Genomic DNA, 288,358 nt, shown 5'->3' with positions numbered 1-288,358 from the left:
CTGAAACAGGGCTCAGTGCTTGCTATGAAACCTGCAGCTTAAGGCAGAAGGGAGAAGATGGTTTCTGTTCTGCAGTGGGCCAGTGGGGACAGAAAACCACTTGGGAATTATAGATGTCACTGAAAGATGGGAAATTCCCAAGGCCATGAGAGAAAAGGATAGACTTTCCGAGGGCCTGCTGCCTAAAGTTTATAGGCAATTGACACTGCAGTGATGAACACCGATGAACCCTGAGGAGCACTGATGATTCAGACTTGTTTCTGCTATAGCCTCTCAGAAGGTTGCTCCCAAACTCCACCTGGATGCTAGGAACCTTCCTGTCATTCAGGGTTTATTTCAACCCACTCTCTCTCACCTCACTGGATCTGGAATGGGGTATACTCCAAAGCCAAAGGCATAGCTCTCTGCTTCCTGTACCTCCTCCAGAAGCCGGCCATAGGATAGAGGTGGAATATTGAGCACATCCTTATGTTCTCCATGCTCCTAGAGTAGTGCTAGGCTGAAACTTTCTTTCCTTTCTAGTCACACTCATCTTTTATCCCAAGAACATCATTCTCACAGGGGGAAAGCATGGGCATCTGGTAGCTGTTGTCATTAAAACTTTAAAAGTTAGATAACCTGGATATCAGATATGGGAAAGAGACTGTAGCTGACCAGAGCAGAAAAGGTCACAGAATATGAAGGACAGTGATCTCTTTCTCTCATACTTTAAGCCAAAAGTTCAAAGGAAAAAGGAAGCAGGGCTGGGCCTCACCTTCCTTAACCAGCTGCTATAAAGATCACACCTGAGCTGGGTGTGGTGGCTCATGCCAATAAGCCCAGCAGCTTGGGAGACTGAGGCAGGAAGATTGTGAGTTCAAAGCCAGTCTCAGCAACTAGTGAGGCACTTAGCACATCAGCAAGACCCTAACTCTAAATAAAATATTTAAAAAGGGCTGGGGCTGTGGCTCAGTGGTTAAGCATCCCTGGGTTCAATCCCTGGGATCAAAAAAAAAAAAAAAAAAAAAATCACACCTGCTCCACCATTACTGGACACGGTAACCCTATACACAGTTGAGGCCACAGAAAAGAATGAATAGCAGTTAATACCACCAAGGATGACTGCTCAGTTCACAGTTCCCTTTAAGGTGTGCCCCCAATACTAATGGGTTAGTTTCCAATATAACTGTTACTCTGTGATCTGCTTTAAGGAAAGTCTGCAAATTCTGTAGCTCCTCAGCTACAGAGCTGCCTTCAACTCTGCCCTACCAGAGACTTGGTTGATTCTCCTTAGAGTCTATAGTTTATCCTATGTTTGGCAGTATCCTGCCCCCAGCCTTTTTTTTCCCTACTTAAACATGTCAGAATCTGAGCAGAACATTTGGACATGTTCTTAAAGGTTTTGGGGTAATGAGGTGGCAGTGATAATATCCAAGTCCAATCCAACATAATTTCTCTCCTGAACTATTGGAGTCATTTCCCCAGAACAACTGCTTTTACCCTTTACTCTGCAAAGAAGATGCTGACATTTTAATTAGATCACTCATTCCTCTAAACAAAACTCTTCAGTGGCTTTCCAATTGTTTTAGATTGAGTTGCTGCAACAAAATACCATTAGCTGGGTGGATTAAGCAACAAACATCTATTTCTCACAGTTCTAGAGGTTGGGAGTCAAAAATCAGGGTGCCAGCAGGATTAAATTCTTGGTGAGGACTCTCTCCTACAAAAATTTGTCTTCTTGCTGTGTCTCACATGGTGGAAAAAGAGCTACCTACCTGTCTGACCCTATAAGAGAACTAATTCCATCTTGAGGGCTCTACCTTCATAAACTAATTGCCTCTCTCAAAGGCTCCACCTATCCATCGGGACAAGGGTTTCAACATGAATTTGAGGGCACACAAACACTCAGCCCACTGCACCAATGTTCTCAGTCCAAAATTGTTAATATGTCTTTCTTGCCCAAACTCCTCCTGTGTCAGGACTATCACGTGTGCTAGTCCCTGTCTGAAGCCCTTTTCTCTCAATGCTTAAACCTCATTGGGACTTGGGTGAAGTATCACTTTCTTAGGAGCCTTACCTGTCACCAGTCTAAATTAGGTCCCCTTGAAATTATTTTTTAAAAACAGAATCTCTGATCAGGCATGGTGGTACATGCCTGTAATCCCAGTGGCTTGGCAGACTAAGGCAGGAGGATCATGAGTTCAAAGTCAGCCTCAGCAACTTAGCAAGGTCCTAAGCAACTGAGCAAGACTTTGTCTCTAGATAAAATATAAAAAAGGGATGGAGATGCGGCTCAGTGGAAAAGTGCTTCGGTTCAATCCCTGGTACCAAAAAATAAAAACAAAAACAAAAACCAGAATCTCTTCTCCTTTGTAGCTCTTAGTAGAGCTTATATTTTTGTCCCTTTAGTATCTGTGTGGGATTGGTTCTAGGCCTCCTCCCCCACCAGGGATACCCAAATCCATAGATGCTCAAATAACCTTATAAAATGGTACAGAATTTGGTATAATACACACATCCTTCTGAGTATTTTAAATTTTCTCTAAATCACTTAAAATACCTAACACAATGTAAATGTGTAAATAGTGTGTTTTACATTTTGTATTATTTTTTATTGTACTCTCTTTCCAAATATTTTTGATTCACAGTTGGTTGAATCTGTGGACACACAGAAGGCCAGTTATACATACAAGACTTTAAGTTTCTTATGGGTGAGAACTATCTCCATTTAATTATCTGTGATAGTCCCCAAGACTAGCACAGAAACTGACACATAGTAGATGCCCAAATGTATGATGAATGTATGGTTAGAAAGAAATTGGAATGACCTGAGATAAATGAGATTTGAAAAGAGAACCTGAATTTGTGTGGTAGGGGTGGAAAAGGAGCAAGACGTATTTATTAGGGAGGAAAAAAACCAGCAAGACAATCAACACCTTTTTCTAATAGTCAAGAAAGGCAAACAAAAGGCAGAATTTCATTTCCTTAGTTTATTAAAGATGACAATGAACTGTTAGGCTGTGTGACAACTACAGCAAGTAGAAAGCAATCCAGTTCAAAACATGAGTTGAACACTCTCAGAACATCTCTACTTAGGTTCTTGCTCCTTTTAATTTAACAAAAGCTCTAAAACTTTGGCAAAGAAAGTTAATAACAGCCTCATTTAAGTGGGAAACGTTTGCCTTCCACTCTTCGGCACTCTCTTGAATCTTGTCCCCACCTTGTAAGTAAACTTTTTCCCCCTTTATGTACAGAAAATACTTCTTCCCTCCCACTTCATTTAGAAGGAATTCTCTTCAGTGCATTCAGAAGTTTCTCCCCACAACAGCAGGAGCTTCTCACATAACTGTTAAGTTGCAAAGTGCTTTCAAAACATCCTGTCCTCTGCCCTCTCTCAGATAAATAAATGGGTATTTGGACAGTTATGACAGCATAGTGTCAAAGCCACCAAAACATGCAATGTAAAGGGATGGGGTTGGGGAGATGGAGAAAAACAGTGAAAACTCAGGAGCATGTCAGATTGTTGGGTTCAGCTTTGATCCTATGTTGATACGAAAAAAGCAGGACAATAGGACAATAAAGAGAGTATGTCTCTTCTCCAGTGCAGTGACTTGGAGCAAGGAGGTGGATTTGAAATTCAAACCAAAACTGGAAGTAGAGCTCCTCATATTTAACAAATTTCCAAGTCTAAATCTGGGGCCTAATCCTTAGTAAGACTTCAGTTTTGTGGGGTCATTCCCAAAGTTCCTGGAAGTTCTAGTCAGGCCTTCAAAGCTGGGTTTGGCCGTGGCTTTCAGAGCTTCACCATGAACTGGAAGAAGAGCATCAGGATCTTTCAACCTGATGTAGCCCTCCAAACCCAAGTTTGAGGCAGAGGAATCAACACTGTGGGCCCTCTTTTTCTAGTAGAGCCTCAGCTTTGGCTATTACCTTAATGCCCCTTTCACTGTCTATGAAACCCCCTTGTACCTCCAGCTCAGGCGCTTATCAGCTTCCACCAACCGTGTGCAACTTTCTGTTCAGTTTCCTGGGGCAGCACCCAAGCCACTCATTTTCCACTAATAACCAACTATGGGAAGACAGGTATATAGGAAGAAGTAGGTCCCAGAACAAAAATGCCGTGGACTTTAGTTCACAGAGTTGCTAGTCCTCAGAAAAGCAACCCTGACCAGTGTTTTATATAGAGGTTAGGAGCTATAGCAACTCTGGGCTCAAATATATACTCAGTCCTATCCAAAAACTTTTCCCATCAAAATACAGATTAAAGTGGGGAAGCGGAATATGTTAAAACTAGTGATATGAAAAGGATGACTGAACTAAAGACTATCATCAGGCTAGACTGAGTTAAGTGCATAATCTGCAGAAAGGCTCTTGTTATTCCAAGAACACAGGAACATTCACATTCACATCCACAAATTGTCAAGTTCTCTAATACTACCAATGGGGGAATGTTTAACCCCAACTCTGAGAAAAGAAAATAAGGCAAGAGATCAGTAACCACAGAGGGTCCCAGCCCTGTTGCAGGAAGGGGACAGAGAATGGAGTTGGGCTTTACTCAGAACAATAATGACCACCAAACAGGATGGAGCAATAAGGAACCCATTAATAAGATGGTGGGTGGGGTTTCTATCCTCACCTTAGGATGGCATCAGGGACTTGCCTGAGCTTGAAAGATCATACTTGCACTCAAAAGAGTTAGGTTAACTAAGAGACCTGAACACTTAAGAGGAGGCCAACATCTCCTCTAAATGAACACATATTCCTTATGCAAATAGCCTCATTCATGCTTGTGGTAGAGGCTACAAATGAGCTTGGCCTAAGCCTCAGTTCTGTTCTTTGCTTTAGGCTCAACAGAGCAGATACAGAAATTCAGCTTGTGACATCATCCCAGAGTATTTCAAACTGAAAAATGATGGTTGCCTCCTTGAGCTCTCTGAAGATTCTCGGAAGGTAATGATTCTGTTCTTTGGACCCTAGAATGCCTAAACAAACTAGAAAGCATGTCCATTCTCTGCTGCTTCTCTAGGATACAGTCTGACCCTATTGCGGGACTGGGAGAGAGAAAACTTATCCCTCTGGTTCAGCAGCAAAGGAGAAGAGAGTTGGTTGAGAAAGGCCTGATTCAGAAGCTCCAGAACTAAAACAAATAAAAGTGGAAATGACACTTAAGATATATCTACAACCAATCCCACCCTAGTGAAGAAGGCCTTGGATGTCAGACAAATTGGTTTTCACTGTCCATTCCCCTGACAAGAGGCACGAGAAGCTCTAGGACCCGCATGTCAGTTCTGAAGGAAACACCTGGTGCCTACAAGTTATCTGTCACAATAGACTGGACCCATCAACCTAATAAAGGTTGACAACACATGGACGTCAGACAAATCATTAAAATAAAAAAAACAATGATAATGAATTTTTAAAAAAGCCCCAACTGGGGAAAGTCCTTATGACAGTGGCTCAGTTCTGCATTATGTATAATCCCAGCCCTTAGACAGAGGGCTTAATGTGCTCTCTTCATGTGGTCTCCAGGACAGTGGCTTCTAGAGCCAAGGCTTCAGTGGGTTCCTCTTCATAGTCTGACATGTAGGACTCCAGGCTCTGCTTGGCCAGCAACTCCCGCCGGGCCTGTAGCCGCTCACACCGGGGACAGCTTCCAGACTTGAAACAAGCTTTATGATAACATGCTTTACACTCTATTCAAGTTGAAAAGGTGAGAGAGAGAAAAAGAAATTTCTATTATTTTACTTGCTTCAGACTGGAAGCAAGTCATGCTGTAGCCCCTTCTCATAACCATGTCTGGGAGCTCTGATGGTGAAATAAAGGAGTCACGGAATCAATCCACACTCTTGCTAATGGAGGTGGCTCAAAGGAAAGAAATTAACTTTGTGTTCCGTCTTGCTTGCCCTACTCCTAGTACCAGCCCTTACCTTCACAGGTCCGGCACTTATGGAGCTCAAAAGGGAAGATGATATCCTCCTCATTTTGACAGAACTCACAGATGAAGCCCTTGGCTTGGCAGAGCTAAGGAAGCAAGAGAAAGATAGCAAAATGAGGGAATGGCACAGGTGGGTGGACTTCAGGGAGAGGACAGGCAAAGCATAAATAAAACTGAGTGGCATGAGGAGTTCTACTTCCTACAGGGAAGAGACTGGGGCTGGATTTAGCATGACGCCAAACTACAGCCAGGGCTAGACAGTAAATGATAAAGGTGGAAACGAGAGGAGAGGCATAGACTTGAGACACTCCTACCAAAAAAGTGTCTCTCAATGAAGAGAAAAAGAAGAGGAAGGAATGATGCCACAAAGTTTCCCAAAATCAATATTGCAGTCTCACTAATGATTTAATTTTGAAATAGGAACACTGCCAATTAAGATAAAATGTGAAGACAAGGATGTTTCCCAAAAATAATACCCAGTCTCAAGTCAATTTGGACTGAAGTATGTTCAATATCCCCGGTGACACAGGAGTCTCTACATACACCCCATTTTGAGCTCTCATTCTGGGACTGCCACAGGAACACAAACTGGGGAGAGTCCAAGATGGGAAGGTCTAAAAATAGAATTCCTGAATTTCTGGTATGTTGAGTATATCATGAACAATAACAATTTGCACTTGTAGAATACTTAAAGTTTACAAAATGGTGTCACATAAATTATTTCATCAATCCTCAAAAATACTAAGAGAAAAGGACAGTGCATATAATTATCTTCATTTCAGAGAAAAAAAAATTGAGGCTTACCTCAAAGAGGGAAAGATTATTTCTTTTGGTTATAGTGATAAAAATAAAAAAGCCAACACTCAGAATTCTTCGCCAGAACCGCAACCCTTCTCTGTTTCTCTCAGAGTGTCTATCCCAACTTTCTGAAGCCAATCAGGAAGAACCTGGGCCCACCCATGCGTTGTGTCCCAAAGCAAGGTTTTAGCTGGATGCTAGAGTGAGACTTTCTTACCATGCATCGCTCTACATGGGCAGTCCCTGCCCGGGTGAGCTCGGCAAGCCGAGGCCCCAGTTCCCCCTTCCTGGTTGTGGTCAGGTCATTCAAGGAGTACAGGTGGAGATCCTCTGTCAGGTGACCTGGTACTGTGTCAAAGGAATCCAGAAGCCTACAGAGAAAGTGGGTGGGGGCAGGGAATGAACATTTTGTATGTCACATTACACAGAAAAATCCCTATTCAAAGGGGAGAAAGAAAAGTTAATGAAGATAGGCAACCTTCTTCCAGCCCACGTGTTCCAGGCCACCCAGCCTTCCCACACCACCAGGCATATGGATGACAGAAGTGACTTATTTATAACTTCCAGCAGAGTGGTCCATACTAGCTTGCAAAGAGTGGTGGCCACATATTTCCCACTCCAGAGAAAATACAGATACAGTTACTGCTGTGGCTTCTTATTTATCATTTCCAGGCACCTCTGCAAATTCCCCTATTCTTTTTCACATAAGAACCAACTGCGGGTTGGGGAGATAGCTCAGTTGGTAGAGTGGTAGAGTGCTTGCCTTGCAAGCACAAGGCCCTGAGGCCCTGGGTTCAATCCCCAGCACCACAAAAAAAAAAAAAAAAAAAAAAAAAAAGAACCAACTGCTAGGACACATCCCTGAGTTAATGAGAAATTAACTCATTGAGAGGACTGGCCTCCACAAAGACTTACTCTTTGGCCAGTCGGCATGTCTTAAACATGTTCTTCATGTGATACAGCTGGACCCGCAGCAGCTAAAGAGAAGACATTGAGGTGAGGAGGTGTGGAGTAGAGAAAAGACTCAGTGGTTAGAAAGATCATTGCCTTTAAACCCTGGGAGTCTGAAAGTTTTAGATACAGCAGCCAGAGTCAGACTGTCGTCTATACTCTCAACAACTTGCTTCAAAGTGATCTCTAGTCAGAGAGGGCCTCTCTGCTAGGTCAATCTGCCCGATCACAAACACAGCTGGCAGCAATTGAGAACTCTGGAATTCAAATTTCCCAACCTATTTTCTATTCAGTAATATTTTCAGTGGAGAGAGAAATTCTGCTTTTGCCATCAAGTGCTATCTATAGCTTCAGAGCTGCCACTGCCAGAGTTAAGGCCCTGACTAGACATGGAGTTGGAAAATAGGAAGATTAAGAAAATACCAGAGGGGTAGGGATACAGCTCAGTGATAGAGCCCTTGCATGGCACATACAAGGCCCTAGGTTTGATCCCCACACTGCCAAAAAAAAAAAAAAGTACACAGAGCATGAATGATAAAATGACTACAGCTCTGACATTATGAAAAGAAACCCTGTATGAAGAGAAAGAAGGGATGTAGGGAAAAGGGTAAGAATCTATGATGTGGCCTTTGCAAGGATCTTACTCGGACTTGATTGAGCAGCTTGACCTTTCTATAAAGAGTGCTATTGATGTCCTGCACATTGAAGAGAGGATCATTCCATATCTTAATGAGCAGGTCCTTGGAGAAATTGCTGATGTAGTACTTGCTGAAATCCCACTTGCGCAGAATCCGGCTAGGGATAACCATCTGGGCATTCTCATGACAGCATTGACAGAAGTACTTTCCCAAGTACTCACAGTACCGCAGCCGTTTGATATAATCTGGAAAATCCAGAAGCCAAAGAGCCAGATGTGACTTTCTCATCTACAAGCTGATAAGGCAGCTCTACTGATCCTTCAAAGGGCAGGAAGAGATGAGTAGTTGCTTCCAGCTGCCTCTGTATAAAGTTCCCAAAGCTGGGAGAAACCCACATATTGAGGCCTATGGTCCCTATGTCCTATCCTAGAAGTCACTGAGAAAACAATCTGCCAGAGCTGATAAGACCCAACCTCCGTGAACCTAGATGAAACTACCCAATTTTCTCCAGCACACAGTCCTGATAATATACTCCCAGAGATAATTTTTCTTATTATTAAATTAAAAACTGGTGCATTATAGTTGTACTTCGTGGTGGAATTTATTGTTACATATTTGTATATGTACACAATATAACAATATAATTTGGTCAATATCACTCTTCAGCACTTCCCTTCTTCCTCCCCTTCTTTATTCTACTGATCTCCCTTTGATTTTCATGTGATGAAAATCATAATCGTGAAATCATGAATCACTCCCTACTTTTTCCTTTTTCCTCTCTAGCTTTCACATGTGAGAGAAAATATATAACCCTTGACCTTCTGAGTTTGACTTATTTCATTTAACATAATATTCTCAAGTTCCGTCCATTTTCTTGCAAATGACATAACTTCACTTTTATTTATGGCTGAATAAAACTCCACTGTGTATATATACCACATTTTCTTTATCCATTCATCTGTCGATGGACATTTAGGCTGTTTCCATAGTTTGGCTATTGTGAATTGTGCTGTTATAAACATGGGTATGCATGTATCACTGTAGTATGATGATTTTAATTCTTTAGGATAAATACTGAGGAGTGGTCTAGCTGGGTCATATGGTGGTTCCATTTCTAGTCTTTGAGGAGCCCCCATACTGATTTTCATAAGGACTGAACTAGGTCCCACCAATAGTGTAAAAGTATTCTTTTTCATCCTCTCCAGCATTTATTATTATTTGTATTCTTGGTGACTACCATTCTGTGTGTGAGATGAAATCTCAGTATATAGTTTTGATTTGCCTTTCCCCAATTACTAATGGTGTTGAACATTTTTTCATTTATTTGTTGACCATTTGTGTTTCTTCTTTAGAGGCTTATCTGTTTAATCCATATGTCCATTTATTAACTGAGATTTTTTTGGTGTCAAGTTTTTTGAGTTCTCTATATATTCTAAATTATTAATCATCTGTCAGAAGAGTAGTTAGCAAAGATTTTCACCCATTCTGTAGGTTCTCTCTTCACATTCTTGATCACTTCCTTTGCTGTGCAGAAGTTTTTTAATTTGTTGTCATCCCATTTTTTAACTTCCAGAGATAATTCCCCTCTGATTGCAGTATTCTTTCCTAGTCCTTCCCCACCCACTTAGGCACTTCTTTCTTTTCCCCCAATTCTGCCTATTACCATCTCTTATTACCTCTGACTGACTCCCTCTCTCCAAGTGTGGAAGAGGGTAAAGCCCCTGGAGATAGTATGGCACTAGAAGAAACTCACCAGGGTCAGTCCGGATGCCACATCCTGCACAGCGATAATTCTGCTTGGCCACAGCAATCTTCCTCCTAAGGAAAAGCAAAGGAGATTGGCAGATAGCACCTAAGGGGAAAGGATGAGGGTATAGCACAGAGGTCTTCTTAAGTATAGGAAGAGAGAATTTACCTGTTCTTTTAAGAGCTGGATAAAATGAACCTATTGGGAAAACTAATTCAAACTGAGGCTAGTAGGATTCAGGTCTCAGCAATTACTGTCCCCCGTAATGAACTACATTTTCTGTATAAACATAAAGGGTAAGAAATAGTAAAGGGAAAAAGAACAATGAAAGAGAAGCATCTGGGTTTCCGAAAAAGAGAAAAAAAAAAAAAAAACAGCTCACAATACTACCGGGAAGAAGGCAACAGTTTGGGTATTCCAATGAAAAACAGGTCTCATTTCCAGTAGATCTGGAAGATGGAAGCTGCTTGAGGATTCTGAGGACTTTTTTTATTTTGGTATTAGGGATTGAACCTAGGGGAACTTAGTCACTGAGCCACATCCACAGCAGATTTTTATTTTTTATTTAGAGACACTGTCTCACTGAGTTGCTTAGGGCCTCGCTAAATTGTCAAAGCTAGTTTTGAATTTGTGATCCTTCTGCCTCAGTCTCCCAATGTACTACTTTTAATTCTTAAAAGAAAGAATTTAAGGACAAAAATGGATAATACACTTCCTCTGCTTTGTATTTATTTTTCCTTCTTCCTTTTTTTTTTTTTTTTAAGACAGGTCTTAGTGTGTTGCCCAGGCTGGATTTGGGTTTTATACACACACACACATACACTTTTATCAGTTTTATGTGGTACTGAGGATCGAACCCAGGTCTTATATGTGCTAGGCAAGTGTTCTACCACTGAGCTACAATGCCAGCCCCCAGGCTGATTTTGAACTGTTGGACTCAGGCCATCCTCCTACCTCAGCTTCCAAGTAACCATGACTATAAGCACATGTGCCATGGTGCCTGGCTCTTCTCTTGCTTTTAAATGAACAGAACTGTGTGGGAAGTATAGCTAGAGACAGAGATAAGAGGATAAGAAGACAGTTCTGACAATTCAAAGACAGTGTATCTTTTTCCAAAAGGTGTAGTCACTAGCTACTCACGTTGGGGCTGGATGAACATTAAAGATTATCTGAGGCCGGGGTGGGGCCCACTCCAGGTTGCCACGAACACGGATACGGAGCTTATAAATGTCTGCATGCTGCCCATCATCTGGTGAGATGGGCAGTGAGTCAGGAATGGGCAGAAGCTGTAGGAGAAAAGCACAGTGACAGTCTGAAGGAACACATGCTTGACCCTTCTGGACATGACAGAAGCAGTTAATGAAAGACATTCCAGGAACACCACAGGTTAAAACACACCAGGGTACTAGAAGAAAGGGCCTTGTTTTCCAAGAAGCAAATAGAGACAGCATTCCAGGGTGGTGGTACCACACTCACTTCAGGACCTTTGGTATGCCAGGATGCTTCATGACTTACAGACTCAACTTCAGAGTAAAGAAGAGTCTGAACAATTCACTTTTTCTAAGTGTTTCAAAGGTGGTCACAAAATAAGAGTTCTAACTCTGAGTTTAGTGAATAGTTATAGTGAGTAACAGTGAAAAAGCCATTATATTCTGTTTTGACAACTGTGAGGGAAAATCTAGGTAAGCAACCATTTACTTATTCATTCATTCTATACACTTATAACAGATGGCTTCTATGAGTGAGGAAGGAAATACAGGGTCATCCCACACTAGGAACAAGTAAGAAAGGAAAGCAAGACAAGAAAGGTTCAGAGCCTCCTGGGCAGGAAAAAAAGCTAAAGAGTCTACCTTTTGAGGGGCATCATGTTCTGGGACTAGCCACTCTAGCTCTGAGGCAGCTGGAAGCTGCATCCCCTCAAACTGCTTCAGGAGCCCCATAGCCACTGCCTCAGCAGAAGTGGAATGCAGGAAGCAGTGGGAACTGAAAAGGAGAAAATAAAGAAAACTTAGCACAGGCAAAAGACAAGGAAATGGGAGTCTTCCCTTTACGATCTGAGACCAAATGTAGTAACTTCTTGGCTGAGGAAATGCCCATAGCACCCCAAGTCTGCTCAGCTTCTTTACTCATTATCTTCAGACACATATGTACAGTGAAAAAATACTGATATTACAGTCCTAAGACTCAGGTTCAAATCCGACTTACTAGCATTATAAGTTAAGGCACTACTACTAGTTAAGGACTCTGTAACTGTCTTTCTGTAAACTTCAGTTTCTTAATCGCAAAATTGACACTGCAAAGTCTATTACAAAATAAAGTAAGTAAAACTGCTTTGTGACTGTAAAGGCTACTGTTCATCACAAATGAACTAATATTTAGCATAACTGGGTCTACAATATGGAACTTTTTCAACTTGATTTCATGACCAAAAATCACAATCAATGCGATGGCGTGTTCTCTCTCGTGCGCGCGCGCTCTCTCTCTCTCGTGCGCGCACGCTCTCTCTGTCTCTCTCTCCACCTGTCTAAAACTTCTGGCTATAAGAGTCAGCAGAGAGAGAAAATTCACACTGCGAGCTTTGCATCCACAGAAGTGTACCCCATTTAGGCCAAAAATCTTTACTCTTTCTTCCCTTGGCCATCACCATCAGGCAGGCCCCTTACTTGAACCTTGCCTCCTCCTGAATTGGAATTGCTTTACATACCCATCCATTTGCCAAGAACTGGGATTATTTCTCCCTACACCCACACCCCAATGTTATTTTTTTAAAAAAGAGAATACTCACAAGGACTGGGAAGAAATGAAGGATTTGCTGTTTGAGGCTGTGTTCTTTCTGATGTCAGCATCTAAACAGAAACCAGAGATAAAAGGAACAGGAAAGGGAAAGCAAGGGGGTAAAGAACAATCAAAACCTTGACAAAGTATTGCCAGCTTAAGCACTCAAGGTAGCATCTAGATGCTATATTCTATGCAGGATAAGGAGCAGGTGAAGCTCTAAACACAACTTATAATTTGGCTCTATTCACAATCAGGCTGAATTAGTGACATTATGCGTAGAACCAAGAAGGTCAAAGTGGTTACAAACCCAGGTGGAAACAAACTCAGATTTGGTGTAAAACAGTGAATGAGAAAAGGAGGCATCCTAAGGCACACAGGGACACAACCCCTAGCAAGCAGAAACACAGAATGACTCCACTATCTTTCCCGCTCTCTAAATATCAAGTGTTCTTAAATGGTAAGCTCCCAGAAGCAAGAACTCTGTCTGGCGTTATTTATTTTTAATGTAAGAATTAGCACTTGGATCATAAAAATGATCTGTGGAAATGAAAGTTTGCTTCTAACATCTCACCACTCTTGCCCTTACTCCTGAATGTTACAAGTTTTCTATATCCTTTAAAAAGTTTGAGGCAGGAGGACTGCAAGTTCAATTCCAGGCTCAGCAATTTAGTGATGCCACAAGCAACATAGGAAGACCCTGTCTCAAAATAAAAAATAAAAAGGGGATTTGGCTCAGTGGTTAAGAGCTGCAGGGTTCAATCCCTGGTACCAAAGAAAAAGAAAAAAGTGCTGTGGAAAGAATTGATTCCTGATTTTCTCCTCTGAACCAGGAAGCACTGTCTCACAGGGAGGATCAAAGATGGCAGACTAGAGGGAGGCTACATTCCTTGTCGCTCTGTAACTCGGTTTCAAGCAGAGGATATCTGCTTGGTGAGGCAGTTTTGTGCTTATTGGTCCCCTGCTGTTTACCGCATTTGTCTACTGCGATCACCTGCAGCCAGTCAGCTTATCGACGCCTTTTTGAGTGTAGATTGCTCACTGTCAGCGCCTATCATCCGCCATTTGCCTGCCTCTTGCCTGTCCATCACCTGCCTTTCACCTACCCATCATCCACCTCCCGATCGGGAAGTTCACCTCCCGATCGTTCAACAGCAATCAGCAAACTGACTGCAGACCGCCAGTGGAGCGCCAGCTGCCTGCTGTTGCCTGGAAGTTCACAGTCACAGTACCTGCAGGTTTGATTATACGTGGCTGCTGCCATTTTGAGACAACAGCTAGGCCCTGTTGGACCCCTGGCTGGACTGACTGAGCCCCATCTACAGGATCCCTCGGCCAGACCAATCACTCCCTGACTCCAGGGCCCTCACATAGACTGACTGCTCCCCACCACCAGGACCCCCAGACTGACTGACTGCGCCCTATCACCAGGACCCCAGACGATCCCGCAACCAGACCGACACACCCCACCTCCAGGACCCCTGCCTGATCAACCGCACCCAGCCTCCAGGACCTCCAGTTGACCATGCCCACAACCCCAAGCTGCAGCTCCCCATTTGCCAACACAATTCGAAGCCAGAGCGGCCATCTTGGATAATCCTGGAAGCTGTAGCTCTGATCTTTAGGTGGGGCAAACTCCATCCTGAGACGCCAGCTGGAGAATTGAAGCTCACTGTCAGGTACCTCTCATGCATCAGCCTACTGAAGACTGGGAGGTTCGAATACTATATGACTCTTATAGTGTAGCTTTTCTTTTTACTCCTTATTGAAAATTTTTAAGTTTTTATTTCTTTACTTTTCTTGCTCTCTTTTCCTTTTGTTTACCTGTTTCCCCAGAGTCTCTTTCTCCCTTTTCACATGCTAACAACAAACTTCTTTTGATTACAATCTTTCCATTATCTAGAACTTCTATATATTCTTTTCTTATCCCATTAAAAACTACATTCTACACCCCTCCGCATCCTCTTTGTCCTCCCTTAGAAACTGTAGACCTTATTGAAAATCTGTTTGTTATACCAAAGATGATAATTGAATACATTCTGTTTATTATGACAATATTGTTAATGTCCTCATAGGGGCTATTTGGTCTAGGACTGCATACTGTCTGAACGGGGCACTGCTAATATTGATCTTCCCCTTAAAGAAAAGGTTTTGGAAACCTATAGAGGCACTATAAGCCTATAGGGGGAAAACTGCAATACCTCAGATCTGCACTGCTACAGGGGAAGATACATGAACAACATGAAAAAACAAGGGAAGAAATGATCCAAACAAATCTAGATTCTATATTAATAGAATCCAGTGACAGTATGGTAGAAGAAATGTCAGAAAAGGATTTCAGATTATACATGATTAAGATGATTCGTGAAGCAAAGGATGAGATAAGAGAGCAAATGCAGGCAATGAATGATAATACCAAAAGGAGTTGAAAGAGCACCTGCAGGAAGCAAAAGAATATTTCAATAGACATAGAGATTCTCAAAAAAAAAAAAAAAAAAAAAAAAAAAAACAAATGGAATACCTTGAAATGAAAGAAACAATAAACCAAATAAAAAACTCAATGGAAAGCATCACCAAAAGACTAGACCAATTGGAAGACAGAATCTCAGACAATGAAGACAAAATACTGAATCTTGAAAATAAAGTTGCCCTAACAGACAAGATGGTAAGAAATCATAAACAGAATCTCCAAGAACTATGGCACATCATGAAAAGACCAAATTTAAGAATTATCAGGATTGAGGAAGGCACAGAGATACAAACCAAAGGAATGAACAACCTATTCAATGAAATAATAGCAGAAAATTTCCCAAGCCTGAAGAATGAAATGGAAAATCAAATACAAGAGGCTTACAGAACACCAAATGCACAAAATCACAACAGATCCACACCAAGGCACATTATAATGAAAATGCCTAACATACAAAATAAAAATAGGATTTTGAAGGCTGTGAGAGAAAAGCATCAGATTACATATAGGGGGAAACCAATACAGATATCAGCAGATTTCTCAGCCCAGACTATAAAAGCCCGGAACAACATTTTGAAGCTCTGAAAGAACATGGTTGCCAACCAAGAATCCTATACCCAGCAACGAACATTCAGATTTGAAGATGAAATAAAATTCTTCCATGATAAACAAAAGTTGAAAGAATTTACAAATAGAAAGCCTGCACTACAGAATGTTCTCAACAAAATATTCCATGAGGAGGAAATGAAAAAAAACAATGTAGGTCAGCAAAGGGAGGAACTACCTTAGAGAAAACTCCACTCAAAGGAGAAACCAAGCCAAGTTAAAAACCAAAAATAAGCCCAAATGTCTGGGAATACAAATCATATCTCAATAATAACTGTGAACATTAATGGCCTAAACTCATCAATCAAAAGACATAGACTGGCAGAATGGATTAAAATGAAAGACCCAACAATATGTTGCCTGCAAGAGACTCATCTCATAGAAAAAGACATCCACAGACTAAAGGTGAAAAGATGGGGAAAAACCTACCACACATATGGACTCAGTAAAAAAGCAGTGGGTTTCCATCCTTACAGCAGATAAAGTGGACTTCAAGCCAAAGTTAGTCTGAAGGGATAAAGAAGGACATTTCATACTGCTTAAGGGAACCATAAATCAGGAAGACATAATGATCATAAATATTTATGCCCCAAACAACGGTGCATCCATGTACATCAAACAAATTCTTCTCAATTCCAGGAATCGAATCGACCACAACACAATAATTCTAGGTGACTTGAACACACCGCTTTCACCACTGGATAGATCTTCGAAACAAAAACTAAACAAAGAAACCATAGAACTCAATAACACAATCAATAACCTAGACTTAACAGACATATATAGAATATTCCATCCATCAATGAGCAAATTCACTTTCTTCTCAGCAGCACGTGGAACCTTCTTGAAAATAGACCATATGTTATGCCACAAAGCAGCACTTAGGAAATGCAAAAAAAATAGAGACACTGCCTTGTGTTCTTTCAGATCATAATGGACTGAGAGTAGAAATCAATGACAAAATAAAAAAGAGAAATTACTCCAACACCTGGAGACTAAATAATATACTATTGAATGAAGCATGGATAACAGAAAACATCAGGGAGGAGATAAAAAAAATTCTTAGAGGTCAATGAGAACAACGATACAACATATCAAAATCTCTGGGATACTATGAAAGCAGTTCTAAGAGGAAAATTCATTGCATGGAGCACATTCAAGAAAAGAATGAAAAGTCAACAACTAAATGACCTAACACTACAGCTCAAAGCCCTAGAAAAAGAACAGAACAACACCAAAAGTAGCAGAAGACAGGAAAGAATTAAAATCAGAGCTGAAATCAATGAAATTGAAACAACAACAACAAAAAAAAACAATTCAAAAAATTGACAGAACAGAAAGTTGGTTCTTTGAAAAAGTAAACAAAATAGACAAACCCTTAGCCACACTAACAAAGAGAAGGAGAGAGAAAACTCAAATTACTAAAATTCGTGATGAAAACAGAAATATCACGACAGACCCCACTGAGATACATAACATAATGAGAAACTACTTTGAAAATCTGTATTCCAACAAAATAGAAAATATTAAAGACATCGACAGATTTCTAGAGACATATCCTCCTCCCAAACTGAACCAGGAGGACATACACAATTTAAACAGATCAGTATCAAGCAATGAAATAGAAGAAGCCATCAAAAGCCTACCATCCAAGAAAATCCCAGGACCAGATGGATTCTCAGCTGAGTTCTATAAGACCTTCAAAGAAGAACTCATTCCAATACTTCTCAAAGTATTCCAGGAAATAGAAAAGGAGGGTACCCTACCAAACTCATTCTATGAAGCTAATATCACCCTCATACCCAAACCAGGCAAAGATACATCAAGGAAAGAAAATTTTAGACCAATATCCTTGATGAATATAGATGCAAAGATCCTTAACAAAATACTAGCAAACCGTATCCAAAAACATATTAAGAAAGTATGCATCACGATCAAGTGGGGTTTATTTCTGGAGTGCAAGGATGGTTTCACATCCATAAATCAATAAATGTAATCCATCATGTCAACAGAGTTAAAGATAAGAATCATATGGTTATTTCAACGGACACAGCAAAAGCGATTGACAAAACACAACACCCCTTCATGCTCAAAACACTAGAAAAAATAGGGATAGTAGGAACATACCTGAACAATGTAAAGGCTATGCTAAGCCCACGGCCAACATCATCCTTAATGGAGAAAAACTGAAAGCATTCCCTTTAAAAACAGAAACAAGACAGGGATGCCCTCTTTCACCACTTCTATTCAACACTGTCCTTGAAATACTAGCCAGAGCAATTAGACAGACTAAAGAAATTAAAGGGATACAAATAGGAAAAGAGGAACTTAAGCTGTCACTATTTGCTGATGACATGATTCTCTATTTAGAGGATCCAAAAAACTCCTCCAGAAAACTTCTAGACCTCATAAATGAATTCAGCAAAATAGCAGGTTATAAAATCAACACACGAATGTCTAAAGCATTTTTATACATAAGCAATGAAACATCTGAAAGGGAAATGAGGAAAACAACTCCATTTGCAATATCCTCAAAAAAAATAAAATACTTGGGAATCAATCTCACCAAAGAGGTAAAAGATCTCTACAATGAAAACTAAAAAACATTGAAGAAAGAAATTGAGGAAGACCTTCAAAGACGGAAAGATCTCCCATGTTCTTGGATAGGCAGAATTAATATTATCAAAATGGCCATACTTCCAAAGGCACTATACAGATTTAATGTAATTCCAATTAAAATCTCTATGACATTTCTCACAGAAACAGAAAAAGCAACCATGAAATTCATCTGGAAGAATAAAAGACCCAAAATAGCCAAAGTAATCCTGGGCAGGAAGATTGATGCAGGAGGTATCACTATACCAGAAATTAAACTCTACTATAGGGCATTAGTAACAAAAACGGCATGGTACTGGCACCAAAATAGACAGATAGATCAATGGTATGGAATAGAAGACACAGAGACATACCCACATAAGTACAGTAACCTCATACTAAACAAGGGTGCCAAAAACTTACAATGGAGAAAAGATAGCTTCTTCAACAAATGGTACTGGGAAAATTGGAAATCCATACGCAGTAAAATAAAACTAAACCCCTATCTCTCACGCTGTTCAAAACTCAACTCAAAATGGATCAAGGATCTAAGAATTAGACCTGAGACCCTTCACCAAATAGAAGAAAAAGTAGGCCCGAATCTCCATCATGTTGGCTTAGGACCAGACTTCCTTAACAAGACCCCCTAGCGCAAGAAATAAGAGAAATAATCAACAACTATGATAGATTCAAACTAAATAGCTTTCTCTCAGCAAAGGACACTATCAGCAATGTGAAAATAGAGCCTACAGAGTGGGGAGAAATCTTTGCCACACACACTTCAGACAGAGCACTCATCTCCAAAGTTTATAAAGATCTTAAAAAACTTTACACCCAAAATACAAAGAACCCAATCAATAAATGGGCTAAGGAAATGGGCAGACACTTCACAGAAGATGATATATAGGTGATCAACAAATATATGAAAAATTGCTCATCATCTCTAGTAATTAGAGAAATGCAAATTAAAACCACCCTAAAATTTCATCTAATTCCAATTAGAATGGCTATTATCAAGAACACAAGCAGTAATAAGTGTTGGAGTGAAAGTGGGGAAAAAGGCAGATTCATACATTCCTGGTGGAGTTGCAAATTGTTGCAGCCACTCTGAAAAGCAATATGGAGATTCCTCAGAAAGCTTGGAATGGACCCACTATTTGACCCAGATATCCCACTCCTCGTTTTATACCAAAAGGACTTAAAATCAGCACCCTGCAGTGATGCAGTCACATCAATGTTCATAGCTGCTCAGTTCACAATTGCTAGATTGTGGAACCAAACTAGATGCCCTTCAGTTGATGAATGGATAAAGAAACTGTGGTATATATACACAATGGAATATTACTCAGACATAAAAAAGAATAAAATTATGGCATTTGCTGTAAATGGATGAAGTTGGAAAATATCATGCTAAGTGAAATAGGCCAAGCCCAAAAAACCAAAGACCGAATGTTTTCTCTGATAAGTGCATGACAATATATAACGATGGGGGGTGGCGGGGGGGAAGAGAAGAATGAAGGAACTCTGGATAGCGTAGAGGAAAAAGGGGTGGGAGGGGGTGGGGACAGAAAAACAGTAGAATGAAACACTATTACCCTATATATATGTATGATTACATGAATGGCATGAATATACATTGTGTACAACCATAGAAATGAAAAGTTGTACCCCATTTGTGTACGATTAATCAAAATATGTCTGTATAAATAAAAAAAATTTTAATAAAAAAAAAAAAAAAGAATTCATTCCTGAAGGACGGCATAGGGAGGCAAAGAACTTCTCTGGAAATGCCTGGTAACCAACAACTTTTCAGGGATTGTCAACATCTTTACTACAGAAATCTCACACACAACTATAAGAAACTATGACAGACTTTCCAAAGCATATTTCTCATATGGGACTTTGAAAAGGATTTCTAATAATGAATGCCTACACTTCCAGAGACCTCATTTGCTCAAACACTTTTGATGTGGGGGATTGTAAAAGTCATGTTTGAGAAAGGCAGATAGGTCCTAACCAATACGAAAAGGGTATTTTGATAAATCCCATCTCTTACTTCCTTTGATGCCCAGTGAAAAGACCTTTTCTCCCTAATTAAGCTTACACAACAATCAGTCTACTGTCCGTACTCCTCAATAGAGTTTCTAAGCTTATATGTCACTCTGCACTTGGCCATGAGTAGCTGAATTGTTCATTACATGTTTCCACCATATACAGATTTTTTTGTATGTACAACTAGATTATAAAATCTCCTTGTGAGGAAATGAGATTGTGTCTAATTCTTCTTTTGGCTCCAAAATACTTAACACATAGTTGTGTATACAAACATATACTCAAATAATATTGTTGACAAATTAATGACACAAGTTGGTTAATAGAGTTAAATTTTTTAAAAAATATTTTTTAGTTGTAGATGGACACAATGCTTTAATTTTATTTATTTTATTTTCATGTAGTGCTGAGGGTTGAACCCAGTGCCTCACACATGCAAGGCATATTCTCTACCACTAAGCTACAATGCCAGTCCCAGAATTAAATTTTTTTTGGCAGGGGGCAAGTACCAGGGATTGACTCAGTGGCACTCGACCACTGAGCCACATTTCCAGCCCTTTTTTGTATTTATTGAGAGACAGGGTCTCACTGAGTTGCTTAGCACCTCACTTTTGTTGAGGTTAGCTTTGAACTCGCAATCTCCTGCCTCAGCCTCCCAAGCTGCTGGGATTATAGGTGTGGGCCACCACACTTCACGCTTGGCCAGAATTAAAATTTCTTGACTCATTTTCATATACTCTCAAAGTACAGAAGAATTATCCATCAACCAAGTTTTTGCAAGTAATTAACAAAGTCTATTTTATTTAACAACAAAGATGTTCATTTATATCATATGTTTTCTGCTTGAACTTGAGCCACTAAAATCCGATTCCTAATGCCCTGCTAGTTGTCTAATTTCACTATAATTAGTGCTAGTGGAGAAAAGAAAAGGCTAGGCAACAGTAGAACAGACAAACCTTCACACACCATTTGGCTTACATATACATAGGTAATACTTGAACTGCCTTGGATTGAACATAAGTCTTACCTTGTCTTAGTAACCCTCACAGTGCTTTGTACACAATTGGTTTTCAAAAAATATTTCCTAGAAGAATTATTAATTGGCTAAAAGCAATTAAAAGATTCTGAAATTTTCATCTTGTTTGGGAGAAGGAAAAAAGAAAAATCTTAGACAAATATCCTTGAATAAGAAGCTGACCAATTTTGTTACTTTAGGACTAGCTTATTAAAGAAAACAAGACACACTAGAAAGAAGTGGTTGAGAATTCACAGTTGCTAAGGAAACCACTGTCTCCATAAAAACTACAATCCTGTGGCACAAAATGAAGTTCATGTCAATGATAAGCCACACATGACAGTGGTTCCATAAATCACATTGTTTAGTGATATAGTAGCTATCTTAGTTTGTGCAAGTATACTTCACCTAATGACATGTTTCTCAGAATATATCCTCATATTTATGCAAAGCATGACTGTTTTTAGCAATTCTTTAGCCTTTGGTTTTTTTGAGATAAAAATCATTCTCTTCTCTTTATAATATATAATCACTCAGGTGCAATGGTGCACACCCATAATCCCAATCACTCTGGAGGCTAAAGCAGGAGGATCACAAGTTGAAAGCCACCCTCAGCAACTTAACGAGGCCCTGTCTCAAAATTCAAAAAAAAAAAAAAAAAAAAGAAAAAAGAAAAAGAAAAGGGCTTGGGATGTGGCTCAGTGGTTAAGTGCTCCTGGTTCAATCCCTGGTAGGAAAAAAAAAAAAAAAGCATATAATCAAGTCATACTTTATCATGTTTCTTTCTTTCTTTCTTTTTTTTTTTTTTTTTTTTCATGAGGTACAAAGCACAGAATTCCTAGCTAATCAGAAACATTTCCAAGAGTGTGGAAGACCACAGTGCTTTAGGGGTAAAGATCTTTTACCTCCAGGGTGGAGGAAGATAGGCAGCACCTAATATCAAAAGGGACATGACACTTGCTCTGGTCATCTGCTGCATCCTGCTACTCTCTGGTCAGGTAAGCAGATGACTAATTCAGTGTGGACAGAAAACTAGTTGAAGATGAGGACAGAAGTAGACCTGGGTCATACATACTACCACTGATGTAGTTCAGTGGTAGCATGTATGAAGTCCTGGGTTCAATCCCCAGCACTACATAGAAAGTAGACCAGGGTCTCAGATAATTAAAGAGTAAAGAGAAAGGAAGTCATTCAACTAGATGAATTAAATGTACCCAAATGAGAGCTCTTGAGAAAGAAGTCTGAGAAAACTCACCTTCCAAGTGAATTGAATATAATTATTGTGGAAAGCCATCCATCAGAATCAGCAGAATCAGGTTTGGCTGAGCCATGGGACACGGAAGTCTGACTTCTAGGAACTGACAGTCAGGAGAGACTGTTTCAGATAGCCTGGGGTATGTGACTTCTGTGCAGAGTGGCTCGCTGCCGCCTGAGAAAATGCTAATCCTACTGAAATGACCCGCTAAAGCAAATGGCTTCCTTAACTCCACCCCATCCTGTTCCACACAGAAGCAGCTCCTCCTGGTCCCCCTTTATCTGCACAACTATAAATAAAGGGAAGGTGGGCTCCTTGATCACTGTTAGAAGCCAGATCTTAGCACCACTCAATTCGCCACACCCCCTTTGATTTAAAAAGATAATTGTCTCCTGTGATTATTTTAATAAATAAGTTTCTTAGTGATTAATCTACAGCTGGTTTATCCCTCCAATAGAAACCCTTTCCCTCACCCACACTGGATGTGGAAGAAACCCTACAAATCATGAAATTTTTTATTGATCTTGTGTACAAGAACAAATATTTTTTCCAAGAGAACCAACTGCAAGTGCTTTTGATGCTTTAGACAGAATAAGGTTATTACTATAGACTGAAAAACAGTTAGAATATATAAAAACAAACAAGAATTATGTTTTATAAATAGAAGAATATGTTGTGTGTCCAGCTACTAGTATTGGTACAGTCTGGGAAGAACTACTTAAGACCTTGGTACCTTAGCAAAACCTGAAAGTTTTTAAATGACATAAGTAAGGCATATAGAGTCAACTTCAGAATTTATTGGCCAGTTTGATGTTGCTATCCATTCTGATCTCCTTCTAGTAGATAAGATGATACCCAACATATCTAGAAATCAACACCAAAAAATTTTCAGTAATTGCTAAGTCAAAAAGGAAATTTTTTAAAATAGAGAACCACTATTTTAAAATATTTTTAGTTGTTAAAGAACCTTTATTTAATTTATTTATATGTGGTTCTGAGAATCAAACCCAGCACCTCACACATTCTAGGCAAACACTCTACAACTAAGCTACAATCACAGCCTGAGAACCACTAGTATTCTCTTAAAAAGAAACAAATTATTAAAAAGGGTGGGAGGAGAAGCAACTGATTACCTTGAATTGGATATAATTTTAAAACTTGTCAGAAAATACAGTTCATGAGTATTCCTCTTTATATATTATGCCACCTACCAATTTATTGCCTTTTAGCCACAAATCTACCTTTATTTTTGCTCACAATGCATTAGAGCTGGATCCATAATCATTTCTCCTCTGCAAGCTGGCACAGTGTTCTTTATCAGTGGAAGGCACTGAAGGGACACTGAGGAGAAAGAAGTATGCCCTGTGTGCCTTTGCAGCTGAGTGCCACTAGGTGGTACCTCTCAAAAACAATTACCCTCAACGATCCCTAGAAAAGCTTTACAGTGAGTGCCAGATGCCTAGTACCTTCCCATGAACTGTTTCCCAGTACTATTTTGAGTTCAGAGACAAGACATTTCCCTCCACCCGCCAATACACACTCCAGACAATGGTTTCCCAGAGAAGGCTGTTGGCATGGCACCTCCTAGTAGACAGTGTTCCCTGGTACTACCTCAAAGCAGCTCTTAAGCTTCTCTACCATTCAGTGAGCTAGGAGGTAAGGATCTCAGGCCCAGGAATGTGGCTATCTTTTACATTTGTTCCTTCCCCATGTGCTCTATCCCAGCCTTAGGAAAAGTAATTGCCATTTATATCTGTCCTTTCTGCTTCTCTAGAGTTCTCTTTACTCCTTATGATCCAAATCCAATTACTTCAAACCCCCCCACTACAGTTAGTAATTCTTAATATTAAACTTTTCCTATTCAAATTATTATAATTTGTCTCCTGATTGGACCCTGATAGGTACATATATGTAGAAGAATGAATAGAAGAGGATGAAGAGGATGAAAGAGGAAGAGGAAAAAAATGAAGTACCAGTAGTAGAAAGAAAAACAAAATGAAAGAAGGTGAAAAGATGATATGAAGGGGTGATCCAAGATGGTGGACGAGAGGGTGACTGCATCTCCAGTCGCTCCAGAACCCAGGATTCATGAAGGGGAGGCATTGAGAGACTTGGACTAAAATAGAGCAACGGGGTGAGTCTTCCCCACCAGGTGAAGCTCGGCCTGGGCGGCAGGCCAAGATAGAGGCGGCTTATCAGAGCAGGGCAGGGCAGCTAGAGTCTTCCCCAGGTAGCCCTGCTCACTCTGGCGGTGGGCTCCTCCCACACGGCCAGCTTCTTGGAGCAAGCCTCCCAGTGAGAGCCTTTCCGCACAGAGCCAGCTCCAAGCCCTGGAACCAATAGCGGGCTACGAGCAGCTTTCTTCGGAAGCATTGCATTATCAAGTTCCTCCAAGACTTCAGGCTACTGAAGGCTGGGAGTTGATACACTGGAAATCTACAGGGACACTATAAGCCAATAGAGAAAATCTGCAATATCTCAGGGTCCCACTGACATCTGACCAATATGAGAAAACAAGGGAAGAAAATGTCCCAAACAAACCTAGATACTATATCTATAAAAAAAACCCAATGACAGCACAGCAGAAGAAATGTCAGAAAGGGAGTTCAGAATGTACATAATTAAAACAATCAGGGAAGCAAACGAAGAGATGAAAGAGCAAATGCAGGCACTGAAGGAGATGAAAGAGCAAATGCAGGCATTAAATGATTGCACCAATCAACAGTTAAAAGAGCAAATACAGGAAGCAAAAGATTATTTCAATAAAGATACTGAAAAAAAAAAAAAACCAGAAATCCTTGAAATGAAGGAAACAATAAACCAAGTTATAAACTCCATAGAAAACATATCCAATAGGATAGAACACCTGGAAGACAGAACCTCAGACATTGAAGAAAACATATTTAATCTTGAAAACAAAGTTGACCAAACAGAGAAGATGGTAAGAAATCATGAACAGAATCTACAAGAATTATGGGATATCATGAAAAGGCCAAATTTAAGAATTATTGGGATTGAGGAAGGCTTAGAGAAACAAACCAAAGGAATGAACAATCTATTCAATGGAATAACATCAGAAAATTTCCCAAATCTGAAGAATGAAATGGAAAACCAAGTACAAGAGGCTTATAGGACTCCAAATATACAAAATTACAACAGACCCACACCAAAGGCATTACATTATTATGAAAATACCTAACATACAAAATAAAGACAGAATTTTAAAGGCCATGAGAGAAAAGAATCAAATTACATTCAGGGGGAAACCAATAAGAATATGAGCAGATTTTTCAATCCAGACCCTAAAAGGTAGAAGGGCCTGGAACAACATTTACCAAGCCCTGAAAGAAAATGGATGCAAACCAAGAATCTTATACCCAGCAAAACTTACTTTCAGATTTGACGACGAAATAAGATCCTTCCATGATAAACAAAAGCTAAAGGAATTTACAAAAAGAAAGCGAGCATTACAAAATATTCTCAGCAAAATATTCCATGAGGAAGAGATGAAAAACAATGATGCAAATCAGCAACGGGAGGAACTAGCCTAAAGGAATAGCCAAATAAAGGAGAAAACAAATCATGTCAAAAAACAAAATGAGTCAAATGACTGGGAATACAAATCATATCACAATAATAACCCTGAATGTTAATGGCCTGAACTCATCAATTAAAAGATATAGACTGGCAGATTGGATTAAAAAGAAAAATCCAACAATATGCTGCCTGCAAGAGACTCATCTCATAAAAAGAGATACCCATAGACTGAAAGGATGCGAAAAAACATACCAGGCACACTGACACAGCAAAAAAGCTGGAGTATCCATCCTCATTTCAGATAATGTGGACTTCAAGCCAAAGTTACTCAGAAGGGATAAAGAAGGACATTACATACTGCTTAAGGGAAGCATAAATCAGCAAGACATAACAATCATAAATATCTATCCCCCGAACATTGGCTTCTCCATGTACGTCAAACGAATCCTTCTCAATTCCAGAAATCAAATAGACCATAACACAATAATACTAGGCGATTTTAACACACCTCTCTCACCACTGGATAGATCTTCCAAACACAAATTGAATAAAGAAACCATAGATCTCAATAACACAATCAACAATTTAGACTTAACAGACATTTATAGAATATACCATCCAACAAAGAACGAATACACTTTCTTCTCAGCAGCACATGGATCCTTCTCTAAAATAGACCATATTTTATGCCACAATGCTACGGTTAGCAAACACAAGAAGATAGAGATACTACCTTGTACTCTATCAGATCATAATGGATTGAAATTAGAAATAAATGACAGAATAAAAAACAGAAACTTCTCCAATACGTGGAGATTAAATAATACACTATTATATGATGAATGGATAACAGAAGACATCAGGAGGGAAATTTAAAAATTCTTAGAAGTAAACGAGAACAAAGACACATCATATCAAAATCTCTGGGACACTATGAAAGCAATACTTGGAGGAAGATTTATTTCATGGGGCGCATTCAACAAAAGAAGTAGAAATCAACAAATAAACGACTTAACACTACAGCTCAAAGCCCTAGAAAAAGAAGAACAGACCAACACCAAAAGTAGTAGAAGACAGGAAATAGTTAAAATGAGAGCTGAAATCAACAAAAATGAAACTAAAGAAACAATACAAAAAATTGACAAAATAAATAGTTGGTTCTTCGAAAAAATAAACAAAATTGATAAACCTTTAGCCACACTAATAAAGACGAAAGAAAAACCAAATCACTAAAATTCGGAATGAACAAGAAAATATCACAACAGACACAAGTGAAATACAAAACATAATTAGAAGCTATTTTGAAAATCTATACTCCAACAAAACAGAAAACCTCGAAGACATCAACAGGTTTCTAGAGACATATGAATTACCTAAACTGAACGAGGAGGACATACACAACTTAAATAAATCCATTTCAAGCAATGAAATAGAAGAGGTCATCAAAAGCCTACCAACAAAGAGAAGTCCAGGACCAGATGGGTTCTCAGCCGAGTTCTACAAAACCTTTAAAGAAGAGCTCATTCCAATACTCCTCAAAATATTCCATAAAATAGAAGAGGAGGGAACCCTCCCAAACTCATTCTATGAAGCCAATATCACCCTGATACTTAAACCAGACAGAGACACATTGAGGAAAGAAAATTTCAGACCAATATCCTTCATGAACATTGACAAAAATTCTCAACAAAATTTTAGCAAATCGCATACCAAAATATATTAAAAAGATAGTGCACCATGATCAAGTGGGTTTTATCCCAGGGATGCAAGGTTGGTTCAACATCTGGAAATCAATAAATGTCATTCACCATATCAACTGACTTAAAGGTAAGAATCACATGATTATTTCAATAGATGCAGAAAAAGCATTTGATAAAATACAGCACCCCTTCATGCTCAAAACACTGGAAAAAATTGGGGTAGTGGGAACATTCCTTAACATTGTAAAGGCCATCTACGCTAAGCCCATGGCCAATATCATCCTAAATGGTGAAAAACTGAAAGCATTCCCCCTAAAAACTGGAACAAGGCAGGGATGCCCTCTTTCACCACTTCTATTCAACATTGTCCTTGAGACTCTAGCCAGAGCAATTAGACAAACCAAAGAAATTAAAGTGATACAAAGTGGAAAAAAAGAACTCAAACTATCCCTGTTCACTGATGACATGATTATATATTTAGAGGAACCTGGAAATTCCACCAGAAAACTTTTAGAACTCATAAGTGAATTCAGTAAAGTAGCAGGTTACAAGATCAATGCTCATAAATCTAATGCATTTTTATACATAAGTGATGCATCTTCAGAAAGAGAAATTAGGAAAACTAATTAGGAAAACATTCACAATAGCCTCAAAAAAAAAAAAATACTTGGGAATCAATCTCACAAAAGAGGTGAAAAGAGGTGAAAGACCTCTACAATGAGAACTACAGAACACTAAAGAAAGAAATTAAAGAAAACCTTAGAAGAGGGAAAGATCTCCCATGTTCTTGGATAGGCAGAATTAATATTGTCAAAATGGCCATACTACCTAAAGTGCTATACAGATTCAATGCAATTCCAATTAAAATCCCAATGATGTATCTTACAGAAATAGAGCAAGCAATTATGAAATTCATCTGGAAGAATAAAAAACCCGAATAGCTAAAGCAATCCTCAGTAGAAAGAGCGAAACAGGGGGTATCGCAATACCAGACCTTCAACTCTATTACAAAGCAATAGTAACAAAAACGGCATGGTACTGGTACCAAAATAGACAGGAAGATCAATGGTACAGAATAGAGGACACAGACACAAACCCAAATAAATACAATTTTCTCATACTAGACAAAGGTGCCAAAAATATGCAATGGAGAAAAGATAGCCTCTTCAACAAATGGTGCTGGGAAAACTGGAAAACCATATGCAACAGAATGAAATTAAACCCCTTTCTCTCACCCTGCACAAAACTCAACTCACAATGGATCAAGGACCTTGAAATCAGACCAGAGACCCTGCATCTTATAGAAGAAAAAATAGGTCCAAATCTTCACCTTGTTGGCTTAGGATCAGACTTCCTTAACAGGACTCCCATAGCACAAGAAATAAAAGCAAGAATCAACAACTGGGATAGATTCAAACTAAAAGGCTTTCTCTCAGCAAAGGAAACTATCAGTAATGTGAAGAAAGAGCCGACAGAGTGGGAGAATATCTTTGCCAACCATACTTCAGATAGAGCGCTAATTTCCAGAATCTATAAAGAACTCAAAAAACTCTACACCAAGAATACAAATAATCCAATCAACAAATGGGCTAAGGAAATGAACAGACACTTCACAGAAGAAGATGTACAAGCAATGAACAGATATATGAAAAAATGTTCAACATCTTTAGTAATAAGAGAAATGCAAATCAAAACTACCCTAAGATTCCATCTCACCCCAATTAGAATGGAGATTATCAAGAATGCAAGCAACAATAGGTGTTGGCGAGGATGTGGGGAAAAAGGTACATTCATACATTGCCGGTGGGGTTGGAAATTAGTGCAGCCACTCTGGAAAGCAGTTTGGAGATTCCTCAGAAAATTTGGAATGGAACCACCATTTGACCCAGCTATCCCACTCCTTGGCCTATACCCAAAGGACTTAAAAATCAGCATACTACAGAGATACAGCCACATCAATGTTCATTGCTGCTCAATTCACCATAGCCAGGTTGTGGAACCAACCTAGATGCCCTTCAGTTGATGAATGGATAAAGAAACTGTGGCATATATATACAATGCAACATTACTCAGCCGTGAAGAATGATAAAATTATGGCATTTGCAGGCAAATGGATGAAATTGGAGAATATCATGCTAAGTGAGATAAGCCAATCTCAAAAAACTAAAGTACGAATGATCTCACTGGTAAGCGGATGAGGACATATAATGGGGGGTGGGAGGGGTTAGTGTTAGGGTTAGGGTTAGGTTTAGGGTTAGGGATAAGGAGGGTGGTAAGAATGGAGGAAGGAAGGACTGTATAGAGGGAAAAGAGGGGTGGGAGGAAGGGGGAAAAAATAACAGAATGAATCAAACAACATTACCCTATGTAAATTTATGATTACACAAATGGTATGCCTTGACTCTATGTAGAAATAGAGAAAGAACATGTATCCCATTTGTTTATAATAAAAAAAAGATGATATGATAGTGAGTTATAAATGAAGAAGTCAGACACAAAAGAGCACATATCATATGACTGCATTTATATGAAATGTCCAGAAAAGGCAAATCTATAAAGGCAGAAATTAGATTATTGGTTGATTGAGGTTGTGGATCAGACAGGTAGTAACTGTAAGAGATCTTATTGGGTGTTTTAGTCAGCTTTTTTTTGCTGCTGTGACTAAAAGATCTGACCAGAACAACTGTAGAGGAGAAAAAGGTTACTTGGGGGCTCATGGTTTCAGAGGTCTCTGTCCATGGATAGCCAGCTCCATTCCTCAGGGCTCAAGGTGAGGCAGAACATCATGGCAAGAAGAGTGTAGCAGAGGGAAGCAGCTCACATGATGATCAGGAAGCAGAGAGACAGAGAGAGACCCCCACAACCAGATACAAAACATATACCCCAAAGGCACACCCCCAATAACCCACCTCCTCCAGCCACAACCCACCTGCCTTCAATTACAACCCAATCCATCAGGGGATTAATTAATTGATTGGGTTAAGGTTCTCATAAGAAATTATTGGGTTACTTTCCTTTCATTCCCTCTCCATAATGTGTCTGAGGCAAGGTACCTCTCCCCATTCTCCCTGTCCCTCAGACTCCAAAGACTGGGGGTCACAAGAAAAAAAAATTTCAGTTGAAAATTTTTTCATATCCTTGGTGTAAAACTTGCCGTGTATACAAAATTTTGAAAGCTCCCAAAATTGGGAAAGGAAGGATGTTAGGAAGACCAAATAAAGGAATGCCTTATGAGTAAAGCAGACTGAGTATGTGCTGATGAAATAGCTGACAGTTGATAGGTGCACCAGCAAAAGATTGTGGTTGTAAACACATTAGAAACCAGTTAAAAAGTGACTGGACAATCACCTCTCAAGCAGCAGTTAAAATATATTACAGCAGGGGCTGGGGTTGAGGCTCAGTGGTAGAATGTTTGCCTAGCATGTGTGAGGCACTGTATTCATTCTCAGCACCACATAAAAAGAAATAAACAAAATAAAGGTATTATGTCCATCTACAATTTTAAAAAATTAAGAAAAAACATTACAACAATGCAGTATTAGAGAAAAATGAACCTAATTATTTTTATTTCTCTAAATCTTGATCTAATCTGATATAATTATTTCAAATTCTAGTGGTTGACAATATGAACAGTCATAAACATTAAATTAACTTTACTAAAAGGTATATGTCTGGTACTGGGGATCAAACTCAGCGCCTTGCTAGGCAAGTGCTCTACTACAGAGCTACATCCTATTCCTTTTAGTGTTTTTGTTATTGTCCTTTGTGTTTTAAAACCATTTTAGGTAGAATACTGTTACTTTTTTTCAATTAACCCCACCTACAGAAAACCTGCTTATGTGAATCACAAAGCAATTACTAAAGATGGCTAGTTATAGCAGCAATTCCTAATTATATATGAAGTACCTAGACAAGGTAGCTTTCTGAAAGTTGGATCTGCAAATTTAAAACTCTGAAGTGACACTCAGTTTCATGCCATTCTGTCCTACTTTTGCTGTCTGAATGTGTAACAATAGCTTAGATATACGTTTGAACTAAAATTCTTTGACTATTTCTTTCTAAGCCACCTATTACCTCCATACTCCATGATACTTAATCTAAAATGATCACTGTAGGGAAGAATCAAAAAGGACAAACTCAATGAGGAGGGCTGTTAGAATCATATGAGGAAAAATATCTGAATATCTGAATTGTTCCTGGCTTCTTATTCTGGCTTAAGTCTAGTTTTTTCTAATAAGATCTCCAGACCAAATAGTCCTCATTACCTTAACAGGTACCACAAGGTCAAGTACATACAAAAGCTGGTGCAAACATTTACACACATGCATGTATAAGCACATCCACGTTTCCAACATAGGCTACCTGAGAACATGGAGGCCATTGACACTGAGAGTCCGTTCTTTGACATGTGATTCAGGTTAGATCCTTCGCTATCATCTGTGTAATGATTATAAAAGGGGGCCCTTTAGTTTTCTGACAGGAAATAAACTGATGATATTGACAATTCTATACCACACGTTCCTAGGATCAGGAACTTCTCCAAACCAGTCTAGCCTCAAGGACCTCCTAGGATAACGGTTCTTAATCAGGGGGGATGCTGGCCATATCTGGAGACATTTTTGACTCTCAAGTGGGGAGAGGGTTACTACTGGCACCTGAGTGGTAGAGGCCAGAGACGATGCTAAATATTTTACAATACACAAGACAGTTCTCACATCAAAGAACTGCACTGCCTAGAGGATGAAAAACCCTGCCCTAAGGTCTTTTCCTTTAGGATTTCTAAACTAACTACGGAATTAGTTGATTAAACATCTCCTTGGAGCCCACAACTACAGCAATAGTTTCCAATAGGAGTGTACTTTATGTCTCCCTCAGGCAGCTTCCTTCCATACTGAATAAGCTTCCCAGTTCCTGGCTTTACTTCAGGAAACATATTTAGCCTTCAAATGGACTGTTCCACACCTGATAAAGCAGCAAACTCAGAATTTGCCTTAATATTATCCTCATGAAATTCTGCTGCTGCTCCTGAGAGGGTGGAACCCTCTCAATTTCTTCTAATTTTGGAGATCAAGTCAATCACAGGCTATGGCACAACAAAAAATAAATGTATGGCAGGTGTGGTGGTACAAGCCTGTAATCCCAGTCACTTGGAGGCTGAAGCAAGAGGACTGCAAGTTCAAGGTCAGCCTGGCAACCTGGGGAGATCCTGTTTATCCCGACTTCCTAGCATAGAGATCCCCAAACCCTTAGATTTTTCTAAGTTATAGAAATGTCTTTTACTATTAATAAAGAATCCCTTTCAGTCATACCTGAGTGTATATGAATGAACTGACTCTTAGAAGACCCCTAGACAGTTTCAGGATAGGGCTGGCCACCAGAAGAATCAACTACATGATTAGTGAGTTGGAACTTTGACTTTCCCTTTACCTCCAAGGAAGACAGAGGGGCAGAAGATTAAGTTCAATTACCAATGGCCAATGACTTTAATCAATGATTCCTACATAATGAAACTGCAATAAAAAACTTGGAATGACAAGGTTTGAGGGAGCTGCCTGGTAGGTAAACAAATCAATGTGCTAGGAGGGTGATGTACCCTGCCTGACTCCACAGAGACAGAGGATCATACACTAGAGACTGTTCAGAATCTTGCCCTATCACTTCTTCATGGGGCTATTTTTTTTGTATCCTTTATAATAAACTGAAATCATACACATAATGCTTTCTTTTTACTTTTTTCAGTACCAGGGATTAAGCCCAGGGCTGTCTGACTACTGAACCACATTCCCAGCCTTTTTTAAATTTTGAAACAAGGTCTCACTAATCTTCTGCTAGCCTTACTAAGCTGCTGAGGTTGGCCTTGAACTTGCAATCCTCCTGCTTCAACCTCCCTAGTTGCTGGGATTACAGATCTGTGCCACCATGCCTGGCAGTATAGTACTTTCCTAAGTTCTGTGAGTCATTCTAGTGAATTATTAAACCTGGAGAGAGGGGATAGGAACCCCTGAATTCACAGTCAGCAGGGAAGAGCATGGGTGACCTCACTTGCATTTGTCATCTTAAGTGGGACATTAATCTGATTTAATACAACTGACCTCCTGGATGAGAGCTCCTCCCCTTCTATATGCTGACACTTCTAATGACAAGAGTCTATGATTCTGTTACAACAACTTAGCATTAGTAGGTAAGAAATTAAAGTTCCACTTTGTGAACTTGATTTATTTCTTTTTTGCTTCCTCCTCAGTGATTCTTCTTGTCCCTTTGTTTTAGGGATATTATAAAGCTCCTTTTGAATACTTAGAAACAATTTTAGGTATATCATGGGACACAGGAGGATAGGATTCTAATTTCATGAGGTATGGGTCAGCCCAATGAACCAGAAGGGATAATCATACTGCAAATGAATAAAAAGCAACAGGGTGACTTCAATGTCAGACCACTCTACCTGGAACACTTCCTTTCAGGGTTCTTTTTTGCTTAACTTTTAAAAGAGATCCCAGGTGTAATATCAGTCACTTGTGAGGCTGAGGCAGAAGGACTCCAGGTTTAAGGTCAGCCTCAGCAACTTAGCTAGGCCCTAAGCAACTTGGTGAGCCCCTGTCTCAAAATAAAAAATAAAAAAGGCTAGGGATGTGGCTCAGTACAAAGCACCCCTGGGTTCAATCTCCAGTACCCGCCCCCTGCCCCAATTTTTTTCTAAACGGGGTTTAGGGACTGGGTTTGTGGCTGGGTGGTAGAGGGTTAGCCTCACATGGGTGAGGCACTGGGTTTGATCCTCAGCACCCACATAAAAATAAGTAAATAAAAAATAAAGTATTGCATCCATCTACAACCAAAAATATATTTTTTTAAATGGGGTCCTTGGGGCTGGGGTTATGGCCCAGTGGTAGGCACTTGCCTGGCATATATGAGGCACTAGGTTCGATTCTTAGCACCACATATAAATATATAAATAAAATAAAGGTCCATTGACAACTAAAAAAAAAATTTAAAAAAAAAGGGGTGCTTGGTTTGGTTTGGTGGAGTGAACCCATAAAGGGATTTTGGTTTGTTTGTTTGTTTGTTTTTAAATTTTTTTTTGTAGCTATATATGGACAGAATGCCTTTGCTTTATTTGTTTATTTTTATGTGTTGCTGAGGATGGAACCCAGTGCCTCACTCTGCCACTGAGCCACATCTCCAGCCTGGGGTTTTGTTTTTAACCTGAGAAGTTGGTCCTTTCAGTATCCTTCATGGGTTACAACATTCCCTAATGGTCCATAATGAAAGTCTTCTACTTAGGGAGTTTCACAGCATATGATTCCAAATTCAAAGAAACAAATAATAAAAGCTCTCTGTAACAAAGTATCACTTCTTACCTTGGATTTCAAATTCATCAACCTCATCAGCAGAGCCAGAGTCAGAGAACTGTGCTGAATCACGTGAACTAAACTGGGAGCTACTGGAGGTAACTCGAAAGCCTATTAAAAACAATAATAATAAGAGCAACAATAATAAATAAAACAGAAAGAGATCTCCTACTCCTTCCAATGTCACAGTAAAAGGTAACTGGTATGACTTCAACAGAGAGATGTAATAAAACCTTCACTAAAGTGAAGCTGTTGACGTGGAAACTAGTTCTTGTTGATTTATCCCCTTAGAAGACTTCACGTAAATAGGAGGTACTAGCATTTGGGAAGTCAATTTGGGATCAGTGGTCTTAGTTCTCCTTGTATCAGAAACCTATTTTGGTTTTTTTTGTTTTTGTGGTACTGGGGATCGAACTCAGGGCCTTCTGCTTGCAAGGCAAGCACCCTACCAGCTGAGCTATCTCCCCAGCCCTCAGAAACCTATTTTGAAAGGAAATCATTTCTGATGTAGGAAATGAACGAATACTGGAATAAGTATTTCTAGTCTGGTAACAAAAACAGAACAAAATAGATGTAAGGGTGATCTGGCTGTGACATCTGTCACCCCGTTGATCACTAGGGTTGATTCGGCTAATTTGGCTGGCTAAGTGGGTGTTCCCCTTCCTCCCTCACTAATCCACGTGAGTCCCTCCCAAAGCTGTGTGCTTGATCAGAGAGGACAACAAACTTCCCAGACAAAGGAGGACCATCTTTGGTCAAGGGTATATGAGTAGCAGCGCTCCCCTGCTAGAACCTCCAAACAAGTTCTCAAAAATAGAACAAAGTAGTATCTTTCTGACAGTGAGGAAACCTTGGTTTGGGTATACTTTCCAAAGGGATACCAGAAACAAAAGCCCTCAAAGCACTGAACCTGTCTTGAAGCCATTAAGAAGCAGGGACAAAAATGTTCACTAACTTCCATGCTCAGTCTCCTGGTATACAGGGAGCAGATTGTTAGTGCGGATCTGTTGGCGCCGAAGGCGGATCTTCTGTTTCAGTTCCTGTATCTCTTTATCACTGTCTTCTTCCTCTACTTCCTCTTCTTCTAGGCACTGGCTCATCATGTTGCACTTCATTAGCTCGATGGCAGCAATCAAAGACTCTGAAATGCTGAAGTGGGCATTCTCCTAGGGACAGGCAAGCAACAAGTTGTATGCCAAGGAACTAAAAGTAAGCCAGGCACAGTAGCACACATTTGTAATCCCAATGGCTTGGGAGGCTGAGGCAGGAGGATCCAAGTTCAAAGCCAGCCTTGGCAACTTAAAGAGGCCCTAAGCAACTTGGTGAGACCCTGTCTCTAAATAAACACATAAAAAGGGCTAGGGATGTGGCTTAGTGGTTAAACACCCCTGGGTTCCATCCTTGGTACCAAAAGAATAAAAGGAACTAAAAGTATTGAATGCCTCACTTATTATATTGTTGGCATACCTTTCAAGGTATGCACTGCTCTTATCAAAAACACCCAGGGGAAATGCACACTTCTACCATAAGGAAAGTAGATGATCTGAAAACCTGTTCTAAATTCTCTTTGCTGTCCTGACCATTTTCTACACAAAATGAAAAGAAAATCTCAGCTGGTCAACCCAAGACACCATGCAGCATCAAGTACCCCAAGGGGTACCATTTCCATTCCAATAAGTACCTATCATGAACCAGGAAAAACTCAGCAAACTTTAGAGCAAGAACCTATTAGTAGGAAATTAACTGCTCAGAGAGAAGGTGGTTCACAGAACCACTACAGCAGATGATAAAACACTTCAAGTTTCCTCAAAGAACATAGGGCTAAATAATATCTCTGGTACTGAACAGGTGAATGTATTTATGAAACAAGGAACAGTGATCCACCTTAACAAAACTTAAGTGCAGGCATCTCTGGTAACAAAGATTTCACCATTATAGGCCATGGTAAGACAAAGCAACTGTCAGAAATATTATAATATTTTAAACCAGCATGGTACAGACAGTCTGACTACTTTAAGGAAACTGGCGGAAGCCCTGTCCAATCTGTGGAAGGAAAAGCACCACTTGCTACTGGAAAGGATGGTGATGGTGATGAAGTTCCAGATTTTTGGAGAATTTTGATGAGGCTTCTAAGAATGAGGCAAATGAATTGAGTCAACTTCTGAAGAAGCAAAACTTGAAGATGTTATTGGGAGTTGCTATTTATCTCATGACTGCTTTTTAAAATTATTTTGTTTGTGGACTTGATAAAATCTAGCACTCTTAATATTTTTTCTTTTTCTTTTCTTTAGGTACTGGGGATTGAACCCAGGGGTGCTTAAACCACTGAGCAACATCCCCAGCCCTTTTTATTTTTTATTTTGAGACAGGTCTTGCTAAGTTGCTTAGGGCTCACTGAGTTGCTGAATCTAGCTTTAAACTTGTGATCTTCCTGCCTCAGTCTCCTAAATTACTAGGATTACAGACGTACACCACCACAGCCAGCTTCCCTAATATTTTTAAGCCCAACCTGCTTGGATACTGCAGTTCTTTTTAGTTTTTGCTTATATTCAATTCATTTTTTGTTAAATAAGCTGAAGAAACCTAGGAATAAAGTGTGAACAGTTCTTCACCTAGCAAAGAAATAAAGAGAAGATGCCCAGAAATTTCAATTTGGTTTTCTTTTCTAAGTTTATACACTCACACACAAAGTATTAAGGTAAATGTCTAAAGATAAGAATGTTTTGTTATCTATAAAATGCTGCATGGAGCCAGGCATGGTTGCACACACCTATAATCCCAGCAGCTTAGGAGGCTGAGGCAGAAGGATCTCGAGTTCAAAGCCAGCCTCAGCAAAAGCAAGGTGCTATGCAACTCAGTGAGACCCTGTCTCTAAGTAAAATACAAAATAGGGCTGGGATGTGGCTCAGTGGTTGAGTGCCCCTGAGTTCAATCCCTGGTACCCACCACTGTAAAAAATGCTTCATAGTTGTTATTTATTATATATCTGAGCCTAAGTATAAAATACAGAAGTTAATTCTGGAAACAGTATTTATCTAAGGTTCCAGGATCAAAAAACAATAATCAGTGGGCTGGGGAGATAGCTCGGTAGAGCGTTTGCCTTGCAAGCACAAAGTCCTGCGTTCGATCCCCAGCACCGCAAAAAAAAAAAAAAAAAAAAAAAAACCAATAATCATGTGGCTAAAATGCAATGTTTCTCTGCCCAGCATAGCTTCTAGAATAAAATTGCTAATATTTTGGACTTGATGAGAAGCACACACTTCCTGAAGAGTTTCCCAGAAACAGAAATTATAGGATCTTATATTTACTGCAGGCTATATACTCATATCACTGTTATATACCTAAAATCTCATTAGAACAAATGGCCAGATCCTTAGGCCAGATCCTCCAACGAATGAGCTCCTCATCTGGCCCTTTGATTCCTCACCTTTTCGAGGTCTGCACAGCTGCCGAAGTCTTGCTCAGAGAGGTAGCTGATGAGAGACTGTCCTTCTGATGGTCTTCGGAACATCCCCTCTCCTGAGCACAGGTACTGACCACTCTCTGTGGGAAAATGGAATGTGAATGTAAAAAGTTCTGTCTTAAAAGGCAAATCTGTAACAGCCATGCTTCTTGAAGAAGTCTGAAGATTTTACCACTAAAGATGTTCTTAAGTCTTCCCAGATAATAAGAAATTAGAGGTTGGAAAGGTATCTATCTTCTAATTGAATTACTCAGACTTTAAGAGCACTAAAGCTTTTGGTTGGAAAATGGTGAACTACATGGACAGAGTCTAGAGACAATCCTTTTACCATCTAAATTTATAGATGACATACTCTCCTCTCCCTCCTACTCCACACACACACACGTACACACACACACACACAGTTTTTAAAAACCCATACTGAGAGTCAGAAAAGGACACAAGTAACTTCCTTCTGTGCATGATTTCCATGTGAAACTTGTCTTCTGGTAACTAAACCCAGATATTCAAAGGCCTCTTTTCAATATCCCTCTCACCCACTTAGAGAGCCATTCCATCTGGGTCAACAGAGACATGCTGTGATAATACCTATGACATAAGAGAAAGTTGGACCTCAGAACCAGAGAGGATCAAGAGAAATAGTGGGTAACTGTGATTTCTAGTACAGGGGTTGAAGAAGGTGTGGGTCACACTGCACAATGTGTACTCTCCAAAGAGCTGAATTGAGCCCAAAAGCTGAGGCTTAGCAAGCAGGAGGGGAAAGCAAAGACAAGACACCACTTCAGCCCTACCCTTCCTAGAACTCACTTACCATACTCCATATACAGAGATCTGGTTGTGCTGACTTCACTGCTTTGAACAGAGTAGGGAAAGGGGCCTCTTAACTTCAAGTTATCATTGCAGGATTCTAGTGTCAGTGACAACACCAGGAAGTAAAAACATACATCGGAGTGAGCAACAGATAAATTCCCCACTCTGGAGTTTCAACATGAAATTGCTACCATTCCCAAAGCCCTCCCAAGAAGGAAAGAGGTGGCATACCAATAGTGAACAGCCCAAGAAAACAGAACATGTAGAGGAAAGGAGTTGGGAAATCAGTTGGAAGAGAGAAAACATAATCCAGAATGGAGCAACACAAAAGTGAAAAAAATAAATTCAAAATGAATTAATTTAGTTCTTTTACAGGAATATCAGCCAATTTCTAACCAGTTGACAAACAAATTTAGCAAAGAGTCTTTAGGGGTTGGGGTGTAGCTCAGTGGTAGAGTATTTTTTTGGCATACATAAGTGAGGTCCTGGGTTTTAGTTTTGTTTTATCCCTACACCACAAAAAAGAAAGAAAGAAATGAAGAGAGAAGAATCTTCAGATGGTAAAACAAAGACAAGCACATTAAATTTTTCTGATACATTGACACTACTAGGTTTTAAAAAAAAAAATCAGGTGGTTTACATTCACTAAGGAATTAAAAAAAAAAAAAAAAAAAAAACAGCAATGTCCTTAAAAGCAGCATCAAGGCAGTGCTAAAGAAGCCAAAGACAATGACCTTGAAACCAAAGGGCTCAGTGACTGGAAAAGGAAGGGAGCATTTCATGAGAAGGTTGGCAAAGCAGAAGGCACCTTGGAATAAGACTAGTAAGAGCTGGGAGTGGAAATATGGCAGCAGCCAGGGATCACAGGAAATGAGAAATTGATATTCCTCAAAAGGAAGCACAAAATTTCCAGTGCTAGAGGGAAAAGCAGGTAGAAGAGCAGGTGGGTGCCTGAGAAATGAGCAGGGTACTCTGGGAGGATGAATGACTGAGTCACACTTAACCCATTTCCCTGGAAAATGGTGCCAACTTGTCTGCTGCTTCTATTGCAAAAAATGCTACTACATGGTGGGAGATAATTCAGTTTTATCCTTGGGCCTCAGGGACTTCTGGTAGCCCTAGCAGTGGGCTCTGCTCCTCACCACTGAACTGAGGACAAACTAGCAGTCACCATGAAACCTTGGTAAGAAACAATGTCTTAGAAGGAAATTTTGAGATTCCCCAGTCAAACACAACAAAAACTTCCAACATCACAACCTTACTTCTTTACAAAGTATGGCCATTCAGCCTTTGCACACTGAGTATACTACCACCTAATGCTGCCCACCCAACTAATTTTTGGCATTTCCTCACACTCACTCAAAATCTGTCTTCTTATAATTTCTCATCATCTTAAGAACAAAAAACGCTCTTCTAAATGATGATTCTGCATACTTTATTTCCTCTTTAACCTTCTCTTCTCAGAGTAGGCATACCTAGCAGTTTCACCCATTACCAGGAGGCCATGGTTTTTAGTCATTTCTCACCACTCTGTCTTGCAGACACATTACTACAGCATTAATATTTTCATGAATCACAGTATCCAAAATGCAACACAAATCTCAGTTTGAACACCACCATGAAAACCAAAGAAACAAGTCAATAGAAAAATGTGCAATGGTTGGAATGGGGTGTGGGAACTCATAGGGGAATGCAGACATATAAAAGAAAAAGGAAATGGGACTCTTGACAGGCAAAAAACATGCAAGTATATCCAAAACCACAGAAAGGGGATAAAACACATTCTGGTGTTAAGTCAAGGAAAATAAAGTAATCCACAATAAGTATTCAGTTAAAAGAAACATTCTGCCACTAATTCATCATGAGGCCTTACTTAGACAAACAGTAGGCTTTTTTTTCACCTTTGGGAAAAAATGAATTGCTAAGTCTTGATTCTGCCTTCCAGAATCTGTTGGGAGACTGAATGAGGCACGTTGAAGTTGTGGGCAGAACACATATCACATTAAGTATCAGTGTCATTTTACAGACAGGTCCCAGCATCATAACAGGACCAGACTAATCAGACTTGATTTGACACCAGACTAAAAAGAGGTTTTCAACTAAGCAAGGTGGTCACAAAGGAGCAGAAGGGAGAGAAGGTAGAGGACTGGCTCCCAAACCTGCAATGGGATCTTCAACTATAATGGTGATATTCCTGGGGCCTCCTGTAGGTAAAGAGACAAGTATAGAGGAGAGTCCAGACAGAGCAAACAAGATTAGAGAGAAAGAGGAAAAAAACAAAAACAAACAAACAAAAAACTATGTCCTTTTACCTGGCAGAGGTGGGGACATAACTTCAAAATGGAACCCCAGTGCTAAAGGAGGTATGACTCATACAAGAAGCTACACATGACCCACACTCCCTCAGACCCTCCTGCTGTAGGTCTACTCAGGCTCCCTTTTCCCATGCAGGTTACCATGGTTTCTGGAATCCATGTGGATTCAAGAATGGGGGCAGGGAAGTTTTACATGCTCAAAGGTCAATGACCTGGAATACAGTAGACACCAGGTCTGCAGTAGATGTGACACGAGGTTCTGACCCAAGCACTCTTCACATCTAAGAAAGCTCATGGGAAAACAGGCTTTGATTTGGAAATTTTTCTCTTTAAAAGTTCTAATAAGTCAAATCAAATTCTTGAGGAAAAACATAGATAAAATTTGCCATTAGAAAGTTTCAGATGAGGCCCTTAGGTTCTCATCTTTCTAGTCATTACAGAGAAGTAATGACAGCTCCAGTTGCTTAAGGGAATCCTTTTTGTTTTATTACATTCTTAATATTTTATTTCTGGGGCTTTCTGACCCAGAATAGCTTTGGACGCAGGTTATACCTTGCTGTTGTGGAGACTCTGCTGCAAATGAAATCCAAACAAAGTCTGCCAGATACCAACAACCCAAGAAGGATGATGGCAGGGAGATGGCAAAAGCAATGAAACCCACCTTCTCCAGGTCTAGGCCACTCTCTGCTATCACCTACTATTTAGGTGACAGCATTCCCAGGGGTCAGGGCCTCTTTACCTGTCCCTCAGCCCCACCTGCTTGGTTACTAGGTCACATCACCCTATACTCATATTCCTAGTTTTAATTAGGAAAACCTAAGATCACTCTGCTTCTCTCATACTGGTATTATATCCTGACCAATCTTCCAAGGAATCATAGGAAGGGGAGGAATTTAATGGGATTATTTTTCAAGCTCCAATATTTTCCCTTAGTCCAATATTTTCCCTTAGATCATTTAAAACTCGAAATGTGATAAGTCACACTATCCTCTGATGCCAAGGAACTAAAAAAATCCAGAAAAATATTTAGTATTTAGCAATATATAAAGGAACAAACATAAATATATTCAAGACATTTCTTGAATATCAGCATTACATTCCAAAGTTCTCTCTTTCATTACAAAGCAGAATCTCATGTCATCAAAAACATAACCTCTTTCCAGTGCTTAGAAAGCCTTAGGAATGTTCCTTTCCACCCTAAACTCAGGGGGTCATCTTGTTAACTAGTGATTGGTGCTCACCATTACCTGGGGCTCCTCTGGAAGCAATGTTGGTATCTGAATGGGAGCGAATATGGCTCTTCTTTGTCCCACTGGAGACAGTGACAGTCTGCCCCTCTGAGAAGCTGGATCTGCGAAGAACACTGGATAGCTGGTTCTGTCCGCCTCCCTCTTGGTTCCCTAAAGAAGAAGCAGCAGAATCTGGCTTCTGGGAGCTACTGGAGGAGAACAAATTGGAGCTGCTACTCTCGGCATTGCTGCTGTGACTCTGACAGCTGGTGGTCCGGCCATGGGGGTCCAGGTTGCCAATGGCCAGGTACTCAGGTCCCTCACTGGCCTCACTTGGGGAATCATTCTGGCTGCTGACCCAGGATGCCTCTATAGGGCTGGTCAGAGTGCTGGAACTCATCTCATTTGGGGTCAATGCAGAATCCCTGGCTAGTGCAGAGTCTGAAAGCTGGGGGGCTTGGATGGTTTGATCCTCTGCTGGTGAGATGTGTCCTCTGCTTTCTTGAGGTTTCTGGGGAGCACCAGAGAGGGAAAAGGAAGTAGATCTTCTCTCTACAATATAAAAAGAAAAGATAAGGGGAAAGAAGGTAAGCTAACAACAAAAATAAACAAATAAATAAAACAGAGCATCTATTACCATAAGGCATAACACAAAAAAATTTATTAAATTTTCTGCTAGATCTAAGAAAGAAAGAAAGAAAGAAAGAAAGAAAGAAAGAAAAAGAAAGAAAGAAAGAAAGAAAGAAAGAAAGAAAGAAAAAAAGAAAGAAAGAAAGAAAGAAAGAAAGAAAGAAAGAAAGAAAGAAAGAAGAAAGAAAGGTAGGTAGAAGCCTGTGGTATGCATGAAAAGGCTTCTCCACAACTTGAGACCAATTCTCTATCATTACTGAGTGCTGAGGACAGATGTTACCTCAGAAAAGGGAAGTCAATTAAAGTAAAAAATTATTTAGAAGCAGCTAGGTCAAGCTGCTGTCCTTATAGAGGCTTTAGGTCCTGTTGTTATGCATTCCTCATTTGTAAAATGAGCAATAAAAATAACAAGGCCTCCTTCACAGGGCTATTTTAAGGATCAAATGAGATAGTACGTAGCCTAGTATTTTGTAAACACTCAAAAAATGTTAGCAATTATTAAACGCTTTCTTTAAATGTAGATTAGAAACCTAAAATAAACCAAAAACATCATAAAAATGTAGGTAAAAAAAGAATCTAAAAACATCTCTTTCCTCTATCACTTTAATTTTGTTAGACTCACTGCTATATAACTTTTCAAGATGTCCATTATTAAGATATGAAGTTTGACAACCTTTACCAACCCAAGTCTCAATTCCCAGCCTGTGAGCACTCACAAAGTCCTCTACTTTCCAGGCCTGGAGATACATGGAATGACCACCCCTTCCTGCACCCATACCTGAGCTGTGGTTGGGCACAGATTGGTGGAGACCAGAGGAGGACCCAAAGTAGGAATGCTGAGCGTAGCTGGTTGGAGGGGTACATGTGGAACCAGGCAGAGCTGTCAGGCTCTGGCTCTTTGTCACCAGCAATGGGCTCTCGTGCTTTCTGGCAAACTAAAACAAAATAAACCATGTCATAGTCAAGGACAGAGGCCCTCACAGGAGGGGCAATCAATACTTCAGAAATGCTGATAAAAGCTGACCTTTGGCAGCATGCCTGAACTATAGTCAGATCCTATAAACGTAGCACAGCTACCTTCTAATGCAGCATAAACTGAAACTGTGAAGTTTGGCTGTACACTATAGCTTCTGCACTGGAATCCTTCTGTGATCTAAGTAGATGGAGTGAGCTTATTAGAGGTAATGAAATTTTATTTTATTACAAAATTTTCTTTATACCCAAGGGAAAAATGGCCCCATGTACTATTAACCCATATTAGGTCTGACACTGTAAACCCAACTCCTAATTCAGAACCATCCTTCTTCTCCCCAGCTCTTCGTCAAACCTGCCTTAAAGAGATACTTACTCAGACCAAGGGTCACAAGGACTTAAAAAATACCTACACCTTGCCACGCCCCAACATCCCCCCACAGCAAATAAGACCTAAGTTTAGATTTTTCACTTCAAAAAGGTTGTTGTTTTTTGTTTTGGTTTGGTTTTGGTTTTTTGTTTTGTTTTTGGTACGGGGTACTTAACCACTAAGTCATATCCCCAGTGCTTTTTAATTTTTACTTTAAGACAGAGTCTTGCCAAGTTACTGAGGCTAGCCTCGAACTTGTGATCCTCTTGCCTCAGTCGCTCATGTTGTTGGGCTTCAATAAGTATTAATGGGGGTTGGAGATATAGTTAAGTGGTAGAATACTTGCCTAACATGATAAGGCCCTGCACTTGATCCCCAGCACAAGGTAAACAAACAAACAGACTTAATGGTACCTCTTCTTCTTTTAAAGCATTTTTAGAAATGGAAGTCTTAGGAACTGAGAAAGTGTAGCTCAGTAATAAAGCACTTGCTTGGCATGTAAGAGGTCCTGGGTTTGATCCCCAGCACCAAAATAAATAAATAAATAAAAAAGAAAAGTCTTTCAATTCACAACTGCCTCTGTGAAGAAGTTATCTGCTACTGAGAATTAAATCATGGGTCTGGGGCCCAGCATAGACATGGATAATTCCTTGCCCTCTTTACCATAGATGCATCAATCTGAGCCAGGAGGCGGGGGTTGTTCTGTTCCACAGCTTCCAGGCATTGAAGCATGGCTGTGACGTGGGCATCGCTTAGCAAGAAAGCGGTATCTGGGAAGAGAAAAGTTACCAAAGAGATGAAGTCCAGCAGGTAGAGTTTGGCCTCCTTGTATGGTCCTGGGAGAGAGAAGCTCAGGGGAAGAAAGAGAAAGAAAATCAAAAGAATTGAGAATAATGCCACTGAAGGGAGAAGGGGAATTAAGGACAAGTAAAGTATAGAAGAAGTCATGTCCAGTCAGCAAAGAGCTCAAGAGAAGAGGCTTCAAAGGGGGAAAAAAAAAAAGTCTTCAAAGACAGAAGACCCAAGACTAAATTCTGACTCTGGGTGACTTTGGCCAAATCACCTAACCTCCTTGAACTGTTTCTCTGATGGGAAAACAGGGGAACTAATACCTAACTCTTAGGGCTGTTGTGATGAGTGCCTGGCACAATAGAAACTCTCAATAAATGGTTGTTACATACATTTTAGTTATACCATTATTGGTTTGTGCGTATGGTACAGCAGAATGCCTTAGCATAAGGTCTGACTGTGTTTTTCAAGGGAGGTGAAAGGGAAGACAGGATATATATTTCTAAGTAAGAATCTCTTGGCAACAAGTGAAAAATATGAGGCTCTGGAATTAGAGGGACCCTGCAGAGGAATAGTGAAAGAGAATAAGGAAATATATACAGCAACCCTAAGTGATCTCTACCCACCTGTGTAGAATTTTCTGATATACTGTCTATCCCCAAGCAGAGGTCGGAGCTGGGCTGAGAGGCAGTGGCACTGCAAGCTGTGCTGCAGCCACAACTCTGCAACAGCATGCTCACTCACACCATCGACGTTATTCTGGCCATTCTCGTGTAAGTTGATGAACTGCAAGACAAAGAGGCATGAGTCAAAATATACATCTTCTTGTAGATACAGCAAGACTGAGGCCTAGTGACCCAAGAATTTCACTGAGACAGGTAAAGGGAGGCGACCAGAGGTATTTGCCTCTAGCTAGCATCTAGAGGATACTGCAGTTAGAGAATGAAGTAAGGGATTAATAGTTTCCTTGCCGAATTATATCGCTAGTGAGGAACTAAGCAGTGAAGACCTGATTCACAATTCTAGGAGAGGCAACTCCAGGAGAAACAAAGATGCTACATCTGGTTCTTTTTTTCTTTTAGTACTGGGAATTGTGCACAGGAGCTTACATATGCTCAGCAAGAACTCTTCCTATGAGTTCCAATCTTTTTAAAAATTTTGTCTTGAGATAGAGTCTCAGAAAGTTGCCCAGGCTGGCATCCAACTTGCGATCCTCCTACCTTAGCCTCCGCCTCCCAAATAGCTGGGACTATAAACATGCACCACTATGCCCAACGTACATCTGGCTCTTTACATTCTAACTCCAAAGAAACATCTGTTCTGGGATATTCAGAGGAAGGAAAAACTTGACCTCTTGGCCTTTCTCAGAGTCCTGTATTTCAGGTGGCTTTCAGAAAAAACTGAAAAAAATCTTCGTGGGTGGGAGGAATCTAGGAAAAAAATGCCACTGAAGAGAAGCCATTCGAGCACCTCTTTTTGGCTTTAGATGCAGAATTCTATTTCAGACCTCGGGTCTTGAATGTTTCTAAGAGCAAGGTCTTGTAGCTCAGGATTAGCATTACAAAATGTATGAATGGTAATTTCAGGCAGCTTCTAAGAGAAAATAACAATAGCAACATATTTTAGAAAAGAAGTTAGAGGGAGGCTTAATGGGAAAAATAGAAGTGAAAAGAACAAAGGAAATAGCAGGCTTTTTCTGCAGAATTGAGGCACTGTGATTTGGTTCCCAGATTATCTAGAAAGAAGCTATCTTTCCTGACATCCTAGCAATGGATCTAGCAGTGCAAGTATACATGAAACAAGACTGGCAATATAGTGACAAGTGTTGAAGAGGGGTGATGGATAGTTTGAAGTTTGGTGGGGTTTTTTTCCCCCAATTTTGTATATATTTGAAATTTTCCATAATACAGAGTGAAATGAATATATACATAAATTTGGCAGTGATTGTTCTGAAACCAACTGTGTACCTTCGGCCATATTACCTAACTTTTGAGTTCGTTTTCCCAAAATGGAAATCAGGGATACTATATTAAGCTGAGAACAGGGGAGAGAAATACTACAATAGCAGCCAAAGCTATTGGGAACATCATATTTGGCTCCATTTGATACTGGCCGACAAAAACCTCACATTCCTTTCTCACTGGTGCTGTTTCTTCTCACACAATTAGCATTAAAGCCCACTTCCCCTGTTACTTTAAGGAAACTCTTGCCATTTTCCCTAGATTTTGAAGAGCTTTATTATGATCCCACGTTCACAGATATTTACACCGCCCCCAGAGGAGAGAAAGTGACCTGAAACAATGGGTCTATAAGGTTTATATTTTTATTTTTTATTTTTTGGTACTGGGGATTGGACCCAAGAGCACTTACCCACTGAGCCACCTCCCTAGTCCTTTTTATTTTGAGGGAGTATCTCACTAATTTGTTAGGGCCTCCCTCAATTGTTGAGGCTAGCCTCAAACTCGCAATCTCTTGCCTCAACCTCCCAAGTTCCTGGGATTACAGGCACATGCCACCATGCCTGACAGGTTTGTTTATTTATTTATTTATCTATCTATTTATTTTTAAAGTTAATAACACTTCCCTCCAAGTCAGTTCTACAGGGATAATTTCCTTTCCTCAGTTAAGAAGAAACTGGATATCCTCCATCCTAGGCTACAAGACCCTTCCAATTGAACATCAAACAGTGAAGACTTGCAGCTGCACTCTAGCATACCAACTCTTCTTTCACTCTTACCTTCTCCACATGAAGGGCTGAGTGGGGACTGAGCCACCGGATGTCTTTCACAAATTGCCAGTAATCAGTCTGGTGGCAACACACCTGCTAAAGGAACACACAAAGTGAGCAAATCACTACCATTTTGACCAAATCTAGTTTAACTGTTGACATTCAAAGACAGAAAAAAAGAGTATAATCTTCCTTTCCTCAACAAAAGTTCTCAGCAGTCAAAGAATATATATACATCTTAACCCTTTTAAAGAATAATTGTTTAAAAAATCAATCATTCTTTTGAACAGGTGCATATACATATGATATAGATGGCATACAGTGAAAATAATCTCTTTTGTATTTCTTTCTACCATTCAGTTTCCTAAATAGTAATTCCTAAAGCTGGTGAAGAACTATTAAAAGCCAGAGATAAACATCTTCATAACTTAACTACAAAGTCAAATAAGGAAACACTTGCTTTTCTCATGCCACACAAGTCAGGAAGGGGCTGTATCTAGAGTTAAGAAATGCTCAGTCCTGGGCTGGGGTTGTGGCTCAGAGGTAGAGCATTTGCCTAACATGTAAGGTACTGGGTTTGATTCTCAGCACCACATATAAATTAATTAATTAATCAATTAAATAAAGGTCCACTGACAACTAAAACATTTTTTAAAAAAAATGAAAAAAAATGCTCAGTACTAAATAAAATGGTCTTAGACTGGAAGAGGCCTAAACATGATAATAAAATGCTTATATCATGAAAACCTAATTGATTTTTGAGAATCCTTCCTCAGACTACTTAGCAGGGGTTAAAATTGAAATTTAAATAATTTTAAAAATAAACAAGTAGCACAGTACCAAGACACAAACCAGTCAATGGAACAGAATAAATAGCCTAGAAAAAGACCTTAAAATATATCAGAACCTAATATATGATCCAAAAAGCACCTCAGAAGTCAACAGTAAGAACCATTATGAACATTTATATACCAACAAATTAGAAAACCTAGAACACATAAATTTCTGGACACACATAACCTAACCAATGAACTATGAGGATGCAAAACCTAAACAGACTAATAGAAAGTGATGATATCAAGTAAGTAACAAAAAGTGTACCAAAAAGAAAAGCCCAGGACCAAATGGCTTCACTGATGAATTTCACCAAAATTTTAAAGAACTAATATTACCAGATGTATGACACATGGCTATAATCCCAGTGACATGGAAGGCTAAGGCAGAACTGCAATATCAAAGGCAATCTGGGCAGCTTAGCAAGATCCTGACTCAAAATTTTAAAAAATATATATTTAAAAGAGCTAGGGATATAGCTCAGTGGTAAAATGGCCCTGGTATCACCAAAAACAAAAATAAATAAATAAATAGATAGATAAACAAACTGAATACCAGTTATCAAACTATTTCAAAAGACTGAAGGGAGAGAACTCTTTCAAACTCATTCTATGAGGCCAGCATTACCCTGGTATCAAAACTAGACAAGGATATAACATACATACGTACATACATACATACATACATACATATATGCATACATAAATAAATAAACAGGAAAAAAATAAGAAAACTACTGATCCAGTATCCCCAATAAATATAAATACAAAAATTCTCAATAAAATACTAACAAATCAATTCCAACAGTACATCAAAAAGATTGTATTTCATGATCACTGACACAGAAGTACACACTTGAAATCCCAGCAACTGGGAAAGCTGAAGCAGAAGGATGCAAGTTAAAGGCCAGTCTTAGCAACTTAGCCAGACTCTCAGCAACTTAGCAAGATCCTGTCTCAAAATAAAAAATAGAAAGGGTAGGGGATGTGGCTCAGTAATAAAGTACCCCTAGGTCCAAGTTCTACTACTGCAAAAAAGACAGAGAGAGAGAGAGAGAGATTATATACAACAATCAAGTTGGATTTATCCCAGGGGTGTAAGGATGGTCCAACATACACAAATCAATAAAAAAAAAAAAAAATCACATCAAAATGAAGGACAAAAATGATATTATCAATCAATAGGAACACATAGTATTACAAATTTTAAATATCTCGACAGGGCTAGGAATGTAGTTTAGTGGTACAGCACTGACCTAACATACTCAAAACCCTGGTTTGAACATCAGCCCTCAAAAAAAAAAAAAAAAAAAAAAAAAAATCAAAAAGCAACCCACAAAAAATTTTCTCTTTATAAAATAAAAAAACAGTGTGACTGTTCATTTTCATAAAAGATAAAAATACATAAATAACTTGAACATTTTTCCAAAGGGTACTGATTATATACATATGTGTAATATTATATACACATTAAAGACAATGCTGTATATCTGCTGAAAAAGGGATGGCTTCCCAATTCTTCTGATTCTGGAAAAAAAAGCATTTATTCAAGTTAGGTACAGAAGATTCCCTAGGTTAACTATGAAGTTTTATTTCCACCAATAAAGTTGTAGCTTACCAAGAATGTTATTTTATGTTCCAAATATACTTCTGTCAATTGTACTTGTTATAATTTTACATTTAAAATTATGATTATGCACATTGATAAAATAACTGGTATAGACAGATGTGGTGGCATATGCCTGTAATCCCAGTGGCTAGTGAGGCTGTAATAGAAGAATCCCAAGTTCAAGGCCAGCCTCAGCAATTTAGTAAGGCACTAAGCAACTTAGTAAACCCTGTCTCAAAATAAAAAATAAAAAGTGCTAGGTACGTAGCTCAGAGGTAAACTGCATGTGGGTTAAATTCCCAGTACAAACAAAACAAAACAAAAAAACAAAAACAAAAAATCCTGATATATTTATGAATACTAAGTAGTATGCTCTGAAAAGACTTGTCAATAAAGGTAAATCATAAAGATTTGATTATGTGGAGGCAAAACAATTTTTAGAAGTTAAAAAAAACCCTAAAAATATAGATTTCATATTCATATTATAGGATCTTTAAATTATTGGTTCAGTACAAAGAAAATTGAAACTGGGAATTCTGCATGATATAGCATAGGTGTGGTTTATATAAGAAAGATGATGTAGAAATTCTCTAGAAGGAAACTAATAAACAGTAGTTACCTATGGGATAAGAAGGGAACAAGATTTTTCATTGTATGGTTTTATACTTTCTAAATTAAAAAAAATTTTTTTTAGTGGTCAATGGACCTTTATTTTTTATTTATTTATATGTGGTGCTGAGAATTAAACTCAGTGCCTCACATGTGCTAGGCAAGTACTCTATCACTGAGCCACAACAACAGTCTACTTTCTAATTTTTTTAACCACACAAAGTATATTGTATATTCAAAAATATTAAAGATTTTAAAGTAAGTTGCAGAGTGATAGTAATCTTAACATTTTTAGAAAGCATATAAATACATGGGAAAAAGTGCAAGAAAATCTACCAAAATATTAAACAGTCATTATTACTTGGTGTTAAGATTATGGGTGACATTTATTCTTCTTTTGGTATTTGCCAAATGTTCAACAAATAAGAATACATTACTTATATATTCAGAAAAAAAAAACACACAGATCTTTTTCATTATTACTGTTATTTTTTAAATTGGGCTATGTTGCTAAGAATAGTTTCTTTCTGGTGTTGGAAAAGCACGGAATTCTTTGACTTCTAATTCAGCTGAGCAATCTCAGGGACTGAGTGTTTCTACATTCCTAAACAGTAGACCAGAGATTATCAAATATGCCTTGCTTTATGGAAGGACTAAAGGTAGCCTAGGTGCAGGCTGTCAAGGAAAATGAGATGCTTAATTAAGAATATCATAATGATGTTACAGCTTTCCAAATGCCCTAACTGATTAAACAAAAATTCATATTCCAGGGGCTGGGGTTGCAGCTCAGTGGTAGAGTGCTTGCCTAGCATGTGTGAGGCCCTGGGTTCGATCCTCAGCACCACATAAAAAATAAATAAATAAATAAATAAATAAATAAGCAAATCCTTAAAAAAAATTCATATTCCATTACACATCCTTATGAAAACACAGGAGACATGACCTACATGAAGAACTGTATCCCATTCCCCCTCCAAGGGCATAACACCCAGAAGAGCTTCCTGATAACACAGCAGCCTGAAACTCTGAAAGTCTTAATCTTTGGGGGAGGAAATGAAAAGGAAAACCAAGTCCTTGACACGGACTTTATACTTTATTTCTTAGATGTTTATAATGGAGAACAAAGCAACAATGAAATTGGCATGAATCTATTGTTTTTTATTTTTCCCTACTGCAGCCTCTACTTGAGGCAATGTGTGTAGGGAGAGGGAGAGGGAAAGGGGGGGGAGGGAGAGGGAATGTGTATAACAGATTTGTCTGGTTTGCTCTGCTGTTTGGCAAGTGATCACATACTTTGATACTTTTCATTCTGATGACCAGTTGCTTTCACAGATATTATACTTCCAGTAACTGTAACACAATATGTTAATTGTGTTGTACAGTTACAAAGCATCTTTCATTTGAGAATCTCATTGACTTTACTATTTCATCATGACACATTTTCTTTTTCTGGTACAGATGATATTACAAGACAGTAATATGGTTAAGTGACTACTCTAGATGACAATGTAAAATTAGTAACAGGGCCAAAAAAAGAACCCATTTGTTATTGAGACACAAATACTTTAACCACTAAACGGCAGTACCTTTGACCTATTTTGGTCATCAATTCAGGAAATCTGCACAGAGGTTTTATAAAACATATTGGTATGACAACATGGTTCTTGAGTACTGTCTCAGGACACTGAGTAAGTCAATGCTACAAATTAGCAAAGAATATCAAGAGGAAGGACAATCTATGAGAGACAGTAAGTTCAGTTTTGGCTGTGCTTAGCCTGTAGGATGAATAGCCAGATGGTAATATATAGACTTATGAACCGAAGATTCATCAGAGATGTCTGAACTGGGCATCATTAGTACACGAGTGATAGTTACAACAATGGAAATAGATGAGATTGTTTAGGAAAATGTACAGAGTAAGAAGAGAACATACAAGAGAACACTAAAATCATAGAGGAAGAAATTTCAGGGAAAGAAACTTAAGAGTGGTCACAAAGGTAGAACAATACTTCTATGACATAAGACATTGTCATACAAGTCAAGATCCGATGATGCTCAACAATACTGCACATAAGATAGTATTCAAAGGAGAAATGTTCATTAGATTAGGTAATTAGATGCCATTTTTCTTAAACTGCACTGTTAAGATCACCAGCGGTAAGGGCAGATAACAGAGTTCAGTGAATAAATGTAGCTGTTTTGAAAATTTCAATGTTCTTGATCATTCACCTCAACACACAGAATTACAAGTAATTAGAAACTAAAATAATAAAGGAATATTACTTATTTCTCATATGCCACAAATCACTAAACAAATTTTGTATTCTACTTCATTTAATTTTTCAATCAAGATTTATTTTGTAAAATAAATATTATTATCCTCATCTGAACAGAGAAGAAGGAAGAGCAAGGCTCAGAAAAGTTAAGTAATATTACCTAATAGTGAAAATTGACAACTATATTTTCTAATGGTTTTCATGTATTACTTCTCACAGCAACCCTATGAGGTGGATACCAGTGTATACAACTTACCCATTACTACATAATTAATGGTGATACTGAGATTAATTAAACTGTAAGCAGTGCAGTCAGGTGTCATCCCAGCACTTCAGGAGGCTGAGACATGAGGATTGCAAGTTCAAGGCCAGCCTCAGCAATATAGCAAGACCCTAAGCAACTCAGTGAGACCCTGTCTCAAAATGAAAAATAAAAAGGGCTGGGAATGTAGCTCAGTGGTAAATTGCCCTTGGGTTAAATCCCCAGTACAAACCCCCCACAAAAAAGAGAGCAGTGCAATTTAAAGTCCCTAATTTTAACCACCATGTCATTTTCTTTCTCAAGGGTCTATGTTCTATTTGATTCCAAAGACTTATCAGTCCATTATACAATGTTAACTTCATGTTCCTAGAAAGGTTTTTTTAATTTGATTTTATTATTATTATTTTATTTTATTTCGGTACTAGGAATTGAACCCAAAGGTGCTTTACTACTGAGCCACATCCCCAGCTCTTTTTATTTTTTATTTTGAGAGAGGATCTCACAAAATTGCTAGGGCCTCACTAAATTGCTGAGGTTGTCATTGAACTTACGATCTTCCTGCCTGACTCCTGTTCAAATCGCTGGGATTACAGGCATGTGCCACTGCCTTTTTTTTTTTTTTTTTTTTTGGTACCAGGGATTGAACTGAGGGTCACTTAATCACTAAGTCACATCCTTCAGCTGTTTTTTAGGTTTTATTTTGAGACAAGGTCTTACTAAGTCCTTAAGACCTTGCTAAATTGCTGAAGTTAGTCTCAAACTTGAAATTCTTCTGCCTCAGCCTCCTGAGGCACTGGAATTACAGGCATAGGACACTGCACTCAACTAGAAAGATGTTTTTAAAACGAAGACCATTAAGAATTCAGCTCTTTAAAAGCTCATGTTTTTTTCTCTCTTCCAAGTCCTTTAATACACAGGCCTCACCTTCACTTTCTCTGAATAGGAAAATTCTAACCTATGCTAACTTTCCCATTGAATTCTGAAAATACCCAACAGGAACACTCATTTGAAGATATTTTTCAGAGGCAATATACATATCTTTCTAGAAGGGAGGGTAACATTATATTCTATCAAATATGAACACTTTCATGACAGTTGATTAGATCTTTTGCATTGTGACCACCAACTGAAAATAAATTCTGACTAAAAAAAAAAAAAAAACATGAGCTTGATCACGGGAAAGGATTTCCAGTAAAGAATACTCATTCTTGACATGGGAGGATATGAGTGTTTATAAGTACACAATTATGCATATATTTGTGAGTTTTGATGTTTAAAAAGACAATACTAAACCCCAATGACTCACTAGAAAATTTTACCCATAACAAAGCCTTACTTAAAACACTGAAAATGGAGTAATTGCCAAAAAGATAAAGCAAAAAACATTATGTATTATGGGATTCTACTCATTTTCAAAACTCAAAGTTATTAGAATTGAGAATATGAAGAAAAAGAAACTCAACATGAAATAAAGTTTATAACAAAAACACAAATCAAAATCAAAACTACCATTCAGAAACATCAACCAGTTGTCTACAAAGTTATGTTGAAAGTGTATTCTAAAAATGATAATATCTTATAATTATTTCTCAAATGTGTCCTGGGATGCTCCTAAGAGAAAAATCCCAGTGACTCAACCACTACCTATTAACTACTCGGTTAATCTTCCCTTCTCTTCACCTCTTGTCATTTCTAAAACTGCTAGAATTTTCATATGGATATGGATGAATTCTCACTAGCCCTATAAGTGAAGTATATAATTCTTTCAACGTATTATTAATTTAAAGCAAAGATAGTAATAACAAAAGTCTGAATTTAGGAAACAAGATGAAAAATCCAATTCAAAGAGAATCAGAGGAAGAAATGATGATTTTCCATCAGGAAAAGAATATTAATTACACCAATCTCATCAAGCCTAAACAATTTCACTAGATCACACTGGTTTCTAGGCAAAAGAATTTTATAAAGGAAAGTACATTCAATGTAAGCAAGCACACTGGAGTTTCACCTTCTTATTCAGTAGAAACATTTCCTGGATGAAAGTCAGAAATAATACATTTTTGCCTAAGCTCTTTTTCTCCCTTTGTTCTACCTATTTTGGGGGTGCATGGGTGGGGGACAGGACAAGAGGGGGTGGTAAACCATGGTTTTAAAAAAACCTAAGATTCAGGGGGGGAAACAAAAAGACTCCTGACTGTGGTTGATTAAAATAGTCCTCCAAGGTGTCCACATCCCAATTCCTAGAACCTGTGAATGTCACTCTTTATGACAAAAGGAACTTGGCAGATGTGATTAAATTAAGGATCTTTTGGCAGATGCAGTGGCGCACATCTGTAATCCCAGGTACTCAGGAGGCTGAGGCAAATTCAAATTCAAGGTCAGTCTGGACAATTTAGTAAGACTCTGTCTCAAAATAAAAAAATTACAGGGCCGTGAATGTAGGTCAGTGGTACAATGCCCCTGGGTTCAACTCCCCACTATAGCAGGAGGAAGAGGAAAAGGAGTAGAAGGAGGAGGAGGAGGAGGAGGAGGAGAAGGATGAAGGGAAGGGGGAGGGGGAGGAGGATAAAAATTAAGGATCTTGAGATGGTGAGATTATCCAGGTAAGCCCTAGTAATTATAGGAGTTCTAGGAGGTATTGAGGATAGAGGAAGGGGCTAAGAGCCAAAGAATGCAAGGAATGCAACTTGAGAAGACAAAAAGACAAGCAAATGGGAGAATTCCCTGGAGCCTCCAGAAGAACAACCCTGCAGATACCATGCTTTGAGCCTAGAGAAACTTATGTCAGAATTCTGACCTCAAGAATTGTAAAATAACAAGTTTGTGTTGTTCTACGCCATTAAGTTCATAGTCATTGGTTAAAGTAACAACAATTAACATAAACTGATCTAACATCTCATTGCTGTCACACCCAGCAATTTATTTATTCTACTGACATCTGTGGTAAATCAGGCAGTAAATAAAAATTTTTGGATACAAAAAAAAAGTATTAAGGGCTAGGGTCGTGGCTCAGTGATAGAGCGTTTGCCCAGTGTGCATGAGGCCTTGGGTTCAATCCTCAGCACCACATAAAAATAAAATAAAGATACTGTGTCCACCTACAACTAAAAAAAAAAAAAAAAAAAAAAAAAAAATTATTAAGTCTCAATCCTATCCTCAAGAGCTCACAGACAGGCTGGTGTTGTGGCTCAGTGGTAGAGCACTTGCCTGGCATGTGTGAGGCAGTTTCAGTCCCTGGCACCACATAAAAATAAATAAATTAATGTATTGTATCTGTCTACAACTAAAAAATATTAAAAAAAAAAAAAAAAAAAAAAAACTCAGACTAGTGGACTTCATCTTCTCCCTGCCAAACAATTTAATGCAACTATTTGTTTCCAACAAGTAATTCAGTCAATTAGGGGGAAAAAAAAATAAGAGGAGTTCTACATACCTGATCATGGATGAGCCCATGATAGAGGATGTTCTGCATGTCCCTACAAAGCCGCTCCAGGCCACCATACTTGGACCAAACATTGGGGCTGTTAGCTGACACCAAACCCTCAACTGTAGTCTTCAAATTACCCAGCAACTGCCAGTGCTCCCTCCTGCAATTATATCAATGGTTAGTTAACTTTGCTGTACCTGACTTCTGATCATACTAAAGAAAGTCTAAACCAAGGAGTCTCCCACCACACATTCTAACATTCGCTCCCCTATTAATTTTTCACTTGAGAATAGACTCAACTCTTAGAGGATAAAATTGTAAAAAACACTAAAATTAAAAACAAGAAACAAAAAACCCTCACATTAACATGACACATTATGCTTTATGAATTATTTCATCTACTGTCTAATTCAATCCTCATATAAGTAGTCTATGACTCTATGTTCTTAGGAGTATGACCTATTAAGATCCATTTCTGAAAAGTAACAGTACTTGGGCAAAAAGATGAGAACACTCAATTAGAACCAGAAATCTTTTACAAAAAAGCAAACAAAAAAGTCAGAACACTACTTTTTATTCAATACACTTTTTTTCTAAGTATTTTTAGTTACAGATGGACTCAGTACCTTTATTTTGTTTGTTTATTTTCTTAATGTGGTGCCTCACATGTGCCAGGCAAGCACTCAACCACTGAGCCACAACCCCAGCCCTATTTGATATACTTCTAAGCACAAAGTACAACATAGTAAAGGGCAAAAAGTGTGCATGTACATAAAAAATATTACAGACAAGAATACAAATTGTCCATGATTGTTTCCTCCATGATTTTTAAGTTAAAATTGAGACAAAAATGTTTTAAAGTTTGCACCAAGCCACTTCAGGAAATGTTCCCAAACCAGTTATCAGCTCATTGTCTTAGGTGATTTGATGTATTTTAGTGGAAAAGTTTGAAATTGCTGTCCTAAAAGATCCTTAACTTTCCTCTTAAATCTCCAGCATTTTCTTAACACCATTTCTAATGCAATAAAAACTCAAAAACAAATGTGAGTGAATTAAAGAGCTGGATATATGCTGAATCAAACTGGGTAAGGAAAACATGAGAAGTGTCAAACTCTGCCTCTTGGGACCCAATTGTTATGTTGCACACTTTATCTTCCTTTTATTTTTATTTAGAATACAATTCCTGGGGCTGGGGAGATGGCTCAGCTGGTAGAGTGCTTGCCTTGCAAGCACAAGGCCCTGAGTTCAATCCCCAGTACCGCAAAAAAAAAAAAAAAAAAAGAATACAATTCCTTCCTCTTTTCAATGATAGTCATAAGAAATGGCAATGATTTCTTCAGGGAACTTTCAACATAACTGTTTTATATCATGTAAATATCTATGGGAGGGTCCTGAATTAAAATCCTTTCTACCAATACCCCAAACTAATCTCTTTAGTCATTTTAAGAGTTATTTTAGGAAAGTGGATGAGGGAAGTAAAAGCAGACAAATAAAATCTATAAATAAAATCAGTGATAGATAGGGTATAGGAGTGTTATCCCAAAAGGGAGGGCCAGATGGATCTCACTCTGGTCTGCTTTGAAGGCCTTGTGAATAAAAATTTATTTAAATTGGAGACATCAAGTTTCCTTAACCTTATTTCATTAAACTTGAGTCACCAGGCTTCTCTCTCTCTCTTTTTTTATTTATATTTTTTAGTTATTGATGGATCTTTTATTTTATATGTGGTGCTAAGGATTGAACCCAGGGCCTCACGCATGCCAGGCAAGCACTCTACCACTGAACCTCAACTCCAGCCCCCAGACTTCTCTTGTTCTATCTCTATACCAGAGGGACTAAAATGGTCATTAAAATGCTATTTATTGTTAAGACTGTAAGAAACTGCCATCACAGAAGCCAACTGACCGCCAGCTTTTGCTCAGTGACTCTCCATCTATACTTCGTCAGGGCTAACCTCAGGTCTGTCTGACACAGTTTTCACATTCCAACAGGCTACAGTCAAGTCTTACAGGCCTGAAAACCAGTCTGGCTTAACAGGTGACTCTGCATATCTGTGCTCTGATTCATTCTGCATTAATCTCACAACATTAACTGTCAAAGAATAGCATGATAAATTCCACAAGCAAACATCAAATACCCTATCATCCTAGGGCTTTCCTTCCAAAATTATACAAAGAGCAATGAAATCCTAGAAACTTTGAACATTCAGCTCTAATAGCTTCATTTGAATGATGCTAAAGAACTTTTCCTTCTCCACAATAACATGCCCTCGAGTTGCCAAAGCTACAAGAGTGTAACTTTTATTTTATTCTACATTATACCCAATAGACTATATTGGTATATGTGTATATATGTTCATTGAGAAAATCCAACTTTTTTAAAAAATTAATTTACATGATTAGTCTGTGTCTTCACCTTGTTAGTGTCCTCTACCATAATGATAAAATTATCATTTTCAGAGAGTTGAAATACTAAATTCAATTGATGACCATATATAGCGGTTGGATTAATCCATTAATGCCTGAATCTTAGAAGCAAGTAAACAGATCACCATGGAGAAATCAAATATCCTTTCCCTATTCTTTAACCACATTTTCAGCAGGTAGTCAGTTTTTCCTAGCTTAAATCTGTTTGGTGATAATTATATGTATGATATCACCTTTTATTCACAAGCAGCCTTTATTTGGACACAGTGTAAAAGGTTGAGAAGTTATATTAGGTTGAGAGCACTTCTTGGAAAAGCAGCTTTTACAAGTACACAAAATGTTTCTCCCTTAATCACCTTAAATTAAAAGCATGTATTTCTAGGTCTCTCACTCTCTGCCAAGGAGGAACTAGGCCTGAGTGGCAAGGGAAAGCAGAACCCACCTCTACCTGAATCATTTTCATCAACTCACAGTAAAGCCAATTACAGAATAAAGTCCCAACTAATTTCTTTAGAGAGGATTTTGGCTACATTCCTCCTTTAAAGAGGAATAGGAATTGCTTAAATGACTCAAGGACATCCAGGGGTAAAAAGTTTTCCTAAATGCCAACTCAAGTCTTAAGTTTGTGGAATTATAATAAGGAGCAACAAGATTAATACAAAAAAGTTACAAACAAATCTTATTTTTAAAAAACTAGTATTATATATATAACTCAAATATAACTAATAACTAAAAATAAGTGATATATAATAAATAAGTGAAAGTATTATGCAAATATAAAGGTATATTCAATGCAGGAAATAAATACCAGACATCATCAACTCCCAAGTACTCTTTTTAGTGGTAAAGGGAAACAACTTCAGCTTATCAGCATATGCCATCTGTCCAATGACATTTATCTAGATTGGGTCATAGTATCATTACCTGAGATCACAACTGAAGATCAGGCTGTATCAAGTAAAGGAGAGAAGTATGATATCCATATGATGATATATCATGAAAAAATTGAAATTCTTGATCAAAAAGCTTCCAAAGCTAGTAATATATTAAACTATAAAAAACAAAATGTAAAATTACATTTATGACTACAATGTAAAGACACACAAAAAAATATCTATAGTAGTAACCTTTGATGATATGAAGGAAATACAGAGAAGTGGGCAACAGTTTTGCCCTTCTCTGAGACTAGCAATTAATAAAGGAACAGTGATCTGAAAAAAGTCAGCAAACAAGAAACTGGAAAGCACCATAAAAGATTTTTTAATACCCAAGTATCAGGGGCCTCTCAGGCAGAAAAACTGTGGTCAAGTAAGCCCCTGGGACTTCCTGGAAAGCACTTCCTGGAAAGAAGGAATGGGTTCCTCCTCAAGGGAGAGAAAAAAAAAAATTAAGAGATATAATTATTGGTAACACTGAGGTAGCAAGAGACTCCCACACTTAATTTGTATTTGGTATCTTTTCTTACCTGGCTACATATTTTCTATTTTTAACTATACAGTATTAGCTTATAGACTACAGTTAAATATTTCTGCTGCTTTTTAAGTAAATAATATAGAAAAAACAATATTTGACTATTATATAGTCTCTCAGCTCTGGGGTACTTAGGAGAACCTAATTATTGCTAGTTCAAACCCTTTAATGATTGAAACTTAAAATCTGGGAGGAAATAGGCAGTGCCTATAGCATACTTGGCAACTTCATACCTATTCAACAAATGTCTCACTGATTATATTAAATTTAAATGATAATGAAATTACTGAATTTCAACAATGAGTTAGATTTAACAAAAGGCAGGAAAATCTCTTATGTCAGAAAACTAACCATGGATGATGTAGTACAGACTCCTTAGTATGAAGTTCAAATATTTTAAATCACTTGGCCCAATCTTTTTTTTTAAATATTTTTTAGTTGTCAGTGGATCTTTTATTTTATTTATTTATTTATAAGTGATGCTGAGGATCGAACCCAGGGCATCACACATGCTAGGTAAGTGCTCAACCACCGAGCCACAACTCCAGCCCACTTGGTCAGAAACTTAATACAAACTTTCCTGCTCAGTATTCTTTAATTTGAATAAAATACAGACTATCTACCTCACCCTATTAGAAACATAACAACCTCACTCCTATTTCATGCAAATCTTTTTATTTGGAATGCTTCCTGTCACCCCATTCAGGAATTAAGGTTCAGCTGTAGCTCAATCTCTTCTCCAAAGGTTCTAAATCATCTGATCCACTATAATTCCTTTATTAGAGCTCCCACAGTATATGTTATTGATATACTATTCAACCTAGAAATACTTAAAAACTATTAAATTGTCACGTGTGGTTAGTGGCAATCATGTTGGACAAAGCAGGTCTATAATCACCCAAACAGGTTGATGAAACTTGTGGAGTAAAAGATTAAAAAAGAAGAGGGGATGGTGGGAGAGGAGAAGGAGGACGAGGAGGAGGAGGAAAGAATAAGAAAAAAAATCCACCTAGAAGTAATAAAGCTATAGAGAAGCAGAAATAGCCAGGCATGGTGGAGCATGCCTGTAAGCATTTGGGAGGCTGAGGCAGAAGAATTTTAAGTTCAAGACCAGCCTCAGCGATTTAGCAAGGTCCTAAGCAACTCAGTGAGACCCTGTCTCAAAATAAAGAAAAAAAGGGGGGACTGGAGATGTGGTTCAGTGGTTAAGGACACCTGGGTTCAATGGTTCAATCCCTGGTACAAAAAAAAACAAAAAACAAAAAAACAACGCAGAAACAGCTGTGAGAAGAATACTGAGAAAATCTTCAGGCTTAGGGTTGCTGTAGTCAGCTGATTTGCCTTCCCCTCCTGGGTTCCCACAGCAACAGTTTTCCTAAAAGCAACAAGGTTCCATTTCTATGTTTTGTGTGTGTGTGTGTGTTTCATATTGTTTTTGGGTACTAATAATTGAATTAGCAGTGTGAACTGCTAAAAAAATCATGTGATTATCCTGCTTTGTTACTAGTTATCTACAAACTCGCCACCCTTAGTATGATCAAAGGGAAAATGGAAAGAAATGGGGAAAAATATGAAATGAAGATAAATGTGAAAAAAATTAAAATTAATAGGGAGGGGGAAAAAGGTCCTTCCAATGGCAAGAATACTGGCACTGCCCAACTGTAAGACACATGATCAAATTGCTAATCTTTTCATTTCTTAAAGAAATATTCACTGAGCATTAAATATGTGTCAAGAACTGTGTTAGGAAGCAGGGGTTTGGTGGTTAAAGAAGGACGGTTCTCATCTCTCAGGCAACTCAAAAAGTAATGGGGAAACAGGCAAATTAACTATGCTATGAAGGCACTATACTGTGAAGTGAGAAAATGGAAAGGAACAGGTCAGGGATACCTTCTAAATAAGTTGTTAAAGGATGACTAAACTCTCTTGGCAAAGATGGAGGTATTGCAGGGAGTGTGGAGAAGCAAGAATAAAAAGAGCAAGAAAAATGTGAAAATGGTCAAATGTCATGGTTCTGTAACTAGGAGATTCACAAGAGTTAACACACAGATTGGATACTGGACTTCTGAGTAAAATACCACAGTAACTCTGTCTCTCAATAAATTAGTGGCAGTGTGGAGAAGCTATCTGGAATTGTAAAACTAAATTCAGACAGGAAGACTGGTTAGTATAAAAAAAAAAAAAATTCCCCAATGAGCGATAACAATAGACTGCATTGTTTGCATCTGCCCAGAATTCACAACATTTTATTTTGGTAACAGAACTCTTGAGTTTCCCTCTACCAATTAACTTTGGTTCATGAGGTTCCAAGAGGGCCTCACCTGATCCTAGGATCCTGCATTGGGTATATGATTTAGGCCCAGCTGAGTAGCATATTCCATACCTTGATTACGAGAACAGGAACATAGCTCAAATCAGAACAAAAAGAGTCAGTCCCAGGATTTTTGCTTTTGCAGAAGCTATTCAGACCGCATACTATTTTTTGTTTTGTTGGTCAGGATTGCCAAACTTGAGAGTTGCTAAGGGTTATCCTGTAAAAAAGTTTGTCTGATAATGAAACCAACATATCAGGAAGCAGAGCTGAGAAACAGAGATGAATACTTGACTTTGGGAACTTAGACTGATCATGCCTAAACCAAGACTATCCCCTAAATTTTTTTAGAAATAAAAATGGAGAAAAAAAAGACTTCAAAGGAAAAATCAGGAACAGAATTCATAGTGACTGGTTAGATATGGGAAACGGAGAAGAGGGAAACATCAAATTTCACTTTGAGGCTCTGGCCTCAGATTGAGTGGAAAATGCTATTAATTAAGACAGAGAACAGGGAGAGAAGTTTTTGTTCAGTTGAATGATTGTAGTTTGGAGACACTAAAAAGTATCTTACCACTTAAATTCTGCTTCTATCTGGATCATTGCACCAGGTATACTGAGGAGTATATGTAGCTGAATTCCAAGCTCAGAAGTAGACTTTATAGTCAGGTGAGGTGGCAAACAACTGTAATCCCAGCAGCTCCAGAGGCTAAGGCAAGAGGGTCATGTGTTCAAAGCCAGCCTCAGCAAAAGTGAGGCACTAAGCAACTCAGTGAGACCCTATCTCTAAATAAAATACAAAATATAGGGCTGGGATGTGGTTCAGCGATTGAATGCCCCTGAGTTCAAACCCCAATACCCTCCCCCCTCCAAAAAAAAGATAAAGATTTTATAACCTAAGGCAGTCTAGGGTGACAGAACAATGCTAAGAAGGCCCATTCCTTTAACTGTTTAGTAGTTTTAGCAGACGACCTCTATACAACTGGCATTTAAGAAATCTAGGGACAGTTAATAAGATGCATTATGGCATTTTGCTAGTGGATAGCTAGTTAGATGGAAAACAATAGGGGAACCTATGTCATAACTACACTCCCAGTTAAAAACTGGAAGTCAGGCATATTGGCACAAACTTGTAATTCCAGCTATTCAGAAGACTGAGGTAAAAGGATTGCAGTAAGTGAGACACTGTCTCAAAATTAAAAAAAAAATAAAATGCTAGGGCTGTAGCCCAGAGCATCCCTGGGTTCAAACCCCATAATGCCAGGAAGAAAAAAAAAAGCCCAACACCTCAGTCCCCAATGTTTTCAACTCAGATAAAGGAGCCATGGAAGGAGAAAGAACAGCTCTACTCCTCCAAGTAGTAACCTGCAGAGCACAAACCCATCATGTTTCAAGAAACCTGAAGACTGGATAGAAGTAGACAATTCTTTGCACTTAGTATTTACTAGGCACTCTTTGAGGAGCTTTTTGCATATTATATAGAATTCTCACAGCAAAAACATTATTGCAACTCTCTGCACTTAGTACATACCAGACACTCTGAAGAGCTTTGTGCACATTATGTAGAATTATCACAACCTCCCTAGTTAGAAAGCATCATTCTTCCCACTAATTCAGGAAAGTAACTTGACCACACAGAGGAGCTAGGATTCAAATGTAGGTCTATCTGGCTTTAAAATTTATGTGCATTTCACTATATCAACTGCATTTAGAAATGTACTGAAGTTCTATCCTTCATGTTTAAAAATGATTCCATCTCATCAGGAAGACCATTTCTGAATTGGATACTCTAGTGGCCATAGACAGGTTATGTTCCCAGTACCCAGTCACAATATCCCAATTCTCTGGCATAAGGCATGTGTTTACCAGTTGTCTATCTGGAGTTAAAGAGGCCATCAGTACCAGGAAGCATCATGAAACAACATCATGAACATTCTGAGTTCACCAACTACTAACAGAGAGAAAGTCTACAACAACAATATGAATGACTGTGGGGAAAACCCACTGATGAAATTGGTTTGACAAAAGTTAGCTGGTTAGCCGGTGTGGGTGGCACATGCCTGTAATCTCAGAAGCTCAGGAGGCTAAGGCAGGAGGATCTCAAGTTCAAAGTCAGCCTCAGCAATGATGAGGCACTAAGCAATTCAGTGAGACCCTGTCTCTACATAAAATATAAAATAGGCTCAGTGGTTGAGTACCGCTGAGGATTAATCCCAGATACAAAAAAAAAAAAGTTAGCTGGCTAAGAGATAAGTATAAAAAAGATAAATAGGCAAAGATATCTGAAAAGGAGATGTGCTACTGGTCTGAATGACAGGCACAGAATGGTATCTATCTATATATTTCATTGTCACTATTTGCATACTGAGAGGCAGTATAGTAAAGATATTAAAAGTGCAGATTCTAGAGCCAGACGGCCTGGGTTGAAACCCCAGTACCAAGAGAGATTCACTGTATGACTACTTATCCTGTCCATGTCTAAGCTTCCTCATTTATAAAATAATAGTACCTATAGTACCTACCTCATACAATTGTTAAGAGGATAAATTAATATGCGTAAGGCTCTTAAAACAGTGCCTAGCATATGGTAAATAAGTATTTGTTAAGTAAACAACTAACACAGCACCAGCTAAAAGGGGAAGGAAACTGAGCTTAAATTTGTGACTCAGTCTGCCTGACATGAAAGCAAAATCAAAATAACTCTAAAACTTTAGATTTCACAGACATCTGGAGGAAGAATAAATAGCCATATATAAATAAGTAGAAACTGAAAAATGGAAAAGGGAAGTAAAATGTTCAGTTTCACTTAGTACACATCATTCATAGGTCTCCGGCAAGAATCTCAACATTCTATCAGTCCAGACTGTTCAGTCGGCCCCAGGGTATCTGTGTACATAAAAGTGGGATCACCTTAAAACAGCAAAATCTTCACCCAGGCACATTTCAATTCTCCCCTGAGAATATTTTCTCAGAGGTAAATCTTCTGCCTCTAGACTTTGGACCTCAGCTACTCCTAGACCATGACTTGTCTGAAATTGCTTCTAAATGTCAAGCAAGATTCTCTAAAGCCACATTCCTGCTGTAGCCCTGTCACCATGCCAGCCTTTTTAAGAGGTTAAGACCAGTTTTGTTGTTGTTGTTACTAAGTGATGGTGATGGAATCAGGGCTTCCCTCATGCTATGTAAGTACCACTGAACTACACCCCACTGTAAGATCAGTTAAAATGAAGGAAACCCAAACAGAAGAAACACCTCTACAGAGTCCAGTTGACTGTTTGGGCATAGTAGTTTTAAAAATATTAAATCCCAGGCTTCGGCTAGGGTTGTAGCTCAGTGGTAGCGCGCTTGCCTAGCATGTGTGGGTTCAATTCTCAACACCACATATAAATAAATGAATAAGGTCAATCAACATCTAAAAAACATTTCTTTAAAAAAATCCCAGGAAAAAAAAAAAAAAATCCCAGGACTTGAGGTATAGCTTAGTGGTAACATGTATGAGGTCCTGGATTCAGTCCCCAGCTCCTCAGGAAAAACAACCCAAAATACCGAAGTTTCCTAATTTCCAGAAGACATGGACATTCTGACAATAGTTCCATATAAATGTGCACTTGCTTAGTTTGCATTGTGGGGAAGAAGTGAAAGGTTTGAAGATGAAAAGGAAATGAGAGAAAGGCCCTGTCACTCTGACAAAGGGCACACACACAATTTCTGGTCTCATCAGCAAGTCACTATTCCCACGCCATTGACATTACATACACTCGCTTTTCATCCACGGGCCCTCCTCGCCTTCTTCCCCACACTCATTCCTGCCTCACCTTCTTCCTAGGCCAGTCATAACCTCTAACCTTTGCCCCAAGAAATGCTTCCCTCACCCTCTTAATATTGGTCCAGGCTGCTGTCACTGCAAGTTACTGCCAAAGCACGAGTCTTGTCCCCTACTCCTATCTATAGACTCAGGCCTATAAAATTTCACTACAGCACCTCATACCTTTTCTCCCAGACTCCCAATATCCACCTCCTCTCCAGCAGTCTTGAATCTGAGCGTCACCCTTTTCCACTCCCCCGCCCTCAACGAATCCGACCCACCCCTCTTCGGTTCCCCCGTCCTATCCACGCCCTACCAGTCCCTACTCTCAAAAATTCTCCCCAACAAGTGCCCCGCGGCAGGCACCCGCAGGTCTGGGCGCCTGCCACCTCTCGCTGTGCTGTCTGAGACCTCCCAAACCCTCCCGGTGCTCGAGCTCATTCACAGTCCCAGACTCCCCAGCTCCCTCCTAGCCAACCTGCTCTCCTCAGGCAGGCGCTCCTCGCAGTCGCCGAGATCCATTCCCGTGCCCTCCGGCCGCATCCGGGGCTGCGAAGACGCCTCCTCGCTGAGGACAGGCGTCCCGGCCGCTTTGCTCCTCAGGGGGCCCGGAGCCCCGAAGAGACAGAGGAGACACCCAGGGCAGGTGGGCTCAGAGTGATGCACTATCCTGGAGCGGCAGCCGCGTTAGTGACTGCTGTCTCAGCTGCGGTTTCTATCCCTGCCACCCCCACTTCCGGCTCCAGGAACTACAACTCCCAGTAAGCTCTTCGACGATCCAGCCGCTTCCAGCATGCACCGCTCTACCCAATCCGAGGTCACGCTCGCGACGGACTGTAGACATCACCCGCGGGTGTGCGGGCTTTACGCTTGGCTGGGAAGTGGGATCTAGATCTGGTAGACGCCTGGTTTCGGGAAGTCATGAGGTTGCGGATGCTTAGGCACTTCTGTCCCCTTTACCCTGGGATTTGGACTCAGGTGTAAACTAGGAAATAACGCCGGTCGAATCCAAGTTCGATTAACTCCACTTCAGCCCACCCTAGTTTAACACCTGTTGATAGTGTTGGGAGACCTCAAGCATTGAAGTAAAGGGTGCACTTGTTCTGAAGGGCACAAGACGCTTTGGGATCTCAAAATTAAAGCAGAAGGAAAAGGTTTCGGGGAAAGGTTTCCTGGAAGACTGATGTCAGCGCAAAGTTTTTAAGGATGAGCACGAGTTAACCAGGAGAAAAGGGGAAGCAAGGTGAAGAGAACAGCACAGGCAGACATAAGGAAGTTTGGGAACTGCTGATTCTGAGTAGTAATCCAAGTTGGGTAAGGGTGACAATGATGTGGCATTCCGGAGCAGGTAGGCAGATCGTGAGATGCCATTTTAAGGAACTTGGATTTTATATTGAAACAGTATATCAAGGACATGCAAATCACGTGATTTGATCAAACCTTAGAAAACTAACTTTAAAAATGTGGAGGGCTGGGGCTGTGGATCAGTGGTAGGACACTCGCCTAGCATGCATGAGGCCCTGGGTTCGATCCTCAGCACCACATAAAAAAACAAAATAGGGCTCGGGGTATAGCTCAGTTGGTAGGGTGCTTGCCTCAAAGACCCTCAGTTAAATCCCCAGCATTGCAAAGTAAATAAATATGAAATGAAGGTATTGTGTTCACCTATAACTAAAATAATATATATATTTTTTAAAAATGTGGAGACAGGACAGAGTATGCACTACGTTAGAGGTAAGGGTGGAAGAAAAGACAGAGAAGACTTGGAATCCTTACAGGAACCAAACAGGTAATGCCAACGAGTGAAGTGAACTAGTTCCAAGAAACAACAGGAAATGGCAGGAATTCTGAACTGGAAAGCTCAGACCTCAATCAAAAAGAGAAGTTTCACCTTTGCTGTAACTGAGTATTATCAAATCAGCATATGAACCTAGGGTTGCCACATCTGATTCTTCAAAAGAAGCTGGAACCTAAGTTGGGGTGTAGCTCAGTGGCAGAGTGCTTACACAGCATGTGTAAGGCTCTGCAAAAAAAAAAAAAAAAAAAAAAAAAGGGCAGCTGAAATGTTGCCTAGGTTCAATTTCCAAGTTTTTAAATGTTGCCAACAATGGGGGGGGGGGGGGCAACAAATTTTTAAGAATTTCAACATTGCACAGATCAAATAAAATTTGTAGGCTGCAGGTGGCCCTTGGCCCTTGGGTTGTTAGTTTGCAAGTGCTGGCCTAAAGCAGTGGCTGTAAAAACAAGGAGGTGCAGATTACAATACTAGGACAATAGAATCAGTGCTGATCTATGAAGGAGTGGATATGGCAAGGAAGGGATGGGAAGGGATCAAGGATAATTCCATGAGAAAATAATGACTATTAACACAACTTTTAGGAGTTTTCAGACTTGGGAAAATGTGTGTGTGTGTGTGTGTGCACGCGCGCCAGAGAGAAAATTAAAACAAATGAAAAGCTTTTAATGAAAATTATGATTTCATCTATAAAAAATCTTTGTTCAAACTTTCTCATATTTTTCTACTAAAGAATTTATGCTTTTTAAGAAAGGGGCAGCATTAGTCACTGGGGTTTCACTACTTTTTTTCTGCTTCTACAAATGTATGAAATTCACTTTTTGACATACAGTACAATCCCAAAGTAATGCAATATGATCTCAACATATACTACAGTCAGCTTTATCAGGAAATCCTAAAACTACAATTATAGTAAAAGTTCTGGAAAACAGGATTTTATTTTTATATCCAAGTCTGGGTTTACATGAATTTTCTTTAAAGCAATTAGTAAGCATGGCAATAATCTACACTAGCTATGTATTTACACCCTGTGCTTTTCCGTCATCTCAGACTGTCATTAACCTAAATCCCTTGTGTTTATTCCATTGCTTCCCTTATTATCTACTTTCTTTGCATCTATCTATATTCCTCAAGAGTGTTATTTAGATTTTTTTGTGTTGTAACATTATAAAAAGGGTATTAAGCAGTATTCTATGGGGTCTCACTTTTTTTGCTTAATATTGATAAAATTCATTCATGTTGTTATGTCACTACAGTTCATTGATTTTGACTGCTGCATATTAGTCCACTGTATGAACAGTTAGTTCATACATTAGTCCACTGTATCACAGTTTATTCATTCTCTCTCCCATTGATAGGCATTTGGATTTCCAGAGTTTTATACTTGTAAACTCCTTCTGTGAACAGTCATACAGGTCTCCTCCTGTATATAAGCAAGAGTTTCTCTTAAGCGCATATGAAGAGTGGAATTGCTTGTTCTAGTTCTTGTTTGCATCATGGGTAGGTGCATGATTTTTAAAATAACTAGTTATTAAATTATGAATAATTATAGTCAGTTATTTAAAATAACTAATTAACTAACTAAATAAAAATACCATACTTGGAAACTGATGAGAGTATATCATGAACCAAGGATTATGATTAACCCAATTTTGTGCATCTGAAATCCAAATGCAAAAAATTGCCAGATATCCAAAAATATCTAGCATCATGGTTCAATAGTGTCACAGAAATGCAATGGCCTTATTTAGCAATTACTAATTTTCTAATAAAAAATTTTTAGTTTCTTGCAGGGCTAGAGATAGAGCCTACAGCCTCTCACATGCTAAGCAAGCACTCTACTACTAAATTACACCTCCATCCCTGAATTCGTATTTTAGAAGTCACAAAACCTGAAGAAGTTCATGTGATCCTGATCAGTCTGTTTTCAAGTTTACCAGAATGCTATTTTTATACAAACAGTAGGTCTTACAGAACCACTGGCAGAAAGCCAATTTCACTCAAGGATTAATTAATCAAAAAATGGATTTTTAAAACCTTATTACATTTACCTATTTGCCAAAATTTGCTTTTAAGGATTAGTATTCTTGAATATATTAAACGACTAGCAATATAGTCATGAATATGTTCTCTTTAAATATATTCACTAAAATTATTTTTAGCAACGTTTTTTGTAGTATTCAAAATTTTTTTTTAATTTTTTAGTTGTAGATGAACACAATACCTTTATTTAATTTATGTATATATTTGTATGTGGTGCTGAGGATCAAACCCAGTGCTTCGCACATGCTAGGCAAGCGCTCTACCACTGAGCCACAACTCCAGCCCCCCGTAGTATTCAAATTTTAAAAGCTTAGCAACGTCTTCTACTGGCCAAGTCAGAAAGAACTTGAGAATCAAATTGAGTTTGAAAGTTATTCTTAAACTCATAATGTATATACATATCTACCTTATCTTCAAAGGTAAACACAACCCTACATTCTTAACACCTTTGATTTTCAGAGTAGAATTTTTTTTAACACAAAATGAGTCCATGAGTTTCTATGATATATATAATATATATATGTGTGTGTATATATATGTGTATATTATATATATATATGAAAGAAGAAAGGGGGAAGGGAAACCTTCACAGTAGAATGTCAACTAACAAATACAGAGGAATTGGTAGAAAAATCACTATTTTGCAACCATCATAGTAATAATTGATTCAGTCAAGAATCAACTATGATGGGATATAGCTCAGTATAAAAGTACTTGCCTAACATGGGTTTAATCCCTGGTAACACACACACATACACAATTTGTTCTGAACACTATATTTACACAGCCTCAAAATATCTCTTCACAAATGACTTCATTACAAATGAGGGACAATACCTTTACAGTGGAGAAATCTGGCAGCATCAGTTTAACCAAATGATCAAAATTAAGATCACCAATAATAAGACAAAATGACATCATATGTCCGATTATGTTAAGACACTGAAAAAGGGCTGGGGAGATAGCTCAGTCGGTAGAGTGCTTGCCTTGTAGCACGAGGCCCTGGGTTCTATCCCCAGCACCGCAAAAAAAGAAAAAAAAAAAAAAAAAAAAGACACTGAAAAAGGCATGATGTGACTTGCACAAAATTGAATACCCTCAAACTAAACACAAAGTAATAACAAACAAATGGAGTGATAATCCATGCAACAACTGCCTTCAAGTCTCAGAAATGTAAATATCAGCTGGGTGCAATGATGCAGGCCTTTAATCCCAGCTACTTTGGAGGCTGAGGCAAGAGGATGGTAAGTTCCAGGCCAGCCTGGACAACTCTTAGGGAGACCTTGTCTCTAAATAATTTTTGTTTTAAAAAGAGGGCTGGGGATATAGCTCACTGGTAGAGCACTTGCTTAGCACGGGTAAGACCCCATTCAATCCCCAGCATGGTAAAAATCAATCAATAAATAAATATCATAAAGGACTAATAAAGGCTGATAAATTTTTTCAGATTAAAGAAGAGGCAGATCAAAGAAATGCACCATGTGAACCTGGATTAGATCCTGGACTGGAAAAAAAATTCTATAAAGGCTTTTTCAGTATTAGCAAAACTTGGTTACGGACTATATATTGTATGGTTATGTACTACAATTGTATTGTAACATTAATGTTAAATTTCCTGAACTTGATAATTTTAGCATGTTTATATTAAAGAACATCCTTAGACATATATTTTAAAGAATCATGATTTCTGTAACCTCCTCCCAAATAAATTAACAATAATTATGTCTATCTACCTACCTATATGTAGACAAACAAATGTGGCAAAACTTTAAATCTTATAAATCTAAGTGAAGAGTAAATGAGTATTCATTGTACTATGTTTTGCAACTTTTATCTAGATTCAAATGTTTAAAAAGTAAGCAAGGATCTTAGTATGGTTTTATTTTCTTAAGATTGTATCCTGATAAATATAATCAAAATTTTAGTGTTTCACATGGAAATTCCTGAGCTTAGCTTATGATTAAATTTTGAATATATTTTAAAATTAATTTGTTTTCCAAGTAGCTTGTCACTTTTATAAGTGTTCTTAGCCAAGTTTGCCAAAAGATCAATTCACTTAATTTACCAAATGTACTGATTTACCAAAATTCTTTTTATTTTCGTCATATATACCTTATGATTTCAGAAACTTTTGAGGCTAGGGGTGTGGCGCAGTGGCAGAGCAGTTCCTAGTTTGAGCAAGGCCCTGGTTTTCATCCCCAGTGCTACTAAAAATAATAAAAAAAAAAAGAAACAGAAAAAAGAATTTTGCCAAATTTTAATTACCTGGGTTTTATTTTGTCTTTACAAAAATTTTTCCTTTCCCTCTAAGCATTTATTCACTTACATAGGAAAGTTTATTGCCAGCCTTGGGCCATGCATACAAATTTGGAATTTTTAATAAAATGAAAATGAATAAAAATGTATTTATGTACTGAGCAAAACCTTAACAGCTGAGGAATGTTCAATTTGTCCATGTTCCGACATCTTACAGCTTTAGCTGGATGCTGGACCCAGAGGAGACCCTTTATGAGAGAGAACAGCATTAGTCCTTAGATCAGATTGGGTTCCTCATTCCAGAGCAGGGAATTGAGGAGCAAAGAGAAGAAGCATAAGGACAAACAGGAATGCCTAAAGGCCCCATGACCCTAGAATTCTGGCTCCACTGAACCTTCTAAAACTACTAATCAGTCCAGTATGAATTGAGGATAACTTTTTAAAGAAATAAAATTTATCTAAATAGGGGGAAACTGTGTGATCTATGAAAATTTGTTTAATTTTTAAAAATTCTACAGTTGGCCATTGAGTGAATGGATCTAGAACCCCTGGTAGTCAAGACCCCCATCCTGTCCAGAGAAGGCAAGACCTAAATAGGAGAGAGCTGAGAGATCCAACCCCTGAGTCCAGAAAGAATTCCCCTTTAAGTTCTCCTGTCTACCCAAAGCAGCTTCCCAGAGTTACAGAACAACTGATAGTCAGGGACATGGGGATCAGTACTAGTCCTTTAAATGGGCTAGCTGGGGTGGGCAGGCTCTCCATTAACTCTTGAGTTTTTTAAAAGGCGGCAGCTTTGCCTGAATTCCTGGCTGTTATGGTCTACTGTGTCCCCAACATCCAGCACAATCTCGTACACAGTATGAACTCAACTTGTTTGCTGAATGAATGAATAAACAAATGAATCCTGAGATTAAAAGGCAAAAGACTAGAATGGCAAAAAGTTAGAACCAAAGAATGAGCAAAGCAGGAGAGGAACAATAAAGCTTTAACAAGGTAGAAAAACAAAAACAAAACTAACATAGCAGAAAGCATTGGCAAAGGCAAGAGAATGGGAAGAATTGAGCAGATAAGAGAAGAAAAACTGTACTTTATATATAAGTAGCTTACTGGTTAATATACTAATTAGTATTTTGTTCTTTCACATATACAATACAAATTTTACCACTCTCTTATACCAGTATGATACACGTTACATCAGCAAACAAATTCTAGAAAATCTCTTGTGAAAAGCAAAAGAATTAATGCAAAAGACAGTATAAGAAAAGGAAGTTACATACTAGTATTACTCATAAATAGACAAAATTCTGAGTGAAATACTAACAAATTGAGTACAATATAAAAATGATAATACACCATGATCAAGAAGATTTATCTCAGAAATGTAACATTTGAAAATCCATGTAATTCACCATGTTAGTAAATTTAAAAAGAAAAACCATTTGATTTTTGTAAAAGGTTCAACAAAAATATTAAATTCAATATTCATTTATTAAAACCCTCAGCAAACCAGCAACAGAAGGGAACTTCTTTAACCTAACAAAGGACATCTAAAAAAAAATTCAATCATATTTAAGGGTGAATGAAGGCTTCCCCTCTGAGGTTGGAAACAAGGCAAAAACATTCACTTTCACTTGACCATGATTAAACATCGTATTACAGTCTCTATTCAGTGCAATAAGGTAAGAAAAAGAAATTTAAAAACATACAAATTAGAAACAATTATACTAAGTGAAATAATCCAGTTTTTAGAAAGTACATAGTATATAATTCCATTCTTCTAAAAGTCTAGAAGTGCAAATTAACCTGGAGTGAAAGAAAACACATCATGGTTGCTTAGGCAGTAGATGAGGGGAAAGATTACGAAGAAGCACAGGAAAACTTTTGGGAATGATGGACTTATTATTCTGACTATTGTGTTTTTCATAGGTATATGCACAGCATACTGTAAATATTGAACACTTTAAATGTCTTTTATTGTCTATCAACATCTCAATAAAACTGAGAAAAAGGAAATTTAAAACTAATTTTAAAAAGTTAAGGGACTAAGAATGTGGCTCAGTGGTAGAGTGCTTGCCTAGCAAGTATGAAGCCCTGGAAAAAGAAAAAGAAAAAGTAAAAAAAAAAGTTAAGGGGGGAATGTATATAAGTTGTACTGACCTTTGAGAATGTAGATTTCTTTATAATTGTAAAAAGAGAGTCAGAAAGTGTTACTAGGAAAGTATGGTATGTTGTTAAGGTTGCCAGATATAGCAAATAAAAACGTCTCCCAGTTAAACTTGAATTTCAGATAAATGAATAATTCTTTAGTATAAATGTATCCTAAATATTCATAAAAGTCTAGTTAAAAATCTGGTTTATTTAAAACCTGGGACATACTAAAGAGTTGTTCACTGTTTATATCTGATCTCTCAGTTTAATGGGTCCTTTATTTTCCCCACTATCCTAGATGTTGTCTTACCTACATTATGAAATCAAGCCTCTAAAAAGGGTGACTATTTGAGTTGTTTTGATTTAGATAAAGTTACTGAACTGCTGTATTCCTGTGTCCAGCATATTGCATTTTTCATAGTAGCTGCTCAGAAAATACCTTTTGCTCTACAAGCTGTGAGAAGATAGGCACTGCATCCATCTTGCTTACCATTTTATCCCAGGGGCCTATTACAATACCTGGTGCTCAATGAATACATGATTAAATGAATAGCTGATTCTCATGCCCTGGAAAATTGCAGGGTTGACCCTTTAACCCCAGCCCTTGTAGCTGGCTGATAGACTTCTTGGACAAGGCCCAGTTCTGATTTCTTGGCTTGTCTCCTTCTCCACTTTGCTGTGTGTTTTTCAGGTTGCTATTTTGTTTTGTTTTTTGTGTAACCAGACCTACTATTACCCACAATGCCTTTCACTCTTGTTTTCTTGCTTTTCCCTTTGGAATCTGGGGAGATTGCTCTGAGACTCTGAGACCCTCAGCCCAAGGGGAAAGTTGAAAGTCCAAAACACAACAGCAAGAATTACTTACTGGGGCTGGGGTTGTAGCTCAATAGTTGAGTGCTTGCCTAGCAAGGGTGAGGTACTGGGTTCCATCCTCAGTACAACATAAAAATAAGCAAATAAAGGCACTGTGTCCTCTTACAACAACAACAACAAAAAGAATTATTTGATGAAAATATTGGGGCATATCTTTTTAGCATTAAAATTTGGGTTAAGGTTTAAGTTTTGAACAGAAGACTAAAATAAAAAGAAACCTATATTATATTAGGGAGAATTTTATGTATTTGGGATTTTTGTTATTTGTTCTATAAATACCTAAATATAAAATGCTTCCAAATGCTAAGTACAATAATTTTCTTAAACAAAATTGGAATATAACCTAAGGTTCCTCTCTGTAGTTTACTCCTACAAATGAACAGTTTGCAGAAGTTATTTCTATTGAGAGAAGGCTAATGTGGGGAAAATTGTCTTGTGAGAAGAGGATTTTAGAACTATAAGGAATCCTAGAAATAACTTAGTGTAACTTATATAAATTCAATTAATATCACTACTTTCTTGTTTTGAAGAGGAGTGTAAGGAAGAAGTACTCCCAAGATCACATGTGACTGAAATGAGTGAAAAAGTTATCACTCAATATAACCTAGGTGTTCCACTGACTTTTACCCCTACAACCCACTTTCCCTAGTTGTTAGCAGTCCAGAGAAGGGTGGAGGTTATAGGGTGGAGTAGTAAAATCAAGACCTTTATGCCAAACAAAACAAAACAAAACAATCAAAAAACCTTGTGCCAAGAGAATCCATGCTATTCCCCTTGACAAGAGAATCCATGCTATTCCCCTTGACAAGCTGAATTTTATTATTATTTTATTTTATTGCAGGACTAGGGATGGAACCTAGGGCCTCACACATGTTAAGTAAGTGCTCTACTACTGAGATACATCTCCAGCCCTTCTTGGGTCTTTTTTAGTTAAAACCTTCCTTCACTATTAAAATTCCTTGTACTCCTTGACAGGTGTGTCCCAGGCTGATTCACTCTTTCTGAAAAGTTATATTTTTGGCACCGGGAAGAAAGCCAACTTGACCTTTGAGAATAAGCAGTTAACTTATAAATTCTCCAAAAGCTTAATAAAAACCATACATTTCTTCAAGACTATCCAGGTTTACACACACACACACACACACACACACACACAAATGTCATGGTTCTTTGCTTATAATTAAGAGATGTAACTCCCTGGAATGGCGCTTGGTTTTATTCACGCTACAGATACAAAGAACATTCACATGCAGTTTATTGTTAAGGTAACCCCAAAATTATCACTGCAATCTTCTGCTTTAAATTCAGATACAGAAAGGGATGATGGGCCATAAATATTTTTTTGTCATCATTGTTGTTGTTAATAAACTTTGGGAAATAAGTTACTAACAAACACAATGTGCAAAATAAGAAATATTTAAAGACATGGGATCCCCAAGCAAAAAATAGCCAATTGTGTCATTGCTGTTGAAGTTGGAAACCACATGACATTGTGACATTACTAAATTAAGCATAGGCTCTTGTGGTTTTGAGATACTTTAGGTCATCATAAAGTTCTGGCTTGTTTCTATGCTAAATAAATTTTAGGAATTGGAAAGATTGCGGATATTTCTTAGTGCAGAATGGGCTGCGCCTGTTTTTTGTTGTTGTTATTGTTGTTGTTTTTTCCTTAGATGCAAATGTCTATTATAAGGATAAAATAATGCTTCCATATGAGCGTTCTGAGGGAGAAGAATGAGGTAAGAAGAAAGGGGATATCACATTTTGTAAACAGAATGAAAGTTATTAAACAGAAATTCATCAAATATTAAGAAGCTTTCTTATAGGAATTATTAGGAAAAAAAAAAAAAAAAACCCGAATCCTACCAATTCCTATCGCAAATGAATTAGAGAAAAACGCAGCTAAATAAGCAGAGGTACTTACCCTCCCAAGGGAAGATGAGGTGTTATTAAGGTGGTACTGTGCCAAATACTTTGAGAGTGCTGATTGAGAACTGGTGCAGACAGGGAAACGTTAGCATTCACTTTTATTGTTAAGGTGACGCAAGAGCAGTCACTGCAGTTTTTGCGTTTGGACCGGACGTGGCAACTCCGCATGCTGCAGGTGCAGCCGCGTGCCAGGGAGAGAAGAGCCGGGACGCAGTACTGCAACCTACGCTCGCACAGGTCTGCTTTGCCTCCCCAGGCTGCAGTGCAGTAGGGTGTGCAAGGTTCGTGTGTGCCGAAGCACAAGGGGTCTTTCCGCAGCAGGAGGGACCGATGGACACGGAGCATCATGGTACCATTTAGAACATGACATTTTGAGGTGCTCAGGGTCTAGCATGCCACAACTGGGGCCGAATGACGAACTGTTAAAGCCGCCGTCCCCGCAGCGCCCAGGGTAGCGGCTCGAATGCCTCGCCCGGACGGCAAGGGCCGCTAGGAGCGAGGCCGGCGTGGGCCGCTCTGGCCGACAGCTAGTCTCGGTAGCCCCTTCCCCCGCCCGCGGCCGCGGGTGGGAGAGCGAGGACGCCGCCAGCGCGCGTGCGCGCTCCTTCGGTGCAGCTAGTCTGCGTGCGTGAGTGGGAGGTGGCAGGCCTCTGACTCTGGCCTTCCCGGCTGACTGTTCCAGCGCGACGTCTCCAGCCATGAACCGGTTTGGTACCCGGTTGGTGGGAGCCACCGCGACCTCGTCGCCGCCGCCGAAAGCCCGCAGTAACGAAAACCTCGACAAAATCGATATGTCTTTGGGTGAGGGGCCGAGTTGGACCGAGTTGGAGTGGGGGGAGGTGTGGGTGGAACCAAGTGGCGCGGTCTGTGGGGGAAGGGGGCCGTTGGCCGCGTTTGCGGATCGAGTTTTCGTGGGGGTGGGCGGAACCGAGCTGGGGTCCCCAGAGGAATCCGGAGCGCAGGCTAGACGCCAGGTGCCGGCGTCCAGCCGTAGGGATCCGGGCGCCCCCTCGGCGGAGGCGGTGTCTGACGAGGGGCCGTGGGGCGGGGGCGCTGCGGGCCGCAGGTTTGGAGGGTCCTGGGGCGCTCGTGCCCTCGTGTTCCCCAGAGCGGCGCCACCACTCGCCGGTTACCCCGCTCTTTGTCGGGGAAACTCCGAGGGCTTCCCTGGAGCGTGTTCGCTGGGGGCGTTGTCGGGAGTGGGGACTCGGGGAGCTGTGCTTTCTCGGGAGAGCTCGGAGAGCGCAGCCGGGTCCGTGACCGCTCGGCGCGAGTGGTTCCCGAGGAGGCTTGTTGGGCATAACCGCCCAGGCCTCGGCTGGCTCTGCCGGCGCCTGGAGCGGCTGTCAGAGTACGGTGAGGCGAGGACCGCGTCAGATGCTTGCTGTTCGTGTGTCTGGGAAAGCGCACTCTCCCTATCCTGGCCCCGAAGTTATTAGCTAATTAGGAAAAGGAAGCAAAACCGAGCGATTTCGGTGGATCGCTGAGAAGCAAGGTAAAGCGGGGGGTCCCGCTCGAGTGAGAAGGGTGGCATGGCTTGGTGCTGATGACATGAAAAGCAGGATCGGTGTTCCGTTAAAATATTAGGTCTCGCACTGTCGAGGCACCATTCTTTGTGTGTTTGGCTTAGCTGGTCCCAAAGTAATTACGCTTTTGTCGGGATTCAAGTTATGGTTTTGGATGTATGTAGTCAAGTCTGCCTGTTCTTTCTCTTTCCTGAAGTTTTTCAGAGATTTGAAAAGTAAATGCCTAAGTGGATTTAGAGGTGTAAACTTTCTAAGGACGGTATTTAGGATAGTGTTGGGCCTGGAAACATTCTTTTTAAGTCGACATTTCTTTCCATTTGTTTTTTCTCTTTTGTTGTGGTTTATCTGGGAAGTTCTTGGTCAAACGTCAAGAACTCTTGTTTTCTAGGATTGCCACAGGTCATAACCCAGTGTGGGAATTAACTAAATTATCAGAAATAGTATGCTTGCCTTCAAGTCTTGTCTTACTGTTAGTCAGTGGAAAGCTCGAAAGATAAGAAGAATCTTGACCTAAAGCTAAGAAAGTGTATAGCAATATTTATTGTTTACTATCTGCTAGGCCCTGGACTAGACATTTTTATGAGCTGCTTTGGTTTGTCTTCATAATAACCCCATGAGGATTATACTCCTAGTGATAAACAGCATGGAATCCAGAGACACGCTGTCTCAAGTGGGGACCCGCTTCTTGTGCCACTTACCAGCCATGTGACTGTGGGCAAATTACTTGGCAGTGTCTCTTTTGTTAAAGGTGATAGTAACAGTTTATCTACCTCATAGGTTTGTTTTAAGTATTAAGAGTCAATATGCATGTACAAACTGCTTACAACAGTTCCTGGTAAACAATAAGCACTGTATTTTATTTTTATACACACTATATGTAAGCCATTGTTGTTATTCAGTTTACAGAAACCTGAGGCATAGGAAAATTAAGTTGCTCAAAGTCATAGAGCAAGCCCCAAAAATGGTGGGACCAGGATTTCAGTTTGTCTCTAGACCTTCAAGCTACAGGTGGTGTAGGGAAATGTTAATTATGTATTCTCATTACTAACATTTCTTAAGCTTGCAATTTTTGTATTTTGCTTTGTAATTATGATATTCAACTGAATTGAGGGGTAATTGGTCTTCACTGTGGAGAGTTAAAGTAGAGCTCAGTCTCTCTCTCTCTCTCTCTTTTTTTTTTTTTTTTTTTTTTTTTGAGATAGGGTCTGGCTGTGTTGCCCAACTTTGCCTCATTCTACCCAGTTGCTGGGATTACAGGTGTATGCCATGGTGCCTAACCAAATCATATTTTGAGTATATTCTCAAGGTTCTGAGACTTTATAGACTCCTGGTCAAGAATAAGTAGCAACTTGTTAAAGGAAGGTAGTGTTTCATAAGTAATGTCTTCACAGTATTTTCTTTTTGATTGTTGAGAATTTAACATGTTCATATATTTGATATGAACCTTTTCTTTAAAAAAAAAAAGTGGTTTTTGCTGTCTGTTTTTCCTCCTTCTCCTCTTTTTTACTTACTGGGGATTGTACCCAGGGCCTCAGGAATGCTAGACAAGCACTTTACTCCTGAGCCACAATTCCAAACTTAGTGTCTTTAACTTTTAATTTTTTTTTTTTTTTTTTTGGTGGTGCTGGAGATCAAACCTGGGACCTTGAAGCCCTTTTGCATGCTGAGCTTGTGCATTACCCTTGAGCAGTACACTCAGCTCTGGTGTCTTTAACTTTAACAAACCTTTTACTTGTTTGTTTGTTTGTTTATACATTTATTCATTCATACATACATACCAGGGATTGGACCCAGGGGCACTTAACAACTGAGCCACATCCCCAGCCCTTTTTTTGGTATTATATTTAGAGGCAGGGTCTCGCTTTATTAGTGCCTTGGTAAGTTGCTGAGGCTGGCTTTGAACTTGCAGTTCTCCTGCTTCAGCCTCCTGAGCCACTGGAAATACAGGTGGGCACCACCACTGCTGACTGACAACAGGGCTTGGAGATTGATCTCAGGAAGACAACAAAATACTTTGGGGAGATTTAAAGTATTATATAGGAAAATTTATTTGAATGTGATTAAGAGTCTTAAAGATTACAGATGGGTGAGGTAGAGCAATGATCCTTATAATCTATTACATTTCCTTCTGACTTAGAAAATGATTCTAGTCATGTAGATTTTTTGTATTTAAAGCAATTTGTAAAAATTGAGGTTAACTTTTGTTAAATTTTATTATGCAGTTGATTATATACAACATAATCTTTGATTTATTTGCTTTATCAATCATTAAAGTTAATATTGAAGTTAGGACTGTGGAGAAAGTGTTTGAATGTTTCTTAAATAAGTATTCTTGCCAGGTGCAGTGGCACACTCCTGTAATCTCAGCAGCTCAGAAAAAGAGAGGAGCTAAGCAACTCAGTGAGACCCTGTCCCTAAATAAAATGCAAAGTAGGGCTGGGGATGTGGCTCAGTGGTCAGTTGCCCCTGAGTTCAATCACCAGTACCCCTCCACCCTGAAAAAAAAAAAAAAGTATTGTTGGCTTTTAGTAATCTTTAACAGATATAAATAGGAATCTGGAGTACATTTAGTGTTCTGATCTTCACATTGTTCTGTTGTGGTATTAGTGCAAGGTGATGTTTATGAATTATCCTGGAGTTGCTTGAAAGTGTTTTCTGAAAATAGCGAGGCTTGCAGAAAAATTACAAAAGTCAATATAGAAAGAAAAGTAAAGTAACCTGTTTGACTTTGCTAGAGGAGGTGAACCAGTAGCATTTTAAAAAATATTGTACCTTTATCATGGCACTTGTGTTTAATTTTGTATTTGTTATTTGCTTATCTATTTCACAAGACTTTTAAACTTACTGAGAACAGGGACTATATTATACTTTTGTTGTTTCTATTACAGCACAGCCTTACATATACAATCATTGTGCAAAGTGCATACTCAATAAATATTTTTTGGATTGAGATGAATTTAGAAATTTTGGTCTGTGATTGAATGATTTACTTATTTTTTGACTGCTTATGGTTTTAAAGAAAAGGTGGTTATCATGTTAAAATGGACACTTCTGTGGTTATGGACAATAAGCATGGTATGAATAATTTTTGTAAATGACTTTTTGCTTATTTATATTCACTAGGGAAAGAAGTACTATGGACAATAGAATTTTTCATTTGTTAGTATATCTGTTTGGGCTGTTGATTTGAACTTTTCCTACAAAAACTTTCTTCAGAACACCAAGCAAAATGACTGATTTGGGTTCTAATCTTACCATTATTAACCTCTTAATGGCAGTGCTTTCAAAGTAGAAGTTAGGGACATAGGAAATTAACTAAAAAAAGAGACTGAGTAATCTAGTCAGTAAGTTAAAATGAAAATAATTATGGCATTTCCTCTGTTGTAGATGATATTATCAAGTTGAATCGAAAGGAAGGAAAGAAGCAGAATTTTCCAAGGCTAAATAGACGACTCCAGCAAACTAGTACCCGGCAATTCAAGATGAGAGTACGGTGGGGCATCCAGCAGAATTCTGGTAAGTTCTGAAAGTAAGCTTTAATAAAATGCTATTTTTTGTGGATTCTTAGTATACTATATTTTTTATTAGAGCATTATAATTATACATGGAAGTGGATTCATTTTGACAAAGTCATACATGCATGGAATTTGATTACTCCATTGCAGTCACAGTTCCCCTTCCTCTTCCCTCCCCCTATTCTCCTTTCTCTACTCTACTGATCTTCCTTTTGCTCATTCATTCACTTAGTTTGATTAGTGCTTTTTACATATACATAAAGGTGGAATTTCCTGTTATATTTATATTAACTCATACCATGATTTTTTAAAATTCATGGTGTATTTCCCTCCTCTTTTCTGTCCTTCTTCCCTCTGGATCCCACTGATGCCCTATAGCATTACTGTCTTTAGCACATGCTTAAAACCTAGGATTTTTGTTTTTTGTTTTTTTGTTCATTTTTTTGGTACTGGGGATTGAATCCAGGGGTGCTTAACCACTGAGCTACGTCCCCAGCCAATTTTTATTTTTTATTTAGAGACAGTACCTCACTGAGTCACTTAGGGCCTGAGTAAGTTGCTGAGGCTGGCTTTGAACTTGAGATCCTCCTGCCTCAGTCTCCCGAGTCACTGAGATTTCAGGCATGCACCACCAAATTTTATGGCAGGGTATTTAACTGTAGCAAATGAATATGTAATTTCATTGATTTATATTTAAAGACTTTTTATAAATGTTAAATGTACCATTTTTTATATGTGGTATTATATATACGTATATATATATATATACATATATATATATAATAAGTATGCTGTGTATTTTAAAGTAACTAGAGTTTATTGAAACCAAAAGTAACATTAATATTTTAAATGCCCAATTACTTTGAGCTAATGGGTGGGTATGTGTAAAGTTGTGTTCTTTTGCACTTAAGAAATTACGTTCTAGTAGCAGAAGTAAGAAAGATAGAAAAGGTAAGTGTGAGAAATGTCATAAGAGAATTTTGGTTAGTTTTATAGGACTTCAAATAGGGATTTTGTACTGTAAAGATCAGGCACAATTTGACAGATAAGGTGAAGTATGCTCTGGTCCATGAAGGATCAGAAAAACTTCCCTTTTATGGGAGTTAGGATCTGAGCCTCAATATAAATGATATCTAGCAACAACTTAGATATCATAAAATTGAGCTTGTGCTTGGTTTCATTCTCTGCTTACATGTGACAGGTTAAAATAGAACAGTTGCCACTGTTACTGAATGTGCAGAGAGACATGGGATTGTCTTAAATTCTAATTGGCTGGGAACAGTTTAGATTTCCACATTGTAATGTCAGTGAGGATATTGGTTTGAGGAAAGACAGCAGAGAGTATTGGCAAATACTCATTATAATTTTTAAAAATTTTTTTTCATTGTCCATGGACCTTTATTTTTATTTTTTTATTTATTTGCAGTGCTGAAAATCGAACCCAGTGCCTCACATGTGCTAGGCAAGTGCTCTACCACTGACTTACAGTCCCAGCCCTCATTATAGATTTTTGATTGTTGCACAAATAAGCAAATGAAGTCTTTCTAACTCCATACCTAAAATATAATTTGGACATTTGATAAATTCTGAAAACAACCCAACTGTCCTTTAGTAGTAGAGTGCTATACAGCAGTGGTTCTCAAAATGTTGTCCGGGCATATCAAGGGAATCTCCAAAACTCAAGGGTCCTCAAGGTCAAAACTATTGTTATACTAGAATCTTAACTGTGTTTTTATTCTCAGGAACATACAGTAGACTTCCTGAATCTGTATGATGTGATACATTAAATAGATTGAAGCAGAAGCAGTGACTTAGTTCAGGCTGCTAAAGCTAGGTGGCTTATAAACCTCAAAAGTTTTACTTCTCAGTTCTGTAGGTCGGACATTGGGTTCTGGTGAGGACTTTCTTTTGGGTTGCAGATTACAGATGTCTTGTGATAACCTCACATGGCAGAATGAAGGATAGAGAACTCTTTGGGGTCCCTTTTACAGGGCTACTGATCCCATTCATTAGGGCTCCACCCTTGTGGCTTTAATTACCTTCCATAGGCTTCTGAAACTATTGACAAATGTCATATGTGTGAAAGAAATTCATGGAGGGATTAGGGATTTAAAAGAGATTTTCTCTCTCTAGTTTTAGTTGTTTTCAAAGAGAGAAACTGAAGACAGTGAAAAAGGATGATACGTATGGGAAAGAAGTGCCATAAACAAATAGAAATAGAAGGCACCAAGGAATAGTATTCTACCACTTTCTTTTATTCCTTTAATCAGTTTTATTCCTGTCACAGACTTTCTCATCAGTCTCATCTGATCTTGAAGCCATAACATTGTAACAAATTCCTTCTCCCTTTAATCTTTCTCTTTGGCCTACTAATTCATTCATTTGGAATATTTTCAAATTTCTCCATTCCTCTCACAGTTCTTTATCATGTCATGTTTGAGTGGTACAGTAGCATCTGAAATGGTCTTATCACCTTCTGTTTCCCTCTTTCAATCATTCCAAAGTATTCCTTATAGGTTGTTGTATTCTGAGTGTGAGTACAATGATCCCCTCATTCCTTGTCATGGTATTCTTTATCCCTTTTCCAGGCCCTGTGTGATTTGAACTCAACATGTCCCTTCACTTTTATCCTTTTCCCTAGACTGCCTCAATATGCTGTGGTTGCCTATATCTTTGTACTTAATCATGCCAACCTGAAATCTTCATGTCTCTCTCCCTATTCATATCTTACCCATTTTGTAATACCAAATCTAGAGCCTACTTTTTCTATGATAGTTGTTTTTTCTCCTTGGAAGTGTATTATTGATTATATTCTGCCTTTTATTCCCCTTTAATTTTTATATCCCAGTTTGGATATATATTCAGTTTTTGGAGCCATATCCACCTGCACCTAGATCATAGCTCTGCTCTTTCAGCCTGTGACCTCTTGATAATCATTGTTCTTTGCCTCACTTTGCTCAACTGCAAGATTGAGATTTTAGAATCAACCTCAGGTTCTTAAGTAATATAAAGTATTTAACATGGTGCCTAGAAACAGTAAGGGATAACTGTTTCATTGTTTAATACAAATAGAAATAGCAAGTTATAGATTCGAGTTAATGTACATGTTTCCCTAACGTGGTTTAATCATACACAAAACAGCAGTTATTTGATTTAAAATTTTTTAAAATTTGTCTTTATTGCTTTTTTTCTAATTATAAAGTTAATAGCAATATCTTTAGGACTGAGTCAGAACACCTGAAAAAGGAATAAATCTTTTATATTTGTATATCTATATCTGTATCTATATGTTTTTGTTTTTGTTTTAGTTGTCAATGAATCTTTATTTTATTTATTTATATGTGGTGCTGAGAATTGAACCCAGGGCCTCACACATGCTAGGCAAGTGCTATACCACTGAGCTACAACCCCAGCCCCTGAGAAAGGAATAAATCTTGAAGACTCCTCTTTCCTCCTTCTGAGTTCCTGACCTTGGGGAGGATGAGGCCATGGCCCTCTGGATAGAAAGAAGTTCATCGAATTACCATGTTGATGGAACTCACTGGAAGGCTGTCTATGGGGATGGCCAGCTTAAATTCACTGGAGGAGTAAACAGGGCCAAGAACTAGGCAGATGCCTAAGGCACAAAATTTAAGACATCCCTCAAATTTTGTGCAATATTGTCTTTCTGGCCTCACCATAGTATTAGCCTGATGTATTCTGGGAGGGTTGGTATCACTTGTTGTCCTATGCCACAGGAATACACCTTGAGAAGCACACTTTATCCTCAACTCTCTTCAGCGCCCTCTACTGGTAAAACTTAACATTATGCTAGATGATAAGAAAATAATTTCCAGTGTCAGAGGCAGGGCAGTAATGGGTGAATTGGAAGCTAAAAGGCAATAAATTGGTAAGTGGTTCAGTCATCTTAACATAGGCTTTTATAACTGTCTTATTGAACTCTGGTCTCGGCACACAAAAAGTTTCAAGAGTTGACATATGCAGTCATCCCCCTCTTAGAGAATCATAGCATGCATTAGCCCTGAGAAATCCTACAGTAAAAATATTTTAACTTCATTTTTAGCTATGAAACTTTCTTGTTGCCAGACTTATTATCATGTTTCAGATGTAGAGTATCAGATAACATTATAAAGACATTCCCCCCAAAATAAGGTGACAGTGCCCTCTATCACAGTTGTTACTTGGCATGATCCTCTAAAACTTCTAGATATTGCCTTAAGAAAAATTTTAAAAACTGAGGTATAAGTTTTAGAAGAGGGAAGACCATATCCTCAGAATCATATAAAAACAAATAAATAAAGGTCCATTGACAACCACAACTAAAAAATCTTTAAAAAATTAATAATTGACTTCAGTAAAACAGCTAATTATAAAATGATGATTAAAACCTCAGTAGCTTTCCGTAATGCCATGAATGACAATATGAAAATTATTAGAAAATAATATTTTTTATAATTGACAAGAAGTATAAAATAGTATAAGTTTAACAAGAAACATGCAAAACTTATGAAAAGAAAAGGGAGCTATGCTGAATCAATTAGTGACAAAATAAAGACTTCTATAAGTTGGAGGATATGCCATCTTCCTGAATGATACAGAGCTATAAAGATGTCAATTATTGAAAAATTAATATAATTCCCCATCAAAAAATTGAAGGAAATTAGCAGAAAATTGACTCATGAACATAACAGGTCATGAATGGAAGAATACAGATGACCATAAAAACACATGGAAATTGTTTATTCTTACTAGTGATCAAACTACCAAATAAGGCAGATTTTTTTTCAAAGACTAAGCAGTAAAGATTAAGAATGACAGTGTTCGGAACTGGGGTATAGCTCAGTGGTAGAGTGCTTGCCTAGACATGTGAGGCACTGGGTTTGATTCTCAGCACCATATTTAAATAAATGAATAAAATAAATGCCTATCAACATCTAAAAAAACATTTAAAAGAAAAAAGAATGGTAATGTTCATACTTGTCAGTGATAGAGAAAAAGTGGCACCTTAAGTTCTTCAGAATATAAATGAATGCACTCATTCTGGAAGAGATTTTTTTCAATACAAGTAAAAATTCTTAAGAGTTTACTTTTTCAGGTTGGGGAGATAGCTCAGTGGGTAGAGTGCTTGCCTTGCAAGCACGAGGCCCTGGGTTCAATACCCAGCACCGCAAAAAAAAAAAAAAGTTTACTTTTTCACCTGGTATTTCACCTTCTTGAAGCTTATGTCTTGAGGAGATAGTCACGGATGCGCGTAAAAATGTCTGAAGCAAATGAATCTATTAGTAAAAAATGTCTTAGATCAAATGTACCATTAAAAAGTAATGCAATAAAAGAATATAAAAATAGGATAATATTCATAGCATAGTATTAATGTAGGCTATAAGATAGTACATAGAATATAAAATTATAGTTGCTACAAGATTGACTCAGTTCACCTTCTAGGTATTTATCATTACAAAATGGTAGTATTGGTAGTATTGGCCATGCACTAGTCAATTTTGAGTTGTTTAAGTATAGTTGAAACTAATGTTATATATTTGTAGAATTTCTGCAGTGAGCATGTCTTTAGTAATTAGGAAAAAAGTGTTTAAATCAGTAAGATACATGATGGAAAAACACAGTAATGTTACCTGCCACAGAAATTAAAATAATGCCCATTGACGCTCATTGGAGACTTGATAAAAAGAATTTGAGTACAGTAGGGCTGATAGTAAAGAAGTCAGATGGCAGTGCAGTAATAAATGGGAGATGAGTGAGTGATTCTACTCTAGATGAGCACTATCTAATAGAAACAAATGTGAATCACATACTAATAGATTTTATTTAGCACAGTATATTCAAAATATTATTTAAACATATAATTAATATAAAATCAAATGAAATGTTTTACATCATTTGTAACATCAGTCTAGTAGTAATTCAAGAATTCGTTAGCCACCTATAGAGGCTGGGGATTTGGCTTAGTGATATAGCACTTGCGTAGAATGCACTAGGTCCTGAGTTAGATCCCCAGCACTCCTGCCACACACACACAGAGCTTAGTGGTTTTGTGTTTAGTGCACAATGCACAGATACAATCTAGATTGTCCTGTTGAGAAAGTAGTGACAGAAGAGAAGGCTAAAGGGAATATGTGAGAATCATCTATTGCTTTGAAGTTCAATATAACCACAGAACCCTTCCCAATGAACTTTTGTTCCCTCTTAAAAAAATGAAATATTTTGTGTAAGTCAAAAGAATATGGAAATAATAAGTAAGAAAATACTCATATCTACTCTCTTGAGCAGTTGAGTGTCCTGTGACCCTCACCATTGCATTCCTAAATTGATATTGTTTCTTCTCCTTTTTTAGGGTATTGGAGGTTGGATCTAGGGGCATTCTCTACTGCGCTACATCACCATCCCTTTTTTTTTTTTTTTTTTTTTTTGATACAGGGTTTCACTAAATTTCCCAGGCTCCAAACTTGTGATCCTTCTGCCTTAGCCTCCCAAGTAACTGAGATTACAGGCATGCCACCACGTCTAGCAATTGTGTCTTCTTTTCCTTTAACAGGTTTCGGTAAAGCTAGTTTGAGCCGTAGAGGAAGAGTAACACCTGGAAAGAGACGTCCTTATGGAGTTATCACTGGTCTTGCGGCTAGGAAGGCAACAGGAATTCGAAAAGGGATTAGTCCTATGAATCGTCCACCTCTAAGTGACAAGGTAGAATGATGACTTAATTCTGAGTTAGAAACCTTTTTCCTTTATTTATACGTATACTTTTATGAACAAGTTTAAGAAAAAAAATTTTTGGTACCCGAGATTGAACCCAGGGGCACTTAACCACTAATCCATAGCTTCGTTTTTTAATTTTGAGACAGGGTCTCACTAATAAGTTGCTTAGGGCCTTGCTGAATTGCTGAGGCTGACCTCGAGCCTGCTGTCCTCCTGCCTCAGCCTCTCAAATCACTGGGATTACAGGCATGTACCACCATGCTCAGCTGATTTTTATTTTTTATGCAGTTTTGGGGGGCTTATGTAAAAATTTTAATAAATAAAAATAATTTCTAGTCATGAAGACTATCTAAATTTCCACATTCTCAAATAGTCATCCCTCCAGATGTGTGGAGAATTGGTTCTCAAATACTAAAATCTGTAGATGCTTAAGTCCCTTGTATCAAATGGTATAGTGTTTACATGTAACTTTCGTACATCCTCCTGTTTAAATAATCTCTAAATTGTTTATAGTACCTAATACAGTATAAATGGTATGTAAATAATTGTTTTACTGTATTATTTAAGGAAAAAGGACAAGAAAAATAAGTCTTTGTGTTTAGTAAACTCAAGATATAAAGTTATCACCATTATTATAATAATTATAATGTGCCAGATACTTTGAAGGAAAATTACATGCAATGACAACATCATGGAAGATGGTCCTTGGTGTTGTTATTTTTTATTTTTTTGGTATTGGGGATTGAACTAAGTGGTACTTGACCACTGAGCCACATTCACAGCCCTATTGTATTTTATTTAGAGACAGAGTCTCACTGAGTTGTTTAGTGCCTTGCTCTTGCCGAGGCTGACTTTGAACTCTTGATCCTTCTGCCTCAGGCTCCCGAGTCAGTGGATTGCAGGCATGCACCACCACACTCAGCCCTTTGTGTTATTATTAAAGACAAATACAAAGCTTGGAGTAGACCATCAGTCTACTGATGTGACTTTTCTCCTATGTTCTTGATAGTCTTTATCCTTGATTTTACATTTACTTTTAAATGTTTATGAAAAGGAAGACTTTGTTGTTTACCTTGTGTAGTCTGTGGATGTTATGAAGCATTTCTCATATGCTTAAAATATAGGGGAATCCAGTAAGGTGTAAGATACAGTCCACATGGTCAGGACTTTAAAGAAGTCTTCATGCAAGATGTGGAAACCTGAATTAGGCTTTAATGGTGGATTTAATTTAGTATGTGAAGGAAAGAAAAGTGGACATTTCATTCACTCGTGTTTTTTATGATATTGACTTTTCCTCTTTTCCCCTCTAACCATTTCAACTTCAACTTCTTTGATGTTATAACTTCTGTTTTTTTCTTTTTCACATATTTATTTTGGAACTTGGCTCTCTTATCCCTTCACTTAGTATGTTAGCTTTTTGTTATTATAACAAAATATCTTGAGATAATTAACTTATAAATAAAGAAGGTATGTTTTGGCTTATAGTTTGGAGATTCCAGTCCCAGACTGGGAGGGCAGGACTCATAGCTTTGGGCCTTTGGCAGGTAAGCACTACAGAAGCATGTAGCAGGGCAAATTGCCTACCTCATGACCAAAAAAGCAAAGAGGAAAGGCCTAGGACCCATAGTCCTCCTCAAGGGCACACCTCCAATGATCTAAGGACTTCTCAGTAAGCCCTACCTCCTGAAATTTTCATGATCTCTCAGTAGCAATATCCTGGGGTCACCTGTAACACATGGACCTTGAGAAGGACACTTATCCAAACCATAGCACTTAGAATCACATTTATATAAATTATTCCATAGTTTTCATCTCTTTTGGTTCTTTTCTTGAACTCCAGAATCACATCTCACCACCACATCCCCCAGAGTACCACAAGGATTTTAAGTATAATATGGCTATTATCTTTTCAATCACTTTGTAAATTTTTAAGTCATTTTAGTGTCTCCATCACCCTTATTTATAGATCCAAGCAGTTGTCAGTCTCTGTCCATTTTACATAAGAAACGTTTATTGTAGTAGAGTTTATTAACAAAAAGCAATCTGATTAATATAGTTTCTTTCTTTCTGAAAGAATATAGAACGATATTTTCCAGTGTTAAAAAGGAAGGCAAATCTTCTCAGACAGAATGAAGTGCAAAGGAAACCCGTTGCGGTTCTCAAGAGACCTAACCAGTTAAACAGAAAGTAAGTACTGGGATACAAGTAAATGATGCATTGTGTCCTACATTAATAAATACTTCTTTTAGTTTAGAAAAATACATTTACAGCAATTCTTGTCATTTAAAAAAAATTTTTTGTAGTTGTAGATGGACAGAATGCCTTTATTTTACTTGTTTATTTTTCTGTGGTGCTATGGATCAAACCCAGTGCCTCACACGTGCTAGGCCAGTGCTCTGCCACTGAGCTATAGCCCCGGCTCGATTCTTGTCATTTTCAAGACAGATATTTGAGATATCTTACCTGAAATCCTACGCGGAAGCATTTAGTACTAGCTTCCTTATTTCTTAGACACAGTATTATTGGTGACATGAACTAATATAGATTTTTTTAAAAGCATCACTCTTCTTTTTTATCTTTCTTGACACATAGAATAAAATTGTAAAACTGATCATTTTGGTAAAATTTCTAACACCACAATTAGAATTATTCAAAATTGGGAATTCTGAAAGTTGAATTGATTATTCAGTCTTGTGTGTCTTACTAAAACACGTAATATGGATTACTTGTGGAAAAAGCTGAAATTATTTTCATACTAGATTAAAAGAAATAACACAAATATAAAAGTTATGACCTGTTATGGCATTCTGTTCTCTGTAAGGATAAAGAACACAGAAATGAAGCTGATAAGCTATGAAGTTACCTTATTTTTTCAGTGTCCAATACCATTTATTTATCTCATAGAAGATAATTCATAACAAAACAAAATCTAGAATGAGATCTTCAAATAAATGGAATGGCTAGAATTGCAATTTCACTTAACTTTCATTTTGAGGATCATTTGGTAGTACCTTTTGTGAAAGGGAAGTTCTCAAATCAAATAAGATCCTGTTTTTTATGAGACTTACATGTTAATTGGGCTAGCTAAAGAAATTTTGCATTCAAACCTCTAACACTGAAAGTAGGATTAGGTAGCCTATTAAGCACCTGTTTATGTAGTAGATAAATAAGAATTTTTGTTTTATCATACTTCACCAACTTTCTATAGAAAATAGAAGGGAAGTGATGAAAATCAAGTCAAATGTAATTTATGAAGTACGTTTTTCTGGGCTGAAACAATGGAAAGTGGAAGAATATATCTGTGTTTCAGATTAATATATAAAGGTTTCTGAGTTAGGAAGAGAAAGCTGGAGGAGGAAAGTTTAAGTCTTATGTTTGGTTTTCAGTTTGACATGAATATGCTTAGATGTGATTTACTAATCCTATAAACAAATCTGTAAATTTACATTTTCACCAAATTTATAAACAGGAAATAGCATTAAAATATAATCTTGTAAATGTCTTAAGACAACAGGTGGAATATTGGTGGAATATTGGAGAATTGAATGTTTGGAAGACCAATTAGTTCAAAATTAGCCAGTTTGTTATGTGATATGCTGTAGGAGATATTTGTAAATCAGATCTCAATAGCTTCTTGTAAATAAGTAAACAATTTGAAGTCTTTGTTACATTCATCAAGTTTTCAGCCTATGAATTTAACTATTCCTGCTTATTTTTTCTCAAGATATTTTAAAGTAAAGTGTCTGAGATTACTCATAATATATTTGTTTTTGTTGCAGAAATAACATCCCAGCTAATTTTACCAGGAGTGGAAATAAATTAAGCCATCAGAAGGACACTCGTCAGGCAACTTTCCTTTTTAGAAGAGGCCTGAAGGTATTAAAAAGCCCTGATGGTGTTTTCTTTCTACCCAAAGAGAAGCCTTTACTTTTTACCCAAAGAGAAGCCTTTCATTGACATGGCTCTTGGTTAAGGCAGAGATTACATTTGGGATTTGGGAAACAACTTTAGGTTAGTTCTTTGTTACATTTCTTCTTTTCTTACCCTCAGTAGCAACTTCTTATAAGAATTAATTTATTATTTAGTAATTACTTTATATATGCCATTTGTTCTAATACAGTAACCCCCAACAGAGAGGTGTTTTCAGTATAGCACAGACCCCTCTCCTGCACTCACACATGTGCCACACTGGGTTATAAAGTTTTGTAGTGCATGGTAGCTGCTTGGATTCAAATTCTTAGGGATCTACTGCTTTTTTTTTTTTTTTCCTCTTTTAGGTTCAGGCCCAGTTGAATACAGAACAACTGCTAGACGATGTAGTAGCAAAGAGAACTCGTCAGTAAGTTTCAATTTGTTTTTGAAGTTGTCATTTTAAAATTCACAGAACACTAGCTACTCCATTTACCATATGCCCCAGTCTGAAAGAAATTAAATGAGACCCAAAATGAAATTAAACCCCAAAAAATCCTATTTTATATTTATTTTTTCCCTTACTTTTTAAAAATATTTTTTAGATATCAATAGACCTTTATTTTATTTATTTATATGTGGTGCTGAGAATCAAACTCAGTGCCTCACACATGCTAGGCAAGTGCTCTAGCACTGAGCTACAACCCCAGACCCCAATGTGTTCTCTTAACAGCAGTAGGAGTTCATCCTTATCACAGCCCCCTCCCCTCAAACACTTTTGAGTTTTCACATCATTGTTGTGATAGTTTTAGCACCAGATAAATAAGGGTATTAAGTCTTCATTGCCTGTTATTTCACTTTAATAAAATAACTTTTTGCTTCTCCCCCCCCATAACTGCTTTTATATGAATAGAAGAAAATCTAGTAGAAATTTTATAAAATTTGTAAAACTTTGAAAACAATAGAACATTTTTCTTTCACCATAATCTTTTTTCCCTGTATCCAAAAATCTGTTTCTGTCTGTTGCACTCCCCAAATGTGTGTTGTAACACTGTGTAATTATCATGTTTTGAGATTAAACTGTTAAAAATTATGGTTACTTTTTGGAAATTAAAACATAAAATGTGGTCATGGTCCAAATATGACACCAAGTGTAGTAAGGCATGATTTTTTGAGCCTAATGCTGGCAGCATTTTTTTTTTTCATTGTGTATATATACCACAGTTTTTTTTTTTTTAATTTATTTTTATCGTTAACAAATGGGATACATCTTGTTTCTCTGTACATGAAATAGAGGCATACCATTTGTGTAATCAGTCATACATTTACCTAGGGTAATAGTTTTTGATTCATTCTGTTATTTTTCTTTCTTCCCTCCCCCCACTCCTCCCACCCCTCTAGCATTCTTTAATACAAATGGTATGACACTGGAAACATAAGAAAGAATTAATAGTCTTAATTGCTATTGCAGAGAACCATATTAACATAATAATGACATAAGTTATGTTTGTTTTGACATTTGAGGTTCAATTTGTAGACAAAGCATAGAATGGTTAATTTGGAAACAATATAATGTAGATGTCAATTTTCACAAATGTTAATACAAAAGTAGAGCTGATAAAAAATGGAAGATAGTGAGAGAAAAGGTCAAAAGAAAGATTAGAAGGAGTGTTCCCTCATAAAGTGGAGGGGGTTCCAAAAGGCACTACTAAAAGAAGTGGAGATTTAAAATAATGATATATCCTACTGGTAGGGAAACTGAAGGATAATTTGATGATGATCATAGCAAGATTTTTCTACGTGAACGTCTCTTTTAGTGAACTGAAAGTTATCAGTAAGCAGTGAAAATAGAAAAGATCATACATGCTGCTTCTGTTGAGTGGGAATGGGAAGGAGGCTACTGGGTTGAGAGACTTGGGTTTCATTAGAGGCCCTCTGTTTTTTATTTTTTAAAAATATGATATATTTATTACACTGATACTAGCTAATAAATTCAAGTGCCCTGTTTCTATACCCAAGATGCTTATTTGTTATATAGAAGTATCTGTATTTCTTAAAACCTGAAGGAAAAAGGCATAAAATAATGGCTACTTCTAAAATGTATATTGGGGGCTGGGTTATAGCTGAGTGGTAGAATGGTTGCTTAGCATATATGAGGTTAATTTGGAAACAGAATATAATGTAGATGTCAATGGGGTTTATTCTCCAGCACCAAAAAAAAAAAATAGATAATGTATTTTTATATGAGAAATACAGGATTTATAAACTTCCATTTTAATGAAATTTTTTTGTTTTTGAAACTAGATGGCGTACTTCCACCACAAATGGAGGAATTTTAACTGTATCCATTGACAATCCTGGAGCAGTGCAATGCCCAGTGTAAGTCTTTTCTTTCTTTTTACAAGAGTTGTAACACTCTTAGCATATGAGATAACAGAAAAGTATTGGACTTGTGCTTAGAATATGATGCCCAGTTTGGGAGAAAGTGAGATACAAGGATAAAGTAATACACATGATACAAGTTGGAAATAATATAGTGTACAGTTAAAAGTAAAATAATTCTCTTCATTATTGGTTCTGTAACCCCCAAAAACCCCCTTGTTAACAGTTTCTATTATTATTATTAGTTATTACAGTACTAAGAATTGAAACCAGAGGACCTCTACCACTGAGCTGCACCTCCAACCCTTTTTAGTTTTTTATTTTGAGACAGTGTCTTACTGAGTTGCCAAGGCTGGCTTCAAACTTGCTATCTTTCTACCTCAGCCTCCCAAGTAGCTGGGATTATATACAGGCATGTGTAGCTACCCTCAGCTTCTTTTATATTTTTATTTTAAAAACAAATGTATATTTTTAATGTATTTATGATAAATGAGATGATACTGCACGTACTTATTACTCACTTCTTCCCCTCTATTTTGGAGGTCTACTTTTCAGACCATATGGACCTATCTTCTCTTTAAACCCTTCGTGGCATATTCTCTTTTCTAGATAAACTTAATTTAGTTTATCTTTTCCTTATATTTATTCAACTGTAAACTTTCTAGATTTATGGAGCTTCTGACCTTTTGCCATCTTAATGATTAAAATTAAAAGAATGTTGGATGGTTCTCTAAGAGCTTATAGGTGACTGTATTTTAGTAGAAGACCAAGACTTGAATATCACCAATCATTTGAAATCATTAAAAACCTTCTCATTCTACCTAAAAGGGCATTCTATGAAAAAGAATAAATTTTAATCTCTGTAGTCATGGACCAGATACTTTTTTTTAAGAACACAGTAAGATAACCTTAGTACATTTGAACAAGTTCATAAGTTAAGATATTTTAAGTACCAAATGATTTATCTTCTTTTAATTTAATTAATTAAGTTAATTTAAATTTTTTTCTAATAGAACTCAGAAACCACGATTAACTCGGACTGCTGTACCTTCTTTCTTGACAAAACGGGAGCAATCTGATGTCAAGAAAGTTCCTAAAGGTGTTCCTCTACAATTTGACATAAATAGTGTTGGAAAACAGGTAAAAAGATTTTCTGTATTTCTTCAGACCTTTCACTCACAGTTTTTTTTTTAAATATATTTTTTAGATGCTGATAGACCTTTATTTTGTTCATTTATTTATATGTGGTGCTGAGACTCGAACCCAGTGCCTCACACATGCTAAGCAAGTGCTTTACCACTGAGCCACAACCCCACCTCCTGACAGTATTTTAATAACAAAAAAAAAAGCTGAATAGCAAATTAAAAAGGATGTTCTAAACCCCCCCACACACACACACCCCAACTCTAGGTAACCACTAATCTGCTTTCTGTCTCTGTGGATTGCCCATTTTTGGCATTTCACGAATTGAAGTATAAAGTATCTATTGTAATTCTGTTCATCTTTGTGGCTGGCACTTTCATTTACATTAATGCTTTTACGGTGCATCCATATTAGTATTTCATTCCTTTTTTATTGTTTGAAGTTCATCATATGTGTATACCACATCTTATTTTTTCATTCATTAATGATGGATGTTTGGGTTGTTTTCTGTTCTTTGGCTATTATGAAATAATGCTTCTTTGAACATTTGTGTAGAAGTTTTTGTATGAGCATGTTTTTCATTTTCTCCTATACGTAGGAGAAATTTGGTAGATTGTGTGGTAACTCCTTTTTTAGCCTTTTGAGAAACTGCTATTTCCAAAGAGGTAGCTGTGTGTGCTCTTTTGCATTTCCACTGGCGTATATGTGGTTTCTAAATTTCTCTACATCCTTGGCATGTTTTCTTTTGGTTCTAGCCATCCTAGGGAGTGTGAATTTATATCTCACTGTTTTGACAATTTTTGTATTAAACTTGCTTCTTGTGCTCTTACTTTTGTAATGGATTTGTAGAGTCCCTAGAATTTTCCACATAAATGGTCTGTCAGTCTCCATATTCTTTTATAATCTTTAAACTAATTATTTTTCTTGCTTTGTTATAATGACTAGAATCACAGTGTTGAAGTAGTAGGACATTGTGTGTTTGCCTGGTTCAGAGCCTGAAGAAAAAGCATTAAATGTTTCAGCATTAAGTATGATGTTAGTCAAGTTTTTCAGAGATTCCTTTTATCAAATTGAGGGAATTTCTATCTGTTCCTAAGTTGTTGAGAACTATTATTATGAATGAATATTGGACTTCATGTGTTATTTTGGTATCCATTGAAATAAGAATCTGGGCTGGGCATGGTGATGCATGCCTGGAAGCCCAGCATATTCAAAAGGATTTCAAATTCAAAGCCAACTTTAGTAATTTAGCAAGAACCTATCTCAAAAGAAAAAATTTTTTAAAAAGGGCTGGGGATGTGGCTCAGTGGTTAAGTGCCCCTAGGTTCAATCCCTGGTACCAAAAACAAAAAAAAAAAAAAAAAAGAGAGAAGAATTGGAATTAAAGATAAATATATACAAAAATTTGGTCTGGGGGTGTAGTTCAGTGATAAAGTACATACTTAGCATGTACAAGGCCTTGGGTATAATCCCCAGTAAAAAAATAAAACTGGGTCAAACTTACTTCTTTTTATTTTATTTTGTGACATTCAGTTTGGGAACATTTTGTAAGTTGTTAAATAGAAACCAGATTTTATTTGAATTTCTATAGTAAACTTAGAAATTCAAGATAATTTGTTAATATTTACAAATCAAAAATTTATTTCCTTTTAAAATACATTTATTTATTTATTTATTTAGTGTGTGTGTGTGTGTGTGTGTGTGTTTTGCCAGGGATTGAACTTGGGACCTTGAGTTTGTTGGGCAAGCACTCTACCACTGAGAGACATCCCCAACTCTTACTTCTATCAGAGACATCATTAAAGTTGGTGGCAGTGTTTCTAGAGCCTGAAAATTAATTCATATAGAAATATCTTGAGTATATGACTTGTAGGCTTTATAATATAGATGTATGTGTGTTTTTGGTGGTGTGTAATGTGAACATTTTGATTGTTTTGGAGATAGGGGTTTCTGAGTCAGATTGCCAGTTTAAACTCTGAAGCTGTTAGTAGGTAGCTAAACTACCTTTTTACCTAACCCTCGCTAACTTCACCTGTTTCATGTTTTTTGTTAGGATCCAATGAAATCATACACGTGAACATTCAGAATGTTAACTAACAGTTGTTACTGTTACTATTAATCAGTCATAAGATCACATTATTGTTACAAAGAAAATATGCCTTTCCATCAAGTAATTTTCTTTTTTCTTTTCTACAGACAGGGATGACTTTGAATGAACGGTTTGGGATCCTAAAGGAACAAAGAGCCACTCTGACATTCAACAAAGGAGGAAGCCGCTTTGTAACTGTAGGATAGATCACACGTCAAAGGAACTTTCAAGTGATGACTCTGGTTGAAAAGTTGGATTGCTTGAAGAGTTCGTCACAGAAATTCAAGAAACTTTACTTCAAAATATTCACAAGGCTAAATAACTCTTATTTTTGAAGTTTTTTTTAAACATGTATAAAATAATGCCCTGAAAAAAAGTAACAGGGAATATACCTATCTCTTCTTAAAGATGTCATGGTTGGCCCATACAGAACAATTCTGTTTACTTCTTTGGTTCCTCATGCAGCAGAAGGAAGACAGAAAAATAGAAATTGATTATTTTTATGATAGTGGTATTTAGGATCTCATCACTTTTGCCCATTTTTTTAGACTTCACCATGGTGAATATTGGTCTTCAGAAATATGAGTAGGTCCCTTTGTTACTGTCACTTATCCTTTAATAGTGTTAATGTAATAAGTGCAGTTGCCTTTTCTTCAAAAGATATATTTTTTAAAAATCTTATGAGAATTTCAGTTTTGGCTTTTAAGATGTATGGAAATATTTGGAACTTGGTTCATTTTTCAGATAGTGTTAGACTAAACCCCCAGAGTTGTAAATCTTTAGTGATGAACTTTTAACAAGAAATGTGGCTCTTGGCCTTATTCTCAGTTTAAAATATTGGTGTTTCAAGGCTATAAGTGCATATTTACAAAGTTAACTCATAGGGCATTGAAGAAGATCTGATGTAAAAACCTGGTAGTTTTCTGTTTTATTAAATGAAGAAAACATTTAATGAAAGAAAGTAGCAAGTTGAAGACCAGAAACTTAAGTGAAAAACTTCAAAACCCAGGTCATAGGTATACTCTTTGGATTTAGTGAAGTCTCACTAATGTCCACAAATTCTTTGACAAATGATATTAAAGGAACTATAATTTTAAAAATGAATTGAGTACTTTAGATATTTGGATATAAAAGTTAATAGCCATAAAATCCTACACTTTCTTATTCAAAAAGTTAAAATTTATAAGTACCGTGTGCTAACCGATTGCGCCACTGGAGCTCCCAAAAAGTTAAAATTTATAAACTTGAAAGCCTGCTAAATTAAAGTTTGTAACTCCAAAAACAAAAATATACTGTATATGTAACAAAAGAAAAAATGCATAATTGCAATAGAATTACATTATAACCTTGTATACCTTTCAATCTGATTTCCTGTATGATATAAAGTTCAAACATATATGGGGAGAGTTTTTTCCCTACTCTGGAGGGGTGGAGGGAGTTAGTCTGTGGTGCCAAGATAGTGCTGAGTCCTCAGTTAGTTATATACTATAAATTACAGTAAAATGCCAAAATCCAGCAAAATATTCCAGCTATAAGTTTAGAAGTTTGGTCATTTTGAAACTTGACCTTTTGGTTTCCTTTGATGTTCAAACCTCTAAGGAGGTATTAAGTGTCTCTGGCATATATTATTAGTGTTGACTTTTCCTGTAAAACAAAACGTTTAGGTTATCACTTCTGCCTCACTTGCATTGCACACCACATCATTGTCTCATGCTCCTTGGGTTACTTACTGGTTTATGCTAGTCATGGGAAGCTATCAGTAACAGTTTCATGCTTATACCAAAGAATTAAATCTGATCCTTACTATCTGGTATTCTGCCAGTACTTCTACTTGATAAGGGATTATTGGAAACCAGTCACAGAATTTGAAAATAAACTTGATTCTCCGTAGCTATTCGATACTTTTCACAGAGGCCAAGGACTCACTGCAAAACATTTTTGCCAATTGGCATACTTACATTGGATCCAGGAACAATACGTTTTAAACTGGTTTAGATTTGCTGGTAGCTTATTTAAAGTAAAGGAAAAACAACTGAGCACGAGCTTTCTGTCTTTAGAACAGTTTGTCAGAAAACGGTATAAAAATATTCTCATTTTCTGTTATTTTAAATATTATTATGTAGAGGTATTATTAATGCCATTTTTTTTGAAAAACCTTAAGAATTGCCCTAGATGTTGAAAGTAAGTGCATCAAATAACAAAGTGTTCTGGTATATTAAACTTGTTATTCATGCATCTGTAATTTAATTTAAATTTTGTCTTTGGTATCCCTAAATTAAAACTCTTTGAGTGCTAACATGTTGGATATAAACAAAACATACAATGTTGAAAGAAAATTTCCTTTCTTGGAATGTCATTGTAGTCATCCTTGTTCAGTTCTTAAAGTTTTGGGATTTTTTTTGTTTTGTTTTTATTTTAACAGGATGCAATTTAAAATTTCCTTTGCATCAAGGTGTATGCAAAACATTGATGCAGTGCATCACAAAACGAAGTTTGTATTTAATGAGGAGGTGCTTTACACTGTACTTTTTGGTGTTTTTTGGAAAAGTTACATTTAGATCTATTCTGAAGCTGTTCATTTTTAACAAATAAAATGTAACAGGTTTCACATGGTTTATTCTTAGCTATGAAGATTGAGTTGTGGTTTTTAGATTGTGTCGTATTACAAAAAACTTTGTAATAATTATTTACATTTATAGTTTTTAGGATTTGAAAAGTTACTTACCAGTTCATTTGTGAAGAACTTTTATTTACAATTTTTAGGAACTGAAAAGTTACCTACCAGCTAAATTGGCAAATCAATCTAGTCTCTTCTGTTGACCTCCCTTTAACTGCTTTTTGACCATTTCATTCATAGCTCGTATAGGAGGTATCCAGGAGTAATTGATAGAACAAAATCAAATTACATAAAATGAACAGTATTAGACTAGATGAGTCTTTAGAGATCATCCAGTTTTATTCCTCTTTTTACATCTTAATAAAGTGAGACCCAACATATTCCATTGAATGCGGCAATTGTGTTGAGCCTCAGATCTTATAATTCTCAGTTGATAATAAACTGCTTCTTGAATTGAATAGCAGCAGAAAGTAGTTGAGTGGTATGTGGCTTGTCAGATACCTAAGAGTTAGTAATAGCCATATTTTAGCATTTGTAGCATAGTAAGTAAATTTCCTCTACCAATGTTGACCAATACTTATTACTTTGGTATTTTGAGTTAGGGAAACTTATTAGAAAAGGTTAGTGTTCTAATCAGACATTATGTATTTTTTTAAATAAGCATGAACTTTCCACCACAATTTTAATTAGAAGCAAAACATAAAATGTTTTTGTTAGCTAAATTTATTTTAAGTTGCAGCCAGTAGCTTTGTAATTCACTTAATATATGCAATTGCAGGGTAATTTTTGTTTTTACAGGTTAATTCTGTTTTTTGTTTGTTTGTTTATTTTTTCCTATAAAGAGATAATAGGGGCTGGAGTTGTGGCTTGGTAGAATGCTTTCCTGGCATGTGTGAGGCCCTGGGTTCGATACTCAGCACCACATATAAATATATAAAATAAAAGATCCCATGACAATTAAAATTTTTTAAGAAAAAGACATAATAGGGAAAATAGCTCTCTTGCACTACAGAGAATGAATTCATACGTTACAAATGCAGGCAATATTAAAGCAGAAAATAATTTCTTCTTTTCCTGATCAATAGACCTTTCAACTTTCACCAGAATTATATGGCTTTTTTTTTTTTTTTTTTTTTTTTTTACTATTTGAAAAAAATATCAAGCATGTGATTTGAACTTTCCCTTAAAAAGAGTTCTTTTTGGACACATGAATTAGGAGTTAGTCTTTGTCCTTTTTTTTTTTGTTTTCATTTTGGGGGGCGGGGGTGGCAGGTACTAGGGATTGAACCTAGGAGTGCTTTACCACTGAGCTACATCCCTAGCTCTTTTTATTTTGAGACAGGGTCTTGCTAGTTGCTAAGAGACTGACTAAATTGCTGAGGCTGGCCTCAAACTTGCTTTAGCCTCCCAAGTGATGGGTATTACAGTGGTGCACAACCATGCCTCGCTAGTCTTTTGCAAAGGACACTTCAATAAACTCCAAGCATTTGACAAGTATTTTGGACTATTGTGAACCATTAGTAGGGATTTAAAGAATATTTGCTTGGAAATTGCACATTCCCAGTATCTCCTCTTACCTCTGTCACTTTACTACCTGAAATTTAACAAAAAGCTTGACAAAAAAAGTTAGTGCAATGCCTATAAAAGTTGGTTCTGAGTGTGGGCATTTAGATGAGGTATGCTAGTATATTTTGTTTTTGTGTTTGGTACCAGGGATTGAACTCTGGGGTCTTAACCACTGAGCCACATCTCCAGTCCTTTTTAATTTTTAATTTTGATACAGGGTCTTGCTAAGCTAATTAGGGCCTCTCTAAATTGCTGAGGCTGGCTTTGAACTTGCAATCCTCCTACCTCAGTGTCCCAGGTCCCTAGGATTACAGGTCTGTGCCACTAAACCCAACTACATTATCTTGAATTTTCTTGTATAAAGTTTTTAAAAATCAATCATTAGTGCTTTTTATTTGTTACATTGAAAAAGAATGGGATTTACCAAGATTTTAATCTAAGTGTTCCTATGTCTTAAAAGACATAATATATTTCTAATGACTAGAAGGCAGGAAAGGACTTTATTTCTGCATGATGTAGTGAGATGCAGAGCTGGAAAGAGCTAATGAGATTTGAGTGAAACCTTTGCCTGTGATACTGAATGAGTTAACTTCCAGCCTGTAAAACAGGCTGAAATGAAGCAGGGAAGTTTACTCTACCAATTCTTAAGACTGAATAACACCCACTGTGTATTTTTTCAGCTTCTGCCCCTACAGCAATAATTGAATAAGCTATAGATCTTTATAGCACTTTTGTTCACAGCCTATTTGTAACCATCTTGTCACTTTTCATCACTAGACTCTGGTGAGCTCCCTACAAAGACTCCATTACTTTTCTTTCTTTTTCTTTTTTCTTTTTTTTTAAGAGCTTAATGGTTATTATACATAGTAATTGGAGTCATTCTGACAAACTCATACATGCATGGAAATAATTTAAGTTCATGATCCCTCTGCCTTTTCCCTCCAAAGACTCCTTTACTATTCTCATAAAGTGCTATCATTTTTTGGAGAAGATTAAGGAGATAGAATTCCCTTATATTCTAAATTATCTTGATAGTTGAAACCTCAGGTCCTTAGGCATCTCAAAATTACTCCCTGATCTATCTTTCCTGACATCCTTTCTCACATAATAGTATATATAGCATCTTCATTTTCCCCATATCCCCATAGTGCTTTTTTCCCTTGTGGTCCTGGAGATTGAACCCAGGGGTGATCTGCCATCTTGCTACGGTAGCCTTCCTTTTTATTTACTTACTTTGAGACAAGGTTTCACTAAATTGTGAAGCTAGCCTCCAACTTGGGATCTTCCTGCCTTGCTTCCAGAGTCGCTGAGATTACAGGAGTGCACCACTGGGCTAGGCCCACAGACATTTCTTTTGGCCTTCAAATAAATATCCACAGATTTAGCCTCTCCTTAAAAATAATCCTTTTCTCGCTGAGTACAGTGGTGTATGCCTGTAATCCTAGACTTGGGAAGCCGAAGCAGGAGGATCTCAAGCCTCAGATTAGCCTCGATAACTTAGTGAGGGCCTAACAATTTGGCGAAGACCTATCTTAAAAAGATTGTGGATGTAGCTTAGTGGTAAGATGCCTCTGGGTTCACTCCTCAGTACCAAGAAAAAGACAAAGTTTTTGTCTCCTGTGTGGGTATATAACCTATCTTCTGACTCTGCTGTTTTCCATTCATCCTTTCTTTGTAATTCCTATTAATATAATCAGCCCTGAGATATGAGAGTTACAGTATAGAGTGGACCTTGAAATGTAGTCTAATAAGATCTATAAACTTGATCAGTTAAGGATTAGCATAGTATGTTGTAAATATAATGGGATATGTGTGTAGATAGGAAAAAATGAGGCCATATTACTAAGAATTTGTCAGAATGTGTAATTGTGCAAGGTAATGATGGTACATTTTGGAAAGAAACATCTGGCAACTGATCTATAGCACCATAGTATTAATACAGAATCTGAGTAGATTCAGTCATTATAGTTGAAATCTCAGAAATACAAAATGAGGTCCAGCTCTAAGAATTACAAAATTTTAGGAAAATCAGCATAATGGAAACAAAAACATGCATTAATTTTGCTTATTAGGGATGACAGGCACATTACCTGCCATTGAATTGACCCATGCTCATAACAGACATCAGTAATTTATTATGAAATTTGCTGAAGAAACTAGAATGTATTTTTTTTTTAAATTTTTGAAACTAGAATGTAGTATTAAGAGTTCATAGAACAATTCTCTGAGCAGTTGTTACTAATCAACTTTGGTACTAAGTTGCCAAAATTCCTAAATGCAGTTGAAATTTAGGAGTTCAGGGAAGTGCTAATCAAGGTTTCATTGAAGAGTTGGGCCTTGAATAGTGAGATCTCTCCAACCTTGTTTACTATTGCTGTCTGACATGAACTTTCCCATCTCTGACCTCAGTGTTCTTCATATGTATCATTATAAATCATAACCAGATGTGTTTATGCTAATCTTTTAATATGGAATGTTGCTCTCACCTTCTAGCCTATCCCACTTAATAATTCTCAGGACTGATTGAAAACTTCATTCATAATGTGGATTCCTTTTCTCTGAACTCTGATAGATGATCCCTTCCTACCCCTACTCATCCCTCCTTTTTATTGTTCTTATTCACTAATTGACCTATTTGGATTCCACAATAGAATTAGATTATAGAAAACTTCAGACCAATATCTCTGATGAGCATAGATGCAAAAATTATCAATAAAATTCTGGCAAATCCCATATAATAACATTAAAAAGATAGTGCACCATGATCAAGTGGAGTTCATTCCAGGGATGCAGGGTTGGTTCAACATCCAGAAATCAATAAATGTAGTTCATATAAATAGACTTAAAAACGAGAATCATATGACCATCTCAATAGATGCAGAAAAAGCATTTGACAAAATACAGCATCCCTTCATGTTCAAAACACTAGAAAAACTAGGGATAGAATGGACATACCTCAACATTGTAAAAGCTATATGTGCTAAACCAAAGGCCAACATAATTCTAAGAGAAAAATTGAAAGTATTCCCTCCAAAAATTGGAACAAGACAAGGATGTCCTCTTTCACCACTTTTATTCAATATCATCCTTGAAACTCTAGCCAGAGCAATTAGAAGAAAGAAATTAAAGGGATTCAAATAGGAAAAAAAAAAAAAAGGACTCAAACTATCACTATTTTTGCCACTGACATGATTCTATATGTAGAAGAGCCAAAAAAATTCCACCAGAAAATTTCGAAACTAATAAGTGAATCAGCAAAGTAACTGGATCTAAAATAAACACCTATAAATCAAATGTGTTCCTATACATCAGTGATTAATCAACTGAAAGAGAAATAAGGGAAACTAACCCAGTCACAATAGCCTCAAAAAAATAAAAAACTTGGGAATCAACCTAACAAAAGAGGTGAAAGATCTCTACAATGAAAACTACAAAACATTGAAGAAAGAAATTGAGGAAGACCTTAGAAGATGAAAGACCTCCCATGCTCCTGGATAGGCAGAATTAATATTGTCAAAATGGCCATACTACCAAAAGCATTATATAAGTTTAATGCAATTCCTATTAAAATCCCAATTACATGCTTCATAGAACTAGAAAAAGCAACCATGATATTCATTTGGAAAAATAAGAGACCCAGAATAGCCAAAGCAATCCTTAGCAGGAAGAATGAAGCAGGAGGCACCACAATACCAGACCTTAAACCATACTACAGAGCTTTAGTAACAAAATCAGCATGGTATTGGCACCAAAACAGACATAGACCAATGGTACAGAATAGAAGACACAGAAACAAACCCACATATATACAGTTGTCTCACTAACAAAGGAGCCAAAAACGTTCACTGGATAAAAGATAGCTTATTCAACAAATGGTGCTGGGAAAAATGGAAAGCCACATGTAAACAAAATAAAATTAAACCTGCACAAAACTCAAAGTGGTTCAAAGACTTAGGCACTAGAACAGAAACCCTGTACCTAATAGAAGAAAAAGTAGGCCCAAATTTTTACCATGTCGGCTTAGGGCCTATCTTCCTTAACAAGACTCCTAAAGCTCAAGAAGTGAAATGGAGAATCAATAAATGGGATGGATTCCAACTAAAAAGCTTCTTCTCAGCAAAGGAAACAATAATGTGAAGAGAGAGCCTACAGGATGGGAGAAAATCTTTATCACATGCACCTCAGATATAGTATTAATCTCTAGGATATATAAAGAACTCAAAAAACTTAACACCCAAAAAGACAAATAGCCCAGTCAATAGATGGGCTAAAGAACTGAACAGGCACTTCACAGAAGAAATACAATCAACAAATATATGAAAAAAATTACACATTTTCAGGAATTAGAGAAATGCAAATCAAAACTAAGATTTCATCTCACTCCAGTCAGAATGGCAATCATCAAGAATACAAGCAACAATAAATGTTGGCGAGGATGTGGAGAAAAAGGTACACTCATACATTGCTGGTGGAACTGCAAATTGGTGCAACCATCGTGGAAAGCAGCATGGAGATTCCTCAGAAAATTTGGAATGGAACCATCATTTGACCCAGCTATCCCACTCCTCGGCCTATACCCAAAGGACTTAAAATCAGCAAACTACAGTGACACAGCCACATCAATGTTCATAGCTGTTCAATTCACAATAGCTAAACTATAGAACCAACCTAGATGCCCTTCAACAGATGAATGGACAAAGAAAATGTGGTATATATACACAATGGAATATTAGTCAGCCTTAAAGAAGAATGAAATTATGGCATTTGCAGGCAAATGGATGGAGCTGGAGGATATCGTGTGAAGTGAAATAAACCAATCCCCCCAAACCAAAGTGTGAATGTTTTCTCTGATATGTGGATGCTAACTTACAATGAGGTGAGTGGGCACTAGGGAAGAATAGATGTTCTTTGGATATGGTAGAGGGGAGTGAAGGTAGGGTAGGGTAGGAAGGACAGTAGAATGAATTGGACATCACTGTCCTATGTGCATATATCACTACACAACAGGTGTAATCCTATATCTTGTACCAACCAGAAAAATGAGAAGTTATACTCCATTTATGTATGATGTGTCAAAATGCATTCTACTGTCATGTACAACTAATTAGAATGAGTTTTAAAAATTAGATTATAATCCTTCAGGAAAAATGTCTGTATCTGACAGGCTCTTGTATTTCCCACAGTAAATTGTAGATGAAATCTACAATTGTAGATTGTAGATGAAATTTACATCATATAGCAGGAATGGCTTCAGTGAATACACTGAAAAGAATGCTAGAGCCTGATTGCAATATTAGTGAGGTTTAATTGGTCTAAAACGAAGTTATATGTTCCACTTTTTCATTAAGCATTTGGTTCTACCTTTAATTCCCACGTTTAGATTATAGTCAGAGCATTTCTCTTTTCTCAATTATAGTTTCAGACAGAACTAAATTTTAGACTTTAATGCTTTTCATCTTGCTCTATTTAACCATAAAATCTTGCCTAAAGAACAGTTACTAAAGATGTATGTCTTAAGAAGAGAGAGTTATTTTATAAAAGGGAGGATCTAGAGTATTTATATAATCCTTTCAACAAGAGTGATGATGGAATTTAGAGCATACAGAATTTTTCCCCTCTCAATCACAACAGTAAATTCACAAATCTCTAATTGGATCATTGGTAGTACCATGAGAAGTTGAGAAACGTTTTAGGTCGTGTCCCAGAGTTCACTCACACTGCTCCAGTTTCTGGTAGCAACAGTGCTAAGAAAGAATCTTTAATCCTAATCTTCTACTAATGAAGGAGGCAGGCAAAGAAGTTTTGGTGAGGAGCTTTAAAATATTTTTGAGAAACATATTAGAAATGCTACTGTGAGCCATGTAGGGGGATCCTGCAGGTTTGTGAGTTCCGTTTTGATTTCCCTTGAAAACCTCTATATGGGCGGAGGCAAGCGCCCAGCCTAGCGAAGGGGCATCAAAGCGCTGCCTATCAAGGGAATTGTCCCGGGTCTGGGAGCCCCTGTCCCCGCCCACCCAGCAGTTCTGCCAGCGCATGCGCAGAGTCGGCGGGCCGGAAAGTTGTCGGCTGGGAAATGGCGGCCGCGGGATTAGTCGCTGTGGCAGCGGCTGCTGAGTACTCTGGCTCAGTAGCCTCGGGAGGTAACCTTTCCGGTGTTAACTGCGGCCCGAGCCTTGGGGCAGGTCCGGGTCCTGGCCCAGGCTCGTGGAGCCGCTCCCTCGATCGAGCCCTGGAGGAAGCGGCGGTAACCGGGGTGCTGAGCCTGAGCGGCCGGAAACTGAGGGAGTTTCCCCGGGGAGCGGCCAACCACGACCTGACGGACACCACCCGGGCGGGTGAGCGCGGCTGCGGCATCTCTGCCTGCTTGAGACCCGGGCGCCAGGGCAGTCCTCCCTCCCAGGCGGGGGTCGGGGTAGTTAAGCAACTGGTCCCACAGGCTTGCGGTGGGTACCCGGGTAACGGGGAAAAGACGACTGCCCCAGTCCACCCAGCCCTCCGGGCCTGCGGGCCGGACCCGAGCCTGGGCGCGAGGCGGCGCGCGGCAGCATCTCTCTGGCAAGGGGACCAGAGGGTATTGATGGATGACTTTAGTCTCTCCTAGCACATCAGCTGCCACTGCTGACATAGAACTTTGCCCGCCCCGTTGTCTGCAGACCCTTTCGGATTTGGGGTGCCAGATTGACTTCGCTGAGAATTGGGAGTGCAGCACCCCCTTAGATTACAGTAGCAGGAGTGTCGTCTCTGGTAGCTGTATTGTCAGTGACGGAACGATGTCAGTCCTGGCGGTTTTTTGAACGTGTTGTTTGGGATGTGTGTATGTGCGCGTGTTTAATGTGAACACAAACGCCCTGTCTTCTTTTTCTGCCTCCATCTGGTTGACTCGCCAGAAGTATTTGTAAAAATAACTAGAGCCCATCTTCAGATTCCTATTACTTTCCTACCCCACTGTTCATGTCTTCCAGAAAAAAAAAGGGGGGGGGGGGGCGGGATTGAAGAGAAGAAAACTACTTAGAAAAGATAGATTTCCTATATTTGCTTTTACCTTTTAAAGTATTACTTTGCCTTATGCGTATTTTTGAACACAAAAAAGAGAACAGGGAATTAGTTATTATTTTGTTTTCTCAGTTGTAGGGAACAATATCTGGTGACTGGAGTATTCAACACACTGTAATATGTTTCTCTTGTGTTTAAAATATAGCTTCCTCAAGGAGTAGATTAAAAGTTGAGTCTATTCATGTTTTACACAAAGGAAAAAAAATCTCTTACACGTGATGTAGTAAAATATCTTATTTTTATGTATTGTTTTTGCAACCAGAGAATGTGCAGTATTTTGTCTCTTATTCATTTCGTTTTATTTATTTTGTAATCTTACAGTTAACACCTTTCCTATGTTTGTGCAGTCATTAAAGACTGTTAAGTGTTACATATAATTCACTCATGTTGGAAAAACAAACAACTGTTAAACTACTTCAAGAAATTAATTCCTTCAAAGAAACTTTTCCGGTAGTGTAAAATGGAAGAAATTAAATGCCTGCCTATTTGCTCACTTTTTGGAACAGTTGCACTGAATTTGTATTTTTTTAGTGAGTGATATTAAAATGAAACTTTCTTGCCAGGGTACATGTGAGCAGTCACTTGCCTTTTGTATGTGTTCTGCCAGACAGCATCTAAAATTGTCATCCAGACCACAAATTTTCTGATTCTGGACCTATGTGGCATAGTGATTTCATGTTGTTGTGAGTCATTTTAGTATTACATTAAAGCTGAATCTAAAGATCAAGTTGATTACAGGAGTACATGTAGTTCATTATCTTACCTGCTTTTAAATAGTTCTAGGAGCAACATGTTGAGCTTTTAAAAATATTTTATTAACAAAGAAACTGAAGGGTGTTTATGAAGATTAATATGTAATCCCAAGGAAGTTTTACCTTGTCTTTCTTTCTTTCTCTTTCTTTCTTTCTTTCTTTCTTTCTCTTTCTTTCTTTCTTTCTTTCTTTCTTTCTTTCTTTCTTTCTTTCTTTCTTTCTTTCTCTTCTTTCTCTCTCTCTCTCTCTCTCTTTTTCTCTTTTCTTTTCTTTTCTTTTTTCTTTTTTTTTATTAAGCATTCTGGGGATTGAACCCAGGGCCTTGCACAGGCTACGAAAGCACTCTACCGTTACATATCTGAGGCCCTTTTTTAGTTTATTTTGAGACAGAGGTCTTGCTGACCTGGAAGTTGGCAATCCTCCTGCATTCGTCTCTTAAGTAGCTGGGATTACAGGTGTGTACTGTAATGCTGCCTTGTGCTCTGAATTTTTATGCATGTTATTATCCATACTTTTATACCATAGTTTCTATATCAACCAGTATTTTTGATTAATACTTTTTCTGGTCAAAAGTGTTGAAAAGAAGATTACAAGGTACATTACAGACTTCTAACAAGTAGAAATGTCACTAAGTATAAGAAATCTTTGGTAGACCTTGGTAATTAGAACAAAAAAGTCTCTAAATTATTTTAAACATAATTTAAAGCTGATAACATCATTTTTTGGTTGTTCACTATTTACTCTTCACTGTTAGTTGTTTTAAAATACATTGCCTCGTTAAATGCTAACAACAACTGATGAATTAAGTATTATTATCTCTACATGTGAGAAGTTAACTCAAAGTCATATGTTTTCTCCATTATGTCAAGGAATCTTCCCATGTGCAAATAGGTATTACTTTTTCTGTTTTTACAGATAATGAAAACAAAGTTTAGAGATGTTAAATAATTTGCTCAATAATTTGCATGGGAGAGGATATTAGTCAGAATTGGAGCCTTGTTTGAGGTAACTCCAAAACCCATAGTATTGCTCTTTTGCAGGTACTTGATGAATTCAGATTTATTTAAAATATTTCAATTAGATACTGCAGAAAATTTAAAGCTAAGTAAAATTATATCAAAATTGCTTCATGGACTGTTCTTTCATAGTATATAGAATATTCATGGTAGAGCTTCTATCTTCAGAAGAGTTTATATCCTAGGAAACATATAACCTATACTATTTATAATTGGACCTGAATATAATTTATTAGGAACATTTTCTTAAAGTTTCCCTCCTATTTGTTTTTAAAAAATAGATCTTTAGGAAAAGGGAACTGTGTTTGGGAATAGGTGACTTGATCCAGTGGACAAGGAAAATCTTAGAAGAAATTGCCTAAGACTTCTTGGAGCAGAAGAGATATATAACTTGGATTTGGGTAGGCTGAAATGAGAAGGAAAGCCATCCAGAGCAAGGTGGACAGAACGCAAAAAGTTTTAGGGTATAGGAGTCGCCAGTTAGTTTTGCTGGTCCACTATTGATTCCCCTTTCATCTGACAGTAATAACTCAGTTTTCCTAGGGAACCACCCTCTCAGTACATGAATCTCACCCTGGCACACAGTATTCATATGACTCAGTCCTAACTGTTGGCCAGTCAGTATAGTCAACTGCTCTAGCTACAGTGATTGTTCAGAGATGAGCACATTTTCCTATCAGCACACATGAGAGTTAAATCTGAAAATTTTTTCCTGAACTATTGTGAAAGAGGCATGCTTTGAGCCCTGGAGTTGCTGAGAGAATAGAATATGAGCCTGGAGCTTGCCAGTAAATGGAAAGCAAATCCAAAAGATGGAAAGAAACACCAAGTTCCAAGAGACAGTGTTTGAATCGTGGAATCAATAGCCATGCCTAAAGGTAGTACTATTCTTGGATTTTCAAATTATGTGAGCTAATAAATTACCTTTTCTGCTTAGTTTCAGTAGAATGTTTTGATACAAAATAAACATAGTAAGACCACCTGATGTTGTGGTGAGGCCATTTTAGTCAGAAGAAATTATTGAATCAGAAAATAAAAGAGCACCCTTTCACATATGAGGAAGCTAGACTGATGATAGATTTAGAGACAGGTCACCATTCATTTGTTTGTGTATGTTTGATGACTAAAGGACTTCGACAGCTTTAGGTACACAAAGAGGACCAAGAACTTAAGGAATTTTATAGAGAAATAGGTGTAAAGATTATTTGAATTATCTAATAGAAAAACTTTTATGTATTAGATATGCTAGGTAATATGGGCAGACAAAAATAAGAAGAGGCTTCATGGGTATTTAATAATCTAGTAAATCGATTGAGTACAGAAATAATCAAAATATACGAGGGGATGAAAATAGTTCATTGTGGACAAAAAAATGTATAAATACTGATTGAGTTTACTTATCTGAACTGTTAAACTTGGTAATACTGTTGCTAATTGAAGCTAATGCTGCGCTTTGTGTTAGTCAGCTACTGTTACTGTGACAAAATACCTGAGATAAACTTCTTAAAAGGTGAAGAGTTTGGGCTGGACATGTAGCTCAGTGGTAGAGTATTTGCCTAGCATGCATGAGGCTTAGGTTCAGTCCCTAGCACCACACATAAACAAAGAAGCAAACAAACACAAAGAGGAAAGGTTTACTTTGGCTTAGTTTCAGAGGTTTCTGTCCATGGTCACTTGAATCTGTTGTTTTGGGCCTGTGGCATAGTGCACAGTGACAGGAGCACGTGGCAGAGGAGGACTGTTTATCTCATGGTGGCTGAAAAGCAGAGAAATAGGAAGGGACTGAGGTCCCAATTCCTCTTCAAGGGCACACCTTCAGTAACTTAACTTCCTTCAACCAATTCCCACCTCCTAAAGGTTCTACCATCTCCCAGTAACACCTGGACTTGGGGACCAAGCCTTCCATGAAGGGGACATTTCTGATCCAAACTATAATAAGCTCTTAACATATTTCAGATACTTTTTTAAGATGTAAGTATTTCTCATGAACATATAGCAACCATATGAGTTGCAAATACTCTTTTTAACTCTACACCTGAGAAAATTGAGACTCAGGAGATTAATCAAGGTCTCACAGCTAATAAGTGACAGAATGAGGATTCTAATTCAGATATTTGTGTTTTTGAACACTAAATCACATTGTCAAGAAGCTTGAATCAGAATTTCTGTGGTTTGTGTGATACCCTTAAAGGCTTGATAGCACCTCTAGTTAATCATGTGCAGCAAATAGAAATATAAATCTGAAGTTTTGGAATACAGTAAGGGCTACATCAGTAAATTCAAGAATTGCAGAGTTTTTAAGATTCTTAGAGGAAGAGTGAAAAGAGTAGAAAAGCTGGTTGCCAGCATTTAAAAAGTCTAAATAGAAACAAGATTCCATAACCAGGTGTGTTCTTGAGTCATAGAATCATAAAGCCTGAAAACCATCTAAGTTATTTTATACATGAGAAGCATTGTCAAATGATGTGCTTAATGTTATATAGTGAGGTGATGCTGTTTCACAGAAGGCAAGTAGGAGTCATAGTTGAAGCTGTAAGAAATCTCTTTCAAGTTGAAGATAGAAAACAAGAAACCAAGCACTCAGCATAGGGCATAAGTGTATGGTTGAGTGTAGGATGGGGTTGGGGAGGGAGGGCTAAGTAAGATTACATACACACTAAAGAAAACAAATTAAGGTGTAGTGGGTATGCCAAAGTAATGAAGTGTTATTGAAGTCATAAGGATTGAGACTTTATGAAATAAATACTTGTTTCTTAGGTAAGAAGATGAAGATTGCTAAAATGCCATTTAATTTTTCAAGGATGCAGTCTGTAACCCGCAAAATTATGGTTTTGTAAGTCTTGGAAATATGCACTGGAGTGCGAGGTCTTAATTGAAAATGTGTTCTTCTTGGATCCTCATTGATGTCTACTTTGTATCAGTCATGATATATATATGAGATATATACATATACACACTATGAATTGTTCTAGGACTGTGTTTTCCAATGTGATATTCACCAGCCGTATGTGCTATTAAAATAAAAATTATTGGTGCCAGGTGCAGTGGCACTCATCTGTTGTCCTAACTACTTGGGTGGTAGAGGCAGGGGGATGATCACTTCAGCCCAGGAGTTTGAGGCCACTATGAGCAACATAGTGGGACCCCTTTAAAAATTTTTTTTATTTAAAATTAAAAAGTTTGGGACTGAGGGTATAACTTAATGGCAGATATCGAGGCATATGAAATTTGCTTCTATATTATTTATTTTATATATCATACTTCTTTGAGCATTTAGGCTACTTCTGATTTGCATTATCATAAAATAACACTCTGAGAATCCTTTTGTATAACTCTTAGCTTACATCTCTTATTATTTCCAATGGGTAAATTCCTAGAATTGGAATTGTTTGAACAAATAATAGGCAATTTAAAAAACTTACACCAACTTAATTTACAAGCAGAAGGCAAAAGCATATCCTCATAGAAAGTGTTACATATTAAAGCCTGGCTATGTTTACAGGCTACCCACACTTTTTTTGTGTGTGTGTGTGTGTGTGTGTGGTGCTGGGGATTGAACCCAGGGCCTGTGCTTGCAAGGCAAGCACTGTACTGACTGAGCTATCTCCCCAGCCCCCCACACTTGTTTTTGAACATGAAAATTAGCCTAACTCCTATTTCATACCACTTAATATCTAACAGCCATGAGCTCCTGCATGTCTCTCTCTAAAGAGAGAGAGCCAGGCGAGGTGGATCACACCTCTAATCCCAGTGGCTCAGGAGGCTAAGGCAGGAAGATCAAGAAAAGCCAATCTCAGCAACGGCTTGGCGCTAGGCAACTCAGTGAGACTTTGTCTCTAAATAAAATACAAAATAGGGCTGGGGATATGACTCAGTAGTTGAGTGCCCCTGAGTTCAATCTCTGGTTTACACCCTACCCCCAAAAAAGAGGGAGTGAGGGAATTGGGGAGGGGAGGATAATGATGAAAAACTTCATTTAGGTGCCCCTGTCATACAGATATGGACTACAATGCTTGAAGTTGCTGTGTAAGAAATTTGCAATTTAGAGGCTTGGGGTTTTTTTTTTAAGAATTTCATTCCAAAATCTTATGCTTATTTTAATACAAATCTGTGGTTTTAAACTAACCATTAGGGATGACCAAAAGAAGTAATTTTCTGTAGTGATTATTCTTTTTGTTTTTCTGTGATCTACTTCCCATTGCATACCCCAATTTCAGAAATATGATGTAATACTATGTATAATACTATCCTAACCAAACCTTGATGGAAATATGCATTCAGAAGCCAAAAGTGGAATGCTAAGAACACATTCGTAAAGTGTAACATTTATAACTTTATGACTCATTTTACAACTGTATCTAACATTTATTTTTAAAATGAAGAATCTGTAGCTCTAATATATTTTCCCACATGCTTCTTTCTTTCTCTTCCACCTAGCCTATTGTATCCTATTGATACAATGGGAAAGAGACTTAAGAGGTAAAAAGGCTTCTGTTACTTAAGTTTCATGTGCATACATATATGTGCTTTATAAAATAAAGACAAGTCACAGGGAGGGCAGGCAGATCATGGCTGTTGAGCATAAAAATGTTTGAAAGAAGATGGATATTAAATTTTGGGGAAATCCAGACTTAGCTGTACTTTATTTTTTTAAATAGGACATATACATAGGATGGATGCCTTTAGGAGAGGTGAGAAAGCTGAGTTATAGATGACCACAAAATCCATGTTAAGACTAAGAAGAATGGCAGCAGCATCAGAGCCAATTATTTCTTAAGTTCCAATTCTTTTACAGTGCCTGTCTTTGGGAACTGATGGTTAATGCTATCTAATAACATAAAATACTTTAAAGTAGTATAGTAGCATAGATGTTTACTATTCTTTTTAGTTCATTTATGAGTTATTCCAGTCATGCTTGGAAAAAAATGTTTGGTAAATGTGGTAATTCACACAAAGGAATATTATTTTGAAATCCTGACAAAGCCAGCAGTATCAAATATAATACTGCTAATTTTAGAATCATAAACTAGTCCTAAAAATTTAAGGTAGTTCCTTACTCATTTTTAACTTTCTTCTTTGCTGTTCTAAATTTCCAGATTTGTATTTTTTGAAGAGTCTTAAACCAAGGATTTAAATTGATTTATTTAAGTTTCTTTTCTTACAAAAACTTGATAATAGATTTTTCCATTAAAAGTGGGTGTTTTCATTTTGGTTTTTTTGTTGTTGTTATTGGTGGTGGTGGTGGTGGTGATGGTGGTGGTGCTTTTTTCCCCTGAGAACTGGGGTTTGAACCCACAGGCACTTTATCACTGAGCTACATCCTCAGGCCTTTTTATTTTTTGTTTTGAAATAAGGGCTTGCCAAGTTGTATAAACTGGCCTCAAACTTGTGATCCTTCTGCCTCAGATTCTTAAGTCTCTGGGATTTCAGGGGTACACCACCAGCCAGGCTAAAAGAGGTTTTAGAAAATGATTTGGACATCATAGACAGTAAAAAAATAAGTTACAATGTAAGAGAGGACTTATTTCCAATGAATACAGCAACAGCAAACAAATATGCAGAGCATATATAAAATTTATACAGACAAGAAAATGACAACCAAATAGAAAAGTGAGAAAACACTTGAACTCGTAGAACTGAAGAGGAATTCCAAATGACCAATAAATATGTGAAAAAGTGCTCAACCACTAGTAATTAAGGGAATGGAAAATAAATTCACACTGAGGTGCTATTTAAAAAGCTGATAATTCAAGTACTGGAAAGAATATGGAACAGTGGGGACACCCATACAATGCTGATGGGAGTATGAATTAGTACATTGATTTTGAAAAATAATTTTGGCAGTATTTAATACAGTTAAAAAAGCATATATTCTATGGCCCAGAAATTCTACTTTGAGATGTATACTCCAAAGAAATTTGTGTATATATATATGTGTGTGTGTGTGTGTGTGTGTATAAGAACATTTAGAGCATTATTTATATTTGACAAAATAAAAATAGTTCAGGTGCTGGTCATCAAAAAAGTGGATAAATTAATTGTGGTACACCTATTTATATGATTTCACATCAGTGAAAATGAGTGAGTTACAACTACATACAGTTACATGAATGAACCATAGAAACAATGTTGAGCAAATGAAGTATGGCACAATATAATGTTGTCACATATATGAATACAAATATATTCAAATGAAGTTAAAAAACAGGAAAAAAAAAACCCACAAGCAAGGAGTGATTACTTTAAAAATCAGTGGTTACTTCATGTGAGAAGGGAAAAGTTATAATTAGGAAAGAGGTCTGTGGGTTAGAGATCAGGATATACTTCTAAATCACTGGAAAGGTTTTATGCCCTAAGCAATGTGGTGATTACATGGTTGTTCATCTTTTTTTTTGTAAAATTGAATCGTACATTTGTGATTTACTGGGGTTTCTTCGTTTATGTTCTGCTTGTTTGGATTAACTTTTGCTTTTTTTTTTTTTTTTTTTTTTTGGTACCAGGAATTGAATCCAAGGGTGCTTAACTACTGAACCACATCCCTAGCCCTTTTTGTATATTTTATTAAGAGACAGGGTCTGCTGAGTTGCTTAGGGCCTTGCTAATTGCTGAGGCTGGCTTTGACTCTTCCTCCTGCCCCAGCCTCCTGAGTGACTGGGATTATAGGCATGTACCACTACGCCCAGCTAACGCATACATTTTTCATAGCACCTCTTCTTTTTGACCTTTTTCCTTTTCCCCCATCTTGCTACCATCCCTCCTCCTCAATTAGGCACTTCTTTTCTTCATTAATTCCCTGTGCTTACTTTTCTATTGTCATACTGAACAATATTGTCTTTTGTGGTATTTCCTTGTAGGAAATATATTAGCCTTCTATTGCTGTATAAAAAACTACTGGGGGAAAAAAAACAAAAAAACAAAAAAACCCTACCAAAAATTTACCAGTGTAGTGGCACACATCTGTAATCCCAGCTATCCAGAAGGTTGAGGCAGAGGATTATAGGTTTGAGGCCAGTCTGGGCAACTAAATTTTTTTTTTTTTTTTTTTTTTACAAAAAGCAAAGGATGTAGTTTAGTGGTAGCACACTCACCTAGTATGTCCAAGGCCCTGTGTTCAATCCTAAATACTGAAAAACTATTACTAAAAATTTAGTAGCTTAGGACAACACTTACTTTATGTCTTGTAATTGTATAGGTTATGGTCTAAACTCAGCTAAATTAATCAGTCTTACAAGACCAAAATCAATGTGTTGGTAGGTTGGGCTCTTATTTGTGAAGGTTTTAGGGAAGAGTTTGCTTTCAAGCTCTTTCAAGTTTTCACATACTTCACTTTCTTTAGTTATGACTGAGGTTCCCATTTCCTTGCTGATTATCAGCCTTATGCCACTTTCAGGTTCTGGAGGCCACTTGCATTCCTTACCACATGGCCCTCTCTGTCTTCAAGCTAGCAGTGGTGTGTCAAATCCTTCTCATGCTTTGAATATCTTTGACTTCTTCTGCTACTATCCAGGGGTTTGTGATGAGATTGGGGTTATCCAGATTTATTCCATCATTCTCTCTCACCTTCTCTCTTTTTCTTTCTTTTGGTAATGGAGATTGAACCCAGGGCCTCTCACATGCTAGGCAAGCACTCTACCTCTGAGCTGCAGCCCCATCCCAGATTATCTCTCTTTGGTTAATTTTAAGATCAACTGATTAATAAACTTAATTTCAATTGCAAAATGCCTTTCCACATAAGGAAGATAATTGGGGAATGATATACCATATTAACAGATCAGGTGTTAGGATGGTGTCTTGCTCCATTTTGTACTGCTATAACAGAATACCACAGTCTGGGTTAATTATAATTGACAGAAATTGACTCACAGTTTGGGAAGTCAAAAGGGGCTTGCTTCTGACAAGATCCTTCTTCCTACATCATAACATGCACCTCTTAAAGGTCTTATCTCATTATTACAGTGACACCTAAATTTCAACATGAGTTTGGAAGGGGACCAATGTTCAAACCATAGCAGATGAGAAATTTACTGGGGGGTGGCATTTTAGGAACCTTACATAGGTTCTTTCTTATCTCTTTATTGTACGATACCTAGTACCCTTTGGTGTTTGTTTTAATTGACAGATAAAAATTATATATATATATATTTATTTATGTTGTACAAAATTATGTTTTTATGTGTATACATTGTGGAATGGCTAAATCAGGTTAGTTATATGGCACTGAACATAATGTCCTCCAAGTTCATCCATGTCGTAAATGACAGGATTTTTTTTTTTTTTTTTTTTTTTGAGGCAAGAGAGGGAGAGAGAGAGAGAATGACTGAATATATCACATTTTATTTATCCATTCATCATTGAGGGATGCTTAGGTTGATTCCCTATCTTGGCTATTGTGAATACCGCAGTGAACATGGAAGTGCTAATATCTCTTCCAGTTTTTCTGTCTTTGGGGTATATACCAAATAGTGGAATTGTTGGATCATATGGGTAGTTCTATTTTTTAATTAATGAGGAACCTCTATATTGTTTTCTATAATGGCTGTACTAATTTACATCCTTACCAACAGTGTACAAGGGTTACATTTTCTCCACATCTTCACCAACATATGTTAGCTTTTGTCATTTTGATACTAGCCATTTTAACAGGTTTGTGGTATGTGAATATTCTCTAGGTAATCTCTTCATTGTTTTCTTTGCTACGCAGAAGCTTTTTAGTTTGGCATGATCATATTTATTTAGTTTTGGTTTTGTTGCCTTTGTTTTGGGGGTCTTATCACCCCCAAATCCCCAGACTAATGTCATAGAGCCTTTCCCCTTATTTCCTTTTAGAAGTTTCACAGTTTCAGTTCTTACATTTAAGTTTATAACCCATTTTCAGTTGGGTTTTATATATGGTTTAAGATAAGGGTCTAATTTCATTGTTCTGCATCCAGTTTTCTTAAGACTATTTATTAAAGAGACTGTCTTTTTGTCATTGTATGTTCTTGGAAGCTTACTCAATCAGTTGACCAAAAAATATGTGGATTTATTTCTGAACTCTTTATTCTGTTCTTTTGGTCTATGTGTCTGTTTTTATGCTAGTGCCTTACTTTTTTGATTACTATAACTTCATAGTATATGATGTCTCTACCTTTGTCCTTTTTGCTCAAGGTTGCTTTGGCTATTTAGGGTCTTTTGTGATAATATAAAAATTTTAGGACTGCTTTTTCTGTTTCTGTGAAAAATGTCTTTGGAATTTTGAGAGAGGTTGCATTGAATCTAAAGATTGGTTTGGACAGTATGGACTTTTAATTATTATTCCAAGACATGAACATGGGATATCTCAATGTATCCCAATGTATCTCAATGTGTCCTCTTCAGTTTCTTTCAACAGCATTTTATAGATTTCAGCATACAAATCTTGGGCCAAGTTTATTCCTAAGTTTTGTTTGAGCCATTCTTGCATCACAAGTGTAAATCCCACCTGTTTGGTGAATTTTCATTTTAATTTGCTGTTGAATTCATTTTGCTATTATTTTCTTGAGGATTTTTGCATCTCTATTCATGAGGGATTTTATCATATAATTTTTTTTTTCTCGTGCCCTTGTCTGGCTTGGTAGGGTCACATTGGTCACGTCTGGAAGTGTTCCTTTCACTTCAGTTTTTTTTAAAGAGTTTAAAAAGATATTCTTTAAATGTTTCTTAGAATTCAGGTGTGAAACTATCAGGTTCTGGACTTTTCTTTGATAGGAGACTTTTTGTTACTGATCCAGTCTCCTTACTCTTTATCAATCTGGTCAAAATTTATTTCTTTGTGATTCAGTCTTGGTATGTTCTTAAAAATTTATCCATTTTTCAATATATTGAGCATACAACCCTTGAGTGTTATTGAATGAATGGATGGACAGATGAATAAGAAAGGAAAAAGAGGAAATGACTCACTTTCAGAACTTTGGAATTAATAATAGCTGATTTCTATGTAACTTGGTTTAATGGGGATCGCTGGAACTTTCATGATAGTTTGGAATTCGGTCAGAACATTCTTAAAGCTAATACTAATGACTATTTTTTGTTTTTCTTGGGTATTCAGACCCTCTTTAATTGGTGTTATAGAAAATTAAAGTCAGTTCCCTAAAATATAACCAGTGGCAGTATGACAATTTCTAGGTCTTTGCAAAATTTTAAACCCACTGTAATGAAGTAGATGTTCTATGTTTATTCAATATTTACAACTTTAATAATTATGTAAGTCCCAGTTGTTTAAGAGAATCCTGATAACATGGTATGTTTGCTTGTTTTGTTTGGGTTTTTTTTTTTTTTTTTTAACCTAGTAAATTTGTGGTTTCTGACAACCTTTTTTGGTATTGGGATTAAACTCAGGGGTGCTTTATTTTGAGACAGGGTCTCACTAAGTTGCCTAGGGCCTTGCTAAATGGCTGAGACTGACCTTGAACTTGTGATCCTCCTGCCTTAGCTTCCCAAGTTGCTGGGAATATAGGCATGTACTACCATGCCTAGCTCTGACAATCTTTTTTTTCTTTGCGGTGTTGGGGATTTTTTGAACCGAGGGCCTTGTGCTTGCCTTGCAACTGAGCTATATCTCCAGCCCGCTCTGACAATCTTATCAAGTGACAAACTATAGCCAGTTGGTTCTCAAACTAATGAGGATAAAATCACCTGTTGCACTGTAAAAAATCGTGCAGTCATAGATCTGACTCCTGGAGAGTCTAAATCACAAGATCTAGTGTTGGGTCCCTTAAACTACATTTTTAACAAGCTGCCTGATGATTTTAGGTACAGGTGGTCAAGAACCACCACTTGAGAAAGAATTCCTTAGACTTTATTACTTTTCATTAAAATTTATTTAGGAAGATACTAATTGTTTTATTTCTGGTTCTGTGGCATGCCATATATAAATTCAGAGGATTGTGTAAGAAATGCAAAATTTGAAACCCCATCCCAGAATTAGAATCTTCATTTGCATTACAGCTTGAGAAGCACTGCTATAAAGTTAATCAGGTAATAATTGAAGTTCCTCCCCCCCAGATTCTCTGAGTTAGGTAAATAGTTCACCCCCATTTAATCTAACTCAACATAACATGGGGTGACCACACTGAATATATGACTTTTATTGTGTTGAGGCAGAACACTTGTCTATTTAAACAAATGTGCAATCCTGGATCTGAATCCTGGAGGTTCTGATTCAGGAGGTCTAGTGTTGAGATCATTAGGCATATTTTTAGCAAGCAACCTGATGATTCTCGGGGCATATTTTATATTACACATACACATACATACATATATATATATTTTGTTTGTTTGTTTGTTTGCAGTGCTGGGGATCAAATCCAGGGCTTTATGTTTGCAAGGCAGACACTGTACCAACTGAGCTATATCCCCAACGCTACTCTTACATTTTCTATGACACCAATTAAAGATGGTCTGAATATCGAGTTTTGACACCAAAAGGAAGCATAGTCACTAGTATTATCTTTGAGAATGTTCTGATTGAATTCTATTATATTATTCACAGATAATTAAACTTTTTTTTCCCCCAGAGAATCTCAGAGTTAAATAAATAGTTGACCCTCGTTAATCTGACTCAGTACAACATGGGATGATCAAATTGAGTATATGACGTTTATTGTGTTGAGAAATAACACCCATGTATTTTAAAAAAGAAAAGGACCCATTTGGGGGACGCTGAAGGCAAAGAAAAAAGTTGTGACACCAGTTTCCTTGTTCCTAGAATATGATATGCTGAGTACATCATGGATATATATATAGCTAAGGGTTAAATGTGATGTTAGCAAGTCATTTTGGACTGTGACTTGGCTTAACTGGGCCTTGCCTAAGTTAGGCTAAAACAGTAAAGCCTTACTTAGTACGCTATCCTAATAAGTGTGATAAGGAGCTGTAGTGTAGAAATCCCAATTTGAATCCAGAACTGTCTTTAATCTTGTCCCTACTTCTAATTTTGGTGATTGTGCTTTCTACCAAAATTATTATATCAGAACCAGGGCTCTGCTTCTCATTAGTATCTTTGTTTCTAATATCACTTTTAGAAGACTATTACTTGCTCAGTTGCTTATCTTGCTTATGAAGACATTGTTTAGTAAAACCAGTAATGTCCTTATGGTCAAATCAACAATGACCATCACAGGTTTGTTAATTTTGCTATTTTATCATAGTTCTTGCAGTTTGTAAATATTTCCTTATTTTCTAACATAAGATAATGACCAAAAGAACTTATTGATTATCCTTTTTTTCACCAAAGAAGAGAAAATTTTTCATAATAGGTATTAATTTTTCACCCTTTATGTTACCATCCCTTTTTAGGATCCTTAAGAATCTTAGACAAGATGTTTACAAGTGACTGTACCCCTTGTGTTCCGCACTCACACGTAACTGCCTGAACCATGTCTGACAGGCCTCTTTCCCCATCTCAACATTGCTACTAAAATTTGGAAGTTGCATTCCTAGAGTAAAAAAGATTTTCTGGGTCCATCTTGTGCCCTTTCCCCTAGATAAAGCACTCGTTATTTTTAAGGAGTCTTTGTTGCTTTTAGTGAATAAAAGGATAAGGACTATAACCTATCTACTGAAGACTCCTTTTATATCATTTCTTATGGCAACTGATGTCAGAGGATGACATCTGAGACAACTTTGATCATTTCATATGAAAGAGCAGGAGCCTTTCAAAGTCATGAATGTGGTCAGTTTTTAACCCTCATTTGACCAAAAAAAATTTTTTTATATATTCATTTATATCCTGTTCTCCAACTTTTTCATATCCAGTATAGTCATGTTTTATATGACATGTTAACCAAAGTATATTTTAAAGTAATACCAAACGTTTTACAGATATCAGCATTTCAATGCCAACTTTTGATTGCTCATTTTCAGTAAATCTCAATTTTGTGGTACCGTTGAACCCATATTTTTGAAGGCTCTTGAATTTAACTTTCCTAGTTTACCTAGAAGAGTTAATCTGATTTCTTTATGTATCCAGCAGATTAATCAAGGCCAGTTTCACCCAAGATTTATTTTTATTCTTTGGAAAAAAAAAAAAGAATATTTATGTTACATATGCATAACTTTCTAGTATAATCTTTAGGTATTTGTTACAGTGATGAAAGCTAACATAACTCATAGCTTTTCATTTTTCTTAACTTGTCGCATTATCATCATTCAAGTATATATCAAAGGTGTGAATTATTTTATGCTTATATATGTTTTCTGGAAGAAGGAATGTTATTGTACCATACAGCTATAGTGCAGTTGCAGTTTCATAGTTATACTGTGTTCAGGTTTCTTAGTACAGTTTCTAAGTGTGAGCAAACACAGAAACTCACAGAGATAATTACAGAAACCAATTATTTAGTTTGTCAGGAAGGAAAAAAAGAAAAATGAATCTGTTGTTCTTAGTTGCAAACATTCAAATCATTGTCCTTTAAGACTAGACATTCTAAGCTTGTTCTACTAATATACAATTCTTTGGGGCATATTAGAGTTTACTGCAGAACACTGTTCTCAACAACATCATATGGGAAATTGTTAGAAATATATGTTATTTGGTCTCACCCCAGACCTATGGTATCAGAAATTTCAGGGTCAGGGACCCTAGTAATCTGATTTTTTTGTTTGTTTTCTCTCTTTTTTTGAGACAGGGTCTTACTATGCTGCACAGGCTGGACTTGGCAGCTGAATTGAGTTCAAGGATTGCCTCAATTTCAGGAATAGATGGGACTACAGGCATGTGAAGTTGACAACCATAAATATCTCATGTTCACATGAAGTAGCATCCTTTACAAGATCCCTGATTTTTATTAGTATAATGGATCTGCCTATGAATCACATACCTGTTTTTCAGCATTTTAAAATAATTTATAGTATATAGTGTTTTGTACAAAAAAGCTAGTATACTTTTGCATTGATTTTGAATTCAGAGAAATACAAGGTTTGAATTTAAGTTTAATAATTTACTTCATATGACCTATAGGCAAGTTTCCTGACCTTCCTAAATAGTTGTTTATTCATCTTTACCTCATAAAGATGTTTTGTGGATTAATGAGATTATAGCCATATGGTACAATTAATAAAAGTTTCAGTCTTTATCTGTGCTTAGAAACTACTAGCTGTCTTTATTTTCACCTTCATTTTCCTTTCCCTGTGTACTTCAGTGCCATATTTTCAAATTTAGTTTTAAAAATTTAATTTAGTAAAAAATGTATTCTGTGCCCAATTTTTATTCTGTTCTGGGGTGGATGCAGCTTTTGATGTATACAATTTCTGAGTCTAAAATAAACCAATTCTAATTATTATGTCAGTCTTATTTTACATTTCATTTATATTTTATTTATATATATCAGTATTAAATTGTAATATCATGGTTCTAAATTGATATTTTCCTCCTAATATAGTAAAGATGATTATCAATAATTACTATTGTACTTTCCCAGAGATTTTTGCTAGTCATTTATTTTACTGAATTATATTTTAAGAGTCTGTTTTACTTTTAATTTTTTGATTGTCATTTTAAGAATTTTAACACTTCTAAAGAAATTATTTTAGCTATCTTTAGATTTTCTATTTGAAGTAAGAATTTATCAAACAGTAGTTTCATTTGATAGCAAAGTTTCCATAGTTATAATAATGCCTTTTGCTTATAAAATACCTTTTTCCAAATGCCAAAATTATTATCTATTTTTATTACATGGTTTTTATATTTCACAACTAAGTGACTTACTTTGTTCCAGTCCTATATGCCACCAATAAAGCAAGACTAGAACCCAGGTTTTCAGACTGCAGAATAGATCTCTTAGTTAAATCCAGTTGGGATTCTGAATTTGATTTAATTTTTCACTTCATAGTTAAACTTCCTTATAATTTTTTCACAGCCCAGCTTTGGAAATATGCACCAAAATTTTATCTGCCTACATACATATTTCAACATCCTACACCCTATGTGAAAAATCTAAATGTGGGAAAAAAAGCTGTTTTTCTAATCACTCACTATTCATGAGTGCTTTTCTGAGCAAATGTATATGAACTGATAAAAATAATGTATGAAAAAAATATGTGAGCTGGGCATGCAGTGGTATGTCCCTGTAGTTCCAGTTGCTTAGGGAGCTAATGCAGGAGGATCTCTTGAGACCTGCCTGGACATAGCGAGATCCCCCCATCTCAAAAAAAAAAAAGAAAAAAGAAAAGCATGTGCCATCCCTGATAACTTTTCCCATAAGACATTGTTTAAACCTCTTATAGCTATTATACTTTTAAGAGAAAAACATATTGCCAAAAAACCAGGGAGACTTATTTTCTAAAACTTCGAGACTACAACTGGGTCTGTATTTGTGCATAGGCACAATTAAAGATGGGAGTAAATCTCCCAAATTGAAAGCTTAGTGACAGTTGACATATAAAATGGTAAGATCTCAGGCTGGCGATGTAGTTCAGAGGCTAGGTTGCTTGCCTAGTATGCACTAGATCTGGGTTTGATCCCCAGTACCACAAAAATACAAAAACCAGAATGGTAAGATCACCAGGCTTCTTTTTCAGTTGACTTATATACCTTGCTGAAGACTGGATTTTTTTCTCTTTAGGGAATCTTTGGGAAAACCTAAGAGAAAAGACTTCTGAAATAGTGGTATTTATAAATGCCAACTGAAAACAGCTCTACATTATATCCTATAGGGAAGTCTGTATCAATAAGACTTATTGTATATACAGAGCTTCCAAATCAAATTTTAGTATGCTGTTTATATACAAAAGGAAAACTAAGTAACACTAGATATTTGAATACTATCTGACATCAAAGGCAAAGTAATTTATAACAAAAGGGACCCAGAAGAAAAGCATAGTGCAGACAACAAGGAAAAAAAACTTTTAAAGTCTAAAATTGATCTTCTCAATGGGATTAAAGAAGATATTGCAGGAATGAAATACAATAGGGGCCTATTAAAAAGGAGCATAGGAACATTCATAGAACAAAAAAGGACTCTTGGAAATTGAAAGTATTATCTCAGAATAAAGTTGAGACAATCCAAGAAGGTAGGGAAAAAGAAACAGAAAAACGTACAATAAAGTAAGAGTTTTAACATCTGTTAGGGTTCTAGAAAGAACAAAAAAGGGAATACAAAGGAGGAGGAAAAAATAGTTCATTTCAGTTTTACAAAATTGAAGGACACAAGTGTCTAGATTGAAAGAGCCCACTAAATGTTCTGCATAATGAAAAGAAGAAAAAAGTCCCACACCAGAGCACCTTGTGATATTTCAGAACGCTGGTATCATAGACAGTGCATTGACAAATTTGCAGTAGGGTTAGTGGTGCAGTAAGATATAGATCATGAAACTATGTGACTGGTGCAGCAAGAATTCTCCTATGAAGTGGTAACCAGACTTTTGAATGGTGACATGACTCTCCCTCAGTCTAATGATATGTAAAAGGCATCAGTTCAAGTTTGTTTTTTACTCTTTATCAGGTTTATAAGCCACTAAATTTGGGGCGGGCCTCTGTGATAGTTATGGGAGGCACCCAGAAAGTAACTTGTATTTTTAACTTGTGTATCCTTTGCACTGCCCATTTGCGGCTTAGGTACCAAAGTGGAAGCAATCTTTAGTTTACATGGCTTTTTTCTTGTTAATCCAGACTTTGTGATCTCACCTAGCTCAAATAAGGATAAAGAGAAAATCCCAGAAACGTCCAGAAAGGCAAGGAAAGAAAGGCCTCAAATGTATCAGATTTTTTTTTACAGCAGCACTAGTAGTTTGAAGACAATGGAGCAAACCTTCAAAACTCTTAGGGAAAAAGTTTCAGTCAAAAATTTTATGCTGGAGCTGGGGATGTAGCTCAGTGGCAGAGCATTTGCCTAGCATGTGTGAGGCCCTGCGTTTAGTCCCCAATACTGGGGGGGGGGGGGGAATTATGCTGAACCTAACTAGCAGCCAAATGTTAGGCTAGATTACACTTTCAAACAGGTAAGAACTATATCCGTTTTTAGGAAGCAACTCAAGCAAAGATCTGCATAGATCTAGGTGAATAAGGGATCTAGGCAGGAAAATGAAACAGAAGAATAGCAAAAGGAATTCCCTCATGTGATGAAGAAAATTTCAAGAACGATAATGGCAGCAGACCTAGAAAACAACTGGACTGGGTTGCAGCAGACAATCAGGGGGCACCAATAAGCATTTTTAAAAATTGGTACATTATAATTATGCATAATAGTAGGAGTCATTGTTATATATTCATATTTGCACACAATAATATAATTTGGTCAGTTTTGTTCTACAGTAACCTATAAGCATTTCTTAAAAATAAAGTGGAGTATACCATATTGTCCCCCAAAGGCACATGTGTTACAGGCTTGTTCCCCAGGGTAGCACCATTGGGAGGTGGTAGAGCCCTTAGGAGACAAGGCCCAGTTGAAGGGCTTCATATTGTTCAGTATGTGCCCTTGAACTAGAGGCTATGGGTACCTTGCCCCTTTCTCTCTCTTATTTCATAGCCATGAGGTAAGTGGTTTTGCCAGTCATGGACTTAGACCCCTAAAGTTGTGAGTCAAAATAAACTTTCTCTTTATATCTTCTCTCAGGTGTTTTTTAATAGTAAAAATCAAGAACTAACCAGTATAGAGTGCCTGATTTGTTTTAAATAAGAGGAGATTTTCAGTTGTTAGAGTTTGGGGGTTAATTCATTATAGGTACATAGAAAACTCGGAAAATTCAGGGGAAATAAAAAGTTATATGAGAAAAGACCATGAGTATAGTATACCATCTATTTAATGTGTATTTATTTATATGGTTCTCAAAATGTAAAGTTAATAATTTATTTCCTCAGAAAAGATAGCATAGGTATATAGGGAGGGTGTTGGAGGAAAATTTATACTGTAGAATTGTGAGCAATAAAAGATCAAAATAAGCATTGTCCATGGTAGGAATGTTAAAATTTTGAAATTTTAGAAATAGCAGTATAAACATAGCAGTAAGCACCAGAATCATTGCTAAGAGTATACAGTGATTGCCTCTGGGAAGCAAATTATTGGGAGTTAGGAAGAATTACACATCTGCTATTTTGAGTGCTAATTGTTATTTTTACCTTCAACCTGCCTGTGTCTTTATACTTGGAGTTTCTTGTGGTCAGCATACAGTTGCTGTGGATATTTTTATGTTCACTTTGCTAATCTCTGTCTTTTGTTGTATTCAGGTCATGTTTATTTAATGTAATTGTTGATATATTAGGGCTTAAGTCTTCCATTTTATTTTTTTGTTGTTGTTCCCTTTTGTTTTTCTTTCTGTATTCTTTTTCCTGCCTTCCTGTGGACTTCCTGAACATTTTTTATAAAATTCCATTTTTATCGCTAGTGTTTTTGATGTATGTTACCATGTGGCTCTTTTAGTTGTTGCCTTGGGTGTTCCTGACTTATCATTTGGTAGGTGTCAGTTTACCTTTCTTGAAATAATAGAAACTTGATTCCGTTACCTTCTGTAGTATAGTTGTCTTAAGCATTTTCTCTATATTCATTAGAATCACATCAATAATGTTAAAAATTTTTGCTTCAACCATGAAATATAACTTAGAAAACTCAGGGAAAAAACCTTTTACCTTTACTCACTGTTGCTTACTGTGCATTATGGACTAAATTGTGGCCTCCTCTCCACTATTGCATTCCCTAGTACCTCAGAATGTGATGGTGTTTTGAATGAGAACTTTAAATAAAGAGGTTATTAAATAGAATAATTTGGGTGGGCCCTAATGCAGTATTACTGATGATCTTTTAAAAAGAGATTAGGACAAAGACACATTAGACGGAAAGATCCTATGAAGCCACAGAGAGAAGACAACTGTCTGTTATTCAGTGAGATAGGCTTCAGAATATACTAATCTTGCCAACACCTTGATGTCAGATTTCTAGCCTCCAGAACTACAAGAAAATTTCTGTTGCTTAAGCCACCCCATGAATGGTTATTTAATTATGAGAGCCCTAGCAAACTAACACACTCTATTCTTTCTTACTGTTTTAAGGTTCTTTTCTTTAATTATTTTGTTTCTGTTTAGAGAACTTCTTGAGCCATTCTTTCAGATCTTCTGGAAACAAATTCTGTCTTTTTTTTTTTTTTTTTTTTTATTGTAAACAAATGGGATACATGTTGTTTCTCTGTTTGTACATGGCGTAAAGGCATACCATTTGTGTAATCATAAATTTACATAGAGCAATGTTGTTTGATTCATTCTGTTATTTTTTCCCTTCCCCCCACCCCTCCCACCCCTCTTTACCCTCTATACAGTAGTTCCTTCCTCCATACTTGCCCCCCTCCCTAACCCTAACTCTAACCCTTCCCTCCCCCCCATTATGTGTCATCCTCCACTTATCAGCGATATCATTCGTCCTTTGGCTTTTTGAGATCGGCCTATCTCACTTAGCATGATATTCTCCAATTTCATCCATTTGCCTGCAAATGTCATAATTTTATCATTCTTTATGGCTGAGTAATATTCCATTGTATATATATACCACAGTTTCTTTATCCACTCATCAATTGAAGGGCATCTAGGTTGGTTCCACAGTCTGGCTATTGTGAATTGAGCAGCTATGAACATTGATGTGGCTGTATTTCTGTAGTATGCAGATTTTAAGTCCTTTGGGTATAGGCCAAGGAGTGGGATAGCTGGGTCAAATGGTGGTTCCATTCCAAGTTTTCTAAGGAATCTCCACACTGCTTTCCATAGTGGCTGCACTAATTTGCAGCCCCACCAGCAGTGTATGAGTGTACCTTTCTCCCCACATCCTCGCCAACACCTGTTGTTGCTCGAAATTCTGTCTTTTTAATCTGTAAATATCTTGATTTCTTCTGCACTTCTGAAGGATATACAGCTGGATATACAATGAGCAGTTCTTTTCTTTGAGCATTCGAAAGATGTGCCACTTCCTTCTGGCCTCTGATTTCCAATATGAATCCACTGTCATTTCTGTTGTTTCTCTCTCACTGCTTTCAAGATTTTTTTTTCTTTATCTTCAGCTTTCAGAAGTTTAGCAGTAATATGTCTTAGTGCACATTTTTGGGGGAGTATCATGTTTGGGTTTGTTCAGCTTGAGCCCGTAGGTTCATGATTTGCCAAATTTAGGAAACTTTCTGTCACTTTTCTTCAACTTCTTTTCCAGGCCTTCCTTCCTTTTTTTCTCTGACCCCCTCAGAATGCTGATGATATAGGTCAGTGACGCCTCTATTTATTTGATTTTTTTCAGTGTACTTTCTCTCTGTCGTTAAGATTAGATAATCTCTGTTGTTCTTTATTCTGGTTTACTTCTTTTCTCCATGCCCTCCATTTTTCTGTTGATGCTACTCTTTGAGTTTTTTCAGTTGTATTTTTCTGTTCTAAATTTTCCATTTTATTCTGTTTCTTTGATGAGGTTTTCTGTTTTTCGTTTGTTCCCAGAGAGTTTATAATTGCTCATTGAAGTGGTTTTATAATGGCTTACCATCTCTGCCACCTTAATGTTGGTTGTTTTTCATTCACTTTGAGGTTTACTTGGTTCTTGCATTACAAATATTTCCCATTGAAACCTGCACTTTTTGTCTCTTATTTCAACCTTTGTTTTAGTTGGTGTTGTCTGGCATCACTCTTGTAGGGGAGAAGATGGCTGCCTCATTACTACCAGGTGGAGGCAGAGATCCAGGTTTCCCACTTGACCTTCATTGATACCTGAGTGTACAGGAGGACCTTTTTTTCTGTTAGGCAGATTTGGCATTACCAGCTCCCAAAAAGGCCTGCATGGATACCCTGCTGGCTGAAAGGGTTATAAGCAAACCACTGGCAACACCACAGGGGCAGAGGCTGATACTGCTGGTTGGTGGAGAAACTCTTGATCTCTTCTAACACTACACCAGGAGGGAGGTAGAAGATGCCTCATCACTGCTGGGTAGGGGTAGAATTCTAAGGTCCTGACATGATCTCTACAGACCTCTGTTTACATGGTAGAAAGGAGCCTCCTTACCATCAGTCTCCAGCTCTCTAAGTAGTCTTCTCTGATATTACCCTGGTAAGGAGAGAGAACAGATTACTAAGGAAGGTTAGGCTCCCCCTCAGCTTTTGGGAATGAAGCCACAGTGTTTTCTGAGGTGTTTGATTAAAGAAGAGCAGTTATTGTCTTAAAGTTTTCTGTTTTGCTTGGAAATCTATATGTAATAAAATGAAATCAGACCCCTCTCTCTCACCCTGTACAAAACTCAACTCAAAGTGAATCAAGGACCTAGGCATTAGACCAGAGACTCTGTGCCTACCAGAAGCAAAAGTAGGCCCAAACTCCATCATGTTGGCTTAGGAACCGAATTCCTCAACAAGACTCCTAAAGCTCAAGAAGTAGAATCAAGAATCAATAAATGGTATTGTATCAAACTAAAAAGCTTCTTCATAGCAAAGGAAACAATCAAGAACATGAAGAGAGAGCCTACAGAATGGGAAAAAAATCTCTGCCACCTGTACCTCAGATAAGCATTAATCTCTAGGATACATAAAGAACTCATAAAACTTAAAGCCAAAAAGCAAATAACCAATCCATAAATAACTCAATCAATAAAAGGAAATGAACAGACACTTCACAAAGAAATGTGAATGGTCAAAAAATACATGAAAAAATATTCATCACTAGTAATTAGAGAAATGCAAATTAAAACTACACAGAGATTTCATCTCACTCTAGTCAGAATGGTAATTATCAAAAATACAAATAATAAATTTTGGCAAGATGTGGGGAAAAAGGTACACTCATACATTGCTGATGGGAATGCAAATTGGTGCAACCATTATGGAAAGCAGTATGGAAATTCCCCAGAAAACTTGGAATGAAGCCACCATTTGACTTAGTTATCCTACTCCTCAGCAAAACTATGGAACCAACCTAGATGCCCTTCAATAGTTGGATTTTTAGAAATGTGGTACATATACACAATGGAATATTACTCAGCCATAAAGAAGAATGAAATGATGGCATTTACCTTAAATGTACGTAACTGGAGGCTATCATGCTAAGTGAAATAAGCCAATCCCCCCCAAGAAGGCCAAATATTCTCTCAGATATGCAGATGCTGACTCCAATAGGTGAGGGGGAGAGTGGAGGTTTCCCAGTTGGAGGGGGGATGGGCATCAGGGGACGGGAAGGGAAATGGAAAAGACAGTAGCATGAATCGGACATAACTTTCCTATGATCATTTATGAAAACACAACTAGTGTAACTTCACATCATGTAAAACCACAATGTGAAGTTATATTCCATGTATGTTGATATGTCAGAAAACATTCTATTCTCATGTATAACTAAAAAGAACAAATAAAAAATTTTTAAATGAAAAAAAAAGCAAGCATGATTTCATTTAAAGTATCATCAGTGAGTCATTAAATACCCTTGACTTAAAAAAAAATTTTTTTTTCTGTTTTGTTAACTGCTGCTTTCCTGGTCTTTTGGCTAAAAAAAAGCAGGGTTTTGTTGGGGATTTTGTTTTTGTTTTTCTTTTCTTTGTCTTGTTTCTGCCCCTTGATGTTTTGGGATTGGCAAATTGGAGATGTCAGCTCCAAGTCTGGGATATGTAAGACAAAAGAAACACACACAAACACAAACCAGTGAACTCAACACTTTCGTTCCTTGAATCCTAAAGTCCCTATCCATCTTTTTTCAAACTTTTAAAGTTCTCTTATGTCTATTTTATAATGGACATATTATATAATATCCACGGTTTTTAGTTGTACTTAGCAGAAGGAATATGGAAAAAATACATCTGTCTAGTCCATCTTCCTGGAAGCAGAAATCACCAGTTGGCATTTCTAATTATATAAATTTACTGCTTTGATTAAAATCAAAAACAATTTTAAGTCAACTCATAAGTCATATAAAAATAATATGACTTCAAAATGAAAAGCATTAGAAAACATTCTTTTTCTTACCTTCCTGGATTACATAATAATAGCTAAAATGAAATGATTTTTATTGCATTTTATATCAACAAAATTTTCTTAGGTATAGTGGTTGAAAACCAAAAGAAAATATCCAAGTATAGAGTGTTTTTATAATGTGGCAAATTTGAAGAGAAATTTTCAGAAGTGTAGCAAACAACAGTCATCAAAATGCTTTCATTTAACAGGCAATTTTGTATTCTTTCTGCTTGATTTCCTTCAGCTTATGGGAAGCACCATGAATAATGTCATTGTGGTTTGTTAGTTATTGGTTAATATTTTAAATAATTACTGTTAAATAAAACTAAGGATTTGGCCTTAAGAATTTTACTTTTTACTATATTTCATATTGAATGTATTTTAGAAGTTTTTTATAGTTTATACTTATTTCATTATGTATTAAAGGATATTATTCCTAGAATATTCTATTGTAATGCTCAGGGTTAAAAATTCCTTATTATTTTTCATAATATATGATCCTTTTTGCATTCATGGCAGTGACTGGTCTCATACAAAGTGATGGTACTGTATATGGATATTGTATAAAGGGCTTTATTTGGTAAGGATGATGTCATTGTGTGGGATGGCCTGAAGGAGTTATTAGAAGAACATAAGACTTTTGAGTGCTAGCATTTTTTAATAAATACCATACTGTTCAAAACATTAATCTGTATTTGAACTGGAAGGAACGTAAGTTTTCCTGACTTAGTGATTGGGATTTAAAGAAATAAATCTTATTGTCATAATTACATGACTGAATAGAAGAAAATATTAAAGGATTTTTCCCCCCTGGCAAAGAGAGATAGAGTTCGAAAGGAAGGAATTGAATAAACAACTGCCAATCACTATTACACAGTTGTAAGACTAATTTTTGAGATTTGAAATTCAGGAATACTTTGGATTTTTGATGCTGTGATTTATTGATGAAGCATAGATAGTTATTAGAAAAGTCTATGATTTTAGTGACTTTTAACATACATATCAGTAAAAAGAGGTAGATTACATTTCTTCTCTATCTTGATTACTATACATTTGATGAAAACATACATAAATTTATCATTTTGACTATTTTAAGTGTACAGTTTACTGGTACTAAGTGCATTCACATGGTTGTATAATCATCAGGACTCTGTAGAACTTTTTCATCATTTTAAACTCTATCAATTAAACAATCACTCCTCATTCCTTTCCCCCACCCCAGTTCCTGGTAACCATTCTACTTTATGTCTTTGTGACTTTGAATATTTCAGGCACCATGTGAGTGGAATCATATTTATCTTTTGAGGTCTGGCCTATTTCACTTAGTCTGTTAAATGAAATAGTTTTTAAGATTCATCTATGTTACTCCATGTACAAACAGAGAAACAACATGTATCCCGTTTGTTTACAATTAAAAAAAAAAAGGTTCATCTATGTTGAAACATGTATCAGAACTAAGTTCATTTTTAAGGCTGAATCATGTTCTATTGTCTGAATATGCCACATTTGGTTTTTTCTTGCATCCACTAGTGGACATTTGTGTTGTTTATACCTTTTGGCTTTTGTGAATAATGCTGCTGTGAATATTGATGTACAAATAACTGTTCAAGTTCTTGCCCTCAGTTATTTTTGTTATATATGCATAAGTAGAGTTGCTGGGTCATATGTATCATAAACACATTACTATATTTAATGTTTTGAGGAATTTTCATACTCTTTTCCACAGTGGCTCCACTATTTTACTCCCCATCATCACTGTACGAGGGTTGCAGTGTCTCCTCCATCTCCTCATCATTGCTTGTTATTTTCTAATTTTTTTTCTTGTAGCCATTCTGATGGATGAGAAGTGGTATCTCATTGTGGCTTTGATTAGTATTTCCCTAATGATTGGTAATATTGAGAAACTTTTTCATATGTTTATTGATAATTTTATATCTTATTTGGGAAACTGTGCCAATCATTTGCCCCATTTTTAAATTCTTTTAATTTTATTATTGAGTTTTAGGGGTACTTTTTATATTCTGGATTTTAATTCTTTTTTTTTTTTTTTTTTTTTTTTTCTCTGTTAATCAACTTTATTTCCAAACAAAAATCCCTATATAAACAGAACCAGTCTATATTAAATTACATGATGGTGTTAAGTTTTTAAAACTCATTTAACAAAGATGTGACATAAAATACTGTGGTATGCTTCGTGAGTCTTAATTGCGGAATTTCTTCTTCTTACGGAACTTTTTTCCTGCTGCATTTGCTGCTTTTTCAGCCATGATCTCTGAATACTTCCTTCGGTTGTATCTTCTGAATTCAGAATCAGCCAGCAGTTCTTCCACAATAGTTCTTTTCCTTTGCTTCTTGGGAATTCGTGAATGGTAGAAGTCAGCTGGATTGTCAACAATGGTTCCAACCTGGAAATACTTAGGAAAGCCATCTCTATCATTTTTCTTGTAGAATCTTTTTGGGTCCATGCTTGCTCTCATCTTCAGTGCTTTGAGATCATTTTTCAGTTCATCTGTCAATTCTGGAGCTTTCATACCATACCAGCCATCACCTGCTGTTTTTTGTCGCTCTTTCCTGCGTTTTTTCTGAAGTTGACGTTTTGATTCACTGTATGGTGGAATGCAATAGTTTTTTTCAAAATCAGGTGTAACGATAGCTTTCTGCAGAAGCTCATTTTTCTTCTTTTCCTTTATCTGTGTCAGAGTTCTCTTGTTAGACTGTAGTTTGTCTGCATTGAAATTAATATACAGACCACCCAACTGCTTGATACTCAGACCAGGGTCTATGCTGCTACTTGTCAATTTCAGAAGTTTAGACTTTGTGTTATTTAGTAAGTCATCTTCATCACTACACTCATCATCTTCATTTCTGTCATTATCTGACAGTTCTTCACTGTTTTCATCATCTTCCTCTTCCTCTTTTTCTTCCTCAATGGCAACTTCACTTGCTTTGTCTTCCTCTTCCAAATAAAAATTTTTATCAGCACTCAATCCAGGAGTTGTATCTATTACAAAGAATGCATTTTTGCATGATGTATTTCCTGAGTCTCCACTTATTGACTCCTTTTGGCCACTATTTTCAACAAAACACAGAGTGTCCTCTTCACTTTCACTGTTTTCGGACAGCTGGCTTTCATCACTGCTAAGAACTAATAAAACAGAATCACCTATCTCCTGAGAAGTGTTGAGCTCAGACTTGGAGAGTTTGGTATCACATTCTAGGTTTTCACTCCTTTTGCTGTTGTCTTCACTGACATCTATTCTAGTACACTCTTCATCATCATCACTGAACTTTGTTATGTCACTTGTTTTTATGGTGCTATTTCTCTTTTCACTCCATCTGTTCACTTCCACAACTGCAAATGTTTTTGCTAATGATTTCATTATAGCCTCACAGTTCAGATTTGAGTGCTCTGATGTGGTTTTCTTTTGGGGGGTTGAATGTTTCTGAGACACTAATGATTGAAGGCTTGTGTCCTTAAGTTCAGAAAGATTCAACTGAGAACCTTTCCCATTAACTTCTTTTCCCTCATCTATTATTCCACTGTCCTCTTTAAGAGATGATGTTTCTCTAAGAGATGCAATACTGGTCTCTTTTTCCTCCCTTACATTAAGATGTTGGTGTTTTTGCACTGTTAGTACTTGGTCTGAATTTTTATGGAAGGGATCATCATTAAAGTCATTGTAAATTTCACTATTACAGAAATTTGGTTTATTTATCTGAGAAGGAAATCCTGCTGGTAACTGAGAATCCTGTCTGGTATCTGCATCCTTTGAATTCACAGGTGTATTTATGATTTGCTTTTCATTTCCTGGTACAACCTTAGTATCTTTCTTCTCAATTTCTGCCTTTAACTTACTCTGCACATTTCTGGTTTTTCTCTTAGGTGTAATTTCAGAGATTGAAATGTAGGAGCATGACTCAGCATCAGCTGTAGCTTCTGCATCTGATTCTTGGCTTAGATTTGTTAGAGACTTAGCCTTCCTTCTTCTTGTTACTTCTGTAGAAGGCACAATTCTCGAAATACATGAAACATGAGATTCTGCTTCAGAGACAACTTCTTCAGTAAGAGGCTCATTTATCAGAGTTATCGTCCTTTTCCTAACACGAGACACGGCGGTGGGTGTAATTATGATCTTTCTTCTCCTGGTTATTCTTACAATAGGCTCCTGGACCTCAGAAACAGAAGAATAATTTGACTCTGCTTCAGAGTTCTCTCCATCAGTAGATGGTTCAGTTATCTCTGCTAGCGAGGCTGTAGCTCTGCTCTTCCTCTTTCTGGTTTTAGGAGTTCTAGGGCCTGATCTTTTATCACCATCAGTCTGCAGTGATTCAGTAATACTTTGGTCATCAGATCCACATTCCTTCCTGCTTTCTGGACATGCTTGAATCCCTTCAGCAAAACTCGCGGCACTCCGAAAGCTCGTGCCTTCGCCATCGGCCCTTCGCGCCGCGCCACCTGCCTGAGCGCTGCTCTATGAAGCGTTGAGGAGAAACGGAGGAGACTTGGGTTCTCCTACCTTCTGCTGGGAACTTTCAGAGGCTACGACTTGAATCCTGGCCCGAGAACGTGTAGACCTGGTGACCACCATTTTCTGGATTTTAATTCTTTATCAGATTACCCACCTTATTTATAATTCCTGTTGCAGAGCATTGGGTGACAGTGTGTATGTGATCTGACAGATCCACAACATTTTCTGTATATAAAGTATCCTTTCTAGTGCTTCCATTCATGGAGCCCACATTTTAAAAATTAATTGGTTAGTTACCTGCCAAATAAACTGTTTATTCAGAAGTAATTGTTCTAATTTTTTAAAAAAGACATAAAATAGCAACTTAGAGATGTGAGTAGCATGAAATATCCAGTGCCAGCATACTAAGTTAACTTAATTCTAGCAAATAAACTTGGCCTTTTAGTAAACCTGAGATTGGGAGACTGAGGCAGGCAGATTGCAAGTTCAAGACCGACCCAGGTGAGACCCTGTCTCAAAAAATAGAAATAAAAGGGGCTGGGGTGTACCTCAGTGGTATAGAGCTTGCCTAGAATGGGTTAGTCCTTGGGCTTTGTCCCTGGATTGCCTCAATGAGGTGTTGTGTTAGTTGCAAATAGCACGAAGTTTTTGGTCTCAAGGAATTTTTAACTTAATGAGTAATACCATGTGATAACTACTATAGTGGAGTAATGGAATACAGCGTGAGAACCTGAGTGTCTAGGCTGAGTGCTCATGCTGGAGGTGGTTCTTTGAAGGAGAGGCAGGAATTTACCAGGTTACCATGACTTGGGGGAGCTCAAAGTACGAAATTACTTACTTTAAGAGGGTCCCAAGGTTAAAAATCACTGGCATAGATGACTGAAAATCTGAGAGGGAGGAATGGTCAGTCCCTGTGAAGGAGAATGAAATTGAGAACATTGTGAACTGAGCATACACCCTAAAAAGTGTCTGACTATAGACAAATTTATGATAATACTCAGTACACAATGACCCAAACATCAGTTTTTAAATGAGATTTGGGAAGTGTGTTCCTTGGTTCCTTTTCCCTGTGTACTTTAGATAACTTGCTCTTATAGAACAGTTGGCAAAACTGAACTCTGTGTAGGACTGAATGATTTCAGCATTATCTGTTGTGGGTGTACAGAGTATAAGTTGTTTAAAATGAAAATATTTGTATTGATTGGTTCAACTGAAATTAGTTTACTTTGGTTGTGATCCAGATAATCAGTTCCTTTTAACAGATGTGTCACCATATTGATTTTTCTGAGAGTTCATGAATAAAAGTGAGAAAAATAGGAGTGAAAAAGAGTATAACTGGATATAGTGGGTCAGATGTATTGATCTCAGGCTCTTATGTTACAAAAGGCACTGGTCTGTGAAAAAAGAAAGTTGCTTCAGACAGTTTAAGAAGAATCAAGAGTGATGATTGCAATACTACAATCTTTTTTTTTTAATTTATTTATTTTGATTCATTGTAGAAATACTACATCTTTCAGATGTATCTGAAAGAAAAGGTGAAATTGTGAAGCCTTCTAAGAAGAAATGAAGATTTTGGTTGTGCTAAACATTGAAATACAGCTTAGATATTTGTAATTATTTAAAAAGATTTTTTTATTAACAAGCTATTGTACTATAAGTAATCTAGCATTTTTAAAGATTTTTCTTCTTGCCAACTTATGAGAAGTGAAGAGTATCATATTAGTAATTTATATTGCCTTTTGCACTTTGTGATCTTCATAGCCTTAAACAGAAGTAGATAGGAAACTAGCTAGAGAGAAAATGCATGTCAATTAATAAATGTTTCCCAATAGCTTTTCACAGGATTAAGAATGCACATTGTAGGAATTTCTGTTATGTCTTTGGGTTGCATGTTGTTCCCAGAAAGTAGCTCCTAATTAATAAAATTATAAAACAATTGAACAGTTAGTAAAAGGGATACATTTAGAATAGAGTACCTCTTAGCATGTATCTCACTTGCCAAAAAAAAAAAAAAAGGTAGTATTATTTCATGCATGGCACTGAGCTTGCTAGGGAGGGAGATTCTGCAGTGTTCTAGAGATTGAGATGGCCAGAAATTGTAGAGCCCAAGTAAAATCTGGCTCTATCATTCATCTCAATTAAGAATTTGTTTTGTTTTGTTTTTGTTTCAGGGTATGGTTTTGAAAACTTTTTTTTTTTTGGCACATGCCTGTAATTACACCTACTTGGAAGGCTGAGGAATGAGGCTGAGGTAGGACAACTGGAAGTTCAAAGCCAGTGTGGGCAATTTAGCAATTCCCTGTCTCAAAATTAAAAAAAAAAAAATTTAAAAGGCCTGGTTATGTAGCTCAGTGGTAGAGTACTTACTTGGTGTGTACAAGACCGTAGTTTGAATCCCCAGTGCCAAATCAGAAAGAACGAAATCAGAAAGAATGAGAAAAAAAAAAAGGAAGAAACTTTTTTGGCAGAGTACATGATCTACATGATCAGCAATAATGAAAGATAAGTTAAGACATTTTGGAAGAGGTACTGGGGATTGAACTCAGGGGCACTTGACCATTGAACCACATCCCCAGACCTATTTTGTACTTTAGAGATAGGGTCTCACTGAGTTGCTTAGGACCTTGCTGAGGCTGAGGCTGGCTTTGAACTTTCAATCCTCCTGCCTCAGCCTCCCGAGCTGCTGGAATTACAGGTGTGCGCCACCGCACTCAGCAATTTAAGACATTTTAAAGGATTAAAAAATACTGTAGAAGTTTGTAAACTTTCTAAAATTGAGTCTATTTTTTCAGTCTTTTTTTTTTTTTTTTTTTCTTTTTCTGGTACCGTAGATTAACCATTGAGCAATATCCTCAGCCCTTTTTAAAATTTTTTATATTGAAACAGGTGCTCTCACTAAGTTGTTTAGGGCCTCACTCATTGCTGAGGCTGGGTTTGAATTTGGGAACCTCCTGCTTCAGCCCCCTGAGCTGCTAGGATTACAGGTGTGGGTCACTGTGCCCAGTTGTTTTTTTCAGTCTTATGTGAACTCAGAACCCATTCAAGACAGAAATTGCTGTATTTTCCTAAGAATGCTAAAAGATTAGTTTTGAAAGCTGATTGCCCTCTTTTGTTTCCTCTGCATTATATGAGAAGGAAAAATATATAATGTATTTGAATGATATCTAAAAATAAATTAGGTAGAAAATTGCTGGGATATATGTGTGTGTGTGTGTGTGTGTGTGTGTGTGTGTGTGTGTGTGTGTGTGTATTTGTAAACAGGTGCATTTTTCTTTGTCATCATTAAGATTTAAGATAAAGGGCTGGGGGTGAAGCTCAAAAGTAAAGCGCATGCTTAGCATGCCTGCACCCTGGTTTCAATCCCCAGCATTGCCACCAGAATTTAAGATAAATATTTAGTGATTTTTGTTGTCACATAGTTCCTAACTTCAACAAACAGAAGTCTCACAACAGATAGGCACATGTTCTTATATAATTTAAAACCAGTAAGTGCCTTTTCTATCACTTTACTACTGGTTATAGTTTCTTTAATTGTTCTGCTGGAACAAAACTAGAGTCCTCTTATATGGTCTTCAGTAGCAATTTTTTTTACTGTGTTCCAGTCTCTGCTAACAAGCTCTGTGAGGCCCCTAAGGTTCTAAAGCCAGTGCAGATGTTTCAGGGTTTTGTTATGGTAGCACTCCACTTCAGGTAGCAATATCTGGTTTGCTTTTCCATTGATGTTTAATGGACCACTCCAAAACCCTCCAAAATTTAGTAATTTAAAACAATAGCATTCATTTAATTCTGCAGCTTCCTTCAGAATTGCTGGTCTCCCCCCTCCTCCAACTCTCCCCCGACACCCAAATCTACTTGACACAAATGTTTCTATTACACAAAGGTAAAAAATAGCTGATTTCAGAACTGGGGCAAAGAAGTTGCTATATAAGCCTGGAACATTTTGTACCAGAATAAAAGGATTTTTTGTTTGTTTTGTTTTGTTTAATGGTGACATATCAAAAAGATACAGTAGCTAGTCTGAAACAGAATTCCCACAGGCAAGTCTGGGACAATATGAGCACTAAAATAAATAAGGACTTTACTGGATTAAATAAACCACTGAGTAAAATGAAAATCTGTAAGTCCATGCAGATAAGAGATAAATTAATTAATTTGCATGTATATTTTTAAATAGAGGAATATAGTAAATTAAAAACATTATACATAAGAATAGTTAAAAAAGTCTAAGGCCATTATATTGTAAATATTCCAGAAGCACTTGGTTTTACAGTTGTGGTTCATCTCATATTTACTTATTTATTTACATCTTTTGTTTCTATTTGTGTATCCATTCAGTCAGTTATTATTTATTTTTATTCTTATTTAAATTTATTTAATACATATAGTGGTTGTATATATTTTTGTGGTATCAGGTGATATATTGATATGTTATACATTATATAATGTTTAAATCAGGTTAAACATTTATCTCTGTAAACTTTTACTTCTTTTTGGTAAAAACATTCAAACTCCTTTCTTCTGGCTTTTTGAGATATATAGTAGATTATCATTATCTATAGTCACCCTACTGTGTAGTAACCTACCGGAACCTCTTATTCCTATCTAATCATAACTTAGTATCTCTCTCCATCCCTCCCATCATCCTACACTCTCAGCCTCTGGTAATCACTGTTCTCTTACATTCTGTGAGATTAACCTTTATTTATATTCCACAGGTGAGATTGTGCAATACTTGTCTTTCTGTCCCTGGTATATTTCACTTAATAAAATGATCTTCAATTTCATCCATGTTGTTATAAATGACAAAATTCCATTTCTTTTATATGGCTGAATAATATTCCATTTTGTATTTGTACACATTTTCTTTAACCATTCATCAGTTGGTGGACACTTAGGTTGTATCCATTTCTTGGCTATTTTTTTTTTTTATTCATTGTACACAATGGGGTACAACTTTTCATTTCTCTGGTTATACATGAAGTAGAGTCACACCATTTGTGTAATCATACATGTACATAGGGTAATGATGTTTGTCTCATTCCATTATATTCCCTTTCCCCTGCCCCCACCCCACCCCTCATTTCCCTCTACAAACTCCATCCTTCCTCCATTCTTCTCTTATGCCCACCACCCTGTTATGTATCATTATCCACTTTTCAAAGAAAACATTTGGCCTTTGGTTTTTTTGGGATTGGCTTATCTTACTTAGCATGATATTCTCCAACTCCATCCATTTATCTGCAAATGCCATAATTTTATTCTTCTTTATGTCTGAATAATATTCCATTGTGTATATGTACCACATTTTCTTTATCCATTCATCAGTTGATGGACACTTAGATTGTTTCCATTTCTTGGCTATTGTGAGTAGTGTTACAGTAAACATGGAAGGGCAGATATCTCTGAAGCTGGTTTTTTTTTTTTTTTTTAATCATAACGTATTTATCTATAGTTAAACTTTTTTTCCATTCAGTAGTTGGATTTGTTTTACTTTACCACAATACTTGTTTAAAAATAAATTACGCCCCCCACCCCAGGCCCAAGACAGGTACTTGGCATATTGCCCAGGCTGGCCTTGAACATCTGGGCTCAGACAATTTGCCTGCCTCAGCCTCCTAATAAAATAAATTATTTTCAATTCAGGTAATAAAGTACTTGTTTTCTTTTCTTTTTTATTACTGGAGATAGAACCCAGGAGCTACATCCCAAGTCCTTTCCATTATGTTTTATTTTGGTTCAAGGTCTTGCTAAATTGCTGAGGCTGACCTCAAACTTGCAATCCTCCTACCTCAGCCTCCTAAGTTGCTGGGATCAGAGGTGTGTGCCACCATGCCCAGCAGCTTATATAATATTTCTTCAAACCAGAAAAGCATAAAGATAAAATTTTATCTTGTTTAATCATTCCACATTGTATACATACATCAAAACATCACAGTATATCATATAAAAATATACAATTATGATTTGTCTATCAGGAATAATAGTAAAATTTGCTGTATGATCCTATAGTGATCATACTTAGGCTCCTCCTTCCATTTATATTGAAGAATTTTTTTATTTTTTACTATTGTTTAGAGCCCCCAACCCCAGTCTCTCACTCTTGACTCTGGATCGCACCATCTTACCCAGGCTGATATTGCACTCAAAAGCCTCCTGTTCAGCCTACAAAGTAACTGGGGTTATAGGTGTGCACCACTATGCTCAGCTAAATGTTTTGGCTTTTTTGTTTAGCATATTATTTAAAAACTTAAATACCTTTAAAATAAGTTTGATTTTGAGGGAAAGATTTTTGTAAATCAAAATAATCAGGAGTTTGCAAAAGAGATGATAAACTTTTTTCATTGAAATATTTGTTTTAATCAATTGCAACATCCATGATATTTCCTTGTACCCCCAGATTTCTCATATTCATAAATGTATCAGGCCAAAACAGACTTTTTCTGCTTTGGGCAACTGAATTATACTTTCAAGGTCAATACCAAAGACTGATAAAGTTGTCTTGTGTCGCTCACATTAGAAGCCAAGAGAATGGCTTTTGAAAGACCAAGGCCATATTCAGAATATGATGCATAGAAGTAACTTAATAACTTAATTGAAAAATTGTTTATGATCCAGTTTGTGGCTTTTTATAGTACTTGGCAAATCTCAATTGAGTTTGCAGTCTGGAAAACAACCTAAGATTGATTACACTGACAGAGATGGAAACTTAAGAGGCTTATGTAACAATACTGGTATTATCTGTATGTGTGAAGTCAAAAAGGACTTACTCTAGTGACATACGGTAACCTCTCCAGTTATTTAATCTCATTGAAGGATAAGGAAACTTTTAAATATTTTAATACAAATCTTAAATAAATGTGTAGTTATGCATATAATATTTTTTTCTTTTAAAAATGGAGCATAATTGGAAGAGGTTGTCTTTTGTTCTTTTTTTTTTCCCTCTCTCTCTCTCTCTCTCTCTTTTTGGTATCTGGTATTGAATCCAGGGGCACTTAACCATTGAGCCACATCCTCAAAATTTTTTTGTATTTTATTTAGAGACAGGGTCTTGCTGAGTTGCTTAGGGCCTCACTAAGTTGCTGAGGCTGTCTCTGAACTGGCAATCCTCCTGTCTCAGCCTTCCGAGCTGCTGGGATTACAGGGGTGCACCAGCTTGCCCAGCTCTTCATTTTTGATCTGTTGCTGTAACCTTTAGGAAACTGGTATATGCTTATATTTTTGCGTTTTACATTATATTAATTTTCTAAGTGTTATTTGATTTGATTCATTAGAATAATCCTAGGAAGCAGTGACAGAGAATAAGAGAAATGGATGGATTATTATAAATGTCTTGGACCAAGACACTGACATTGTTTATTGATAGGATTAGATTGGGGAAAAAAGAAAGTTGAAATTATTCCAAAATGCTGACTTAAAGAACAAAAGCATCATGCAGTGAGATAGGAAGAATTGGAAAAGGAACATATTTGCAAATATATAACATTTTCAATGACATTATTGTATAAATTTAGTCCCGCAAAGCTAAGAAATCCCCTTATGTTAAAACATTAGGTAATTTTCAAGCATTCAGTTTACATATAAAATCAGAACACTGTCTATAAATGAGAATTTCTTGTATCAAGTTTAGGTGCCAAGTCAAAATTGGTAAAAATAGTCTTTATTTCCTTAGTTTAATGATTAATGAAATTGGGACTATTATTGTTTTAGTTGGTACTTTTCTTTTGAACACAATTGAGATTCTCATAGTAAAAAAGAAGAACACACAGATATTCAAAGGTCAATGAAATGCATCTGTCACAAATAACGTGACCCGTTTACGAATCCAAACATAAGAGATAATTATGTTAAATATAAACTGAGTGTTTTGATTAAAAATAAAGATTATCCAGATAATAAAAAGAAAGCAAAATCTACTTATGTTCTATTTATAAGAAACATTCAAACATAAGGATCCTGAAAGGTTGAAATTGAAGAATAAAAAATGTCCTAATTACTTTTAAGTCAAAAGTCCAGGCATGGCCTTTGAATCTGCTGCAAGATCACAGTCAAGTTGTTGCCCAGGGCTGAGTTCTTATTGACTCTCCCTCAGGTTGTTGACAGAGTTCATTTACTTGCAGCTGTGGGAAGCAGCCTGCTTTTTCAGAGGCAGCAGCAGAGTGACTCTGGGAGACAGACTGAAGCAACTCTGGTAGCAAGGTAGAATCTTATGTAATGTAACATACCACCAGGGTGACATCATATCAGTTTTGCCATATTCTGTTGGTTAGAAGCAAGTAACAAGTTCCACCCACCCTTAAACAGAGGAGAGGTTATTATACAAGGTATAAACAGGGATAATGGAAGTCACATTAAAGTGTGTCTACCACAACAAGCAAAAGATTTCAAAGCAGATAGTATCAATAGAATTAAAAGAGGTAATTTAAGAATTACAAAAACCTTAATTCACAAGGAAAATCTAATTTTAAAAATTTAGGTACCAAATAACAAAACACTAAAATATTTCTATGTATGAGTAATAAATGGTTAGAAAATAAAACTTTAAACATGCCTTCCATAAAATTATCAGAACTTGAGAATATACCAAAATATTTTTTTTTGAAAGACCTGTTGGAAATTATAAAACTTCACTGAGAGGCATTAAAGAAGCTTTTAGTTAATGGAAAATTAAACCATATTCATAGATTGAAAGATTCAATAGTGCAAAGATGTTGTTTCTTCTCAAATTGCTTGAGTCGGTGTTATACCAATAAAAATTTCAGAAAGCATTTTTTATGATAATAGGTCCATTTAAAAAATTTCCCATACTAAGATTGTGTAGTACTGATATAAGGATAGTCAGAGCCATGGAACCAATTAGAGAGCACCCTGCAGGCCCACAAATACAGAGACCTGATGTATGACAAAGGCATTATAGGGAAATAGTGGAGCAGAAAATGGTCTTTTCTGTAACTGTCATTGGAACAATTGGATATCTCCATGGGGAAAAAAAATGAAACCGCCATCCTACCTCAAATTGTAGAAGATCAGTTCCTAATAAATTAAATGTGATTATCAACTGTAAAACTTACAGAAGAGACTATCTTTATGACCTTGGGTTGAAGAAAGATTTCTTTTAAAACTCAAAACAATGAGAAAGGAAAATATTAATTGAAAAAATTAAATTTTACTCTATTAAAAGTAAAGACTTTCATCATATGATACCAGAAGGAGAGTAAAATTTTAAACCACAAATTGGAAGAAGGTATTTTTTTTTTATAAATACAAACCAACATTTTTATTAGATTTGGCAGACATAAAACTTTATTTCAACAGATATAACCAGAACAAATATACAATGAGGGGAAAATTAAATTACAAAAACAATGTACATTGTTCATCTGCCAGTCTGCATAAAGGTGACTGATACAGCAACTCAGCATTAGACCCATGCCCTCTCTCACCAAAAGTTAGAAGTGCAGTAGCAGCTCTCCATATGTATTAGTCAGGGTCCTCTATAGGAAGTATGATTATAAAAAGGGAATTTATTAGATTGGCTTATATGACCAGAAGCTGGATAGTCCACAATGGCCATCTGCAGGATGGAGAGCTGGAGGAACCAGTAGCTGCACAGTCCAAGAGGCAGTAGGCCCAGAACAAGAGGGATCAACAGTGCTACCCTGGTCTAAGATTGAAGGCTTCTGGAAACTTCTGGAGAATCACTGGCAGAGTCTGCTTTGGAAGAGTAAAGGAGTGGTAATCCAATATTCTCAGGTGATCACAGCACCAATCAAGAACTAGTTTAAGAAGAGTCTAGCTTGCATCTGTATCTGCTTCCTTATTTGGAAGAAGATATCTGTAACACATATAACCGACAAAGGACTCACTCAGAATTTATAAGATCCTACAAACTAAAAGACTTAAGCTGGGAGAGTAGTTCAGTGGTAGAGCTCTTGTCTGGCATGCACAAAGCCCTGGGTTCAATCCCCAGCAATGAAAACAAAACAAAACAGTCACTCTATGAGAAAAGAAATTTAGAAGGCCAATAAACATTTGAAAAACTGTTCTATGTCATTAATAATCAGAAATGAAAATTAAAATCACAATGAGATCCTGCTGTACAAAAATTTAAATATACTAACGAGCATGGGCAAGCATGCTTAACCATAAGAACTCTCGTACACTGCTGAGGGATTTTAAATTGATACAACCACTTTGGAAAACAGTTTGACATTCTCTTGTGATGTTGAAAAAAAATACATATAAATTCATATGTAATTTTTGGAGGAGTACTGGGGATTGGATATTATGCATTATGCCTCTGACTACATCTCCAGTCCTTTAAAATTTTTTTCTTTTTTTCTTTTTAAACTTTGAGATGGTCTTACTAAGTTCCTCAGGCAGCCTCAAGCTTGAGATCCTCCTGCCTCAGCTTGTGTATCTTATTACATAAGCATTTTCATTTCTAGGTATATTTCTACATCAATGTATTATAAACACAGTGTTCTTCATTGGTAGAATACTTAAGTAAATGTGGCATATTCATACAGTAGAAAACTATGAAGATAGTATAAATGAAGGAACTACCGTAGTATGCAGCTTCATGAATGGGTCTAAATGTTGAGTAAAGTCACAAGAATACAATATATGTTTTAGAAAGTTAAGGGAGATGAAGGGCAGAATTGTACCCTCCAGAATTATGTAGATGTCTCTATCCTAATAACTAACCTGTGAATATGTCAAATTACATGGCAAGGGAAATTAAGGTTGCTAATCAACTGACCTTAACATAGGAAAATTATCCTGATCACTGGGGGCAGGAGCACATGTGGGAGGCAGACAGTATCACAAGGATCCTTAAAAGCATAAAGAGGCAGAAAAAGGAATAGCATGGGAAGGACTTGGCTTAATGTTGCTACCATAAAGTCGGAGGGATGAGGCTGTGAGCCTAAGAATGTGGGCAGTTCCTAGAAACTGGAAAGGGAAGGAAATGGATTCTGCCCTAGAGGCCCCAGAAGGAACTTGGCACTGATGACACCTTGATTTTCACCTAAGGAACCCATTTCCAACATCTGATATTTAGAATTGTGAAATAAGAACTTTGTGTTATTTTAAGCCACTGAGTTTGTGATAGTTTGTCACAGACAACAGTGACAGGAAACTAATATAGAAGGCCAATCTACAGATTATAAAGTATTAAAACTAAAACTATCAAAACAGTTATCACAAAAATTAGTACATTGGTTACATGTTTTGGGGAGGGAAACGGGTTGTGATCAGGAACAGCTGCATTGGGACTTCTGGGTACTGAACAGAATATTTTCTATTTCTTCAAGTGCATATATGTTTCAATGCAGTCTTTTGTATTTATGAAGTTAAAATGCTTTGCTTTTAAAACTGGAAAAGTTTTTAAATTGGTATAATTTTACATATTTACAAGGTACAGTGTGATAATTCAATAAATGATGCAAAGTGGGAAAAGAGATTTAGGAATAAAATATTCAATTTTTTTTTAGCTGAAAAGGGTAAAATTTGTTTTTCCTCCTTACTCACATTTCTTTGGCTATAAAATTATTCTGAGAGACTATGATAATAATACATATGCTTTATAAACCAGTATCATTTTGCAGTATTTTCCATAAGATGATCCATATACCCAAGTGATTAATTCTCTTTTCATTTATGATTTTATAGTGTATTAAAAGATTTCTCTTTTAAAACAAGAAACTACTTGTCCAGATTGAAATCAAAATAATTTAAATGAAAAAAACTTATGAGAACCCTTAAAAATTATGATTTTAAAAGTAGACATATTAGTTAGGCATAGTGGCATGCTGTAATCCCAGCTAACAGTTGAATGGATGACAAGTTCAAGACCATCCTGAGCAATTTAGTGAGACCCTGTCTTAGAGTAAGAAGGGCTTATGGTGTAGCTCAATGGTAGAGCCCTTGCCTAGTACACATGAGGTCTTAAGTTCAATTGCTAGTACCACAGGCACAAAAAGAAAAGTAGACATGTTTTAAATTGTCTAATCACTTAAAAAAATAAGGAGTAGTTGTTTATTGAGCTGCATCTAAACTTAGTATATGTCTAGCTATTGTTTTTTGCCCCCATTAGTTTGGAGACAAAACTGGGTTTTTAAATAATTTAGGTTTATAACACAAATATTAAGCTATCTCTGCTTAGCTAAAGTAGTCTCTGCTTAATTTTAATTTGTTGCCTGAAATTATCTTTACTGGATTCAGCTTAAATATTTAAGGAGCAGTTATTAATTGACATTAATAAGTTCTTCTGTTATCAAGAGTACAAGCAATAATAGGTGTTGGCGAGGAAGTAGGGAAAAAGGTACACTCATATATTGCTGGTGGGGTTGCAAATTGGTGCATCCATTCTGGAAAGCAGTATGGAAATTCCTTAGAAAACTTTGAATGGACCCACTGTTTGACCCAGCTATCCCACTACTTGGCCTGTAGCCCAAGGACTTAAAATCAGGATACTATGGTGACATAACACATAAATGTTTATAGCAGCTCAATTCACAATAGCTAGATTGTGGAACCAACCTAGATGCCCTTTTATAGATGAATGGATAAAGAAACTGTGGTATATACAGTGGAATATTATTTAGCCATAAAGAAGAATAAAATTATGGCATTTGCAGGTAAATGGATAGAGTTGGAGAATATCATGCTAAATGAAGTAAACCAATTCCAAAAAACTGAAGGCCAAATGATTTCTTTGATAAGTGGATAATGATGCATAACAGGGAGGGGGAGGTAAGAGAAGAATGGAGAAAGAATGGATTGTGTAGAGGGAAATGGGTGGGGAGGGTGTGGGGAAAGGAAAAATAATAGAATGAGACAAACATCATTACCCTACGTACATGTATGATTACGCAAATGGTCTGACTCTACTTCGTGTACAACCAGAGAAATGATAGTTGTATCCCATTTGTGTACAATGACTCAAAATAAAAAAACAATAATAATTTCTTTCTCCAACTTTTAAAAGTATACTAATATAATTTAAATAGAAATTCATAAAAATTGTACCTCATATTAAAGAAGTTATTCATGGTGATTACATGGGAAATTTAAAAAAATTTTTTTTGTAGTTATAGGTGGACAGCATGCCTTTGTATTTTATTTATTTATTTATTTTTGTGATACAGGATCGAATCCAGTGCCTCACACATGCTAGGCAAGCACTGTGCCACTAAGCTACAGCTCCAGCCCCTATGTGGGAAATTTTTAGTCTGAAGTTCTGTTACCTCAGCTTTAATTTTGTCCAAGTGAATATAACATGATGAGGTGTTTTGACAAAATGATGATCCCTTTCCCAATTTCTGTTACTATGGTAAGGCAGACGGGCAGACCTTAGGGAATGTGAGAGTCTTGGGACATGCTGGCCTCTGAAAACAAGGGGAAAAGCCTATAGACAGGGCTGGGGCTGTAACTCAGTGGCAGAGTGCTTGCCTAGCATGTGTGAGGCACTGGGCTCAATCCTTAGTGCCACATAAAAATAAACAAAATAAAGGCATGCTGTCCATCTACAGCTATAAAAAACAAAAATAAAAAAGCCTATAGACAATTGATCTCAAATTTTTGAGTTCACAGAAATAGCTATGTCCCAGAGGGAAAGCTTGATTTCAGTTCTTTTAGAGGCTGCTTCTACTATTTTGGTGTTAACTGCCGTTCATTGTACCCTTGCAGCTTGACCTGAGCTTTAAAGAGGGGGAGAGCCATGAATTATCAAAAAACATAATCCTCATAAAAGTACTTCAATAGCCAAAAAAGGATGAACAAAGAGAACATCTAGAATGAATTAACTTCAGTGAAGTAGAACTCCTGGAAGAGATTTGTGACAAGTTTAAGAAGCAAAACAAAACAAATTATCTTGAGATTCTCCAGAGAAACAAAGTGGCATGGTTCTAATTATACCATAAAGAAACTAAAACAAGAAGGGACGGGGGAAAACTTTTCTGTACTTTAATTTGTAGAGGATGATTTTTGTTAAATTCAAATGCATAATCTAAAAGATTAAGTAGAAGTATATGTATCAAAATAGAAAACCTTAAAGAAGTAGAGAAAGCAATTGTAGGAAATGCAAGAACTAAAGATAACAGTAGAGAAATCTGGTTTGGAAGAAGAATTAAATGAGTTCACTGCATTCCAGACTAAGTGTTGAAGTTGGTAGGCAGGCATAACAAGATGCTTACAAGAGAAAGATAATCAGTATGCACTGAACTTCTTCATGTGACATTAGAAACTAGACAGTAGTAGTGATGTCTGTTCTTCTAGTGGGAGGCATTTAATTTGTCTTTTTCTAAGCACGGCTCTTTATGCTCAATTCTAGATCCGTTAATTCGTTGGGGATTGCAAAATGGTGATATTCTATCATCCTTTTTCATTCAAGATAGGATGTTTTTATTTATAGATGCTTCTCTTCATCTGTTTGGCTACTCACCAATAAAATCATGTAGGGAAGGCAGGATAAATGTTTGGTTCTTCTTACTTTACCAGTGTACAGGATAATGGATTGGTTTTCTGTCATCTTTTTTGAGGTGTGTCATAAGCTCATGTAGTTTGATGTGCATGATGGATTTCAATCCCTTGCAATTATTTTTGTCAAAGTCTCATCTTTGGCAGTGGGAGCAGTGAGTTGCTGAGTCCTGACAAAACCCGGAAAATTTTAGGTAAAGAAAGCGGAAGTGCTTTTTGTTTTGGCTTTTCTAAAAACCTGCCTTTGGGAAGGTGAATTTTATGAATCTGTTTGTTTCCTAGGCTGTTTGGAACTTAGTTATATGATCTTTGATATAATTTGTTGGAGAGGCCTTAGAATTTGTTTTATTTACAAAGAATAGTGGTTTTATTTTTTAGTGTATATGGAAACTCAAAAGAAATCAACACTTCCCATCAATAGATTTAGAGATGTATGTTGAAATGATTTTACTCAAATATGTTTTAATATGTTGAACCAGTCTCCACAATAGGAACACTGGGGAATTCAACTAATAATAAAACCTGCTTATTAATTTATCATTTCTGTAAAAATTTATTGAAAAAATAACTTTTCTTTCAGACCTGTCACGAAATCGCCTCTCAGAAGTTCCTATAGAAGCATGTCACTTTGTTTCTCTTGAAAATCTCAACTTGTACCAAAATTGTATTCGATATATCCCAGAGGCAATTCTAAACCTACAGGCCCTAACATTCTTAAATATTAGGTAAGCATATCATTTCTTTTTTTTTTTAATTTGGTTTTATATGGTCTTTCCAATTTTCTCATGTCTTTCACTAACTTGTTTACAGATAGTTACATTATCTGTTCATTTGGGCGGTTTCTGTATATGTTCTTAGGATAAATCGATAGTATATCCTGTGTTCTTCTAGTGTCTCTGCTTATCTTTGGCTTTGCAATGATTAATACACCCTACCTACCTACTAGCCATTAGTCAAATAGGCTTATAGCAGTGGTTCTCAAATTATATTTTCAAAGTAACTTCCTCAATTAAAAATAGTAGATCTGAACCTCATTTGGTTCTTGTGACCATGAACTTTTGTGTATTAGGTTTTGAATGCATTTATTCAACTCATCTCCATTTTTTCACAACTTATAAGAACTTTTTATTTTATTTCAACATAAAACTTAACTGAAAATACACAAATGTAGAAAAGCATAAAGGAACTTCATCAAAATATTGTATCTTGAGTTACATAATCAGAGTTGATCTTTTCCCAGTTTTTTACCATGATAAAAGTAACACTAGTAGAGAAGTTTGTATGTAAATGTTTATTTTTCTCTTTCCTTAAGATAGGTGTCTAGGAGTAGAATTATTATTGGATTAAAAAGTCATAGTGTTATGGTGCACACCTGTAATGCTAGCAACTCAGGAGACTGAGGCAGGATCATGAGTTCAAAGCCAGCCTCAGCAACTCAGTGAGACCCTGTCTCTAAATATAATATAAAAAAGGGCTGGGGATGTGGCTCAGGGGTTCAGTGCCCCTGGATTCAATTAACCAGTACCAAAAAAAGAAAAAAAAAGAAAAAAAAAAAGGTTTTAAAGTCTCACAATCTATATTACCTGGATTCAATTAACCAGTACCAAAAAAAGAAAAAAAAAAAAAAAAAAAGGTTTTAAAGTCTCACAATCTATATTAGTTACATCTTGAAAATGAGGAGGGAATTGATACTAAGGGTGATGAGGTTAAATCTACATATGTACTTTGTTATTTTACTTTTAGTTATGATTTTTCTGTTTTTGTATAAATAAAGATTTCTTACCTGTAACTTATTTGGTATAACACATGAAATCAGTCTATCACTTGTTTTCCATAGAGCAATATTTGAATCATTTTTGTACATTTGGTTATAATATTGTAATGATGAGTAAAAATAGAATATAAATACTTTTGTGTTTATAGCTTCTTCAGAAGGAAAAAGAAAGGGTATTTACCCGCTAAAATATTTTTTTCTTATGTAAATATTACTTTAATAAAATTATAATGTCATGGTTATACAACATTCATTTTTTACAAATGAGTTTTATTGTGTAAAAGCCCTGTAAGATAGGTAGGAAAAATATTAAAATAATTATAGATGAGGACTCTTCATAAGATACAGTTGTAAGTTCAGTCCTGTACCTAAAATCACAAAGCTGACATCTGATGAAATGAAAGCTAGAACTGAAATCTGATATCCTACTTGTACCCTAAGACTTATATTTAAGTCTAGAATAAGAAAGATGGAAATTTTTTCTTCAGTGGTAGGCTCTGACTCCTCTTTTTCTACTTACCCATTTAGTCGGAACCAGCTGTCAACATTGCCAGTGCACTTGTGTAATTTACCATTGAAAGTTTTAATTGCTAGTAATAACAAATTGGTCTCACTTCCAGAAGAAATTGGACATCTCAGATATTTGACAGAACTTGTAAGTTACTAATTTATTTTTTGCTTATTCTTTGTGTCTTTGTAGTCATACTATACTCTTCTACATGGTAAAGATCTACTAATAGTATGTATTTTTAGTTTTTTTTCAAGTTTGGCATTGAAACTTTACTGAATGAATAGTAACTCCACTTCTTGGCATAGAATTAAAAAGGAATTAAAAGTCAAATAGGCCCACACAAAATGGGAAAGTATCATTAGAATTATGTTCTAACCCATGTTAAATGATTTCTGTTATTAAACTTTTGAAATATAAATTGATGGTGCATTTGATTTTTCAAATTAAATTTTATTAATACCACCAATATTCTAATCTTCTCTTAGCCCCTTGAGGGTAGTGGGTACTACAAAGGTCAGGCTTTTTTTTCCCCCTACATACTGTCTCAAACTATGAAGTATTTTTTTACTGCCCTATATTTTTTCCATGTTTTTAATGTATGTATTATATTTAAATATGATGTTGGGCTTTGTTGTTGCCTTATTTTTTCTAAGACATTTACTTGAACTTTACCTACCACTCCTTGTAAATTATAGGAAAGCATCTCTTGTGTATTTATGTTCCAAGTACAAGAATAAGACTTTCCTCATTGTAGCATGATTACACCACAATAATACTATAAGCTGGAACTAAAATTGTCTTTATTTTATATATAGCTGAGGAAAAAGCACTCAGGTTAGTAATTTGCCTAAGGTTATATAATAGAAGTAGAATTTGAAACCAGCCTAACTTAACACTAAAGCCCATATTTAATATTTCTGAAGTGGTTAAATACAAACATGTTTGTTGGTATTTAGGAATATTGTTCCATGCTGGTTTGTTAACAAAAAGGGTTATTATAAACAGGAAAAAAACTACACATAACATAAATCTAATTGGACAAATTAGATCACTCTTTCAGGTGGATTTTTAATATAGGAAGTTATATGTAAAAAATCACAGACATATTTGAGCTAGAGCCTGGATTTTAGACTACTGTTTTAGAGTCAGTTAAACCTAGAAATAAAGTCCAAAATATATATGTGTTGATCATTTCTTCAGAGATTGGGGTAATAACATGAACTAATTGTAAATTATACTACAATTCAGATTCTTATTTTCAAATCTTTAAACTTTATTTTTCTACTTAGTGTATCCTAAATACTCCAAAGATAGATAGGTTTCATAAGCTGCTTTTAGTTTTCTACAGAAGAGGTTATTTGATACTTTGAGTCCTAAGAATTAGTAACCCTAAAGCTCCTGATTCCTACCTAATAGTCTTTCTGCAACATCCATATTGCTTGTTTCTTTTTTTCCTCTTCCTTTAAAAATGGAAGTAAACTGCTGTCTTTTGGAATATGTACATATACACACATATATAATCATATTCCCCTCTCCAGTGATATATTATATATTACTAAGACCTTTTGGCTCAGACCCAGTTTTCCTGCCTTTTTAGCTTCTCTTAGAATCCTTTTAAAACTTTGATGCCTACATCTTTGGATTTGAAAGTCTAACTTCTGATTCTACTTTAGTCATTAATTAGTAGGAAAAGTAAAAAATGTATTGTTTTCTATAAGAGTATTTTGGAAAAATTTAACAAATAATGTCTGAGCTTAATGAAATTTTTGGTAAGTAGTCTGATTTTCTTTCTTTCTTTCTTTTCTTTTTTGTACCTTGAATCCAGAGGTGCTTTACCACTGAGCCATATCCCTAGCCCTTCTTATTTTGAGACAGGGTCTTGCTTAGGACCTCACTAAGTTGCTGAGGCTGGTCTCAAACTTGTGATCCTTTTGTCTTAGCCTCCTGAGTTGCTGGGATTGCGAGAGTGAGCCACCATGCCTAGCAGTAGTCTGATTTTCTAAATATTAAATGTATTATTTTTGTTTCCTTATACATTGGAGGAATTTTAAGTGTTAATGTGCAGCTTGGAGCTTTTATTAATCTAGACAGTTTCTTGCCATTATACATAATTATGGACTTATAAATTTTTTGGGATGATCTCAAAATTATGAAAATCTGAATTTATTAATCTTAGAAACTAGATAGATAGTCTCTTTTCAGAACCATTGGAATCAAAACTATTACCAAGATACAAGAACACCTGTACTCCCAGCTACTCAGAAGGCTTAGGCAAGAGGACTATAATTTTGAGACCAGCTTTGGCAACTTAATAAGACTATGACATCTCAAAACAAAAAAATATATTAAAAGGACTTGGGATGTAGGTTAGTGGTAATGTACCCCTGGGTTCAAATCCCTAATATTAAAAAAAAAAAAAAAAAAGAGGCCTGCCTACCTTAGGTATATATTGGAATCAGGTTGATCAGATGCTAATAAAATAGTCTGTTTTTCCATAACCTTTGAGTTATGTATATTTCATTATTTTTTCTTCACATTTAATTTGATAATTTATCCTCTTCTGTGTATTTTTACATTTTTGAATAGTTGGAACTGGCATTTTGAAAATGGAGTTTTTTTCTTTCAAATAATTTTATCATTCAATTTTTTTATTTTAGCTTATTAGAATAATATATGATAAAATAGTTATTTTTGTATTTTTGTATATTTTTGCTATTTACCTTTTCATCAGTGTTTTTGTTTGATCTGCTATCCTAGGCCTCCTATTCATATTCTTGAGAAAGCCCATAAGTTTTTAAAATTAAATTCATGAGTACAAATTGTGGAATTATTCTTCAATAGAATCATATTTTGTTTTATAACTGAAAAGAACCATAAGTATTATCTTGTCTAATCTCATTTTAAAGATAATTTAAAGCAGGCAAGTTTAATATTAGAACAATGATTACTTTGTATTTTTTTTTTTTTTAAATAGGATGTGAGCTGCAATGAAATTCAAACTATTCCTTCCCAGATTGGTAATCTGGAGGCCTTAAGAGACCTTAATGTACGAAGAAATCACTTAGTACGTTTGCCTGAAGGTAAGAAACTGAACAACTGTTTTATTATTATTCATCTTTTTTATTTTAAAGATCTCAGAATGATAGACACAAGACAAAAACATATGAGTTAGGAATAATTTTTGAAAGTCAGTGGTTTATTTGATAGTATTATCTGTTCTATTGTGAAGTTTTAAAAGTTTCTTCAGTAAAAATTTTTGATAACTATTGACAAGTGATTTTATTTTTATATCTTATCAATCAGTATAATTAATAATTCAGGGTAGGGTCACTGGAAATTTTGGTAAGCATGACTATTGGAGGAAATGTAACATGTTTTGATAATGGGATAGTCTAGTATCATGAAAAGCATTCTTACACTTAGCACAATAGTCTAGTATCATGAAAAGCATTCTTATACTTAGCACATTTAGCACTGACTTAAAAATGGCCTTTAACTGAACTTATCTTCATCCTGCAATGGAAGAGTTCATTCTAATTAACCATGTAGAGGTGTTGTATTGAATGAATAACGAATGAGGTAAGAGACTGTCCTAGGAGGCTGGTTATTTTAGGCTAACTATAAACTCTGTTCTCTTGACTGATAAAAATGATTAAACAGATTAAATGTAATTTTATCAATCTTCTACAAACATAAATTTGTGAAAGAAAGAGATATAAAGGAAGGTAAAAATAGGAAGAACCATTATTTTATTCAAAATATATATTCTGTAATTGTATTATGGAAAAGTTCACATATTAATGGGAACAATGAACTTCTGTGTATCCATCACCCAGCTACAGCTGTCATCAGCTATGGCAGCACTTGTTTCACTATACCCTTATTCACGTTCCTCACCTTATCCTATAGAGTAATTTGAAGCAAATTCCAGTAATTCATTCATAAACACTTCAGATTGTATTTTTAAAAATAAATTTTCAGCAGGCATTTTCATAACAATGATTTTCTACAAAACATGATAGAATGTACAGAAATTTGAGTTAATAAATGGTATTTTTCTCTCTGTAGAATCCAAACATTTACACCAGATCGATACAATATAATAGTTAGGTCTAATATTTTTGACATTTTTGAATCCCACGCAAACATAAGCAAATGACTTTCCCAGTTTACCTTTATACTCTGGTCACTGCCACACTACCCAACATCATGCATATCTTTCCTCTCACTACTTGTCCAGTAACCTTCAAGCCTTTCACCTTCAGGACCTTCTCTTTTCTTCTTGTTGGCTACCAACTCAAGAATGTGCATAGAGATCCTCAGCAGAACCAAAATCATGCCATATGACCTAATAACCAACCCAAACTTCCCTCTAGGATTATCCCTGTACTAGGACCTAGCTGCTGAGGTTGATTTCAAAAGCTTATTTGTGTAATAAGATTTATTAATATGAAATCAGTTAATGAAAACATTGAAATTTTGATGAAAATGTAAATTGGTTTCTGATAATAATCACAGTGTAATAATTTTATCATCTAATTTATCTTTAACTTATTTTGATTATAAACTATCAAGAAAATTATGAGTTACAGTATATTCAGTTATGCTGAGTTAAACTGAATGTCAACATATACATTTAAACTGAGATATCAGGCACTTTATTCTAACAGTTATACAAGTTAGCGTGGAAGTTTGCGTTAATCTCACACTACAGTTTGGTCATTAACATATTACATCTTCTATTTTGACATTTTGATTTAAAATTAAATTAATTTTAATTTTACTAAATAAACTATTACATCATTGAAAAAATATATAAAAACCTTGTTTTCCATGGCCAGGAGCATCTACCTTCATTAAACTTCTTTGACTTTTTTAATGTTGTTTCCTGACTTTTTTTTTTTTTTTTTTTTGGTATCAGGGATTGAATCAAGGGTGCTTAGCCACTGAGCCACATTCCCAGCACTTTTTTAATATTTTATTTAGAGACAGGGTCTTGCTGAGTGACTTAGGGCCTCAGCCTCCAAAGCTGCTGGGATTACAGGCGTGGGCCATTGCACCTGGCTTGTTGACATATTCTAAATAGTTCACTTTAAGCAATTGCTGATTTGTCAGCTTTCATCTTCTATTATGATAGATCAGGTTTTTATTTTCTTATACTGTCACCATATCACACCTTTATTTTCCTCCTTCTGTCTTTCCAGTATCATTTTATCACCACTTCTGATTAAATTCTTTATTCAGTATTTATATTACTGTAACTATGTAAATATTATTCCCTTCCAGTTCAAGTGGTATGCTCCGATTTCATTTCCTTTCTTGTATATTTTGGTTCTTGTTTTCTCAAGTTAACAATGATTCTTTTTGGGGAGCACTGGGAATTAAACTCAAGGGCACTTGACCATTGAAACACATCCCCAGCCCTATTTTGTATTTTATTTAGAGATAGGATCTCACTGAGTTGCTTAGCACCTTGCTTCTGCTGAGGCTGGCTTTGAAATCATGATCCTTCTGCTTCAGTCTCCAGAACTGCTGGGATTATAGGCATGCACTACCACACCTGGCCCCTTTTTTTGTTGCTGTTGTTCAATTTATTTAATCTGTCTATGACTAATTCCACTCCTTTTCTCCAGCAGCCTTCTTAGTCAAATGTATCAAATTATCTATCACTTTTTCTCCTATGTATCTCCCCCACTGAGCCCATTTTCTCTCTTCTCTGGGCTGGTGGTTTTCTAGTGGTGCTGACCCCATCTATTTTCTTCTGTGTCGAATACTCTTTATCTTTGGATTTCAGATCTTCCTTTTCTTAGTTTACTCCATTTTGCTGAAAGAAATCTTCTAGTTGTTTTGTGAAAACATGTCATGGATAACATTTTTTGAGACCTCATTTCTTACCCTTGCTTGGTAATTTGTTAGATTATAGGACTTTTAAGTCTTTTTTTTTTTTTTTCATTTTTAGCCTTCAGTGTCAATAATTGGTGTTTGAAAATACAATGCCACTTCTAATCCCAATCTTTTGTGACCAAATTTTTAGATTTTTTTTCTGGAAGATTTTTAAGATCTTCCTTTTTTTCCTGTTGCTCTGAACTTTTTGATGATGTGCCATAGTAGGAGTTGTTTTAATTCACCATACTAGATACTTGATGATACTCTGGACCTTCATTCTGAGAAGTTGTCTTCTTTCTCTTTTTGGTAATTTTCTCTTTTTTGGTTTCTGTGTTCATTTTTTGGAATTGAATATTAGACCTCTTTGAGCCTTTGGTTTTTCTTATCTTTTTTGTCCTTTTTTGGGTTCTTTTGTGTTACCCTATAAAATAGTTCCAACCATTCTTGGATTTTGGGGGTTGTAAGGGGCACAAGGATTGAACCCTATGGTGCTGTACCGCTATGCTACATCCTGAGCCCTTTTTATTTTTTGTTTTGAGGCAGGGGCTTGTTGAGTTGCCCAGGTTATCCTCAAACTTGATCCTCCTACGTTAGCCTCCCGAGTAGTTTGTATTGCAGGTGTGTGCCACTGTGCCTGGCCCCTTCTTGGATATTTACTTTCAGAAATTTATTCTAATTTTTTAATTTCTGATATCACATTTTTTATTTCTAAGAAGTCTTGTTACTGTGGTTTTTGTCCCCCCCCACAAAAAAAAATTCCTCTTATGTCTTAGTGATAATTCTAGCTTTTCAAAATTTCCTTCTGCTTCCTCTATAATCACTTGTTTCTTCTAAGTTCCTTTTTTTGGTGGGTTGGTTGATTTTGATTTCTTTCTTACGTGTTGTTGGCTTCTCTAAATGTTTGTGGATCATATATTGTCTATGTACAGCAGACTAGAAGTTCTGATTCTATGAGGTGTAAATTGTAGAAGGATAATTAAGCAGCAAACTGAGTGTTTTTATTAGGGGGAACGCCATGTCAGTATCTAATGGCCTTTTATATGGCACTGTATAGCTTCTCTAGAGAAAGATGCTTTATTTCTTGTATATTAGTGTGTGTATTCCTATCTACTGGCCTTTAAGAGTTGGGGGTGGGTGGGGGTCGGATGGAATGTGCTGAGGAATTGCCATTGATTGTATAGTCTTTCACTTAAATCCTCCATTTTTCAACTGGCAACTCATCTTGACTTCCCATTGTACCTGCGGTCCCTGAGTTCAGAGCTATTTTGATTTAATTTCACTAGAGAATTAACTGGCTGACTTCTATAGGATTGGAGAGGGATAGTGCCCCAGCTGTGTGAGTTGTAACTGGGGACCTAGGTATCTGACTACTTTTTATATAGACGGTCATCTACTCCTTTTGTTATTCTTACCTTTTTTGGTTTCAGGACCTCCAGCTTCTGGGCATTTCTATAATTCTGTATTAAGTAGAACTGCTTGATTTTTGGTTTCTTTCTTTCTTTTTTTTTTTTTTTTTTTGTGTTGCTGGGGATTTGAACTCGGGGCCTTGTGCTTGCAAGGCAAGCACTCTACCAACTGAGCTATCTCCCCAGCCCCTAACTGCTTGATTTTTATTAGTATTCCTACCTATAGATAACTAGATTTTATTTTACATCTCTTTGCTTTTATCAGTTAGTTACCAAGAATGGAGGTAAATACCTATGATTAATCCACCATATTTAATTAAAAGTGCTTGTAAAAATTATGCAGATTTAAAATATTAATTGTTCATTTCCATTTTACCTTTTTGCAGAGCTGGCAGAGTTGCCTTTGATACGGTTAGACTTCTCATGCAATAAAATTATAGCAATCCCTGTTTGTTATCGGAATCTTAGGCACCTACAAGTGATCACCCTAGATAACAATCCACTGCAGTCACCTCCTGCACAGGTAAACCATAGTTGAAGTATGTTATGTATGTTTTTTGACAAAAGAATTAAATTTTTGTACATTTATCTTTCTGTTAGAAGTTAAATTTTCTTAAAATAAATGCATACACATATATTCTTTAGAAGCCTTGAATAGATGGGATGGAAGATAGGTGGGGTTTCTACAAGTGTTTTTTTTTCCCCCATAATTTTCTTTTTTTTTTTTTTTAGGTTGAGGAATTCTTCTAAAATTATACATATATGTATATATGTATGTATATGTAATTATATATATTTTAGTTGTAGATGAACATAATACCTTTATTTTATTTATTTATTTTTATGTGGTACTGAGGATCAAACCCCGTGCCTCATTGTGCTAGGCAAGTCCTCTACCACTGAGCCACAACCCCAGACCCCTAAAATTCTTTTTCTAATAAAATTTGAAATTTATTTCTCAGTTTCTCCTAGCAAAACTTGGAAATACAGAATATAAATGTTAGACACAAATAAAAATAAGCTTTCCATATTAAAGATGTATCAGCATGTTCTTTTGACCATTGTTTTTGTACCTTCTTCCTATTTTCTAAACCCAGAAGTTCCCCATCTAACCAGTTTGTTCATTTCTTTCTCAGTGACTTAAATGAAGCTATTTAGTTATGAAGTAGCTTTATACATAGATTGTAGACATCCTACAATCCATAAAATGTTAGCCAACCCATAGTTTTCACAGTATTTTTTTTTAATTCTGGAATTTATTGATGATTTTACACAAGCTAAAGGTACTTTTTATGGCATCTGTAAAAATTTAATATATAAAAATCATAACTATAGAAAAGTTTCATCAGCTGAAAGAACTTTTATTGAATTCTGGGACAGGTCACAAAACTATGTATATAACTTAATAATTTTGTCATTTCCTGCTCTTCTGTTTTATAGGAAGCAGGATCAAACTAGTAAAATACCTAAAATAACACTGAACCAAATAGTATAATTATTTTTTTTAACATTATGCTGCAAACATGGTAGAAATGCCTTCTAATCCCAGTTTACATTATATAAAAAACGGTCATGATTTTAAAAAGAACATATATAATAATGTGTTCAGTAATAATTTTGTCACACTTATATGCTATTTTATTTAGATATGTATAAAAGGCAAAATCCACATATTTAAATTCCTGAACATACAAGCTTGTAAGATTGCTCCAGATCTGCCAGATTATGATAGGAGACCCTTGGGTTTTGGCTCCTGGTAAGTATGTTCAATTCTTTTATTTATCATTTTCCATTACACAGGGAATTAATTAAACTAGATCCTTAAATTTGCCTGAATGTTTGATTAAGAAATAACCTGCTTTAACATGTCTATTCTCAGAATGTTGTATTAAATATAATATTGACTAAATAGTTTTGACGAAAGTGTAATTCTGAAGCACTGTTGACATTTTAGACCAGATAATTGTTATTCTACATTATAAGACATTTAGCAGCATCATTGACCTCTGCCCACTAGGTGCCAGTGGCAAAACGAAAATGTCTTTAGACATTACCAGTATTCCTGGGGGAAATGACTTGAATACTAACTAACCTTAGCTCTGCTGATAACAAGCTTTGTGACTTATGGGAAGTCATTTGAACTTTCTGAATTTCATTTATCCCTCAGAGAGTGAAGAGGTTGATTTGTTGATGATTGACATTTCTTAAGGATCTTTTAGTCTGTAAATCACTGTTACATACCACATGACTCTTAAGGTTTGACAGTCCCAACCACCTAGAACAATCTTAAGTACAGGAATTAAATTCAGAGACCTTTAAACAAGCAAGATAGATGTTTCAGTGAAGGTACAGAAATGCTTCTGGACTTTACTCAGAAGAGAACCTGCCCTTTCTCTGCGGAATCACCACAGTGGCTGGGACTCTGTACACATATCACAAAAACTGGAGGGCCTTCAAGGCCCTCATTGCTTCTCACTACATTGGGGCTTAGGCCGGCATGCTCTCTGCATCACCCCATTTCCACTTTGGCCAAACCAGTTTCACCCCTAAATTTATCTGCAAGTTTCTTGCTAGAAAGGTTCTAGCATTTGAGGGTAATGATGGATTCTGTGTATTTGAGAGCAGTGCCATCGCCTACTATGTGAGCAATGAGGTGCTGAGGGGAAGTCCTCCAGAGGCAGCAGCCCAGGTTGTGCAGTGGATGAGTTTGCAGATAGTGACATAGTGCCCCCTGCTAATACCTGGGTGTTCCCTACACCACAACAAACAGGCCACTGAGAATGCAAAGGAGGTGGTGTGGTGAATTCTGGGGCTGCTAGATGTTGACTTGAAGACAGGGACTTTACTGGTGGGCAAACTAGTGACACTGGCTGATATCCAGTTGTCTGAGCCCTATTGTGGCTCTATGAACAGGTTTTGGAGCCTTCTTTCCAACAGGCCTTTCCCAAGACAAACCACTGGTTCCTCACCTGCATTAACCAGCCCCAGTTCCAGGATGTTTTGGGGGAGGTGAAAGTCTGTGAGAAGATAGTTCAGCTTGATGCTAAGAAGTTTTCAGAGCCAGACGTTAACAGGGACACCCCATGAAAAGAGAAGGACTCATGAGAAAAGAAGAAGGCCCAGGCCAAGTGGAAAGAGGAGAAAAGGGCAGCTGCCCCAGCTGCAGAGGAAGAAATGGATGATTGTGAGCAGGCACTGACTTCTGAGCCCAAGGCCAAGGACCCCTTTGCTCACCTGCCCTAGAGAACCTTTGTGTTGAATGAATTTAAACGCAACTACTCCAAGGAGGACACGCTGTCTGTGGTGCTGCCATAATTTTGGGAGCACTTTGATAAGGATGGCTGGTCCTTGTGGTATGCTGAGTGCTGCTTTCCTGAAGAGCTCACCCGTACCTTCATGAGTTGCAACATCATCACTGGAATGTTTTAGCAATTGGACAAACTGAGGAAGAACACCTTTGCCATTTATTCTTTGGAACCAAGAATAACAACTCCATTTCTGGAGTCTGGGTCTTCTGAGGCCAGAGGCTTGCCTTTCCACTGAGTCTAGGTTGGCAGGTGGACTATAAGTCATATACAACGTGGAAACTGGATCCTGGCAGCAAGGAGACCCAGACACTGGTTCAAGAGTACTTTTCTTGGGAGAGGGCTTCCCAGCATGTGGGCAAAGCCTTCAATCAGGGCAAAATCTTCAAGTGAACATCTCTTGCCATTGGCTAGCTGCCTGCACCGGTTCTTCAGGAAGATGGGGATCATTAAAAAAAACTGAACATTGAAAATAAAAAGAGAAAACCCTCAGGCCTTCTTTAAGAACCTGTCAAATTTTGCCTAAAAGCACAACCCTAATGAACTTACACAGTATCCTAATCTAAAACAGCTTATCACCTTTCCATTTGGTTTCTAAAAGAAGAGAAGCACAAAAATTAAGAAGAGGGCTGGGGTTGTAACTCAGTGGTAGAGTGCTTGCCTAGCATATGTGATGCACTGGGTTCAATTCATATAAATAAAATAAAGGTCCACTGACAACTGAAAAAATACTTTAAAAAAATTAAGAAGAAAAGAATTTTAAAAAGCAGACACTTTAACATACACAGTAGAGTGCAGGCCATATAGCCCATCTGGGAGAGTGCCTGCCTTGCATGCTTGAGGCCCGGGTTCGAGTCCCCAGCACTGTGGGATTGTGGAAATAAAATACACAGTAGATGTTAAACTACAACAGAAAGGAGGAAAGATTTAATGTGTAGGGGCATAGGGGAACTTCAGAGATATTACTAATGTCCCATCATTTTTAAAAGCCACGTATATTACAGATATCCTTTGATATCTAAATGCCATATTTTATAATTCTTAGATATTTAGAAGGAGTGAAGCTCTAAAAGCATAGTAGTCTGACACCAGTAAACCTTATATGCCAAGAATCCTCTGTTTCAGTAATATTTTAAGTGATTACCAAACTATAGAAAAGTACAAAAATTGATGTTCATTGAGAAAATGCTAAGGCATACTAAGTATATATTATTTTCAGAAAAGGGAAATATGCGCAATATAGATATATAGTTTAAATTTTTATTAGAAATGATAAAAATGAAATATACTTAAGTGTTTTACAACATAAAGGGGTAATCTCAGAAAGGGTAATCTTGAGTTTTCTGAAAATTTCTGTATTTTTCTATGTTTCTAGAGCTATGCAATTGTTTCAGAATGTCTTAGAAATTATGATTTGGTGCATATATGTATATACAGTTAACCTTCCATGTTCATGAATTCAACCAAGTAGATATTGAAAATATTAGGGGAAAATTATACCTGTATTGCATATTTACAGACTTTTTTTCTGTCATTATTCCCTAAACAATACAGCATAATAACTATTTACATGCCATTTACATTATATTAGGTATTTTAAGTAATCTAGAGAGGATTTAAAATATATGATGGAGGATCACCAGACAGTGCCTGTAGTACCACCTACTCAGGTGGCTGAAGCAGGAGGATTACTTGAGCCCAAGAGTTTAGAGTCAGCCTGTACAACATAGCCTGGACCCTGTCTCCAAAATAAATAAATAAATTAATTAATTAAATGGAGGTATGAAAGCACTCTACCCCATTTTATATAAGGAATTTTTGAGCTTGAACATCCTGGATTTTGGTATCCACGGGGAGTTGTGAAACCAATTCCCTTTGGATAACAAGGTATAACCATTTATATTATATTTCATTTAACTCCACAAGGCATTAGTGAATGAGATATTATGCCTTCATGTGTTTCTTACAGAGGTACAGATTAATAGAATCATATTGTGGTTAACAGTTCATTATTGAAAGTGTTGACATGCAGTCAGGCATCTTGATTTGGCTTTGCTGTAATAAAACATACAGAACCTGTCCTTAAGGTCCAGACTCTGAAACAAGCATCAAAGCAGACAGATCATGGACATGCTCTTCATAAAACATTTTATTTAATTACCAACAACTGGGGAAATCAAGGCGAAAGTTATATAGGTATTCATTGTACTGCTTTTTCAACTTTTGTGTACAGGTGAATTTTTTTTCAAAAAAAAAAAAAAAAAAGTAGTACTTTTACTTACAGAGGCCAAAAACTAGAAATAACCCAAGATGTCTATCAACAGAAAATGGATTTTTTTTTTTTTTTTTGATGGTGCTGGGGATTGAACCCAGGGCCTTATGCATGTGAGGCAAATACTCTACCAACTGAGCTATATCCCCAGCCTAGAAAAATGGATTTTTAAAAATTGTATGTTCACATGGAATATTACTCAGCAATAAAAAGGAACGCAAAAACATCACAAAACTCACTGACATGATGCTGAGAGGAAAAAAAAAAAAAGCCAAATTAATGAATACATGATTCCCATTTTTCTAAGTTCTAGGATAAGCAAGACTAATTATATTGCTTTTCTTTTGCCTCCATAACAAATTACCAAAAACTTAGAGGTGTAAACAACACAGTTTTTATCTTATATTTTTATGGGTCAGAAGACTAAGACAGTCTCATCAGGGTAAATGAGGATGCTGGTAGGGCTGTGATTTTTGCTGTGGGCTCTGGGTAGGATCCTTTTTCTTGCTTTTTCCAACTTCTAGAGCCTGGTCTCCTTCTCTCGTGGTCCTTTTTCTCTGTCTTCAAGCCAACATTACATCACATTGACCTCTTCTGCTTCCTTCCTGTTTTAAAGATCCTTGCAGTTACACTGGGCTCATACTAATAAACCAGAATAATCTCATTTTAAAATCAGCTGATTAGCTATTTATTTCTATCTGCAACCTCAATTCCTTTTGTCACATGAGGTAACATACAGTTTCCAGGGATTAAGTCATGAACATCTTCAGGGACTATTATTCAGCCTTCCATACGACTTTAAGATTAAAAAAGAGTGATGGTTGTCGCTAAGGAACACTGAGTAACAGAGTGAGGGGAATTAATTGGACAGTGATGTGTGTGGGAACTTTGTGGCAAAGTAGAAGTGTCTTCTGTTATGATAGAGGGTATATACAATGGTGTAATCATTTGTCAAAATTATATAGCTAAGATCTATGCATTTCAATGCATGTAAATTTTATTTTTTAAAAAGTACTATTAAAAATAAAAACAATGGAGGAGACATGGGGAATGGGTGGAGGCATAGAGGAAACAACTGCAGAATGGTAGTATTTTTCAGGTCAGTAAGCAGGTGGGGACTCGTACTACTCTGTTTATTTCTCTTTGGAACTTTATGTATTAAAAACGTTAAAAGAATGCCCATTTATTCTAATAGTTAAATGACTAAGTGCCATGAGAATGTTTATAAGTAAAGTTGTATCTGGCTTAATTCACATTTTAATGGTTTTTTTTTTTTTATTATTATTATTTATTTTATTTATTTTTTGGTACCAGGGAATGAACCCAGAGGAGCTTAACCACTGAGCCACATCCCCAGCCCTTTTTAAAAATTTTATCTTTTTTTTTTTTTTTTTTTGCAGTGTTGGGGATTGAACCCAGAGCCTTATGTTTGCAAGGCAAGCACTCTACCAACTGAGCTATATCCCCAGCCCTAAAATTTTACCTTTTGAGACAGGATGTCATTAAGCTGCTGAGGCTAGCTTTCAGCTTGTAATCCTCCTGCCTTAGCCTCTCAAACTGCTGGGATTATAGGCTTGCACCACTGTACCTAGCATCACAAGTTAATTTTTAAAATATGGAAGTTTGCAGTAACAACTGAAGTTTCTTTTTGACAGCCATGAAGAACTGTATTCAGGTCGCCCTTATGGAGCCCTTGATTCAGGTTTCAATAGTGTGGACAGTGGTGATAAGAGATGGTCAGGGAATGAGGTAAGTGTTTCTTTCCTATATGTCATAACTCCTGATTAAGAGAAAATAAAATGATGAAAGGAAAAGTATCTAAACAGGATTTAGTTTCTTATTACATAACCCAAAAGTCAAGACAAATATCTCACATAGGTCTATCATCCAAAAACAGTTTTCTGTTTCTTTACCATCTTTTTATCATGTGTATTCTCACATGCTTGTACTTTACTGTATCAGTAGTTTCTTACTCTGGAAAGCCAAATAGCAGTTAAGTCAGTAAACCCGAATCCTAAAATTTGAGGAACTGGGATAATCTGGAGCAGAGGTGGTAGAAGAAGTGCTGGAAGGTAGGAAAATAAATAGTATTAAGGAGATGGGATCTTACTGAAGAATATCCACATGCTCAAAATTATATTGTTTTTGTTTTGTTTAATTATCAGTGATATGTTTTCTGCTTTTTTAAATTACTAAGATGTAATATTTTAGCTACACATTGTATTAAATGATCAAATGAGCTTTTGTTATCAGGACTGGTAACAGTTTGTAACATGTTTCATTGAGTCCAAAGCAAAATGAATGTTGACCTCAGCTCATTTATAACTTTTTTGTTTTTTTGGTACCAGGGGCATTTAACCATTGAGTCACGTACCCAGCCCTTATTGTTTTTTATTTTTGAGATGGGGTCTCACTGAGTTACTTAGGGTCTAGCTGAGTTGCTGAGGCTATGTATGTAGATAATTCTATATATGTATATTTATTTATACACTCATAACTACCCTTATTTCTTCTTTTTGGTAATTATGGTAAAATATATTTATCATAAAGTGCTAACCACTTTTTAAAATTTTTTTTAGTTGTTAATGGACCTTTATTTATTTATTTATTTATTTACACGTGCTGAGAATCGAACCCAGTGCCTTACACATGCTAGGCAGGCACTTTACTACAGAGCTACAAACCAGCCCCAAGTTTTAACCATTTTAAAGTGTACATTTCTTTTTCTTTTGGGCACATTCATATTGTCCTACAATAATCTTGTCTATTTCCAAAACTTTTTTGCTTCTTAAGTATAGTTTTTAATTAGTTTATACTGTGCTCATGTAAATATGCTGTCTAAAATTGGAAATGATTTTTTTAATGTTTCTACTATTTTTTTAAGCCTACAGATGAATTTTCAGATCTGCCTCTTCGAGTAGCAGAGATTACTAAAGAACAGAGGCTACGACGTGAAAGCCAATACCAAGAAAATCGCAACAGTTTAGTAGTAACAAATGGTGGAGGTAAACATAATTTCATTGACATCTGAAGTCTTTATGTCATGGTTCATGTATCTGTAACTTCTTCACTTTTTTTGGTGGAGGAAAGGTGGGGTACTATTGATTTAACCCAGGGTCATTTAACCATGAGCTACATCTCCACCCTTTTTTATTTTTTAATTTTGAGATTAAAGGATCTCAATAAATTGATAAGTTGCATAGGGCCTCACAAAATTGCTGAGGCTGACTTCTAATTTGCAATCCTTCTGCCTTAACTGCAGAGCCCTAGGATTAGAGGCATGTGCCACCACGCCCAGCCACAGTCTTCTTTTAAAGTACCTTTCACCCTTTGTAAGATTCTCCTTTTTGAGTTGGGGATGTAGCTGAGTAGTAGAGCATTTGCCTTACATGTGTGAGGCCTGGGATTTAATCCCCATCACCACCAAAAAAATTCCCTTTTTAAGGGATTATTTGATCTCTTTCAGAATTCAGTGCTTTTCTTTATTTTTGTCTTTTATTTCATCTGAAATAATGATTTTCAAGGACTTTTGAATCTACTTTTCTTATTCCAGCATTTAAAACAATGTAGATTTTATAGAGTAAGCAGGTCTCTTTCTGCTTCCTTGTACTTCTGAAGCAGACTTGAAATCTTGTAATCATTTTATATTGCTTTAGTTTGAGTAACAAAATCCTGATGTTTAAATTTTGAGGCCATGTATAAAGGAAAAAAATGACTTTGATTTCCCATGTATTGTCAGAGAAGAGCTTTCATCGCTCAATGTTGATTTCAATTAAGAGGTTTGCCGTCTTTACCTCACCATTTTGATATTCTTTATTCTGGTCACTTAAGGTTCCATTCACATTTCAGTAGTTTCAGTTTTCCTATAAATTTTGCTCTTATATGAGATATTGTTCCCTTCAGTTCATTTGATACTTAAAATAATTTGTAGATCTTTTTTTCAGTATGATAGCCATTAGCCCTGTGTAGTTATCGAGCATTTGAAATGTACCAAAAATACTGAATAGAGATGTACTATAAATAAAAAATATACATCAGATTTTGAAGACTTTCTATGAGAAAAATATATGAAATAATACTATCTTATATCAACTGTCAAAATAACATTTAGATATCAGGCAAAATTAAAGTGTTAAAATTAACAACTTTTCTTTTTGTATTTGTTCTAATTAGTTATACATGACAGTAGAATGCATTTTGACACATCATACATAAATGGAGTATAACATCTCTTTCTTCTGTAGTACATGATGTAGAATCACACCAGTTGTGTAATCATACACATACATACGATAATAATGTCCAGTTCATTCTACTATCCTTCCTGTCTCTATACTCCCTCTCCTCTCCCCTCCCCTCTGCCTAATCCAAAGTACCCCTATTTTCCCTGGGCACTCCCCTTATTGTGAATTAGTATCCATATATCAGAGAAAACATTTGCCCTTTGGTTTTGGGGCATTGGCTTATTTTGCTTAGCATGATATTCTCCAGCTTCATCCATTTACTGGCAAATGCCATAATTTCATTCTTTAAGGCTAATATTCCATTGTATATATACCACATTTTCTTTACCCATTTATCTATTGAAGGGCACCATAGTTTGGTTCCATAGTTTGGCTATTATGAATTGAGCTACTATGAACATTGATATGGCTGCGACACTGTAGTATGCTGATTTTAGGTCCTTTGGGTATAAACTGAGGAGTTTAATAGCTGAATCAAATGGTGGTTCTATTCCAGGTTTTCTGCGGTCTTTCCATACTGCTTTCCATAATGGTTGCGCCAGTTTGCATTCCTACCAGCAGTGTATGAGCATACCTTTTTCCCCACATCCTCACCAACTCTAATGATTGCTTATATTCTTGATAATTGCCATTCTGACTGGAATGAGATGAAATTTTAGAGTAGTTTTGATTTGCATTTCTCTAATTGCTAGAGATGTGAACAATTTTTCATGTATTTGTTGACCATTCGTATTTCTTCTTCTGTGAAGTGTCTCTTCAGTTCCTTAGCCCATTTATTGATTGGGTTATTTGTTTTTTGGTGTTGAGTTTTTTGAGTTCTTTATATATCCTGGAGATCAATATATCACTTTTTTTATTTTTTTTTTTTTTAACATGGCTACTAGAAAATTTAAAATTACCTCTGTGGTTCACTTCCCTGGCTTTCATTCTTTTTCTCTTTGACCACGCTGGTCTAGCTAGTATGAAGAAGGGATGTTGCTTTCTTGGGAAATGGTCATAATATAAACTATTTACTCAAACAAATTGTTGTACACTGAAAGAAAAGCATTAATAACTTAAAACTCATTTTAATATTAATTTCAGTTACAGAATTATTTAGAAATAATTGATCCAGAAAACTAAATTAAGAAATAGGCTTCTCCAAATTATCTATTCCCAGTAACTGCAACTTTTAGGTAGTCCATGGAACATTATTAAATAATGGTTGAGGTTTAATATATTTCTGGAGATACCATCTTAACAACCAAGTTTTTATTAGTGTGCCATTTTAACTAGTGGTTAAAAGTAATTAGTTTTAAACTTAAAAAAAATAGGACATCCCAAAACTTACAAGATGAAACAATTATGTGACTGGTATGTCTTATTTATATTCTTTTCTTTTCCCTAAAGCATCTTGAGAAGAAAAATTCCTTACATGATTCCCTTTCATTCACAAATTGCTGCAAAATATCTGCAACATTGACCTCTAGCAAATAATTTTCTAAATAGGAAAATCTTTGTTCTGATTTTTTTTTTTTTAAAGTCTGACAACAGTTTCAGGAAGGGAAATAGTCAATAACTTTCTTTCTTGCCAAGTCCAGTTTCTTCCTACTCTTTTTCTTTTTTATAGCTTTTTAAACTTTCTTTTGAGTTAACTACGTTCGGTTTTCTGCTTCCCAGTTCCCCAGGAGATATTAAGCCCCAAACTAAAGCATTAAAAGAAGGAACACTCTTCCATCTCTAAAAATTAATCTGCTGGGGAGGGGGGGAAAGGAAAGATAATGGAATGAGACATATACATCGTTACCCTATGTACATGTATGATTATATAAGCGGTGTGACTCTAATGCTGTATTTATTCCATAAACTCAAACTATCTTATTTAAAACACTGAGGTGCTGTCCAAAAAAAAAAAGAAGAAGAAAAAGGAAGAAAAGAAATATTGAAGGTCTGCATTTCAACAATTACTATCAGTTATTCATTTTTTGAGTAAATTAGGACTAAGATTTTCAGGAGACTGTTTTTGTGAGTGGCCATGGAATAAATAATCAAGGCTTATGTAAATTATCCTTATCAGTCCTTCCACTTTCAGAATAGAAAATGTTGGGGGGGAAGAAGATATAATTTAAGTAAATGTCTTTTATCAGCTGTCTTACTTGGAATATTTTTTGTGGTGTATGCAGTGGAACATGATCTGGATCAAATTGACTACATTGACAGCTGTACTGCAGAGGAAGAAGAGGACGAGGTGAAACGGCCCAAGGGCCCGGACTCAGACAGCCTCAGTTCACAGTTTATGGCATATATTGAACAACGGCGAATCTCTCATGAGGTAGTACTTATTACTCTCCTCTAGTAAGAATAATTCAAGATAGTACAAGTTTCTGTCATATCACTGATTTGTTTAGCCCTAATTATTGTATAATGTTTACTTCTGATTTTAGTCCTAAACTTTTCAGATTTATTCAGGAAATCAGACAGTGGTCTTAAGTAGGAATTAGGTTATTTTTCAAGTAAGACAGATTTTATAATCTTGAAGAAGGAATAAAAGGATTCCTAAGAATAGCCTAAGACCTTTGAAGAAAATGCAGAGGAATGTGATGCTTTCAGTTGTTGTGTTTTGGATTTCTAGTGGGTCTTTGTTTTGTTTTTTGCTTTCTATTGTTGTTTAGGAATTACACCACAGGTCTGGGGTTGTAGCTCAGTGGTAGAGCGCTTGCCTAGCATGTGTGAGGCACGGGGTCTGATCCTCAGCACCACATGTAAATAAATAAAGAAAATGAAGGTATTGTGTCCATCAACAACTAATAAAAAGATATTTAAAAAAAAAGATTTTTAAAAAATAGTATTATACCACAAAGTTAATTTCAAGTGACGTACACCTTACCCATAGAATTTTTATTATAAACTTAACTATATTGGAGCTTTTTATCTTAGGCTAACATAATATAAATTGTTTGCTATTAAAATTCTTGGGTGTCTCTTATAGTGGAACATTGAATTGCCTTAGAAAACAAATGAGCATTCAGCCCACTGCAGAATCTTTGCCAGTTCCCCAAGGGTCTCAAGTAGAATAGCATTCTTCAGTGTATCTAGTCAGCATAATAAAATGGCTTCATTTTGGTGAATGTGATGTCGATGTCTGGAGTTCATCCCAGGCTCTGAGCCTGGGTTATTTGGGAAACACTTGGGGCCTTTCTGGAGAATGATGTATTTAGCCTTTTAGAAATACTTTAAACACTTCAAGTGAGACATGTTGTAGAGTGATATTCTCATCCTTAGAAAGAATCCTTTGGTTTTCCTATTTGAAGGCTTTTGAACACAATATTTTTTGTTGTTTAGCGAACACTCTTATATTTAAAGTTGAATAAAGTTACATAAGTCAAATCCAGTAACCCAGAGATAGCCAAGAGACCAGGTGATTGATGACTGCTTGTGATTTAGGTGGTTAGCATCTCTGCTGGAGCAAAAACCTACTTTGCAATAAAATTAAAATTAATAGTGCCACAATCTTTAAAGAAATTCTTTTTCTTTTCTTGTGATCTTCCTGTTTGATCACAGTATGGTTAGACTACATAAATATCTCCACAAAAACTGAAAATACTTATTACACTACTCTGAAAAATTGTGCTATTTCTTTAATCCATTTTATTGGTTCTTTGTAATTGGTTTTAAATTCTAGTCACTTACTGTACATGATAGTTTTTATGGTTCTATATCATAAGGCTGTTTATGACTTGTTTCATAAAGCTTTCTAAAATTTGATGATCTATATGATGAAGTATTTATTTTAGATGGTTTAACAACCAGTGAAGAAATACCTTTTTGTATTCTTCTATACAATATTTTTTAAAAGATTGCTTAAAAAATTAAGCTATTTGAGATGTTAAAACATTCTGCTATTATCTAATTTTATTAAAATTCCTCTCACATACGTAGATCACCCCTGCCTGAACACGGTATGACTTATACTTACTTTTTAAATTAGACCAATGTCACATTCATTCTGTAATGGAAATTTAATGAACCTCTTACAGTAATTTTAGATAACTGCAATATCATAAAACCAGGGTGGTAAGTCACTGATACTGCATCCTCCAAAATTTGCTTATTAAAAAATGACATAGTCGGCCAGCTTAATGGTGCATACCTGTAGTCCCAGTGACTCAGGACACTGAGATGAGAGGATCACAAGTTCAGTCCTAGCCTCGGGAACTTAGCAAAGCCCTCAGCAATTTAGTGAGACCCTGTCCGAAAGTAAAAAGACTAGGGCTGTAGCTCAGAGGTAAAGCATCCCTGAGTTCAATCCCCAGTTAACGCCTCCCAAAAAATGATGTAGTCATAAAATCAGAATAATTAGTCTCTTATCAGGGTTCCAGAATTATAACTCATTCTATAAGATCCTTATTCCCTAACATTAAGGCAGTCACCTTTTAGCCCTTTGGAGTAACTTACCAAAAAGTATTTTCTAGTTATGTGTGATATACCTATTTCATGGAGGTAGACTATAAGTAGTTTGACATTTGATTTTTAGTTATCCTTTTTGGAGAAGTTGTTTTCTTAGTTTTCCCTCTAAGAATACCCCTTTTGATGATTATTTTTGGTGTTGACACAAGAGTGTATTGCTTCTATAGATTCTCATTCAACATACTATATACTTTAAACCTCTTGCCTTATTTTATTTTTCAGTGTATGATCCAGCTTAATTTTCCTTAGTAATGCTTTTTGAAAATGACCTGTACCTTTCAAATGAGTTCAATTGCCACTATTTATCTTTTAATTAATATTGTATTTTTATCATAAACAGAATTTACTTTTTGTTTTATCTTGAATTATACCAACATCCCCAGGCTATTTGTAAAATTAAGATAAGAGACAGTTGCAGTGGTGAAAAAGTAAAGAAGCATTCTGCACAAAGAATTTCCTATGACTACAAATGTTTTTCAAGAGAAACTCAGTTAATGTTGGGGTTGGGTAGGTAGAAATTTCTGTTCTGGCTGCGCTTGGTGGCTCACGCTTGTAATCCCAACAACTTGGGAGGCTGAGGCAGAAGGATCTCAAGTTCAAAGCCAGCCTCAGGAGCACTTAGCAACTCCATGAGACCCTGTCTCTAAATAAAACATATTTTTTAAAAAGAGCTGGGGATGTCACTCAGTTGTTAAGCACCCCTGGTTTCAATCCCTGGTACCAAAAAAAAAAGAGAAAGAAATTTTTGTCCTAGATGGAAGCTTGTATTATATGACCTTTAAAATTTGTTCTTATCATTCAGAAAATATTAGTGGTTTTGGTCATTATAATTTATATAATATAGCAAGAAGGAATTTAAAAAAATTTTTTTAGATGTTGATAGACATTTATTTATTTGTATTTGGTACTGAGAATTGAACCCAGTGCCTCACACATGCTAGGCAAGTGCTCTGCCACTGAGCCACAACCCCAGTCTGGAAATCTTTTTTAAATAAAATGTATAAGGGGTGGAGGGAAGGAAAAATAATAGACTGAGACAAACATCATTACCCTATGTAAATGTATGATTACACAAATGGTGTGACTACTTCATGTACAACCACAGAAACGAAAGTTGTACCCCATTTGTGTACAATGAATCAAAATAAAAAATATAAATAAATAAAGTATATATTATGAATATTTTATTAAATAATATGTAAATAGTCTATAGTGCTTTCAAAAAGTCTACATTTGAAGATTCTATTGAAATTATTTTTAGTGTAATTCACAAATCCCTGACTGTTAAGTTGAATGTGAATGATGTAATTACTGTATTCTGGATACATGTTAAATTGATTTATTTATCCTTTTTTGGTTTAGGGTTCACCAGTAAAGCCAATAGCCATTAGGGAGTTTCAAAAAACAGAAGACATGAGAAGATATTCACATCAAAACAGGTTTGAAAAAGCAATTCTATTTACTTCTTTCTGTCTTAAAACTCAGTGATAAGAGTGAAGTGGTTTTGGTTTTTGTATAGATGCGTGTTTAATGAAGATGTTTAGATACAATGTGCTTTAGACAGTGAGCTTCTGTGCTTATGCTGTAAAAAGGTAAAATTGATTTATTGATTCTAAAATCAGATCACCTGAGCTATAACCAATATAAGTAATTAATTTGAAGGTACTTAATAACTTTGAGATTATTGTGTTATAATGTGTGGATTCATGCATAAATAGGGCTTAAAGATTTTTGAAAGTCTTTGATTTTTTAAAAATTTTTTTAGTTGTAGATGGATACATCTTTATTTTATTTATTCATTTTATGTGGTGCTGAGGATCGAACCCAGTGACTTACATGTATGAGGCAAGCGCTCTACCACTGAGCCATAATCCCAGCCCTGATTTTTTTTTTTTAACTTAAAATTTTGATTAGATAACAGGGATAGATATGATATGTATTCTTTTTTTAAAATTTTTTTTTAGTTGTCAGTGGACCTTTATTTATATGTAGTGCTGAGAATTGAACCCAGTGCCTCACACATCCTAGGCAAGTGCTCTACCACTGAGCCACAACCCCAGCCTCCATAATTACTTCTTAATTGGATATTTCAAATCTCTGAAGTCTAATGTAGTCCTTGAATAAGAACTCCACACTTTATCCCAGTTACCAGTTAAACTCTAAGATCAATACATACTTCATTTGTTTATGTAGCAGATGTTTGTTAAATATCTACTACATGCCAGGAAATTTTCTGGGTGTGGGGATTTATTTATGAACATCAGTCACAGTTACCTCCTAGAGCTTACATTCAAATGTAATAATGAATAAAAACCTAGAAAGACACAGTCACCTCAAAATGCCTGACAACTCACAAGACGTGTGTTACTTGGATAATATGTTTACTAAAAGAATTTGTCTCAGCAGTGTCAGCCTCAAAGACTCAAAGGGATTCAGTCAGTTAACCAATTGCTACTTCCCACTGGTAATCCTAGCTCTCTGCTAGTGAACTGACAAAGAAAGTTGCTTACTTCTTTTTCTCTCTAAATTCCCTTCCTTTCCCCTCATCCACCAAGCTCTTCCTCCCCTTCACCCCACCCCCACCCTACCTCCTGGGGTTAGATACATTAAATAGAAAGTGTGATAAATTGGTGAGTGTTTTATAGTTATTTGCAAGATAAATTACATAACCTTGAATTTGAAACTAACAAAATTATCATTTTTTTAAAGTCTCAAAACATCATTTTAAAAAGTGCTCAGTTGGTAGAGTGCTTGTCTTACATGCACAAGGCCCTGGGTTCAATCCCCAGCACCACAAAAAAAAAAAAAAAAAAAAAAGGAGAGAGAGAGAGAAATTGCATATAATTTGAATAACATTTTAGCTTAGGAGAGATGCTAGTAATGGGCTGGGTCCTGTAAAATTCATTAACTTCTCTAAGAAGCAATATTGAACTAAAGAACATTTGGGTAAAGCCTGGAAGTTTTTTGTCTCATGTTTTCTTAAAGGTAGAAAAGCTACTCACATTAATTGATTTTACAAAGACAGCAATTCAAAGTCTGCCTTACAAAGTTTGGATTTACTCAGCTCAAGTTACAAGATTTAAAATATATGCATATATTTTACTTGCATTTTTGTTCCTTATGTGCCAATATTCCATTCTTTTGGGAGACAGTACCAGTGCCATTCATTCATCGAGCACTTATTTATTGAGCACTACAAATGGTTCTGACTCTGTTCTAGGTGCCTGATATTTTAGAGTTTACCTTTTAGTACAGGTATACTTATATATTATAAGTACATGTCTGGCCTTTCTAAGCACTATAAAGAAAAATAAAAAGGAGTCAAAGAGATAGTAGTGTCAAGGTGAGAGGAGAGTGAAGGTAATATATTATGAGGTGATGATAGAAACCTGACACTGTCATGAAACAAGCACCATGGCTATCAAGGGTAGAAACTTCTAGGCAAGATGCTGAGGCAGGCACATACTTGGTATATTTAGGAAATACCAAGAAAGCTGGGCCTGATAGCAAACGCCCATAATCCCAGCGCCTCAGGAGGCTGAGGCAGGAGGATCTCAAGTTCAAAGCCAGCCTCAGCAAAAGTGAGGCACTAAGCAACTCAGTGAGACTCTGTCTCTAAATAAAATACAAAATAGGGCTTAGGGTGTGATTCCGTGGTAGAGTGAGTGCTCCTGAGTTCAATCCCCGGTATATACACACACACACACACACACACACACACACACACACGCACACACACACACACACACACACACGCACACGGTATAACAGTGCTAAATTTAGAGTACATAAACATTCTTAGGATAGGTTTGTTTGGTCCTTTCTGTGTTTTGTTCTAGTTCATCTACAGATGGCCAATAGAAGCCACAGGAAATTTTAGCAATGAAATTAGTAATCTAGAGACAAAGCTAGCTAATTCCTGTTATTATAAATATGTAATTATTAGAATATACTTTTATGGTCTGTGTGTACATGCAGTATCTTACTTAATCCTCATAGCATCTTACTGAGGTATACATAATTATCCTCATTTTTTATAAATGAGAAAGTTGAGGCCTAAGGAAGTTTAATAACTTTAATTGAATTAGGCCAAATCTTGGGGACTGGTCTGGGTTTGTGTGGATGTCAGATTATTCCATAGCAAGTATTAGGCAATGCAAAGCATACACATGAGCTAAGGGGGCTTCCCATTGCCTTTGTTATTTTATCAGGGGGGTCAGTTTCTTAGGCATGAGTCCAGGCAGCCTAGGCAAACTAAGATGTCCACCTGTCCAATGAGCAGGCAATTATGGGCTTACAACCAGTTGTACCACCAGCTCCATTAGTGCTGAAGAACAGCTACTACAGTACACTACTTCTCCCACTCAGCAACTTCCATTAAAAAAAAAAGAATATTGTGAATACCTCAAAGTTTTGGCACGAGTATTTTTTTAAAAAGTGGTAAAAGAACAATAATAATGTAGCTTTAAGCTTTAGTTCATGTGTGTGTGTACTTTTTTTTTTGTTTGTTTGTTTTTGGGTACCAAGTGCACTTGACCTCTGAGCCACAGCTCTGTTTTGTCTTTTATTTAGAGAGAGGGTCCCATTGAGTTGCTTACTTCCTCCCTTTTGCCGAGGCTGGCTTTGAACTCAAGATCCTCCTGCTTTAGTCTCCCAAGCCTCTGGGAGTACAGGCGTGTGCCAAGCACCTGGCAGTACTTGTTCTTTTTAAGCATCAAATAGTACTTCATCTTTTTCTTAAGAATAAAAATCAACAGACCCTTTATCAGTTGAAAATAAGAGCAGGAATGCTTTTCAAGTACAGTTACCAGGTTTTGTAGTATTCAAGATTTCTGTTGATAAAATGGCTTTGTTTATAAAAGGATCTCAATTTACATGGATCTTGTTTCAAACATAGTAGGAAAGAAGATAGTAGTCATATATGTCATAAAAAAATGATACCATTTGAAAAGTGATCCCAACTAACTGTATGTCAGTATTGTCTGACACCAACAGTTGTCAGCTAGCTATATTACAATCAGCGATATCATCACATGAAATGTGAGTTGGGGACATCAAGTATTACTATGGTTAAATTTAATAACTTAGGCTCAAGTTTACAAAATGCAGTTACTCTTTCAGTACTGCCTAAACAGCTTGCCTACTGAATAACAGAAAGATACAATAATAATAAACATTTCACTTATCCCTTAGATATCTGTGTGTCTTGATATCAAAGAATTTTTTCCCTTTCTTTTTTGGATCAGGGTTCCAATTGAGCCATCTTCTCTCTTGTCACTATCATCAAGTCACAATCAGGTAATTACTAGCAGATTTATTTATTTTCGCTGTTTCAACTTGATTTTAAAAAAATAAGATGGTTTTCTGAGTACTTAAGTTGCCATTAAAGTAACTGACTCTGATAGCACATTGGACTTCCAGCCAAATCTGCAATGACCATTAAATTGCCATTAATTACCAGATATTTATACATTCTACTACTTGTCTTCTTGATCAGATTATACAGCATGCATATGGTATTTTCTGTTTTCAGACACCAGAGAGAAAATGAATCTTTACCTACAACAATAGCTTTATAGTAGGTATAGGAATAGTGCAAAGACAGAAAAGGTTAGCAATAAACACATTGAAAAAAAATGCTAGATGACTGCAAGGTTACTTGGGTTAACATTAATTGCCTGTATTAATAGGGAATTTTGATAAGTTGATTCTTATCCCCACTTGCATGATACCTTTGTTGCAGCTGTCACATACAGATGTGGAACTTCATCGGAGAAGAGAACAATTAGTAGAGCGCGCTAGGAGAGAAGCGCAGCTTGCTGCCCTGCAGTATGAGGAGGAGAAAATAAGGACTAAGCAGATTCAGAGAGATGCTGTCCTGGACTTTGTCAAGGTGAGTCATTTGAATTCATTGATACTCTTAAAGTTTCTTGGAAGTAAGTGCTTATTTGTTCTGTGAAGACTGTCAGTTTTTTTCTTTTATGTATTTATTTATTTATTTATTTTTATAACTGTAGATGAACAGAATGCCTTTATTTTTATGTGCTGCTAAGGATTGAACCCAGTGCCTTACATGTGCTAGGCAAGCGCTCTGCCACTGAGTGACAGCCCTAGCTCTGTCAGTTCTTATTGTCTTAATTAAAACATCAAGGGGCTGAGGTTGCGGCTCAGTAGTAGAGTGTTTGCCTCGAATGTGTGAGGCACTGGGTTCAATTCTCATTACTGCATATATAAATAAATGAATAAAATAAAGGTCCATCAACAACTAAAAAAAATATATATATATATATAAATAAATATTTTTTCTCTTATTGTAAGGAATCTTGACTACATAGAGTGACTGTCTCCCCTACTAGTGAGTAATTGTAAGACAATGGAAGTGATTTATCTTGCTTTTTAATAATAATTGCTTCCTCTTAATTAGCACACTATTGGACATATCACTTTACTATAAAACTGCCTTTCTGTGATCTCTAAAGTCATCTTAGTAAAGATCATCAAGATCATGAAAGTGAAAGTGCTGGATGAACCATAAAAGTGCCACGCAAGCATGAACTATTATTGTCTAAACCTCTTTCCTACTTCTTCAATCTAGTAAATATAGCAAAAATTTGGTAGACTCAAGGCTTCATCCTTTATAATCATCTTTTTAAAAATTTAATTATTTAATATATTTCTGTGTGGTGCTAAAGGATTGAACCCAGTGCTTCACACATACTAGGCAGGCACTTTGCCACTGAGCTACAGCCCCAGCCTTTTAAAATCATCTGTGATTCTTTCTTTCCCTTTTCCTCTGAACTCACTCAGTTAACCCCTGTTACTCAGTTAACCCCAGTTACTGTTTCTTTTCTTAATATTTTGTAGCCTCTATTGTAGCATCTGAATTTTGATCATATTTTGCTTGTGTGATTTATCTTTTTATTCTGAAATTGCTTTTTAATTTTTCTTCATATTTGTTTGTAATTTTGTAGGCTTAATATATGTCTCCCCCATTTTTCTGCAAACTCGATGAAGATAAGAACCATGTCTTTTTTACTTAACTGCCATATCCTTAAAACTTTGCAGTTCTGAACCCAGAGCAAAGTTCAATAGTTATTCATTAAATAAATGAATCACTCGTATCTTCTAAAAGTTTTCTTTCCTTTGTTTGATAAGTTTAACTGAAGACCACCTTTTTAAGTACTGTGCTATTTCACTGTTTAACATAATCTTGCTCCCCCCCCATATAACAAACCCATAATGACAATCTTTAGCTCTTTTCTCACCTGATTCTTCTTTATCTAACAAGTTCCAGTGCCTAATATTTGCTGTCAAAATTAAGGCAGGGTTGCACATGCCTGTTATCCCAGTGGCTAGGGAGGCTGAGACAGGAGGATCACAAGTTCAAAGCCAGCCTCAGCAACATAGCAAGGCCCTAAGCAACTTAGTGAGACCTTGTCTCTAAGTAAAATATAAAAAGGTCTGAGGATGAGTCTCAGTGGTTGAGTGCCCCTGCATACAAAAAAAAAAAAAAAAAAAAAAAAATTTAAGGCAGATAGTTTGAGCCATGGCAAAAAAATAAAATAAAATGAATATTCTTCCAAATAGAACTTTATAGAGCTCTGAAAAGTTACTTCAACCAATTGTATCATCTCTCAATCCTTCTTTCCCTTCTATCTACCCTGAGATGTTTTGTCTTTTTGTGCCTTTTCCTTACCTCTAAAAATGTATTTAGCTAAAACTGTTGTGCTCTTGACCATTTTATGATGATATCCTTTACCTTCTATCATTATATTTTTGCCCAAGCTATTACCCACACAGTTTCTCCTAATTTGTTGAGCCACTTCTCTTTCCCTTAAGTCCCTACTTGATTTATTACCAAATAAAGACTTATTAATATAGTCCTTTAAAGTCTAAACAAAATTCTTTATTGAGATATTTAATCTTTATAATGGAGAAGATGGGATTATTCATCATGTTTCACAGACAAGGAGTCTGCAGGTCTAGGGAAGTTAAGTAATGTAATAATGTACAGTTGATTCATTTTCATAGTCAGAAGGCAAACCTAGATTTCCTAAAGCCTAACTTGTTCATTTATTCATTCATTGACTTGATGAGAGACCTTTATAGAATGCTACTGTGTGCCATAGCAATAAGCAATAAGCATTAAAAAGATACTTAACATTCAAGATCTGCCCTCCAGACACAGCTTAGATCCTATTAGGGAAAAATACATACATACATACATAAAGCAGAAAATAAGATAGCATATAATAAAAGTGCTAGTTTCATAATCAAAGGCAAAGGAGAAATTAGAAAACAAGTATCAGAATTAACCTCAGGAGGAAGTGTCAGGGGACCCTGAAGAGCAAATGGGTGGATTGGATACAGCCAGAAAGAAAAGAATGGATAGTGGTCTAAAGATTTTATTCTGTATTGCAGGAATTTATAAGTAGGTCATGAGCTAGGAATGAGCTTTATTAAGTTATACATTTAAAATAATGGCACTTGCCAGTTGTGGTGGCACATGCCTGTAATAACCCCAGCTACTTGGGAGGTTCAGAGGCTGAGGCAAGAGGATTGCAAGTTTAAGGCCAGCCTGAGCAACTTAGTGAGAGCCTATCTTAAAATAAAAAGAGCTGGAATATAGATCAGTTGTAAAGTGCCCCCTGAGTTCAATCTCTAGTACCAAAACAACAATAGTAATAATAGCACTTAAGGAAAGTACCAGCTTGATTAGAGTTGTTATTGAAGACTAATAGAAAAACAACTTGGTGAGATGGTAAAGATGGTGCCGATAATACTTCCTAAAATTTGCTGAATGTTTTCTATGTACTGCACACAGTTTCAAGCACTTCATATATTATATCATTTTGTCCTCCCAGTAGTCTAATAAGATAGGCACTAGTGTATTCTCTTTTTTTTAATTTTTATTTTTTAGTTGTAGATGAACACAATACCTTTATTTTATTTATTTTTTATGTGGTGCCAAGGATCGAATCCAGTGCCTCACCCATGCCAGGCAAGTGCTCTACCACTGAGCTACAACCCCAGCCTGTATATTATCTTTTTATGCTCAGGGAGGATAACAGTTTGCCTAAGATTAAGGTTAAATACTCAGCTAGTAAACCACAGAGCAAAGATTCTAGTAAGACATTCTGGCTTCAGACGCTGCTCTGACCACACTGTAATACTGCCTTTCAGTAATTGATAATTGCTAACACTTACTATATTGTAGGTGCTATTCTATGCATTTTACATAAATTTACTCAGTTTTAGCTTTGTCTTTTGTAGAAGTTGCCTTGCTAGTAAGAGATAATCACACTGTAGACAGTCATGATTAAATGTCAAAATAGAATTCAATCATAATCTGTTATGCAGAGGAGAATAATTTTAAGTTCTTAAGTAGGAGAAAATCAAAGAAAGAAATACTTCTGAAAAACTAATCTAGTCATGTTAGAACAGGTTAGGAAGAAAGAGCTAGAAGAAGGAAAATGAAGTAGTAATTGCTTTAATTAAGAAAGTGGTGCAAAGTAAGGGCATAAAACTAGAAGATTTCTAAGGTGACAGAGCGTTGGCAATATTACACAGTGGCATGAGTTTAGGAATCAGAAATATCTGAATTTGAATCCAACTTTGCCCTATGTGCTTGACTTTTGGATAGTTATTGAACTATTCTGTGCCTTTTGTTTCTTACAATATTTAATTATTAAATATTAACTCTTTCAGAATTATGATAGATATACCTAATATTAAATACTCTACTACAATGGATTTTCTCTAGTAGGGGGGTTGTTGAACCCAAGGGCACTCTACGTCTGAACTACATTCCTATTTTTTTTTATTTTGAGACAGGGTCTTGCTAAATTGCCCAGGTTGGACTTCAACCTGTCATCCTCCTGCCTTAGCCTCACAATTAGCTGGGATTACAGGTGTGCAGCACTACACACAGCACTACATAGTGGATTTTATTAATTGAGGCATTTCAAAAGAAGCATTTTTTATACTATGCACAATAGATGTGTAGTGACAAACGATAAATAAATCATGAAGATTAATGAAGAAAAGAAAGTTCCAAAACTAAGTTTTGAGACTAAATGAAAGGTTTTATTGGAAATCTAGCTTGTGGGGAGTATATAGGATTTGAAGTGAGAAGAACATGTAAATTCGTACTTGTCCCATAAACTCTTTGCTCAGTTTTCTTATCTGTAAAATTATGATTTTTGTTCATTTCACAGAGTAAGAAGTGTCGCTTAAGAAAACTGTGTGTAAAGAACACATTGTAGGGCTGGAGTTGTGATTTAGTGATAGATCTCTTGCCTAGCATGTGCGAGGCACTGGGTTTGATTCTCAGCACTGCATATAAATAAATGAATAAAATAAAGGTCCATCAACAACTAAATATAAATATAAAAATAATTCAAAAATAAAAACACATTGTAAAACATTGACTATACAGATGTTATTATTTGTCATAATAACAAATGAACAAATTGGGAAAATAGGTATGGAAAATAGTGAATTTGTTTTTGCATATGTTAATAATGCAATGACGGTGAATTTCTAAGAGTTTGAATAAGCAGTTGAAAATATCTGAGACTTGGCTAAGAGAAAGCTCAAGTTGTCAGCATTAGCATGATATTTAAAGCCATTAGAGAAGAAGGAATGTGTTCATATTGAGAGAGGATTGAAAGAATGTAATGCCACATCAACACTCTGTGAATGTATATGTAGGTATACATAAAGTTTTAAATTTTTTTTCTGTTTTTAAATACTGATAGAAATATGATGGTACAGTTTGTTGTTTTTCTTCATTAAATTGTAAAATATTTAAGGCAGGGTGCAACATCTTAATTAGTAAAGCTAAAAAAGTGTTATATGTAAGAAATAAAGAAATTAGTATGATTGTTTTAGTAAATACAGTTTATCATTTCAAAAATGTGTTCCAGATTCTGACCAACTTTCTTTTTGGGGGGATTTTGGGGGCATATAGCTAAAAGCATCACAAAGTCCACAAAAGGAACAACCCCCCATAGATGGTGAGGTAAGTCTACATAATTACTTTTGAGGGAGGAATTTATTATTTTTACAGTGGAAATGAAATGTTTTGAATGTGATTATTATTTCAGTGCTCAAAATACTGCTTTTCTTCTTTTTCTCATGACAAAATTCTACTTAAGAAGGAGATGCAAACTAGGGAGTTTATCAGAATTTTTAGATTAGGATTTTATATGTATTCATTTATATACATATCCATCTAGAGATTTCTTACCCTCCCTCATCTCTACTAGGGGCATCATCCCCTTCTCATCTATTTCAAAATGTTCTCTATAATGCAAGGTAATTCTAAGAGTGCTATCTGACATGGGTAAGTACTGATATTAAACAAAAAAGATTCTACAGTATTTCAGCTTCAGTGGTTATTTCTTCAATTTTACTTTATACAAATGAGTTTTATATCTGGGAGTACATTTTCATTTTAAGTAAATGTTTAAAATTAATTGCTTAACCTTTTAAAATTTTATGCATTTTGATCTGCTAAAATGAAGCTTACTAAATGAATATTTTTATTGTAATTTATTTTCTAATTAGCAATTTTCCCTTCTAATTTTTTCAATTTATGATCATTGCTTCATTAAAAAATGTATATAGCCATTGTTTTATATGAATTTTAACTTGGCTTTTTGTAAAATACATTATTGGAACCCAAACGTGGGACTTTTACAACATCAGTTTTCAGCAGTGTGTTTTGGGTTTTTTGTTTGTTTGTTTGTTTGTTTTGTGTGTGTGTGTGTGTGTGTGTGTGTGGTATTGGGGATTGAACCCAGGGCCTCATGCTTGCAAGGCAAGCACTCTACCTACTGAGATATCTCCCCAGCCCCTCACCAGTGTTTTTAAAACACAAATTTGGGGCCAGGGATGTAGCTTAGTGGTAGAGTGCTTGTCTAGAATGCTTACAAGGCCCTGGGAACAGTCCCCAATACTTCATGCATGCATAAATAAATAAATGCCACAAGTTTTTCTAGTATGAGAAAATATATTTAGAATGTTTAAAATTGTCCATTAGAACAGTATTTTAAAATCTTATTGAACTATAATAACTAATTCTATTTACATGAGAACTTCATATATTTGTATAATATCTGAAAAAGTCATTGAAGCATTTTTAGTTGTTTTCACCTAGTAATAATTCTGTACAAGCCTTTGACAACCAAAGTGTGATGTACTTTATAATAATACATTTTCCCTTTTTTACTCCAACATTTCCTTTTTGATAATTGTTCTTAAGTAATTCATTCTCTGAAAACTAAATCGTCACCGAAAAAATGTATAGGTTTAAATTGTTTAATTGTAACTTATTTGTAGAGAAAGGTAATGAAGAGATGCATACACCAGAAATCATGTCTCTTAGATTTATTCTTTAATTTTCCACTGGCTCACTAAATGACTGCAAATTCTTTATATTATTGCTGCATCTGTACTTAAGCTTTCTCTTCTGTGAACAGGGAATAATCCCTGTTCCCTCCTTAGAGAATTTTTTAGGTAGTAAGATCACATTTGAAGTTGTTTAAACTCTTTGGGAAAACATCAGTACTCAGAATCAACTTATTGGCTGTTGTATATGAATTTCAAGTGATTGTGAACACAGTCCCATATCAGAATCTTCAAAAGTGACTTACATCTCTTTCCTCGTGTGTGCATTTTTGAAATACACGACTTGTGTACATAGTTTGTTTTTGACTTGATTCATTTTTCTCCACATCTCCAGTGTCCCTTCCCATCCAGAAGGTCTCAGCATACTGACGATAGTGCCTTGTTAGTGGTAAGAGTTTATGCAAAAATGGAGTTTCATGTTGCTATTTCTAGATATTAAAGAATAGCTATTGTGATTTTCACTCAGAAATTATCCAAATACCATAAAACATGATGAGCATCATTACTAAATGCTTTATAAACAACTACAACTGTTTCACTGCTTTACCATTTGTGATTTACCCTGTGCTCCAGAGTTTTGCAGCTGTGATTCACATATCTTTATCAGTGATTCCCAAGATGAAACATTTATATTGAGAATCATAATGATTTTGTATTAGGTTTTTTTCAAAATGTCTTTTCTAATTCCAGGTGCACTTTATTCATTAATTTGGCTCAAGAGTCACCTGTATGTTAAATGAAGTCCCTTTCATTGTGATACTAATTATACTATATGTTTGGTATCTTATTTATTATGTAGTTTAAGCTACTAAAAATCCCAGACTTAGATTTTAAATATTTGCATGCCAAGATTTTTCCTCCGTGACTATTTTTTAAACTCAGAAAAACATTAACTGGAATGCTATCTACTGATCAGCCTTGCAAAAGAATTCTAACCATTTATAGAATTTTTTTCCATCATGTTTTATGTTATTATTTTATAATAGTATTGAAAACTAGCAGTTCAAAAGGCTAGTGTCTATAGCAAATTCTGTCTTATGTGCTAGAAACTGTTGCCATTGTGCATACTATATAAATTGCATGCTTCAATGTAAGACTCCTACTACAGAAACTTCAATTGTTAAATTTTCTGTGTATTCTGCAGTCTTCCTTTGAGATGGATAAAGCACATTTTAACTGGGCAGTCTTACAAATGAATACAATCAATGAATACAGCCTCTGGAGATTTAGTAGATGTTAATTGGCATGAAAAGTAAAATTAATTTAAATTAATATGGAAAGATAGGACTGCTGTTGATCCATGCACACAATTATCTCATTCAATTTTCATAGCAACCATAAGACTTAAGGTTAAACTTAGCACCATTTCATAAGTGATTACTGAGACACAGAACATCTTGTCCAAAATGTGGCCTTTCCAAGGTCACATGGCTAGTAAGTGCAAGACTAGGTTTGAATATGGATCTGGCACTCAAGGATCTGCAACAAATGCCCTGCTGTATTGCCTCTCACGCTATAACTGAAAACAGATTAGGAAACTGAAGATGAGATTTAATAACTCGTATTGTAAGTGATACAAGTCTGAGTGCCCAGTCGTTTTTTCAAGGAAAAAGTAGAAATTGAAAAAAACAACAACAAAATCTCCTTAATGTGAAATCTGAAACATCCTTCAACCATTTGTCAAAACATATACTTGTATGTAATTATCAGCATGCATGTCAGAAAGGTAGGACATTTACATTGAGAACCATATTAACTTTGTATGTGTAGATGGCCTTTTAAAACAAATTTCATGTTTCTTTGTATGCCAAATGATTTCCAGCCAACACTGTACAAAAAGAGTCATATTTTAAATCATATAGTTTTGATATTCTCAAAATTATTCTTCCAAGACATTATATTGCTCTTGAAGTCTAGACCTCTTATCTTGGCCTCAGAGCTTTTGTGCTTTGGCTACTGCCTGCCTCTCCAGGCTCGTATCTGGGCTCACTCTATACTAGCATTTTCCTCAGCTCTACAGATAAGGTAAGCCCTTTCCCACCTGAGGACCTTTGCAAATGCTGTTCTTTCTCCCTCTACTGGAATGCCTCTCCCTCTCTGCATATACCCTTTGATTGATTCCTCCTCATTAATCAGGTATGTTTAAATGTCCCATCTTCAGAATAGCTTTCTGTAACTTCCTTTCCTCAAATCAAATTTATGTCTTCACCATTATTTTTTTCTTTATAGTGCATGTATTTTTTGTTTTATGTATTTCCCTATTAGACTACTAGACTGTAAGCTTCATGGACACAAGGATATTCTCGGTCATATTTACCCTTAAATATCCTGGCCCCACCATAGTTTGTGGGACTATTAGGTGCTCAGTAAACATTTAATAAATGAACACATAAATGTTATATATCTAATAATTGTTCATGAAATTGTCATGAACAGGCCTGATAATATAACAAGGAAAATGCTGAATTTGATTTAAAGACCTTGCAATTTAGAATTTGAAATAAGTATTAGTAACATTTAATGCCAGTTACACTAATATTCATATAGAGCTGCATCTCAAGTGCCTGTTGCTGTCATCTATTTCCAGTTTCATTATGAAAGTATCTAAGTTTCTTTCACTGTCTTTTGCTTACTCACCTTTTCTTTCCTTCTTTGTCAACATAATAGCTTTAACCTTTTGTCTTCTCCCTGTACTGGAGATCAGACATAGGGGCACTTTGCCACTGAGCTTCATTCCCTAGTCTTTCGTATTTTTATTTTGATACCAGGCCTCACTGAATCGTAAGATGAGGCTGGCCCCAAACTTAAGTCCTCCTGCCTCAGCCTGTTGATTAGCTAGGATTATAGGTGTGCATCACTGCACCAAGTGGCTAGTAGACTTTTTATATTTGAGATTGACAATAGTTCCAAAACATTTAATTAAAATGAAGTCTAGGAAATCTGAACAGATGAAGCACACACAGATGTCTTACCATTGTCACGATCTTGTTCTTTGGCACAGTATTTCCGTCGTAAAATAGATTTTGTCACAGAAATGCATTATTTCTTTCATGCTTCTTTTGTCAAAAAAAAATATATATACTGTTCTTTATTAATTCTCATTAAAAATATAGTTGTAATCAGGCATGGTGTTACATGCCAATAGTCCTAGCAACTTGGGTAGCTAAGGCAGAGATCACATGAGCCCACAAAGTTCAAGACCAGCCTGGGCAGCAGAGCAAGACCCATCTCCAAAAACAAAAAGGATCCAGATCCAAGATGGCAGACTAGAGGGAGGCTGCATTCCTTGTAGCTCCCTAACTCCGGTTTCAAGCAGAGGATATCTGTTTCTTGGTGAGGCAGTTTTTGCTGCTTATCCATCCCCTGCTGTTTACCCCATTTGTTTGCTGTGATGACCTGCAGTCTGCAAGCATATCGACGCCTTTTTTGAGTGCAGATTGCTGACTGTCAGGCGTCTATCATCCGCCATTTGCCTGCCTTTCACCTGTCCAAGGCCTGCCTTACACCAGTCCATCACCCAATGCACCAGGTTCTCCTCCCGATCGACCGACAACAGTCAGCAAACTGATCGCTGACCGCCAGTGGAGCACCAGCTGCCTGCTGTTGCCTGGAAGTTCACTGTTAAAGTACCTGCAGGTTTAATTACATGTGGCTGCCACCATTTTGAGACAACAGCCAGGCCCTGTAGGACCCCTGGCCACACTGACTGAGCCCTATCTCCAGGATCCCTCAGCCCGACTGATCACTCCCTGCCTCTGGGGCCCTCACATCGACTGACTTGCTCCCTGCCACCAGGACCCCCAGACCAACTGACTGCGCCCTATCACCGGTACCCCAGACCTACAAATTATACCTGGCCTCCAGGATCCCACAACCACACCAAACACACCCAACCTCCAGGACCTCCTGCTGACCACGGCCACACCCTGAGCTGCAGCTCCCCATTTGCTAACACATTTCAAAGCCAGAGCGGCCATCTTGGATAACCCTGGAAGCCATAGCTCCAATCTTTAGTTGGGGCAAATCCCATCCTGAGACGCCTGCTGTAGACTTGAAGCTCATTGTCAGGTACCTCTCATGCATCAGGCTACTGAACACTGGGAGGTTTCATTACTGTATGACTGTTATATTGTAGATTTTCTTTTTTCTCCTTATTGAAAAAATTTGTTTTTATTTCTTTACTTTTCTTGCTCTCTTTTCCTTTTGTTTACCTGTTCCCTCAGAGTCTCTTTCTCCCTTTTTTTGCATGCTAACATCCAATTTCTTTTGATTACACTCTCACCCTTTCTATTATCTAGAACTTCTGGATATTATTTTCTTATCCCATTAACACTAAATTCTATATCGCTCTGCATCCTCTTTGTCCTCCATTAGAAACTGCAGACCTTATTGCAAACCTGTTTGTTTTACCGAAGATAATATTTGAGCTCATTTTGTTTATTATAACAATTCTGTTATTGTCCCCATAGGGGCTATTTGGTCTAGGATTGCATAGTGTCTGATTTGGGCACTGCTAATATTGATCTCCCCTTAAAGAAAGGGTTTTGGGAACCTATAGGGCCACTCTGAGCCTATAGGGGGAAATCTGCAATACCCCAGATCTGCACTGCTACAGGGGAAGATACATGAACAACATGAAAAAACAAGGGAAGAAAATGATCCAAACAAATCTAGATTCTATATTAATAGAATCCAATGACAATACGTTAGAAGAAATGTCAGAAAAGGACTTCAGATTATACATAATTCAAATGATTCGCGAAGCAAAGGATGAGATAAGAGAGCAAATGCAGGCAATGAATGATAATACCAATAAGCTGAAAGAGCAATTGCAGGAAGCAAAAGATCATTTCAACAAAGAGATAGAGATTCTCAAAAAAAAAAAAAAACAAACGGAAATGCTTGAAATGAAGGAGACAATAAACAAAATAAAAAACTCAATGGAAAGCATCACCAACAGACTAGACCACTTGGAAGACAGAACCTCAGACAATGAAGACAAAATATTTAATCTTGAAAATAAAGTTGCCCAAACAGAGAAGATGGTAAGAAAACATGAACAGAATCTCCAAGAACTATGGGACGACATGAAAAGACCAAATTTAAGAATTATCAGGATTGAGGAAGGCACAGAGATAAAAACCAAAGGAATGAACAACCTATTCAATGAAATAATATCACAAAATGTCCCAACCTGAAGAATGAAATGGAAAATCAAATACAAGAGGCTTACAGAACACCAAATGCACAAAATCACAACAGGTCCACACCAAGGCACATTGTAATGAAAATGCCTAACATTCAAAATAAAGATAGGATTTTGAAGGCCGCGAGAGAAAAGCATCAGATTACATATAGGGGGAGACCAATACAGATAGCAGCAGACTTCTCAACCCAGATTCTAAAAGCTAGAAAAGCCTGGAACAACATATTTCAAGCTCTGAAAGAACATGGTTGCCAACCAAGAATCCTATACGCAGCAAAACTAACCTTCAGATTTGAAGATGAAATAAAATCCTTCTGTGATAAATAAAAGTTAAAAGAATTTACAAATACAAAGCCTGCACTACAGAAGGTTCTCAACAAAATATTCCATGAGGAGGAATGAAAAACAACAATGTAGGTCAGCAAAGGGAGGAACTACCTTAGAGAAAAAAAACACTCAAAGGAGAAACCAAGCCACTTAGAACCAAAAATAAGCCCACTGACTGGGAATACAAATCATTTCTCAATAATAACCCTGAAAGTTAATGGCCTAAACTCATCAATCAAAAGACATAGACTGGCAGAATGGATTAAAAAGGAAAGACCCAGCAATATGCTGCCTGCAAGAGACTCATCTCATAGAAAAAGACATCCACAGACTAAAGGTGAAAGGATGGGAAAAAACCTACCACGCACATGGACTCAGTAAAAAAATGGGGGTTTCCATCCTTCTATCAGATAAAGTGGACTTCAAGCCAAAGTTAGTCAGAAGGGATAAAGAAGGAGATTTCATACTGCTTAAGGGAACCATAAATCAGGAAGACATAACGATAGTAAATATTATGCTGCAAACAATGGTGCATCCCTGTACATCAAACAAATCCTTCTCAATTTCAGGAATCACATAGACCACAACACAATAATTCTGGGTGACGTTAACACACTGCTGTCACCATTAGATAGATTTTTCAAACAAAAACCAACCAAAGAAATCATAGAACTCAATAACCTAGACTTCATAGACATATATAGAATATTCCATCCATCAACGAGTGGATTCACTTTCTTCTCAGCAGCACATGGAACCTTCTTGAAAATTGACCATGTGTTATGCCACAAAGCAGCCCTTAGGAAATGCAAAAAAATAGAGATGCTTGTGTTCTATCAGATGATAATGGACTGAGAGTAGAATTCAGTGACAAAATAAAAAACAGAAATTACTCCAACACCTGGAGATTAAATAATATGCTATTGAATGAAGCATGGATAATGAAAACTTCAGGGAGGAGATTAAAAAATTCTTACAGGTCAATGAGAACGATGATACAACATATCAAAAATCTCTGGGACACTATGAAAGCTGTACTGAGAGGAAAATTCATTGCATGGAACACATTCCAGAAAAGAATGAAAAGTCAACAACTAAATGAACTAACATTACAGCTCAAAGCCCTAGAAGAAGAACAGAATAACAGCAAAAGTAGTAGAAGACAGGAAATAATTAAAATCAGAGCTGAAATCAATGAAATTGAAACAAAAGAAACAATTCAAAAAATTGACAAAACAAAAAGTTGGTTCTTTGACAAAGTAAACAAAATAGACAAACCCTTAGCACACTAACAAAGAGAAGACTCAAATTACTAAAATTCGTGATGCAAAAGGAAATATCACGACAGACACCACTGAGATACAGAACATAATGAGAAGCTACTTTGAAAATCTGTATTCCAACAAAATAGAAACTACCGAAGACATTGACAAATTTCTAGAGACATGTGCTCCTCCCAAACTGAACCAGGAGGACATACACGATTTAAACAGATCAATATCAAGCAATGAAATAGAAGAAGCCATTAAAAACCTACCATCCAAGAAAAGCCCAGGACCAGACGGATTCTCAGCCGAGTTCTACAAGACCTTCAAAGAAGAACTCATTCCAATACTTCTCAAAGTATTCCAGGAAATAGAAAAGGAGGGTACCCTACCAAACTCATTCTATGAAGCTAATATCACCCTCATAGCCAAACCAGGAAAAGACACATCAAGGAAAGAAAATTTTAGACCAATATCCTTGACGAATATAGATGCAGAGATCCTTAACAAAATATTGGCAAACCGTATCCAAAAACATATTAGGAAAATTGTGCACCACGATCAAGTGGGGTTCATCCCTGGAATGCAAGGATGGTTTAACATCCGTAAATCAATAAACGTAATCCATCATGTCAACAGACTTAAGGATAAGAATCATATGGTTATTTCAATTGACGCAGAAAAAGCGTTTGACAAAATACAACACCCCTTCGTGCTCAAAACACTAGAAAAAATAGGGATAGTAGGAACATACCTGAACATTGTAAAGGCTATTTATGCTAAGCCCATGGCCAACATCATTCTTAATGGAGAAAAACTGAAACCATTTCCTTTAAAAACAGGAACAAGACAGGGATGTCCTCTTTCACCACTTCTATTCAACACTGTCCTCAAAACTCTAGCCAGAGCAATTAAACTGACTAAAGAAATTAAAGGGATACGAATAGGAAAATAGGAAGTTAAGCTGTCACTATTTGCTGATGACATGATTCTCTATTTAGAGGATCCAAAAACCTCCTCCAGAAAACTTCTAGACCTCATCAATGAATTCAGCCAAATAGCAGGCTATAAAATCAACACGCATAAATCTACAGCATTTTTATACGCAAGCAACGAAACAGCTGAAAGGGAAATGAGGAAAACAACTCCATTTGCAATAGCCTCAAAAAAAATAAAATATTTGGGAATCAATCTAACCAAAGAGGTAAAAGATCTCTACAATGAAAACTACAAAACATTGAGGAAAGAAATTAAGGAAGACCTTAGAGGATGGAAAGATCTCCCATGTTCTTGGATAGGCAGAATTAATATTGTCAAAATGGCCATACTACCAAAAGTGCTATACAGATTCAATGCAATTCCAATTAAAATCCCAATGACGTACCTCACAGAAATAGAGCAAGCAATCATGAAATTCATTTGGAAGAATAAGAAACCCAGAATAGCTAAAGCAATCCTTAGCAGGAAGAGTGAAACAGGGGGTATCGCAATACCAGAACTTCAACTCTACTACAAAGCAATAGTAACAAAAACAGCATGGTATTTGCACCAAAATAGACAGGTAGATCAATAGTACAGAATAGAGGACATGGACACAAACCCAAATAAATAACAATTTTCTTATACTAGACAAAGGTGCCAAAAATATGCAATGGAGAAAAGATAGCCTCTTCAACAAATGGTGCTGGGAAAACTGGAAATCCACATGCAACAGAATGAAACTAAACCCCTGTCTCTCACCCTGCACAAAGCTCAACTCAAAATGGATCAAGGACCTTGGAATCAGACCAGAGACCCTGCATCTTATAGAAGAAAAAGTAGGTCCAAATCTTCACCTTGTTGGCTTAGGATCAGACTTCCTTAACAGGACTCCCATAGCACAAGAAATAAAAGCAAGAATCAATAACTGGGATAGATTCAAACAAAATAGCTTTGTCTCAGCAAAGGAAACTATCAGCAATGTGAAGAGAGAGCCTACAGAGTGGGAGAATATCTTTGCCACTCATACTTCAGATAGAGCACTAATTTCCAGAATATATAAAGAACCCAAAAAGCTCTTCACCAGGAATACAAATAAACCAATCAACAAATGGGCTTAGGATATGAACAGACACTTCACAATAGAAGATGTAGAAGCAATCAACAAACGTGAAAAAATGTTTACCTTCTTTAGTAATAAGAGAAATGCAAATCAAAACTACACTAAGATTCCATCTCACCCCAATTAGAATGGAGATTATCAAGAACACAAGCAACAATCGGTGTTGGAGAGGATTTGGGGGAAAAGGTACATTCATACATTGCTGGTGGGACTGCAAATTAGTGCAGCCACTCTGGAAAGCAGTGTGGAGATTCCTTAGAAAATTTGGAATGGACCCACCATTTGACGCAGCTATCCCACTCCTTGGCCTATACCCAAAGGACTTAAAATCAGCATACTACAGAGATGCAGCCACATCAATGTTCACAGCTGCTCAGTTCACAATAGCCAGACTATGGAACCAACCTAGATGCCCTTCAATTGATGAGTGGATAAAGAAACTATGGTATATATATACAATGGAATATTACTCAGCTATAAAGAATAATAAAATTATGGCATTTGCAGGGAAATGGATGAAATTGGAGAATATCTTGCTAACTGAGATAATCCAATCTCAAAAAACCAAAGGAGGAATGATCTCACTGATAAGTGGATGATGACACATAATGAGGGGTGGGAGTGGGGCAAGAATGGCGAAGGAGGTAATGTATAGAGGGAAAAGATGGGTGGGAGGGGAGGGATAAGAGGGGTAGGAGGGGAGGGAAAAATAACAGAATGAATCAAACATCATTACCCTATGTAAATATATGATTACACAAATGGTATGCTGTTACTCCATGTACAAACAGAAACAAACGTGTCCCATTTGTTTACTATAAAAATAAATTAAAATTCAACAAAATTAAGAAAAGTAAAAAAGTATATTATTTTATTGAATACACATATACCCTTTTATAAATGTCCACCTATGCTGGGTGTGGTAGCACACACCTGTAATCCCAGCCTTTCAGAAGATTGAGGCAGGAGGATTGAAAGTTCAAAGCCAGCCTCAGCAACATAGTGAGGCCCTAAAAAACTCATTGACACTCTGTCTCTTACATAAAATACAGAAATGGACTGTGGATGTGGCTCAGTGGTCATGTGCCCCTGGGTTCAGGCTCTAATAACTAAATAAATAAATTACAAACATACATACATACCCACCCACCTATGTTCTTATTCATTTATCGCATGGTTTGTGGTCCTAGTTTAAATTTTTTATTATTTAAGTTATAATGACCTTAATGTCTTTAAGCTTTTGACATTTTCTTGTCATAATAGGTAAAATATCATTCTCTTCCTTTTCTGAAAATCTCTGATTTTTATTTCCCATGTGTTGACCATCTTACCTATAATCAAAATTTCATATAAGGGCTTCTTTTTTATTTTAAATTCAAATGTTGAGTAATAATCACATATAGATGGTAGTTTCTAACAGTATTTCTAATGTAATTTACCTAACTAGTTGTATGTTGACTGGTGAAAGATAAAGGATTAAAAAGAGCGGGGACAAGGATTCATCCCTACCCTCTTATAAATCATTTGAATTTCACAGAGGCAGAAATGAAATTCTGCTTCATCCTTAATGTGTAATGCGGAATTGCCATGTCCTGTTTTCTCACATCAGAGCCTTAAATTGGATTATAATAAATCTTATTTGGATTAATATTGAAAATATTGTTCTGATTCATGCCAGTTCTACTCAGTTAAAATGAGCTCCTTGACTGGGTTTGTTTTCCCTGTCATAGGAACAACAGAGGACTCAATATTCTGAAAACTATTTTGCTAAAAATATTTATGTTCTTAGTTTTGTTTCTGTGTAAATCATTTTTTTTTTAACTCAGGCCTCTTGGTTCTTCATAATATAGTATGAGATATTACAAATATCCTGGATTATATAAGTGAAAAACCTATGTTGTATAAATGATGGGGGTTTTTCCCCCAAAATATTCTCCTTCAAACTTTGGTAAAGCATTTGAAAAGTGTGTCAATGACTTTCCCGTTTCTAATTTCACTGATCAGACCTGCCTGCCTGTCATTTTCTTAACATAAATGCTGCCTTCTGTTTCTTCTCTTCCTCTTTTTGAAATTTAGTCGCTGTCAGGGTTGAATCAAGTGGGCTGTGCTGCTACCCTGCCTCATTCTTCTGCCTTCACACCTCTTAAGGTATCTCTTATTACATTAATTCACCAGGAAATTTGGGGAGGGACTGCACAAAGTAGGCCTTAAATTTTCCAATAGATTGGTGATAACAGCAATCTGAAATCTAGGATTGCAGAAATATACCTAAGCTTATGAAACTATTTGAGTTTAACACTGATTTCACTTGAGATTTCTTGCAAGTTTTATCATGTCAGAGATAGTCATAGAGCCTGCATTAATTCTTTACATTCAGATTCTGTTTGAAATTTTCTTCTGTTTTCTTATCACAGGTTATTTTTGTCATGATTTATTTTACCATGGTGAATAGATAGTATCAAACAACTCTGCTGTCTAATATGCAAGTAAAATAATAAGTCCCAGTCTGTAAAATTATCACTGCCCAAACCTGCTGCAGAAATCAATAAAGTTTTATTTTTGCCAGACACTGTGGTGCATTGCCTATAATCTCAACAGCTCAGGAGGCGGAGGCAGAAGAATTGTGTATTCGAAGCCAGCTTCAGCAACTTAGTGAGATTCTGTCTCAAAATAAATACAAAAACCTCTGGGGATGTTGCTCAGTGGTTAAGTGCCCCAGGTTCAATCCCCAGTACCAACAAAAGAAAAGTTTTATTGGTACACCGCCAATCCCTTTGGTTTATGTATCGTCAGTGTCTGCTTTTGCTGTAAATAGCAGAGTTGGAATAGTTGTGACAGAGATCATAACAACCTGCAAGCCTAAAATATTTACCGTTTGGCTTTTTAAAAAAAATTGCCAAAAGTTAATTAAAATAAGTAAATAAAAGTTTACAAAAAGAAAAAAATTGCCAGCCCTTCCCGTCCTTTATGTCAACAGTAATATTAGATGATGAATTCTACCTTTTTGAAAAATTTAATCTAAATTCTAAAAATTTAGAGCCTATAGTATTTTATTTTTTGAAGATCTCTGGGGATGGTAGTTGCGCCTTTATTTTAGGATACATAAGAAATTATTAAAACTTATCACTGTCAAGAAGATCCTCTCTTTGACTAGCATATCTGTTCTGCTGTGGCAGATATCTTTTTTCCAGTTGCTTAGCAACCTTTATGTAAGAATTTACATTTGAAAGCTATTATTTACCTCTGTTGACTTCTCCGCATGACTCCTGAAAAAAACTCAACCTGAATTATTTTCCATGTTAATTTTTTTTTTCTAATTATTCTCAGTTGAGTCCTTATTTGTACAACAGAACATTATTTTGGTGACTTTTTTTTGCCACAGTTCTCTCAAGGAATGTGCATAACCATTTTACATGTGTAAGAGAGAAGTTAATTCATTATATTCAAGGGATACCTATGGCATTGGCACTTTTAATCTGAGTCATAGCTGATAAAGGCCAAATACAAATATGCCAGAAGTTGCATAATCCGGGCCATATTTTCTCTTATAGTGACTACCCTATGAAATTAAACATAAAATTCACTGGATTTAAGATAAAAAAGTTTGACTTTGCTTCTACTGACTTTGCTAGGCTGTCAAATTAGTTTTAAAAGATTTATTTTTTAATTTTATCTTTGCAGCAATTATATACTGGATTTAGGCATAATTTTTTGGTTTTTGTTTCTTAGCCAGGCTTAAAATTTGAATTCATATCAATTTCTGAGATTATTTCATAATCTTTCTTTTTTCTCTCTTGTTCTCCAAGAATTCCCAAACAAAATTAATGATCCCAATGTGATTTCAACTAATTATTTTAGTGCCCTAAAATGCAAGTTACTTAGATTTATAATTTCAATAAAAGTAGATTTTAAAAGTCATCATTTTACAAGTTTCTTGCCTTCTGGCTTTGGTTTCCCTCAGGTGTGTTGCATGGTATCTGTTGCTATTTCTGGAGGTGGAGAACATTTATTGCCCTCAGCATCATTTGTTTTGATGCTTCTCATCTAATAAAGATGCTTATTAAATTTCTCCTTTTATTCCTTAAAATGCTTAAATTTCTAGTCTCTGGCCTATGAATAATTCTTTTAAATTTTTAAAAATATTTTTCCTCCATATCTAGAATAACCTTCACCTTTAAATATTTTTCTATTTGTATCATTGATACTTTAGTGAGTCTTCATTTAGCTGACTTTCTCCTTCCTAGCTCCTATCTTTGAAAATAACAGTAGTCTTTTGTTTCCATCTAAAGTATCCAGCTTTTCCCTCATTTGCCTGTTGATTCCTTTTTACTAGTTCCTATTACTTGTTTTCAATTAAATTACTTTTTTTCTTAATACCTAAAATTTAGATTATATGCATCTATAATCTTGATGAACATGTCTTTTTCATTGGAAACATAATCCACTGCCCACCTCAAGAGCACAGCTTACCTTATTTTATTTTGTTTTTTGGTACCAGGAATTAAACCCAGAAGCACTAACAACTGAGCCATATCCCCACCCGCCTCACCCCTTTTTTTGAGATAGGGTCTCATCACTAAGTTGGCTGAGGCTGGCCTCAAACTTGCAATCTTCCCGCCTCAGCCTCCAGAGTTACTGGGTTTATAGGTGTGCCACCATGCCTGGCAAGTGCAGCTTGCTTTTCAGATCTTAACTTTCAAATCTTGATTCTCAGCCCATAAGTATCAAACTAAGGCATCATTACCAGAAAATTGTCTCTAGATCAATCCAAGAATATTCTCAACTGCATGGCTCTTTCCTTGTCCTTGTTTGCAATTAAAATTCTGTCATTATTTATTTCATCTGACCCAACTTCAACTAGAGATATGAGATTTGTGAAACTATTGAAACCCAGGGTAGGGTAGGGGGAGAGCAGATATGTATGTATGTGTTAGTTTTAAAGTCATTCTGGTTTAGAAGTATCTTAGTTATCATACCATAAAGTTATAATATGTTTAAATTTAATTAGATGTCAAGACTGTTTAATTCTGCTCCCCTGCCAAGGCTTTAGCATCTTTTTTTTTGGGGGGGTGGGGGTGCTAGGGATCAAACCCAGGGCCTTGTGCTTAAAAGGCAAGCACTCTACCAACTGAGCTATCTCCCCAGCCCCCAGCATCTTTAACCCAGCCATTGAACATATTTTTATATTAGCTTAATCACATTTCCCTTTTTTTAAGGTAAACTTTACACCATTTTAGCTAGTTCCTCCTCCTTTTTACAGTTCTACTCATCAGAGAATTGAAATCCTCTTGAACTCAAATATTATCCTAGGAAAGACATCATCTCTTAAAAACATTTTTTTCTAATTCAAATGAAGAAACCTATATCACTGTTTCCCAAAAGATTAAATATTATTCTCCAGAGGAAAAAAGTGCTTTAGAAATTATTCCAAAGAACTGCTTTTAGAAAATGAAATTTTGTTCTTTCACATATATTTGATGCCTTTTATTGGTCATTTCTTGGTCTTTGGAAAGGCCTGTTAGAGTATTTTTAGAGAATACTTTACATAAACACAAAAAGTTTGTCTTTGGAAAATAATGATTGTGTGTACAACCATAGAAATGAAATTATGTACCCCATTTGTGTACAATGAATCAAAATGCAGTCTGTAAAAAATTAAAAGCTAAATAAAAATAATAAGAAAATAATGATTGTGGTTGTAGCTCAGTGGTAGAGTGCTTGCCTAGCATGTGTGAGGCACTGGGTTCAATCAGCACCACATAAAGAATAAATAAGTAAAATAAAAGTATTGTGTCCATCTACAACTAAAAAAAAAATTTTTAAATAATATGCAAAATTCTTTTCACTAATTTTCATTTCTAGACTTAAATTTGAAAGAGAATTGCATGTTTTTTTTCTTATATAGTCCCAAAGTTAGCATAAATGTGGAAAGTCCGTCCTCTTGAATACTATTTATTGCTGTGTCTTTCTCCACAGAGTGATGACAGACCTACTGCCATATCAAGTTCACCTACAACAGAAACAGGTAATAGACACAAAAGTGCAATTAACTATATCAAGATTATAATTCTTTACCAGAATTTTCTTGGTCAAGTTGATCAGTTAGAGACCTGTGACTTATTTTCCTGAGATAGAAATCAGACACAAATTGAAAACTTTCTAAACATTTCCCACTTTTTAATTCAACTGATAATTCCACTATTTAGCCATTCGATGAGAACAAATGAGCATGAGCCAGCAGGGCTATAGATTTGCAAGAAGGTATGTTCAGTATATTAGCATTTATTCTGTATTTATCGATATACCAAAATAACATGAGAATTAAAAATCCATACAAGGAGCCTCCCTGCTCTAAGGATTACTTTTCTGTGCCATAATTTTCATTAATAAACAGAATTCTCAACAAGCATGGTGGCACACACATATAATGCCAGCAACTCAGAAGGCTGAGGGAGGAGGACACAAGTATGAGGCCAGCCTCAGCAACTTATTGAGATCCTGTCTTCAAAAAAAAAAAAAAAAAATTAAAAGGGCTAGGGATGTAACTTAGTGACAGAGCACTCCTTGGTTCAATACCAAGTACCACCCCCTCAAAAAAAAATACAGTTATCATTTTATATCGTTGCCATGTTTGATTTTTTCTTTATGCACTACTTATTGAACTTTGTGACTGTGACATGTACATCTACGTTACATTTAAATTGCTTTCTATCTCCTTTCATTTCATTTGCTTTTCCATACTGATTTAGTTCATCATTCCACTGCATATTCTTATCCTGCTACTATCCAGAGAAATCAGCCCCCACGCCCTGAAAGCTTCCTTTTCCGAGCATCTGTCAGGGCAGAAACAAATAAAGGTATGTGATAGTGATTTTAAAGGTGGGGCAAGACAGGTTTGGGGCTGGGAAGGTGCTTTATATAAAGACATTAACTATAACATCTTTTAAACTTCTATACCAGAAGCTTTAAACTCTGTAGATGTCTGTGATCTCACTGACATTAAATCTAGAGCATCTTGCTTAAATTTGTTTTGATTAGAAAGTTTGTTAGAATCACCTAAAAGCAGCTGTTTTTATGTCTTTTGGTTTTTGGTTGTGGGGGTTGGATACTAAAATGGCCTTGAATTTACAATCCTCCTGCCTTAGCCTCCTGAGTAGCTGGGATTACAGGCATATGCCACCACACCCAGCTAAACAATTTTTGCTGCCCACCCCTCACCACACACCTCCTAGGGATTTAGCCTTGGGACACTTTCCCACTAAGCTACATTCCCAGCTCTTTTGATTTTTTTATTTTGAGACTAGCTTTAAACTTGCAAGACTGCTGCCTCAGCTTCCTGAGTCACTGGGATTGTAGGTGTGTACCACCATGCCCGGCTGTATTCACATTTTTCTGTCTTGATAAACTGTTGACATTTGTATGCTGCATAACCAGCAATTTTACTTTGAGAAATATGCACATGTGTATACAAAAAAAGGTCCAAAAATGTTCATAGCAGTATTATTCATAATAGCCCCAAATAGAATGTATAATAAATTGTGGTGTATCTGTACATTGGAATACCATAAAGGTAATGAAAATGAACAAATAACTCTATACCACTACATGTATAAATCTCATCATGTTAATCAAAAGGAGCCAGACACAAAAGCATACAATATGAGCTGGGGATGAGGCTCAGTTGGTAGAGTGCTTGCCTTGCATGCACAATTCCGTGGGTTCAATCTCCAGCACCACACACACACAGAAAAAGCATACCATGGTTTAATTTACAGAAAGTTAAAAAATAAGCAAAACTAATCAATGGCTTTTGAAGTCAGCATACTGGTAATCTTCGGGTACTTGATGGGCAGGGAAAGCAAGAGGGCTTTTAAAGGCACTAGCAGTGTTTCATTTACTAATTAATTAGTACTGATAAAAATATTTATTGTCTCACTTTTGTGGAAAATTATTGATCTCTGCTATGTGTGTAGTTTTCTGTATTTTTTTCAATTAAACCATTTTTAATTTGATGGAATTAAATAAAGTAGTTAAGCCAAATGGGTAATGAAAATTTCTGAGTTTTTTATAGTGTTCTGTTGTTACTGTGTATATTTGAAATTTTCCATCATAAAAACATTTTTAAAAACTCAATCCAGAGAGCAGAAAATGATGTCCTTGCAAATGATGTCCTTACATTGGACAGATGTATCTTCTTAGCACTGGCAATCACTTTTTTATCTAACAAATTAATAATTTTCTAGGCCATGCTTCACCTCTTCTCCCATCTTCTGTACCTACCACAGATTCTACAGATCCCATATCAAGACAGAGGGAAGAAGAGCTGAAATTAATAGACCAACTACGAAAAGTACGTACATTACCTTTGAATTGCACTTTTTCAGTGATACTACCATAGTCTATAATCCCATAATCACTTGTACACAGAATTAGTAAGTATCCATTATGGTTGTGTTTTTGTGATAAATGTAAAAGAAATTTTGCTACTAAGGAAATTCTTTTCAACTTTTTGCCAAAGGAAAAAAAAAAGGGTAATTTTTAGCCCTATGCATTTTAAATTATTTTTATTTCCTTTCTACTTCATGTTTTAAAGAAATCTTACAATAATAATTTATATGCATATACACATGTACATACACATTTACATGTGGTAAGAGATTGGCTATTTTATTTTGGAATTGAAAGAGAATCTAGTCCTTTTTTTTCTTTTTATCTTTTTACTCAGAAAATTGTATATGAATTTCTGTTGTACTTTGCACCCTAACCCTAGCTGCCATATATACATGTATGATCTCCTTATTTCCTTTTTATCTTGATTTCTAACTAAGTATATTCCATTGTAACTCCATTATGTCTTATATGTTAATCAGTCTTCAATTACTGTATTACATGTTTTCCTGTTCTGTCAGCATATAGAGTACCGGCTTAAAGTGTCTCTGCCTTGTGATCTTGGAGCAGCTCTAACTGATGGTGTTGTTCTTTGCCATTTGGCCAATCATGTGCGTCCTCGATCTGTCCCAAGCATTCATGTTCCCTCACCAGCTGTGGTAAGTTTATAATGCTAAAAAGTGGTGACTATTTATAAGACATTTGTTAAGCACGGTGGCAGTCATTCTGCTGAATGTTAGGGATGCAAAGGGTCTAATCCCTGCCTTCTTGGTTTCACTTCTAGAGAAAAATAGACATGTTAATAATTTTCAGTAATGTGATAAATGTTATGAGATATGTAAGGGGTATGCTATAAAGATACAAAAAAGAACTAGTTAACTGCCTAGAGAGTTCAGGGAAGCCTTCCTAGAGATCAAATTTGAAATAATTTCTTGAAGTATGAGTAGACATTTGCCAGCAATACAGAGAAAGAGGAAGGCATTCTGGGCATAATGTTCAAAAACTAAAGAAGTGGGCTGAAAATGTAGCTCTGTGGTAGAGCACTTGCCTAGCATGCTCAAGTCCCTGGGTTTATCCCTAGCATTATGGGGGCTGATGCGGGGAACGGTCATGACATATTCAAGGAGTTATTAAGTTGTTCAGAATGAATCATACATTGGGTATAGGTACAAATGGCAGGAGATAAAGATAGAGAGCTGAGCCAGGCCCATGTTGCAAAGACGTTATGAAACATGTCAAGGAATTAGAAGTTTATCTTAGTGGAGATAGTGGGGATACAACAAAAAATTTTTTTTCATATTTTCATTGTGCATTGTAATTACACATAATTGTGGAATTTATTGTTATATATTTGTCTATGTACATAATATAGCAATATAATTTTGCTAGTTTTATTCCCCAGTATTTCCCCTTTCCTTCCCCTCCTCCTTCCCCTGGGTTCCTTTTGTCTACTCTGTTGATCTCCCTTTGATTTTCATAAGACCCCCTGCCACTTTCTTTTCCTTTTTCCTCTCTAGTTTCCACATATGAGAGAAAACATATGACCTTCGACTTTTTGAATTTGGTTTATTTCACTTAACATAATGTTCTCAAGTTCCATCCATTTTCCTGCCAAAGATGTAATTTCATTTCTCTTTATGGCAGAATAAAACTCCATTTTGTATATATACCACATTTTCTTTTTTTCCAAGAATAGAATTTTTTTTTTTTTGGGGGGTGTTGGGGATCAAACCCAGGGCCTTGTGCTTGCAAGGCAAGCACTCTACCGACTGAGCTATCTCTCCAGCCCCAAGAATAGAATATATTTATAAAGAATATTATGTGAACAAAAGCAACTCAGAAATATTATTTCCTCACACATAAGGCAACTAACGCCCTGGTATCTCAAAATCCTTTACTAAAGGAGATAGTTCTAGTTCTAGTTCAGGGGGTTTTGGTTATTTTTTTAATGTTCCTTTTTTTCTTCTTTTCATCTGCTTCCATCTTAAGCTTAACTTCTTCAGCTATAAGAGCTCCTAATTTCTTGTTCTTTGCTTTCTTAAGCTTTTCTTTGATGGCAGCCACATCAATTTTAGTTTCAGTAAATGCTTCCTTAGGTTTCACAACTGTTTTTTCTTTAAGTGGAATAAATGCTTTGTTTCTTTCCTCTTGTGTCTTACTGAGAGCTTCTGCTTGTTTAGCCTTTATTGCTTCCATTTTTTGTTGCTTCTTTTTTTTTCCGTGCTGGGGATTGAACCCAGGGCCTTATACTTGTGAGCCAAACACTCTACCAACTGAGCTATATCCCCAGCCCTTGTTGCTTCTTTTGATTCACCTTCAAAAAGTATCCACCACTAGCCAATTCTTTATCAATCTGACTTTCTGGGTTGTGGTGGTGGAACTGGTGTGTATGCTTTCTTAACAGTTTTCTTCTTTGGTTCCTTGGGTTTATTCACAGTTTTGTGTTTGAAGTGTGGCAAGAATCTTTCCCACCTTTGTGATGGTAATTCAGAATCATTTGCTAACTCTCATTTAATCATTAAGGTTTTACTTTGTTACTTTTTTTTTTTTGCGGTGCTGGGGATCGAACCCAGGGCCTTGTGCTTGCAAGGCAAGCACTCTACTGACTGAGCTATCTCCTCAGCCCTCATTAGGTTTTAATGTTATACATGGGATGAATATTCTTCATAGTATCCAGAACTACTTTTCGAATCTCTTGTAAGCCACTAAAAGGTCCAGTGGCTGAAATTCTATTTGCATGAACTATAACATAACAGTTTGTAAGGAGTTCCAATGCCTTCAACGTAGCATCTTTCGGACCAATAAGCCATTGTCTTATTTTTACAAATTGTTCCTATTTCTTACTAAGGACCCTATTTTAATGATATCACACACAACATCATCCTGAAGAATCCATACTACCTTTTCAAATGAAACACTCCTTGCCAATAGGTTTCTGGCCCTATGATATATGGGCTAAAAGTCTTTTTTTTTTTAATTTATTTTTATTGTAAACAAATGGGATACATGTTGTTTCTGTTTGTACATGGAGTAACAGCATACCATTTGCATATTCATACATTTACATAGAGTAATGATGTTTGATTTATTCCGTTATTTTTTCCTTCCCCCCCACCCCTCCCACCACTCTTTTCCCTCTATACAGTCCCTCCTTCCTCAATTCTTGCCCCCCTCCCACCCCCCATTACGTGTCATCATCCACTTATCAGTGAGATCATTCCTCTTTTGGATTTTTGAGATTGGCTTATCTTACCATGATATTCTCCAATTTCATCCATTTGCCTGCAAATGCCATAATTTTATTATTCTTTATAGCTGAGTAATATTCCATTGTATATATATACCACAGTTTCTTTATCCATTCATCAATTGAAGGGCATCTAGGTTGGTTCCATAGTCGGGCTATTGTGAATTGAGCAGCTATGAACATTGATGTGGCTGTATCTCTGTAGTATGCTGATTTTAAGTCCTTTGGGTATAGGCCGAGGAGTGGGATAGCTGGGTCAAATGGTAGGTCCATTCCAAATTTTCTAAGGAATCTCCATACTGCTTTCCAGAGTGGCTGTACTAATTTGCAGTCCCATCAGCAATATATGAGTGTACCTTTTTCCCGACATTCTCTCCAACACCTACTGTTGCTTGTATTCTTGATAATCTCCATTCTAATTGGGGTGAGATGGAATCTTAGTGTAGTTTTGATTTGCATTTCTCTTATTACTAAAGAAGGTGAACATTTTTTCATATGTTTGTTGATTGTTTGTAGATCTTCTACTGTGAAGTGTCTGTTCATATCCTTAGCCCATTTGTTGATTAGGTTATTTGTATTCTTGGTGTAGAGTTTTTTGGGTTCTTTATATATTCTGGAAATTAGTGCTCTATCTGAAGTATGAATGGCAAAGATAGTCTCTCACTCTGTAGGCTCTCTTCGCATTGCTGATAGTTCCCTTTGCTGAGACAAAGCTATTTTGTTTGAATCTATCCCAGTTATTGATTCTTGCTTTTATTTCTTGTGCTATGGGAGTCCTGTTAAGGAAGTCTGATCCTAAGCCAGCAAGGTGAAGATTTGGATCTACTTTTTCTTCTATAAGATGCAGGGTCTCTGGTCTGATTCCAAGGTCCTTGATCCATTTTTGAGTTGAGCTTTGTGCAGGGTGAGAGATGGGGTTTAGTTTCATTCTGTCGCATATGGATTTCCAGTTTTCCCAGCACCATTTGTTGAAGAGGCTATCTTTTCTCCATTGCATATTTTTGGCACCTTTGTCTAGTATGAGAAAATTGTATTTATCTGGGTTTGTGTCCCTGTCCTCTATTCTGTACCATTGATCTACCTGTCTATTTTGGTGCCAATACCATGCTGTTTTTGTTGCTATTGCTTTGTAGTATAGTTGAAGTTCTGGTATTGCGATACCCCCCTGTTTCATTCTTCCTGCTAAGGATTGCTTTAGCTATTCTGGGTTTCTTATTCTTCCAAATGAATTTCATGATTGCTTGCTCTATTTCTGTGAGGTACGTCATTGGGATTTTAATTGGAATTGCATTGAATCTGTATAGCACTTTTGGTAGTATGGCCATTTTGGCAATATTAATTCTGCCTATCCAAGAACATGGGAGATCTTTCCATCTTCTAAGGTCTTCCTTAATTTCTTTCTTCAATATTTTGTAGTTTTCATTGTAGAGATCTTTTACCTCTTTGGTTAGATTGATGCCCAGTATTTTATTTTTTTTGAGGCTATTGCAAATGGAGTTGTTTTCCTCATTTCCCTTTCAGCTGTTTCGTTGCTTGCGTATAAAAATGCTGTAGATTTATGCGTGTTGATTTTATAGCCTGCTATTTGGCTGAATTCATTGATGAGGTCTAGAAGTTTTCTGGAGGAGGTTTTTGGATCCTCTAAATAGAGAATCATGTCATCAGCAAATAGTGACAGCTTAACTTCCTATTTTCCTATTCGTATCCCTTTAATTTCTTTAGTCAGTTTAATTGCTCTGGCTAGAGTTTTGAGGACAGTGTTGAATAGAAGTGGTGAAAGAGGACATCCCTGTCTTGTTCCTGTTTTTAAAGGAAATGGTTTCAGTTTTTCTCCATTAAGAATGATGTTGGCCATGGGCTTAGCATAAATAGCCTTTACAATGTTCAGGTATGTTCCTACTATCCCTATTTTTTCTAGTGTTTTGAGCACGAAGGGGTGTTGTATTTTGTCAAACGCTTTTTCTGCGTCAATTGAAATAACCATATGATTCTTATCCTTAAGTCTGTTGACATGATGGATTACGTTTATTGATTTACGGATGTTAAACCATCCTTGCATTCCAGGGATGAACCCCACTTGATCGTGGTGCACAATTTTCCTAATATGTTTTTGGATACGGTTTGCCAATATTTTGTTAAGGATCTCTGCATCTATATTCGTCAAGGATATTGGTCTAAAATTTTCTTTCCTTGATGTGTCTTTTCCTGGTTTGGCTATGAGGGTGATATTAGCTTCATAGAATGAGTTTGGTAGGGTACCCTCCTTTTCTATTTCCTGGAATACTTTGAGAAGTATTGGAATGAGTTCTTCTTTGAAGGTCTTGTAAAACTCGGCTGAGAATCCGTCTGGTCCTGGGCTTTTCTTGGATGGTAGGTTTTTAATGGCTTCTTCTATTTCATTGCTTGATATTGATCTGTTTAAATCGTGTATGTCCTCCTGGTTCAGTTTGGGAGGAGCACATGTCTCTAGAAATTTGTCAATGTCTTCGGTAGTTTCTATTTTGTTGGAATACAGATTTTCAAAGTAGCTTCTCATTATGTTCTGTATCTCAGTGGTGTCTGTCGTGATATTTCCTTTTGCATCACGAATTTTAGTAATTTGAGTCTTCTCTTTGTTAGTGTGCTAAGGGTTTGTCTATTTTGTTTACTTTGTCAAAGAACCAACTTTTTGTTTTGTCAATTTTTTGAATTGTTTCTTTTGTTTCAATTTCATTGATTTCAGCTCTGATTTTAATAATTTCCTGTCTTCTACTACTTTTGCTGTTATTCTGTTCTTCTTTTTCTAGGGCTTTGAGCTGTAATGTTAGGTCATTTAATTGTTGACTTTTCATTCTTTTCTGGAATGCGCTCCATGCAATGAATTTTCCTCTTAGTACCACTTTCATAGTATCCCAGAGATTTTTGATATGTTGTATCGTCATTCTCATTGACCTCTAAGAATTTTTTAATGTCCTCCCTGATGTTTTTTGTTATCCATGTTTCATTCAATAGCATATTATTTAGTCTCCAAGTGTTGGAGTAATTTCCTTTTTTTATTTTGTCATTGATTTCTACTCAGTCCGTTATGATCTGATAGAACACAAGGCAGTATTTCTGTTTTTTTGCATGTCCTAAGGGCTGCTTTGTGACATAACACATGGTCTATTTTCGAGAAGGTTCCATGTGCTGCTGAGAAGAAAGTGTATCCACTCGTTGATGGATGGATTATTCTATATATGTCTATTAAGTCTAGGTTATTGATTGTGTTATTGAGTTCAATGGTTTCTTTGGTTGGATTTTGTTTGGAAGATCTATCTAGTGGTGACAGTGGTGCATTAAAGTCACCCAGAATTATTGTGTTGTGGTCTATGTGATTCCTGAAATTGAGAAGGATTTGTTTGATGTACAGGGATGCACCATTGTTTGCAGCATAATATTTACTATCGTTATGTCTTTCTGATTTATGGTTCCCTTAAGCAGTATGAAACGTCCTTCTTTATCCCTTCTGACTAACTTTGGCTTGAAGTCCACTTTATCTGATATAAGGATGGAAACCCCCACTTTTTTTACTGAGTCTATGTGCGTGGTAGGTGTTTTCCCATCCTTTCACCTTTAGTCTGTGGATGTCTTTTTCTATGAGATGAGTCTCTTTCAGGCAGCATATTGCTGGGTCTTCCTTTTTAATCCATTCTGCCAGTCTATGTCTTTTGATTGATGAGTTTAGGTCATTAACATTCAGGGTTATTATTGAGAAATGATTTGTATTCCCAGTCAGTGGGCTTATTTTTGGTTCTAAGTTGGCTTGGTTTCTCCTTTGAGTGGTTTCTCTCTAAGGTAGTTCCTCCCTTTGCTGACCTACATTATTGTTTTTCATTTCCTCCTCATGGAATATTTTGTTGAGAACATTCTGTAGTGCAGGCTTTGTATTTGTAAATTCTTTTAACTTTTATTTATCATGGAAGGATTTTATTTCATCTTCAAATCTGAAGGTTAGTTTTGCTGGGTATAGGATTCTTGGTTGGCAACCATGTTCTTTCAGAGCTTGAAATTTGTTGTTCTAGGCCCTTCTAGCTTTTAGAGTCTAGGTTGAGAAGTCGGCTGCTATCCATATTGGTCTCCCCCTATATGTAATCTGATGCTTTTCTCTTGTGGCCTTCAAAATCCTACCTTTATTTTGAATGTTAGGCATTTTCATCATAATGTGCCTTGGTGTGGACCTGTTATGATTCTGTGTATTTGGTATTCTGTGTATTTGGTGTTCTATAAGCCTCTTGTATTTGATTTTCCATTTCATTCTTCAGGTTTGGGAAATTTTCTGCTATTATTTCATTGAATAGGTTGTTCATTCCTTTGGTTTGTATCTCTGTGCCTTCCTCAATCCTGATAATTCTTAAATTTGGTCTTTTTATGATGTCCCATAGTTCTTGGAGATTCTGTTCATGATTTCTTACCATTTTCTCTGTTTGGGCAACTTTATTTTCAAGATTAAATATTTTGTCTTCATTGTCTGAGGTTCTGTCTTCCAAGTGGTCTAGTCTGTTGGTGATGCTATCCATTGAGTTTTTTATTTGGTTTATTGTCTCCTTCATTTCAAGGATTTCCGTTTGGTTTTTTTGAGAATCGCTATCTCTTTGTTGAAACGATCTTTTGCTTCCTGCAATTGCTCTTTCAGCTTATTGGTATTATCATTCATTGCCTGCATTTGCTCTCTTATCTCATCCTTTGCTTCGCGAATCATTTGAATTATGTATAATCTGAAGTCCTTTTCTGACATTTCTTCTAACGTATTGTCATTGGATTCTATTAATATAGAATCTAGATTTGTTTGGATCATTTTCTTCCCTTGTTTTTTCATGTTGTTCATGTATCTTCCCCTGTAGCAGTGCAGATCTGGGGTATTGCAGATTTCCCCCTATAGGCTCAGAGTGGCCCTATAGGTTCCCAAAACCCTTTCTTTAAGGGGAGATCAATATTAGCAGTGCCCAGATCAGACACTATGCAATCCTAGACCAAATAGCCCCTGTGGGGACAATAACAGAATTGTTATAATAAACAAAATGAGCTCAAATATTATCTTCGGTAAAACAAACAGGTTTGCAATAAGGTCTGCAGTTTCTAATGGAGGACAAAGAGGATGCAGAGGGATGTAGAATGTGGCTGTTAATGGGATAAGAAAAGAATATACAGAAGTTCTAGAAAATAGAAAAGGTGAGAGTGTAATCAAAAGAAATCGGATGTTAGCATGCAAAAAAGGGAGAAAGAGACTCTGAGGGAACAGGTAAACAAAAGGAAAAGAGAGCAAGAAAAGTAAAGAAATAAAAACAAATTTTTTTGAAAAGGAGAAAAAAGAAAATCTACAGTATAACAGTCATATACTAATGAAACCTCCCAGTGTTCAGTAGCTTGATGCATGAGAGGTACCTGACAGTGAGCTTCAAGCCTCCAGCAGGCGTCTCAGGATGGGATTTGCCCCACCCAAAGATCGGAGCTATGGCTTCCAGGATTATCCAAGATGGCCGCTCCGGCTTCGAAATGTGTTGGTAAATGGGGAGCTGAAGCTCAGGGGTAGATGTGGTCAGCTGGAGGTCCTAGAGACAGGATGCAGTTGGTCCAGCAGGGGACCTGGAGGCCGGGTGTGTTTGGTGTAGTTGTGGGATCCTGGAGGCCAGGTGCAATCAGTCGGTTTGGGGTCCCGGTTTTAGGGATCAGTCAGTTGGTCTGTGGGTTCTGGCGGCAGGGAGCAGTCAGTTGATGTGGGGGCCCCAGAGGCAGGGAGTGATCAGTCGGGCTGAGGGATCCTGAAGACCAGGCTCAGTCAGTCCGGCCAGGGGTCCTACGGGGCCTGGCTGTTGTCTCAAAATGGTGGCAGCCACGTGTAATCAAACCTGCAGGTACTGTAACAGTGAAGTTCCAGGCAGCAGCAGGCAGCTGATGCTCCACTGGTGGTTGGTGATCAGTTTGCTGACTGTTGTCGGATCATCAGGAGGTGAACCTCAAGCATTGGGTGATGGATAGGAGTAAGGCAGGCGATGGACAGGAGAGAGGCAGGCAAATGGTGGATGATAGACGCCTGACAGTGAGTAATCTGCACTCAAAAAAGGCGTCGATATACTGGCAGACCGCAGGTCATCACAGCAGACAAATGGGTAAACACCAGGGGATCAATAAGCAGCAGAAACTGCCTCACCGAGAAACAGATATCCTCTGCTTGAAACCAGCGTTATGGAGCACAAAGAACACAGCCTCCCTCTAGTTCACCATCTTGGATCTCCCAAAAGTCTGCTACCCTTGATCAGGTCCAGGATTGCTTCTGCACCAAAGGCCAACATTTTTTTTTCAAATAAGCCTCTTCGTATTTGGGGAACAAAGTTGCAAAACTGCTCTCTTCCAAGAGCCCTCTGGGATTGTCCTCTTTAGAAAAATCTGATTCCTTCTAACCAATTTTCAAATTGCCTTCAGTGGTACTGGAAATGAAGCCGTTCTTCCCACATTTTCTTTATTCATACATTAATAAATACCTAAGCTAGTTCTATAGTTTGGCTATTGTGAATTCTGCTGTTAAAAACATGGGTATGCATGTATCTTTATAATATTCTGACTTTAATTTTTTAGAATAAATACTGAGGAGTGGTATAGCTGGATTATATCGTGGTTCTATTCCTAGTCTTTTGATGAACCTCCAGTTGATTTCCATAGCTATTGTACTAATTTACAATCTTACCAACAGTGTAAATGTGTTCCTTTTTCTCCGCATTCTCTCCAGCATTTGTTCTTGGCGTATTCTTGATGGCTGCCATTCTAACTGGAGTAAGAGGAAATCTAAGTGTAGTTTTGATTTGCATTTCCCTAGTAGCACTACCAAAGTAAACTATACTCCCAATGAATTAAAAGCCTTCACATCGGTCCTATAGGTGATGACTAAGAGAACAGGAACTTCCTTGCTGTTTGGCAATGCCAGTAAGGGAAGAAGTGTTTGTTCACTTTCTGTTCTTCCCAGTTTCTGTCAACTGCATTAAGAAAAAAATTTTTTTTTCTTTAAAAAGGACAAAGCTTAGATTCTTCATTTCCAGGGGAAATACTAGCAAGGAGCTAATGTATTAAGTGGGTTTGAAAGAGTGACTAAGCTATTTTATACATATTTAACTTGTTAAAGAAATAAAATACATGGACTTTCTTCTTAGTCAAAGAAATTAGGGTCTAAGATGAAATGATAACATTTAGGACTTGCCAGTGGAAATCAACAACAAAATGTTCTCATTTATTGAGCCCATGTCCAGAGCCAGGCATCCTGGCAGGCACAAAATGTACAGACATGAGTTACAAGTGGTTCATTCTCTCAAGATCATCAATTCCTTTTTTTTTTTTTAAATAATAAAAAAAAAAATGAGGCCTTTTATCAAATAGCTTATTTTGAAAAATTAATCGTTTAAGGGGAAATTTTTACTTATTTGTTCTTGAGACACGATGTTTCTGTGTTTTGCAATGCTGGCCTTGAACTCCTAAGCTCAAGTGATCCTCCTGACTCACCCTCTCAAGTAGCTGGGGCTATAGGTACATACCACTATGCCCAGCTAGTAGGGAATCTTTCTTGATACTGAGTGATCTATAAAATTAAGAAGACGTGTGCATATGTAAAATTCCCCAAATGAAAACATTTGAGGATGAAGGAATGGAGTTGAATTTAGCCAGATGAGAACTGTCCACTATTTTAATTAACAAACAAACAAACAAGCAAACAACCCTCTTTCAAACTGTGATCGTGATTACTAGGAATCAATAAATATTGCTTTCATGGAGTTTCTGTTATAGTACCACTTTTCAACATAAATATTTACATTTATTTTTCCTTCACATACATTGTCTTCCTCATAGTAGACAGTTTCTTCCCTTATTTTGTACTTAGAACCACACAGCAAGCTTTGTAGTTTACTTTCTTAGAATAATTTTTGTGATGAGAATATAAAATTAAAACCAAATACAAATTAAAAACATAGCAGTTTTTTTATGGCTACTTTCATACATATGTTAATTTATTATAATTCTTTGAGAGCTGGCTAATTCTAGTGTGTATACAACTTAAAAAAGAGTTTCTTGATATAGTATACAAACCAATTTCCCTAAGTTCAAAAAATGAACCTCTCATTATGAGGGAAGGTTGTATATGCAGGCATTTTAAAAGAAATTCAGACAGATGACGAACTTATTGATGGGCATACAAAGATTGTGTGTCGACTGTCATGGTCTGATTTGGAGGGAAGAATATAAATCAGAAAGTCATGTGTCTTTATAACCTTTAAGTGTTTGCAACCATTAAGTTATAATTCATCTTGTTATCTTGGGAAGATCAACGATATTTGATAAAATGATGTTTGGTTGTTGGGTAGGTATAGGTGTTAAGTAGTACGATTCACATTCTTAGAGGTACACAGGCATATCAAAAACCAGTCCAAATATGGTGCTGCGACAGCTCACTGAACGAACCACTCAATAGGAAGAGGACATGAAAAACTCTGAATCAGCCAGGCATGGTGGCTCATGCCTGTAATCCCAGTGACTTGGGAAGCTGAGGCAGGAGAATCACAAGTTCAAAACCAGCCTCACCAATTTAGTGAGGCCCCAAGCAATGTCTCGAAATGGAACATAAAAAGGGCTGGGGATGTGGCTCAGTGGTTAAGTGCCCCTGGGTTCAATCCCTGGTACCAAAAACAAAAAGGAGGAAAAAAAATTCTGAATCATTTCAGATGTCCAAAATAGGTAACTTGTTTATTTCTTGTTCGTTTCAATACAGATTTAATATCCAGAACAGACTATACATTACAGAAATGGAAGAGGCTGTATCTTGCTATCAAAAACTGCTGTGTAATTTGAAGTTCTGGAAAATTTGGGGGAATAGTGGGTTCCTATGAAATTTGTTATTTAAGGCAAAATCATGAGTTCTTCTACACTCTAGAGTGATAGGGACTCTGCAGTCTTCTCTCCTGCTAATCAGCCATTCCATTTGGAAGCATCTAGAAGGATTTGTAACCTGGGATTTGTGGACTCCTATGACAACAGGGGTTCCATGCACTACCTAAAATTATGTACATGTGCATTCTTCTGAAGAGTAGATACACGGCTTTTCATCAGAATATAACAGGGAGTTGTATCTCAGTTATGAAAGACTAGCCTACATCCCTGGGATGCAATAAATGCTGAGGAAAGGGAGGAAGGAATGAATGGGGAAAGAAATTGTCCACCTCTCCTTTCATCCTTCATTGATCAGAAATCTCTACAGGTGACATCTCAGAAGAAATTTTCTATTCTGCTCCACTTCACCCACACCTTTTAGGTTTTACATTGCTGGTAGTCCCCATATAGTGCTATATTGTTAGCAGCCTTTTCTCTTATTTACATGTAAGATGGTAGTGATTCTTGAGCCAGTTCTCAACTTAGCAACCCAAATTCCATGCATTTATCATTTCTTGTGTACAGAAACAGTTGTTTTCTACCTGTAAGTCAAAATTGTTTCAGTTTGCCCTTCATAGATGTTTGCATCTGAACAATTGCATTTGTGAAATTTAGGTCTCCTTCTTTTGTAGAACAAAATGCCCAGCTCCCTTCTTCTGCTAGAGCCTCTCTTCCATAGTGCACAGTCCAGACTCAGATCAAGATCCTGACTCATCTTTGGCATGGTGGTGCATGCATGTAATCCCAGCAGCTCAGGAGGCTGGGGCAAGAGGATTGTGAGTTCAAGGCCAGCCTCAGCAATTTAGCAAGGCTCTAAGCAACTTAGTGAGATCCTGTTTCTAAATAAAATATAAAAAGGGCTGGGGATATGGCTTAGTGGTTGAGTGCCCCTGGGTTCAATCCCCAGTACTTCCCCACCAAAAAAAAAAAAAAAAAAATCCTGACTTGCTCGTTTCCCTTCATAGGAAGAGTAGCTAATTATATTGCTTTTGCTTCCATTTCTGTGAGGCAAAAAGGGAAACTGGTACAAGGAGAGAGAATTTCTAGCTGTTGAAGAATTCTCCTACGTGAAAAGCACTTGTGTTTTCATTATGTGCCCAGTTTCTCTGCAAGTTAAGCCCTTCGGTTCATCTTTCCCCCTCCTAGCAGAATTGAGTATTTGCAACAGTTCTTATGACTCTCAAGACTAATATTTATGATCTGATCCTATTTTAAAGAAAACGTTTGCTGACTCCCTAGTCTGTAGTGTCGTGAATATATGAAGCAATTGACAAGAATATTTTTAAAGTCAGTAAATTTTTCTATAACTTTCCTGATATCATAATTTTTCTCCTTTCTTTTATCATTACAGCCTAAATTAACAATGGCAAAATGCAGGCGAAATGTGGAGAATTTCCTGGAAGCTTGCAGAAAAATTGGTGTACCTCAGGTAATAAATTTTCACTTTTTTGTGTGTTGCCTTTTAAAGAGACTTAGGTATTATTGTCCTAAAATGTATCAGAAATGCAAGTCACTAGACTTATAGGACTAGCGCTTAACTAAGTTGGTAATTAATAACATGATATTGTGTTGTAAGAGTTAATCGGTATTCTTTTGATCAATATTTTTATTGTTTTCCTTATTTCCCAGGACCTCACAATGAAATCATAAATATATTAATTTAAAAAGTTATGTTATAAGTAATTAATGAAAAATATCTTCGTTTTCCTAAACATCCCAACTAGCTGTTTGGCTTGTGTAAAACTGTACAAACAGTAGAATTTGTCTTTCAGAATCTCAGACTGAGAATGCTTCAGTTGCCTTCAGTTTCTAACACCTTTAATGCTCCTAAAAATTTTTAATTTTGAAATAATTTTAAACTTGCAGAAATGTTACAAAAATAGCACAGAGAGTACCTAAGTGTACTTCACCCAATTTTCCCCAGTATTAACATCTAACATAGGTATAGTACAGTTGTCTAAACTAAGTAATATTGGAACAGTAATACTGTTACTAAATTATAGACTTTATTCAGATTGTACAAGTTTTTCTACAAAGCTGTAATATCTTAGAGATTGTCATACTAGAGGCTATTTCTAAGCCTTTGTTCTTCTATTAGGATTTATTGCCTCCAAGTTTCTCAGTTATAATAATATTCTTACCCTTCAATAGTTCAAATAATTAAACTTTATTTATAAGTGCAATTAAGGAAAAAACCTGGATACACTATTTATTCAATTACCTTTATAAAAAGTAACTAAAGAGCAACTAAGGATGACACTCTTAAGCAATATTATATTAGTAATATATATAGACACATAAAGAAATAAACAACTTGGTGCCATTTGATCATTTGGGGAAAGAATAATGCTGGGGAATTGAACCTAAGGCCATATTTATGCTAAACACATACTCTACTACTGAGCCACACTTTCGGCTCCTACAATTCTTATATATTGTCCAACCTGCCTCTTTTCTTTCACCTTCTTGATTAGCTGTCAGAAACTGAGGATTAGCCCCTGGGCTCATCAAGAATGCCATAATTGCTCTCAGAGTCAAGCAGTATTCCAGTAGCTTTCACAGTGACCTTCTTCAGCCAGTTCACATACCTCTTCCAGGAGCTGAGAAGGCCACAGCGTCACTTGTCCAGTGAACAACCTTCTCTTTCTGCTCTTTCTCATGTTATAAAGTAGGAGAGTCCAGCTCTCCAGTCCATCTGCATTAGCCAGCAAGAATTCATATGGTTGTTTTCTTTTATTGAAGAGATGGTTGTTCTACTCTTTATTTTTCACTTATTTCTTTTGCTGGCTTTTTTTCCCTCCTTATTCTTTTTAACTTGAGGTAGAACTGAAACTTACTTAGTTATAAATTTAAACAAAATTTTTATTTTAGTATTACTATTTTATAAATGCTTATCAAGCCATTTTTAAACATTTTAAAAGAACATTCATATGGTTTCTAAAAAACTGGCCTGCTTTTTCTCCATATGAACAGTTTCTAATATTCATATGTGCATATTAACTTTCAATTCTTCCTTTCTTTGTACTGAAGGTGTTCCTACTTATACAAACATGCCTACTACCTGCTCCAGTTCCATACCACAGTGTCTTTGAATAAGAGATTGTGGCAAAGGGTGTTATAGAGAGTGGGAGCCACAGAAAAGAAGTAAGGCATGCTGACTTAGCTTGTGTTAAAAGTACTGTTCACCAACTCTTATAGACATTATACCTGCCCAGTAGATCTCATAGAACCATCTTCTCTCTCACATTTAAAATCCCTAACCTGGAATTCTTTCAGAATGTTCCTGCCTCACAAAACAAAGTATAAAAACAATGTGCCTTTAGGGCTGGGGTTGTGGCTCAATGGTAGAGCACTTGCCTAGTATGTATGAGGCACTGGGTTCGATCCTCAACACCACCTAAAAATAAATAAATAAAATAAAGGTATTGTGTCCATCTGCAACTAAAAAATATATTAAAACAAACAAACAAACATGCCTTTAAGCCAGGCATGGTAGCACACGCCTATGTGACTTGGGAGGCTAAGGCTAGGAGGCTCACAAGTTTGAGGCCAGCCTCAGCAATTTAGTGAGATCCTGAGCAACTTAGAAAGGCCCTGTCTCATAATAAAAAGGGCTGGGGATGTAGCTCAATGGTAAAGCCCTCCTGTGGATTCAATCCCCAGTAATCAACAAACAAACAAACATGCATTTAAGTCAGCATTTCTCAAGCATTGATTAATAGTATTTATTATGAGCCAGCCACCAGAGCTGTGCCATTTGAAGGCAGGTACAGATAGAAAAAATATAATTTTTAAAGACTGAGTGTTTTTCCAGAGTGGTCAGACTGGGGTTCTTAACACTTCCTTCCTCCCTTACCAGAAAGAGGAAATGGGCATTCCACACAGATCACTCCCATTCCGTCTCCCCTTTTGCCTTCCACCTAAATCCCTATCACCACCACTACCACCAATTTTAGGTGCTTCCTGCTACACTGCAACTTCTGCTGAAAAATTGGTCATTTGTCTAGACAAACTAAAGGAAAAAAAAATTTTTTTTTTTTTGGCGGTGCTGGGGATCAAACCCAGGGCCTCATGCTTGCAAGGCAAGCACTCTACCAACTGAGCTATCTCCCCAGCCCCAAGGAAAATTAATAAATACACAAACTAGCTTAAACACACAAATGGGCATTCTCAGATCCCTCTGCCACAGGAAAAAAGAAGGCACCCTCCATGTCCTCTTCTTCCTTTGTTCCCCTGTACTTCTAGGCATTCTGGCCTTTACTTACACATCCTCACTTGCTCGAAAAGAAAATTGGGTGTTTCATTATGATGATCACTTTTAAAAATGTAAAACAGAAAACCTAATACTATCAACATCTGTCAGATTCTATGGCCAGGTAGTATGTATAGAGGCAAACAATTTCCTTTAGCCTATTTCCTTTTAAAAATTTATGACTTTTAAAGTATTATACAAGTTAGATTATTAATGAACTATGAAAGAATAGGTGACTTTAAAACCTCTGATGAAATTGAGCATATGGGTATTCACTTTTATTAGTTTTTATTAAATATCAGAAAAACTATAATTGTTGATGAGATCTTATATTTGAATCCAGTATCACATATCCAAGAGTTATTATATATTATGTGTTAATAAATATTTTCCTTTTTGCCAAGTCCATTAACGTTTTTATTTATTTAATAATCTCTGAAATGGCAGGTTTGGATGCTCTCCAAGGCCCCATGCAGCTCTGTATTCATTTTGTACATATTAGTGAACTAGGCTTGGTTAAGATGGACTTGACTGCTATTTAAGAGAGCTTTAAGTCATTTAGCACATTTGGTTTCTAGATGGTAAATGTCCCGATTATTAGCTGTCCTCATTCTCTGAACTCTCTTGATTTACCTGACTTCTCATGAAAACATTCCTCCTGTTTGTTGCTCAGCCCACCCCAATTTTCGTCCGTGCTTTCTGCCCTATTCTTTCTTCACTATTAGGGAGGGAAGGAGGAGAATTGAGAAGGACCTCCTAACTCTCAGGCCTCCCTCACATAACTCTAAGCCAGCATCCAGTTCTGTTCATATATCCTCAGTGTTCATACTAGTCACCAACAAGCAAATAAGCAAATTTTATGATGCTATCTAGTAGTAAAATCAATCCCTACACATGGAAGATTGTCTGAAGTTTTGCTTTTTAGTGTTTTACTTTTATTCATCATAAATAAAAATGTTAAAAGATGTCTTTGAATGTGATTGAGATGATCATACTGAATTCTATACTCGATTCTGTATTTGTGATCTACTGACTTTGTTTTTCTGTTTTCCTTTCCTGCTCACAATTTGGACAGGACATTCTTTGTTCCCCTTCCGACATCCTTCAGCTAAATCTCAGCGTTAAAAGAACTGTTGAAACACTACTTTCTCTTGGGGCACATTCAGAAGAATCCAGTTTTGTCTGTCTGTCTGTCCAACTTCTGGGTTTTGTGGCATTTTATTGTACTTTAATGTTAACTCTCTGTATGCTTTATTACTGGGTCCTCCCCCTCTAGCAGAAAGATTGTGTTCCAGTGATTCTCCCCCTAATTCCTGTACTTGGCAAAGGAGGTTTGTTGCTCATGCACACGCATTATTTACATATTTCTTCCTGCCCTGGCCTTCAGAGAGCTAACCTTAGTAGATAAGTCCTTCCAGATCCAGGTGAGCAGCTTATCACCTAAGTAAGCATTAATGATGGCTAACAGTGAATAAAAGACCAGCATTTTCTCTCCTGATCATTTGTCCATTCTCCTGCCCTGTTGCCTTGTATGTCTTATAAATGCTGACACATTTGAACCTGTTTTTAGAAGTATGACACACAGAATTTGTGTCAGATGACACAATAAAATGCCCAACTGGCCATTTTTCCATATTTAACACTGTTTGAGTATTAAAACTGTGAGTTACTGAGCATGAGGAAAACAGTTGCACCCCTCTGGTTTGGGGGCAACTAGTCACTTAGATTGCAGTCCTGAAATCCTGAATATGCCCTTAAAAATTCATCTAAGGATATAATTTCTGGACATTGGAAGGCATTTAATCTTAATAATCTTAATAATCTTAAATTGGCCAGAATGTTCAGTTTACAGATCATATATGTCCCTAAATTGCTATTCTGAGCCCAATATGTACATATGCAGTACACATGAAGCAGGAGCAGGCACCTGTCCACACCAACTATGCTTGTTATCTGTAACTGAAATTCACTTCTAGAACCCTTATTATAGAATTTAAAATTGGGATTTATGTAAATTCTAATATATTTGAACCATCCTTATAGGTGAACTTGTATATAGGCTGTTGGGGAGATTAAATTGAAGCAGTTGCAGGTAAAGTATTCAGCTGCAGTCTTTGTTCTGTGCCCATGGCAATAAATACTGTCTCTCTTTCAGAATGCTTAGTATATTAGCTACAGACCTTATTCAGATTCTAATTCTCATAAGTGGTGTTTCTGAAGTGGTGTTCAGGAATCTTCTGAACTCTGTTAATCAAGTATGAAGGGAGACTGTAAGGAACACAACGTGCTGCTGGAGAATTCAGCCTATGGGTCTGATTGCTTTGGTTTTCTTCCATATTAAATAGTTATTTAACACATTTAAAGACTGAGTAATGTTGATGCTGAAATATTGAACACTGTGATAACCTCAGTTTTCTACAGTAGTGCCTTCCAGAGTTGGGGGGTTTGTTTGGGTGTGTTTTATATTTAGGATGTCTTAGTCAGTGATTATTCTCAGAATTTTGTCCCTTTAGAAAAAACTCACTTGTTAAAAAGCACATGCTCATGTGTGGTTTAGGGTAGTAGTTCTGAATTCTCTTGAGAACACACAGCATTCCCTTTAACCAGCTGAGAGGTATGTCTAGAAAGCATCAGACACTGAGGGTGTGAACCACGGGGCCCTGCAGGTCACAGCGTGCTGCTGAGGAGATGGCTCTGGATCAGCCCTGAAGGAAACGCCTTTCAGGAGAAGAAACACTGCAAATTCATTTAAATACAGCTAATCCAGACTTGCAGTCATATTCAAAGTATTTATACAAAGTTGCTAAGGTCAAAAGATTGCAGTTACCTTGTTTTATCAAAGTAAGTATTTAAAAAAGAAAGGAAGGAGCACAAGTACCAATAACTGCCTCAAAATTGAATACTTGCTATATATTTTATTACAACTGGTTTTGTAAAATTTCCTAGTAATATGGTGAGTACCAATGAAAAGCAGAGAAAAATCTAGTTATTTTCTTTAATAAATACTATAACCTCTTTTTTAATGGAACTAGAATTCTTATTCTGAGAATTTCTTTTTCAGAGAGCAATTCCTTTTTTTTTTCCCCCTGAATATTTAGCGTAAAGAGAAATACCAGTGATAACTTTTATGGTTAAGAATTGCTTTTTTTCAGCCAGGCACAGTGGCACCACCCAGCAACTCAGGAGGCTGAGACAGGAGGATCTTGAGTTCATAGCCAACCTCAGCAATGGCGAGGTGCTAAGCAACTCAGTGAGACCCTGTCTCTGAATAAAACACAAAATAGGGCTCGGCTCGGTGGTCTAGTGCCCCTGAGTTCAGTCCCCAGTACCGCCACCCCCCCCAAAAAAAAGAATTGCTCTTTTTGTTTTCTCCATTTACAAGAATTAACCAAACAAGTTAATGAGGCAAAAACAATTAGATGTATTTAATGTCCTTTAGCAAATCTGTAAACACTTTTCACCTATTGATCATTAAGTTATAGTGACTAAGCTCTCATAATACCAGCATAGTTTAACACATTGAATTCCAGGATATGAGATATCTTACCTTTTTAAATACAACTCTTTTTTTTTGCGATGCTGGGAATTGAACCCAGTGCGTTGTGCATGCGAGGCAGCCACTCTACAAACTGAGCTATATCTCCAGCCCCAATACAACTCCTTTTTAATTTTGTAATTCAGATTTCTAATTCATCTGGGCCTTCTATGACCTATCCAAATTAGGGGAAAGTTTCTCAAATACATCTACGTCTTAAGAATTTAGGATATACTTGTTTTCTCCATTAATCCCTGCCTGATCTGAAAACCCTGGTTTTCAGAATCAGAATTATAATATAGCTAGTGGGTTTCCTTTTCATTCTGTCCAAGTTATATCATGAAACCATCTTATATTCTTATGGCATGTTATCCTAAAAGTGTTTTCTCCTAAAATGTTGTATCTTTTAGGCTTGAGGCATCCGATAACTGGGAATTGTTTTTCTTATTTTTCACCTGCCTATAGGGCTTTTCCTTATCAGAGAGGATATTGCTTTCACTCCATAGTATACTGTTCTTCCTCTGTTGTATGTATAAATGTATCCTGCTTCTCAATTTTCCAGTTTTGAAAATGATCTGTATGTACTTTTAGTTGTGTTAATAAAGTGACAGTGTCAGACACCATCTTTGTCTAACTCATATTTCAAAGGTTTCTCAGGTACAGACTTTTCATATCTCGATTATTATGAGGTAGAGAAGTACTTATTTTATACGTTCTGTTCTAGAAGTGATGTTCATCCTTTCTCTCTTTTGTTTTATGTTACGTTGTCCCATTTCAGGAGCAATTATGTTTGCCTCTCCACATTTTAGAAGAGAAAGGTTTGAGCCAGGTGGCAGTGACCGTCCAGGCTCTCCTAGAACTTGCACCACCCAAGCAGCAGCAGCACCAGCTATCTGCTGTTTAAGGACTCCAAGGACCTTGGCATTGGCCTGACCCAAACAAGGAGCAGGACAACGCGATTGCTGCTGTCAGCCGTCTGATTAAACAAAGCTCTTAACATGTTCTTAGAAGGGACTGTTTCCATGATTCCTACCAGGAATGTTTTGCTTCATTTCTCCATTTTAGGGGAGGTTATGTCCATTTCCATTGTTTTTGTTGTTGTTCTTTTTGTTTTTGTTTTTTTTTTTTTTCGTTAAGACCCAGTTGTGTTCTCAAATGAAACTTCTCATTACTGAGAACCCAACACTGAAGTCTAAACTGGCTGTGCTTTCCTAGAGGGTAGGCGTATTTCACACACCAGAGCAAATACCTTCTCAGACACATATTTAGCTCTCTTGAAGGCACAGACATGCTATTATCTTTACCAGTTCCCACGACATCTAGGGTTTGCTGGATTCTAAACAGCGATGCATCGGAATCTTCTGGAGCATTTGTTAAAATACAGATTCACATTCAATAGGTCTGGGGTGAAGCCTGGGAATCTGTATGTGCAACAAATATTCCCATTTTTCATTAGTGGAGACCACTGCTCCAAGCCAGATATTTGTGTGATTTTTGTGGGGGTACTGCTCTCCCCCTGTGTTTTTCAACCACATTTAAAATCAAAAGCTGTATTATGATGACTTAGACTATTCTGTCAAAGGCAAAATTAAAATAATTTAGAAGGCCTTGATGTTATATAAAGAGAGAAATGATACAGTTGTATTTGAAACCAGTGTTCTAGGCTTCCCTCCAACTCCAGCCCATTGCCACATCAACTTCTTTCCCAAGAGGATGTTTCTACGTATCATCCTGCTATTATCTAAACATAAACAAGCACTTTATCCTGGGGTTCCAAGTTCTTAACTTGTACCACTCTGCACCATTTACATGAACTTCAGTTAGCCACCCTTACCCACAGGTTGCTCCCAGGACACCTGGACCTACAGGCACATTCCAGTCACAGCAGTGTACATACACATCCAGCTCCCCAGCTAATGGAAGGTTATGAAAACAAAGCAAACACACACACACACACACACACACACACAGAAGAAAAAGCCAATTTCCTTATATTCTTACAGGTGACTGCCAGTTTCCATGACTGAGACAAAGCACTTAGGGCATCTTCAGAATTGCTTCCTGTCTTCATCTCACCCTTCACTGAGCTCCACCATTAGTGCCTGAAGTACACAATTGTGGTTGGAGGGAAAGGGCCACCAGCTCACACAAGACAAAACCAGGAGTCTTTAATTCAAGTTTAAACACATAGGTTTTTCTTCCCTGTATTTTGAACACTTTTTAGTTGTCAGTGATATCTTTTGGTGTTCACTGCCTATGTAAACCAGATAGAGTAAGTAAAGATACTAGTTATATAGGGTTTATTTTTTTCTGTACTTATTATTAACTTTTGGATTTATTAATGCATGCATTTAACATAAATGTTATCCTTTATCATGTAAATGCAGCATCTAAAAATAGTTTTGAGTGAAATCATTTTGAGTATCTAGTCAAAATAATGTTTGTTTTCTCCTTTTCCTACAAAGAAATGGGTTCATTAGAACATTACCATTTGTTCAAGTTTAAAATTATGTACCATAGCCAGGCACAGTGGTGCACACCTATAATCCCTGTAGCTCAGGAGGCTGAGACAGGAGGATTGCAAGTTCAGGGCCAGCCTTAGCAACTTAGCAAGGCACTAAGCAACTTAGTGAGACCCTGTCTCAAAATAAAAACCAAAAGGGCTGGGGATATAACTCAATGGTAAAGCACCCCTGGGTTAAATCTCCAGTATCAAAATATATATATGGACACACACATATGTGTGTGTGTATAAATATACATATATATTTGGGTACTGGAGATATATAGATATATTACATATATACATGTAACAAAACATCTAAACTCAAAGCCCAATCCTTCAAGTCTTCACAGAACAAAAGTAAAACGTCTTATAAGTGCTTATAGCCAGACCCCATTATAGTTATAATTCCAAACAGACTCACCAACATATAACTTGTTTAGAATTTAGCTGCATTTTTAAACTATATTTTTCCTTCTAGTCAACATTGAACCATTAAACCTCAGAACAATCTCCAAATTGTAGACTTTAACATATTATAGGGTGCATAAGTATAGAATACATTACACAATGTAGCACTTGGCAATATCTGCAACTAATTTTTCTATATGAATAAGTGAGATTTCAACTTATTTCAGATTTTGCACATAATATGAAACCTTGATATATTTTTATCAAACTAATTCAAATTTGTATTTGAATCATTAGAAAAATGATGTAGTTTTGACAGAATAAAGGAAAAATATCAAATTTTGAATTTTTTCTTTGTTAGCATGCAAATACAAATCATGGCATTTTTGTTGGAGAATTTTTGTATAATGTTTCGTTTGTACCTTTTTATTTTAAACTGGAAAAAACAATTCAGTTTAACATTTTAGCCTTGCTAGACTCCAGTATAAGATGAAAGTAGCCTTGTCACACTTCTTCCTGACCTGAAGCAGTGACCTTCCTACTACTGAAAGTGTGAACAGGTTAAATCTCACCTGGTGTAGCCCTTCCCACCTACAGAGATTTATTGTCAGCAGTTTTCAGGGTTTGAAATGCATCTCTGCTTAACACTCCAAACCAATATTCTCTTTTAATAACCAGGTCTGGAAACAACTTGTGGGAGGAGGGGACTTTGTGTCTTGCTAGAATACAGAGTAGGAAAAGGCTTAGTAGTCGGTCACTTTCCTTAACAGCTTTCTAAAATACACCCTTTACAGCTAATCAAGGAGTCTGTGATTTCTCTTGTTTCCTGCAGTCAGCAGTGACTAATTATGTGTGATGATACTGATGAGTCTGATGAATTTTTATAAACTAAGTTCTTAAATGGTTATAGAAATGAAGGAAAACATGGATATTTAGAAGCCTTTTTTATATACACATTGCAGTAGATGGTTTACAGCAGATTTCATTTTATTTCTGAAAATGTTATAAACAAACATGTAATTAGTAAAAGATTTTGTAAAACATTGTCCTATATTTGTATGTAAATATATTGCATAAGTTCTAAGTATAAATATGTCAATATCATGTATGTTATTTTAAATTGCCTGGATGCCACCTTACACATTGACATTAAAATAAAAGCCAACACTTTAGTAGATTGTAATAAACATTTGAAAGTGTGCATTCCTAAATTAGCATGGTTTCCTTGGCAAAGAATCAAGGAAAGGGTATCTGATTCCCTGAAGGCATACCAATGGACATAATTTTATTAAAATAGGCCTTTGAGATTAAATTTTACTTTCCTAAGGAAGTAGAAATACCAAGACTTCCCTATAATTGGAGCTGAACAGAAGGCTTAACTCATGACACATTAAAACAACTTTTCTCTCAGAAAGTATCAGCTGTACCGTAGAGAAAGCTTAAGCATCCCAACATATTGTTCTGATTAATCAAGGCAAGAATGACCTAATGGGCTAGTTTTTGGGGAGTTTTTTGTTTGTTTGTTTGTTTGTTTGTTTGTTTAAGAGAAGAGGGAGACACCACTTTACTGTGTTTCAGGCACAGGCTACATATTTTCACATACCGTGTCTCTTTTAGTCTTAATATACCATAAGATGGAAATAATTGTATCTCACCTGTCAAAAATATCTACAAACTAGTCTTCCAGACAACCTATGCCTCATCTTTACCATTTGTAGGCTATGTATCCTAACATTCCACTTCAGTCATGTATTTATAATTTATATCCCTACTTACTCCCAGAAAAGCGGCAGGAGCAGCTTATCATAAGATATATGTTCCATGCCACCACCATGCATGAAAACACTAAAGTGATAATAAAAAACCTTAAAGACAGGAATCAACATTTATTGTGTTTTACCATGTATATATTAGGCTAGAAATTTTATGAAACATTACCTTATAATTTCTACAAATACTTCACTTTTGCTCGTAAGTTTTTTTCACTTTAGACAAATTAGAAAAAAATCAGAATCTGAGACATTACAGGAATTACTGAAGTTTTAATGCATCACTGTAACCAAGCCCAGGACCTCTTTTCTGGTGAGAAAGACCAAGAGGAATCTTCACAAGGCTACTCAAAACAATTCTTCCCACCAAAATCAAAATATGAAGAAACACTAGTTCAATAGTATAATTCTAATTCAGAGTTTGAAAAAAATGAAAAGTGAAGTCACCTGGTGATACCTGAATAAATAACCTGTAGCTGAGTTATTTGTGATGGCCCAAGTCTTCCTTCTCATTTCCAGAATATCAGAGGAAAGGACAAAAGGTGGCTTGTTCACTTCTTGCCTCTTCGTTTGTCCTTGTCTTTACCTTTACCTTTGCCTTTACCTTTTCCTTTTGAATCCTTGCTATCATCTGTATCTTTAGGCATTCTGAAACTTCCAATTTCTTTCCTTACCACAGTGCCTCTCCACCAGGCCTGGAGCTGGAAGAGAAATGGAAAGGAGTACAACCTAGCATGCCTAACACACCAAAGGGGGTTGTTGAACCTGTGTCTGGAGTGGTTTCTGTCTGAAACATGAAAGTGCCAGGCAAACTATCACTGGTAATGCTCCCATATTGTGCTGGACTCGAGAGCTTCAGCCTTGGCCTCAAAAGTTCTGTAATAAAATTAAATCTGTTTAGGCCAATTGTTCCTTCATGGTCAGAAACATGACTTCCTGGTACTGCTTCCCTTTACGTCCATGCTTCCCATAACTAACAACGACTTGATCCAAAGGGGATGTTAGACTCCGTCAAAAATGTATGAGTAAGTCTAGACAACTTCAGTAGGTTTCCTAGTATTTTGGCTTTGAGGGTTTTCTTGTTTGTTTTCTTTGTGGTGTTGAATGGTAATTGAACCCAGGGCCTTGCACATGCTGAGCAAGTGCTCTACCACTGAGCTACATCTTCAACCCCTTGTTATTTTGAAAGTCTTATTAAATTGCTGAGGCTGGCCTCAAACTTGTGATCCTCCTGCCTCAGCCTCTCAAGAAGCTGATATTACAGGCATGCACCACTACACCTAGCTTTGATGCACTTCTTATCTTTAGGAATTCACTAACGGGTCAATTATCACACTTTCAAAAAGAATTTAAAGCCAGGTGTGGTGGCACATACCTCCCAGTGACTCAGGAGGTTGAGGCAGGAAGATCACAAGTTCAAAGCCTGTCTCAGCAACTTAGTGAAGGCCTAAGCAACTTAGGGAGACCCTGTCTAAAAATTAAAAAATAAAAAGAGCTTGGTAATATATAGCTCAGTGGATAAGCATCCCTGAGTTCAATTCCTAGGGCCAAAAATAAAAGGATTTTTAATTGAATACCTTTGTCATTAGATACAACTGTTCTAAATAAAGTCTAAGCTACTTTATTTAGCTATTTATTTTTGGGGGTACCAGAGATTGAACTCAGGGGCATTCAACCACTGAGCCACATCCCCAGCTCTATTTTGTATTTTAAAGACAAGGTCTCATTGAGTTGCTTAGTTAGTTCGCCTTTGCTGAAGCTGGCTTTGAACTCACTTTTGAACTCCTGCCTCAGCCTCACACCATGCCTGGCTCTAAGCTCCTTTAAAATCAGACTAAGTCCTAATGACTAGGAGCAAATCCACTAACGATAACAAAAGTAGTCTCCAGCTAGTTCTTAGAGTTTTACTCTAAAAGAATCTTAAATTGGAAAACCCCATAGAAGCTTGATAGTTACTTGCTAAAATCATATATTGGGTTTGGATACCTGAATGTCCTTTACAGCTTTCTTTTTAAGTGCATCCTCTAATATACAATCTAAACTATAGTTTGGCAGATGCTCCTCTTTCAGAGAGAAGGATGATTCTCCAGACATTAGTTTCAGTCCAACTGATAGTACTTTTACATTACAGGTTTTGCTTGAAAATACTTCCCAGAATCTGTGACCTGCTAATTTTGTCATTACTAACATACACACAAGTTCATATATAACTAAATATCTTTTTCTATAACCTGCTACTTATCCCTTTTTTGAAAGCAGCTTGTATCAGAACATAGCAGATAGTCTCAGCTGATTTATAAACAGGCTTTTGAGAAAACATAGGTGATTTGAAAGAATCATTGTGTCAAGAACTGGTTTTGATTAGAAGTAGTATTCTCACATTTGCCCTCTGAATCTAGGTTTTGCTCCCATTGCTAACCACCTACCTCTTTTGCCCTAGATTAAGAACCGTGGCATGTCCTTTTCTGTGTCACCTGTCTCCCTGTTCTATGGACTGTTGACAGATTCCAATAAGAACAAAAGGCCTTGTTTCTTTTCAGACCTGTTCCATAGAAAGCTGCTGTGTATGTGATGATGAGAGGGCTTTCATTCCTCCGCTGTGGCACTGATAGGACCCCAAAATGCTAAGTACAATGTTCTACCTTTATGGCGCTCCTTAATTCCAATTCATCTTGTTCTATCTTCTTCCTGGTCTTCTCCTTTTCTATACGATCTTCAATGATGACCTGTTCATACTCCCTTATCTGCAAAAGCAGACATTAATCATATATTACTGAATTGTCTTACCTAAGCTATTGGCCCAGTCAACCCTGTACTTTTTAATAGATCTAAATATAAACCAAAGAAAAGAAAAAAAACTTACTAGATTCTTAGATTATAAATATTCACATATTAAATGTTTCTTAGTTTTATATTTAAAATTTTTAAATCTTTCAGAAAAATGAAATAATTAATTCAATGTGTGAATAGTGACCTTGAAATAATGTTTTTAAAAAAACTGACAGAATATATATTTTCAAATGACTCTTTTAAAAAAGGTTCAGGAAGCTCCACACTCATTCAATGATAAAAATGTAAGGATACTTTTTAGAAATCAGTTATAAATTATCTTCAGAGACCATAAAGTGGAAATAACAGTACAGTATCTATCTTAAGGAGCTGCGAGGTTTAAATAAGTTATATTTAAAAATAGCCACAACAATCAGTGCCTGAGACAGAGTAAGCACTATATGAGTACTAGCTGTTACTACTATCTGTCACCACCATTCATCATCATCCTCTAAGAAGAATCCTACCAAGTTTACATGCACACTTCCATTTGACAAAAAAAAAAAAAAAAAGCATCCCCACCTACTGTAGCTTAGCTACCACCACTCCTCAGGGACCCTCTCTCCACTCCTTCCTTACCGTCTTTGCTAGGTCTTGAAGGTGTGCTAAGTCACTGGCCTTTGCAGCCTTGAGAGCATTTAATTCATTCTGTTTCATTTCTGTGTCCTTATCAAATTTCTCCATCCAGAATTCCAGTTTCTCCTCAAGTTTCTATTTGGAAAAAACATTAAAACATGGTTTCTACCAGATACAAAGGAGTATACACTTTATGATGTTGTTTATATAAGATTCAAGAACAAGTAACTTTTCTACATTGACAGAAGACAGAACAATGGTTACTCATCTGGAGATGGATGCATTATTGATTGGCAATGGGGCAGGAGGGAGACCTCTGGAATGCTGTAAATGTTCTCTGTATCTAGCTGGTAGTTACATGGGTGAACATATGTAAATGTCAAATCATACACTCAATATTTGTGTACTCTACTATATGTTACTCAATAAAAAAGAGGAGGAGGACCTTCTAGATATCTGGGAAAGGGAAGTGGCAGTGAAAAAAGAAAAGTAAAAGGTAAGTAGAAAATTCTCTAGGATAAACAATGACATCAGATGTCTACGGCTGATAGCACTAAATCCTAGTCAAGAAGGGTGCAATGTCTTCAAAATTCTAAAAGAAAATGAAGATGAATCTAAGATAATATACCTAGAACCTAGTATTCAAATGTGATGGGAAGATGATACCCCATCACTGAAAGTTATTCAAAGATGTACTGACACAAAGAAAATGAAAGAGATATATAAGAAACAGAAACCAGTAAAATGTATATTTAAGCTATTTACCACCAGCTAGATAGAGAGGGGACATCCTTGTCTTTTCCCAGATTTCAACAGAAGTGCTTTCAGTTTTCCCCCATTTACTGTGAGGTTGGCTTTGGATTTTTCATTATAGCCTTTATGATGTTGAAATAGGTTTCTTCTATTCCTAGTTTCTTCAGTGTTTTTATCATGAACAGGTGCTGAATTTTTGTCAAAGGCTTTCTCTGCATCTATTTAGAGGACTAGATGATTTTGTCCTAACATATTTGTGTGGTGAATTACATTTATGATTTACATATGTTAAACCATCCTTGCATCTCTGGGATAAAACCAACTTTGTCCACTCTCACTATTCCTCTTTAATATAGTGCTAGAAATTCTAGCCAGCACAATTAGGCAAGAGAAGGAAATAAAAGGGCTAAAAATAGGAAAATGAAAAGTAAAATATCACTGCACAAGATATGATTCTATACTTAGAAGACTCAAGTAAACTCCACCAAAAGACTGCTAAAACAAACAAATTTGGCAAAGTAGCAGGTTGCAAAATCAGTACAATTACAATTCCAAGTGCCAAAAACAAAACAAAAAACACAGCTAAAGTAACAAAAACTGCATGATAATGTCATAAAAACAGACACATAGACCAGTGATACAGAATAAAAGACACAGAGACAAACCCAAACCCACACATCTCTATTCATCTGATCCTGGACAAAGGTGCCAAAAAGACAAACCAGAGAAAAGACAGACTTTTTAACAAATGGTGCTGGGAAAGCTGGTTATCCACATGGAGCATAAGATCAGACCCTTATCTTTCACCCTGTACAAAAAACAATCCCAAATTAATCAAAGACCTAAGAATAAGAGCAGAAGCTATACAACTCCTAGAAGAAGGGTCAACACTCCAGCCTATCACACAGGCAACGACTTTCTCAATAGGACCCCAAAGCTCAGGAAATAATGCCAGGTGTTAATAAAAGGAGGGCATCAAACTAAAAAGCTTCCGCAAAGCAAAGGAAAAGATTAGAATGTGAAGAGAGAACCCACGGCATGGCAGAAAATCTTTGCTAGCTACTCTTCTGACGGACGATGGACATCTAGAATACATAAAGAACTGCAAAACTTACCACCCAAAAGCCAAATAGCCCGTTGAAATGGGAAAATGAATAAAACAGATACTTCTCAAAAGAAGAAATACAAGTGGCCAAAAATATATGATAAAACATTCAATATTGTCAGCAATTAGGGAAATGCAAATTAAAACTATACTGAGATTTCATCTCGTCAGTTAGAATGGCAGTCATCCAGAATACAAATAAATGCTTGAGAGGATGTGGAGAAAAAAAGAACACTTACACTTGCACATTAGTACAACCACTATGGAAATCAGTATGGAGGTTCCTCAAAAGACTAGGCATAGAACCACCATATGACCCAGCTATACCACTCCTCCGTATTTATCCTAAAGAACTAAAATCCTCATACTACAGTGATACATGCATGTCCATATTTTTAGCAGCACAATTCACAATAGCCAAACTACAGAACCACCTAGGTGTCTGTTAATGGATGAATGGATAAAGAAAATGTGGTGGATATACATGATGGAGTTTTATTCAGCCATAAAGAAAAATGGAATTATGTCATTTGCAGGAAAATGGATAGAACTAGAGACCATTATGTTAAGTGAAATAACCACACTCAGAAGGTCAAGAATCATATGTTTTCTCTCATGTGGAAGCTAGGGGTAAAAGGAAAAGGAGATTGCTTGGAGTGGGGGGGATTTCCTGTGAAAATCAAAGGGAAATTAGTAGAGCAGAATAGAAGGGGGAAGTCCCGGGAGTGATACTTGACCTAATTGTTATATTGTGTGCATGTATGAATTTGTACAACAATCCTGTTATTAAGTACAACATACAACTATAATGCACCAATAAAAATGTGTAATAAAAAAACCGAGAAGATATTGTAAATTGGATATGGTGGTACATGCCAGTAATCCCAGCTATTTAGGGGGCTAAGACAGGCAGATTGCAAGTTTGAGGCTAGTCTTAGCAACTTAGCAAGACATTCAACCACTTAGCAAACCCTGTCTCAAAATAAAATAAAAAGGGCAGGTGTTTGGCTCAATGCTAGAGGACCTCTGGGTTAATCCCCAGTATCACAAAAAAAAGAAAAATTTTTAATTTAAAAAGATATTATAGTTATGAGTGTTTATATTCTAATCATATTTTGGAATATTAGAAAGTGAAAATGATCCAACACATGAGAAAATTGATAGATCCACAATTATCCTAGGAAAATATTTTTCTGAAATCAATAGTTCAAGTAAACCAAAATAAATAATATGAAGGATTTGACAGCTAGACTAAAAGAAATTTTGAACCTAACAGAGAATACACAGTCTTTTCAAATACCCATGGAAGAGTCACATGATCATATACTCCCAGATGAAAGCTCAACAAATTCCAAGAAGCAAATTTACACTTACCATTAGGAGACACAATCCAAAACATTAAGAGTATAAACCCCAGCTTGGTGTTGTAAGGTTCATGGCACAAACATCAAAGGTAATTGTAACAGAAAACCTGCATTCCTCCCCTGCCAGCTCATCTACTTGGACATTTAAGAAACATCCCTTTAGACAATAACTTCAGGGCTGGGGATATAGCTCAGTTGGTGGAGTGTTTGCCTCACATGCACAAGGCCCTGGGTTCAATCCCCAGCACCACAAAAAAATAAATAAATGAAATAAAGAAAAATAAAATAAAAAATAACTTTACCTAAAGGGAGCTAGCAAATTGTGAACTACAAATCATTTTGAGAGGAATGCTAATATAAGATTGTTTATCAAAACCCATCTATTACAGTCAAACACTACTCAGAAAATATATTGTTTTACTTGGAAAATATATTGTTTTACATGCATTTGCTAGAAAATAATAAAAGTTGAAAACAAAATAAGTTGAGTGTTTAGGAAACAACAAAGATAAACAACATAAGCTCAAAGGAAGTACAAGGAATGTACTCAAAATTAAAGCCAAAACCAACGTGACCAGGAAAAAAGATCTGCTCAGTAAAAGCAAATGACAGTTTTTTTGCTAAGACCAATAATATGGCAAACCTGTCAGTTTCAGCAAAACAAAGGAAGAAAAGAAATAAAAAAATTTTGAAGATGAAAAGTACAGAGGCTGGGGTTGTGGCTCAATGGAAGAGCGCTTGCCTAGCACGTGTGAGGCCCTGGGTTCTATTCTCAGCACCACATATAAGTCAATAAATAACACAAAAATTTATCAATGACTAAAAAGGACATTTTTAAAAAAAGATAAAAAATATAACTACAGGAATAGCAGAAATTTAAAACTTGGAAGAAATTATAGAGCACAGCTTTATACTAATGACTTGATATCAAGTGTTTTTGAAAGACAAATTACAAAAAATGACTCAAAGACATGGTGGCACAGAACTGTAATCCCAGCAGTTCAGGAGGCTAAGTCAGAAGAGTCACAAGTTTGAGGCCAGCCTCAGGAACTTAGTGAGAACCTGTCTCAAAACAAAAATAAAAAGAACTGGGGATGTAGCTTAGTGGTTAAGCGCACCTGGCTTCAAAACAAAAATAAAAGACTCCAAAAGGGATTTGGTAAGTAAAGAGATGAATAATACATGTTTTAAAAAAGCTGAAAAGGGACTGGAGTTGTGGCTCAATGGCAGAGTGCTTGTCTGGCATGTATGAGGCCCTGGGTTTGATCCTCAGCACCACATAAATAAGTAAATAAACACATAAAATATAAGACACATTGACAACTAAAAAATATTTTTAAAAAAATCTTAGGCAGACAAATACCTCCTCCTTTTAAAAAAAGATTTCAAGAAAAGATAAAAAGACAGAGAGAGATACCCAGACAAAATTGTTCTGAATTTTACCAAGCTTCAAGGAATGGATAATCTGTTTTGTTCTATTTATATTTTTAAATTTCAGAGCATGAAAAGATAGAAAACTTTCACCTCACACTGATAAGCTAATATAACTCTAATAGTAATATAACAAAAGCAGCTCTAAAAAAAGAAATCTGTAGTCTATAATCAATTCTAGAGGTCAACTATTAAAATTATTATTATATATTAATATATTAAATTATGACCAGGTAGGGTTTATCCCAAAAATTTAAACATGAGCCATCATCAGTAAATATATTAATGTATTTTTACTTTATTAACCAATTAAAGGGGAATTAAATTATCTCAATGGATGAAAAAAGTCATCTCATAAAATTGAGTATTCATGATTTAAAAAATAAAAAATGTTAGAAAGTAACTTCCTTAATAAAATTTATATACCAGGAATCTATAGAGTAAACCTCATACTTGATGCTAAAAGAAAAAAATTCCTCATTTGGGCCATTATGTGTATTGCCTCTCAGTTCCAAATTCATCCTCCACTGCCTTGCCCTGTGAAGCTGGATGCTCATAAGCAGTTTTCTAGACACCTAGCAAACGGTTACACTTTGTCAGCAGAGGGTGCTAGAGGACACAATGGAACGTCTGGTTTCTCTAGGGCTCTCAGGTGCTTTTCTGGGTTCCTAGAGCACATGGCTCACCCTATGTGGTAGGACATCCAATGTTACTCGTTCACCAACATGTTTCACTGACACCACCAGGATCATTACTGCATGCCGAATACATTATGACCAAGAGTTTAAAAATGACTCAATATCAGCAAATATATTAATACCATCAGCAAATTTATGAGAAAAACATCATTTCAGTGGATGAAAAAGAAAAAGTCATCTCATAAAATTTAGTATTCATCTGATTCTTTAAAAAAGAACTTGTAGCAAAGTCCATAGTTGCCTGCTCACTAGGTGATACATTTAAATGAGGCTGGCTCAGATCACAACCCAGCAAACATCTCTGCTGTCCATGGGGCACAGGCCACACCCTACCCAGTGCAGTCTGAATCATAGCATTGGGAAGGATCCTCCTCCCCGTCACCTTCCAAGTTTATTCCTTCCTTGGATACTTTCCGATCAATCATAGGGCAGTTTATTTTTTATTTTTTGTTTATTTATTTCTTTGGGATGGACTTCACTATGTTGCCCAGGCTACCTTTAAACTTGTGATTCTCCCATATAGTAAACCTGGAATTACAAGCATTAGGCCAGCCATACCAGCCCATAGGGTGTTCTTTAAAGCTCTTTTTTTATCCCTACCTAGTAGCCAGTCCCTCATTAAATAGCTCATGACTCTTTCATTAAACTTTCTCTGTTCAAATTATTGGTATGTTTTGTCATCTAAATTGATCATTAATGATGCAAAATTGGTACCAGAATGGAGTTAATCTCCCACCTTCTAGTTCACATGTCTTACTAAAAGTCAACCAGACTACTTGCTACTCCTTGTTCAGCAGATACAATCAGCATAATGTCATTAATGCAGTGGACAACTATCATGTTTTGTGAAAAGTCCAAGTGAGCACTCTCTCTGTAGACCATATTATAGGAGAGAACAGAACTGACATAACCTTGAAGTGAGACTAGGAAGGTGTATCATTGGCCATGCCAGGTAAAAGCAAACTGCTTCTGGTTTTTTTTTTTTTTTTTTTTTTTGCCTAATTCGTTTGGAGGCAGGGGCTTTGACCAGGTTAACAGCTTCATACTAAGTACCAGGGGCCATTGAAGATTTGTTCCAGTAAAGATACTATGTCTGAATAGTAGTTACAAGTAAAATCCATTCAACTTCTACACAAGCCAAACAGATGAGTTAAATGGGAATATGTTAACTATTGTCACTCCTGCTTCTTTCAAGTTTTTGATGTTATCACGAATCTACAGTTCCATTAGCACTGCAGCAATGCCTTTGTTTTAATATTTTGATAAGAAGAGGAAGTCTCAAGACTCCTACTTGGTCCTTACTATCATAATGGCCTGAAAGTATATCTATTCCAATTATACATCTAGTAACTTAGGCAGAGACCCCAGTGTAGAGCTATAGAACAAGTGGGCACACAGTAAGTCAGACTTAAGATTCCACCCATCATCTGAGCACCAAAAATACCCATTTTGGCTAAAGGTCACAGTTTTTGATTCTGGGTCTCCATGAATTTACCTCAATTCAGAGTTAACAGTAATCACAAAAGGATGGGGTATTTTCTCTCCCCAGTGCACTCTAACAAAGAGCTTGAATAAAGTTCACAGGAAGATTTACAGTATGTACTTGCAGCAAGCTGCAAGATTCAGCCTTAGGGGTACCTGCTCTCCTCCGCTTTTTAAGAAGGGGCTCTGGATCTGAGCACTGACATAGTTCTAGAAACTGGATAAGAGGCTATGACTTTCCATTGTGGTGATACAAATCAGATTTTTGGCTATCAGACCTGGACTTTTTTTTTCTTTTTTTTTTTTCTGTTATGCTTTAGTGGGCTGCCCATCAATTTTGCTCCTAAGGACACCATGATTAATTAGCTATCACCAGAGATTCCTATGGATAAAGGCATTCTGGTTACCATTACATTCCTGCTGTCCTTCATGGTAAACGTACCCACCTTGTCTTTGGCAGTTAAGGGCTACTGTTTACCCTTTGGCATTGCAGGATTCAGTCATCACCAGTGTAATTGGGGAGCCCATTTCAATGATAACTTCCCCTGGCCTACAGTGGAAAGCAACCATAGAACTTTGTAAGCATGCAGATGATGCGGGGAGTGATGGAGCACACCTGTAATCCCAGTTACTCGGGAGGCAGGAAGATCACAAGTTTGAAGCCAGTCTTAGCAATGTAGCAAGACCCTGTCTCAAAAAATAAAAATGACTAGGGATGTAGCTCAGTGGTAGAGCACCCCTGAGTTTAATCCTGAGCACCAGAAAAAAAAAAAAAAAAAAAAGGATGTAGACATTCCCTAACTCATGTACTTCTCGATATCTTAGAAAAGGGGTATTTTCTGAGACTTCTCATGGCTAGGGATAGATTTTAGTGGTAGATTTGTAGGTCACACATAATAAATTCATTTTGACATTTTTGTCTCCCAAGTCTTTGGATTCTATTCTCCACGTTATAGCAGGGAAGCTCTGGACATTTCTACTTCATTAAATATAGGCAACTGTTGAGTTCAACCAGGCAAACTTTTGTAGTTACCTCTAGCTGCACAGCTAATACATTAAATCCAGACTCTCTAGGAAGTAAATCTATATTAATGAATTCAACCCAATTCATGTTATATTCTATCCTCCTTGGTCTAACACCTGTGTAGGTGGACACAATACCTTTATTTTTATGTGGTACTGAGACTTGAACCCAGGGCCTCACGTGTGCTAGGTGAGCACCCTACCACTGAGCCACAACCCCAGCCTCAGGTCTAACACCTTTTGAATCCATTCCCACACATGTTCCTTGACTCCTTACAATATAAATTAAAAGATGATAATATTTTGATGTGTAAGTTATTTCCTTCTGAGTTGTAGTTATCTGAATTATATGACCCTACTTTTGGATTCAGTGACAATAGGGATAATTGTACTACATCTGAAAAAGGAGTATCCTCTTCAAGGTCTCTGCTCCAGATAAAGTTATCACAGGATTTTCAGGTGAAGGATGTCTTGTTTCTGGGAAACAAGGCTGTTTCTGGGAAGGCAGGCTATTTCCACTGGCAAAGAAGCCTCAAAATGACTTGGGGTTTCAAGACTGTCAGTTTTATCTGAGTCCAACCAATATTCCCATTCCAGGTTTTATTGTCCCACTCTTTCCCAATAAATGCCCTAACTTGCACATGACACATGTGGCATGACTATGAATTCATGTGTGATCAAAACCAAGACACCATTAAAACCAAGAACAGAGCTGGGTGTGGTGGCACACATCTCTAATCCCAGAGAGGATATGGCAGGAGAATGGCAAGTTTATCTCCTGTCTCAGCAACTTAGCAAGGCCCTATGCAATTCAGTGAGACCCTGTCTCAAATATAAAAAGTAAAAAGGGCTGGGGACGTAACTCAGGGGTAAAGTGCCCCTGGGTTTAATCCCCAGGACAAATTAATTAATTAATTAATTAAAATAAATAAAATAAATGGAGAATAGAAAACTCACGTCCTCTTATCACTACTAATAATCAATATTACATTTGACTTTCCAGCTATATAGTAAACCACAAAATAGGAATAAACATACAAATAATGTATAGGAAAATATAAAATTATTATTTGTAGTCAATAAAATTTTCTTCCTAGAAAAACCAAATGAATCAACTGAAAAACCACTAGAACTAATATGAGAGGATATAAGAAATCCAAAGCAATATACAAAAATGAACAAACTTTCCATATGCTATGTACTTAGAGACATGTCAAGAATGTTTAGCATTGCTGTAACTGCAAAACTTGGAAAGCACCTACATATCCACCAACAGAAGGATATTAACTAAATTTTGGTATATTCTGACTCTTGGATATTATATAGCAATTGTACTACTACTGATAACTTTATATTGAAACACACACACACACACACACCCCTAAATAAATAAATAAATAAATAAATAAATAAATAAATAAAAACACACAAGGAGGTCTGGGAGTATGGCACAGTGGTAGCATGCATGCTTAGTATCTGCAAGGCCTGGGTTCAATGCCCAGCAGTGCACACTGCAAAAAAGCAAACAAGCCAAAACACCACCCATTAAGTTAATAGACTTTAAAAAATATTTTAAATGGCTAGTACTCATTGAAGATGCCTTATACCTACTGCCTGCATATACTGCTGATGGCAGAATAGGTTATGAAGTATTAGCAACCTTAATGCCTTGAGCTAGGGGTATAGGTTGGTAGAGCACTTGCCTAGCATGTGGGTTCAATCCCAAGCACAGATGGAAGGAAGGAAGGAAGGAAGGAAGGAAGGAAGGAAGGAAGGAAGGAAGGAGGGAGGGAGGGAGGGAGGGAGGGAGGGAGGGAAGGAAGAAAGGAAGGAAGGAAGAAGAGGATGAGGAGGAAGAGGAAAGAGGAGGAGGAAGAAAAGAAGAAAAGTATGAGTAACATTTATAAGTCAAGAGTCATAAAATGCCAGTCTCTCTTACATAATAATCGTGTGCTTAACAATTACTTTTACTAAATAATTGCAATGAAGAAAAACATTATTTGGGAAAAGCTTTCATTAATTATATTGACAATATCTTTATTTTATCTTTATTTTATTTTTTTATTTATTTTTTATGTGGTGCTGAGGATCGAACCCAGGGCCTCACAGGTGGTAGGCAAGTGCTCTACTACTGAGTCATAACCCCGTCCCTGGGTTTATTTTTTTTATTCTCCTCTTTTCTCCCTTTCCCTCCATTCTATTTCCAAATTGTATGGCAGTCAATAATGAGATTTGAATCTCTAGGAAGATTCATGTGAAAGTGGAAATAAGATATTTTCATTTCTTCATCAACAGGAGTCCTTTTACCTATTTAATCCCTCGAACTTTCTTCCATGTCACTTACACATCACTTAAAGACATAAAACCTCTTCCAGAAAAGCTAAGCCCACATAACTAACTACAGTTTTGTTTTTCACAGAATCTAATAGTGTTGGACAGTTAGGTTCTCATTAAATAATGTCCCTATTATATTGACAAAACTCTGGGAAGAACCTGAATGCCCAAAATAAACAGTAACAAGTAAACTATGAGATAACCAATCAATTGAACATTTTACAATTTCAAATTATTTTATTAAGAGACTGTAATATCATAAACAAAATGAATGAAAAAAAATGCTAATTAAAAAAAGAAAATTTCCCTCAACTGAGAATGCTATTTTTATAACATAAAAAATAAAAAACTTTATTTTTAAATTATGACTATAAAGCACTATAAAAACAAGAAATGGAGTTTCTTATATAAGTTAAAAATTATAGGGGCTGGGGAGATAGCTCAGTCGGTAGAGTGCTTGCCTTCAAGCACAAGGCTCTGGGTTCGATCCCCAGCACCAAAAAAAAAAAAAAAAAAATTATAAAGGCAAGAGACAACCTTTTACCTGTCCTCAAATTAAAGCCATATAAAATAACTATTCAATAGTGGAATGAATCTGACATAAATTTTCCATGTACATATATGAAAAAACAGAGTGAATCTCACCATTACCTACATCCACAAGAATGGGATCCTAACTAGAATATTCCATGCTTATATAATTATATCAAAATGGACCAATAAATTAGAAAAAGAACAAAAAAAAATAACTATTCAGATGGGCAACTCTGAAAGGACATATAAGCTATAGTTCATTCATTAGATTCCTAGAATTATGGTTGATTTCTCTTTCCTTTACTCAAATTTTTTGCTCTTTTATAAGTGAAAAAAATTTTTCTTAATCAGGGGATAAAAACATTTTGGTGACTTACCTGCTGCTCTTTTCTAAGGAACAGTTCGATCTCCATATGAATTCGGTTCTCTTCTTCAGTTTTCAACCTTAATTTCTGTAAAAACAAGAATCAAATACCAAGAATTCTATCTGGCAAGGTTGGAAATCAGAAGTTTTCAGGTGATGGAAGCTCCATTGTCATAGTACAGGTTCTTTTTCCCAGTACAGGTTCTTTTTCCAGCAGGGATCCCAAATGCTAATGCATTGCTCCAGAGCTGCTATTTGACTCCATTCAACTCCATTCATGTTCACAAACACTGCAGAGCCATGTCTTGGCACTGTGCTAGGTATGTACAAAGGCTGAAGAATAAAAGGCACCCAATCCTGATAACTGGTAAGTGGTGTCAATTTAAGGAGAAAAACAATGCTTCAAGGGCACATTTCTTAGGCCCAGAAAAGCATGTTGACAGGGTTGGGTGTTAACACCATTTGGGAAGTAAGCTCCCCACATTATAGTAGAAGTCTCAGAAAAAGAAATCCTTGTGCCTGCTAATAATGGCTAGTCCTCCTTCTTGGCCTTCTGGCTGTTCCTTTAACTGCTCAGCCTTCCTTCTCAAATGAAGGTCTGCCCATCAGAATCTCTGCTTGCAAATATTCAAAACCTGTTTAGTCTTTAATTTCAGCCTTAAGGGTTGAGGAGCAAGATGGAGGAAAATTACCCTCTGCCCCTTCCTTTCTTAGGTGAGACAATACCAGGAGTAATAGTTCAAATGGCATCTACCTGGTTGTGTGTTGGGGGATGGAACCCAGGTCCTGGTGCATGATAGGCAAGTGTTCTACCATCTTGCTACAACCCCAACCTACCTGATTTTTCCTAATGTCGCAGTAATTACCTCAATCTCTTCCAACAAGAGCTCCTCTGTTTTGTTACATTTTTTCTGGGTCTGGGAAATCTGAAGCTCAGTATTTCTCTTCATGTAGTGATTCTCCAAGTTGGTTTTTGCCTTCATCTCTTGCAGTTGGTCTTTGAGGTGAGCAATATATTCATTCCGTCTCTTAAGAGAAAAGACCGGATTTCTAAAATTAAAATATACACTACCAAAAACATTATACAGGTTTAATGTAATTCCTATTAAAATTCCAATGACATTGTTTATAGAACTAGAAAAAGCAATCATGAAATTCATTTGGAAAAATAAGAGAACCAGAATAGCAGAAGCTCTCCTTAGCAAGAAGAGTGAAGCAGGAGGCATTACAATACCAGAGTTTAACTTATACTACAGAGCTTTAGTCACAAAAACGGTATGGTATTAACACCAGAACAGACATATAGACCAGTGGTACAGAAAAGAAGATACAAGTCAAACTCACATAAATACAGTATATATCTCATACTAGACAAAGGCATCAAAAACATACATTGGAGAAAAGATAGCCTTTTTAACAATTGGTGCTGGGAAAACTGAAAATCCAAATGTGGCAAAATGAAGTTAAACCTCTATGTCTCTCATCCACTCAAAGTTGATCAAAGACTTAGACACTAGAACACAGACTCTGCGCCTAAAAGAAGAAAAAGTAGGCCCAAATTCTCATCATTTTGGCTTAAAACCTGACTTCCTTAACAAGACTCCTAAAGTGCAAGAAATAAAATCAAGAACTAATTAGCAGGATGTATTCAAACTAAAAAGTTTCTTCTCAGCAAAGGAAACAATCAGTAATGTGAAGAGAGGGCCTACAGATTGGGAGAAAATTTTTACCACATATACATCAGATAGAGCACTAATCTCCAGGATATATAAAGAACAGAAAAAACTTAACACACACACACACACACACACACACACACACACACACACACAAAACAATCAATAAATGGGCTAAGGAAATGAACAGGCACTTCACAGAAGAAGAAATATAATCAATCACCAAATATATGAAAAAATGTACACATCTCTAGCAGAAGAAATGCAAATCAAAACTAAGATTTCATCTCACTCCAGTCAGAATGGCAATTATCAAGTATACAAGCAATAAGTGTTGGAGAGGATGTGGGGGAAAAGGTACACTCATACATTGTTGGTGGGACTGCAGATTGGTGCAACCACTCTGGAAAGCAGTATGGAGATTTCTAAGAAAACTTGGAATGGAACTACCATTTGACCCAGCTATCTCATTCCTCAGTTTATACCCAAAGGACTTAAAATCAGCATACTACAGTGACACAGTCACATCAGTGTTGATAGCAGCTCAATTCACAGTAGTTAAACTATGGAACCAACCTAGGTGCCCTTCAACAGATGAATGGACAAAGAAAATGTGGTATATATACACAATGAAATATTAGTCAGCCTTAAAGAAGAATGTAATTATGGCATTTGCAGGTAAATGGATGAAGTTGGAGAATATCATGATAATCAAAATAAGCCAAACCCAAACAACCAAAGGTTGAATGTTTTCTTTGATAAGCAGATGCTGATCCATAATGATGGGCGGGGGGGTAGAGAAGAATAGAGGAACTTTAGATTGGGTAGAGGGAAGTGCAGGGGGTGGGTCTGGGGATGAGGACATATACATGTATGATTACACTATTAGTGTTACTATGCACCATGTATAGCCAGAGGAATGAGAGGTTGTGCTTCATTTGTGTACAATGTGTCAAAATGCATTCTACTGTCATGTATAACCAATTAGAACAAATTTTAAAAAACAAATAAATAAAAAATATACATTCTGTCTCCATTCAGTTTGTTAAGTAGCTTTAAGATTACCTTTCAAATTTGCAAATCAAGGAACTGGAATCATTTTTCTACTATCACACTAAGGGAAGGTAAGCCAATAATTGTGAATATTATACCATCCACAAGAAAATAAAAGATAACAAAGTAGTTCTCCATGTCAAGACAATGATATTCTCTCATAGGTATGCTATTTGGGTACTCTCTTCTTCCCACACAGATTTCTCCTTATAATCTCATTTTGGTAGAAACAGCAACGATCCAAATGATCAAAAGTCCCAGCTTCCCATCCAAGCCCCATCAGCTGTGTGAACTTGGCCAAGTTCAGTTAAACTCTTTAGGTTTTACCTCCCTTAAAACAGAAACATTAATATCTATGCTGCCTGAAACATCTTGGAGAATGAATCCAGTCATTCCTCAGTATGCACTGGGGACTGGTGCCAGGACCGTCCAAGGATAACAAATCTGCAAATGCTCAAGACCTTTTCATGGTGTATAGTACATATGCAATTATTTTTCCAATATTTTTTATACATGGTTGAGTCCATGGATGCAGAACCTGCAGACATGGTGGGCTGACTACATAAGGCGTCATTGAGCATATATATGAAAACTGCAGTTTACCAAGTACTTAGTAATTTTAAGGGCTCAGTATTCATAAAGGAAAATATTCATTCAGTGTTAAGCCCTGGAGATGTAAACAGAGCCATACTCCTTGACTTCGTAGAGTTTAGAGTTTTTTTTGTTGTTATTTCCTGAGGATTTAACCCAGGGGTGATTTACCACAGAGCTACGTCCCTAGCCCTTTTTATTTTTTTTTATTTTGAGACAGGGTCTCGCCAAGTTGCTTGGGGCCTTGTTAAATTGCTGCAGTTGACCTTGATCTCAGGCCTCAGCCTCCTAAGTCACTGGAATTACAGGTATGTGCCACCATGCCCAGCTATGGAGTTTAGAGCCTAATGGAGAATATATGGTTAAAAAGAAATAAATATGTGTAAATTTATTTAAATAAGTGCGAAATTACGAAAAGAAAAAAAGGGCAAAGGTTATGGGAGAAAATAAGAGAGACCTATGTTAGACTGGATAGCCTGAGAAGAATTTTCTGAGAAGCAATATTTGTTCTGACACTTGAAGGATAATTAAATTCATCACATGAAAAATGGGACCAAGAGGAATTCCAAAAGCAAGGAAAAGTTTATTCCAAAGTTCTAAGGAAGCCAAGACCTGAACACATTTCAAGAACTAAAAGAAAACTCTTCAGTAAGGATTTAGAATGGGACAAGATGAAACTGAAGAGACTCTTATTAAGGAATTTGGGTTTTATTCCAAGTGCATGGGAATCCTTGGAAAGGCTCTAGTCAGGGATGTAACATCTGTTTGAAAAGAATCAAAGTGTGAATAATTTCACAGAAAGGTGATCAGATTTAGCTGACAGCACAACAAGCAAACACACAACTAACTACAAAATGCATGACTAAGCCAGGCTTGGTGGTACACGCCTGTATCCCAGCTTTTCAGGAGGCTGAGGCAGGAGGATCACTTGAGATCAGGAGTTTTGAGGCCAACCCTGTCTGTGGGAGTTGGGTAAGGATACATGAATTCATCAAAGATCTGTTTCTCTAGAGAGCAACCATCTTACCATGTAAGCTGGGTAGAATTAGTTCTAAGTAACTACTGGAAAAAGAAACAAAGCAGAAAATGATCAAAACCATCCATAATGAAAAGCAAACAGCTAAAAGGATCATAGGTCCCGAAGAGTAATCAGAAAGTAATCTTTCATGTTATTTTGTCTGACTTCTTGATGTTACTGTATAGAATTATTCTAACTGTATAATAATTATTCCAACTGTAACAGAACCACCCCCAAGACACAAGTGTCTCTAGCAGAGAATAAACTACAAGTCCAATGGATAATGTCTCAGTATTTTATATTGTTTTATAAACAGTAGGATTATAATAAATTATTTAACCTCTCCAAGCCTGTTTTTTCATCTGTAAAATCTTTCTTAGGGCCTGGCACAACTTAAATGTTCCATAAATGTTTATTAAATGAATTTTAAGAGCTATATCTTTGGGCTTGGTTTTTTTAATATTTTATTTTTAAGTTGTAGATGGACACAATATCTTTATTTTATTTTTTTATTTATTTTTTATGTGGTGCTGAGGATCGAACCCAGGGCCTCACAGGTGGTAGGCAACTACTGAGTCATAACCCCAGTCCCTGGGCTTATTTTTTTTATTCTCCTCTTTTCTCCCTTTCCCTCCATTCTATTTCCAAATTGTATGGCAGTCAATAATGAGATTTGAATCTCTAGGAAGATTCATGTGAAAGTGGAAATAAGATATTTTCATTTCTTCATCAACACGAGTCCTTTTACCTATTTAATCCCTCGAACTTTCTTCCATGTCCAGTTTACACATCACTTAAAGACATAAAACCTCTTCCAGAAAAGCTAAGCCCACATAACTAACTACAGTTTTGTTTTTCACAGAATCTAATAGTGTTGGACAGTTAGGTTCTCATTAAATAATGTCCCTATTAAAAATATACTCTCAAAACTCAAGAGCATGTTCTGGTCAGTTTTTTAATCAAATTAAATATTAAATCTTTCAAAGTAACAATAGGAAGATTAGAAAAGCAGAGTTAAAACTCTAGGAGTTTCTGCCTATTGCAAACAGGAGGTATTACATTATGTAACTTTTAAGTTCATACGACATTGGCTGTGCCTAGCCAAAGGCATCTGGTTTTAATGCTATTGCCTTGGGCCTCTGATCACTGATTTCCTTTCTGTATTGCTGTTTTGCACAAATATTTTTATGGCCCTCCATGGAAACAGTGTGGAAACACAGAGTAAGATATAAAATACTAACCAGTTAGTGAGTATGACTTGATTATGATTTTATACTAATGGCACTAAAGTGCCATTCCATTTCTTCATTTTCCCACTGTGCAACAAGAGCCAGGCAAGAAGCAGTGGGTTATAGCCGAGTCTTGAGTTGTATAAATGCTTTGAAGGGGGCTGGGATTGTAGTTCAGCGGTATAGCACTTGCCTTGCACGTGTGAAGCACTGGGTTCAATCCTCAGCACCACATAAAAAGAAATAAATATTGTGTCCATCTATAACTAAAAGATATTTTTTTAAAATTTATTTTAAAGGGATGTAGCTTAACGGTAGAGTGCTTGCCTATCATGCAGAGGCCCTGGGTTCAATCCTCAGCACCACTGAAAAAAATAAATTCCTTTTAAGATTTTCACCAAGAAAAGATCTATCTTCATCACAACCTGTAGCTCTGACTGTCCATGGAGTCTGGAACTTTCCCCATGATGAAGATCCATGGACTGATGCAGTATATTTGCAGGTTTTCAAGGCAGACCAAACTTTAATTGCAAATTCAAATTCCAAAATTCCTTAAGACCTGGTCTTCTGGACTTGTTATTTGAATTCAGAAAAACATGACTAAGTAATGGAAAGAAGCAGTCAACCAGAGTTCATCAGGCTTTGATGACTACCATGGTAATGTGAGCCAAAGGCTTTTAATGGTAGTGTCTGTTTTCATAGTTGAATATAATGTAGAAAACACAGGACTGATTCCTGGAATTCTGGGATCTATTATCTGGGGAAGTTGGAATTTGATTGCCTCTTGGGTTGGCCAGCAAAAGGAAAATGGGGATGAGGTCTATGAACGTGATAAAAGCTACACAAAAATACAATTCCATATTAAATTCACATTTATGTGTGTCTACCTGTGACTAAGAATAATGGCTTGTTCCATAAAAGCCTATTAACTGAGCTAAAACAGTCTCTCATTCTGAGATGCAAAGGAAACAATCAAACTAAACTTCTAAAGTTTCAGGCTCCAGTTCTACTCACTGTTTTCATTTCCATTTCAACCATTCCCTTTCCCAAGGGAATACCAATACCAATGTCCTTTTATCTTGCTGTTATGGTTTGGATATGAGTAGTTCCCCAAAAGCTCACGTGAGATAACGTAAGAAGGTTCAGAGGGGAAATGATTGGGTTGTAAGAGTTCCTGATAGGGATTAACTGAGTAGTAACTGAAGGTGGTGGAGTGCAGCTGGAGGAGGTGGGCATTGGGGTGCGGCTGTGGGGTATATATTTGTATCTGGCAAGTGGAGTCTCTCTCTCTCTCTACTTCCTGATTATCATATGAGCTACTTCCCTCTGCCACACTCTTCTGCCATGACATTCAGCCTCACCTTGAGCCCGGAGGAATAAAGTCTACTGTCTGTGGATTGAGACCTTTGAAACTGTGAGCCCCCAAATAAACTGTTCCTACTCTATGGTATTCTGGTTGGGTCTTTTAGTTACAGTGGTAAAACAGCTGATTAAAATACTTTCAGAAATAAAACTTTAACACACTTTACTGCCTTGACTGATCTCTGAGTAAAAACTCCTTCTTAAATGTGAAGCCTAAAACTGCACAATGTTGTAGATATCTAACCACAACAGAGGGCAGGGGAACATTCAGTGCCACTAACTTAAGTAATTAAAAAAAGAAAGCATTCCAAATACTTTTCACAATATTTTGTGGTAATATGTTGTCATATTTGTTAAGACTGATGACAAGCCATTGAAAGCACCACTGTGAAAAAGACTCTAAAAAGTCTAGAAAAGACAGAGGAAACAGGGACCTTTAAAATTGCTGTTCCTACAACAGCCAGTAGTGGGGTCCTAAATTCAATTACTCTTAACCAACTTGGTTAAGTCTGATGTAATGGCTGAAGACAAGTTGGGTATTCATGATCCACAACTGATAATGTTCCGAACCAAAATCAGGACTTCAGTTTCACCTTTGCATCTTGCTGGAGTCAGTTCAGTATTTTGTTTTGTTTTGTGGTACCAGGGATTAAATTCAAGGCCACTTAACCACTGAGCCACATCCCTTACCCTTTTTATTTAGAGACAGCGTCTCAATAAGTTCTTAGGGCCTCACTAAATTGCTGAAGCTGGCTTTGAACTTGGGATCCTCCTGCCTCAAACTCCTGAGCTACTGGGATTACAGGTGTGCACCACCATGCCTGGCTAGTTCAGTGTTCTAATAATCAATGGGGTTTGGAATTCTGATGTCTTACTTATCACTTTCCAGCTTGAAGCTTCAAATTTAGTTAGTATGCCTCTGTCTTTCTTTAATTTCTTTAACCCATTTTTAAGCCTAGAGATTATCACAATCATCTCAATCTACTGTCTCTGGTACTCATTCTATAACTGGCCAAAATAAAAAAAAAAAAAGGAGATAAGTCATCAAAGAATGCAAAAAAGTGAGGGGCCAAGTGAGGAAAAGAGCTAGATAACCTGTAAAGTTAGTAATAGGGAGGGCAGGGGAAAAACAAAGCATATTTTAGAATGGAGTAGTTCAGGTCCATTCTAATATATCATGCAAAGCTTCCTGGAGCACTGAGCTTTCCAGAGCATCTTCAGTGACTATGACAGTGGGGTGAAGTGAAGAACAGAGGGTAAGGAATTAACGGCTGTGTTGGGTTAGAGGCACCCAGTAGACATTCATGTGAACCCAGGTCTGAGGAGCAAATTTTCCTGATTACCTCCTGCTAAGAAGGAGGTGTAAGATATTCTTCATTAAGCACTAAAATAAAAGTAGGGCACTTTAAGAGTCAAAGGGCAATAGTTTGTATTCAAAATCTGTAAGTACCACTGGGAAATGTCTCTTACTATTGCAGTAACATTTTAGGGTTCCAGAATGTCCCATTTTGTAACCTTTGACTCCTTTTATAACCAACCAAAATGAGTAGGAGTGGGATCATATCCTTCATGGTCACTATAGTTAGTCAATTATCATGGCAAAGCTGGAGTAAGTAAAGAACTCTTCTTCACTGACCAAGTTTCTTAAAGGCTCAGGCCTCTGTCTTAGAGAACATGTGTGTGTGTATTCCCCTCACCTCCATCCAATTGGTCTGGGAAATAACTCCTCCGTGGCTTCCTATTTGGTAATAGCTCCTCAATGCTAAATACGTCAGAGGCAGCTCCAGAATTGAAAAGGTTTGTTGCATGTGCTAGAAGCAGGAGGATGAGGTAAAGGCTGCCTTAAGAAACACTAGGTCAAGCTGGGCATGGTGGTACATGCCTGTAATCCCGGTGACAGGAAAGCTGGGGCAGTAGGATCACCAAGTTCAAGGCCAGCCTGGGCAACTTAGCAAGACCTTTTCTCAAAATATAAAGAAAAAGGTCTGGTGATGTAGCTCAGCAGTTAAGTGCCCCTGGGTTCAATCCCCAGCACATAAACACACCAAAAAAGCCACGGATCTAAAAGTAGACTAAAAGTAGCACTAATAAACAAAGCACAGACTACAAACTCAGAATTTCAACATGGTCTCAAACCCTGGCCTACAGGGACAAGGCAGATTTCATACATGATGAGCCTCCTCCATCTACATGGCAGCCACTGATGCTGTGTGCCCAGAGGAGCACAGCTGAACCTGTTGCCTGATTCACATTTTACCTTCATTTCATGCCACTCTCTGCATTTCTCTCCAAACTTCAACTCTACTGGCCTTCTTTAGTCCCTTATGTACCCTAAGTTCTGTCTCCCAATTGATTCTTTAAAAATTCCATTTTAATTTTTGCCAATAAGCTCCTATCAGAATGACCCTCACACAGTTAATAACTATAAACTCTGATCACAATAAGAAAGGAAATGACAAAAGCATCAGAGAACATGTAAAAGCAAGTATATTCTGGAGTAAAATAGAAACTTACAAGAAGGAACTAGCATAGGACAAATTTCTGCTTTTGTGACCTTTATTGGACCATTGTCAGCACTAAGGTGGGGTGAGGGAGGGTACATGCCAAACAGCTGAAACTCTGATTTGAAACTCTATAGTCTTTTAAGACTGAAGAACTAGGGCTGGGGATATAGCTCAGTTGGTAGAGTGCTTGCCTTGCAAGCACAAGGCCCTGGGTTCAATCCCCAGCACCGCAAAAAAAAAAAAAAAAAAAAAAAAAAAGACTGAAGAACCAAGACAGATTTGGTGGCAATCAGTCTCTGAAAATGAGAGAATAATGCTGAAGGGAAGGAAATAATCCTGAACCATAGAAAAGAAACGCAAAATTCTGTGTATAAACTCATCCCAAATGTATAAGGACAATCGAAAGCAGTTCTGCTAAGGATAAAAGAACTGAGCTGAGATTTGAGCTGATGCCCTCTGTAGGCAAGAGAGAATTTTAAGTTTGAATTCAACCAATTTAAGTGCCTGCTAAAATGAAAACGTCAACATGCTTTGTGGGGATGGAACAAAGTGCAGAGTCTCCACAGTATAACATTTCCTCTGTCTAGAACACATTCCAAAATTACTCCACACTGAAGAAGATGAAAATGTGGACTATTCTCAGGAAAGATAATCAACAGAGATTAACTTTGTAATGTCCTAAAGCTGGAATCAGCAGACAAGGATTTTCTACAAGCTCAATAAAGGGGAAATATGCTCATAACAAATAAAAGAATAGAAAATCTAAGCAGATAAATAAAAACTATAAACAACAAATAGGTAGAAATTCTACAACTGAAAAATATATCATCTAAAACACGAATAGTGAGCCAGGCGCAGTGGTGCACGCCAGTAATCCCAGAGGCTCGAGAGGCTGAGGCTGGAGGATGGCAAGATCAAAGTCAGCCTCTGCAAATTAGCGAGGTCCTAAACAACTCAGCGAGACCCTGTCTCTAAATAAAAAAATAAAATATTTTGAAAAGGGATGGAGATGTGGCTTAGTAGTTAAACCTCCCTGGGTTTAATCCCTGTGCCAAAAAAGAAAAAGAGAAAAAAGAAACCCACACACAAATAATATACTAGGATAGGTTTCACAGCGGAGTGGAGATGGACAGAGAAAAAGCCAGTGAATATAAAGATAGGTTAATAGAAATTATTCAATCTGATGGACAAATGAAAAAAATTAAAGAACAGAGGGACCTGCAGGTCAGTATCAGAAGGTTCAAAATGGAAGTAATTGGAGTCTAATAGGAGAGATGAGAGCAAATAGAACTGTAAAACTATTTGAAAAAATAATGGGGCTGGGGTTGTGGCTCAGTGGTATAGTGCTCGCCCAGCGTGCGAGGGGGCCTGGATTCGATCCTCAGCATGACATAAAAATAAAATAAAGGTATTATGTCCACCTACAACAACAAAAAAGGATGGCTCACAGTCACAAAACACAAATTGTGTATGATTTTACTTATATGAGGTACCTAGAGTAGTCAAATCCTTAAGGACAGAAAGTAGAATACTAGTTTCCATAGGCTGCGGGGAGAGGGAAACAGGCTGTTAATGCGTAATGGCATAGATTTCCAGTTTTATAAGATGAGAGAGTTTGGAGATGGATGGTGATGGTTGTAGAACAATGTAAATGTACTAACACCACTAAATAATGCCCTTAAAAATGATTAAGATGATAAATTTTAAGTTATGTGAACGACTAAAAAATTAAAAAATAAATATTGGCTAAAAACATCCTAAGTTTTGGGAAAGATGCAAATTTAAATATTCATGAATCCCCACTGAAACCCAAACAGAAAATTATGAAGAAAACTATATCTCAACATTGTATATTCAAACTGCTGAAAATGAAAGGTAAAAATTTTGAAGCCAACACACTATATACAGGGGAACAAAGATTTGAATAACTACTCTCTTTACAAAAGAATAATGGAAGTCAAAAGAGAGTAAACATTCTTAAGCACTGAAAGAAAAGTCAGTCAACTCAAAATTCTTTCTTTCCTGTCTTTCTAAATGCTGGGGCCCCAAGGCCTCATACATGCTGGGTAAGTGTTCTAACTCTGACCCACACACACAACCGCTGTCAATTCCAAATTCTGTATTCAGTGAAAATATTTTCCAAGAATGGAGACAAATAAAGACATTTCTAGGTAAAAGGAAATTCAGAATACTATCAGCAGTGAATATGGACTATAAAAAAGAGTAAGGAATTTCTTCAGGCTAAAAGAAAATGATATCAGATGGAAACTTATTGATAAATATCAGGATAAATATAAGACTTATTTTCCTCTTAATTTTTAAAAACACATAATTATTTAAAGGTGGAAATATTTTTATCTTGTGGTGTATGTAATGTGTAGTAAATGAACTATATATGACAGTCATAGGTTAAGGGAATCTGGTAAAGGGAGTTAAGAAAAGAAACTATATGGGTCAAGGTTTTTACTTTTATGTGAAGAGATAATAATATTAATGCAAAAAGGTATGGGTAAAAAGCCAATAGGTAAATTAAAATAGAGCTGAGTGTGGGACTGCACACCTATAATCCAAGTTGCTTGGAAGGCTGATGCTGGAGGATCACAAGTTCCAGGATAGCTTGAACAACATAGGGAGACCACATTGCAAAATAAAATTTCAATAAGGGCTGAAGCTGTAGCTCACTGGTTGAATGCTTGCCTAGCAGGCTCAAGGCCCTGAGTTCAACATCTAGTACCACAAAAAGTAATTACTAAAATAGATCTAAAAAAAAAATCAAATAAACCAAAATAAGTCAGGAAAAAGAAGAAAAGCAGAGGAGACAAACAGATAAGATAATAAACAATAAAATAAAAGACATATATCTGGGATGAGGGTGTAGCTGAGTGGTAGTGCACTTGCACTTGCTTAGTATGTAGAAGACCCTAGGTTTAATCCACAGTACCACACACACACATACCATATATCCACCATATCAATAATTCCACTAATGTTAGTGGACTAAAACTCTGGATTTAAAGGCAGAGGTTGTTAGAATAAAAGCAAGATCCAGTGTGGAGAGCAGTGATCTAAATCATGGCCTGTCTGACTCTCGTGGCTGCATTTGTGCTGAGAGCTCCCTGTGTGAAGGTGCAGATCAAGATGCCCCAGTTGCTATGGTAACACTGGTCAGGGGTAGCTACATGTGAAGGCCAGGCCTTGAGTTTAGCACCTTCTCTCAGGAATAGAGGATGCTGAGCAAAAGAAGATGACCTTAATATCTTGCCAGTCCTGTGTCTTTCAGATTGGCTGCTTTGCTAAAACTTTCCCATAAATAACCTTTTGATGATGAAACCTATATAATAAACTTGCTGAGCTAGCTCTGGAGTCAAGCCTCACCAGGGCTTGGCTGCCCACCTGACCCCAGCTTTTTCTCCCTGTGAATGTCTTCATTTGCTCATCTCCCCTTTGGTTCCTGAATTAATGGCCCACGCATAAGGCCTCTGCAATCCAGGTATATGCTCTCTATAAAAGACAGTTTGAATATAAAGACAGTTTAAAAGTTAATGAATGAGAACTGAGCTGTGGTTGTAATTCCCAGCTACTCAGGAGGATGAGGCAGTTCCAGACCAAAAAGAGAAAGTTCTAGGCCAGTCAGAACAAATTAGGGAGACCCTGTCTCAAAATAACATAAAAAGGGGTAGGGTTCTATAGTGATAGAGTGCATGCCTAGCATGCACAAGGTTCTAGGTTCAAACCTTGGTACTGTGAAAAAAAAAAAAAAAAAAAAAGGTTAATGAATGAGTAGAGAAAATATACCAAAAAAACATTAAGAGCTGGGTGCAGTGGTGTATGACAATAATCCCAGCAACTTAGGAGGTTGAGGCAGAAGGATCTCAAGTTCAAAGCTGCCTTAGCAATTTAGCAAGAACCTAAGTAACTCAGCGAGAACTTATCTTAAAATTAAAAATAAAAAGGGTTAAGGATGTGGCTCAGTGATTAAGCAGCCCTGGGTTCAATCCCTGCTACCAATAAACAAAACAAAACATAAAGAAAAACTAATAAGTTTAGAGGAAAGGAGTGTCATACTTGATTATAAAATAGACTTGAAGACAAAAAGTATTACCATAAAGAAAAATTTTTTATTACGAGAGCTAATTCACCAAGAAGACACAACAATAAATCCTTTAAACACGTTTTTCTGTTCATTATGCCCTAAAACAGTCTTCTTCTCTTCACCTGTAAAGTTTCAGTTTAACAATGATATCTATAGAGTGACCTTCCTCTGCTCACTGTCCTTAAAGCTCCTTCCTCTATGAATCCCTAACATCCCGTACTTGATTCTAACACACAACTTATATGTAATTACTTTTTTCTAAGTCTTTTTATGAATACAGAATATATTTTAAAAGTGTGAAAAATAAGTGTACATCTCAACTATCATAAGGTTGAACTCCACGTAACAACTTGCCAGGATAATAAACAGGATTGACATAAGCCCCTCGACCCATGCCCTTTCTCAATCACTACCTTCTCCCTCTTCCCCCAAAGTACCAAATATTCTATTTTATGGTAATTTTCTTTAAAATTTAAAATCTAATCATTTACCTCTAAACAATATAGTTAAGATTTTTTACACTTTTTAAAAATAAAATCAGACAGTATGTCTTTTGTATGTCTTTTTTAGAACTAGACAAATTTGTTTCATGTAAGGTTTATGATGTGGTAGCTACAGATCATTTTAACTTAAGTTTAATATTCCATTATATGAATATGCCAAAAGGTATGATAACCATTTGGTTGTTCCCATTTATAACTATCACAAATAATGCTGTATTGATTGTTTCTGCACATGATTTTTCACATACACATTCTATTGAGTGAACTGCTGGTTCATAAGATATGCTTATCTTTTAACTTTAATAATGGGAAACTTTTCCAGCATAGCAGTACCAACATAAATGCTCAGCTTTAGTATTAGAATGCCCATCATTCCATATAGCCAGCATTTAGAGTTTTAAATTATTCATCCTAATGAAAATATAACTGTGTCTTCTTGTGGTTTCAATTTGCATTCCCCTAATGACAACTGAGGCTGAACACACTTTTATATGTTTACTAGATCCTTGGACATCCTCTTTTTGAAGTGCCCATTTACTCTCTGGCTTGTTTTCTCATTAGGTATCTATCCCATTCTCATTAATTTGTAGGAGGAGTTCTCCATATATTCTGGATACAAGCCGTTTCCTGGTTATGTGTTGATTATATAAATATTATGTAAATGGTTGTATATATACTTTATCCCACATTGAAGCTTTCTCTCTCTCTCCCTTGCCCCTCATCTCTACCTTTTCTCTGTGGTACCAGGGACTAAAACCAGAGATTCACACATGCTGGAATGTGCTCTAAACCCTCTCTTTCCTTCTCTTAATAGTGTCTTTTGATGAACGGAAATTTTTAATTTTTAATGTAGCCAAATTTTCCAACCTTTTCCTTTGCAATATGTACCACTGGTGGCCTGTTTAAGAAATCTTTCCCTATCCAAAGTCAAGATGGTAGTCTTCTATAATAACTAGAAATTTGTTGCTTCATCCTCACACATTTTGATCTATACTGTAATGGTTAATCTGAATTGTCAATTTAATTGGATTAAGAATTGCTAAAGATTAAGAGGCTTCTGGGTGTGTCAATGAGGATGTATCTAGGAATGACTGGCACATGGACAGCGAACTGAAATGGAGACCCTCCCTAAGCATGGGCAGCACCATCCAAAAGGATAGTGGCTTGAATGGAATAAAAAGTTGAAAGAACAAGGAAGCAGCAGCAGATGCAAGCTCAATTCTTCTTGAATGGGTTCTTGATTATTGCTGCAAATCGTCTGAAGATATCAGACTCTCACTCCTTCATTCTTCCAAAGAAAGGTACATTCTTCCTTAATTTTATGGTAATTTTCTTTAAAATTTAAAATCTAACCATTTACCAGTAAACAACATAGTTAACTTTTTTGCACTTTTTTTAAAAATGAAATCAGACAGTATGTCTTTTCTATGTCTTTTTTAGGACTAGACTAATTTGTTTCACTCTGCCAGTGATTCTGCAGGGAGTTTCCAGAAGCCTTTGGTCTCAGTCTAGGGTAGCACCATTGGTCTCTCTTATTCTGAGGTTTCAGCCTCTTGGACTGTGCAGTTAGGGGTTCCTCCAGCTCAGCAGCCTGCAGATGGCCACTATGGACTATCCAGCTTCTGGTTGTGTAAGCCAACCTAATAAATCCCTTTTTTATAATCATACTTTCTGCTGATTCTGTTCCTCTGGAGAACCCTGACTAATATATATACTGATATGGAATTGATTTTTGTGTATGGTATCAGTTCAGAGGAAAGTCTAATTTCTTTACATAGAGGTATGCAATTTCTTCAGCATTATGTATTAAAAATACCATCTGCCACTGTACTGTTTACCATCCTGTCACTAATCTGTCTTGGTTTTCTTTATATTCTGTTCCACTACTCTATTTGTTAATTCTTGCACTGATATATGCTGGGTCTTTTTTTTTTTTATTGGTTCTTTTTAGTATATATGCTATTTTAATTAGTGTAGCTGTATGATAATTCTAAAAATTCAAGAAAGTAAGTCCTTCTGCCTTGTTCTTCTTCAATACTATTGACTACTTTTACGCCCTAGCGTTACTTTTTTTTTTTTTTTTCTTTCTTTCTTTCTTTTTTCTTTTTTTCCCTCGCTACTGAGAACTGAACCCAGGGGTGCTTTGTCACTGAACTACATGACCAGCCCTTTCTATTTATTTATTTATTTATTTATTTATTTATTTTTTGAGACAGGTTCTCACTAAGTGTTTAAGTCCTTACTACATTGATGAGGCTGGTCTTGAACTTGTGATCCTCCTGCCTTTTGCCTACTGAGTTGCTGGGATTACAGGCATGTGATACCATGTCCAGCTCTAGTCTTAGCATTTCTACATAAATTTTAGGATCACTTTATCAAGTTTCTAAAAAACAAATGAAAAAAATAACAAGAAATAAGATAAAGTCTAGTGAGGATTCTTTAATCTGTAGGTTGATTTTGAAAGAATTGACATCTTTCTAATTTTGAGTCTTCCAACCTATAAACATAAGGATTTTTGTTTTGATTGAAACCAAGGCACTCTACCACTGAGCTCCATAGCTAGTGCTTTTTAATTTTTATTTTGAGACAAGTTCTCACTAAGTTGCTGAGGATCTCACCTTCAACTTGCAATCCTCCTGCCTTAGCCTCCCCAGTTGCTGGGATTACAGGTGTGTACCACTGCACCTGGTTCCCAGAATTTAATCTTTAAGTTCCCTGGAAATTGCTTAACACCCTCTCTGGTTTTGTATTTGCCAGGTACTTTTTCTATTGTCCAGATAATTCTTACCTGTACTTCAGCTTGTCGTTCTTTTTTGACGTTAATTAACTGTTTCTGAAGGGATTTTATCTGTTTTCTTCCTTTTTCCTCCCTAGAACAAATAAGAACATTTTGTGTTTAGGGCAAACTTTAGTATGTACAAGGATCACCGGGACATTAAAAGCAGATTCTCTAAGTTCCTCCAGAGAGTCTTACTGAGAGTCCTGGGATGAGGCCCTGGAATTTGCATCTCTAACAAGTTCAGGCAGTGCTACTAGTGCTTGTCCATGGAGCGTACTTTCATAAAACTTTTTTAAAGGACAATGATTTTTTTTTTTAAATTGGTATATTTTCTGGCTTGTCAGTGCTATATTTAAAATAGTTGCTGCTGTGAACAAATGAACAAGAGGAGGAAAAGGAAGAGAAAAAAGGAGGATCTCTTCTATTCTGAATACTTTAAATATATATTCTTATCTCAAAATAACCTTAGGAGATAGTCTAACGTTATCCCTATCTTTGCTGTGGTAGACACAAAAAGGTACCTCACAGAACTTCCAAGAAATATGGGATAACATGAAAAGAGCAAATTTAAGATTTATTAGAATAGACAAAGGCATAGAGAGACAAACAAAAGGAATGCACAACATTTTCAATGACATATCAGAAAACTTCCCAAATCTAAAGAATGAAATGTAAAATCAACTACGAGAGACTTACAGGACCCCAAATATACAAAATTAAAGCAGACACACACCAAGCACATTATAATGGGAATGACATACCTGCAGAATAAAGACAGAATTTTAAAGGTTTTGAGAGGAAAAAAAAATCAAATCACATATGGGGGGAACCAATTCCAATCTCAGCTGATTTTTCAAACCAGATCCTTAATGCCAGAAGGTCTTGGAATACATACATCAAGCTCTGAAAGAGAATGGATGCCAACCAAGAATTTTATAACCAACAAAATTAAACTTCAGATTTGAAGATAAAATAAAACCTTCCAGGATGAACAAAAGTTAAAAGAATTCACAACTAGAAAGCCTGCACTATAGAACATTCTCAGCAAAATGTGAGGAGGAAAAGGAGGAAATTTTAAAAAACCATGAAAACCAGCAAAGGGAAGAACTACACTAAAGGTAAAGTCGAAGGAGAAACTAAATCAAGTTAAAAACCAAAAATAAAACAAAATTATCAGAAATACAAATCATATTTCAATAATAACACTGAATGTTAATGGCCTAAACTCATCAATTGAAAGCCATAAATTGGCAGATTGAATTGAAAAAAAAAAAAAAACAAAAAAAAACTGACCCAGGACATTAAAAGCAGGGTGATAATACACTGTCTTTAAGAGACTCACTTCCTAGAAAAAGATGTCCACAGACTGAAGGTGAAAGGTTGGGAAAAAATATATCACTCACATGGACTGCATAAACAAGCAGGGGTTTCCATCCTCATATCGGACAACGTGGACTTCAAATCAAAGTTAGTCAGAAGGTATAAAGAAGGACATTTCATACTGCTTAAGGGAAGCATAAACCAACAGGACACAACAACTAAATACATATGCCCCAAACAATGGAGCATCTACATACATCAAAAAACCCTTCTCAATTTAAAAAATCAAATAGACCACAAGACAATAATACTGGGTGACTTTAACACACCTCTTTCACCATTGGATAGATCTTCCAAACAAAAACTAAACAAGAAACTATACGATTAAATAATACAATCAATGATTAAAACTTAACGGACATTATAGAGTATTTCATCCATCAATGAGCAAATGCACTTTATTTTCAGAAGCACACGGATCCTTCTCTAAAACAGACCATATGTTAAGCCACAAAGCAACTCTCAGCAAATCATGAAATTCATTTGGAAAAATAAAAGACCCAGAATAGCCAAGGCAATCCTTGGTAAGAAGAGAGAAGCAGGAGGCATCACAATACCAGACCTTAAACTATACTACAGAGCAACAGTAACAAAATGGCATGGTATTGTTACCAAAATAGACATGTAGACCAATGGTACAAAATAGAAGACACAGAGACAAACCCGCATAAATACAGTTATCTCATACTAGACAAAGGTGCCAAAAATATACAGTGGGGAAAAGATAGCTTATTCAACAAATGGTGCTGGGAAAACTCAAAATTCATATGTAAAGAGATAAAATTAAACCTCTATCTCTCACTCTAAACAAAAATCAATTCAAAGGGGATCAAAGAGTTTGGCACTAGAACAGAGACCCTGTGCCTAATAGACGAAAAAGTAGGCCCACATCTTTATCATGTTAGCTTAGAACCTGATTTCGTTAACAAGACTCCTACAGTGCAAGAAGTAAAATCAAGAATCAATAATGGGATGGATTCAAACTAAAACAATTCTTCTCAGCAAAGGCAACAATCAATAACATGAAGAGAGAGCCTACAGAATGGGAAAAAAATCTTTACCATACACACCTCAAATAGAGCACTGATTTCCAGGATATATAAAAATCTCAAAAAACTTAACACCAAAAAAACCAAATAACCCAATCAATAAATGGACTAAGGAACTGAACAGATACTTCACAGAAGAAATACAATTGACCAACAAACATATGAAAAAATGCTCATCATCTCTTGCAATTATAGAAATGCAAATCAAAACTACTCTAAGATTTCATCTCACTCCAGTCAGAATGGTACTTTATCAAGAATGCAAGCAATAATAAGTATCGGTGAGGATGTGGGGAAAAGGGTACACTCATACATTCTTGGCAGGACTACATTGGAAAGCAGTACGGAGATTCCTAAGAAAACTTAGAATGGAACGACCATTTGACCCAGCTATCCCACTCCTGAGTTTATACCCAAAGGACTTAAAATCAGCATACTAATCTAATTTCAATTAGAATGGCTGTTATCAAGAACACAAGCAATAATAAATGTTGGTGTGGACGTGGGGAAAAAGCACACTCATACATTGCTGGTGGAGTTGCAAATTAGTACAGTCACTCTGGAAAGCAGTATGGAGATTCCTCAGAAAGCTTGGAATGGACCCACCATTTGACCCAGATATCCCACTCCTCGGTTTATACCCAAAGGACTTAAAATCAGCATACTACAGTGATGCAGCCACATCAATGTTCATAGCAGCTCAATTCACAATAGCTAGATTATGGAACCAACCTAGATGCCCTTCAATTGATGAATGGATCAAGAAACTGTGGTATATATATATACAATGTTTATGGCTTGTTTACTCAGCCATAAATAAGAGTAGAGTTATGGTATTTGCTGGTAAATGGATGAAGTTGGAAAATATCATGGTAAATGAAACAGGCCAAGCCCAAAAAACCAAAAGTCGAATGTTTTCTCTGATAAGTGCATGACAATATATTAAGATGGGGGGTGGTGGTGGGGAGAGAAGAATGAAGGAACTTTGAATGGTGTAGAGGAAAAAGGGGTGGGAGGAGTTGGGGATGGAAAAACAGTAGAATGAAACAGACAGTATTACCGTATATATATATGTATGATTACATGAATGGTGTGAATCTATGTTGTGTACAACCATAGAAATGAAAAGTTGTACCCCATTTGTGTACATGAATCAAAATGTGTCTGTAAAAATAAAAAATATTTTAATTAAAAAAAAAGAACAAGCCATAAAAAAAAAACAGTATACTACAGTGACACAGTCACATCAATGTTGATAGCAATTCAATTCACAATAGCTAAACTATGGAACCAACGTAGATGCCCTTCAGCAGATGAAAGGCTAAAGAAAATGCAGTATATATACACAATGGAATATGACTCAGCCTTAAGGAAGAATGAAATTATGGCATTTGCTGGTAAATGGATGGAACTAGAGAATATCATGCTAAGTGAAATAAGCCAATCCCCAAAAACCAAAGGCCGAATGTTTTCTCTGATAAGTGGATACTGATCCATAGAGGGGGGTGGATAAGGAAGAATGCAGAAACTTTGGATTATGCAGAGGGGAGTGAGGGGAGAGGTGGGGCGGTGGAGATGGGGAGGATGGTAGAATGAGATAGACATTATTACTCTATTACACATGTATGAATCTTTTTTTTTGGGGGGGGGCAGTGCTGAGGATTGAACCCAGGGCCTGTGCTTGCAAGGCAGTACTCTACCAACTGAGCTATATCCCCAGTCCAAAAAAAAATTTTTTTTAAATAAAAAAAATGAAAAAAAAAAACTTCACAAAAAGAAGCAGCAATTCCTAAATACAACTTATTTAGTACTATATCAAAGAATAAAATTTCAGCCAATTTAAGTTTAAAGATCTAAATAGTTTTCACTATCATTTCAAAATTGGGCAGCATCCCATCTATGAAACAGAAAAGCACTCCAGTGAGCTGAACAGAAGAGGTAGGTTTTATTTGTTCATTTAGCATTTGATAGCATTTAATGAGCCTCCAGAGCTCTGTGTGGTTTCAAGCCACCAGGACACAGGTACCCCATAACATGCTTAATCATCTCCTCAGTTCTTGTGTTGAAGAATTTGGCCTTCACCATGGCAGTACACACCTATAATACTAATGACTTGGAAGACTGAAGCATAAAGATCACAAGTTCAAAGCCAACCTCAGCAACTTAATGAGACCATGTCTCAAAATAAAAAATAAAAAGATCTTGGGATGTAACTCAGTGTTAAAGTGCCCCTGAGTTCAATACCCAATACCAAAAAAAAAAAAAAAAAAGGGGGGGGGGGCAGTATTGAATATATACCAACATTTTTTTTGTCTCTGTTTCCTAAACAATATATTATAATGACTAGGTATATAACATTTATTTTATATTAGTTACAATAAGTATTCTCATTCAAAATACATGAGAGAATGTGCATTAGTTATATGTAACTATAAGTCATTTCATACAATGAACTTAAGCAACCACAGTTGCTGGAACCAAGCACAGTCCTGGAACCAAGTCCTTGCAGATACTGAGGTATATGGACCTAGAAATTCTCTAGAAAGAGAATTTTACTGGAGTCCCAAAGAACTTAAATGTGTTAATTTTTTTTTTTTTTTTTTTTTTTTGAGGAGGGTGCTGAGAATTGAACCCAAGGCATCACACATGCTTAGCATGTGCTCTACCATTGAACTATACCCCCAGTGTTGTGTGGAATATTCTTAAAGCATAAAAATCTTTGATACAAGTTGAAAGTGTCTGTAAAAGAAAACTTCTCTTGATATGCACTTGCTTTTTGTTTGTTTGTTTGTTTGTTTTCTGGTGCTTGGGATCAAACCCAGGGCAATGCACATTAGTCAAGTGCTCTACCATGGAGCTATGCCATAGCTCTAGCGTGAACTTGTTATTAATCAAGGATTTTCAGTGAATTCAGTCTCAGGCACAGTGGTGCATCCTTGTGATTTCAGAGACTTGGGAGACTGAAACAGGAGGATTGCAAGTTTGAGACCAGCCTGGACAATTTAGCAAGACCTTGTCTGAAAATAAAAAGTAAAGGGCTGAGGATGTAGCTCAGTGGTAGTTGTAAAAAAAAACCTCTGGATTTAATTAAAAAAAAAAAAAAAAAAAAGGAATGTAGTTCAGTGGCAGAGAACTCCCAGTTTCAATCACACACACATATACACACAGAGAGAGAGATTACTATAAGAGGAAGAATATCTTTGATTTATCATAGATTCAGATAACTAAGGTTCACTAAGAAATCTGAATTATTGTCCCAGATAAGCTAGGACTAGAACACAAATTTCTCACTTTCAATTATTCAGTTATATCTTCCCTGGAAAGCATATACTTGGTTTGTTTTAAAAATCAAGAACTTCTAAATGGGGTTTGGTAGCCCCACTTGCAATCCCTGCTATTCAGGAGGCTGAGGCAGGACTACACTTGAACACAGGCATATGACACCAGTCTGCACAAATAGCAAGACCTCATATAAAAATATTAAATAAATAAATAAATAGATGATAGATAGATAGATAGATAGATAGATAGATAAAAGCAAAGAAACATAACATTACTTTCACCTGGCAATGACATCATAGAAATGCATTTTGTTTTCCCTTTCTTTGTTCAAGGTTTGCAGGAGAGTTGTGAAAGTGCCTGAATCTTCTAACTCCTGCATGGTATTTTCAATCACATCACTGAAAAACATCCTAAAAAGAGAAACAGAAAAAGTTAATCAGCTTTATTTCCCTACCTTCACAAAGGGTTATGGAAATCATACAAGTTGAAAGCCAGAAAGAACATCCTAAATTGGGATTATCCCAGGAACTCAATAATAGTTTAGCACTGGAAAGTTTATTAATGGAATACACCAGATTACTAAAGACTAAAGGAGAAAAACCATATAATCATCTCAATAGATATAGAAAAGGCATCTACCAAAATTAAATACCCATTTATCATTTTAAAAGACACAACAAAAATAATAAACTCCGTCGGGTACAGTAGTGAATGCCTATAACCCCAGTTACTCAGGAGGCTGTGGCAGGAGGATTCCAAGTTTGAAGTCAGCCTGTGCAATTTAGTGAGACCCTGTCTCAAAATAAATAGAGAGCTGGGGATGTAGCTCAGAGATTGAACAGTTGGGTTCAATCACTAGTACAGCATAATAAAACAAAAACAAAAACAAGAAACTCCACAAACTATAAACAAATGATAACTTCCTTAATCTGAAAATGTTTACAGGACCAAGCACCAACAGCAAATGTTGGATGAACTGTATAATAACATTTTAGAACATGTAAAACTATTTGTATTATTTAAAGAAAACACACACATGCATAATAAAACAAAATGCTAGAAAATAATAAACACCAAATTCAAAAGAATGTTTACCTTTGGGAAAAAGTAAGAGGAGGAAGATTGGAAGTTTTTGTTGCATCTGAAATATATTTCTTTAAAAATAGCAAAGCAAACATGCTAAAATTGTAACATTTGGTGGTTCCATACATAAGATTTATTATTTCCTACTTTACACTTTAGTGTACGTTTAAAATATTTCATAATTTTGAAAAAGTTACTTTAAATTTTTTTTAAAGAGCTAATCAAACCCTCACATTTTAGAGATGAATAAATCTAGGTCAGGAAGGTTAAATGACTTGCCCAAGGCCACATAACTAGCTTGAGAAAGATACAGCACCACATAACCTAGGTTTCTAGTCTCCCAGTCCATTGTTCTTTATAATATCTTCTAAGTGAGAATTTTTAAGAATGTGATTAGGGCTGGGCATATAGCTCAATGATAAAGCACTTGCCTAGCATACAGGCACTGGGTTCAATACTGTAAAGACAGAGAGAGAGAAAGAGAGAAATAAAAACTCCTATTTAATGTTTTCATACTGAGTTGGCTAGAACTATACTTACTATTTTATTAACAGTAGGTCACACAAAAAGATTCAATTGGTATATTAAAAAAAATAGTTCCCAGTACTACATACCAAAAAAGAAAAGAACTATACAGAAGTAAGAAATTAAAACATAAGAATTTGAGCAATAAGATCTCCATGTAGTAGGTTAAGATGAAACAATTTAAAAACTCTTAATTTGATGTGATAAGATAATAAGCATAAAAACACTAGAACAAGGAAAGTATATAGAAACTTGCTACAAATTCCCACTTGAAATTCATGAACTACTGTAGTTTTCATACCTCTGATATTTTATTTTCACTTTGACTCTAGGTAACAAACAGGTAGAGATATACATTTCATGATTATGAATCACTCTAGGTTTCATAATTGGAATTCTTAAGGGACAAATTCCCTAAAAATAATCTGAGATTGGTATTTTGCATCTCTCGGGAAAATATATAAACCATCACAGTAAGAATGAAAAGAACATTAAACAGATTAGGTAGTTCATAAGCAGGATACCTTTCTGTTATATGTGCAACAGTGGGTCAGACTGATTTTTAGTGAAGAGTCATTAGCCTTATTTAGGGTCTAATGCAGAGGTTGTAAAACTTTTTCTGCAAAGGGAAAAAGAATAAATATTTTTGGCTTTGTCAGCCATAAAATTTCTTTTACAACTATTCAACTCTTGGATTACAGCATGAAAGCAGCCCTCGACACTGTTTAAACAAATGGTCAATGCTGTATTCTAATAAAACTTCTCAAAAACATACTTCCAGGTTGAATTTAGTTAGTGACTCTGGGTAAATGCAGTAAGCTTTCATTTACCAAAAGTCTTTTACCATACAACAAAAAAGCTGAATAATAATAGAAATTGAGACCATTTTTAAGAATCCTCAGGATTAGCCCAGTGTGGTGGTATATGCAGTGTCACACACCTGTAATACCAGAGGCTTGGGAGACTGAGGCAGGAGGATCAAGAGTTCAAAGCCAGCCTCAGTCACTTAACAAGGCTGTAAGCAATTTAGCAAGGACTGGGAATGTGGCTTAGTGGTTGAGCGCCCCTGGGTTCAATCCCTGGTACCAAAAGAAAAAAAGAAAAAGAAATCCTCAGGAATAAAACATGATTTTTGGAATTCAGTTACTTTGATTGTGGTTATTTCTTATTAATACATAAAGTATCATAGTAGCTACCAGTCTGTATTAGGTACTAGGCTAACACCTTTTTGGGGGGCAAGGAGGTAACCTGGGTTTGAATCCAGGGGCACTTAACCACTGAGTCTCATCCCCAGCCCTTTTTATTCTTTATTTTGAGACAGGGCCTCATTAGGTTGCTTAGGGCCTCGCTAAATTGCTGAAGCTGGCTTTGAACTTGAGAGCCTCCTGCCTCAGCCTCCCAAGTCACTGAGATCATAGGCTTGCACCTCCAAGCCTGGCCAAAGGCCTTATTTTTAATCCTTACATTAATGTTGTAAGGTAGCTACCATTATCCTTTTGGTGGGGGTGCTGGGCATGGACCCCCGGGCCGTTCACATGTTAAACATATGCTCTACCACTGAGAAATACCCCCAACCCTATTGTCATTTTTAAAAATTGGAAACAAAGGCTCAATAACTTACCCAAGATAAAATAGCCACCATGCTTTCAACTGCAACACATTGCCTCCAGGCAGTCTTCAGACAATCCTATTATCAGCAATCACTTCAAATATAATAACTAACCCTAAGGCAACACAGCAATCAACCACCCTTGCATTCATATTCTTATTTATGTATAGATGCATCATAATTCCAAATATGCTCTCCTTACCTATCAATCTGAATTTTCTTCAGTGTCTCTGTAGTTATTATGGATTGCATTGTAGGTTTTTTAAAGGCAAGATCCTGCATTCTGTTAAACTCCATGGAAAATGGGCCTCCTTGCCGGATTTCTGGCAATGTGGGTTTTTCTTTAGGTGAGACTGGAGTAGATATTTTGCTTGTAGAGACCAGCAGAGATTTTTCTAGGCTACTGATAGTCTAACAATAAATGAGGTTAAGAAAGATTTTTTTTTTTTTTAATGAAGAGATGATGCTCTAAGGGGGCCTCTATCTATATTTTTTAACCTTATTTTCTCCCACTTGTATGCTATGATCCAAAAAAATGTTCCCTCTTCTTTAGTCACATCAAGTCCACATATCCTGCTGTTTTGGGTCTTTCTGCATTCACATAATATTTGCTGTCATTCCACAACTTACCAGCTGGTAAACCATAAGACTCTAATCAAAGGTAAAGTTTGGGTTGGGTGTAGTGGTGCATGCATGTGATCCAACCGCCCCCAGAGGCTGAGGCAAGAGGATCGCAAGTTTGAAACCAGCCTCTGCAAAATCTCCGGTACCCACCACCCCAAAAAAAGGTAGAGTTTGGGGCTGAAAGCGCAGTTCAGTGGAAGAGCACACCTTTAATACATACAAGGCCCTGAGTTCAATCTCCAGCACAAGCAGACACACACACACACACACACACACACACACACACACAAAGTTCTTTATGAAATATGGGCTCAGAGAAATGCAGTTGGTCAAGCAGGGATTGAAATTGTAATCCAAAAATAAACTTTTCCTCCTATAAGTTGTTCTTGTCAGATATTTTGGTCATAGAGACTAAAAGCTGATGTGTACAGAAAAGCCAAAATAATCTATTTTTCAAACCCAATCTCAAATAGTAAGGGGCAATAGGAACAGCATGTTTTCTTTTAATTGATGATTCTTACTTAATCTGTGGCTAAAAACTTGAGCTACTGAGAGTGACGACAAATTTAGACTGTAAGCCAGACTTGGTTTCCCTGGCTGTATTCCTTACTAAACCATATTGACCTAGTTAAATAGGTAACTATTTAACATATCTGTGCCTTCATTTTCCATTGGCAAAATGGATGATTTTTAGTATTTTATATTTTGTCTAATGAGGACAAGAAAAAATGTAAAGCTCAGGAATTTCCCTAATCATTATATCTCTATTTTTATACTTGACCATCTGGAAAAGGAAGCAAATATGTCACAAGGTCCAATTTATTGATTCCTGGAAATAAATATGACTTAAACTAGCTAATCCATTTAGTCCATTCACTAATTTTTTTTTTTTTTTTTTTTGGTACAGGGTATTGAACCCAGGGGCCCTTAAACACTGAGCCACATCTCTCCAATTCTTTTTAAAATTTTTAATTTTGAGACAGAGTCTTGCTAAGTTGCTTAGGGTTGTACTCAGTTGCTGAGGATGGCTTTGAACTTGTGATCCACCTGCCTCAACCTCCCCAGCTGCTGGGATTATAGACATGTGCCACCTACCTTGTGCTAAAAAATATTTTATATAGTACATGCTATGTACAAGGTAGGGTTATTAGAACTTGTTTTGCCTGGATTATGAGTACCTGGGGATCCACAAGTGCTCAGTGAACTGCCACTGATGAAAGAAATTGCTAAGTCCTCATTTGTTAATTGAATATTTTCCACTTGTGCTTTTGATTCTTACTGAGAAAGACAATATAAAGAGGAAGGAAATATTAGCCTTTTCTGGATTCTTCATTAACTACATTAAAAACTAGATTCTTGTTTTAAATGCACTGAAAGATTTTTAGTTCTTGGTTTCTAAACTATTTGCTCCTTATAAGTTGATAAGGAAATTAATTTATATTATAAAATTCCTATAATACTGATGTTTATTTTATTTTTTTTATTTTCTTGCTTGCTTTCTTATGGTAGTGTTGGGGATCAAACTCAAGGCTTTACTCATGGTAGGCAAGTACTCTACTACTGAGTTAAATCCCCAGCCCATTAATGTTATTTTAAAACTCCCTCAAGCCAGGCATGGTGGTGCACTCCTCTAATCCCAGTCACTGGGGAGGCTGAGGCAGAAGGATCTGCACTTTTGAGGCCAGCCTGGGCAACTTAGTGATAGCCTGTTTCAAAATTTAAAACAATTATAAAGGGCTGGAGTGTAGCTCAGTGGCAGTGTTCACCTAGCATGCACAAAGCTCTGTTGTGTTCAACTCCCCATACTACCAAAAGCAAAACAAAACAAAACACCTCAACAACAACAAAACCACCTTGAAATTCACAGAATTTTAGAACTGGAAGGGAAGTATGGATCATTTAACATAAAACTCCATTAAAATTTGCAAATGAGAAAACTAAGACTAAGAAAGTGAAATTGATTGCTTATTGTTTACAACTAAACCCAAAGGTTTCCTAACATAAAAACTGATATCCTATTAAAATCTTTTATAAACTTTTAAATGTTAATAAAAGTTTTAAGATCCCAGACTATACTACTACTAATAATAACAATAACAAAAAAGAAATTTAAAAAGTATTATGGGCAATTAAGGGGAAATTTAATTTTCTTTTCTTAATTGGACTTCTTTCCTTTAGACCTGGAAAGCAATTTACCCTCTCATCTACACAGCAATTTCATTTGTCATAGGATCAAAGTAAGAATATGTTTTGTACAAATCATATAATTTTTCTAAACTTAATAAATATACATTTGTATTTATAAATTATCTCCATTTTGTATCTAAAACCTGAGTTATTGAGATTTATAAGAGTTTAAAAATTTGTAAAGATTTTCCTCACTACCAAGTTAAGTTTTTTGATACCTCAGGGTCCTTAGGAGTCCAAAGAAATCATTAAAAATGTAATGGTTCAAACAATAACAAGGCCAAATACTCACAAAAGCAGGATACAAGATATCCAGCAATTATAACAAGGTCAATTTTTTTTTTTTTGGTACTAGGGATCGAACCCAGGGGCACTGTATCCCTGATCTACCTCCCCAACGTTTTTTGTTTTTCGAGACAGAGTCTCATTAAGTTGCCTAGGTTGGCCTTAAACTTGCAATTCTCCTGCCTCAGTGTTTTTGTTTGTTTTGGTACTGAGGATTGAACCCAGGGGCCCTTTATCACTGAGCTACATCCCCAGCCTTTTTAAATTTTGAGACAAAGTCTCCATTAAGGCCTCATTAAGGTGCTAATGCTGGCTTTGAACTTGTAATCCTCCTGCCTCAACCTCCCAAATTGCTGGGATTATAAACACTTGCCACCACGCCTAGCCTAACGGTGTCTGCTGGTTGTCTCAGCCTCTTGAGTAGCTGGGATTAAGGCATGTGCCACCATGCCAGTCTACAAAATCATTTTATAGTAAAACAATGTTGAGAGTCCAGTTGAATTTCCTCCCTCTATTAGCGTTTAGCAACTGAGAAATACAAGATAGGTAGGACAACTCAGTAATTTGATCTCCTCAGCATGCATACAGTTTGATCTTGTCAGTATACATATAGCCATCCCTCAGCACCCACAGTGAATTGATTTCAGGACCCCTGTGGATGCTCAAAAGTCCCTTACATAAAATGGCATACAAACTATGTATATCCTCCCATATATTTTGTCATCTCTAGATCACTTATAATAACTAATGCAATGTAAAATAATTGTTATACTGCATTGTTAGGGAACAATCTCAAGAAAAAAATCTGAACTTGTTCACTACAAACACAGTGTTTTTCTGAAGATTTTAGATCAGAGGTTGTTTGAATCCATGAGTGCAGAACCTGCATATATGGAGGGCTGACTGTACTATCTTTACAATGATTTAACCATATGCCTTTTGAAATAATGCCAGTATTTTGGAAAAGGATATTCTGCCTCATCATGTACCTTGAGCTACAACCATTTTATTCCACCAATTGAGAATACATGTCTCGGATAATTATGATAGCCCTTTATCTGAGATAAAGGTGACATGTACTATAAATGATGGAGAGATTAAAAGGAAAGAAAGCAAAAATAAATAATGGTGAGTGTATTTACCATGCTAGTGCTTTGTCTTCTTTCATAGTGAACTGGCATGATATAGTTTAGAATAGAAAGTTGGTCAAGGGTATCCTCCAGAACTGCAGAGAGTCTCAGCACCTCTAGAAGAGAGAGTGGTTCTCTGGTTTCTGGGATGACTTCTTCATCTACATGAGTTGTTTCTTCTTCTTCTTCTTCTTCTTCTTCTACAGCACTAGGTGGTTGGCCTGTCACCAACACCATTATCTCAGAATTCCAACCTTCTGGAGGAAGGGGTAAGTCTTCTAGTCTGTCTCTAAAGAAAGAATAAAGAAAAAAGAAGTTAGTGATCAATGTTTAAATGTTACTTAAATTCAGAAGCACAGGCAGCATGTAGATTGGCTCCTGTGAAGTTTGCATTGTCATACAATATAACAGGATTTTTTTTTTTTTTTAGGTAGGCGTTTACTTGGGTTTCTGCTAAATACCTTCCACTTTGATCAAACAAAGACAAAAAATATTGTTTAATAAAGACATGTAGCCCATGCCATTTGGCTACGTTAAACCAATTTAAATTTGGGACAAAATCACCTTTATTTTCAAACATCATCTTTAAATGCTAACCAAAATTTTCTCATGATTGGACAAAGACAAAATGAGGTAAGCAGCCTCCAAGGTGGCCCAGAGATCTCACTTTCTGGCATTTATGCTTTTGTGTAGTTTCCCCTTAGTAAGTAGAACTAACCTATGTGACCAAAAGGATATTGTGAAAATGTTTAACAAAGAATGTGACTTCCAAAGTTAGTTGTCAAAGACATTGCAGTTTCTACCTTACTCTCTTATATCTCTTACTCTGAGTGAAGTCAGTTGCTTTGTCATGAGGACACTTGATCAGCCTTGTGCAGATGTGCATGAGAGTGAGAAATAAAGGTCTCTTGCCTTCAGCAGCATCAACTTGACGGCTATTGCACCATCTCGGAAGTGGATCCTCTAGCCCCCACCAAGTCTTCAGGTAACTGCAGCCCCTGGCACACTTCACCTTTATGAGACCCACAAAATAGAACCATCCAGTCAAGCTGCTCCACACAGATACTGTGTGAAATAATAATGTTTATATTTTTAAGTCACTAAATTTTGGGGCAATTTGTTAAGCAGCAATAGATAAATAATACACAGAAATTTACCAAAAAGCATACATTTAAAAGTACACACACAATGAATTAGAATTTTGAACGTACTCTTCCATTCTTCTTTAGTTTTGTTGTCCTCCTCAATGTGTTTATAATATCACAAAAATGTAGTCAACTAAAATGAGAAGGAAACATTGAGTTAGTTTAAGGGTGTGCTGACTGATGTTTCAGTTATTTATGTGCCCTTTAAGAGAAAATTAAAGAATGACATAAGTAGTGGTTTACCCCTCACTTTTCTTAATAGAGCATTCCCTGAGATGAAGGAACTACTGATATCATGGGGTACAGGTCTGAAGATATATGCACTCCTTTTCTTCTCTTCTTCCTCTTTCTCCTCCTTTGGGCAGTACTAGGATTGCACCTGGGTACTTGCACATACCAGGTAAGCCCTCTATCACTAAGCTATATCCCAGTCCTTTTTATTTTTTAGTTTGAGATAGGGTCTTGCTAAATTGCAGAGGCTAGCCTCAAATTTGTGATCTTCCTGCCTCAGCTTCCCAAGTAGCTGGGATTACGAGTGTTCATGGACAGGCCTAGTAAAAGAATGATTTTTAAAAAATTGAAAACACAAACATCTCTCTCCTTAAAACTCTTCCATGGTTTCCCATTACCTTAGAACAAGGACCAAAATTATTAAATTGGCCCATAAGGTCTGCGTGGTCTAGCTACATCCTGTTCCTCTCCAGACCCATCTAGCAATGCTGTTTTCTTGCTCTAGTCTTTAGCCTGAATGGGTTCCTTTCAATTCTTCTATGGAATCATGTTCCCTTCTAACTCATGCTATTCCTTCATTCTTTTCGTCTCTTTGCCTAGTAGAATACCATTGACCTATCAGGTACCAATTTAAAACAGTAGCATTTTTTAAGATATCTGCCATTTCCTCTCTGAATCCAATCTTCAGCATTTTCTGTGCTCTGAGAGACTGACTCATATGGAATCCATCAATGGGAGAGCCCAGAAAGTGATCCAAGTGCAGGAGAGTGAAGTCAAGTTATTTCTCTTCCCAGCTCCTTCCCTGACATATTATCATTGGTTGGCTATGTTTCTCTATTGAAGGTCATGGCTCCTGACAGCCAGTCCTCTCCAAACCCTCAACCGACTCCCAGCTTAGGTAATATTTCTTTCTCTGTATCTGGAGACTGCATTATCTCTTTTAAATTTTATTCCTACCTGTATGTTTGTAAACAGGTCCTTCTTAAACTCTCAACCATGCCAACTGCATACACACACATACACACCCACACCCCCACACAAATAACTGAAAGAAGTTTTATAAAACAACTTACCATGTGGGATACATTCTGATGTTTTATTCTATTTTGTTTTAAAAAGTGTGACCATGACCTACTAATGAATTATCACCTGCAGTTTGAAAAATGCCTTAAATGACACTTTTCCATGTGATCCTTTCCCTGAGCCAAAAGGATGGCACATGCTTCCTCTATTCATGAACTCATAGAACTCTTTATTTCCCTGCAAAGCTCTCTTTACAATTTGTATTGCTTATGTCAGTCTTACTCATGAGTCTGTTAAGTTTCATGAGAGCAGGAACCATAACAATAAAGCCCACTAGTGTATCATAAGCACAGGCACAGTGTTCACTAAGTATTTAATACCTTTAAGAATGAATCTCTTCCTTTTTTAAGTTAAATGAGAGAAGCATACTGGCACGTTCTCATATCTGAGGTAGATACTATGGACATATTTGCACACAGTATTTCACATGTAACTCCACTCAGTTATCATTTCATTGATCAATTACACAAATATTTTTGTATAAAAGTCACAATTGCAATATTGGGTGCTATCCATTGTACCTTGAAGTCTATTTTCTCAAAAAGAATATGTTATTGTCAAATAACCCTCTAGTGCTTCATGAGTATGGAATGCTTCACGAATTTCTGTGTCACCCTTGTGCAGGGGCCATGCTTCTCTCTGCACCACTCCAATTTTAGAATATGTGCTGCTGAAGAATGAATCTCTTAAGAACAGAATTTTTAGTATATTTCTGGGACAGAGAAAACTGGATGGGATAGTGGGTACATAACCCTATCCTGTTGTATTTAATAGAGTTATCTGACTTTTTAAAATATATATTTTAGTTGTTGATGGACCTTTAGTTTATTTATTTATATGTGGTGCTGAGAATCCAACCCAGTGCCACACACATGCTAGGCAAGTAAGTGCTCTACCACTAAGCCACAACCCCAGCCCCTAGATTATCTGATTTTAAATGTGACATACATCTATTTCATAAAATTTTGGAGTCATTCTTTACTCCTGTCTCCTTAATTATCTGTCAGCAATACATTTAAAATATATTCAGAATTTCAGGACTCATTTCCTGTACTGAATGTACATCATCTTTCAACAGGATCATTACCGTAGCCTCCTAACTGATCTTCCTGCAGGTTCCCCTACCTCCCTTCAGTGACCCGCAGATCTAGTCACTCTTTAGTTCAGAATTCTCAAATGGAATGGGAAATGTCGGGGGGTGGGGGGAGCCTCTTAATTTTTCTAATGTACCATATATTTTACTTGCTCGTTTTCTTGCTCCCCCTAGTATGATGTAAGCTCCATGAGGACAGATTTTTGTTTACTGCAGCGTCCTCCAAGTCTACAATTCTCTGTCTGTGGTAGTCATTCAATAAAGCAGTTGTTGAATAAATTAAGTGAATCTACAGGGCTACCCAAGTAAATGCTCAATAATTAGGAAATGTAAATCTCGGACTCCTCTAATCCATTTCATTCTAGTCTTACAGGTATTTACTGAGACCTATTAAGCATGGCACGACGTTGGGTGCCCTGAGTTTGTCTGGCAGCTCAAAAGAATTCTCCTAAGGAGGCGATCAGGCCTTCTAGGACAGACATCCTCGCACTGAGAGTCAAAGCGAAGGAGGAGGTAAAACTTGAGGCATTTCTCCCGTTCTTTGAAGTGGAGGCGAGGCGAGGTGGGGCAGGCGGGAAGGTTCTCTCCATGTGGTCCAGGCTGGTCTCGAACTCGTGGGCTCAAGCGATCCTTCCGCCTCAGCCTTCCGGGTAGCTGGAACCACAGGAGTGCGCCACTACGTCCAGCTTTTAGGTCGTTTCATGCAAAAGTGAAAGAAGTAGAGGGAAAGGAAGAAGTAAGGCGAGGGGAAGTAGAGAAGGAATTGCTTATCCTGCCTTCGGGCTCCCGGCCTTTTTCTTCCAGTCTAGGGTAGGATCCGAGAGTCTCCGTTCGTCCTACTCCTGTGAGGGTGGAGGGAAAGATACTTCTTACGTTCGAGAATCAAAGATTTGATATCTGAGTCGGGGGTGAGCGGGGAGATGTTCTCTGGTCCAGCTATACCTGTAGAACCTCTGGCCTTCGGAAACACGCTAAGACGTTGCCGTGGCAACGGAGCCCTGAGAGGAGGGGACCGTTTTCGCTCCTCCTTTAGCTGGCTAACAATTTTGCCTCCCTTTGTTCCCAAATACTACAGTTTAGCTTGCAAAGATGAGAGAACTAAGGGAAAAATAGTAAGAGTTCTCTTTAATGTGGCTTTTCAGTCCGAAGACGATTTCTAGGGCTTGTTTTTCTGGCGGTCGCGGAAGATGCCTAAATTGGGGGCGGGGCGGAGAAATGTTTATCCCACAAGGCCATGCGGCGGGACCTCATCTTCCTTTCTCCGCCATCTTGGAGCCTGTGGAGGTGAGTAAGTCCCTTGCTGCTGACCTTTGGAGATAAATAACTCAGTTGGGTTTATCCATATACCTCAGCAAGGCACCGGTTCGGCTCGGAGACTCTGCCAGCCAGTGATTTCTACGGATTCTGGGAAGAGGGAGGACGGGATGGAGGAGATGTGGGACTGATTGTGCTGGGATCCTAACCCCTGGTGAATGGGTGCTGCGGTAATTTTAGGTGATACTTGGTCCCAAGCGGAATGAAATTGTTAACTCCGTCTGCAGTTGCCTGTGAAGCAGTGATTCCTTTAAGCTGCCTTTTTTTTTTTTAATTTGCTTCCACTCCAAACTTCGTTTTGCATGTTTCCAACCTCAGCTTTTCTCCCTCAGCCATGGCATGTCTTCTGTGCACTTTGCCGCCAGCTTCTTACGTAAATTTCATCTTTCAGTGAACTTTATCTGTTGGGACTGACAGCGAGATGCATTTGTGCAGGACTTCCGATTGCGGTTTTTGGCGTTCTTTGGTGTGTAGTTTTGCTTCGTTATTGTCTGCATTTTGGAGTTTGCTTAGATGTCATTGCTTCTCTCAGGTTTGAATGCTTTGCCAAGCTCTCGCTTCATGTAGGTAGTATGGCATAATTACATTTCCCCGTACCCCCATGAAAACGAGTCAAGAAAGAATTTGCCTGAGAGGCTTAAGAAACGAGAAATGACAGGTGAGAAACTTGTGTTACATGGTTTTAAACTTAATTTTGTTTGTTTTAAGGCCTGCTGAGAACAGGACTTCTAGAAGGCAAATATGTCCGGAAGGTATGTTTCTTAAATAGTTTTTTCTCTCTCCACGCCACTCAGTTAGAGGTAAGCCTACATGCAGGTCAAAAATTTGGTGTTTGCTATTAATAACTGTTGGGTGGGGGCCCTCACAAGTGAAATCATTGGTGGTTTGTGAAGACGAAGAGATCTTTTTAACAGCTTACATTTAACATAATATGTAACGTGTGTTTCTTAGGCTGTGGTGCAAAGCCATTTTTGCTGGCTATAAGCGGGGTCTCCGGAACCAAAGGGAGCACACAGCTCTTCTAAAAATTGAAGGTGTTTATGCCAGAGATGAAACTGAATTCTACTTGGGCAAGAGATGTGCTTATGTGTATAAAGCAAAAAAGTAAGTTTATATTACTTTTGTACCTTGAAATTTTTACTTTTTACTCTGCCTCATTTTTCTACTGACAGGATAAATGATGTTGCTAAAGTAATTGGTACTGCTGTGACTTCTGCTTTAGGCCTTTTAAAGAATTTCTTGGGAAGTTACAGGAGGTTTCTTTTACCTTGTGGGTAGTGTTGCACTTGGAAAAATTATAGCTGTCAATTGTTTTCAGGAAGCAGCTATTTTCTTATATTGCAGTCCTGTTAATGGTTTGTATAATAGTTTTTTCATGTACCTTAGTTAATTTTGTTCAAGATGTGTTTTTAAAAACTTTTTTGTTGTTGTTGTAGATGGATGCAATATATTTTTATGTGGTGCTGAGGATCAAGCCCACACATGCATGGCAAGCACTTTGCTGCCACTGAGCCACAACCCCAGCCCTAAGATATTTTTCATGTATGCTTTTAGATGTTATGTCTCTAGAACATTGGTTTTCTCTCTCTTATTTATTTGTTTAGGTACTGGGGGTTGAACCCAGGGTTTTGTACAAGCCCCAACTGTACCCCGCAACCCAGTTCTTAATACTGGGCTTGTGTATGGAGAGAGTACTGCTGAGCAACCCCCCACTTTTTGAGTTTTTTTTTTTTGTTTTTTGTTTTAATTAGAGCTTTATAGTTAACACATGTAGTTGGTTTCATCTTGACAGATTCATGTGTTCATGGAAATCTATTTCAGTTCATGATTGCCAGCCCTTTTTATTTTATTTGGAGACAGGGTCTTGCTGAGTTGATTGAGCTGGTCTTGAATTTGCTGTGCTCTTGCCTCGGCCTCCCCAGTCAGTGGGATTACATGAGTGTGCCACCAGGCCCAACTTAATCCTGCGTTTTTAGCCCACTCCAGACCAATTAAAATCTCTGGGCAAATACTTTCATCCCTGGCCTCCTTTTTCTGTTTAGTTAGAATATTCCTTTAAAATTTCTAGTTCCATCAAGTATAGGTTATTTAAACCCCAGTGATTCATCTCATTCAGTAAAAAAGCCCAAATCAGTGAGGAGCCTCTTAAGAACCTATGCACTGAGGACTCCACATTTTTGCTCTTATCCCAGCTGGGGCTCACCACTTAGTATCTGTAATCTCCCTAACTTGGGTATATTACTTCAGTTGTTGCCAGGGTGGATGGGGGGAGATGGTGGGGATTAAAATAAGGACCTTGTGCATGCAAGGTAAGCAGTCTTCCACTGAACCTACCTCCCCAGCCCCTCTTCAACTCTTGCTGTTCCTCCTGTCTGCCATGAACATCGCTTGATAAAGGTGACTAGTATACAGTAGTTATTTTATCAGTGGAATAAAAAGTGTTCCAGACACATTCAGTGGGTAAATAAGTTTGGAGGAACTAGAGGTTAGTAACCATGAATTTGTATCATACTATATTATTTATATGAGTTCTCATTCCTTTTCTGTTCCTTTTTAAAATCAGTAACACTGTGACTCCTGGTGGCAAACCAAACAAAACCAGAGTAATCTGGGGAAAGGTAACCCGTGCCCATGGAAACAGTGGCATGGTTCGGGCCAAATTCCGAAGCAACCTTCCTGCTAAGGCCATTGGACACAGAATCCGTGTGGTAAGTAGAATGATTAACAAAACAACCCTCTTTAAGAAAAACTGAGCTCAAGGGGTTGGGCTGTAACTTCTAAGGACTTTTGTGAGTGTAAAATGAAGCCAGTAAATAATGCTAAATTCAGCGACTATAGTGTAAATGAGTATTATGTAACATCTGATTTGGCATACTATAGGAAGGTGACAGCAAAGTGTTCAAATTGTCTAGCTGTGCATGGTGGCACCTGTAATCCCAGCGACTCAGGAGGCTAAGTTACTATGATCACAAATTCAAGGCCACCTTGAGCAACATAGTGAGACCTTGTCTCAAAATTAAAAATAAAGAGCTGGGGATGTAGCTCAGCCATAAAGCACCCCAGGTTAATAATCCCCAGTACAAATAAAGAAAAACTGTCTAAATTTACATTTTGCTAAAGCTACCTGAGGGAAAAATAAGGGTTTTTTTTGTTTTTGTTCTATTTCAGTACTGGAGATTGAACCAGTGGCACTCAAAACACAGCTACATCCCCAGCTGTTTTTATTTTTATCTTAATAAGGCAGGGTGTTGCCAAATTGCCTAGGCTGTCTACAAACTTGTGAGATACTCCTGCCTCCCCAGTCTCTGGGATTACAAGCATGTGCTATTTTACCATCTCCACTCAATCTTTAAATGTTATCAGCTTTATTTTGTGCATGAAGAAAACATATTCCAAGGTCTCAGGTTATTGGCTTAAATCTTAGACTTCAGATCCTGAGACTATTTTTCCTCAAGTAACTCCTGCGTTTTCTTAATTAGAATACATTTTTAGTTGACTTGGGGTAATGCAGGTACTGTGGAGCCCTGCTGAGCAGTTGAGCTTTATCAGAGGATTCTTACTCTAAGAAGCAAAATTAAATATTCTCTCAATGCTTTTTAAATTATTTTTAATTCGTTGTGCTGAGGATAGAACAAAAGTCATTGTGAGTGGTAGGCAAACCTTCTGTCACCAAGCTATACCCCTATCCCCAGTACTAATGGTTCTTAAACATGTTCTCCTAGAAAATGAGTGCTGTAACAACTTGGTTCTCTCACCACCATAATATAAGTCACTGAATACCTTTCAGAAATGACTAATGAGGCTAGGGATGTAGCTCGGTGGTTGAGTGCTTATCTAGCATACGCGACACCCTGGGTTCAATCCCCAGTACAGAAGAAAATTTCAGGTAAAAATGGGATATTGATTGATTCATGTTGTAGCAAGTTGTAACATTTGTAAATTAGTATATAACATTGACCTAATATTCTTATATGTTCTTTTTTTCCCCCAGATGCTGTACCCCTCAAGAATTTAAACTAATAGAAAATAAAAATGGATTTGTGCTCTTGTATTTTTTTGTTTTGTTTTTGTTTAGTGCTCTGTCTTCAGATGATTTGCTATATGCTTGAAATAGTGGGGGCTTTCCACCATTTCACAGTACAAGGAAGTCAGGGCTATATGTAAAGAACAGTATGGGACAATTACAGAGATTTAGAAAGTATCAGGTCAATGTTAGTATCTTAGTAGGCATTTTGGAGGAAATAAATATGCTTTGGGGAAAGTGGGAAGATGATTTTCTCATTAGATTAAGTGAAAGAAACAAAATTATCTCTCAAAAGGGCTGGGGATGTAACTCAGTGGTACAGTACATGAAAACATGAGACTTTCATCCCTAGCATTACCACACAAAAAAGCTTTGTAATGGCTTGTTCTAATTCAGTATATATTGGGAAACTTATGAATGAAAATGGGACTGGGAATAATTTCAGTGGAAATTATATTGAAGATATTTGTTAGTGCTTTCAGGTAGGCTGGGATGAACTACTGGGATTTGTGACCAAATGATTTGAGTGTATATTTTACTTTACTGGTGGTATAATGCAAGCTGAAAATGCCAATCGAATGCTACATGATTCTACTTCAGAATAAAACAGTACCTGGATAGATAGCTTTTCTTGGTTTCATGTTTTAATGTATAATGCAGGTCTGAAGTAATTTAGCAAACTAGGAAGATGAGTAGGGCTTTAGAATATTTCATATTTCAGGGGCTGGGGTTTTGATTCAGTGGTAGAGTGCTTGCCCAGCATGGGTGAGGCGCACTGGGTTTGATTTTTAGCACATAAAAATGTTAATTCTGTCCATCTACAACTAAAAAACTTTTTTAAAGAATATTTTTAAATTTCAAACATGCTAAATATTGTGCAGTAAATCAGTTTGCAGTATGGTAGAATTTTAATTGATGGAATAGTTGTATTCAAGCCCAACTTGCCATCTTAGGAGCCCTGTTGTAAATGATTAGGATATGTACTCCTGTCAGGTTCATTGGGAGTGAGGACTCAGGGCAAAAGCAGTGCATTGGAGTAGCAGTCTCCTGCCATTGGTTAGCTCTTTACCATATTTGGGCTGTGCATTTAATGGGCAACACTGGAAACTATATGGGTTCAAGAGCAAGAAAGGTGTCTTCGACCAACTCGGTTGTTTTCCAAAAAGCCAGGAAACTTCATTTAAAAGTGGCTACAGCATTCACTACCAATTGGGTAGATGTGATGGTACTTAAGTACTCAGGGATAGATGCATATAAATGCATGGCTTGTATTATATAAAACTAGGGAAACAAGGTGGCAGTAATGGCACAAAGATCTTAAGGTATTTGAGCCATTCAAATTGGGTCATTTAGTGTGACTAATAAAACGGGGCAATGACGGGGAGGTAAGTCAAAACTAAGAGCTTCCCCGTTATGGGAAATCTTGTGTCCTGGAAAAGAGATAATGAGTTTAATATTAGACTTCCCAGTTGTAATGCTGCATAAACTGGAAGGGTTGAAAAAATCAGCCTTTGCAGTCTTAACTGATTTTTGAGAGCCAAAATAGGGCAGATTATATTTAGGAGTGGAGGCTTCAAAGATAACAGGTCCTGCCTTTTGTGGCTAAATGGATAATGACAGGAGAGCAGGAGGTGGTTTTGTAGTGGTAGCAAAAGTTTGACAATTGGGCTGCGATGTATGTAGCTCCATGGGTTCAATGCCCAGTACCACCAAAAGGGATTTGAGGACCATGTAGGACATTAACTTGTATCTAGGAAAGCAAATGAATGTTTCAGGTCAGGGTTAGGCACATTGAAAAGAGGAGCAGAGGTGCCTGTCACCAGCGAAGATGTGGTCTGAATGAAACAAGGAGAGGGACGAGGGTGGATAAACTGGCTTTAAGGTGAAGCCAGGAAAAGAATTGACAGCATCCTTAGGGTG

General features: G+C 36.7%; 6 protein-coding genes and 1 pseudogene across 33 annotated transcripts; 4 read left to right on the top strand and 3 right to left on the bottom strand.

Annotated features, from left to right (window-relative positions):
- Window positions 1-4,293: 4,293 nt before the first annotated feature.
- RUBCN (rubicon autophagy regulator) lies at window positions 4,294-79,054 on the bottom strand. 16 transcript variants are annotated; one of them, XM_079156138.1, is made up of 22 exons: window positions 78,773-79,054; window positions 57,728-57,881; window positions 48,715-48,801; window positions 46,604-46,763; window positions 45,852-45,958; window positions 44,625-44,781; window positions 43,235-43,768; window positions 41,832-41,876; window positions 39,674-39,769; window positions 38,827-38,942; window positions 36,355-36,565; window positions 35,409-35,510; window positions 32,416-32,490; window positions 12,834-12,894; window positions 11,899-12,031; window positions 11,189-11,334; window positions 10,055-10,119; window positions 8,308-8,546; window positions 7,628-7,689; window positions 6,930-7,083; window positions 5,907-6,000; window positions 4,294-5,672 (listed from the first exon to the last, which is right to left on the bottom strand). In XM_079156138.1, exons 1-22 carry the CDS (start codon window positions 78,943-78,945, stop codon window positions 5,494-5,496), a joined length of 3,150 nt encoding a protein of 1,049 aa, XP_079012264.1. In that variant the 5' UTR covers window positions 78,946-79,054; the 3' UTR covers window positions 4,294-5,493. The 16 variants fall into 16 exon arrangements, with proteins under 16 accessions (XP_079012264.1, XP_079012272.1, XP_079012276.1 ...); XM_079156146.1 differs by having other exon boundaries at window positions 48,715-48,798; XM_079156150.1 differs by lacking the exon at window positions 78,773-79,054 and adding an exon at window positions 68,212-68,481.
- Window positions 79,055-79,126: 72 nt separating this feature from the next.
- On the top strand, window positions 79,127-101,232 carry FYTTD1 (forty-two-three domain containing 1). Its single transcript, XM_079156269.1, has 9 exons — window positions 79,127-79,578; window positions 83,691-83,819; window positions 90,369-90,517; window positions 92,604-92,716; window positions 94,309-94,405; window positions 94,807-94,868; window positions 96,743-96,817; window positions 97,834-97,960; window positions 100,160-101,232. Exons 1-9 carry the CDS (start codon window positions 79,476-79,478, stop codon window positions 100,256-100,258), a joined length of 954 nt encoding a protein of 317 aa, XP_079012395.1. The 5' UTR covers window positions 79,127-79,475; the 3' UTR covers window positions 100,259-101,232.
- A 9,057-nt stretch (window positions 101,233-110,289) lies between these two features.
- Window positions 110,290-230,352, top strand: LRCH3 (leucine rich repeats and calponin homology domain containing 3). 10 transcript variants are annotated; one of them, XM_079156183.1, is made up of 21 exons: window positions 110,290-110,570; window positions 155,487-155,631; window positions 157,209-157,335; window positions 160,166-160,271; window positions 164,870-165,006; window positions 166,130-166,239; window positions 171,716-171,809; window positions 172,945-173,065; window positions 176,467-176,615; window positions 180,113-180,189; window positions 183,997-184,048; window positions 184,494-184,643; window positions 189,723-189,773; window positions 191,499-191,552; window positions 202,140-202,211; window positions 206,040-206,088; window positions 206,813-206,920; window positions 208,307-208,413; window positions 208,973-209,110; window positions 221,975-222,052; window positions 229,189-230,352. In XM_079156183.1, the coding sequence occupies exons 1-21, from the start codon at window positions 110,309-110,311 to the stop codon at window positions 229,312-229,314; spliced, it is 2,313 nt and encodes a 770-aa protein (XP_079012309.1). In that variant the 5' UTR covers window positions 110,290-110,308; the 3' UTR covers window positions 229,315-230,352. The 10 variants fall into 10 exon arrangements, with proteins under 10 accessions (XP_079012309.1, XP_079012306.1, XP_079012304.1 ...); XM_079156180.1 differs by lacking the exon at window positions 229,189-230,352 and adding an exon at window positions 225,951-229,033 and having other exon boundaries at window positions 208,349-208,413; XM_079156178.1 differs by lacking the exon at window positions 229,189-230,352 and adding an exon at window positions 225,951-229,033.
- On the bottom strand, window positions 138,083-140,548 carry LOC306670405 (deoxynucleotidyltransferase terminal-interacting protein 2-like; the record flags this gene model as incomplete). Its single annotated transcript, XM_079155078.1, has 2 exons — window positions 138,083-140,431; window positions 140,477-140,548. The coding sequence occupies 2 exons, from the start codon at window positions 140,546-140,548 to the stop codon at window positions 138,161-138,163; spliced, it is 2,343 nt and encodes a 780-aa protein (XP_079011204.1). The 3' UTR covers window positions 138,083-138,160.
- LOC306670404 (elongation factor 1-gamma-like) lies at window positions 166,981-168,358 on the top strand (annotated as a pseudogene). Its single transcript has 2 exons — window positions 166,981-167,188; window positions 167,374-168,358. The product of its transcript is annotated as an elongation factor 1-gamma-like (transcript).
- A 1,865-nt stretch (window positions 230,353-232,217) lies between the features above and the next one.
- On the bottom strand, window positions 232,218-282,098 carry DRC9 (dynein regulatory complex subunit 9). 3 transcript variants are annotated; one of them, XM_079156246.1, is made up of 12 exons: window positions 282,043-282,098; window positions 281,877-281,942; window positions 278,760-278,826; window positions 277,561-277,837; window positions 273,525-273,733; window positions 270,387-270,515; window positions 264,404-264,485; window positions 248,453-248,614; window positions 247,600-247,674; window positions 236,502-236,633; window positions 235,736-235,837; window positions 232,218-233,794 (listed from the first exon to the last, which is right to left on the bottom strand). In XM_079156246.1, exons 3-12 carry the CDS (start codon window positions 278,765-278,767, stop codon window positions 233,645-233,647), a joined length of 1,326 nt encoding a protein of 441 aa, XP_079012372.1. In that variant the 5' UTR covers window positions 278,768-278,826; window positions 281,877-281,942; window positions 282,043-282,098; the 3' UTR covers window positions 232,218-233,644. The 3 variants fall into 3 exon arrangements, with proteins under 3 accessions (XP_079012372.1, XP_079012371.1, XP_079012373.1); XM_079156245.1 differs by lacking the exon at window positions 282,043-282,098 and having other exon boundaries at window positions 279,998-282,036; XM_079156247.1 differs by lacking the exons at window positions 278,760-278,826; window positions 281,877-281,942; window positions 282,043-282,098 and adding an exon at window positions 278,374-278,695.
- Window positions 282,099-282,289: 191 nt separating this feature from the next.
- Window positions 282,290-286,465, top strand: RPL35A (ribosomal protein L35a). Its single transcript, XM_079156294.1, has 5 exons — window positions 282,290-282,384; window positions 283,123-283,166; window positions 283,366-283,518; window positions 284,978-285,122; window positions 286,406-286,465. The coding sequence occupies exons 2-5, from the start codon at window positions 283,156-283,158 to the stop codon at window positions 286,427-286,429; spliced, it is 333 nt and encodes a 110-aa protein (XP_079012420.1). The 5' UTR covers window positions 282,290-282,384; window positions 283,123-283,155; the 3' UTR covers window positions 286,430-286,465.
- The last annotated feature ends 1,893 nt before the right edge of the window (window positions 286,466-288,358 follow it).

This window comes from Sciurus vulgaris (genome assembly GCF_902686455.1).
Source record: "Sciurus vulgaris genome assembly, chromosome: 10".
Classification (NCBI taxonomy): domain Eukaryota; kingdom Metazoa; phylum Chordata; class Mammalia; order Rodentia; family Sciuridae; genus Sciurus; species Sciurus vulgaris.
Note: the sequence above shows the minus strand (reverse complement) of the source record. Positions and strands in the feature narration are given on the sequence as shown.

What these genes read in the sequence shown, in the direction of transcription:
- RUBCN (XM_079156138.1), bottom strand. Translation starts at nt 78,945, where the DNA reads ATGCGGAGTTGCCACGTCCGGTCCAAACGCAAAAACTGCAGTGACTGC. An exon ending in CTCAGATTGATGCATCTATG is followed by an intron (nt 44,782 to 45,851) that starts GTAAAGAGGGCA and finishes ATTTTGTTTTAG; the next exon opens with TTTGCCAGAAAGCACGAGAG. An exon ending in TAAGTGCCGGACCTGTGAAG is followed by an intron (nt 5,673 to 5,906) that starts GTAAGGGCTGGT and finishes CAACTTGAATAG; the next exon opens with AGTGTAAAGCATGTTATCAT.
- FYTTD1 (XM_079156269.1), top strand. Translation starts at nt 79,476, where the DNA reads ATGAACCGGTTTGGTACCCGGTTGGTGGGAGCCACCGCGACCTCGTCG. An exon ending in CAAAATCGATATGTCTTTGG is followed by an intron (nt 79,579 to 83,690) that starts GTGAGGGGCCGA and finishes CCTCTGTTGTAG; the next exon opens with ATGATATTATCAAGTTGAAT. An exon ending in TTTTTAGAAGAGGCCTGAAG is followed by an intron (nt 94,406 to 94,806) that starts GTATTAAAAAGC and finishes TTCCTCTTTTAG; the next exon opens with GTTCAGGCCCAGTTGAATAC.
- LRCH3 (XM_079156178.1), top strand. Translation starts at nt 110,309, where the DNA reads ATGGCGGCCGCGGGATTAGTCGCTGTGGCAGCGGCTGCTGAGTACTCT. An exon ending in TCAGATATTTGACAGAACTT is followed by an intron (nt 157,336 to 160,165) that starts GTAAGTTACTAA and finishes TTTTTTAAATAG; the next exon opens with GATGTGAGCTGCAATGAAAT. An exon ending in TTCACCTACAACAGAAACAG is followed by an intron (nt 206,089 to 206,812) that starts GTAATAGACACA and finishes ATACTGATTTAG; the next exon opens with TTCATCATTCCACTGCATAT.
- DRC9 (XM_079156246.1), bottom strand. An exon ending in GAAGACAAAGCACTAGCATG is followed by an intron (nt 273,734 to 277,560) that starts GTAAATACACTC and finishes ATTTATTGTTAG; the next exon opens with ACTATCAGTAGCCTAGAAAA. An exon ending in TCCTTAGAAAAGAGCAGCAG is followed by an intron (nt 236,634 to 247,599) that starts GTAAGTCACCAA and finishes TTTTCCAAATAG; the next exon opens with AAACTTGAGGAGAAACTGGA.
- RPL35A (XM_079156294.1), top strand. An exon ending in TATGTGTATAAAGCAAAAAA is followed by an intron (nt 283,519 to 284,977) that starts GTAAGTTTATAT and finishes TTTTAAAATCAG; the next exon opens with TAACACTGTGACTCCTGGTG. An exon ending in TTGGACACAGAATCCGTGTG is followed by an intron (nt 285,123 to 286,405) that starts GTAAGTAGAATG and finishes TTTTTCCCCCAG; the next exon opens with ATGCTGTACCCCTCAAGAAT.